Genomic DNA, 288,358 nt, shown 5'->3' with positions numbered 1-288,358 from the left:
ACAACAACGATGAGTTCGATGCCATGAACAACTCCAACGACGCCAAGATGCAAGCTCAAATGGAGGAGATCAAAGCCCTCATAAAGTCCTACAAGCGATCTTCCTCATCTTCGAGAAGACGCTCAAGAGCACATGTCTCCGAGCTACCATCTCCGGCAAAATCACATCGGCATCGACACCATCACCAACAAGGACGTGAAGGTCAAGAGCTCAACACCAACAACCTCTCAACGAATTCACCATCTCCCTTGGCATCTTCGCCAAGCGACTTCAAGGCATCTTCGCCTATGGACATACAGCATCTTCGCCCACAAGCACCTCAAGAGAAGCTCCCCAAGCTCAAGTCCACGACTTCCAAGAGCTACTATGACCTCGACATCGACCACGCGGTTCATTTATATGGGACTCAAGTTCCTCCCAAAGATCAAGTGAAGTGCGCCACAAGGAACTTCCACGACTACGCGTCCACATGGTGGCTTCACGCATCTTCGGAGACCTACAACATTAGTTGGCCCAAGATGAAGAGAGCTTTGCGGCAAGAGTTCGTGCCTCCAACCTACACGGAACAACTTCTACGCCAATTGGAGAACACCATCCAAGGATCCAAGTCCATCGATGCGTACTTCAAGGAGATGAAGATTGCCTTGCAACGAGCCGGCGTGGACGACCCCATTTCGATGAAGTTCCACTTCATGATGGGATTGCACAACGACATCTCCAAGACGATCTTCCTCGCGAACTACAAGTCCCTCGACGACAACTACATTGGTGCTCTCAAGGCGGAACAAGAATTCATGAAGGCCAAAGCTTCTCCACCCCAAGCTCATTTCGCGACGACCAAGCTCCATGAGAACGAGCATGAGGCTAGTACCACCACGATGTCCAAGCCCGACGAGCTCCAAGGCGATGCGCCCAAGTTCGACTTCACCGCCATCCCTCTTTGTGGCATTGATGATGCCGAGTCTACTTCGACTCTTTTTGAAGATGGTGCGGCGACGACTACGACTACGGAGACCATCAAGGACCAACCTTTGGAGGAGAGTGACATGGTGACGAGCAAGGATGATGCTTCCATCTTAGGAGGCGAGAGTGATGATGTCTTCGGCCTTCATCCATGGCGACGGCGATGAGATGGTTGAGCCTGGGATTTTCCCTTCGACCACGGCGACGTATGATGAATTGAGTGACTTTTGCCACCATATTGAGAGTGAGAGTGACTTCACCACTAGCCCCATATATGATGTGTTACCACAATTCCCATGTGAGGAGAGCCACAACCCCCACCACTTGAGTGAGATGAGTGACTCCACCATACGTGAAACTGAGTGCACCTACCTTGAGGGAGTGAGTGAACCACCACATAGAGAGAGTGAGAGAGTTGATAGGTCATGTGAGGCCACTTTCAACACTAATGACTTAACCTCTACCTCTATTGTGTCTTCTCATTTGGTGCTAGGTCCCATCTATGATGACACGCCGATTAGCAATGACTTCGTCCTCCCTTTGGACTAGACGATGGCCATGGTGGAATATGATGCACCCCCACATGGTTCCATCAAGATGAAGATGACCACCATTTGGTCTTTCCCACCTCACCTACACCACATGAGTGGAATGACAAAGGTAACATAGGTGAAGGTGATGCTCTAGTCCCACTAGTGGACATTCATGACATTGATTGCTTGCATGATGTTGATCCCCCTATTGACATGCTTCATGCTAGTATGGTTTCCCCATGCGATGATTTACCCATTTATGATGAGTATGATGATTTCCATGTGGAGTCTTTTAGTTGTGATGCCATGTTACATAGGATTTCTTGTGACAATTCTCTAGGTCACATCATGTTTGACAATCCGCTTGACTTGTCATATGATATGCATGAGATCAATCGTATGTCATATTTGCAATCTCTTCATAGTGACTATGCATATGCCATTAAAATTAACCCAATTTGCACATATGGCATAGATGACAAGCCCATGGTTATTGGCATTTGTTTTTCTTGTGATGATATTGATATGCTCCCTTTGCATCATTTATCTCATATGCCATGCCGTGAACACATAGCTTCGGATATGCATTGTTTTGGATGTTGTCCATTTTCTCCATATGATGTTTCCATTATTGCTCATGAGGAGACCCCCATTGTTTCCTCATACATTTAGGAGATTTTTATTCATCCCATTCATTGCATGATCCCAATACTTGTGTGCACAATATGCTCCCCATGAACAAACATGCTATTGATGTGCCTTATACTTGCACACTCAATTTGTGTCCCCATCGTGTCATACACAATAACTATTCTTTCATGATGGATGACATGTTCTTATGCCATGCATCAAATTTCTTTGAGCGATGCTTATCTTGTACTAACTCTCATGTGCACATACACATCGTGATGGATGATGTGTACATTTACCACACACACAATTTCTTTGGCTTGTGTCTCTTTTGTGTAGGTACCCACGAATACTTGTCAACCTCACAATCCCACGAGTTGACAAAACAAGCTCTAGAGAGCAATTATGACTTGGGATCCCATGGATTGTCTTTCCCATCGCTCTTTTCGTGCAAAGACTTCGCACATTCCTTCTACATGACCCTCACTTGGCTATGGGTTATTGTCCATTACATATTATATGCCCATCTTGCCATGTTCACTTTGCATGATATTCTCATTACTATGCCTTTGCCATGCATTCGTGACCCATGCTTTGCATTACACATGATGATTGATTCTCATACTTGTATGTGTATATGCAAGCTTGGTGGAGATATCACTTGTTATTGCCATGTTTGCTTTGTGCCCATGCCTATGGTTATACTATGATCTTGCTTTGTGTTCGTGCTTGCGATATGTCATGTGCATTGCCTATGCCTATTATTTACTCACATGACATCATTTCCATGATTTCCTCTAGTGTGTTGCATCTTCACTCCAATAGTTTGCAAGACATGATTGATATGCTTGCTTATGTTGCATCACCAATGATTCATACTTGCTCATTTCATGCGGTTGATGACAACCATCTACATGCTTTGCATGGCATGATTATTATTGCTTCTTGTCATATCTCTCCATATGTTGCCTCTCTCATGCTAGATGATTTGCCATGTATTGAGTGCAATTATGCCTTTAGTCTTGATAATGAGTTTTCCCCCATAGCATTCTCACATATATTTGGAGATTTTGACATATTTCTTGTGAAGCATGCTTGCCTTCCTTCTTTGCACCATATACCTCGTGCCATGAATATTTCCATTGTTGCATCATATTATTCATGCACTTGTGCTTCTAATGGTTATGTGCAAAAGAAGAGAACCATCACGATGGATGATGTGTTTATCTACCATGCGCATACATTATTTGCTTTCTTCTGTGCATGTGTAGGATACTTGGACTTTGTGTTGACTTCCGCTTCACGTGAGTTGACCATTCGAGCTCTTGAGAGCGAGCCTCATACATTCGACGATGACTCGCTTCTACACCACCTTTCATACCACTTTGGCATTGTGAAGGACGCACAAGGACACACCTTCAAGGTGACATCTTTCTTGAGTATGGATATGACGGATCATACTACTTGTGTTGCTTGCACCATGAGACTTATTGTTCATCTTGGACCACTTGATTGCACACGTGTTAGGATCTTGCTTTGACTTGTCATTTTCACCGTTCCATGCACCATGATATATATGCCTTGTGTGTTGCATCCAATTCTTGGATTACTTGCTCCTCTCATATGTTTGGGTGCAACAATGTCATCACTTCACATATGCCATGCCCATTGATTGCTACATGCTTGCCTTGATTGCCTCACACATGATGAACAATTGCTCTTTCCATTGTGTTGAGTGCCACACGATATTCACTACACTCCATGCACATTATGCTTGGATTGTCTTGCACTTGAACCATGTGTTTAGACACTTCATTTTATTTGGTGTTGTGAATGTTTCTTATGCCTACCATCGCCCATTTTTCGAGTTCTTTGTGCATGATTTCTATGATCTTGAGGTAGATGCTTGTTCACTTGTCAAACATATTTGCATCTCTACCTCACAATTGCATACTTGCCCCCATGATTTGTTTGCTTGTGCTCGATTGATATGCTTACATGCCATGCCACAATCCTTTGTCACACCCTATGCTATGCTTGATGACAAAACTTGTTTGGTGAATCACCTCTTGAATGCTTGGTTTTGCACTAACGCTAACCACATTTGTTTTTCCAAGTGTTTGTTATCCTTGCTCCTTTTGAAGGAATCACTAGACGGTGCGACATTGGAGAGTGCCCATTTTGAGCTTCAAGACGACAAGTACTTGGTGAACGTCCACTTCTACACGGCGACGCCATCTCTTTCCCATGGTGATTTGGTATTCGATCTGAGGTCGGATCTTTCCCACGGAGGGGGGGAGATGTTGCGGAGTATCCTATGGAAATCACCATGTCAAGAGTCCGTTTGACGAGTGACGCATGTGACATCTACTTGACATACCCTAAGGTGAATCATCTCCTTTACACGTGCTCACTTGACCCCTTCGAGGATAGTATACTACTTGACACCCCTCTCGTGTGCATGCATAGGTATTGTCGGAACACTACGGACGACGATGAGGAGGGCAAGCACCAAGGAACAACTACACCATCCATGAGGGAAGCATGGAAGCGACGACGGAAGAAGACGGAGACAGCTCCCAGGACCTGGACATCTAGCCCTGGCCCGGACATCTGACCCCTGGAAGTGTCACCTGCAGCAAGGAGCCAGCGGCCAAGTCTGCAGGGCCCGGACATCCGACGCGTCCCGAGCCCCCGGACATCCGGCCTCCAGCCCAAAAATCTGGACCCCGCCATTCCAGAGAGCAACAAGGCTCGACCCTACTAGCCCGGACATCCGGCCCCATCGCCCGGACATCCGGCGTCTTGGGAAGGCCCGGACATCCTGCCCGACGCCCAGACATCCGCCCCCCTGCCTGCGTGCAGCGCATCTGGGCCGTGGCCGATGTACCCCTTCGCCCTTAGACTATATATATACTCCCCCTCCACCTATGTTTTAGGGTTAGCGTTGTGATAGCTCATATTAGAGATAGAGCCTCGCTCATCCACACCAGATCTACTCCACGAGAGAGACCGCGGCCCCTCTACGGAGAAGAGCCACGTTGGATTCAAGACCTCCTCACGGAGAAGACCATCAAGACCTCCTCATGGAGAAGAACCGATTACCTCTTGTATTGTCCTTTGTTGACTTTTGATCGTGTATCTCTCTTTGCGTTTCGAGGATCTAGCACATGTGTGATCGTTCTTGTTGGTTTGAGTGATTCTCTCATGTTTCCCCTTGTGTTTCCCCTCATGTTCTTCGTATTCTTCGAGGTATCCACTCCTTTCGTGAAAGATCGGTCATCTAGGGTTCCACCCTACATCAAGCTCCGAATCATGTCTTTGTTCAATACTTGGGTTGCCCGGCTCCTGTGGTTGCTACCTTACGTTCCGCTTGTTCAGATAAGGTGGTAAAGGGAGAACTACTGTGATTGTGTTTCTGGCTCGTTCGGTCAAGCACCTCAGTAGAGAAAGGCGAGAACTGACTGGCATGATATGGTGAGAGATGGTTAGCGATTTGGTGACTCACCATAAAGTCTGTTGCGATCTCTTCTGTATTATACGAAGGACCGGCCTTCATCCGGTCACGTGCCTAAGGCATCCAAGTTCGGATAGGCGCACACGCACCAGGGGCTAGTTCCTAGCCCCATTGTGAAACCCCTATGGCTAAGTGAGAGTGATAAGTCACATAGTCTGATTGCCTAGTTCGTTGCGCAGACACCTCCCTTATGGACCAAGATGTTGGATCAAGTGTGGTCGTGCGCTATACCGAACACCCTCGTAGCATCTACGTGGGGGCCCAAGCCGACAATTGGTAAACTCTCAGGAATAAAAACGGCCGCACATGAGGAAAATAATTTTAGATAAAGGCATAAATATATTACAAAGCCTTGGTTCATAAAAAACACATGGACAGCTCGGATACATTCATACAAATATGATATCCTTCGAGCATTGACCCTCTATTATTTGGGCACCCTCCAGGACGTTGTCAAAATACCGCTCCGACTTGTGGTGGTCCTTGCCTTCGGGTGGAACCTCGGTCGCCATGATGGTGGCCTTCATCTTAGCCCATTGCATCTTGACGCGGGCGAAGGCCATCCGTGCACCCTCGATGCATGCCGAGCGCTTGACGGCTTCAATTCAGGGCAGCGCATCGGCGAGTCGCTTCACCATGCCAAAGTAACTGCTTGGAATGGGTTCGGTTGGCCAGAGCCGGACTATGACGTCCTTCATGGCCAAACCGGACATCCTAGGCAGCTCCGCCAGCTGCATCATCTGGTTGTTCAGCAGCGCCGGATGCTCTGGCGCCAGGTATTGTGACCACAAGAGCTTCTCCGTGGTGTTCCCCTACTGGGCCTGGAAGAATTGTGCGGCGTCGGCCACACTCCTCAGAAGATCTGCAAAGGCGTCTGGAGAACTCCATAGTCGGGTGAGCAAGGCATATTTCTGACTGCCGAATTTACTCTGCAAAAGAAAGGGCTTGCTAGCCGCTATCTGTTCGGCCTACTTGATCTCCTCGCGAGCGGCACGGGACTCGGTCTGCACCTCCTTGGCCCCCTGGAGAGCCTTGGCGAGATCGGCCGCTTGGGCTTTATTCTTCTCTTCCAAGGCGTCGCACTTGCCGGCGGTGTCCTTGAGCTCTTGCTCCACTTCGGTCACCCGCTCCTCATATCGGTGGCGGGCGACCTGCTCGTCCTTTAAATCCGCGGCCGCTTTGTCAGCGGCCACCTGGCTCACCCATGCTTGCACCTTGGCTTGGGCAATGGCGCTCTTCAGGGTCTCGACCTCGGCCACACTACCTGCAATAATGATTAGGGTAACACAGGAGCTTAGACTCTGCATTGGCATATTACTTTAGGTGTGTAAACAATTTTTCAAAACATATCTTGCGCCTCGTCGAACCGCTTGTTAATGCAGACGATATCATCATCGGCCAGCTGCAGCTTCCGCTTGAGTTCGGAAACCTCAGTGGCCTGGGTGGTAGCTGCCAATAGGGAAGCGTGTTTATCAATAGACCAGTATGTTACCTCCTGCGATTGTTATTTGATCGTCTGTTCGGCAGTTTTTTAAAACCGAACAGAGCCTCAGGGGCTACTATCTATACACATACATATTTTTTATTTGAAAAGTGGCTAAGAAAATTACATTGCATACCTCGAAGCCTGTTAACAGGCTGGTGAATGATTCGTTCAGCCCGCTCTTGGCAGACTAAACCTTCTCAACCACTACACCCATCAGGGTGCGGTGCTCCTCCATGATGGAAGCATGTTGCAATGCCTCTATCAGAGTGTTCTGCACCTCCGGATTAGTGGAGGTCGCCGCAGGAGATTGCGCTCCCCCTCCTTTGAAGGGGGTTTCTCACTCGATTCCGGAGCCACATGGGTCTCTAGAATGGTGTTTGGCTGGGGTCGGACTGGTCAAGGCCCCCGTTGTTAGTCTCCATGGGGGTTGTGCCCCCCATGTTCTCGGCAGCCGAGGCATTACCCTCTGCCGCTGTCTTGGTGGCCTCCTGCACCTCTCCGTGGCCCGGAGAGGTCCTTTGGGATAACACCTCGGTGTCATCCGCGGTGAGTGGCGGGGAGGCTCGTGGAGGCGTCTCGCTTTCCACCATCACCGGCGCCAGAGAGTTCCCCGAAGATGATGATAGTTGGGGGAGTTCATGGGCCGGACTGAAACACGTAATATAATATATTATCCTACAATCATAAAAGACCGGATATATGTAAAGCATCTTGGATACTCGTGATGCGGTCTGGGGCTTCACCCTGGGGCGCTGCTCGGGGATGACTTTGGCATCTGAATCTGAGCCGTCCGAGAGGGATATTTTCCCTCTCTTGGATGTCCCTACCTCCGGGTCTACGAAGGCCGTCCTCTTCTTCTTCCTCCTCTTAATGGGAGAATCGCTCTCTGCCTCCTCCTCCTCTTCATCTTCATCTTCCTCATGGGAGGAGGGAACTTCGATCTCTCCGGACACAACGTTCAAAGTACCTTTACGGTGAAGGCCACCTTTGGCCTCCTTGTTCCTCTTCTTGGCCTTCTTCTCCAGCGGCTGATACGACGTCGGGGCCAGCATCCTCGTTAGCAGGGGAATGGTCGGGTCTTCGGTTAGCAAAGCCGGACACTTGATCCGCTCCGCCTTCTTTGTCCAGCCCTGATTGAAGGATGGAAGGCTCATCATACCTTTTGATTCACGAACTGAAGTTATGTTTGGGAACTAAATGCTTACCGGGGTGGCCGGATGCGCGCTGTCGAGGCCGATGTCGTAGGTTGTATCCAACCACATCTTCTGGGCCTTGAAAAGTAGCTTCCGGATCTCTTCGTGCGTTGTGCCGAAGAATCACTATAGGGCCCACGGCTCTTCCGGATTGAACTCCTACATGTGGAGAGGCCGGCGCTGGTAGTGGAGGATCTGGCAAAAAAGCATCACCTAAATCACATCGGTGAGACTGGTGTTCTTCTCTATCATATTTTTGATGCGCTTTTGCAGCACCATCACTTCGTCGGACGACACCCAATCTAGACCCTTGTTGATCCACGACGCAAGCCGCATTGGGGGTCTGGATCTAAACTCAGGAGTGGCCGCCCATGTGCCACCGTGGGTTTCGGTGATGTAGAACCACTCCCGTTGCCATATCCTGACAGTCTCCACGAAGGTCCCTTTGGGCCAGGTGACGTTGGGGAGCTTCCTCACCATGGCACCGCCACAGTCCGCATGTTCCCTGTTGACCACCTTCGGCTTCACATTGAAGACATTAAGCCATAGGCCGAAGTGGGGGGATGCGGAGGAGTGCCTTACACACGACGATAAACACCGACATGTGGAGGAAGGAATTAGGGGCTAGATCATGGAAATCTAGCCCGTAATAGAACATGAGGCCGCAGACAAAAGGGTGGAGAGGAAACCCTAGTCCGCGAAGGAAGTGGGCGATAAACACCACTCTCTCGCCGGGCTCCGGAGTAGGGATGATCTGCTTTTTGGTGGGGAGCCTGTGCGCGATACTCACAACCAGGTACCCCGCTTCCCGGAGTTCCTTGAGGTCCTTCTCCATGACGGAGGAGGTCATCCACTTGCCTTGTGAGCCGGATCTGGCCATGGCTGGAGAGGCTGGGCGATGGGAAAGATCGAAGCTTGGGCCCTGGAGCTCAAGGCTGGGAAGGCAGAGGGAAGAAGAAGGCGTGGGGTAAAAAGATGGGTCTTTATCCGCTTATATATGCGGTGAATATCAAGCGCCCCCACAAGCCTTAAAACTCGCATATTCCCAAGGGGTCATGCAAATGGCACGGTAGGATTACCCAAACCTATATTGATGAGAATCTCGCAATAAGGGGACACGATCTCTACTTTGACAAGACGTGTCAATAGAGGTTGCGCCTCGAAACGCGAAGCGAGAGGCCAAAAAATGGTTCGAAATGATAAAGAGGCCAGGCATAAAATTTTGCCAGAAAAGTTGTCAGTTGACAAGCCTTATTTTGATTAAGTATATTGCCTTCGTGGTTGAGGGTTGTGGCTATTATGCAGAGCTGGATATAGATCTCTTATTCAGAAGACCACTTTGAAGTATTCGGAGGAGGAAGCCGCCTTGCAATGCCAAAGACAATCTGCATGCCGAACACATCGTCATCGAAAGACGGGTTTAGGGGCTACTAAGGGAGTCCCGTATTATGGGGTCCTTGGGTGTCCGGGCTATGTGGCATGGGCCAGACTGATGGGCCGTGAAGTTACAAGGTAGAAGGCCTTCCCCTGTGTTCGGATAGGACTCTACTTTGCGTGGATGGCGCGATTGGCGTCCGGATGTGTGCTTTCCTTTCTCTGTAAACTGACCATGTAAAAACCATAGGCCCCTCCGGTGTCTGTATAAACTGGAGGGCTTAGTCCATAGAGGCTATCAGAATTCATATAGGCTAGACATCAAGGGTTTAGCCATTACGATCTCGAGGTAGATCAACTCTTGTAACCCCTATTCTCAATCAAGATCAATCAAGCAAGAAGTAGGGTATTACCTCCACTAAGAGGGCCCGAACCTGGGTAAACATCGTGTCCCCATTGTCTCCTGTTACATTCGATCCTCAGACGCACAGTTCGGGACCGCCTACCCGAGATCGGCGGGTTATGACACCTACACCCAAATACTACCTTTCATGGGCATTGACGGTTGAAAATATCTTTCGATTGCACAAGTATGAAGAAGAAAATAATATTGCCATGCCATCGCTTGTGTTCCAAGACTATGTCCTCATTTTGTGGGAGCAAGTCATTGAATGGCGAGAAGCAAAAGTTGACACACCAATCACAGCATGGAATCAAATGAAGGATTTCATGCGAGCGTGCTTTGTACCAAGATACTATAACCGCGACCTCTTCAAGAAATTGCAACTACTCAAGAAAGGCACCAAGTCCCTTGAAGAGTATTACAAGGAAATGGAGATTGCCATGATCCGAGCCAATGTCATGGAAGATAAGGGGCAAACTATGGCACGATTCTTGAGTGGCCTCAACCATTCTATCAAGAAGATTGCGGATTTCCAACCGTACCTCCTCGAGCTAGTGCACCAAGCTACCAAGGCGGAGCGACAAGTGCAAGACGACTACAAGTACACCAAGTACTCTTCCAAGACCTACAGTTCATTCAATCAAGCCTCAACAACTATGACGCCTTCTGCCTCAATGAAACCTACACCAAGAAATGGCGACAAGTCAAGTTACAAGGAAGCTTCGACATCTTCAAGTCGTCCTCCTACTACAAGAAACTTCAAGCCGAGAGCTTCATCGTCGTCTACTCCAACAGATGAGACCATCAAGACAGGTTCCATCAAGTGCTTCACATGCCCAGGCCAAGGCCACAAGACAGTTGAGTGCCCCTCTCGGCGTACCATGATCGCAAATTACGAAGGCACCTATGACTCCATAGGGAGGAAGAAATGGAAGCACTTGAGCACGTGGCCATGCACCGGCGCGTGAATCAAGAAGAAGATGACCAAGTATTTTGTGACAATGATTCGAGCCCCACTCTTGTTGTCTCCAAGGTCTTGACACTTTAACACCAACAAGACGAAGACCAACGTTGCCACATCTTCCACACTAAAGAGGACATCAATGGACGTTCCATGAAGGTCATCATCAAGGGAGCAAGTTGCCACAATTTGGCAAGTGAATAACTATGTACCAAGCTACAATTGGTAAAGATGAACCATCCTCGTCCATACAAGGTCCAATGGCTTAGAGACTCCAGCACCATTCTAGTCGAGCAGACCGTTCATGTCTCCTTCAAGATTGGAGCATACAAAGACACTTTGGAGTGTGATGTGGTTCCCATGTCCATTTGCCACCTCCTACTTGGACGACCTTGGCAATTTGACCGTGGCTTCATCCACAATGGGCGAAGCAATCACTATAGTTTCAAGATGAAGGGACGGGAGTACGTGCCATGTGATACGTCTCCAATGTATCTATAATTTTTGATTGTTCCATGCTGTTATATTATCATTCTTGGATGTTTTACAGTTATTTTATAGCAAATTTATATCATTTTTTGGGACTGACCTATTAACATAGTGCCCAGTGCCAGTTGCTTATTTTTTACTTCGCAAAAAATCAATACCAAACGGAGTCCAAATGCAGCGAAACTTTTTGGAGAATTTTTGTGGGTCAGAAGACACACGATGAGCCAATGAAGTACCAAAGGGGTAACCTCAGGGTGCACAACCCACGTGGGCGTGCCTTGGGGCCTAGGCGCGCCCTGGTGGGTTGTGCCCACCTTGGTGGCCTCCCGCATCGCCTCTTTGCTCTATAAATACTCCAATATTACAGAAACCCTAGGGGAGTCAACAAAAACAATTCTAGCTGCCACAAGTTCCAGAAACGACAGATCCAATCTAGACACCATCATAGAGGGGTTCATCATCCTCATTGATGCCTCTCCGATGATGCATGTGTAGTTCATTATGGACCTACGGATTTGTAGTTAGTAGCTAGATGGCTTCCTCTCTCTCTCTCTCTCTTGATTCTCGATACAATGGTCTCTTGGAGATCTATTTGATTTAACTCTTTTTGCGGTGTGTTTGTTGGGATTCGATGAACTTTGAGTTTATGATCAGATCTATGTTTTTGTCCATGAAAGTTAATTTGAGTCTTTTGATCTCTTATATGCATGATCACTTATATCCTCGTTTTTATTCTTCGAATCTTTGGTTTAGTTAGGCTGACTTGATCGATTTTTCTTGCCATGGGAAGAGGTGCTTTGTGATGGGTTCGATCTTATGATGTTCAATCCAAGTGACGGAAGGGGAAATGACACGTATGTATCGTTGCTATTAAGGATAACAAGATGGGTCTATTCCTACATGAATAGATCTTGTCTACATCATGTCATCGTTCTTATTGCATCACTCTGTTTCTCCATGAACTTAATACACTAGATGCATGCTGGATAGCACTCGATGTGTGGAGTAATATAGTAGATGCAGGCAGGAGTCGGTCTACTAATCTTGGACGTGATGCCTATATAATGATCATTGCCTGGATATTATCATGATTATTTCAAGTTCTATCAATTGCCCAACAGTAATTTTTTTGCCCACAATATGCTATTTTTCCCAAGAGAAGCCACTAGTGAAATCTACAGTCCCTGGGTCTCTTCTTTATCATATTTGCCTTCAAGATCTATTTTTATTTATTTTTATTATTATATCCATTAATCCAAAAACCAAAAAATATTTTGCTGCATTTTTTGTTATTTATTTTATCTCGTGTCCCCGCGAGATCTATTTATCCAATCTACAATTTTATCTATCTTTTTACCCGGGAGGGATTGACAACCCCTCTTTTACGTCGGGTTGCAAGTATTTGTAATTTGTGTGCAGATGCCATTCACGTAGTGTTGCGTGGTTCTCCTACTGGTTCGATAACCTTGAGCTCATCGCTAAGGGAAATACCTACCGTAGCTGTGCTGCATCATCCCTTCCTCTTTGGGGAAATATCGACATAGTTCAAGCCACATCAAAAGGAATTTCTGGTCCTATTGTTGGGGAGACATCATCAACATCTACCAGGTTCCTAATCACAAATCTCATCTCCTAGAAATTTACATTATTTGCCATTTGCCTCTCGTTTTCATCTCCCCACTTCACAAAAAAATTGCCACTTTATTCGTCCTCTTTCCCGTTCGTGTTTCTCGTTTGAGTTTTTGTTTCCTAGGATTTGTCACCATGTGTGACTTTGGTATGGTAGAAACAGATGATGGCCTAACTCCTACAATTGGACGATCTTGCAATCTGGATGCTAAAACTTTTGTTTTGTGGCAAGGGAATGTTATAGGAAAAGAACGTATCAAAGAATTTTTCAATTGTGTTGGAAATTTAAGTCTTGATGATGTTCCTATACTTAAGAGGACTAAATCTTACGCGGAAGCTATTTCAGCACTACTTTTGAAACTTGAAAATAAATTTATCCGTACTCATCCTACTTTGCAAAGATTGTTTTTTGAGTTACCCGTTATAAAGAATCCCAAGGCTAAAATGTTGGCCACCCTTGTTCTCATGAATGTATTTGATTACGTAGTACGGGAAGCTAGGGAAATTTTTGATTTCTATGGTATGAATCATGAAAAACCGATGACAGATGAAATTATTTATAATTGTGATTATGTGCTAAGACCTTTGATTGGGGATAATAAAATCTTTGATGAGAATCTAAAGAAGAAATCCCTATTTTAGATATAATCCAACAAGTTTTCAATGATGTTAATCAACATTATTCTTGGATTGTTACTAGAAATCAAAGGAGGTATGATGATAAGAAACTTGATAGTGCTAAAGTCTCTATGGATAAGGTGTTTTATGTTGTTTTTGCAAAACCTCCTGACAAAAACACCTCTAAGGAAAATGAAACTAAAGAGGAAAGCACTTGAATATATGCCTTATGCCTAGCTAGGGGCGTAAAACGATAGCGCTTGTTGGGAGGCAACCCAATGAATAAAATTTATTTTTGTGTTTTTCTTTCTGTTCTTAAGTGTTTGCACAATTATACTAGTGTTATGATTGTGTTTTAATATCACATCTCTAGTTCTGGTATGACCTAGACTAGCTAGTCATGTGTGCATTATGTTTAAATTTCAATGAATTTGAAATGGGGGCATGTGAAAGCCCCAGAAATCATTTCTAAAAATGACCAAGATAAAAATTGCTTCAAATAGGTCCAAGAAAACTTTCATGTTTCTCTCTTAAAATATTGGCAAGAGGTAAAATTCAAACCAATATTTTTCGAGTCTCAGAAATATTTATTTTAATCATTTGGAATTAATTCAATAACTATTTTCATTGGATATATATATTTGGTAAATAATTAATATATGTCTAATAGTTCTGATCTTTGGTGAAGGGCTTTGGAATAATCCAATTAATCCCTACAAAATTTATCAGAAGAAAATAAAATGATTTAGTTCCTAAAACTAAATCAAAACAAATGACAGAGAAGAAAAACGGAAAAGAAATAAAAGAGGAAAGGCCACTGGGCCACTTACTTGGACCTACCTGGCCAACTCCAACTGGCAGCCCAGCCCATCAGGCGAAGCGGCTATCTTCAACTTCTACCAGTAGGCAGAGGCGTGTCGACACGCGAGCGATCACCATGGCCAGCTCCTTGCCTGCCTCCTCCTTCCGCCAACCCTTCTCGCTCTTGACATGGATTTTGACCAAGGTAAAATAAATGTATAAACCACGTAAAATATAAAGGCAAAACGGCAAAAATCCGTTTTATAATGAAAAGAATTAATCAAAAAATATAATCAACTGTTCAAAGTGAGGACTGACAAAAATAGGCATATGATATATTTTCAAATGTCGATAATGCATACATTAAACCAACAATTATAAAATGTGACGAAACTTGTCAAGTTTTGTCATGAAGAAAATTTATGGGGCACATGGCTCGCACACATACACGCCGCCACTAACGGCGAAAATACAAACAAAAAATTGTCACGAGGGACGCAAATATCACCAAAATGGAGACTATATGATAAATGTTTGACTTTGTTCCATTATCAAAATGAAATATTTAAACGGCGCATAAAAAATATCATCCGGATGAAATATACGCACGGTGTACTAGGTCAAATATTCATCTAATTCTAGACCTTGAGATGCATGCAAAAATAATTTGCGCACCTTGACCCTAGGCCTTAATGATCCATTTAATAGCTAATCATGCTTAGCCTATTAAAAAATATGGACAGGTATGCATGGTCGTACTTCCCACAAGATTGATGTGCATGCATGCAAACAGTGTGGTGCCATGGCCCACATATTAATTAGGAGAAAAGGAGTTTAGCCCATATCTGTGAATCACATACTCCCTCCGTTCCACAATGTAGTGCTTCCTTTATCCACATGCTTCAACTTTGACCGTAAATTTAACTATCAAGACCAATTGCGGCGGGAGCAAAAATTATATCAGTGAATTCGTATTCGAAAGAAGTTTTCAATTATATAATATTTTCTCTCGCCGCAGTTGGTCTCGTTGGTTAAATTTACGGTCAAAATTGGACCTCGAGAAGCACGGGCGCACTATATTTTGGAATGGAGGGAGTACGTACTAGAATTTGGTTGCTAGTCAAATGATGTGATTGGGTCAATTGGCGATTAAAGAAATAGGCCAATGGAAAAGGCAGCCCGCTCCCACGAACTCCACCTTCTCCACGACCAGGATGTGGGCCGGCGCACGTCCAGTCGGCCTACGCTGCTTCCCTCCACCCTTATAAATACCGGGCAATTAGACTGCTCTAGGGTCGGTCCTTCATTTGTCTTTCCCATGTGCTCTGTTAGAACACACACATACGAACTCATAAAGAAAAGAAGAGAAAGAGGCAGGCGTGCTGCGTCCTGTTGGTTGAAGGTAAGATTCAATGGCTCTTCTCTAGCCCTTGGTTTGGCCACTGTGGTGCAGGCCAGGAGCTTTTGTCTCCTTTTTTTTCTAAAATTCTAGCCCTTTGTTTGGCCATCATGGTACAAATCAAGGAGCATATTTCATCTCCTCAAAATTCTTGCCCTTAGTCCAGCCATTGCAGTACAGACTAAGATGCATGTTTAATCTATCCCAAAAAATTTCCTTTGATTGGGCCATTTTGGTACAAACTAAAGAGTATGTTGCATCCATCTCAAAATTCTTTATGTTCGACACGTTGTTATAACCATTAAAAATGATTTTTATGTCTTGAGTAGTTGAACCATGGTCCCTACTTTCTTAGTGCACCGCACCTTACACTCATCAACATAAATTTGCTCACGTTGACCATAGTTAGCTCGTAAGGTATTTGAACCATCAGTTTATTTGTATTTGTAATGGCATAGTTTAGACTCATAAGTTTGTTGGAGTATATGTTTTTTTGTGCCCCAGTTTAGACTCGCAAGGGTATGGAGTGTCTGATGATTTTTGTTTTGGCATCACAGTTTATACTCGTAAGTCGTTGGATTTTTTTTTGTTTCTCGGTTTATAATCTTGAGGGTATGGAGTAAGTTTTATGATTTTTTTTGTTTGCAACACAGTTTATACTCGTAAGTTCTTGAAGTAATTTTTTATTGTGCCCCAGTTTATACTCGTGAGGATATGACGTGTATTTTTCTATGTTCCCCAGTTTATACTCATGAGGGTTTGGAGTAATTTTTTTCTCTATCACACTTTAGACTCGTAAGTTTATTGAAGTGTATTTTTGTTGGGTGCCCCAATTTAGACTTGTGAGGGTATGGAGTTGCTTGAAGATTTTTTTTCTCATCACAGTTTATACTCGTAAGTCGTTGGAGTAATTTTGTTGATGATGAAGATTTTGGCCACGTTCTCATGGGAATACTGCAAGCATAAAAAAGGGTTGCCTAGTTTCGAGCTCTGGACCCAAATCAAAATATCTTCGGATCCAGACCTCGAGGGCATCTGTTGATATGGATTTTGACCAATGTAAAATAAATGTATAAACCACGTAAAATATAAATGCAAAACGGCAAAAATCCGTTTTATAATGAAAAGAGTCAATCTAAAAATATAATCAACTGTTCAAATTGAGGACTGACAAAAATAGGCATATGATATATTTTCAATGTCGATAATGCATACATTAAACCAACAATTATAAAATGTGATGAAACTCGTCAAGTTTTGTCATGAAGAAAATTTATGGGACACATGGCTCGCACACATACACGCCGCCACTTACGGTGAAAATACAAACAAAAAATTGTCACGAGGGACGCAAATATCATCAAAATGGACACTATATGATAAATGTTTAACTTTGTTCCATTGACAAAAAGAAATATTTAAACAGTGCATAAAAAACATCGTCCCGATGAAATATACGCATGGTGTACTAGGTCAAATATTCATCTGATTCTAGACCTTGAGATGCATGCAAAAATAATTTGCACACCTTGACCCTAGGTCTTAATGATACATTTAATAGCTAATCATGCTTAGCCCATTAAAAAATATGGACAAGTATGCATGGTCGTACTTCCCACAAGATTGATGTGCATGCATGCAAACAGTGCGGTGCCATGGCCCACATATTAATTAGGAGACAAGGAGTTTAGCCCACATCTGTGAATCACATACCTAGTAGAATTTGGTTGCTAGTCAAATGATGTGGTTGGGTCAATTGGCGATTAAAGAAATAGGCCAATGGAAAAGGCAGCCCGCTCCCATGAACTCCACCTTCTCCATGACCAGGACGTGGGCCGGCACACGTCCAGTCGCCCTCCACTGCTTCCCTCCACTCTTATAAATACCAGGCAATTAGACTGTTCTAGGGTCAGTCCTTCATTTGTCTTTCCCATCCGCTCTGCTAGAACACACACATATAAACTCACAAAGAAAAGAAGAGAACGAGAACGGCGTCTTGCGTCCTGTTGGTTGAAGGTAAGATTCAATGGCCCTTCTCTATTTTGGTACAGGCTAGGGAGCTTTTGTCTCCTTTTTTTCTAAAAATTCTAGCCCTTGGTTCGGCCATCATGTTACAAATCAAGGAGCATATTTCATCTCTCAAAATTCTCGCCCTTAGTCCGGCCATTGCAGTACAGACTAAGGTGCATGTTTAATCTATCCTAAAAAATTTCCTTTGATTTGGCCATTTTGGTACAGACTAAAGAATATGTTGCATCCATCCCAAAATTATTTATGTTCGACCGGTTGTTATAACCATTAAAAATGATTTTTATGTCTTGAGTAGTTGAACCATGGTCCCTACTTTCTTAGTGCACCGCACCTTACACTCATCAACATAATTTGCTCACCTTGACCATAGTTAGCTCGTAAGGTATTTGAACCATCAGTTTATTTGTATTTTTAATGCCATAGTTTAGACTCATAAGTTTGTTGGAGTATATGTTTTTTTGTGCCCCAGTTTAGACTCGTAAGGGTATGGAGTGTCTGATGATTTTTTTTGGCATCACAGTTTATACTCGTAAGTCGTTGAGTTTTTTTTTGTTCCTTAGTTTATAATCTTGAGGGTATGGAGTAAGTCTTATGATTTTTTTGTCTGCAACACGGTTTATACTCGTAAGTTCTTGGAGTAATTTTTTCTTGTGCCCTAGTTTATACTCATGAGGATATGGAGTGTATTTTTCTGTGTTCCCCAGTTTATACTCATGAGGGTTTGGAGTATTTTTTTTCTCTATCACAGTTTAGACTTGTAAGTTTATTGAAGTGTATTTTTGTTGGGTGCCCCAATTTAAAGTCGTGAGGGTATGGAGTCGCTTGAAGATTTTTTTTCTCATCACAATTTATACTCGTAAGTTGTTGGAGTAATTTTGTTGATGATGAAGATTTTGGCCACGTTCTCACGGGAATACTGGAAGCATAAAAAAGGGTTGCCTAGTTTCGAGCTCTGGACCTAAATCAAAACATTTCTTCGGACCCAGACCTCGAGGGCATCTGTTCGTTTTATAATGAAAAGAATCAATCAAAAAATATAATCAACAGTTCAAAGTGTGGACTGACAAAAATAGGCATATGATATATTTTCAAATGTCGATAATGCATACATTAATCCAACAATTATAAAATGTGACGAAACTCGTCAAGTTTTGTCATGAAGAAAATTTATGGGACACATGGCTCGCATGCATACACGCCGCCGCGAACGGCGAAAATACAAACAAAAAATTGTCACGAGGGACGCAAATATCACCAAAATGGAGACTATATGATAAATGTTCGACTTTGTTCCATTGACAAAATGAAATTTTTAAACGGCGCATAGAAAACATCATCTCGATGAAATATACGCACGGTGTACTTGGTCAAATATTCATCTGATTCTAGACCTTAAGATGCATGCAAAACTAATTTGCACACCTTGGCCCTAGGCCTTAATGATCCATTTAATAGCTAATCATGCTTAGTCCATTAAAAAATAAGGACAAGTATGCATGGTCGTACTTCCCACAAGATTGATGTGCATGCATGCCAACAGTGTGGTGCCATGGCCCACATATTAATTAGGAGACAAGGAGTTTAGCCCACATCTGTGAATCACATACTTACTAGAATTTGATTGCTAGTCAAATGATGTGGTTGGGTCAATTGGCGATTAAAGAAATAGGCCAATGGAAAAGGCAGACCGCTCCCACAAACTCCACCTTCTCCACGACCAGGACGTGGGCCGGCGCATGTCCAATCGCCCTCCGCTGCTTCCCTCCACCCTTATAAATACCAACCAGTTGTGAGGAGGATGGAGAACTCCGCTCTCTCCTCCCCAGACCTGCCTACCAGCCCAACCCCATCGACGGCGGACCACTCTAGCCGCTGCCGCACACCTCCGCACCAGAGGTTCGAGCTCAGCCCACGCGGGTTGGACCTCTCTTGCAGCCCGCTCTCCACCCCATCCACCATGCCGCACCAGGGGCAACCTTCAAGGAGGCTCTGCTCTCTGCTCCAGCCACCGCATCGACCAGCAAGGGCAAGGACATTTACTCCTTTCCTTCTCGCTCCGCGCGTCCCACTTCGGCCTCCTCTTCGGGCAGGAATCATGGAAGGCGTCCAAGGCCTGGCGGCGATGCAGGGCCCTCCGGCGTGAAAGACTGCGTGCCTGTCCAAGCCCCATCACGCCCTGGTGGTTGGACGGTGCAACGCAAGAAGGGCTGGTGGCGTGCCGAACACCGCGCACGCCGTCTAGAGGAGCAGCGAGTCATCAATGGCCGTAATAACTCCGGTTGCCAGGCCACCCACGCCGCTCCTGGACCGAAGGTGCCCATGCCATTCCTCGCCCTTCTTAAGGACAAGGCCGAGGGCAAATGCTACAGATGTTTATCCTCGCTCCACCGCATCAAAGACTGCCAAGATCCACCTACCTGCTTGCTCTGCGGGAACCCCAGCCACAAGGCACGGTGGTGCACCAACTAGCTTGAAAAGCCTCCGGCAAGCAAGCGGCTGGTTTTCCCTCCTGGCCACCCCAACTCTCTCCGCCTCCCAGCCTCCACCCGCATTCTCTTCCCGCCAGACCACCCGGTCTCGCTCCGGGAGCCGGTATCCTCACGCCTCACCCCCCACCATCCAAGTCACCGTGTCCCGGCTTCCCCACGCCATCTCCTCCATGCCCCCCTCCATCCTCGGACCGGTGCCGCACTCCCGCGATCACACCCCCACACCCACCCCGGCGCCCCCTGCAATGGAGTACGACATGGTGCCTGGCGACGCGCGCAACAGGCCAGAGTTCGTCTCCGGAATCGCGCCCTTCACCCCCGACATGGCGACGGCGGAGCGATTCCACGAGGCTCACGGTGCCATGCTGATCACCCTGGGCAACAGGCCACGCATTCGTGTGGCCCAGGTGGTCGACGAGGTGGGCCGCCGCTTCGCCCTGGCGCCGGGCACGTTCTCCGTCACTATGCTCGCCCGAGGAGGAGACTTCTTCGTGCTGTTCGACGACCGGATGGTGCGCAACATCGCCATCAACATGCCGGACGCGCTCCACATCGGCCACGCCTCCCTCGCCTTCCGGCCTTGGACACGTCTTGTCAGAGCAGACCTGGTCCCGCTTCCCTTCCGCGCCCGTGTCTGCCTTGAGGGGGTGCCAAAGCACGGCAAGCAGCTGGAGACCGTGGCCGTCCTCTTCGACAAGTCCTTCCTCATGGACTGCGTGGCCAACTACCATCCCACCGACTAGGACGCGGCATGCTTCTGCATCTGGGTGTGGTCGGCCGACCCCGAGATGATCGCTCACCGTGGCTCCCTCGCGCTGGAGGAACGGCCGCGTACATCCTCGCGGCCGATGGACTACCCCGAGCTTGGCTTCCATGAGCCACCGCCTACACACGAAGGACCGGCAAACCTCCTGCAGTACCCCATCCTGCTTCACCTCGACAAGGTGTGGGACTACACACCGCGCACCGGCCACAACTCCGGCGCTAGCAGCGTCTCCGGCCAAAGCGGCATTCCTTCTGATGACCACGACGACGGGCTGCCAAGAAAGCACTCACTCACTTGGTTCTTCGCCTTCGAGGATGGTTGGCGTCCGCTGAACCGCCGCCCCGCGCACCAGCGCCTGGGCCCTCGTCGTCGCGACCACTCCCCCGACGACAGCGACCGCCACGGTGGGAACGGCGGCGGCAACCACAACCACCCGCCTCCGGCACAAGGCCAGGACCATCAAGACCGCGTCAGGGGGCACTTCCCGGTGCGCGGCGAAGCCAACTCCGGCGGTCGCCACCGCTACCACGCGATGGACGACCCACAGCGTGCTGATGCCATGGTGGACGGAAGCCTTCTGTTAGCACCTACCCCTCTCGGAGGTGCGGAAACAAACGACACAGTCGTCACGGCTGTCAACCATGACGACACCATGCATCCGACGATGCAGTGCATGCAGAGCACTGTGCAACCCATGCCGGTCCAGACGCAAGCCCTGCCTCCTCCAATTCCAGCTCCGGACCAGGCCACTTTCGAGGGCTTCGATTCCGCACAGATTGCTACTGCTAGCAATGGCGGAGCACTGGCCTCTAACCATCATGAGCGGGGGCACGCTACTGTCTTGGCGGCTTCTATGGAGACTTTTCTCCCCATGAGTCATTGACCGCTCCATGTGTTGGCTCGACGCTACAAGAGGCCAGCCTGGACAACCTTGCCGCGCCACCAGACGCGCTGCCCATCCGTGCCTTGGACGACATCCCTGAGCCAGTTTGCACACAGCCCATCTCAGGGCCCAGAACCGTTGCTGCTGCTGGACTCAATCAAGGCAACATGGGCACTGCCGTTTCACAGCCCATCGAGGACAACATCGCCTTCAGCCCGACTACTACACCTGATGCTGCTGCGCCTATCACCGCTTCATAGAACTTTGCTGCAGCAATCCACACCGAGATCCAGCCACCTTTGATACCCACACCACCGGCAACCTCCACCCCAATGGCGCCGCCGCGTCGCACCAGCAGGCGTCTCGCCGGAAAGCCTGTCACCGTGCTAGGCACCATCGAGTGGGCTAGGGGCGTGCTGCAGAAGAAGTGAGGAATTACTGAAGACGGCGATGGCACGGCCTCGGAGGAAGCCCTCCTGCAACGATTCCTCGACCTATTCAAGGAGCCATTGTCTGCCGACGAGATCGACGCGGTCAAGGCCCTGTTTGGCTCCTGCCAGCTATCCAAGGCCACACGGCGCTCCTCGCCAGGCCAGCCTCGGGCCGCCGCCTGCGCACCAGGCGCAACGCCGCAAGGTGATTCCCGGCCGTGTTGTCCATCGAGCTACTCATCCTCCAATGATTGACTCTAGCAAGATTTCGCGGAGCGCGTCCGCCGCTGCCGCCGGGCACCTTGTATCTATATCTGCATTTTCCCTCTGTCAATTTCATCGGTTCAGTACTAGCCTTCAAGTTCAGTTTCTTCAGTTTAGCGCCATCCCTAGCCTGTATCGCCAGGTTGCCAATCACTGGCTAACCCATCTGCCTATTCATTCCCGAGAACAATTCGGTTTCCAATGAGTGAGCACAATTGTACTGTCTTCAATTGGAACGTACGGGGCCTCAACAACCCCGCTCGGTGTCTGATTGTTCGAGATTTTGTCCACCAAAATCGTGCTTCCATAGTCTGAATCCAAGAAACAAAACTTGTTGTAGTTGATCGCGCTGCTATTCTTGAGATCCTGGGGCCCCTCTTTGCTGACTCATTCTGTTTCCTTCCTGCTGTTGGAACCAGGGGTGGCATCATACTTGCTTTCAACTCAAACCTCTTCTCCATCCAGAGCACCTCCAACACCCTAAACACTATATCTGCATCAATATCCATGCGTGCTTCTGTGGCCTGTTGGTGCATCACGACGGTGTACGGTCCGCAGGGAGACAATGAGAAATTCTCCTTCATCGACGAGCTGAAAACTATCCGTCAAAACAGCGGGCCTGCGTGGTTGCTTCTTGGTGACCTCAACCTACTGTGCAAGGCTGATGACAAGAGCAATGCATTGGTCAGTAGACGCCTGATCAATGCCTTTCGTGTTGCTCTTAACCAAATGGAGGTCTCTGAATTGCGGCTCCACGGGCGGCGATTCACATGGACGAGCACATGTTAGTTGCAAACAAAAACCAAGATCGACCATGTGTTCTGCTCAACCGAATGGGGCTTGCTCTTTCCCCAATGTCACCTGCGGGCACTTTCCTCATCGGTCTCCGACCAGTGTGCGATGGTGCTGACAGGGCAGACGAGTCAACGACAGTTTAAAGGCTTCCGTTTTGAAAACTACTGGCTGCGAATGAGAGGTTTCGACGCAGCTGTTCAAGATTCTTGGAGAGCACCTTGCCCTCACACCGATGCAATGATGATCCTTCACAACAAGCTGTCGCGGCTGGCCAGAGCACTAAGGCACTGGAGCAGGAAAAAGATCGGGAATGTGACCTTGCTGTCCGCTATTGCTAATCAACTTATCTTGGGCTTGGATCAAGCACAAGACCACCGTGACCTCACTTTGGCAGAAATTGGGCTTAGGCAACACCTAAAGACAAAACTCCTTGGACTGGCTGCTATTCAGCGCATCCGCATCAGGCAATGTTCGAGAATACTTTGGCTGCATGCCGGTGACGCAGACTCTAAACTCTTCCACATCAAAGCGAACGGACGCCGTCGTAGAAACTTCATCCCCTTACTGCAAACAGATGACAGCCAACTCACCACCATGGCTGACAAGCACAAGGAGTTACACCGCCACTTCTCTGCAACCATTGGCACTCCAAGACTAGGCAGTGCTGCCTCAACTGGAACCTGCTTAATCTCCCTTGGCTGGACGTCTCCTCTCTAGACGAGCAATTCTCAGAGGAGGAAATCAAGAAAGCTATGTTTGCCCTTCCCTTGGGCAAAGCTCCGGGACCTGACGACTACACCACGGATTTCTTCAAGAGATGCTGGGAGGTGATCAAGCATGATGTCTTTGCAGCTCTGCACCAATTCTTCGCCCTACGCGGCAAGCACTTCCACCTGCTCAATTCTGCCTACATAACACTACTGCCAAAATCCAATGAGGCCGTCAAAGTAAAAGACTTCCGCCCGATAAGCTTGATCCACTCAGTGGGAAAGATTGCCGGAAAGTTGCTCTCCATCCGACTTGCCCCATTCCCGCAGCTGCTAATTCCCCCCTCCCAGAGTGCGTTCATCAAATCCAAAAGCATTCATGACAACTTTCTCTTCGTCAAAAACGCGATCCGTAGCCTACACCAGCACAAGGACCCAGCTCTGTTGCTCAAGATGGACATCATCGGTGCTTTTGACAATATCTCTTGATCCTTCCTGATGGAACTCTTCTCTCGCATGGGTTTCGGCCACAAATGGTGTGACATGGTTTCCCTGCTTTGGAGCACCGCCACCTCATGAGTAATGGCAAATGGCGAGCTTGGCCCACCTTTCATCCATCGCCAAGGCCTACGTCAGGGAGACCCACTATCCCCTATGATCTTCACTCTTGCAATTGCCCCCCTTCATTGGCTATTTGCTAAGGCTGCAGATGCTCAGCTACTCACTCTGCTCCGCTTGCCACCCTCCCAGCTTCGAGTGAGCCTGTACGCCGACGATGCTGCATTGTTCATCTCGCCCAAGGCAACCGACATCAAGCTCACCAAGGAGATCCTTGGCTGTTTTGGCTCTGCCTCTGGCCTTGTTTGCAATATACAGAAGTGTGGTTTCTTCCCAATTTGTTGTGACGACATCGACCTGGTTTCACTCTTGCAACAGCTCCCGATACCTATTCTTCAATTCCCTTGCACCTATCTCGGGCTCCCCTTGCACTATAGGAACATCACTCGAGCAGACATCCAGCCCATCCTTGATAAGCTTGCGTCCAAGCTCCAAAAGTGGCGTGGCAAACTGATGAATAGGGATGCTCGTCTGTGATTGATCAACTCTGTACTCTCTTTAATCCCTGTTTACCTGATTACTGTTTTCAAACTGGGGGCATGGGCCATCAAGCAAACTGACAAACTCTGAAGGAACTTCCTCTGGAGATCGAAGCCCGACGCCGAGGGAGGACTTGCTTTGGTGAACTGGTCCACCGTCTGCCGCCCTAAGAGCCTGGGTGGACCTGGAGTCATTGACCTTAAGCGCTTTGGCAGGGCCTTGCACCTGCGATGGAAATGGATTGAATGGCGCGACCAAGACAGGCCTTGGATTGGCTCTCCCATTCCCTGTGACAAGGACGGCCTCGCCTTATTTGCCGCGGCAACTAACATCTCCATCGGTTCAGGAACGCGTGTCAAGCTTTGGCATGATCGTTGGCTTGCCAGTGATGCCCCGGGCCAGATCGCGTCGGACTTACTTCGTCTATGCTACAGGAAAAACCTCACTGTCGAGAAGGCACTAAATGGGCAGCATTGGCTTTCAGGTCTGCACCGTATTTCCTCTGAGTCTTAGATGAGGCAGTTCACCAATCTCTGGGCAAGGCTGCGCAGCATTGTTCTTGATCTAGCGACGCATGATGAGATCAGATGGAACTGCAACGCTGCTGCAGCCTACACCACAAGCTCGGCCTACCGCTGCCAATTCCTTGGCTCCTTTGCCGTCGCCAACTACGACAAGCTCTGGAAGTCCAAGGTCGAGGCCAAATGTAGGTTCTTCTTCTGGCTCTTTCTCAAAGGTAAGATACTCACCAATGACAACCTAGACAAGCGGGGAATTCCCCACGGCCCCAAGTGCGCCCTATGTGATCAGTCTGAGGAATCGGCGCTACATCTCATCATCCAGTGCCTGTTTGCATGGTCAACTTGGTTGCTGGTGGGAGATTGGCAAGACCTTCCTGCACTTACGAGGGTGGCGCAACAAGCAAGCTAGGTGGAATGATCACGTTTGCCCACTTGGAGACAAGGCGATCAACACTGCCATCTACACAGGATGGAACATCTAGAAAGAGCGGAATCGACGGGTGTTCGAGAAGCATGTGCATCATGAAGATGAGCTCCTTAACCTGATCAAGCAAGACATCCTCCAGCCAATGCTCTCCTTTCATTGGACTAGTGACACACAGAATTCTCCTGAACCTGATTAGGCTAGGCTAGTTCTTTATTTCTATTCCCCTGTAAGGACCTTTGTTTTGTTTTACTCCTGCTCAATATATAGGCAAATGATCTACCAGTTCCTCAAAAAAAATTAGACTGCTCTAGGGTCGTTCTTTCATTTGTCTTTCCCATCTGCTCTGCTAGAACATACACATACGAACTCACAAGAAAGAAGAGAAAGAGGCAGGCGTGCTGCGTCCTGTTGGTTGAAGGTGAGATTCAATGGCTCTCCTCTAGCCCTTTGTTTGGCCATTGTGGTACAGGCTAGGGAGCTTTTGTCTACTTCTTTTTTAAAAATTCTAGCCCTTGGTTCGGCCATCATGGTACAAATCAAGGAGCATATTTCATCTCCCCAAAACTCTTGCCCTTAGTCCGGCCATTGCAGTACAGACTAAGGTGCATGTTTAATCTATCCCAAAAAATTTCCTTTGATTTAGCCATTTTGGTACAGACTAATGAGTATGTTGCATCCATCCCAAAATTTTGTCCTTGGTTCGGCCATCGCAATACAAACCAAGGAGCTTGTTATATCTACCCCAAACTTTCGCCTTCGGTTTGACCATCACGGTACGAGTCAATGAGCATGCATGGTTCTTGTAAGCACGGTTCCTTTAAATGTTGCGTGCTCTTCGTCCTATTGATCTCCGTCTTGGTTCGGTCACCTTAGCGATACAAGCCAAGATGAATGCCTCGTTCCTTGGTTTGGTCTCTATACGCGGATACAAATCAAGAGAGTATCATAGGCATGAAAACTTCATAAAAATGCCTTGGTTTGGTCATCATAAAAAAATGGATATGACTAAGTTGGAATGAAATTATGAACGTGCTAAACTGAACTCATGATAAACTCTTGTTTGGTTGCGCTACGGACATTATGTGTCATGCTAGTTGTAATACAAACAAGAGCATAAAATATATTCCTTGACTTGGTTATGCTGCACGCGGGCATTATCTTAATGTCGCGCGGTGTTAGTAGTGATACGATGTCACAGCCCTAGCTTAGACCTTGTCTGCCTTTGCATAAGCATCCATGCATGATGTTTAAATTTTATGAAACCTTGAAATGGGGATCGATTAAACCCTAGCACCAGAAAGAATTCAATAGGATGAAATAAAATCTTTTTCAAGAACCCAAAATGACCTTTAAAAATGTTCATGATTTTCTTTAAAGGTGAAAACCTCTGCCAAAAATCATGAGCATAATTGTTGGCCATTTATGGATTTTTGAATTAACCCATACTATATTTGAATTAGGGCATTTGAAATTTATATACATTTTAAATGCTCCAAATATTCTGAAGTCACTTGAGGGCCTCTGGATTAATTCAGTTAGTGCCCATATTCATGTTCAGAATTTAATAAAATGATTTAGTTCTAAAACTAAATCAAAACAGAGAGGAAATAAATAGAATACTGAAACAAAAGAAAAAGGACAGAATACCTACACGCACTTACCTGGCGCTCACCTGGCAGCCCATCTGGCTGGCCCAGCCCACCAGGGGCAGGGAGGTCTTCTTCCTCTCGCCAGTCGGATGCACAGCGCGTGCCCGACGCGCGCACGACCACCGCATGCCACCTCCTGCCTGCCTGCTCGCTCTGCACGGCTCTAGACGATGCCACGCACCCCCCTGACCTCTCTCTCTCTCTCTATCGCACCGCAGCCTCTCCCCTCCCCTGGCTCCCTCTCTCTCACTGTCCGAGCAGCACCGTCGCTGCCCTTTGTCGCCCTCGTAGCCACCGGCCCTCCCTCGCTTCCCCGACTGGTCCATGAGCTCCGCGACATCGTCCTAGACCCCCTCACCGAGCCATGCCCCGCCGGACGCCCTCGAACGTTGACCACGCCGTCTTCTTCAACCTCGGTCCGCCAAGATCGACCTCGCCGCCCTGCTCCGCTGCGACCTCCCCCGAGCCCACTTCGACGGCCGTCGCAACCGCCGTGAGCTTCTACGCCGCCTCCCCCTCTTCTTTGCTTTGTTTGTGCCCTCTAACGGCCTCCCCCACCGGAGCCAAGACGCTCTGCCACAAGAGCTCGTCGTCGGCATTGCTCCGGCGACCATTTGGTTGCGCCAATGTGCCAAACACGCCCCCCGCACCGCGTAGTGCCTTGCCCGCGCTTTAGTTCGCGCTTTTGCCCGCTGCAGCCGCGCCCCCGTGCACCGCCGAGCTTTGGCCGCCGCCCAAGTGCTCGCCGTCGTCGACTACAGGCTCCCCACGACCTGCTGCTGCCTCCCCTGGATGCGCGGGTGCATGGGCTCCCTGCTGGTGCCCTCAGCATGCCCAACTGCTGCCCCTAGCGCCACTCCGGCGAGCCGCCGCTGATCTGGTTGGTCGCCGTCGGCTAAATGCCGGCGGGTTGACCGCTTTGACCGCTAGTGGTTTAGCCCCGGTTGACTAGGGGATTTGACCCCCTGGGTCTATGACATGCGGGCCCCGCCTGGCTAATTAATCTAGTCTAGGTTTAAATTTAATTAGTTTAACCTAGCTTAGTGCTAATTAAACTAGGTTAGTTTAGTTAGACAGTGACACGCGGGACCCACTGGTCAGGTTTGACCTGGACCGTGCCCCGTTGACCTCCTGACGTCATGATGATGTCAGGCTGACTCAGTAATCCTTTTTTGGAATTTAAATAAATCTTAAATGATTTATTTATTTTAGAAAATATCCAAAACTTTGAAAAATCATAGAAAATAATCTATAACTCCAATGGAAATAAGTTATATATGAAAAATGATCAGAAAAATATGGAGAATATGTTTATGCCATGTTAATGCATGTTTGAGCAAGTTAACATCACTGTTTAGGACAAACAATGTAAGTGGCATTTGTTTATTCACATATGAAGTTTGAATTTGGACCTTGGGTTCAAACCAACTTCATCTAATCTGGACTCTAGTTACATTAGCTCAAACACAAGCATATTGCCATGTCATGATCATGCATCCTATTGTTGCATTGCATTGATTGTGTCCTTCTCTGTTTGCGGTAACCATCCCCTCTCAATAGACGGTGTTTCCGACGACGTGATCGATGACACCGATGAAGAGCTATATTATCTTCAGAAGTGCCAGGCAAGCAAAACCCCCTTGTTCATTCCGATACAATCCCACTCTCTCGCTCCTGCTCTCTTTTACTACATTAGGACAACAACGATTCAACTATTACATGCTGCGGTAGTTGAACCCCTTTCCTCTGCATGACCTGTCATTGCCACAGTAAATAGATGAAACCCACTAGCATGAGTAGGAGTTGTTTGAGCCCTGATGTGCCTACTCATTCATGCTTGTTTGTCATGCCTGCTATTGCATAAAGTTGTGTCAGTTCTGATTCATCGGGAATGAATTGGAATGGTGATGAACATGTCCTACCGGTGAGAGCTAAGTGTGTGAACACGATTTGGTAAAGGTAGCGGTGAGAGGCCATGTAGGAGTACATGGTGGGTTGTCTCATTGAAACAGTTCTCAGGAACTGAGTTTTGTGTTTGTGATCCATGAATAGCTACTACCACTCATTGGGATCCTTAATTGACCCTCTTGACTTATTAACTGACCTAGTCCTCCGTCCAGGAGTTGCAACTAGTTTCTGGTGTTTATAGGATATGTGTTGGCAGCCGTGCATAGCGCTGACCCTAGGGGTGGGCTATGATGCGGTAGATACACCGTGGCATAGTGTACCAGGCGCCCGTTTGGTGTCTCGGGAACCCTGCACACATCGTTTGGGGCTGTGAGCGAAACTTCGGCCGGATCTCCTCGCGGATGGAACCCGAATAGGCGATAAACCTGGACTAGAGACTTGTGTGGTTAGTCAGGTCGTGGCCAACTCCCTCGCCAGGCTTCCGCTTAAAGGTTGCCGGGATACACGACATGTACATGGTGGTAAGTGGCGAGAGTGTGTGTGAAGAAGTACACCCCTACAGGGTTAACATCATCTATTCGAATAGCCGTCTCCGCGGTAAAGGACTTATGGGTTGCCTATAACAATTCATAGACAAGTGAAAATGGATACTCTAAATTGCGCAAGATAAGCGTGAGTGCTATGGATGGCGTTCTCGTAGGGAGATGGGAGCGGATCCTTAGTGGTGTATTGATATGGTGAATATGTGGACTCGTGTCTGCCACCTCAAAAGAGTTGCTTGCAGTCGTAGTTCAGGTTAGCCACTGAGTCAAAGCTAGCTTGTTGCAGTCAAACTCCACCACCCCCCTTTGTTGATACCGATGCATATATAGTTAGTTTTGATGTAAGTCTTGCTGGGTACATTTATACTCACGTTTGCTTAATTTATGTTTTGTAGAGAGACTTCAGTCTCGCTAGTAGTTCCACGTGGACTTCGACGTTTAGCTTGTTACCTCAGCTACGATATTGTGCCCTCGGCAGGGTCTTGTAGATAGTCAGGCTTCTTAGCCTTCTTCTTTTGTAGTTGTCTGTACTCAGACAAGTGAAGCTTCCGCATGTGCTTGTTGCTTGTATGCTCTGTATGTTGGGTCATGAGACCATGTTTGTAATACTTGGCTCCTCGGAGCCTAATGAATAAATACTTTGAGTCGTAGAGTTATGTTGTGATGCCATGTTGTATTTACACATATCGAGCATATTGTGTGTATGATTGAAATGCTTGATATGTGTGGGATCCGACAACCTAGTTGTTTATCCTTGGTAGCCTCTCTTATGGGGAAATGTAGTCTTTGTGCTTCCATGAGCCATAGTAGTCCGCTACAGCCCGGTTCACCGGAGTCCTGCTAGCCCAGCACTACTGCTCCGGAACACTTGACTGGCCGGCATGTGATTCACTTCGTTCCTGTGTCTGTCCCTTCGGGGAAATGTCACGCAGTGACATCCGGAGTCCTGCCTAGCCTACTACAGCCCGGTTCACCGGAGTCCTATTAGCCCAGTGCTACAGCCCGGATTCGCACGCTGCTGACCGACATGCTCGATGTTTCTTCATGTATGCCTCTCCCCGTAAGTTAGTGCCAGTTTAGGTTCACGACTAGCATGTCGGCACAAGTTCTTTGTCATATGGATGATAGCCACACTATCATATATGTGAGCCAAAAGGCGCAAACGGTCCCGGGCCAGGTAAGGTGGCACCCGTGGGAGCAAGCTACATCGAGTGGTGGCAGTGGGTGGAGCTGGGGTGGCCGGAAATGTCACCGGAGACGACCTTGGCGGTCGCCGGAGTTTGGGCGAGGTCGAAACCGAGGCTACGGGGCATGGCGAGGCGCGTGGAGTGGTGCTACGGGCTCCTGTGAGTGCGGTGAGAGTGTTGGTCACAAAGGTGTGGCCGGTGGGTGGCCGGAGTCACGTCGGCGACGAGCTCGGCGGCGGCGGGTGCTCGGGTGTGCATGGTGCGGTGCACACGGTGCAGGAGGAAGTTAATGGAGAGGGGGACGAGGTATCTCGGCTCACGGCGATCACAATGAGGCAGACGGAGAGGTCGGGGACGAGCTGGTGCTGCGGTGAAGGCGAAGGGGATCTCCGGCGGCCGAAGTTGGGGAAGACTGGGTCGGGGCGACTCCATAGCAGGCGAGCGCTCGGGGCTCGGCCTGCTCGACGTAGTTGATGATGGTGGAGCTCGTGGACATAGCGGCGCGGCGCGAGGACAACGGAGGGCGCGGCTACGTCGACGGTGCAGCGGCAGGGGCGTCGGCCATGGTGGGAGAGGGCGAGGGAGAGAGGCAGGGGGAGAATGAGTGTGTCCAGGCGGTCGGGGCGACGACGTGGGGCTCGCCCAAGGTCCCACTGGCGCGAGCGGCAAGCGGGTGGCGCGGTGGCGAGCTCTCGCGCGCCGGCGTCACCTCCCTGCCTGCCTGGCGGGGACGAAGCAGCTGGCTGGCACGGGCCAGCACAGTGCTGGGCCGCCAGGTGGGCTGGCTGGTGGCTTGCCAGGTTAGTTTCCTTTCTCTCTCTTTTTCTGTTTTCTATTTCTTCTGTTTTGTGTTTTGAAATAGTAAAAATACTATTTCATTTAGCAAAACCCTGAAAATATTCAGAGGCACATTTGAAAATATCCTCAACAGCCTAAAATTACTTTCAGGATTATTTGGGAATTTTAAAATATTTATAGGATTTAAATTGCCCAAATGCAATTAGTAATGAATTAATCCAATGACCTTATGATGTCCTAGAAAAGTGTGCACCATTTTTGTCAAAGGTTTTAACCCAAAACAAAAAGGGTGAACTTTTTAGAAGGGCATTTCAGGTTCATTGAAAAAGTTTTTTGTAAACCCTAGTTGTTCTAGGGGGTGCTAGGGGTTCTGTCATCCCCATTTCAGTTTTCTGGGAAAATAAACATGATACAACACTCTAATGCATGAACTAGCTAGAGTGTGACAACTCACCCCCACTCAAAAGAATCTCGTCCCGAGATTTAAGTCATGAGGTAAGAAGACAGAGGGATACAAGCTAACACAATCTTCACGATCTAGACGTCTTTCTCGAGGATGTTGATTCATTGCATCACCTTGATCTCGACGTCTTGCTTTGAGAACAACGTCCAACATGACAACGAGTAGAAAGGGACAATTTTTAGAAGAGTCAATCTTCTTGAGGTTCGGGCAACTTAGGATCATCTTGATGATCACAAGATCAACTCACGGAATGAGACATAGAAACATCTCTGGAGCTGAGAGGCAAAACTTGCACCAGGGTGACTTGAGCTGTCAGGACCCCGATTCCAAGTCACATCTATCTAGCCGGTAACACCTCATATCACTTTGCGGCCTCACGCACGGTATCCCCATGGGTGTCGCCTTACCATCGCCCGGGACCGTTTGCGCCTTTTGGCTCACGTATATGATAGTGTCGCTAGCATCCATATGACAGAGAACCCAGGCCGACATGGCTAGTCGTGAACCCAAAGCGGCACAGACCTATGGGGACAGGCATACATGAATCACATCGAGCATGTCGGTCAACAGCGTGTTAATCCGAGCTGTAGCACTGGGCTAACAGGACTTCGGGGAACCAGGGCTGTAGCAGGCTAGGCAGGACTCCAGATGTCACCGCGTGACATTTCCCCGAAGGGACAGACATAGGAACGAAGTGAAACACATGCTGGCCAGTCAAGTGTCCTGAGAAGTAGTGCTGGGCTAGCAGGACTCCGGTGAACCGGGCTGTAGCGGACTACTATGGCTCAAGGAGCACTAGACTACATTTCCCCATAAGAGAGGCTGCCAAGGATAAACAACTAGATTGTCGGATCCCACACATACCAAGCATTTCAATCATACACACAATATGCTTGATATGTTGGGGAACGTAGTAATTTCAAAAAAATCCTACGCACACGCAAGATCATAGTGATGCATAGCAACGCGAGGGGAGAGTGTTGTCTACATATCCTCGTAGACCAATAGCGGAAGCGTTATGACAACGCGGTTGATGTAGTCGTACGTCTTCACGGCCCGACCGATCAAGCACCGAAACTACGGCACCTCTGAGTTTTAGCACACGTTCAGCTCGATGACGATCCCCAAACTCCGATCCAGCAAAGTGTCGGGGAAGAGTTCTGTCAGCACGACGGCATGATGATGATCTTGATGTTCTACCGTCGCAGGGCTTCGCCTAAGCACCGCTACAATATTATCGAGGAGTATGGTGGAAGGGGGCACCGCACACGGCTAAGAAAACGATCACGAGGATCAACTTGTGTGTCTAGAGGTGCCCCCTTGCCCCCGTATATAAAGGAGCAAGGGGGGTGCGGCTGGCCCTAGGAGGAGGCTCGCTGGAGGAGTCCTACTCCTACCGGGAGTAGGACTCCCCCCTTTCCCTAGTTGGATTAGGACTTGGGGGGAAGGAGGAGAGGGAAGAAAGGAAAGGGGGGGCGCCGCCCTCCCTCCTTGTCCAATTCGGACTAGGGGGGAGGGGCGCGCGGCAGCCCCTAAGCCTCCTCTCCTCTTCCTCCACTAGGCCCATTAAGGCCCATTAGGTTACCCGGGGGTTCCGGTAACCTCCCGGTACTCCGGTAAAATGCCGATTTCACCCAGAACACTTCCGATGTCCAAACATAGGCTTCCAATATATCAATCTTTATGTATCGACCATTTCGAGACTCCTTGTCATGTCCGTGATCACATCCGGGACTCCGAAAAAACTTCGGTACATCAAAATATATAAACTCATAATGAAACTGTCATCGTAACATTAAGCGTGCGGACCCTATGGGTTCGAGAACAATGTAGACATGACCGAGACATGTCTCCGGTCAATAACCAATAGCAGAACCTGGATGCTCATATTGGCTCCCACATATTCTACGAAGATCTTTTATCGGTCAGACCACATAACAACATACTTTGTTCCCTTTGTCATCGGTATGTTACTTGCCCGAGATTCAATCGTCAGTATCTCAATACCTAGTTCAATCTCATTACCTGAAAGTCTCTTTACTCGTTTCGTAATACATCATCTCGCAACTAACTCATTAGTTGCAATGCTTGCAAGGCTTATGTGATGTGCATTACCGAGAGGGCCCAGAGATACCTCTCCGACAATCGGAGTGACAAATCCTAATCTCGAAAAACGCCAACCCAACATGTACCTTTAGAGACACCTGTAGAGCTCCTTTATAATCACCCAGTTACGTTGTGACGTTTGGTATCACACAAAGTGTTCCTCCGGCAAACGGGAGTTGCATAATCTCATAGTCATAGGAACATGTATAAGTCATGAAGAAAGCAATAGCAACATACTAAACGATCGGGTGCTAAGCTAATGGAATGGGTCATGTCAATCACATCATTCTCCTAATGATGTGATCCCGTTAATCAAATGACAACACATGTCTATGGTTAGGAAACATAACCATCTTTCATTAACGAGCTAGTAAAGTAGAGGCACACTAGTGACGTTTAGTTTGTCTATGTATTCACACAAGTATTATGTTTCTGGATAATACAATTCTAGCATGAATAATAAACATTTATCATGATATAAGGAAATAAAATAATAACTTTATTATTGCCTCTAGGGCATATTTATTTCAGTCTCCCACTTGCACTAGAGTCAATAATCTAGATTACACAGTAATGATTCTAACACCCATGGAGCTTTGGTGCTGATCATGTTTTGCTCGTGTTAGAGGCTTAGTCAACGGGTCTGCTACATTCAGATCCATATGTATCTTGCAAATCTCTATGTCTCCCACCTGGACTAGATCCCGGATGGAATTGAAGCGTCTCTTGATGTGCTCGGTTCTCTTGTGAAATCTGGATTCCTTTGCCAAGGCAATTGCACCAGTATTGTCACAAAAGATTTTCATTGGACCCGATGCACTAGGTATGACACCTAGATCAGATATGAACTCTTTCATCTAGACTCCTTTGTTTGCTACTTCCGAAGCAGCTATGTACTCCGCTTCACATGTAGATCCTGCCACAACGCTTTGTTTAGAACTGCACCAACTGACAGCTCCACCGTTTAATGTAAACACGTATCCGGTTTGCGATTAGAATCGTCCGGATCAGTGTCAAAGCTTGCATCAACGTAACCATTTACGATGAGCTCTTTGTCACCTCCATATACAAGAAACATATCCTTAGTCCTTTTCAGGTATTTCAGGATGTTCTTGACCGCTGTCTAGTGATCCACTCCTGGATTACTTTGGTACCTCCCTGCTAGACTTATAGCAAGACACACATCAGGTCTGGTACACAGCATTGCATACATGATAGAGCCTATGGCTGAAGCATAGGGAACATCTTTCATTTTCTCTCTATCTTCTACAGTGGTCGGGCATTGAGTCTTACTCAATTTCACACCTTATAACACAGGCAAGAATCCTTTCTTTGCTTGATCCATTTTGAACTTCTTCAAAATTTTGTCAAGGTATGTGCTTTGTGAAAGTCCAATTAAGCGTCTTGATCTATCTCTATAGATCTTAATGCCCAATATGTAAGCATCTTCACCGAGGTCTTTCATTGAAAAACTCTTATTCAAGTATCCCTTTATGCTATCCAGAAATTCTATATCATTTTCGATTAGTAATATGTCATCTACATATAATATCAGAAATGCTACAGAGCTCCCACTCACTTTCTTGTAAATACAGGCTTCTCCAAAAGTCTGTACAAAACCAAATGCTTTGATCACACTATCAAAGCGTTTATTCCAACTCCGAGAGGCTTGCACCAGTCCATAAATGGATCGCTGGAGCTTGCACACTTTGTTAGCTCCCTTTGGATCGACAAAACCTTCTGGCTGCATCATATACAACTCTTCTTCCAGAAATCCATTCAGGAATGCAGTTTTGACATCCATCTGCCAAATTTCATAATCATAAAATGCGGCAATTACTAACATGATTCGGACAGACTTAAGCATCGCTACGGGTGAGAAGGTCTCATCGTAGTCAATCCCTTGAACTTGTCGAAAACCTTTTGTGACAAGTCGAGCTTTGTAGACAGTAACATTACCGTCAGCGTCAGTCTTCTTCTTGAAGATCCATTTATTCTCAATTGCTTGCCGATAATTGGGCAAGTCAACCAAAGTCCACACTTTGTTCTCATACATGGATCCCATCTCAGATTTCATGGCTACAAACCATTTTGCGGAATCTGGGCTCACCATCGCTTCTTCATAGTTCGTAGGTTCATCATGATCTAGTAGCATGACTTCCAGAACAGGATTACCGTACCACTCTAGTGCGGATCTTACTCTGGTTGATCTACGAGGTTCAGTAGTATCTTGTTCTGAAGTTTCATGATCATTATCATTAGCTTCCTCACTAATTGGTGTAGGTGTCACAGAAACCGGTTTCTGTGATGTACTACTTTCCAATAAGGGAGCAGGTACAGTTACCTCATCAAGTTCTACTTTCCTCCCACTCACTTCTTTCGAGAGAAACTCCTTATCTAGAAAGTTTCCGAATTTAGCAACAAAAGTCTTGCCTTCGGATCTGTGATAGAAGGTGTATCCAATAGTTTCCTTTGGATATCCTATGAAGACACATTTCTCCGATTTGGGTTCGAGCTTATCAGGTTGAAGCTTTTTCACATAAGCATCGCAGCCCCAAACTTTCAGAAACGACAACTTTGGTTTCTTGCCAAACCACAGTTCATAAGGCGTCGTCTCAACAGATTTTGATGGTGCCCTATTTAACGTGAATGCGGCGGTCTCTAAAGCATAACCCCAAAACGATAGCGGTAAATCAGTAAGAGACATCATAGATCGCACCATATCTAGTAAAGTACGATTACGACGTTCGGACACACCATTACGATGTGGTGTTCCGGGTGGCGTGAGTTGTGAAACTATTCCGCATTGTTTCAAATGTACACCAAACTCGTAACTCAAATATTCTCCTCCACGATCAGATCGTAGGAATTTTATTTTCTTGTTACGATGATTTTCAACTTCACTCTGAAATTCTTTGAACTTTTCAAATGTTTCAGACTTATGTTTCATTAAGTAGATATACCCATATCTGCTTAAGTCATCTGTGAAGGTGAGAAAATAACGATATCCGCCACGAGCCTCAACATTCATCGGACCACATACATCTGTATGTATGATTTCCAACAAATCTGTTGCTCTCTCCATAGTACCGGAGAACAGTGTTTTGGTCATCTTGCCCATAAGACACGGTTCGCAAGTACCAAGTGATTCACAATCAAGTGGTTCCAAAAGTCCATCAGTATGGAGTTTCTTCATGCGCTTTACACCGATATGACCTAAACGGCAGTGCCACAAATAAGTTGCACTATCATTATCAACTCTGCATCTTTTGGCTTCAACATTATGAATATGTGTGTCACTACTATCGAGATTTAATAAGAATAGACCACTCTTCAAGGGTGCATGACCATAAAAGATATTACTCATATAAATAGAACAACCATTATTCTCTGATTTAAATGAATAACTGTCTCGCATCAAACAAGATCCAGATATAATGTTCATGCTCAACGCTGGCACCAAATAACAATTATTTAGGTCTAATACTAATCCCGAAGGTAGATGTAGAGGTAGCGTGCCGACCGCGATCACATCGACTTTGGAACCATTTCCCACGCGCATCATCACCTCGTCCTTAGCCAATCTTCACTTAATCCGTAGTCCCTGTTTCAGGTTGCAAATATTAGCAACATAACCAGTATCAAATACCCAGGTGCTACTGCGAGCATTAGTAAGGTAAACATCAATAACATGTATATCATATATACCTTTGTTCACCTTGCCATCCTTCTTATCCGCCAAATACTTGGGGAAGTTCCGCTTCCAGTGACCAGTCTTCTTGCAGTAGAAGCACTCAGTTTTAGGCTGAGGTCCAGATTTGGGTTTCTTCTCCTGAGCAGCAACTTGCTTGCTGTTCTTTTTGAAGTTCCCCTTCTTCTTCCCTTTGCCCTTTTTCTTGAAACTAGTGGTCTTGTTGACCATCAACACTTGATGCTCCTTTTTGATTTCTACCTCCGCAGCTTTCAGCATTGCGAAGAGCTCGGGAATTGTCTTAACCATCCCTTGCATATTATAGTTCATCACGAAGCTCTTGTAGCTAGGTGGAAGTGATTGGAGAATTATGTCAATGACGCAATCATCTGGAAGATTAACTCCCAATTGAATCAAGTGATTATTATACCCAGACATTTTGAGTATATGCTCACTGACAGAATTGTTCTCCTCCATCTTGCAGCTATAGAACTTATTGGAGACTTCATATCTCTCAATCCGGGCATTTGCTTGAAATATTAACTTCAACTCCTGCAACATCTAATATGCTCCATGATGTTCAAAACATCGTTGAAGTACCGATTCTAAGCCGTAAAGCATGGCACACTGAACTATCAAGTAGTCATCAGCTTTGCTCTGCCAGACGTTCAAAACATCTGGTGTTGCTCCAGTAGCAGGCCTGGCACCCAGTGGTGCTTCCAGGACGTAATTCTTCTATGTAGCAATGAGGATAATCCTCAACTTATGGACCCAGTCCGTGTAATTGCTACCATCATCTTTCAACTTTGCTTTCTCAAGGAACGCATTAAAATTCAACGAAACAACAGCACGGGCCATCTATCACAATCAAACATAAACAAGCAAGATACTATCAGGTACTAAGTTCATGATAAATTTTAAGTTCAATTAATCCTATTACTAAATAACTCCCACTTAGATAGACATCCCTCTAATCCTCTAAGTGACCACGTGATCCAAATCAACTAAACCATGTCCGATCATCATGTGAGATGGAGTAGTTTCATTGGTGAACATCACTATGTTGATCATATCTACTATATGATTCATGCTCAACCTTTCGGTCTCCGTGTTCCGAGGCCATATCTGTATATGATTGGCTCGTCAAGTATAACCTGAGTATTCTGCGTGTGCAACTGTTTTGCACCCGTTGTATTTGAATGTAGAGCCTATCACACCCGGTCATCAGGTGGTGTCTCAGCACGAAGAACTTTCGCAATGGTGCATACTCAGGGAGAACACTTCTTGATAATTAGTGAGAGATCATCTTAAAATGCTACCGTCAATCAAAGCAAGATAAGATGCATAAAAGATAAACATCACATGCAATCAGTATAAGTGATATGATATGGCCATCCTCATCGTGTGCTTGTGATCTCCATCTTCGAAGCACCGTCATGATCACCATCGTCACTGGCGCGACACCTTGATCACCATCGTAGCATCGTTGTCGTCTCGCCAATCTTATGCTTCCACGACTATCGCTACCGCTTAGTGATAAAGTAAAGCATTACAGTGCAATTGCATTGCATACAATAAAGCGACAACCATATGGCTCCTGCCAGTTGCCGATAACTCGGTTGCAAAACATGATCATCTCATACAATAAAATTTAGCATCATGTCTTGACCATATCACATCACAACATGCCCTACAAAAACAAGTTAAACGTCCTCTACTTTGTTGTTGCAAGTTTTATGTGGCTACTACGGGCTTAAGCAAGAACCAATCTTACCTACACATCAAAACCACAACGATAGTTTGTCAAGTTGGTGCTGTTTTAACCTTCGCAAGGACCAGGCGTAGCCACACTTGGTTCAACTAAAGTTGGAGAAACTGACACCCGCCAGCCACCTGTGTGCAAAGCACGTCGGTAGAACCAGTCTCGCGTAAGCGTACGCATAATGTCGGTCTGGGCCGCTTCATCCAACAATACCGCCGAACAAAAGTATGACATGCTGGTAAGCAGTATGACTTATATCGCCCACAACTCACTTGTGTTCTACTCGTGCATATAACATCAACACATAAAACCTAGGCTCGGATGCCACTATTGGGGAACATAGTAATTTCAAAAAATTTCCTACGCACACGCAAGATCATGGTGATGCATAACAACGAGAGGGGAGAGTGTTGTCTACATACCCTCGTAGACCGATAGCGGAAGCATTATGACAATGCGGTTGATGTAGTCGTACGTCTTCACGGCCCGACCGATCAAGCACCGAAATTACGGCACCTCCGAGTTTTAGCACACGTTCAGCTCGATGACGATCCCCGAACTCCGATCCAGCAAAGTGTCAGGGAAGAGTTCTGTCAGCACGACGGCGTGATGACGATCTTGATGTTCTACCGTCGTAGGGCTTCGCCTAAGCACCGCTACAATATTATCGAGGAGTATGGTGGAAGGGGGCACCACACACGGCTAAGAAAACGATCACGAGGATCAAATTGTGTGTCTAGAGGTGCCCCCTTGCCCCCATATATAAAGGAGCAAGGGGGGGTGCGGCCGGCCCTAGGAGGAGGCGCGCTGGAGGAGTCCTACTCCTACCGGGAGTAGGACTCCCCCCCTTTCCCTAGTTGGATTAGGACTTGGGGGGAAGGAGGGGAGGGAAGAAAGGAAAGGGGGGGGGGCACCGCCCTCCCTCCTTGTCCAATTCAGACTAGGGGGGAGGGGCGTGCGGCAGCCCCTAGGCCTCCTCTCCTCTTCCTCCACTAGGCCCATTAAGGCCCATTAGGTTACCGGGGGGTTCCGGTAACCTCCCGGTACTCCGGTAAAATGCCGATTTCACCCGAAACACTTCTGATGTCCAAACATAGGCTTCCAATATATCAATCTTTATGTCTCGACCATTCCGAGACTCCTCGTCATGTCCGTGATCACATCCGGGACTCCGAAAAAACTTCGGTACATCAAAATATATAAACTCATAATGAAACTATCATCGTAACATTAAGCGTGCGGACCCTACGGGTTCGAGAACAATGTAGACATGACCGAGACATGTCTCCGGTCAATAACCAATAGAGGAACCTGGATGCTCATATTGGCTCCCACATATTCTATGAAGATCTTTTATTGGTCAGACCGCATAACAACATACTTTGTTCCCTTTGTCATCGGTATGTTACTTGCCCGAGATTCGATCGTCGGTATCTCAATACCTAGTTCAATCTCGTTACCGGCAAGTCTCTTTACTCGTTTTGTAATACATCATCTCGCAACTAACTCATTAGTTGCAATGCTTGCAAGGCTTATGTGATGTGCATTACCGAGAGGGCCTAGAGATACCTCTCCGACAATCGGAGTGACAAATCCTAATCTCGAAATACGCCAACCCAACATGTACCTTCGGAGACACCTGTAGAGCTCCTTTATAATCACCCAGTTACGTTGTGACATTTGGTAGCACACAAAGTGTTCCTCCGGCAAACGGGAGTTGCATAATCTCATAGTCATAGGAACATGTATAAGTCATGAAGAAAGCAATAGCAACATACTAAACGATCGGGTGCTAAGCTAATGGAATGTGTCATGTCAATCACATCATTCTCCTAATGATGTGATCCCGTTAATCAAATGACAACACATGTCTATGGTTAGGAAACATAACCATCTTTCATTAAAGAGCTAGTCAAGTAGAGGCACACTAGTGACGTTTAGTTTGGCTATGTATTCACACAAGTATTATGTTTTTGGATAATACAATTCTAGCATGAATAATAAACATTTATGATGATATAAGGAAATAAAATAATAACTTTATTATTGCCTCTAGGGCATATTTCCTTCACGATATGTGTAAATACAACATGGCATCACAACAAAACTCTACAACTCAAGTACTTTATTTAAAGGCTCCGAGAGCCATACATAACATGTTCATACAGGTAGGGGTCACAAGACCCGACACTCAAGTCATACAAGCATACAAGCACATGCGGAAGCAAATAAGTCTGGGTACAGACACTAGAAAGAAAGAAGGCTTGTCTGAAGCCTGTCTATCTACATAGGGCCCTCCATGGCCAGAATCACCACCTAGGTGGCAAGTTACTCATCGATGTCGAGGTCTACGTAAAACCCACCGGTGGGGGCGGTGTCGTTGTCTGAAAAATAGTAATTAAAGCAACATGAGTATAAAGGTACTCAGCAAGTCTTACAACAGATCCTACTATACATGCTTATTCTCAAGAAGGTGGTGGAGTTATTGCAGCAAGCCAGCTTTGACTCTTGGCTAATCTATCCTACGAGACACCACTGTAAAATAGTTTTCGCACACGAGTCCACTAATCACCAACACAATACTGCACCGGGGATCCTCCCTCGTCATCCTACGAGAGGGCCATCCTCGGTACTCACACTTATCTTGAGTCTTTTAGTAGTAACCATTAACTTGTCTATGAACTGTATAGGCAACCAAGTAGTCCTTTACCACGGATGCGGCTATTCAAATAGATGATGTTAACCCTGCAGGGTTGTACTTCTTCATACATGCTCTCACCACTTATCGTCGTTTACACGACATGTACTCGGCAACCTTCAAGCGGAAGCCCAACGAGGGTGTCGGCCACGGCCTGCCTAAACACTCAAGTCTCTAGTCCAGGTTTATCGCCTATCCAGGTTCCATCCGCAGGGAGTCCGGCCAAGGTTTCCACATACGGCCCCGAACGATGTGAACAGGGTTCCCGAGACACCAAACGGGTGACTCGGTACACCGTGCCACGGTGTATCTACCGCATCATAGCCCACCCATAGGGTCAGCGCTACGCATAGCCGCCAACACCTAACCTAAAAACACCAGAAACTAGTTGCAACTCCTGGACAGAGTACTAGAGTGGTTAAGAAGCCGAGAGGGTCAATTAAGGATCCCAACGCATGGTAGTAACTGATTCTTAAATCACACATACAGATCTCAGTTCTTAGGGATGGCCTCAATGAAACAACCCACCACGTACTCCTACATGGCCTCTCATCAATACCTTTACCAAAACATGTTCAACACATCCCTCACAATACCGACGTAATCATTTCACTCTAGCCCATCACCCAGATGAACCAGACCAGACACAACTCTAAGCATACCAGGCATAGCAAGGTAGGAAACACATACATGGCTCAATCAACTACTACACATGCTAGTGGGTTTCATCTAGTTACTGTGGCAATGACAGGTCATGCAAAGGATAAGGGTTCAACTACCGTAGCACACAGCAGTTTGAAACGTTGTTATCTTAATGCAGTAAATGAGAGCAGAGGCGAGAACATGGGATTGCATCGATATGATCAATGGGGCTGCTTGCCTGATGGAGTAGTAGTAGTAGTAGGGTACTGCCCTTCAGTTGGATACTCGGAGATATCCTCGGAGGAAGAACCTACCACGAAAGACACCACAGAACACAATCATCACATGGCAATATGCAACAATATGATGCATGCTATGACATGGCAATATGAGGTGTCCTGCCTAATGCAATGTGAAACAAGTTGGTTTGGGTCCATTTGAATCAAAGATTCAAATGGAAGCTTATGTTCCTAAGCATTATAAGTGCATTATCTTGTTTCACCTAAACAGCAAGGTTAAAGTGTTTTGTCATGCATGAAACCATTACATATGGAAATATTGAATTTTTCTGATCAAATTTCATATATAAATCTTTGCATTTGGAGTTACAGATTAAAATTTATGAATTTTTGAAGTTTGTAATATTTTCTAGAATTTCCTGTATAAGAATGATTCCAGTAATTGAGTTATTGCGTCAGCATTGCGTCAGGGTGACGTCAGTGGTCAACGGGGCCGGTCCAGGTCAAACCTGACCAGTGGGACCCGCGTGTCAGTAGTCAATTAACTAACTAATTTTGATTAGTGCTAATCTAAGTTAATTAGCAGGGCGGTCCCACATGTCATAGACTCAGGGGAAGTCAACCTGGGCCCACACGGGGTCAAACAGGGTAAAACTCGCCGGCGTTTAGCCACCGGCGAGGCCAGACACGGCGGAGTGATGCAGGTTTCATCCTCGGCGACCAAAACGACAACGGAGAGCATCTACGCGTAGCTGGGAGCAAGCAGCATCGAGTGGTGGCAGTTGGTGGAGCTGGGGTGGCCGGAAACGTCGCTGACGACGACCTTGGCGGTCGCCGGAGTTCAGGCAAGGTCGAAACTGAGGCTACGGGGCACGGCGAGGCGCGTGGAGTGGTGCTACGGGCTCCTGCGAGTGCGGTGAGTGCGTTGGTCACAAAGGTGTGGCCGGTGGGTGGCCAGAGTCACGTCGGCGATGAGCTTGGTGGCGGCGGGTGCTCGGGTGTGCGTGGTGCGATGCACACGGTGCAGGAGGAAGTTAATGGAGAGGGGGAGGAGGTAGCTGGGCTCACAGCGATCACAACGAGGCAGACGGAGAGGTCGGGGACGAGCTGGTGCTGCGGTGAAGGCGAAGGGGATCTCCGGCGGCCGGAGTTGGGGAAGACGGGGTCAGGGTGACTCCAGAGCGGGCGAGCGCTCGGGGCTCGTCCTGCTCGACGTAGTCGATGACGGCGGAGCTCGTGGACACGGTGGCGCGGCGCGAGGACGACGGAGGGCGCGGCTACGTCGACGGTGCGGCGGCAGGGGCGTCGGCCATGGTGGGAGAGGGCGAGGGAGAGAGGAAGGGGGAGAATGAGTGTGTCTAGGCGGTCGGGGCAACGACGTGGGGCTCTCCCAAGGTCCCACGGGCGCGAGTGGCAAGCAGGTGGCGCGGTGGCAAGCTCTCGCGCGCCGGTGTCACCTCCCTACCTGCCTGGCGGGGACGAAGCAGCTGGCTGGCACGGGCCAGCACAGTGCTGGGCCGCCAGGTGGGTCGGCTGGTGGCTTGCCAGGTTAGTTTCCTTTCTCTCTTTTTCTATTTTCTATTTATTCTGTTTTGTGTTTTGAAATAGTAAAATGTCACAGCCCCAGTTCAGGCCTTGCCTGCCTTTGCATTAGCCTCCATGCATCATGTCTAAATTCTATTAATTTTGAAATGGGGACTGATAAACCCTAGCAGCAAGTGAAATACAACTAGGGTCAAATTAAATCTTTTCCATCTACCCAAAATGGCTTTTAGAAAAGTTCATCAATTTTGGAATGGGTGAAAACTTCTTCCAAAAATGATGCACACATTTCTAGGACATTTCTGGATTTTGGAGTTAATTCATATGTATTTGCATTTGGACAATTAAATGCTATATAATATATTAAATGTCCAAATAATTCTGAACTTAAGTGAGGGCTGTTGGAAATATTCCATACAGAGCCCACAATTATTTTCAGGGTTTTAGAAAATGCCTTAGCATTTTAATTAAGTCAAAACAATTACAGAAAAATAGAAAACAGAAACTAAATAAAAGAGAGAGAGAGAAGGAACAAACCTGGGCCTCCCCTGTGCTAGGCCCAACCACCTGGCAGCCCAGCCACCTGGCCGGCCCACCGAGGGCAGGGGCGTCTTCTTCCTCCTGCCAGAAGGCAGAGGAGAAGACAGCCATGACGCCGCGGCATGCCACGCCGACAGCTGCCTGCCTGGCTGCCCCCTCGTCGCCATGGACTCCCTCTGCGATGCCACGCTACCCCCTAGACCCCTTGACGCTCTCGCTCTCTCCCTGCCTCGCTCTCTCTCGCTCTCTCTCCCAAAGCCGAGCGGAGCCATCGCCGCCTCTCGTCGTTTCCGTTTCCACCGCCTCTCCCTCGCTTCCCCGACCAGTGCAGGCGCTCCGCCACATCGTCCCCGACATCTCTGCCAAGTCAAGCAAGCCGAGATGCACCGCAGCACCGCCATCGCCGTCTTCTTCAACCTCAGTCCGCCGAGATCGCCGACGACCGTGCGCCCGCTCCGTTGCTTCCCCGAGCTCCCCAAGACCACCGCTGCACTCCCCGTGAGCTTCTCCTTCGATCCCCACTTCCCCCCTGCTTGTTTGCGCCGTGTAGTCGCTGCCCTCTTCGAGCCCGAGAGCATCTCGCCGCCGGCCATGGCGTAGTCGTGGCCACACCCGCGCAAGCTCGCAACCAAGCACTTCACCGCACTCGCTGTGTCCCCAGGAGCCCGCAGCACCCCTCCGCACCTCCTGCTGTGCCTCCTAGCGACGACCCCGAGCTCGCCCGAGCTCCGGCAGCCACCAACGTCGTCGTCGGCGTCTTTTCCGGCCACCCCAGGCCCGGCTACTGCCACCAAGCAACGCGCTACAACGCCAGCTACCCGTAGAGACCAACCGCGGCTCAAACCGCGGTCTGTATGCGAAACCCGGGCAACTCCGGCGAGTTGCCGCCAAGGTTTTGGTCGCCGCCGGCTGAACTCTGGTGACTCCGACGTGGCACACTTAGTTAACACTAATGACGCCATTAGCTAATCACTGTGCCACTCACGGATGGGCCCCATGCGCTAATTAACCCCAGGATTTATTCCCTGTTTAACTTAGACTAAACCACCGGGCCCACACATCAGGTTGACTTTGCTGACATGGCCTTTGACCGGCCCCACCTGTCATTGACTCGAGCCAGCACTGTGTCACTGACCAGTAGGCCCCACTGGTCAGGTTTGACCTGGCCAGCCACAGTTGACCTGATGACGTCACACCGACATCATGCTGACGCAGTAATAGGCATTTCTGGATTTATTCTTATTCAGGAAATTTCAGAAAATACCCAAAACTTGTAAAATTCATAGAAATTCAACCGTAACTCGGAATGAAATAAATTATATATGAAAAATTATCAGAAAAACTCAAGGAATCTGTTTATGGCATTTTTATGCATGTTTGAACAATGTTTGTCCTCTGTTCTGGACAAAACAAATAAATGGCATTTAACTAATCATATATGGAGTTTGAATTGGAATCTTGTATTCAAACCAACTTCATTTAATTGTGTTGCTAGTTGCATTAGCTCAATCAACAACATATTGCCATGTCATTATCATGCATCATGTTGTGCATTGCATTGATTGTGTTCCTTCTCTATTGCCGGTGATTGTCCCCTCTCGGTAGACGCTGCTCCGACGCTGGTGATCGTTGACACTGATGAAGACTCAATGTTATCTTCAAAAGTGCCAGGCAAGCACAACCCCCTTGTTCATTTCGATACAAGCCCACTCTCTCACACCTGCTCTCTTTTACTGCATTAGGATAACAACAATTCATCTGTTACTTGTTGTGGTAGTTGAACCCCTTATCCTCTGCATGACCTGTCATTGCCATAGTAAATAGATGAAACCCACTAGCATGAGTAGGAGTTGTTTGAGCCCTGATGTGCCTACTCATTCATGCTTGTTTGTCATGCCTGCTATTGCATAAAGTTGTGTCGGGTCTGATTCATCGGGAATGAATTGGAATGGTGATGAACATGTCCTACCGGTGAGAGCTAAGTGTGTGAACACGATTTGGTAAAGGTAGCGGTGAGAGGCCATGTAGGAGTACATGGTGGGTTGTCTCATTGAAACCGTCCTTAGGAACTGAGTTCTGTGTCTGTGATCCATGAACAGCTACTACCACTCATTGGGATCCTTAATTGACCCTCTCGGCTTCTTAATCACCCTAGTACTCTGTCCAGGAGTTGCAACTAGTTTCTGGTGTTTGTAGGTTATGTGTTGGCGGCCGTGCGTAGCGCTGACCCTAGGGGTGGGCTATGTTGCGGTAGATACACTGTGGCACGGTGTACCGGGCGCCCGTTTGGTGTCTCGGGAACCCTGTTCACATCGTTCGGGGCCGTATGTGGAAACCTCGGCCGGACTCCCTGCGGATGGAACCTGGATAGGCAATAAACCTGGACTAGAGACTTAAGTGTTTAGGTAGGCCGTGGCTGACACCCTCGCCAGGCTTCCGCTTGAAGGTTGCCGAGATACATGACGTGTATATGGTGGTAAGTGGTGGGAGCGTGTGTGAAGAAGTACACCCCTGCAGGGTTATCATTATCTATTCTAATAGCCGGATTCCTCGGATATGTAAACTTGGACCCCTCACATAGTTCATAGACAAGTGAAAGTGGATACTCTAAAACTCGCAAGATAAGTGTGAGTGCTATGGATGGCGTTCTCGCAGGGAGACGAGAGCGGTTCCATAGTGGTGTATTGATATGGTGAATTTTTGGACTCGTGTGCGCCACCTCAAAAGAGTTGCTTGCAGTCGTAGTTCAGGTTAGCCACTGAGTCAAAGCTGGCTTGCTGCAGTTAAACTCCACCACCCCCCCTTTGTTGATACTGATGCATATGTAGCTAGTTCTGATGTAAGTCTTGCTGAGTACTTTTGTACTCACGTTTGCTTAATTTATGTTTTGCAGAGAGAGAGACTTCCGTCTCGCTAGTAGTTCCGCATGGACTTCGACGTTTAGCTTGATACCTCAGCTATGATCTTGTGCCCTTGGCAGGATCTGGTAGATAGTCAGGCTTCTCAGCCTTCTTCATTTGTAGTTGTCTGTACTCAGACAAGTTAAGCTTCCGCATGTGCTTGTTGCTTGTATGCTCTGTGTGTTGGGTCATAAGACCCATGTTTGTAATATCTCGCTCCTCGGAGCCTAATGAATAAATACTTTGAGTCGTAGAGTTATGTTGTGATGCCATGTTGTATTTACACATATCGAGCATATTGTGTGTATGATTGAAATGCTTGGTATGTGTGGGATCCGACAATCTAGTTGTTTATCCTTGGCAGCCTCTCTTATGGGGAAATGTAGTCCAGTGCTTCCTTGAGCCATAGTAGTCCGCTACAGCCCGGTTCACCGGAGTCCTGCTAGCCCAGCACTACTGCTCAGATCACTTGACTGGCCGGCATGTGTTCCACTTCGTTCCTGTGTCTGTCCCTTCGGGGAAATGTCACGCGGTGACATCCGGAGTCCTGCCTAGCCTGCTACAGCCCGGGTTCCCAGAGTCCTGTTAGCCCAATGCTACAGCCCGGATTCACACGCTGCTGACCGACATGCTCGATGTGATTCATGTATTCCTGTCCCCATAGGTTAGTGCCGCTTTGGGTTCACGACTAGCCATGTCGGCCCGGGTTCTCTGTCATATGGATGCTAGCGACATTATCATATACATGAGCCAAAAGGCGCAAATGGTCCCGGGCCATGGTAAGGCGACACCCGTGGGAATACCGTGCGTGAGGCCGCAAAGTGATATCAGGTGTTACCGGCTAGATCGATGTGACTTGGAATAGGGGTCCTGACATAAAAATACTATTTCATTTAGGAAAACCCTGAAAATATTCAGAGGCACATTTGAAAATATCCTCAACATCCTAAAATTACTTTCAGGATTATTTGGGCATTTTAAAATATTTATAAGATTTAAATTGCCCAAATGCAATTAGTAATGAATTAATCCAATGACCTTATGATGTCATAGAGAAGTGTGCACCATTTTTGTCAAAGGTTTTAACCCAAAACAAAAAGGGTGGACTTTTTAGAAGGGCATTTCAGGTTCATTGAAAAAGTGTTTAGTAAACCCTAGTTGTTCCAGGGGGTGCTGGGGGTTCTGTCATCCCCATTTCAGTTTTCTGGGAAAATAAACATGATGCAACACTCTAATGCATGAACTAGCTAGGGTGTGACAACTCACCCCCACTCAAAAGAATCTCGTCCCGAGATTTAGGATCCGTTGGGAAGAAGGTTGGGTACTCGAGTCGAAGTCGATCCTCCCTTTCCCAAGTGGCTTCTTTTTCAAAGTGGTGTGACCATTGAACCTTGAGAAACTTGATGTTATGGCGTCGAGTGGTACGCTCAGCTTGATCAAGGATACGAACGGGATATTCCCAATATGTGAGATTATCTTGTAGATCAAGCGTTTCGTGGTCCACTCCATGGATAGGATCCGCGAAGCAACGCCTGAGTTGAGAAACGTGGAAGACATCGTGAACTCTAGAAAGATGCGTAGGTAGTTCCAATTGGTAGGCAACTTCTCCTTGTTTGGCAAGAATGCGAAAGGGTCCAATGTAACGAGGAGCCAAGTTGCCTTTGATACCGAAACTTTGGCTTCCCTTTAACGGAGTAACCCGAAGGTAGGCCTTCTCGCCGACTTCATAAGTCATGAGCTTATGTTTACGGTCATATTGGCTCTTTTGACGAGATTGAGCTATTTTCGATTTCTCACGAATAACGCGAACCTGTTCTTCTACTTCCTGAATCATATCCGGGCCAAAGAGTTGTCTTTCCCCGGTTTCTGACCAGTTAAGAGGCGTTCAACATTTCCGTCCATAGAGAACTTCGAAAGGAGCTTTGCCCAAGCTAGCTTGATAACTATTGTTATAAGCAAACTGCACGAATGGAAGGCATTTCTCCCAATCCAGTCCGAATGAGATGACAGAAGGTCGGAGCATATCCTCCAGAACTTGATTTACTTGCTCTACTTGACCACTTGATTGGGGGTGGAAGGCGGTGCTAAAAGAGAGATGAGTTCCCATAGCATTTTGGAAACTTTCCCAAAATCGAGAGGTGAAGAGACTCCCACGGTCTGAGTTAATTTCCAATGGGACACCATGAAGAGACACTATTCTGGAGATGTATAGGTCAGCTAGCTGGCTAGCAGTGATACTCTCACGAACAGGTAGGAAGTGGGCTACTTTGGAAAGACGGTCGATCACGACGAAGATAGCATTATTCCCTCTCTTGGTCCTGGGAAACCTAGTAATGAAATCTATACTGATTTTATCCCATTTCCATTCGGGAATAGCCAAAGGTTGAAGGGTGCCAGCAGACCGTTGATGCTCTGCTTTAACACGACGACAAACGTCGCAGTTAGCAATGTATTGAGCAATTTCTCTCTTCATCCTAGTCCACCAAAACCTCTGGCGTAGGTCTTGATACATCTTAGTACTACCGGGATGAATGGTGAGAGGGGATTCATGAGCTTCCTTAAGGACCAGTTGTCGTAATTGTTGTTTCTTGGGAACCACCAGGTGGTTCTCAAAGAAGACAACACCTTGATCGTTCACAGAGAAACACGTAGTAGCTCCGCTAGCAATGTTCTGCTTGATCCGAGATATTCCCTTGTCATACCGCTAGGCGGTTATGATCTGATCCATAAGGGTCGGTTTCACCACCATGGTAGATAGGAATCCTTGAGGAACAATGTGAAGGTTAAGCTTACAAAATTCCTCATGGAGAAGTGGTTGACCTTGTTGTAACATCAAGTTGTTACAATAAGATTTACAACTTAGCGCATCAGCCATGACATTGGCTTTGCCCGGGGTGTAAGTTATCCCTAATTCGTAACCCTGAGATCAACTCGACCCAACGTCTTTGCCTGAGATTCAAATCCGGTTGGGTGAAGATATATTTCAAACTTTGGTGATCAGTGAAGATCTCGCAACGATTACCGAGAAGGTAATGTCGCCATGTTTTAAGTGCATGGACTACAGCTGCAAGCTCTAGATCATGTGTGGGATAGTTTTCCTCATGTGGATGTAATTGCCGTGAAGCATAGGCAATTACCTGACGATCTTGCATGAGTATGCAACCTAGTCCTTGTCGCGAGGCGTCGCAATAGATAATAAAGTCCTTGGAGAAATCTGGTGGTACCAGTACGGGAGCAGATGTCAGGCGTCTTTTCAGTTCCTGAAAGCTGAACTCACACTGTGGGGTCCACTCGAACCTTTTATCCTTCTTGAGGAGTTCAGTTAGAGGTTTAGCAACCTTGGAGAAAATCTCGACGAAGCGGTGACAATAACTCGCTAAGCCAAGGAAGCTCCGAACTTGCTTGACCGTCTCAGGTGGAGTCCAATCAAGGACAGCTTGAACTCGCTCGGGATTGACAGCAATACCCTTACCAGAGATTACATGTCCTAGATAGGTCACTTCTGGCAACCAAAATTCACACTTGGAGAATTTGGCATAAAGGCGATGCTCTCGAAGTTTCGTCAATACCAGCCTTAGATGTTCGACATGTTCTTCCTCGCTCTTGGAGTAGATGAGTATATCATCGAGGTATACCACGACGAATTTATCCAAATACTCCATGAAGACCGAGTTCATTAACCGAGAGAAGGTGGCTGGGGCATTGGTTAAACCGAAGGACATAATGGTGTACTCGTATTGGCCATACCGAGTAACAAAGGCCGTTTTGGGAATGTCCCCGTTTTATATTTTGATTTGATGATAGCCCAACCTCAAATCCATCTTGGAAAAGACTGAGGATCCAGCGAGCTGGTCATACAGATTGTTGATCCTGGGGAGCGGATACTTGTTCTTGATAGTGACCAGGTTGACAGGTCGGTAATCAACAACCATCTAATCCGTTCCATCCTTCTTCTTGACGAAGAGGACGGGGCAAGCCCAAGGAGAAGAACTAGGACGGATGAAACCCTTTTTCAAGGACTCATTGAGTTGGGTTTTAAGCTCAGCTAGTTCTAAGGGTGCCATCTTATAGGGTCTTCTAGAAATTGGGACGATCCCTGGAACAAGGTCTATCACGAACTCGACATCCCTGTCGAGTGGAACACCTGGCAGTTCTTCTGGGAAGACATCTGGGAAGTCTCGAACTACCGGAATATCTTCAAGGTCTGGAAGGGGGTTGGCATTTAGGGAGTAAAGCTGGCGCTTGGCCATTCGAGTTAAGACATTGACTGTCTTGCCCGATGGGTGAGTAAGTTGAACAATTCTAGTAGAGCAATCAATCTTAGCATAATGGGCTGACATCCAGTCCATACCCAAGATGATGTTTATGTCCGAGGACTTGAGAGCTATTAAGGATGCAAGGAAGACAAGTCTATCGACAAGGATTTCATTCCCATGGCTTACTCTAGAAGTTTGCCATTTGGAACTCGGAGTTTGAATTACCATGGAAGTGGGCATGTCACAGAATGTCGTGTTATGCAATCGAGCATAGCTCTCAGATATGAATGAATGAGATGCTCCAGTATCAAAAAGAATAGATGCCGGATGGCAATTAACAAGGAGCGTACCAAGGACGATGTTAGGATCATCATGAGCCTCCTCAGCTGAGACATAGTTGACATGGCCACGTGTAGTGGTGGCTCGCTTGGCGTAGAATGTCTTTCCTGCTGGCTTACCACGACCAACAGACTTTCCAGACTGGTTGGGGTTGTTGTTCTGGGGACACTCTCGACTGTAGTGACCCGGCTCTCCACACATGAAACATGTCACAACATTGGGGCGTGGAGCAGCATTAGCAGCGGGGCCACCATAGGACTTAGGCGATGCAAACTGCTGGTTGGGGCGAGGCGCCTCAAAGGATGGCCTCGGAATGAACCTGGGTGGCAGCACTGTGCTTGGAATCCACACCCGGTGCTTCTGAGATCCAGAGCCGGATGAGGAGCCAAAATCACGGGAGTGCTTGCGTGAAGTGTCATAGTCAGTCTGGCATGTCTCAGCACTGATGGCTTTATGGACCAACTTCTGAAAAGAGGTGCACTCTGTAACACCCCGGATGTTATTTACCTAATATGTAATCCAACTCTTGCCGTTTTCGGCGTTAAGTTATTTTATTTTCTCGGGTTCGGGTTTTTGTATCCATGTATTGTTGTAGTTGTCATGCATCTCATATCATTTCATCATGTGCATTGCATTTGCATACGTGTTCGTCTCATGCATTCGAGCATTTTCCCCGTTGTCCATTTTGCATTCCGGCGCTCCGTTCTCCTCCGGTGGTCATTTCTACCTTTCTTTCCTGTGTGGGGATTAAACATTTCCGGATTGGACCGAGACTTGCCAAGCGGCCTTGGTTTACTACCGGTAGACCGCCTGTCAAGTTTCGTACCATTTGGACTTCGTTTGATGCTCCAACGGTTAACCGAGGGACCGAAAAGGCCTCGTGAGTGTTGCAGTCCAACACCCTTCTAGTCTGGCCCAAAACCCACCAAAACCTTCTCCATCATCTAGAGCGTTAGATCACGATCGCGTGGCTGAAAACCGCACCTCATTTGGACACTCCTAGCTCCCTCTAAGCCTATAAATACCTCCCCCATTCGAAATCACGGGTGAAACCCTAGTCGCCTCCCACCTCTCGCCGCCGGACACGTCCGACCCAGCCGCCGCCGCCACGTGTCCGCCTCCTATTCGCCGCGCCACCGCCCCACTTCGTCGCCGCCGCCGGCCCGGGAGGCCCGGATCGGGCCCCCGAGGCCCACTTCGCCACCGCCGCCGCCCGGTGCCTCTTCCTCCTGAGGCCTGCCGCCTCTCCGCCACGCCGCCGCATGCAGGCGCCGGTCTTCGTCGCCGGCGAGCTCCACCAGACCGGCCCTGTCCGCTCCGGCCGTCGCCAGGCGCCGGCGACCCGCGCCGCGGACGCCACCGCCACCACCGTCCTCGCCCGGGGCCGGCGAGCCCTTCCCCTCCACCGGCGAGCTCCGGCAGCCGCTTCCCCGACGGACTCCGGCGAGGCCCCCGGTGAACCTCGATCCATGCGCCGGATCCAGATCTGGAAATTAGGGTTGACCTAATTTTTTCCCTAAGTCTGCATATTATATTGCCATGTTCATCGCATCGTAACTTTGCATCCGTAGATGCGTTTTGGGCATATAGCATATCAAAATGTCCGTCTCAGAGAGCACATCATTTTATCTCATTGCATCATTTTCATTTGAGTTCATCTTGATGCCCGAAATGCTGTTGGAAGAGTGATATTTGAGATAATTGTCAGATCTGCTGCTCCAAATAGCTATTTGTCATTTTTGCCATGATTATTGTGTGCATGATATGCCCCTGAGCTCTACATGTGTTTTGTTATATGCTTTGCCATCTTTCCAGAGGTGCTATACATGTATTTTTGTGATGTGTGTGGTGACTAGCACAAGCTTGCAAAGTGGTGCATTCGTTAATGCTGATTTCAGAGACTTAGCAATTCCACTAAGTCCTTGATCTGTTTTTATCAATATGCCATATGTTCATGTTGTTTCCTAGTGATCCGTGCCTCTTTTGAGGATGATCAGTAAAGATGATTTGTTAATCTTGTAGTCCTCTATCCATCCATGTCTTTGTTTGCATTTATGGAGCACTCTAGATTGAGTCAATCGAGCTCTACTTTTGCTATTTCGTGAATCTGGGCAGATTGTCTACTTGTTAGCGATTTTGCCGAGGATGTTGTAGTTGATCCGTGCATGCTATGTTATTGTTCTTGCCATATCTAGCTTGTATAATGTGTTTTCTTGATGGGTGCATGCTTAGATTGTCATGCCTTGCTCTGTAGTGATTGCATCGATCTCGTAAACATGCCTACTTGATATCTGATTTGCATGCTCCAGTTTTTTCTCTAAGTCTGAAATCTGTTTATCAATTGCACTTTTGCCATGCTTGTTTGAACCTGTTAATGAATGAATTGGCCGTAGCTCAGTGTTAATCTTTTGTTAAGCTTCATGAATGGATCCCTGCCATGAATTTTGTTGCCATGTTTGGGTGCTGTAGCATGTTTAGCTTGTTGCATTTAGATGGCTACTTGCTGTATATCGCAGACCGGTGCCATATTTGAATTGCTTGCCATTTCCAAACCGTGTCTCTGATTCCGGCGTTCTTTATATCTTTTTCAAGAGAAATCATCTCACCTTTCCAGTGGCACAGTTGGATTACCAAGTTGAGGCCAGGTTCATTCATTCCTTGTCAAATCTTGCATATGCATCACATATCGCATCCCACCTAGCATACCATGTTTGCATCATGTTGTTTGAGCTTTGCACATGGTTGATTGTGTCCTTTTGCTTGTTTGTCTTGTTTGGGTAGAGCCGCGAGACGAGTTCGCTAACGAGGAGCCCGTTGAGTTTTCTTTTGAGGATCCAGTCAACTCTGACAACTTTGCAGGCAAGATGATCATACCCTCGAAATCACTTCTATCTTTGCTTTGCTAGATGCTCACTCTTTTGCTATGCCTATGCTACGATGCCTACCACTTGCTTCATGCCTCCCAAATTGCCATGTCAAACCATTTCCTAGCAAACCATTGATTGGCTATGTTACCGCTTTGCTCAGCCCCTCTTATAGCGTTGCTAGTTGCAGGTGAAGATCGGAGACCGTTCCTTGTTGGAACATTATTTTCTTGTTGGGATATCATTATATTATCTTGTTATCTTAATGCATCTATATACTTGGTAAAGGGTGGAAGGCTCGGCCTTTTGCCTAGTGTTTTGTTCCACTCTTGTCGCCCTAGTTTCCGTCATATCGGTGTTATGTTCCCGGATTTTGCATTCCTTACGCGGTTGGGTGATAATGGGAACCCCTTGACAGTTCGCCTTGAATAAAGCTTTTCCAGCAATGCCCAACCTTGGTTTTACCATTTGCCACCTAGCCTCTTTTTCCCTTGGGTTTCCGGAGCCCAAGGGTCATCTTATTAAAAAAACCCAGACCAGTGCTCCTTTGAGTGTTGGTCCACCTCGTCAGCTGCCGGTGGCCACCAGGTGCAACTCTGGGCTGGCCTACCGGAAGTTTGGACAATCTGAGTGTGCCCTGAGAACGAGATATGTGCAGGTCCTGTCGGGATTTGTCGGCACATTCGGGCAGTGTTGCTGGATTTGTTTTAACTTGTCGAAGTGTCTTGTAGAACCGGGATACCGAGTCTGATCAAAATGTCTCGGGAGAAGGTATATCCTTCGTTGACCGTGAGAGCTTGTCATGGGCTAAGTTGGGACTCCCCTGCAGGGATTTGAACTTTCGAAAGTCGTGCCCGCGGTTATGGGCAGATGGGAATTTGTTAATGTCTGGTTGTAGATAACTTGAACCTTAACTTAATTAAAATGAATCAATTGTGTGTGTTACCATGATGGTCTCTTCTCGGTGGAGTCCGGGAAGTGAACATGGTGTTGGAGTAATGTTTGCCGCAGGTTGTTCTCTAGTTATTCGATCGCGCTTTGCCTTCTCTTCTCGCTCTCATTTGCGAATAGGTTAGCCACCATATATGCTAGTCGCTTGCTGCAGCTCCACTTATTACCTTGCCTTACCTATAAGCTTAAATAGACTTGATCGCGAGGGTGCGAGATTTCTGAGTCCCTGTGGCTCACAGTTTACTTCCAAACCAGATGCAGGGCCTGATGACTCCGTTCTAGATGACGTGCTTGAGCTCAAGTGGGAGTTCGACGAGGACTCACGCTGTTACTATGTGTCTTTCCTTGATGAACAGTAGTGGTGCCCAGTTGGGGCGATCGGGACCGTGTCGCATGTTGGGTTGATCTTTTATTTTGGCACCGTAGTCGGGCCATGAGTGATTGGATGATGTAATGCTATTTATGTACTTTGTTTGACGTGGTGAGTGTAACTATGTTCCTTCCCCTTTTATTATTTATATTACATGGGATGTTGTGAAGATTGCCTAACTTGCGACATTGCTTTCAATGCGGTTATGCCTCTAAGTCGTGCTTCGACACGTAGGAGATATAGCCGCATCGAGGGCGTTATACACTCGTGCAGACGAAGATCGTGGTGAAGCTCAGGGCTAAGTCCCTTGTGGAACCTTGCCTGCTTCTTAGCTCCGATGGATACTTCTTCAGGAGCATAACGTGCCAGATTTCCAAACTCACGACTATAAGCATCCACAGTCAGTCTGCCTTGGGTGAAATTGCAGAACTCTTCCCTCTTACGATCCATGAGACCTTCCGGGATGTGATGCTCACGGAAAGCCTCACTGAATTCAGCCCAAGTAGTGATTTGGCCGACCGGGCGCATAGCCTCAAAGTTTTCCCACCAAAGGCTAGCAGGGCCTTCAAGGTGATAGGCAACATAGGTAACCTTATCGGCTTCGGCTACATTGGCAGAATGTAGCTTGTGGGTGATGCTGCGAAGCCAGTCATCCGCGTCGAGGGGCTCGACGGAATGATTAAACTTAGGTGGATACAACTTGATAAAGTCATTGATTGACACCAAGTCGTTTCGCTGATGACGTGCAGTGTTCTGCTTAATCCGCTCCAGCAAGCGGTTAGTCTCACGCTTGTTTCTTTCTGCCTCTAGCATAACTTCGGCCAGAGAAGGCGGGTGAGGCAGATTCTCACCCCTAGCTGCACTGGCTTCCCCCTGCTCCGGGGTAGCAGGGTTGCTGCGGGTGTTGACCATCCTAGGAAAAACAAGACAATGGTTTAGACAAGGATGGCACAATCTTGGCAAGGAAGTGCAGAATGTAATGGATAACATGGAATGCTGAGATGTTCATTGCACGACATGGTAATATAGAAATTGCCATATATATACCATTGGTCATACACACCGTACATAGTTTAGTACAAGCCCAAGCTAGAGTACAACTACGGTGAAAGATATTACATCTCATCGGAGGCATTCCAAGCTCCTATACATTATTTTTCTACACCTCCGGAGCGTGATGCACACCAAGTCGTATCCCACGGTCACACAGGACTGTGGAGAATGCAACTATTACAGTACTAGTGAAACTACTACTAGCTCAGAAGGTTCTGTAGTAATCCTCATAAAAGTCACCACCAAAACCTGGAAGCGGAACATGATCATCTGGGAACAGATGGTCCTATGGAGCTTGCGGACCATAGGGACTCGGATGTGGCCTTGGTCCCACAAACAGTGGCAGACGGGGACCACGAGGAGGGGTGATGCCTCCAACATCACGCCACTCCATACAATCTGGCAATCCAGACCGCACAGGGTACAGGTCTCTCAGGTCCATGTACCCTGCCTGCACAGCAGGTACAAACCGAGTCAAAGTGGCCCAGTGATCAGCATGAGAGTGGAAAAGCTCCATACGCAAGGCCCGATTTTCGCGGTCCTTATCCTTGAGCATCTTGGTAGTGGTGCAGAGTAGTGACTCCTCATGTGTAGAGTCATAGTACAAAGCCTGATAATACCCCTGTGCTCCAGGGAGTGAGGCTGGCATGTAGCGGAAATCGGTGTTCTGAAGCAAGGCAGTCCTGGCTCGAATGATAGTCATCATTGAGTAGGCTGCATCCTGCATATACATCTCAATAGTGACTCCAAGTCCATAAGAGCAGTGAAGGAGTTCAGTGGCTCCAGGATAAGAGGGATATATCGTGACGGTACAAAGGTACTGGCTCTGGTTGAAGTCTCGGAACTGCTCCTCGACGGTATATTCCAAATACCATCGATAGCCTGTCTCGACCATCACTCGAACCAACATGGCCGTGTGACCGGGTACATCGAGGCACCAGGTCAGACGAACCACTTGGTTCTGAGAACGGGTGGCCGTCTGAAAGCACAGAATAATGCAAAGGTATTAGAATTTTCTAGGAGAAATCGAACATCATAACGGATGCAAATGCTCAGAAAAAGATTTGAGACATTCACAATAGTTTGCAAAACCACTCAACAACATAATATCAAGGTTCTGGTTCAACTGGCAACATACTAAAAGTAGTAGAAAGTGTACTGAGGCTTGTAACAACAATCCTATAAGCTACTACAGATTAGTAACACATGAACCTGATAGAGAGAAGAGAGCCTAGTCCTTAACCCACGTAGAATGAGAAGAGAATGACTCAGATCAGAGGGCATAAGGTAAAGGAGTAAAAGAGCCTTACGTTCCCTCCAACAATCAATTCCCCTACATATAACTAAAGCATTTCTAGACTCGACATCGACCAGTTTAGCTCAACGAACCTACAGGCAGTCCGGCTCTGATGCCAACGCTGTCAGGACCCCGATTCCAAGTCACATCGATCTAGCCAGTAACACCTCATATCACTTTGCGGCCTCACGCACGGTATCCCCACGGGTGTCGCCTTACCATGGCCCGGGACCGTTTGCGCCTTTTGGCTCACGTATATGATAGTGTGGCTAGCATCCATATGAGAAAGAACCTGGGCCGACATGGCTAGTCGTGAACCCAAAGCGGCACATACCTATGGGGACATGCATACATGAATCACATCGAGCATGTCGGTCAACAACGTGTGAATCCGGGCTATAGCACTGGGCTAACAGGACTCTGAGGAAACCAGGCTGTAGCAGGCTAGGCAGGACTCCGGATGTCACCGCGTGACATTTCCCCGAAGGGACAAACATAAGAACGAAGTGAAACACATGCCGGCCAGTCAAGTGTCCTGAGCAGTAGTGCTGGGCTAGCAAGACTCCGGTGAACCGTGCTGTAGCGGACTACTATGGCTCAAGGAGCACTAGACTACATTTCCCCATAAGAGAGGCTGCCAAGGATAAACAACTAGATTGTCGGATCCCACACATACCAAGCATTTCAATCGTACACACAATATGCTCGATATGTGTAAATACAACATGGCATCACAACAAAACTCTACAACTCAAGTACTTTATTTAAAGGCTCCGGAGAGCCATACATAACATGTTCATACAGGTAGGGGTCACAATACCTGACACTCAAGTCATACAAGCATACAAGCACATGCGGAAGCAAATAAGTCTGGGTACAGACACTAGAAAGAAATAAGGCTTGTTGAAGCCTGTCTATCTACATAGGGCCCTCCATGGCCAGAATCACCACCTAGGTGGCAAGTTACTCATCGACGTCGATGTCTACGTAAAACCCATCGGAGGGGGCGGTGTTGTCGTCTGAAAATAGTAATTAAAGCAACACGAGTACAAAGGTACTCAGCAAGTCTTACAACAGATCCTACTATACATGCTTATTCTCAAGAAGGTGGTGGAGTTATTGCAGCAAGCCAGCTTTGAATCTTGGCTAAGCTATCCTACGAGACACCACCGTAAAATAGTTTTCGCACACGAGTCCACTAATCACCAACTCAATACTCCACCGGGGATCCTCCTAGTTGTCACACCCTAGCTAGTTCATGCATTAGAGTGTTGCATCATGTTTATTTTCCCAGAAAACTGAAATGGGGATGACAGAACCCCCAGCACCCCCCTGGAACAACTAGGGTTTACTAAAAACTTTTTCAATGAACCTGAAATGCCCTTCTAAAAAGTCCACCCTTTTTGTTTTGGGTTAAAACCTTTGACAAAAATGGTGCACACTTTTCTAGGACATCATAAGGTCATTGGATTAATTCATTACTAATTGCATTTGGGCAATTTAAATCCTATAAATATTTTAAAATGCCCAAATAATCCTGAAAGTAATTTTAGGCTGTTGAGGATATTTTCAAATGTGCCTCTGAATATTTTCAGGGTTTTCCTAAATGAAATAGTAAAAATTGTATGCTTGTCCCCGTAAGTTAGTGCCACTTTGGGTTTACGACTAGTCATGTCGGCCCGGGTTCTTTGTCATATGGATGATAGCGACACTATCATATACGTGAGCCAAAAGGCGCAAACGGTCCCGGGCCAGGTAAGGTGGCACCCGTGGGAATACCGTGCGTGAGGCCGCAAAGTGATATGATGTATTACATGCTAGATCAGTGTGACTTAGGATCGAGGTCCTGACAGCTTTGGTATCAGAGCCTGACTGCCTGTAGGACTACCAAGCGAAACTAGTGGAAGTTGTGTCTAGAAACGCTTTAGTTATGTAAGGGAATTGATTGGGGAAGGGAACGTAAGGCTCTTTTTACTCCTTATACCTTATGCCTTCTGATCTGAGTCATCCTCTTCTTTTCTACGGGGATTAAGAATTAGGGCTTCTCATCTATCTATCAGGATGATGTGTTACTAATCCATATACTTATAGGATTGATGGATTCAAGTCTCAGTTCAGTTTCTACGACTTCCGTAGATGGCCTCAGAACCTTGATATTGTGATGCTGAGTGGTCATGCCACTATTTTGCAGGATGTCTCAAATCTTTTTGAGCAATTACGGCCGTTATGCTGTCCGAGTCATCCCAGGTTACTAAATAGTCTGATGCATTTGCAAATCCTTTCTTTCCGTTGTCGATGTCCTTTTGGTCAGAATAAGCACACTAACCGGTGCGTTGAGGTACTCTATTGCCTCGACATATATGTTGGAGCTATTATTATGACCCTAGGTGTTTTAGGGAGTCACCTAGTAATCTAGACATGTTTTGTGTTCCGGTGTGATGATTCTGGCCACCATTCTCGAAAGCATCCCGTGATGCCATTTAGTAGTAGGTATTCTATTCCTGGGTTCTTGAACCCGAGATTCACCCTACTTACCTCCTGTTGATAGTGTTTGCTCGTTCCTTTAGGATATTAGTAACCTTTCGACAGTCCTCGAGGTCTGTGGTATTTCTTTCTTCCAAATACCATGAACCATTAATGCAGAAGTTCTTTGAACCAAAATGGAGTACTCTTGAGGAGTTCTCCATTCATAATTGTGATTCTGCCAGTTCTACCTTTCTGCATGGGTTATCTGGAAGAAACATGTTGAATTTAGGTTCGACATATTAATCTATGCATCCACAACTCAGAAAGATATATGTCCTCTTGAGTTTCTGAGTTGTCCCTCTTCATTTGTATTCCGACCATCGCCTATCAATTGATAGCCAGGAGTAATTGTGCATCCGCGTTATCGATGCTTATTACTCTTGTGGTCCGTCAAGCCATTCTATCTCGGAATGACTAGGAGAAACAAACTCCAGTACCTCATCCGTATCCAGGATTGGGTCAAAATAGTTGTGCTCCGCAGATCAAAATGCCAATCCAGCTTTTGATTCTGTTCTACCCTAAAGTATTACCGTCTTATGTCAAGAATGTCATGAGAATTGCACAACCTCTCATGAATTCCTGATATAGTGATACTCCTCGCCATCGTTGTTCATTCCTCGGTTCATGTGTTATCGTAACCGGAATGCCGACAAGTGAATCGTGATGTGTGAAATTAATACTCCTAGCAACTTCGTTGCTTGGTAGTTAAAGGACAATATTCTCATCCTTAGCGTGTTGGTTACTGAACCATCGTTCTGAGATTGAGCATGCTACCTAGTCCTTATTTCTGGTGCACTTTTCGATCAATGAGTTAGGATAGTGTCAATCCTTGCTTATTTGATCATATAGTCTTGCCCTAAAAAGCAAGATTGTTCTCGAGCTTAGTGACATATCGCTGGTTCGTGATTTTCCGTATATCTTCTCGGAAGTATAACCAGGTTGTCACCTGACCACTATGTTGAATTCGTGATCAAGTTGGTTTCTTATAAACCACCTCTTTCTCCAAGAATCTGTGTTGGATACCCCTGAGCTAGTTGGTTAAGCTAAACAACAACTTGGAGAGTTGGAAGATAAAAGCTGGTCTGACTTAGTTCATGTTAAGGGATATCTCTTGTGTGTGTGTGTGTGTGTTGAAGAAAGATGATATCTTCATCGATTGGTCCTCATGATCAGTTGTTGGATCTACTGTCTTGTCAAAACTTTGACTTGAGTATGGGCTATCGTCAAGTCAAATCAGAACCAATGATGTTCGTAATGTTGTCTTACTCGTGCTTGATCCCTCGAGCATACACCATTACATCTTTTGGTCTGACCAATGCTATCACCGTGTTCACATGATGGCAGAAGTCCAGTGATTTGGATATTCCGATGAGTTGTTGTTGACCCCATCAGCAGCATTTTGTCTCCCCCATGATTCATGTTGAACATCAACCTAGTGTTGAAAACTTTGTAAGAAATGCCTTCATGTTCCGTTCATGAAGCTTATGCCTGGATGAAAGAAGTGACTTTCTCCAAGTTCACGTGCATTAGGTGTAAGTTGCCGCCATGAATTTGAGGAAGGTTTGTTTTGTTTCCCTTGGAATCATCCCAAGTCAGTCATGCATACGTGCGAACTATTCTATGGTTTGGTAGATTAATTACCTCCACTCCATATGTGTTCCTAGCACACCAAGCCACTGATTGATTTGTTCAAGGTGAAGAAGTTCCTTCTTAAGAATCTTGACTTATGTTAGGACTTCTCTACCATCGTTAATGGTTCCCCTCCAGAACTCGATAGTGTTTTGTTGTAAGACTACTATGTGGTCATGCTTGTCTGGAACAGCGTGTTCACATGTATGTAGCAGAACCAGCTCATGTTTTGGAGCTTGCTATCGTAGTTCATTTCCTGAGAATCTTGCAACGTCATCCCGTCGATTTCTGTTGCAAACTTTCTTTTCCAGGCATGATGTCTAAAATATCTTGTTACCAACCAGATCTGAATCTCAGGCAGATATGATGGTTGGAACATTCCCAAAAATTGCATTCTATTCCCAGCTTGCACCCGCCTTTGTGCCATTTTGCTATGGTCTGCCTTCTCGGTATTTGTCATCCAGGATCATCTTCAAAAGTGGACTTACCTGGGCCCTATCCTTCCTCGATGATAAGCAGAAATCGTCCATCGTGTTATCTTTAACAAGGTAGTCCACATCATCCATTCTAGCCTGAGTATGTCATTCCTTTGAACTCCGCCAAACGATCGTTTGTGATTGCCTTAGGCTGGTATAAAGAGTTTCAATGATCTAGATTTCAAAAGTAATTCTTTTCGCCATTTAAGGGAATAACTCTACGAGTCACCTCCCCTAAGGTGCCCCGTTATGGGATCATGGTAATTGTTTCCTCGCCACTTTGCCTATGCCCCATCTTACTCAAGCGTGGAATTGTTGTCTACCAAAATTGAACATTTGCCATCTGTTCCTCTCAACCCCTCCCTACGTGTGCTTTGTGTCTCTGCTCAAAAGATGTTATCATGTCTCATCCCATGAGTTCATCGTGAATTGCTTGATCTTCGAGAAGATCGATTCCTGTAGGGTTTCTTTCTGTCGTCATAGTTGGATGTAGATCTCGAAGGCAAGGATGTCAAGACCAATATGATGCAATGGATCAACATCTTCAAGAAATGCAGTTGGATCATGAAGATCGTGTTAGTCTGTGTCCCCTCTATCTTCTTACCTCACGTCTTGAATCTCGGGACGAGATTCTTGTTTAGTGGGGGTGAGTTGTCACAGCCCTAGCTTAGACCTTGTCTGTCTTTGCATAAGCATCCATGCATGATGTTTAAATTTTATGAAACCTTGAAATGGGGATCGATTAAACCCTAGCATCAGAAAGAATTTAATAGGATGAAATAAAATCTTTTTCAAGAACCCAAAATGCCCTTTAAAAATGTTCATGATTTTCTTTAAAGGTGAAAACCTCTGCCAAAAATCATGAGCATAATTTTTGGCCATTTATGGATTTTTGAATTAACCCATACTATATTTGAATTGGGGCATTTGAATTTTATAAACATTTTAAATGCTCCACATATTCTGAAGTCACTTGAGGGCCTCTGGATTAATTCAGTTAGTGCCCATATTCATGTTCAGAATTTAATAAAATGATTTAGTTCTAAAACTAAATCAAAACAGAGAGGAAATAAATAGAAAACTAAAACAAATGAAAAAGGACAGAATACCTACACGCACTTACCTGGCGCTCACCTGGCAGCCCATCTGGATGGCCCAGCCCACCAGGGGCAGGGAGGTCTTCTTCCTCCCGCCAGTCGGACGCACAGCGCGTGCCCGACGCGCGCACGGCCACCGCATGCCACCTCCAGCCTGCCTGCTCGCTCTGCACAGCTCTAGACGACACCACACCCCCTGACCTCTCTCTCTCGCACCGCAGCCTCTCCCCTCCCCTGGCTCCCTCTCTCTCACTGGTCGAGCGGCACCGTCACTGCGCTTCATCGCCCTCGTAGCCAGCGGCCCTCCCTCGCTTCCCCGACTGGTCCACGAGCTCTGCGACGTCGTCCTAGACCCCCTCACCGAGCCATGCCCCGCCGGACGCCCTCGAACACCGACCACGCCGTCTTCTTCAAACCCGGGGTCCGCCGAGATCGACCTCGCCGCCCTGCTCAGCTCCGACCTCCCCCGAGTCCACTTCGACGGCCGTCGCAACCGCCGTGAGCTTCTACGCCGCCTCCCCCTCTTCTTTGCTTTGTTTGCACCCTCTAACCGCCTCCCCCACCGGAGTCGAGAAGCTCCGCCGCAAGAGCTCGTCGCTGGCGTTGCTCCGGCGACCATTTGGTTGGCCAATGTGCCAAATACGCCCGCCGCACCGCATAGTGCCTTGCCCGCGCTTTAGTTCGCACTTTTGCCCGTTGCAGCCGCGCCCCCGTGCACAGCCGAGCTCCGGCCGCCGCCCAAGTGCTCACCGTCGTCGACTCCGGGCTCCCCTCGACCTGCTGCTGCCTCCCCTGGATGCGCGGGAGCACGGGCTCCCTGCTGGTGCCCTTAGCGCGCCCAAGTGTGCCCCTAGCGCCACTCCGGCGAGCCGCCGCCGCTCTGGTTGGTCGCCGTCGGCTAAATACCGGCGGGTTGACCGCTTTGACAACCGGTGGTTTAGCCCCGGTTGACCAGGGGATTTGACCCCCTGGGTCTATGACATGCGGGCCCCGTCCGGCTAATTAATCTAGTCTAGGTTTAAATTTAATTAGTTTAACCTAGGTTAGTGCTAATTAAACTAGGTTAGTTTAGTTAGACACTGACACGCGGGACCCACTGGTCAGGTTTGACCTGGACCGTGCCCCATTGACCTCCTGACGTCATGACGATGTCAGGCTGACGCAGTAATCCTTTTCTAGAATTTAAATAAATCTTAATGATTTATTTATTTCAAAAAATATCCAAAACTTTGAAAAATCATAGAAAATAATCTATAACTCCAATGGAAATAAGTTATATATGAAAAATGATCAGAAAAATATGAAGAATCTATTTATGCCATGTTCATGCATGTTTGAGCAAATTAACATCACTGTTTAGGACAAACAATGTAAGTGGCATTTGTTTACTCACATATGTCGTTTGAATTTGAACTTGGGTTCAAACCAACTTCATCTAATCTGGACTCTAGTTACATTAGCTCAAACACAAGCATATTGCCATGTCATGATCATGCATCCTATTGTTGCATTGCATTGATTGTGTCCTTCTCTGTTTGCCGGTAACCATCCCCTCTCAATAGACGGTGTTTCCGACGACGTGATCGATGACACTAATGAAGAGCTATATTATCTTCAGAAGTGCCAGGCAAGCAAAACCCCCTTGTTCATTCTGATAAAATCCCACTCTCTCGCTCATGCTCTCTTTTACTGCATTAGGACAGCAACGATTCAACTGTTACATGATGCGGTAGTTGAACCCCTTTCCTCTGCATGACCTGTCATTGCCACAGTATATAGATGAAACCCACTAGCATGAGTAGGAGTTGTTTGAGCCCTGATGTGCCTACTCATTCATGTTTGTTTGTCATGCCTGCTACTGCTTAGAGTTGAGTCAGGTCTGATTCATCGGGGATGAATTGGAACGGTGATGAACATGTCCTACTGTGTGTGAGCTAAGTGTGTGAACACAATTTGGTAAAGGTAGCGGTGAGAGGCCATGTAGGAGTACATGGTGGGTTGTCTCATTGAAACCGTTCTCAGGAACTGAGTTCTGTGTTTGTGATCCATGAACAGCTACTACCACTCATTGGGATCCTTAATTGACCCTCTCGACTTATTAACTGCCCTAGTCCTCTGTCCAGGAGTTGCAACTAGTTTCTGGTGTTTATAGGATATGTGTTGGCGGTCGTGCGTAGCGCTGACCCTAGGGATGGGCTATGATGCGGTAGATACACCAGGGCACGGTGTACCAGGCGCCCGTTTGGTGTCTCGGGAACCCTGCACACATCGTTTGGGGCTGTGAGCGAAACTCCGGCCGGATCTCCTCGCGGATGGAACCCGAATAGGCGATAAACCTGGACTGGAGACTTGTGTGGTTAGTTAGGTCGTGGCCGACTCCCTCGCCAGGCTTCCACTTGAAGGTTGCCGAGATACACGACGTGTACATGGTGGTAAGTGGCGAGAGCGTGTGTGAAGAAGTACACCCCTGCAGGGTTAACATCATCTATTCGAACAGCCGTGTCTGCGGTAAAGGACTTCTGGGTTGCCTATAACAGTTCATAGGCAAGTGAAAGTGGATACTCTAAAATGCGCAAGATAAGCGTGAGTGCTATGGATGGCGTTCTCGTAGGGAGACGGGAGCGGATCCATAGTGGTATATTGATATGGTGAATATGTGGACTCGTGTGCACCACCTCAAAAGAGTTGCTTGCAGTCGTAGTTCAGGTTAGCCACTGAGTCAAAGCTGGCTTGTTGCAGTCAAACTCCACCCCCCCCCTTTGTTGATACCGATGCATATATAGTTATTTCTTATGTAAGTCTTGTTGGGTACATTTGTACTCACGTTTGCTTAATTTATGTTTTGCAGAGAGACTTCAGTCTCGCTGGTAGTTCCACGTGGACTTCGACATTTAGCCTGTTACCTCATCTACGATCTTGTGCCCTCGGCAGGGTCTTGTAGATAGTCAGGCTTCTCAGCCTTCTTCTTTTGTAGTTGTCTGTACTCACACAAGTTAAGCTTCCGCATGTGCTTGTTGCTTCTATGCTCTGTATGTTGGGTCATGAGACCATGTTTGTAATACTTGGCTCCTCGGAGCCTAATGAATAAATACTTTGAGTCGTAGAGTTATGTTGTGATGCCATGTTGTATTTACACATATCGAGCATATTGTGTGTATGATTGAAATGCTTGATATGTGTGGGATCCAACAACCTAGTTTTTTATCCTTGGTTGCCTCTCTTATGGGGAAATGTAGTCTTGTGCTTCCATGAGCCATAGTAGTCCGCTACAGCCCGGTTCACCGGAGTCCTGCTAGCCCAGCACTACTGCTCCGGAACACTTGACTGGCCGGCATGTGATTCACTTCGTTCCTGTGTTTGTCCCTTCGGGGAAATGTCAAACGGTGACATCCGGAGTCCTGCCTAGCCTGCTACAGCCCGGTTCACCGGAGTCCTGTTAGCCCAGTGCTACAGCCCGGATTCGCACGCTGCTGGCCGACATGCTCAGTGTTGATTCATGTATGCCTCTCCCCGTAAGTTAGTGCCACTTTGGGTTCACGACTAGTCATGTCGGCCCGGGTTCTTTTTCATATGGATGCTAGCGACACTATCATATACGTGAGCCAAAAGGCGCAAATGGTCCCGGGCCAGGTAAGGTGGCACCCGTGGGAATACCGTGCGTGAGGCCGCAAAGTGATATGATGTGTTACATGTTAGATCAGTGTGACTTAGGATCGGGGTCCTGACATACGAGCAGGGCAAGACTTAATAAAAAATGTGTTCATGATATACACCTAGAAACCAAAATCATGCAACATGAATTATAAAACATGTTGCATCATAAAAACCAATCTTACTTGGTTACGCTACACACGGGCATTATCTTAATGCTACGCGGTGTTAGTAGTAATACAAGTAAGAGAAAACTAAACAAAATATTCAAGCCACATATTTGGTCCAAAGTCAAATAAAATATGGTATGAAGTGCTCCATTGCTATAAGAGCCTAAACTATTAGCATCGTCATAAATGGATATCACAAACTCACTTTACTTGGGTTATGCTACACACGAGTGTCAACAAAATGATGCTATGTGGAGTTAGTGCTAATACCATGTAAGGTAAAAACATAAACAAAAATGATAGATAAAATATGACTCATGTAATACCATAATTGATCCACAAACCTTTGCTTGGTTATGCTGCACACGGGAATTATCTTAGTGCTACGCGGTGTTAGTAGTAATACAAGTAAAACAGAACTTAGTAAAAAATAAGTTCACTCCACATTCACATATGCATACAAAGTTCAAGTAAAATGCATGATAAGGCATGTCTCATGTAGCCCACATAGGCTTTAAACAAACAAAAATATCATAAACAAACTCCATCCGGGTCAAGCTATACATGTGTGTCATATCATTGCACCGCGTTGTTAGTTTTGATATTGTATGAAGTCAAAATCAACAAAACATGGCACATATCACATGCACCATAAAAAGCATTAAGATTGTGTCAGAAAGTTTCAGTCTGCCATTTTCCTGTCATCACTCACGACGCCCAGGAGACGTGGACGACCCCCAGCACCTCTCCCCACTCTCCCTGTGCTCTTTCCCCTCCCTTGTCTCTCTCCATTGCGCGTAGTCCAAGCACTACCGTCGCGACCGCTCGTCGTTGATGTGGCCACCAGCATCCCCACGCCCAGCCAGATAGCCAAGATCTCTGCCTCGGATCCGTGGAGCTCTACGCAGATGCACGCGACGCCAGGTGCTCCGTTGCCACGCCATCACCACCGTCTTCATCGCCACGGCCGGCGATCGCCGCTACTCGATTCGCAGCAACTAGGACGCCCCGATCATGCCAACCCCTCCATTCGATCCGCTGTGAGCTGCTGCGTCGATCCCCCCTCTCCCCTGGCTCTTTTCCTCCCGCTAACGCCGTTGCCCGTCGCGACTGAGAGCTTCGCTCCGCCGTACAAGTCGCCGTCGTGGCCGCCGTGACCTAGAGTTGCAACCGAGCACACAACCGTGCTCAGCGCAAAGCCAGAAGCCCAAAACCCCCTCCAGCTGCTCCTACTGTGCATCGCAACACCGAAACCACAGAGACCCAAACTCCGGTCACCGCCGTAAGCTCGTCTCCGGCGAGTACAGCGCACCCCAGCCACTGCCGACTACTCCGTTGGATGCGTACGAGCTTGAGCTACCTCCTGGTGGTCTCATCATGTCTAGATGCAGCCCCTAGCACCGTCCAACTATGCCTCTGCCGTGCGGAATGGTCGCCGCCGGTGAAACTCCGGCAACTGCCGATGTGGCACACTTAATTATTGCTAATGAACCAACTAATCACCCCTAGAGCCACTGACTAGTGGGCCCCATGCCCTCATTAACTCCGGGAATTATCTGTTGTTTAGTTTAGATTAATCCAGCCGGCCCCACATGTCAGTTTGACCATGCCACATCAACGTTGACCTGGCCCCACATGTCAGCCTCTGTTCCTACCTTGTTACACTGACATGCAGGACCCATAGATCAGGTTTGACCGGGAACGGTCGGTTGACCACATGACGTCAGCATGACGTGGTGCTGACGTAGTAATCTGTTTTCTAGATTTTAAATAAATCAATAATGATTTATTTATTATAGAAAATGTTTAAAACTTCGAAAATTTATACAAATTCAACCATAGCTACAAATGAAATAATTTATATATGAAAAATTATCAGAAAAATCAAAAGAATCTTTTTATGGCATTTCCATGCATGTTAAAACAACTTATGGCTTCTGTTTTGGACAAATAAAATAAATGGCATTTGCATATCCACATATGGAGTTTGAATTTGAATCTTAGATTCAAACCAACTTCATTTAAATTGTTGCTAGTTGCATTAGCTCAAACCACAACATATTGCCATGTCATGATCATGCATCATATTGTTGCATTGCATTGATTGTGTTCCTTCTCTGTTGCCGGTATTTGTCCCCTCTAAGTAGACGTGGTTCCGACAATGAGATCGATGACACCGATGAAGAACTATACTATCTTCGGAAGTGCCACACAAGCAAAAGCCCCCCTTGTTCATTCCGATACAATCCCACTCTCTTGCTCTTGCTCTCTTTTACTGCATTAGGACAACAACGATTCATCTGTTACATGACCTGTCATTGCCACAGTAAATAGATGAAACCTACTAGCATGAGTAGGAGTTTTTTGAGCCCTAATGTTCCTACTCATTCATGCTTGTTTGTCATGCCTGCTACTACTTAGAGTTGAGTCAGGTCTGATTCATTGGGGATGAATTAGAGGTGTCTGAACATGTCCTACTATTGAGAGCTAAGTGTGTGAACACGATTTGGTAAAGATATCGATGAGAGGCCATGTAGGAGTACATGGTGGGTTGTTTCATTGGAACCATCCTTAGGAACTGAGATCTGTATGTGTTATTTAAGATCAGCTACTAACACATTGGGATACTTAATTGCCTCTCTTGACTTATTAACCGCCCCTGTCCTCTGTCCAGGAGTTGCAAGTAGTTTCTGGTGTTTGTAGTATGCTGGAGGTCGTGCGCAACGCTGGTCCGAGGGGTGGGCTGTGATGCGGTAGGCACATGGCCCGGTGTACCGAGTCGCCCGTTTGGTGACCCGAGAACCCTGCACACATCGTTCGGGGCTGTAGTGGGAACCTCAGCCGGACTCCCTGTGGATGGAACCTGAATAGGTGATATACCTGGACTAGGGACTTGTGTGGTTAGTCAGGTCATGGCCGACACCCTCACCAAGCTTCCGCTTGAAGGTTGCCGAGATACATGACGTGTACATGGTGGTAAGTGGCGAGAGCGTGTGTGAAAAATTACACCCCTGTAGGGTTAATATCATCTATTCGAATAGCCACGTCCGCGGTAAAGGACTACTTGGTTGCTTATGCAGTTCATAGACAAGTGAAAGTGGATACTCTAAAATGCGCAAGATAAGCATGAGTGCTATGTATGGCGTTCTCATAGGGAGACAGGAGGGGATCCATAGTGTAATATTGATTTCGTGATTATGTGGACTCGTGTGTGCCACCCCAAAAGAGTTACTTGCATACGTAGTTCAGGATAGCCATTGAGTCAAAGCTTGCTTGCTGTAATTAAACTCCACCATCCCCTTTGTTGATACTGATGCATATGTAGCTAGTTCTGATGTAAGTCTTGCTGGGTACATTTGTACTCATGTTTTTTTAATTTATGTTTTTGCAGAGAGACTTCAGTGTCACTAGTAGTTCCATGTGGACTTCGACGTTTAGCTTGTTACATCAGCTATGATCGTGTACCCTTTAGAGGGTCTTGTAGATAGATAGGCTTACTAGCCTTCTCTCTTTTCAAATGTGTGTACTCATACATGTTTATGATTCCGCTTGTGCTTGTTGCTTGTTTGACTTTAATGCTGGGTCATCAGACCCATGTTTGTAATATCTGGCTCTTCGGAGCCTAATGAGTAAATACTTTGAGTCATAGAGTTTTGTTGTGATGCCATGTTCTATTTGCACATATCGAGCATATTGTGTGTATGTTATTGAAATGCTTGGTATGTGTGGGATCCGACAACCTAGTAGTTTATTATTTGTAGCCTCTCTTATGGGGAAATGTCTCCTAGTGCTTCCAGTGAACCATGGTAGCTTTCTACTGCTCCGGAACACTTAGGTTGACCAGCATGTGTCCTTCTTCATTCTTCTGTCTGTCCCTTTGGGTAAATGTCACGTGTTGTTACTTTAAGTCCTTGTAGCTTGCTACGACTTGGGTTCATACGTTGATGACCGACACATTCGTTGCTGGGTCTTGTATGCATGTTCCTGTAAGTTAGTGCCACCTTGGGTTTACAACTAGACATGTCGGCCCAGGTTCTCTGTCATATGGATGCTAGTGACGCTATCATATACGTGAGCCAAAAGGCGCAAACGGTCCCGGGCCAGGTAAGGTGGCACCCATGGGGATACCGTGCGTGAGGCTGCAAAGCGATATGATGTGTTACATGCTAGATCGGTGTGACTTAGGATTGGGGTCCTGACAGCTTTGGTATCAGAGGCTGACTGCCTGTAGGATTACCAAGCCAAACTGGTCGAAGTTGAGACTATAAATTCTTTAGTTATGTAAGGGAATTGATTGTGGAAGGGAACATGAGGCTCTTTTTACTCCTTTACCTTATACCTTTTGATCCGAGTCATCTTATCTTTCCTACGGGGTTAAGGAACTAGGCTTTCTATTCTTTTTATCAGGATCACGTGTTACTAATCCATAGACTTATAGAATTGATGGATTCAAGTCTCAGTTCAGTTTCTACTACTTCCGTATGTTCATAGCTAGCCTCAGAACCTTGATATTATGATGTTGAGTGGTCATGCCACTATTTTTCAGGATCTCTCAAATCTTTGTGAGCATTTATAGTCGTTATGCTGTCTGAGTTATCCCAGGTTTCGAAATAGTTTGATGCATTTGCAACTCCCTTCTTTCTGTTCCCGATGTTTCTTTGAGCCAGTTTAACCACACTAATCGGTGAGTTGAGGTACTCTGTTGCCTCGACATATATGTTGGAGCTATTATTATGACCCTAGGTGTCTTAGAGGATCAGCTAGTAATCTAGCCATGTTTTGTGTTCCCAGTGTGATGATTCTGGCCATCATTCTCGAAAGCATTCCGTGATGCCACTTAGTTAGTAGGCATTCTATTCCTAGGTTTTTGAACCCGAGATTCACCCTACTTACTTCATGTTGGTAGTGTTTGCTAGTTCCTTTAGGATATTAGTAACCTTTGTGATAGTCCTCGAGGTCCGTGGTATTTTGCTCTTCCAAATACCATGAACTACTTATGGCAGAAGTTCCTCGTTGAACCGAAAGATCACAACCAGAGTGCTCTTGATGAGTTATCAATTCTATGTTGTGACTTTGCAAGTTCTACCTTTCTGCATGGGTTATCCAGAAGAAATATGTTGAACTCGTTCGACATGCTAATCTATGCACCCACAACTCAGAAAATTGTATGTTCCTTTGAGTTGTCCCTCTTTAGTTGTTTTCTGACCTTCGTCTATCAATTGATAGTCAAGAGTATGCGTGCATTCGTTCATCGATGCCGATTATTCTTGTGGTCCGTCAAGCCATTCTATTCCAGAATGACTAGGAGAAAAAAACTCCAGTACCTCGTCCATCTCTGGGATTGGGTGAAAGCAGTTGTATTCCGTAGATCAAAATGCCAATCCAGCTTTTGTTCTGTTCTACCTTGGAGTGTTGCCTCTTTATGTCACAAATGTCATGGGAATTGCACCAGCTCCTATGAACTCTTGATACAGTGATAGTTCTCGCCATCATTATTCATCCCGCGGTCTCTGTGTTGGTTGTAACTAGAATGCTGACAAGTGAACTGTGATGTCTGAAATCAATACTCCTAGCAACTTCGTTGCTTGGGAGTTAATGGAAAATAATCTTATTCTTAGTGTGTTGGTTATTGAATCACCATCCTAAGATTTATCGTGTGACCTAGTCCATTTTCCCTGGTGCACTCGTTGATCAATGAGATAGGATTGTGTCAATCCGTCACTCTCTAGATCACATCGTCTTTCCCTGAAAGCAAGATTGTTCTCGAACTTAGTAACATATCGGTGGTTTGCGATTTTCCGGATATCTTCCCGGAAGTATCACCAGGTTGTCCCCTGACCGTTATGTTGAGCTCATGATCAAGTTGGTTTCTTGTAAATCACTCATTCTCCAAGAATCCATATTGGATACCCTTGAGCTAGTTGGTTAAGCCAAACAACAACTTGGAGAGTTGGAAGATAAAAGCTTGCCTAGCTTAGTTCACTTCAAGGGATATATTTGTGTGTGTTGAAGAAACATGATATCGTCATCGATTGGTCCGTGTGATCAGTTGCTGGACCTATTGTCTTATCAAAACTTTGATTCGAGTGTGGGATATCCTCAAATCAAATCAGAACCAACGATGTTCGTAATGTTGCTTACTCGTGGTTTTTCCTCGAGCATACTCCGTTATATCTTTTGTTCTGACCAATGCTATCACCTTGTTCACATAGTTGTGGAATTCCATCTTCATGGGAATCTTGATGACTTGTTGTTCAGCCCATCAGCAACATTTTTATCTCCTCCATGATTCGTGTGGAACATCCAGCTAATGTTGGAAACATCTAAAAGCATTATCTTCATGTACCGTTCATGAAGCATATGTTGGATGAAAGAAGTGACTTTCTCTGATACACGTGCATTTGTTGCAAGTTGCCGCCATGAGTTCGAGAAAGATTGTTTTTGTTTCCTCTGGTACCATCCCAAGTCAGTCATGCATGTGCGAAGTATGCTATGGTTTGACAGGCTCGCTACCTCCGTTCCATATGTATCTCCTAGTACACCAAGCCACTAACTGATTTGTTCAAGGAGAAGGAGTTCCTTCATAAGAGCTAATCCAGACTTATGAAAGGACTTCAATATCCTTGTTGATGGTTCCCAACCAGAACTCGGTAGTGTTTTGTTGTAAGACTACTATGTGGTCATGCTTGTCTGGGGAAGCGTGTTCACATGTGTGTAGCAGAACCAGCTCATGTTTTGGAGCTTGATATCATAGTTCATTCCCTGAGAATCTCGCAACGCCATCTCATCGATTTGTGTTGCAAATTTCATTTTTGTTTCTAGACTTGATGAGTCTGGAATATCCTGACACCAACTAGATCTAAATCTCAGGTAGATATGAGGGTTGGACCATTTCCCAGGAATTATAATGTTGGTCTTTCTAAACCAGTAAGGTGGAAGTCGTGGCCAACACACCCAGCCGGAAGACCTATTATTGTAGTGTCATGATTGAGGAAGTTGGCCACCTCCCCATAAGGATTTCATAGGTTTTACCCTAGTAGTTGTTCCTTATGGATTCCTGTGCTCCCGAAGTCTGACCTTTCACTTGTTTTAGATACCAAACCATATCTATAAATGGGTTTCGCTAGCACATCAAGGACAACATTACAAGCGAAGTGCTAAATGTCTCTCGGTCGATCATCCGGATTTTGTTTCCTTGGACTCGCTAAGGAGAAATCTGAGAAGGTGTTATCTTCCTTTGCATCTGCATCCTCCACCGGTATTCATCATGGTAGTACGAGGTGTCACCAAGATCTTGGCATAGATGCTGGTAAACCCTGATGATTATGGAAATGATCAAGTTCTTGAGATCACGCGCAAACACTAAGTTTTATCATCGGCATTAATTGGGATTTGCTCTCAGTTTCGTCGATTGTGCTATAACCATTCAAAACAGTGGAATCACTCTTGATTGTTGAGTTTTGCCTAGTTATTAGAATCATTCCCAGCATTAGCATTTTGTTCCCAGCACCCGTATTTGTGCCATTCTATTATGGTCTGCCTTCTTAGTAGTTGTTGTCCAGTATCATATTCAAAAGTGGACTTACCATGGGTCCCATCCATTTCCGATGATAAGCAAAATCATCCATTACGTTGTCTTCAACAAGGTAGTCCACATTGTCCATCCTAGTCCAAGTATGTCATTCTTTCGAACTCCTTCAAACGATCCATTGTGAATTGCCTCAGGCTGGTATGAAGAGTTTCAATGATATATGGATCAAAAGTAATTCTTTTTGCCACTTTAGGGAATATCTCTATGAGTCAGCTTCCCCAAGGTGTCCCGTTATGGAATCATGGCAATTATCTCCTTGCTACTTTGAAACCATGCACCATCCTACTTCAGCGTGGAATTGTTGCCTACCAAATTGAACCTCCGTCATCTGTTTCTTCCATCCCTCTGATGTGTGTTTTATGTCTCAGTTCGAGAGATGTTTCAATGTCTCACTCCATGAGTTGATCCTGAGTTGCTCGATCTTCACGAAGATCGATTTTTCTACAGTTTTCCCTTTCTTCCCATTGTCATGTTGGATGGAGTTCTCAGAGCAAGACATCGAGACAAAGATGATGATCGAATCAACGTTCTTATGAGGTGCAACTTGGATCATGAAGTTTGTGAGATTTAGTGTCCCCTGTGTCTTCTTACCTCATGTCTTGAATATTGAGACGAGATTCTTGTTTAGTGGGGGTGAGTTGTCACATCCCTAATTCTGGTATGACCTAGACTACCTAGTCATGTGTGCATCATGTTTAAATTTCAATGAATTTGAAATGGGACATGTGAAAGCCTCAGAAATCATTTCTGAAAATGACCAAGATAAAAATTGCTTCAAATAGGTCCAAGAAAATTTTCATGTTTCTCTCTGAAAATATTGGCAAGAGGTAAAATTCAAACCATATTTTTGGAGTCCCAGAAATATTTATTTTGGGCAATTGGAATTAATTCAATAACTATTTGCATTGGATATATATATTTGTTGAATTATTAATACATGTCCAATGGTTCTGATCTTTGGTGAAGTGCTTTGGAATAATCCAATTAGTCCCTACAAAATTAATAAGAAGAAAATAAAATGATTTAGTTCCTAACACTAAATCAAAGCAAATGGCAGAAAAGAAAAAATAGATAAGAAATAAAAGAGGAAAGGCCATTGGGCCACTTACCTGGACCTACCTGGCCAACTCCAGCTGGCGGCCCAGCCCATCAGGCGAAGCGGCTGTCTTCAACCTCTGCCAGTAGGCAGAGGCGTGTTGACGCACGTGCAATCACCGTGCTCAGCTCCCTACGGGCCTCCTCCTTCGCCCGACCCTTCTCGCGACGCCCAGGAGACATGGAGGACCCCCTGTACCTCTCACCACTCTCCTCGTGCTTTTTCCCCTCCCCTATCTCTCTCCCTCGCGCACAGTCCGAGCGTTGCCATCGCTGCCACTTGTTGTTGACGTGGCCACCAGCAACCCCACGCCCAGCCAGATAGCCCAAGAGCTCCGCCTTAGAACTGTGGAGTTCTACGCAGACGCACGTGACGCCAGGTGCCCCTTTGCCACGCCATCACCACCGCCTTCATCGCCATGGCCCGTGATCTTCGTTGCTCGATTCGCAGCAATAAGGAAGCCCCCGAGCTCGCCAACCCCTCTATTTGATCCGCTGTGAGCTGCTGCGTCGATCCCCCCTCTCCCCTAGCTCTTTTCCTCCCACTAACGCCGTTGCACATTGCGGCCGAGAGCTTGGCTCCGCCGGCCATGTCGCCGCCGTGGCCACCATCACCTAGAGCTGCAACCGAGCACACAACCATGCTTAGCGCAACGCCAGAAGCCCAAAACCCCCTCTAGCTGCTCCTGCCGTGCATCGCAACACCGAAACCACCGAGACCCGAACTTCGGCCGCCGCCGCAAGCTCGTCTCCGGTGAGTACCGCGCACCCCAGCCACTACTGACTACCCTGTTGGATGCGGACGAGCTTGAGCTACCTCCTGGTGGTTTCATCGTGTCTAGCCGCAACCCCTAGCACCGCCCAGCTGTGCCTCCACCGTGCGGATGGTCACTGTCGGTGAAACTCCAGCGACTGCCGATGTGGCACACTTAATTACTGCTAATGACCCAACTAATCACGCCTAGAGCCATTGACTAGTGGGCCCCATGCCCTAATTAACCCCGGGAATTATCTCCTGTCTAGTTTAGATTAATCCAGCCCGCCCCACATGTTAGTTTGACCATGCCACGTCAATGTTGACCTGGCCCCACATGTCAGCCTCTGTTCGTGCCTTGTTACACTGACATGCGAGACCCACAGATCATGTTTGACCGGGAATGGTCTGTTGACCAAATGACATCAGCATGACATGCTGCTGACGTAGTAATCTGTTTTTTGGATTTTATATAAATCAGTAATGATTTATTTATTACAGAAAATGTTTAAAACTTCAAAAATTCATAGAAATTCAACCATAGCTCCAAATGAAATAATTTATATATGAAAAATTATCAAAAAAATCCAAAGAATCTGTTTATGGCATTTCCATGCATGTTAGAACAACTTATGGCTTCTGTTTGGGACAAATAAAATAAATGGCATTTGCATAACCACATATGGAGTTTGAATTTGAATCTTGGATTCAAACCAACTTCATTTAAATTGTTGCTAGTTGCATTAGCTCAAACCACATCATATTGCCATGTCATGATCATGCATCATATTGTTGCATTGCATTGATTGTGTTCCTTCTCTGTTATCGGTATTTGTCTCCTCTCAGTAGACGTGGTTCCGACGATGAGATCGATGACACCGATGAAGAACTATACAATCTTCAGAAGTGCCAGGCAAGCAAAACCCCCCTTGTTCATTCCAATACAATCCCACTCTCTCGCTCCTACTCTCTTTTACTGCATTAGGACAACAATGATTCATCTATTACATGTTGTGGTAGTTGAGCCCCTTTCCTCTGCATGACTGGTCATTGCCACAGTAAATAGATGAAACCCACTAGCATGAGTAGGAGTCTTTTGAGACCTGATGTGCCTACACATTCATGCTTGTTTGTCATGCATGCTACTGCTTAGAGTTGAGTCGGGTCTGATTCATCGGGATGAATTAGAGGTGTGTGAACATGTGCTACTGTTGGGAGCTAAGTGTGTGAACACGATTTGGTAAAGGTATGGATGAGAGGCCTTGTAGGAGTACATGGTGGGTTGTTTCATTGGAATCGTCCTTAGGAACTGAGATCTGTATGTGTGATTTAAGATCAGCTACTACAACACATTGGCATCCTCAATTGACTCTCTCGACTTATTAACCACCCATGTCATGTGTCTAGGAGTTGCAAGTAGTTTCTGGTGTTTGTAGTATGCTGGAGGCTGTGCTCAGCGCTGACCCGAGGGGTGGGTTGTGATGCGGTAGGCACATGGCCCGGTGTACCGAGTCGCCCTCTTGGTGACCCGAGAACCCTGCACACATCATTCGGGACCGTAGTGGCAACCTAAGCCGGACTCCCTACGGATGGAACCTGAATAGGCGATAAACCTGGACTAGGGACTTGTGTGGTTAGTCAGGTCGTGGCTAACACACTCGCCAGGGTTCCGCTTGAAGGTTGTCGAGATACATGACGTGTACATGGCGGTAAGTGGCGAGAGTGTCTGTGAAGAAGTACACCCCTGTAGGGTTAACATCATCTATTTGAATAGCTGCATCTATGGTAAAGGACTACTTGGTTGCTTATACAGTTCATAGACAAGTGAAAGTGGATACTATAAAATGCGCAAGATAAGCGTGAGTGCTATGGATGGCATTCTCGTAGGGGGACGAGAGCGGATCCATAGTGGTGTATTGATTTGGTGATTATGTGGACTCGTGTGCGCCACCTCAAAAGAGTTACTTGCAGATGTAGTTCAGGATAGACACTGAGTCAAAGCTGCCTTGCTGCAGTTAAACTCCACCACCCCCTTTGTTGATACTGATGCATATGTAGCTAGTTCTGATGTAAGTCTTGCTGGGTACATTTGTACTCATGTTTGCTTAATTTATGTTTTTGCAGAGAGACTTCAGTCTCACTAGTAGTTCATCATGGACTTTGACGTTTAGCTTGTTACCTCAGCTATGATCTTGTACCCTTTGGAGGGTCTTGTAGATAGATAGGCTACTAGCTTTCTCTCTTTTCAGATGTCTGTACTTAGACATGTTTATGCTTCCGCCTGTGCTTGTTGCTTGTATGACTTGAATGCTGGGTCATCCGACCCATGTTTGTAATATCTGGCTCTTTGGAGCCAAAAGAATAAATATTTTGAGTCATAGAGTTTTGTTGTGATGCCATGTTGTATTTGCACATATCGAGCATATTGTGTGTATGTTATTGAAATGCTTGGTATGTGTGGGATTAGACAACCTAGTTGTTTATTCTTGGTAGCCTCTCTTATGGGGAAATGTCTCCTAGTGCTTCCACTGAGCCATGCTAGCTTGCTACTGCTCCAAAACAGTTAGGCTGGCCGGCATGTGTCCTTCTTCATTCCTGTGTCTGTCCCTTTGGGGAAATGTCACGTGTTGTTCCTTTAAGTCCTTGTAGCTTGCTTTGACTTGGGTTCATGCGTTGATGACCGGCACGTTCATTGCTGGGTCATGTATGCATGTCCATGTAAGTTAGTCCACCTTGGGTTTACGACTAGACATGTTGGCCTGGGTTCTCTATCATATGGTGGCACCCATGGGGATACCGTGCGTGAGGCCGCAAAGTGGTATGATGTGTTACATGCTAGATCGGTGTGATTTAGGATCGGGGTCCTGGCATTTAATTAGTGATTGTGCAAGTAAAGCCTTTGGGATCATGTTGGGTGATAGTTGATTTGATCTTGTTGAAAAACATAAATTTTTCCGTCCAGTAAAACAATTTTGAAAATTCACAGAAGCGTGATAAAATCCTGAATTTTTTACACAAGATTGATATACAAATTTCCCACGTTGTCCTAATTTGTTAGAAGTTTTGGACTGACAGAAGTATTCTAAGTATTCAGAATGCTACACACTATTCTGTTTTTGACAGATTCTGTTTTCTTTGCGTTGTGTGCTTATTTCGATGAGTCTACGATTTGTATTGGAGGGTATAAGCTATAGTAAAGTTGGAATACAGTATATATAATGCAAAAATAAAATATGAATGGGTTTGGAACAATACTTATAGTAGTGATTTGCTTTGTTATACTAACGGATCTCACGAAGGTTTTGTTGAGTTTTGTGTGATTGAAGGTTTCAAGTTTTGGGTGAGATCACGATGGATGAAGGAATAAGGAGTAAGAAGATCCTAAGCTTGGGGATGCCCCATGGCATCCCAAGCTATTATCTAAAACATAAGCAAGCTACTAAGCTTGGGGATGCCCGAGTGGCACCCCTCTTTCTTCTAACGACCATCGGTATTTTACTTGGAGCTATATGTTTATTCGTCAAATATCATGAGTTTTTCTTGGAGCGTATTGTATGATATGAGTCTTTGCTTGTTTTTCTTTTTACTTTTAGTCAAGTATCCTTGCTGGACACACCTATTTGATTGAGCCAAAATTATGCTTGATTTGTTGGAATTGCTCTCTATGCTTCACTTAAATCTTTATGAGCTATGGAATTGCTCTAGTGCTTCACTTATATCTTTTTGAGCATGGTGTGCTTTAGTATTTTTGAAGAAATTCTCTCATGATTCACTTAGATTTATTTGAGAGTTAGTAATTTTTTAAGAAATTCTCTCATGCTTCACTTAAATTATTTTGAGAGAAGATATTTTTATGCTTATGTTCTTCACTTAGATTTGTTTGAGCTATCAAAAGCAACATATGAAACTAGTCCCAAAGTGATATATATTCAAGAGATATATAATAAAAAATTTCATGAAGATCATTGGACAAAATAAACTAGATCCATTGTAATAGTTTTGCGGTATGATGATATAATATGTGAGTCATGTTGATCAGTAATTATGATTTAGTAAGAATATTGATGTTAAGGTTTGTGATTCCCTATGCAAGCACGAAAGTCAATAGTTATGCAATGAAATTATATCCTACTTGTGGTGCATTATTCGATGTTAGTTATGCTTAATGCTCGCTTATGAGATTTTCCGTTTCTTGGTTGGATGCTTCTCAATCTTTTTCTAGCCTTCATTTGCACTAAGTATGATCACTACTTGTGCATCCAAAATCGTTAAACTACTTTTGCCACATGAGTCCACTATACCTACCTATATGCAGTATTCTTTTGCCGTTCTAAGCAAATTTGTATGTGTCATCTCTATTTTTCAAGATAAATTTCTCTTTTGTGTGCTTGTATCGCTCATGAAACGGTAGGGGCTGGCTGATATTTTCCCATGCTAGATGTGTTATTCTCAAGATGAGTGTTTATTCACATGTCATTGCACGAGTGTACGACAAAGGTATTAGGGATGCCCAGTCCCAAAATGAAAAATGAATTTACTTTATGTTGTCAAACAATAAATTCCTTGGAAAGTGTTGGTATGGACGACACCCGTGGATTTGTTTAGCCATGGAATGTGAAAGTATGGTGGAAAAAGGGACAAACTTTATTTTCTATTTGGAACCACCTATGATATATCTACCATGGAGAGTATTGGGAACTACTCGATCATTTTCGTTGATAGGAAAAGCATGCCACCCAATTTTTTTTATCTCTATCTTTTTCGCTTTGAGCTCTGGCACATCTACAAATCCCTACCTCCCTTTGCGAAGGGCCTTTCTATTTACTTTATGCAATTTTTATTTTTGAGTCTCCATCTTCTCTTATAAAGCACCAACTAAGGGGCACTATGATCGTACTTGAGCATTGGGTGTAGCTAATACGCGAGTGTGTTTCATGAATGGACCAATGATTGAGCATAATGGGCTAGGGATAACTTGCTTTAGTGTTGATATTTTGAAAGACATTGTTGCTTGTTGATATGCTTGAGTATTGAAATCTTCTTGTCAAAACTAGACTATTGCTTTGAATCATATAAAAGTCCAAATGTGCATGCTACAAAGAAAAGAATATGTGATGAACATGTTAGGCAGCATTCCACATCAAAAATTCTGTTTTTATCATTTACCTACTCAAGGGCGAGCATGAATTAATCTTGGGGATGCTGATACGTCTCCAACGTATATATAATTTTTGATTGTTCCATGCTATTATATTATCATTCTTGTATGTTTTACAATCATTTTATAGCAACTTTATATCATTTTTTGGGACTAACCTATTGACATAGTACCCAGTGACAGTTGCTATTTTTTGCTTGTTTTTTACTTCACGGAGAATCAATACCAAACAGATTCCAAATGCAGCGAAACTTATTGGAGAATTTTTCCGGGCCAGAAGATAGAAGATGGGCCAAAGAAGTACTAGAGGGGTGCCCCAAGGGGGGCACAACCCACCTGGGCGCGCCTGGGGGCCTAGGCATGCTCTGGTGGGTTGTGCCCACCTCAGTGGCCTCCCGCACCGCCTCTTTGCTCTATAAATACCCCAATATGCCAGAAATCCTAGGGGAGTCGACAAAAACAATTCCAGCCGCCGCAAGTTCCAGAAACCACAGATCCAATCTAGACACCATCATAGAGGGGTTCATCATCCTCATTGGTGCCTCTCTGATGATGCGTGAGTAGTTCATTGTAGACCTACGAGTCCCTATCTCTCTTTTGATTCGCAATACAATGGTCTCTTGGAGATCTATTTGATGCAACTCTTTTTGTGGTGTGTTTGTTGGGATCCGATGAACTTTGAGTTTATGATCAGATCTATGTTTTTATCCATGAAAGTTATTTGAGTCTTTTGATCTCTTATATGCATGATTACTTATAGCCTCGTATTTCTTTGTTGAATCTTTGTTTTAGTTAGGCCGACTAGATCGATTTTTCTTGCCATGGGAAGAGGTGCTTTGTGATGTGTTTGATCTTACGGTGCTCAATCCCAGTGACAAAAGGGGAAATAGCATGTATGTATCGTTGCTATTAAGGATAACAAAATGGGGTCTATTCCTACATGAATAGATCTTGTCTACATCATGTCATCGTTCTTATTGCATTACTCCATTTCTCCATGAACTTAATGCACTAGATTCATGATAGATAGCGGTCGATGTGTGGAGTAAATAGTAGTAGATGCAGGAAGGAGTCAGTCTACTAATCTTGCACGTGATGCCTATATAATGATCATTGCCTGGATATCATCATGATTATTTGAAGTTCTATCAATTGCCCAACAGTAATTTGTTTACCCACCGTCTGGTATTTGTCTCGAGAGAAGCCACTAGTGAAATCTATGGCCCCGGGTCTCTTTATCATATTTGCCTTCGAGATCTATTTTTATTTTCTTTTATTTTCAGATCCATTAATCCAAAAACCCCAAAATAGCTTGCTGCATTTTTTGTTATTTATTTTATCCCGTGTTCCCGCGAGATCTATTTATCCAATTTACTAAAATTTTATCTATGTTTTTACCCGGGAGGGATTGACAACCCCTCTTTTAGTCTTTTGCGATGAAGACTAAAGTCCCGCACTTGTTATCTCCAAAGTCTTGACCATCCAACATCACCAAGAAGAAGACCAAAGATGCAACATATTCCTCACCAAGGCCAGCATCAATGGACGATCCGTCAAGGTCATCACCGATGGAGGTAGTTGTCATAATCTCGCAAGTGAAGAACTTTGCTCCAAGCTCCAATTGCCCAAGACGAAGCATCCACATCCATACAAAGTGCAATGTCTTAGTGACTCCAGCGCTATCCAAGTCGAGCACCGCGTACAAGTCTCCTTCAAGATCGGCGCCTACGAAGACACCTTGGAGTGCGACGTCGTTCCAATGACCGTTTCTCATCTTCTCCTTGGACAGCCATGGCAATTTGATAGAGGAGTCATACACAATGGCCGAACGAACTACTACATCTTCAAGATGAAGGGCAAGGAGTACGTCCTCCGTCCAATGTCGCCAAGTCAAGTGATCGCCGACAAGTAAGCCACCCATCGTGGAGATCATAGTGAGAGAGCGAGCCACCAAAAAGAGAGTGAGCGCCACAAGCCAAAATCGAGTGCCTCCACGATGAGCGAAAACAAGAACCTAGTTCTATTTGCCACAAAACGTAAGATGAGAGAAGTGTGTGAGAACCCATCTAGTGTCCTACACTATGTCCTCGTGTGCAAGGACAATGCATCACAAACTAACACTTCTCACACTCTTCCTCTAGTGTTGTCTACTCTTTTGCAGGAATTTCAAGATGTTTTCCCCGATGAGCTACCTCTGGGACTCCCTCCAGTACGAGGCATTGAGCACCGCATCGACCTCATCCCCGGAGCACCGCTTCCAAACAAAGCGCCCTACCGCGTCAGCCCCAAGGAGTGGGAGGAGTGTCTCCCAATCGCCGAGTACGCCTACAACCGTGCAAGACATTCGACTACCGGCAAGTCCCCTTTCGAAGTCGTCTATGGATTCAACCCATTGTCCCCATTGGACATTATTCCTCTACCACTAAAAGAGTGCATCAACATGGACCCGAGCGACCGAGTGAACCACCTCAAGAAGATGCATGAAGATACAAGGCATACCATAGAGCGCCAAGTACAACGACTCGCGACCAAGCGCAACGCCAACAAGTCCCCAATGGTGTTCCAACCGGGTGACCTAGTTTGGGTACATCTCCGCAAGGATCGTTTTCCCAAGGAGCGCAAGTCCAAGCTACTTACAAGAGCCGATGGCCCATTCAAGGTAGTCGCACGCTACAATAACAACGCCTACAAGGTCGACATCCCATGAGACAAGTACAATGTGAGCGACACATTCAACGTCAAAGACTTGGCCTAGTACCATGGTGATGAAGATCACAATCCGTGGACGGATCTCTCCCAAGGGGGGGGGAGATGATGCAGAGCATCCTTCCATCATCCCCATGGACTCTACACCGACACATCAAGCCCCACGTGGACCTATGACAAGAGCGAGAACACGTGCTTTGGAAACCAAGGTGAACTCTTTCCTACTTAGCTTGCATATGGATACGAATGGAACATTGTTGCTACCTCACCAAGATATGCTATGTCTCATTAGGTACGAAGAGGAACACCACCAAGAGGCTCAGGAGCACCCCCAAGGAGAAGAGGAACCACCCCAAGGCCATGCGGACCAAGACGGAGTGCAACACCAGCAAAACTGGAAGTCCCAGGTGACCCTGTGCGCACGGGCCCCCGAGACCCCGTGCCCACGGGCTATCCAGGAAGTTGGCGCTGGAGCACACCGTTCGCATGGGCCTGTACCGTGCCCACGGGACCCCCGTGCGCACGGGCCCAACTTACCCCGTGCGCACGGGCCTCCCAGGATGGATGGCTGAGATCCCCAAACCGAGCCCCTCTTCATATCTTTTGACCCCAAGACTATATAAACCGTACCTAGGGCAATGTTTAGGGTTAGGAAAGTATGAGATGAGATATTTGTGAGCTTTGCTCCTCCTACCTTCCCATTTGTGGAATCAAGACCCCTTTGGGAAGAATCCTAGTGGATTTCAAGACCTCCTCTAGGAGAAGACTATCTTCAAGATCTCATCTCCTAGGAGTGGGAAGAACTTTGCCATTGTATCTTTCCTTTGATTGTGCTTGTGACTTGTGGATCTTATTTTGCTATTCTAGTGGATGTGTGATTGGGGAATTGTTTGAGTGATTTCCTCTTTGTGTTCTTGAGAGTTTGCCCTTTTCCCCCTCCAAGTGTGAAAAGATCCCCCTCTAGGATTTCATCCTATATCACTAGGGTTTGTATAGATTCAGTTTACAGAGAAAGGAATCTTCATATCCGAACGCCAAGATTGCCTTCCACGGCAAGGAGAGTCCCACCCGGACGGGGGGGAAGCCATCTATCTTGTATCTTCACGGCCCACCAGTCCGGCCCACGTCACATAGCCCGGACACTCGGGGACCCCCTAATCCAGGACTCCCTCAGTAGCCCCTGAACCAGGCTTCAATGACGATGTGTCCGGTGCGCAGATTGTCTTCGGCATTGCAAGGCAGGTTCCTCCTCTGAATACTCCAAAGCACTAGATCAAAAGAACTATATCCGGCTCTATACAATAGTTAAGACCCTGGGCCACGAGGGCAACAACACTTTAAACAAAATAGGTTATGTCTTCTGACAACTTTTTCGTCGAGGTATTGTGTTCCGGCCTTATTATTATTTCGAACCATTTTTCAGCCTCCTGTTTCGCGTTTCGAGACGCGGTCTTCATTGACACGTCTTGTCAAAGAAGAGATTGTGTCCCCTTATTGCGGGATTCTCATCAATACGGATTTGCACGACTCCTGGGGAGTAGGCGAGTTTTAAGGCTCGTGGGGGACGCTTGATATTAACTGCCTTTATAAGGAGACAAGGATCCGCCTTTTTACCCCACACCTTCTTCCTCCTTAGCCCATCTGCTCTCAAGCTCCGACGCCCAAGCTTCAACCCTTTCCATCCCCAACAAACGCTCCAACCATGTCCGGATCTGGAGCACAGAGCAAGTGGATGGCCTCCTCCGTCACGGAGGAGCACATCAAAGAACTCCGGGAGGCAGGGTATTTAGCCAAGGAAATCGCCCATCGGCTCCCTACCAAAAAGCAGATCATTCCCACACCAGAGCTTAATGGGAGGGTAGTATTCATTCCCCACTTCCTTCGTGGGCTAGGGTTTCCTCTCCACCCTTCCGTCTGCGGACTCATGTACTGTTATGGGCTAGATTTCCATGATCTAGCCCCAAATTCATTTCTCAACATCTCGGCATTCATCGTCGTGTGTGAGGCATTCCTCCGCATCCCCCCACTTCGGCCTATGGCTCAAGGTATTCAATGTGAAGCCGAAGGTGGTCGAGGGTCAACACGTGGAGTGCGGCGGCACCATGGTGAGCAAACTCCCAAACGTCACCTAGACCAACGGGACCTTCATAGAGACCGTGAAGGGGTGGCAACAGGAGTGGTTCTATGTCACGAAACATCGTGACGCCACATGGGCCGCCACTCCTGAGTTCAAAACCGGTCCACCAATGCGGCTAACATCATGGTGGACAAGAAGGGCCTATATTTGGCGTCATCCGACGAGGTGATGACGCTGCAAAAGCGCATCAAGAGCATGGTGGACAAGAACACCAGCCTTGCCAGCGTGATCCAGGTGATGCTATTTCGCCGGATTCTCCCCTGCCAACACCGGACTCTCCATATGTGGGAGTTTGATCCGGCAAGTCCCCGGACCTTGCAGCGGTTCTTCGGCACGGAGCATGAAGATATATGGAAGCTGCTTTTTAAGACCCAAAAGACGTGGCCGCCAACGACCGAAGACCTCTCCCACAACTGCGCTCATCAAGCCAGTCCAGTAAGTTTTTCAGATTTCTAATCATATCTTTGATTTGTGGATCCAAAGAGTAAGTTTAAAACTTCCCCTTGTCCCCCAGGGCTGGACGAAGAAGGCAGAGATGATCAAGTGTCTGTTTCCCCTGCCCGAAGACCTAGCTATTCCTCTTCTGACGAAGATGCTGGTTCCGCTACCTTATCAGGCGCCGGAAAAGAAGGCCAAGAAGAAGAGCAAGGAGGCCCAAAGTGGCCTTCGCTGCAAAGGTACTGCGGACATATCATCCGAAGATATCGGAGCTCTCTCCTCCCACGATGAAGAGGAGGAGGAAGTCGAGGAGAACAATTCTCCCCTTAAGGGGGGAAAGAAGAAAAGGGGAGGTTCTGCGGATCTAGAGGCGGAAGCATCCAAGAAGAGGAAACTCTCCCTTTCAGACGATTCAGAATCAGACGCCTAAGCCGTCCTTGGGAACCCCAGGCCGAAGCCTTCGGCCGAATCGTAAGTATTTAAGGATAATGTATGTATCCGGCTTTATGCCTTGTGATCCTAACACACAGAATCACGTATTGTAGTCCAGCTCGCGATCTCCCCCGGCGATCATCGTCTTCTGGGAATTTGCTGGGCTCCGACATGATGGCGAGCGAGTCGCCTCCAACGGCCTCCCCACCCACTGCTACGGACAACACCAAAGTGTTGTCCCGAAGGGCCCCTCCAGGCCACGGAGAGGTGTGGGAAGGCATCAAGGTGGCTTCAGAGGGAAATACCTCTGTAGCCGAGAACATGGGGGAGCTGACCCCCATGGAGACTGGCGACGGGGGCCATGCCAAATTCGTCCCCCAACCAAATATCCTTCGGGAGGCCGCTATGGCTCCGGAATCAGGCGAGCAACCGCCTTTAAAAGAAGGCGGTGCATCGACCCCACCGGCGACCTCTGTCAATCCGGAGGCGCCGGAAACTCTGATGGAAGCGCTTCAGAGCACCTCCATCATTGAGGAACATCGTACCCTTATGGGTGCGGTGGTTGAAAAGGTTCGGTCCCCTAGGAGCAGATTGAACAAGGCCTACACTAGCCTTCTGATAACCCACAAGTATAGGGGATCGTAACAGTTTTCAAGGGTAGAGTATTCAACCCAAATTTATTGATTCGACACAAGGGGAGCCAAAGAATATTCTCAAGTATTATCAGCTGAGTTGTCAATTCAACCACACCTAGATAACTTAATATCTGTAGCAAAGTGTTTAGTAGCAAAGTAATATGATAGTAGTGGTAACGATAGCAAAAGTAATATTTTTGGGTTTTATAGTGATTGTAACAGTAGCAACGGAAAAGTAAATAAGTGAAGAACAATATATGAAAAGCTCGTAGGCATTGGATCTGTGATGGAGAATTATGTGGATGCGATCGATCATGGAACAATTATAACATAGGGTGACACAGTACTAGCTCCAGTTCATCAATGTAATGTAGGCATGTATTCCGAATATAGTCATACATGCTTATGGAAAAGAACTTGCATGACATCTTTTGTCCTACCCTCCCGTGGCAGCGGGGTCCTATTGGAAACTAAGGGATATTAAGGCCTACTTTTAATAGAGTACCGGACCAAAGCATTAACACATAGTGAATACATGAACTCCTCAAACTATGGTCATCACTGGTAATGGTCCCGATTATTGTCACTTCGGGGTTAACGGATCATAACACATAATAGGTGACTATAGACTTGCAAGATAGGATCAAGAACTCACATATATTCATGAAAACATAATAGGTTCAGATCTGAAATCATGACACTCGGGCCCTAGTGACAACCATTAAGCATAGCAAAGTCATAGCAACATCAATCTCAGAACATAGTGGATACTAGGGATCAAACCCTAACAAAACTAACTCGATTACATGATAAATCTCATCCAACCCATCACCGTCCAGCGAGCCTACGATGGAATTCCTCGCGCACGGCGGTGATCATCATGAAATTGGTGATGGAGGAAGGTTGATGATGATGATGATGGCGACGGATTGCCCTCTCCGAAGCCCTAAACGGACTCCAGATCAGCCCTCCCAAGAGATTTTAGGGCTTGGCGGCGCTCCGTATTGTAAAACACGATGAATCCTTCTCTCCGATATTTTTCTCCCCGAACACGAATATATGGAGTTGGAGTTGAGGTCGGTGGAGTGTCAGGGGGCCCACGAGGCAGGGGGCGCGCCCCCACCCTCGTGGACAAGGTGTGGGCCCCCTGGCCTTGATTCTTTTGCCAGTATTTTTTATATATTCCAAAAATAATCTCCGCTGATTTTCAGGTCACTCCGAGAACATTTATTTCTGCACAAAGATAACAACATGGCAATTCTGCTGAAAACAGTGTTTGTCCGGGTTAGTTCCATTCAAATCATGCAAGTTAGAGTCCAAAACAAGGGCAAAAGTGTTTGGGAAAGTAGATACGACGGAGACATATCAATTCCCCCAAGCTTAAACCTTTGCTTGTCCTCAAGCAATTCAGTTGATAAACTGAAAGTGATAAAGAAAAACTTTTACAAACTCTGTTTGCTCTTGTTGTCGTAAACATGTAAAGCCAGCATTCAAGTTTTCAGCAAAGATTATGAACTAACCATATTCACAATAACATTTAGGTCTCATGTTTACTCATATCAATTTCATAATCAGCTAGCGTGCAATAATAACAAATCTCGGATGACAACACTTTCTTAGAACAATCATGATATGACATAACAAGATGGTATCTCGCTAGCCCTTTTTGAGACCGCAAAACATAAATGCAGAGCACCTTTAAAGATCAAGGACTGACTAGACATTGTAATTCATGGTAAAAGAGATCCAGTCATAGTCATACTCAATGTAAACTAACGGTAATGGATGCAAATGATAGAGGTGCTCTCCAACTGGTGCTCTTTCATAAGAGGATGATGACTCAACATAAAAGTAAATAGATAAGCCCTTCGCAGAGGGAAGAATGGATTTGTAGAGGTGCCAGAGCTCAGTTTTGAAATAGATAAGAATAATGTTTTGAGTGGTATACTTTCATTGTCAACATAACAGCCGAGAGATCTCGATATCTTCCGTGCTACACACATTATAGGCGGTTCCCATGCAGAATGGTAAAGTTTATACTCCCCCACCACCAACAAGCATCAATCCATGGCTCGCCTGAAACAACGGTGCCTCCAACTAACAACAATCCTGGGGGAGTTTTGTTTGCAATTATTTTGATTTGATTTGAGCATGGGACTGGGCATCCCGGTGACCAGCCATTTTCTCATGAATGAGGAGCGGAGTCCACTCCTCTTGAGAATAACCCGCCTAGCATGGAGGATACAGACAGCCCTAGTTGATACATGAGCTATTTGAGCATACAAAACAAAATGTTTATTTGAAGGTTTAGAGTTTGGCACATACAAATTTACTTGGAACGGCAAGTAGGTATCGTGTCTAGGTAGGTATGGTGGACTCATGTGGAATAACTTTGGGGTTTATGGAATTGGATGCACAAGTAGTATTCCCGCTTAGTATAAGTGAAGGCTAGAAAAAGACTGGGAAGCGACCAACTAGAGAGCGACAACAGTCATGAACATGCATTAAAATTAATCGACACCGAATGCAAGCATGAGTAGGATATAATGCACCATGAACATAAATATCATAGAGGCTATGTTGATTTTGTTTCAACTACATGCGTGAACATGTGCCAAGTCAAGACACTCGAATCATTCAAAAGAGGATACACCCTATCATACCACATCACAACCATTTTACTAGCATGTTGGCACGCAAGGTAAACCATTATAAGCTCCTAGCTAATTAAGCATGGCATAAGCAACTATAATCTCTAATTGTCATTGCAAATATGTTTCTTTCATAATAGGCTGAATCAGGAACGATGGACTGATCATTTTTACAAAAACAAGAGAGGTCGAGTTCATACCAACTTTTCTTATCTCAATAAGTTCATCTGGTAATCATCATTATTGCCTTTCACTCGCACGACCGAACGGTGTGGAAAATAATAATAGTGCACGTGCATTGGACTAAGCTGGAATACGCAAGCATTCAACTCGAGAGAGAAGACAAGGTAATATGGGCTCTTTGTTAGATCAACAATAATCCATATAAGAGCCACTCAACATTTTCATCATGGTCTTCTCCTCTCGACTCCCAAAGGAAAGAAAATAAACAAACTATTTACATGGGAAAGCTCCCAACAAGCAAAAGAAGAACGAGAAATCTTTTTGGGTTTTCTTTTAATTACTACTACTACAGGCATGGAAAGTAAACTAACTAAAATCTACAACTAATTTTTTTGGTTTTTCTTAAGGTTTTTCAAACACACAAGAAGAAAGCGAGAAAATGATAATAAACTAGCATGGATGATACAATGAAAAAGTATGAGCACCGACAACTGGCATGAGTGTGTGAACATGAATTTAATGTCGATGAAAGATACGTACTCCCCCAAGCTTAGGCTTTTGTCCTAAGTTGGTCTATGCCCATTGATCAAAGTGGCCCTCTCCGATGTAAGGAGGAGTGTCCTCTGGATGCCACGGGTTGGCAATCTCCTCGGGATTCCACTGATAAACTAACTGTCGATAAGGGTCCTGGGGTGGTTCCGGCTCAGGCTCCGGAGCTGGTGTCACACTCCAGTATGCATAAATGTCCTCCGATAAAACAAGGTACTTGCCTGAAAATATGTTAAACAAAGAGGGAGCAAGCAAGGTGATAGTCTCAAAGTTATTCTTACCAAAAATAAGTCTATAGTTAAGCATCTTCTTATTATTCTTAACAATAAAATCATCTGCTACCATGCTCTTATAATCTAGAAAAATATTAGGCAACAACTTTTCCTCTTTCTCATAATGCTTGATAGGTATGTTATAGTGTGCAGCTAGGCGCGAGGCAAAAATGCATCCAAGGACGGGGCCCTTAGTACGGTTCAGATTTAACCATTTAGCAACAATAGCACCTAAACTGAAAGTAGTATCTTGAAACAAGGCATGGTGCAAAATAACAGTATCAGGAGCACTAAGGTTCCCACAGTTCCCGCGACCAATTAAGCATCTACTAGCAAATATTGCAAAGTAGCGTAGAACAGGAAAATGTATGCTAGTGATTCTCGCATCGGAAACTTCCCTCGTTTCCCCCACAACAATCATATCAATAAATCCCTCCACATCATGACGATTTGGTTCCTCTATGCTGCCCTCAAAGGTATCAAACAAACCCGACAAAAATCACGAAGTGACATTTCCTTATGCTCATCATATAAATAAAATTCCACCTAAGGTGGCGAGCTTCTAGCATGGAAATGAAAGTTTTGCACAAAGATATTGGTGAGTAAGAGATATTGTTCGCGCTGGTCGTGGAGGAAGGTGGTGAGGCCTGCATTCTCAGCCAAATAATAAAAAAAATTCATAAATCTCGGCCTCTTTCAAGAACTCATCACAAGGCCATTCACATGGCCGAACCTCCGTAGTACGAGGGAGATTATACTTGGGCTTCTCGTTCTCTTCACATTGCTTATCCTTCGAGCTTCGGCTCGATGAGCCCCTCAAAAATCTCTTCATCTTTTTTCTGAAAATTTCTGAAATTTTTAGTAACCTAAAATAAAACTGAACCAAACTCAACAAAATTGATAGTAACTACTCCTACAAGTGCCTAGAGGATATATCATGCATTAAAACTACTTTTGACCACATAAATTTGACATGTAAGCTCAAGAACAGGGTCACCTAAGAAGCAATAATTTGCAATGAATAAAGCACTAGAACAAAAACTAATTGGACCATTGGAGGAGTCACATACCAAAGAACAATCCCCCAAAGCAGTTTTGTGAATGGAGCTTTGAGCAAGGAGATCGAAAATGGCAGCAAGATGAGCAAGAACTCAGGTTTGAGCTAGTTGGTGAGTTTTTTGGGAGGAAGAAGGAGTGTGTGGTGGCTAGAATAAGTGGAGGGGACCCACATGGGGTCCACGAGGCAGGGGCATGCCTAGGGGGTGGGCGCGCCCTCCACCCTCGTGGGCACGTGGCTGCTCCCCTGTTGTGTTTTCAGTGCCAGATATTCTAAAATATTCTAGAAAAAATCATATTTAAATTTTAGAGCATTTGGAGAACATTTATTTTTGGGGTATTTTTTATTGCATTGATAATTCAGAAAATAGACAGAAAATATTATTTTTGCTTTACTTAATATAAATAACAGAAAGTAAAAAGAGGGTACAGAGAGTTTTGTTTTCTAACTTCATTTATCTGATGCTCGTCAAAAGGAATCCACTAACAAGGTTGATCAGGTCTTGTTAAAAAATTCATTTCGAATAACATGAAACCGGAGAAATTTCGAATAACACTAGGTTACATCTACGGGGATATGCACATCCCCGATAATAAGAATATCATATTTCTTCTTGATAGTAGGAAGAGGAAATTCAAAACCTCCAATAGTGATTGTTGAAATTTTTTCAATAGAATTGATACTGTGGACTTGAGGTTGTTTCCTCGGAAAGTATGTCGTATGCTCATTACCATTAACATGAAAAGTGGCATTGCCTTTGGTGCAATCAATAACAGCCCCTGCAGTATTCAAGAAGGGTCTTCCATAAATAATAGACATACTATCGTCCTCGGGAATATCAAGAATAACAAAGTCCGTTAAAATGGTAACGTTTGCAACCACAGCAGGCACATCCTCACAAATACCGACAGGTATAGCAGTTGATTTTCCAGCCATTTGCAAAGATATTTTAGTAGGTGTCAACTAATTCAAATCAAGTCTACGATATAAAGAGAGAGGCATAACACTAACACCGGCTCCAAGATCACATAAAGCAGATTTAACATAGTTTCTTTTAATGGAGCATGGTATAGTTGGTACTCCTGGGTATTCATGTTTCTTTGGTATTCCACCCTTAAAAGTATAATTAGCAAGCATGGTGGAAATTTTAGCTTCCGGTATCTTTCTTTTATTAGTAACGATTTCCTTCATATATTTGGCATAAGGGTTCATTTTAAGCATATCAGTAAACACATACGTAAAAATATAGGTCTAATCATTTCAGCAAAGCGCTCAAAATCCTCATCATCCTTTTTCTTGGATGGTTTAGGAGGAAAAGGCATGGGTTCTGGACCCATGGTTCTCTTTCTCTACCGTGCTTCCTAGCCATGAAGTCTCTCTTATCATAACATTGATTCTTTGATTGTGGGTTATCAAGATCAACAGCAGGTTCAATCTCTACATCATTATCATTGCTAGGTTGAGCATCAACATGAACATCATCATTAACATTATCACTAGGTTCGTGTTCATTACTAGATTGTGTTTCAGCGTCAGAAATAGAAATATCATTGGGATTCTCAGATGTATCAATAACAGGTTCACTAGAAGCATGCAAAGTCCTATCATTTTCCTTTTTCTTCCTATTAGAAGGACAAGGTACATCTACATTAGCTCTATGAGAATCTTGCTCAATTCTCTTAGGATGGCCCTCAGGATACAAAGGTTCCTAAGTCATTTTGCCACCTCTAATCATAACTCTAATAGCATTATCATTCTTCTTATTATTTAATTCATTGAGCAAATCATTCTGAGCTTTAAGTACTTGTTCTACTTGAGTGGTAACAATAGAAGCATGTTTAGTAATAAGTTTAATTTCACCTTTAACATTAGCCATATAATCACCCAAGTGTTCAAGCATATCAGCATTGTGTTTCAATTGTCTACCAACATAAGCATTGAAGTTTTCTTGTTTAACCATAAAGTCATCAAACTCATCCAAGCATGGGCTAGGAAACTTAGTAAATGGGATTTCACATTTATCGAATCTATAGAGAGAATTTACCTTTACTACCTGTGTCGGGTTATCAAGACCATGTATTTCTTCAACAGGCGGCAAATTAAGACCATGCATTTCTTCAATAGGTGGTAAATTCTTAACATCTTCAGTTTTAATACCTTTTTCTTTCATAGATTTCTTTGCCTCTTGCATATCTTCAGGACTGAGAAATAGAATACCCCTTTTCTTCGGAGTTGGCTTGGGAGTTGGTTCAGGAAGTGTCCAATTATTTTCATTAGTCGACATATTATTCAATACCAATTCAGCTTGATCAACAGTTCTTTCCCTGAAAACACAACCAGCACAACTATCCAGGTGGTCTCTGGAAGTATCGGTTAGTCCATTATAAAAGATATCAAGTATTTGATTTTTCTTGAGAGGATGATCAGGCAAAGCATTAAGTAATCGAAGAAGCCTCCCCAAGCTTGTGGGAGACTCTCTTCTTCAATTTGCACAAAATTATATATTTCCCTTAAAGCAGCTTGTTTCTTATGAGCGGGGAAATATTTACCAGAGAAGTAATAAATCATATCCTGGGGACTACGCACACAACCAGGATCAAGAGAATTAAACCATGTTTTAGCATCACCCTTTAATGAGAACGGAAACAACTTAAGGATAAAGTAATAGCGAGTTTTCTCATCATTTGTAAAGAGGGTGGGTATATCATTTATTTTAGTAAGATGTGCCACAACAGTTTCAGATTCATAGCCATAAAAAGGATCAGATTCAACCAAAGTGATTAACTCAGGACCGGCAGAGAAATCATAATCCTTATCAGTAATAAAGATAGGTGAAGTAGCAAAAGCAGGGTCATATTTCATTCTAGCATTCAAAGGTTTTTCTTTGAGCTTAGCTAATAATTTCTTAAGATCAGATCTATCATTGCAAGCAAGAAAGTCTCTAGCAGTTTCTTCATCCATAACATAACCCTCAAGCACAAAATGCAATTCATATCTAGGGGGAGAATCTTCATCATCACTTTCATCAATATTATCAGTTTCAATAATTTCATTCTCTCTAGCCCTAGCAGTTGTTCATCAAGAAATTCACCTAGTGGCACAGTATTATCAAGCATAGAAGTAGTTTCATCATAAGTATCATGCAAAGCAGAAGTGGCATCATCAATAACATGCGACCTATCAGAATCAATAGCATGTGTAGGTGTTGCAAGTTTACTCAAAACAGAAGGTGAATCAAGTGCAGAGCTAGATGGCAGTTCCTTACTTCCTTACCTCCCCTTGTAGTTGAGGGAAAAATCTTGGTTCTTTGATCTTTCAAGTTCTTCATAGTGATAAGCATATATAAATCCCAAGTGACTCAAAGAATAGAGCTATGCTCCCCGACAACGGCGCCAAAAAATAGTCTTGATAACCCACAAGTATAGGGGATCGCAACAGTTTTTGAGGGTAGAGTATTCAACCCAAATTTATTGATTCGACACAAGGGGAGCCAAAGAATATTCTCAAGTATTAGCAGCTGAGTTGTCAATTCAACCACACCTGGATAACTTAATATCTGCAGCAAAGTGTTTAGTATCAAAGTAATATGATAGTAGTGGTAACGATAGCAAAAGTAATATTTTTTGGTTTTATAGTGATTGTAACAGTAGCAACGGAAAAGTAAATAAGCGAAGAACAATCTATGAAAAGCTCATTGGCATTGGATCGGTGATGGAGAATTCTGTCGGATGTGATCGATCATGCAACAATTATAACATAGGGTGACACAGAACTAGGTCCAGTTCATCAATGTAATGTAGGCATGTATTCCGAATAATCATACGTGCTTATGGAAAAGAACTTGCATGACATCTTTTGTCCTACCCTCCCGTGGCAGCGGGGTCCTATTGGAAACTAAGGGATATTAAGGCCTCCTTTTAATAGAGTATCGGACCAAAGCATTAGTACATAGTGAATACATGAACTCCTCAAACTACGGTCATCACCGGTAATGGTCCCAATTATTGTCACTTCGGGGTTAAGGGATCATAACACATAATAGGTGACTATAGACTTTAAAGATAGGATCAAGAACTCACATATATATATTCATGAAAACATATAGGTTCAGATCTGAAATCATGGCGCTCGGGCCCTAGTGACAAGCATTAATCATAGCAAAGTCATAGCAACGTCAATCTCAGAACAAAGTGGATACTAGGGATCAAACCCTAACAAAACTAACTCGATTACATGATAAATCTCATCCAACCCATCACCGTCCAGCAAGCCTACGATGGAATTACTCACACGCGGCGGTGAGCATCATGAAATTTGTGATGGAGGAAGGTTGATGATGACGATGGCGACGGGTACCCCTCTCCGGAGCCCCGAACTGACTCCAGATCAGCCCTCCCAAGAGAGTTTAGGGCTTGGCGGCGGCTCCGTATCATAAAACATGATGAATCCTTCTCTATGATTTTTTTTCTCCCCGAATACGAATATATGGAGTTGGAGTTGAGGTTGGTGGAGCGTCAGGGGGCCCACGAGGCAGGGTGTGATGCCCTGAGACCGTTGCGCCAGGTGTCTTCAAGTCTTTCGCTGTCTTTGCCATGTCATTTGCTTGCATGTTGCATTTTGCCATGTCATCATGTGCATTGCACCATCATGTTTTTCAAAACTTGCATCCGTCCGGTTTTCCCCAGTTCTTTCCGTTGTCCGTTTTGAGACAAGACACACTTGCACGCGCCCGCGGCATGTCCGAAATATTATTTTATAAGTGGTCGGGAAATGTTCTCAGAATGGGATGAAAGTTAGCATGCGGTGTTCTTATGTTGTTAGTAGGTCACCTGCAAAGTTTCATTGCATTCAGAGTCCGTTTGACGCCCCCAACGGAAAACTATAGCGGCAGTATAGCTGGTCTAACGTCGGACGTTTTCGGTCTCCGAAAACTGTTGCCGGGCCCTCTCTCTCTCTTCTCTCCTCTCAGCCTCGCCACAGCCCACCAAGTCCATCCACCTACCCCTCTTCACGTCCGGAGCCGTCCAATGCGATCGCACGGTCCGAAAACCCCTCTTTGCTCAGTGCACAAACACCCTCGCATGCGTGTCCGAAACTCACCCGAACCCGACCCCGGCAGTCGTCGCTGTTGGATTTGGTTCATCCTCAAACATCTACAAAACATCTATGTTTTCTTGTTTGGACTCCCTATCTATTTTTTTCCCGGCCGTCTGATTGCGATTGGAGGGACGGATTAGCCCCTAACCAAAAATCCATTTGCTATATATAGTTCCCCTTTATCCAACCATAGACCAATCCCTAAAACCTAGGCCTCCTGTCCCATCCACACATCGCCGCCGCCGCCACTCCACCAAATCCCCTCGGGATCTCCCCTGCCAGTTCCACCCAACCAGCCTCCACCTTCCCCTCGACCCATTCCACGCCCGAGCCCGTCTGCTCTACCCTATCCTCGAGCCGGCCGCAGCAGCAGCAGCCCAGGGCAACCTCTCGACCTCTCCTCCTGCTTTTTCCTCTCTCTCTCTCTCTCTCTCTCTCTCTCTCTCTCTCTCTCTTCTTACGGTGCCCCCTCTCCCTCCTTCGCAGGAACGACTAGGAGCTCGCCCAAGCTCTGTGGCGCCGCCACCATCGTCCTGCTTCGTCCCGTGACCACCGGAGCAGCAGCTTAGCCGGTCATCCCCGTCGTTGCCGAACCTCGCCGGAGCGCCAAGACTCCGTGTCATCAAGTCCCTCTATTGCATTGTCCTCCTGCAACCTCCTCTTCTTCGAGTTCGTCCTCGTGATCCCCACCGCCTTGTGCCACCAGCAGCCAGCGTCTGCGGCTTCCTCTGCTTCACGGCAAGGCCGCAGCCTCATCCCGCGACTTCCAGCAGGCCCGTGCCTCTACCCCATGGCCTCCTCAAGCCGGAGCTCGCCAGCCGCATCGACCCGCCGTGAGCAGCAGCATCCGCTGCACCCTCTCGCCGGCGAGCCCAGCAGAAGAGCCGCCGCCTTCCTCCATGCCTCCTCGCCGGCCTCCTCCACCTTCCTCTCGCACCTGCACCTGCAAGACGCCAAGTCCAATGCTGCGGCGCCGCCCTCACCTCGTCCCCTGCCATTGACAACATCTTGTTGCGCCATGCGTCGCCTGAAGCCGCCGTTCATGCCCGTGCCCTGCCAGATCTGCCGTCCTGGAGACGCACGCCCCTGCCGGACCTCCCCTGCTTCGCCTTGGTCCCCGCCGTTTCCCCATGTCGACCTCCATGCCCCGCCACTGGCCTCTGCTCAGTTTGCATCGAGCAGAGGAGCCTGAACTACTCGCACGCCTGTGCCCGCGCAAGGATCGCATCGCCGTTGGCCGCGGTTCTACGTGTAGGGCCCGGTCGCGCCATCACCTCGCCTCTGCAGCCTGCCTCCCGAGCTCCTCCCGCACCGATCCCCGACGCCAGCGCCCTTGCCTGTGTAGCTGCGCCGCTGCCTGCCTTCGACCAACACTGGAACAAGACGACGAACGCTGTGTCGTGCGTTGACCTCTCCAGCGAGGCCAAGCAGCGTCCTCCGTCCTCGAGTCGGCCCATGAGGCCTGGTGAGCAGCCCCTACCCCTGTGCATTGTTGGGCCGGTCTCTGATTCGGCCCGTGTATGTTTTTTTAGCATTTGTGATTTTAGCTAATTATCTCAAATTGCCAGTTTTGCAGAAAAGCCCTCATACTTCATTCATTTATTAACTCACAAACCGTGCATCATATGTAAAAACTCCAAATATGAAAAATGCTTAGAATTTTGTCTAGTTTCATAATATGCAACTTTCAACAATGTTTAAAATGTTGTTTGTTTAAATTTTCTCATGTGCCGTGTTAAAATGCTTTATTTCATAACTAATTAACCATAGCTCTAAATTTAATAAACTTTATATGTAAATGGGGTAGAAAAATGCCTAGTTTAACATGGTGCATTCACTTTGCATGTTTAAAAACTCTATAATATGGTTTAGGACAGAACAGTACCAGATCCATAAATTGCATATGAGGTTTTTCCGGAATTGTAGTTTGTTGTTTCCGACCTCATTTAAACTTGCCTAGATAGGTAGTTTTAATATGCTTCACCTCTTGCCATGTTAATCAACATTTAATATTGATGGGTACCTAAACGAGAGTGAACTAACTAAGTGACGTGGTGATTCGACAATATGAAACGGAGTCGCATATTGAGCTCCACTTAATTTGTAGGATTGCTTGTGCACTTTGCCATGCCATGTATCATTAAACCGGACATGCATCATACTGGTTGTGCATCATGCCAGGTTTATGTGATGGTTGTTTACTATGTTGCTTGCTTCTTTCCGGGTTGCTTCTCTCGTTAGCTTCGGTTTTGTTCCGAAGATGTGAGGATCCGTTCGACTACGTCCGTTTGTATTCTTCATGGACTCGTTCTTCTTCCTTGTGGGATCTCAGGCAAGATGAACATACCCTCGAAATCACTTCTATCTTTGCTTGCTAGTTGTTCGCTCTATTGCTATGCCGCGCTAACCACCACTTGCTATATCATCCCTCCCATATTGCCATGTCAAGCTTCTAACCCACCTTTCCTAGCAAACCATTGTTTCGCTAAGTTACCGCTTTTGCTCAGCCCCTCTTATAGCGTTGTTAGTTGTAGGTGAAGCTGAAGTTTGTTCCATGTTGGAACATGGATATGTTGGGATATCACAATATATCTTATTTACTTTAATGCATCTATATACTTGGTAAAGGGTGGAAGGCTCGGCCTTATGCCTGGTGTTTTGTTCCACTCTTGCCGCCCTAGTTTCCGTCATACCGGTGTTATGTTCCTTGATTTTGCGTCCCTTACGCGGTTGGGTGTTATGGGAACCCTTGATAGTTCGCTTTGAATAAAACTCCTCCTGTAAGGCCCAACCTTGGTTTTATCATTTGCCTCACCACCACCTACCCTTCCCTCGGGTCGGCCAACCCGAGGGTCATCTTTGTTTTAACCCCCGAGGGCCAGTGCTTCTCTAAGTGTTGGTCCGAACTAGAGTCCTTTGCAGCGCCACCTCAGGGAAACTTGAGGGCTAGTTTTAGTTGTACGGAGTGCTCATCCAGTGTTGCCCTGAGAACAAGATATGTGTAGCTCCTATCGGGATGTCGGAGCATCGGGCGGTCTTGCTTTTCTTGTTTTACCATTGTCGAAATGTCTCGTAACTGGGATTCCGAAACTGATTGGGTCTTCCCGGGAGAAGGAATATCCTTCGTTGACTATGAGAGCTTGTGATGGGCTAAGTTGGGACACCCCTGCAGGGTTTGAACTTTCGAAAGTTGTGCCCACGGTTATGTGGCAGATGAGAATTTTTTAATGTCCGGTTGTAGAAAACTTGACACTTAACTTAATTAAAATGCTTCAACTGCGTGTGTAGCCATGATGGTCTCTTCTCAGCGGAGTCCGGGAAGTGAACACGGTTCTTGTGTTATGATTGTGCGTAAGTAGTTTCAGGATCATTTCTTGATCACTTCTAGTTCACGAGGTTGTGTTGCTTCTCTTCTCGCTCTCATTTGCGTATGTTAGCCACCATATATGCTTAGTGCTTGCTGCAGCTCCACCTCACTACCCTTTCCTACCCATAAGCTTAAATAGTCTTGATCTCGCGGGTGTGAGATTGCTGAGTCCTCGTGACTCACAGATACTTCCAAATAGTTGCAGGTGCCGATGATACCAGTGCAGGTGACGCAACTGAGCTCAAGTGGGAGCTCGATGAAGATCTTGATCGTTGTTTTGTGTCTTTTCTGGTTGATCAGTAGTGGAGCCCGGTTGGGACGATCGGGGATCTAGCATTTGGGGTTGTCTTCTTTTATTTTGGTTCCGTAGTCGGACCTTGATTGTATTCTGGATGATGTATATTTAACTTGTATTTGTGTGAAGTGGCGATTGTAAGCCAATTCTTTATCCCTTTCTTATTCAGTACATGGGATGTGTAAAGATTACCCCTCTTGCGACAAGCCTACCATGCGGCTATGCCTCTAAGTCGTGCCCCGACACGTGGGAGATATAGCCTCATCGTGGGTGTTACAAGTTGGTAATCAGAGCCATCCCCGACTTAGGAGCCCCCTGCTTGATCGAATCGCTGACGCTGTTGAGTCTAGAACAAAATGTTTTTGAGTCTTAGGATTATATATATCAGAGAGTAGGATTCTTTTTACTCCTCAGTCCCTTCATTGCTCTGGTGAGGCCTCCTGATGTAGAAGTTTTTACTTTTGTCTCCTCAAATTTCACGAATTTTTTTAGGATCACGCGGGTATCTTGGAATCATTCCGATGGTTTTGTGACGAGAACATTATTCTTGGTGCCTCCTGACATTTAGGGGTTGTGGCAGTGTCCCGGGGAGTTGAGCTCCGAGGTGTTGTCGTCACAATTTTATCGTTGCCATTCTGGAATACCTGAGTTTCGCCGACATCGAAAATCTCTTTTATGCAGTTGTTGGTGAGATAACCTCGATGCCACCCAGTACTGGGGCGGGAGTTCGGGAGTATTGCCGTAACTCGTATAACGGATGATTTTTGAAGGTTGAGGTAAACGATTTCCGAAGGTTTCTTGGTTATGTGTTAAAGGATGGATACAGCTGGATGTAGGTATTGTTAGTTTGGTTGAGATATTATGCTTCCCATGTATCCCCAACACCTGATTGCATAACCAGAAAGTTTCGGGAGTTTATAAGTGGGAATTCAAGTATATCGTAGGATATCTTTCCAACAGACACATGATACGATATGGGATCTATCATATGTTTGTTCTGGGTTATTCTGCAAGCCAATCCTTTGTTTTGTTTTCAGTTGTGGTATTCGAGTTGCTTCATTGTCAAGTGTTGATTCCATACCTTTCCTAAGCGATGCTCTCTTATTTCTATGAGAGTATTAGTCCTTCGTGATCATCAAGGTTGTCATCTCAATTCTATCTTCCAACCGGTGTGCTTCTCTTCAAGTGGATCCGATCATTTCAACATCCGCAAGATCACCTCTCCGTTTTTCCCAATGTTGTTCGTTTCATCTGTCCCCAAGTTGCCTTTGTTTTGCCGCCCACCCACCTCTTTTTCTTCGAGGACCCAGTTTTCTTAATCAAGTGTCCATTTTATTCATGCGAAGTCTCTCCATTCTTTTTTGTCAATGTTCTTATCCGGTGATTCTCGCGAAGATACTAACGGAGCTTCAAGTTAATCATTCTTTGTTCTTTTCCTTCTCCAGTGGATTCAATTCAATCTTTGTCGATCATATCCTTTTCCTCGTTTCAAATGTTTTCTCATGTCAGTGCACCTCTCTCTATTCATTTGTTCCGGAGTGCGAAGATATCTCAGAAGATGTTATCTCATTCAATCCGTTCAAGCTATTTCGAGGTTGTTATCTCATTCAAACCATTTAAATCAACCAGTGCATTATATCTTCCTAAGGAATCGTTCAACGGTGGATATTTTGAGTAGGCCCTAACCCACGGGTCTTTTTCCAGGATCTTACTTGACTCTTCTAATTTTTCTGGGGTTATTCTCAAATTCATTTCAAAGTTTGACGTAGGAATGATTTGTCATCCGTCAAATGTCTTTCTCCAAGATCTTTCAAATTATTTTCATCGTCAGTTCAACCTTTCTAATTTTCATCCCGGAGTATCTCAACAATTCATGGTGGTGTTTCTCATCATCATTCTCGGGTTTGTGAACATCAAAGAAGAGTTTCTCTTAAATCTTTCTCCATTCTCTTCAAGATTTATGGTTCTAGCTTGATGCCATCCTCTCATAATTGTTTTCGATTGTGAGAATTCTTTTCACCCATCCAGAGCAATTCAGGAGGCTTTTCAGTTTGATTCTCCGGAGGCCATTATTTTAGAAGATTTATTCATTTTTCCAATCTTACCGGTGAATCGTTCAAATATCCTCTAATCAGTTCATGATCTCTCCGTTCTCATGTATCTAAATCCCCTCAAGTATCTTATTTCGTTTTTCCAATTCTTCTCGGTGAATTGTGCCTCTTCTACTTTCATTTTCAATTCTTACGGTGTTTTATTCAAGATTCTTCTTCCTTCGTTTTCATATCAATTCATTCATTGCTTCCAAATCCTACCGACGGTTCATTGAAGACCTTCTCAAGTTTACGCCATATCTATCTTAATCTTTTCTACGAGAATAAGTAGTATGCCAAATCCGTTGCTTGTAATCAATTTAAATTGGTGAAGGATATGCATAATGTAATTCTTATTGTTTATTCATCCAAGCGATTAATTCCTTATTCCGGAGGTTCATCAAAATTCTCGATTTCATTTGTTCATCTTTCTTTTCCAGAGCTCCAGGTTTTCCACATTATCTCATCGCGAAGCTCCATCTAAATCATCGCAAGGCTTCACCTTGTGTTTTCAACTTCTCTTTCTTCCGTTATTCTTTTATTATCGGAGTTCTTCATGGAGGCTCTACATGATGGCTCATCAAAGATTTAATTCCTTCTCGAAGTGTTCATCCAGATTCTTTTCAAAGGAGCTCAAGTGTTTTTCATCTTCCATTCCAAAGTGCAATTCTTTCTCTCTTATCTTGTGAGGTGGTGTTATGTCATTGTTGATAATTTCCCTTCGTGTTTCACGATTCACAAGTTTCAAGAGTGACATGTCTAAATCCATCATTTTCTCTTCGCTTAAGACATCTTTTCAAACCATCAATCTCTTCATTGGAGTTATATTGGGTTTATATTTCACCTAAAGCTTTCCCTAAGGATTGTTGCTATTTATGGTACTTATAAATGACTCAAGTTCTTCATTTATCCTCCCGGCGAAATAAGTTTCTCGTCTCCTTGTTCATATCAATCCAATCTACTGTTTCCGTTAGTGGCAGAATTTTGCCTCAGTTTTGAGATGCTTTTCATAAGCCTATTATAAGCTTATTCGTTTCGTTGTTGGTTTTTCCAACAATTCCATTATAACCTTGTTGGAAGGGTGTTCTCCAAGTTCATTTGTGGCAGAAGTTGTCATTTTCTTCTCCGTCCCTTTATCCCAACAATCTAGCTTCTATTTTTTTGTTCCGGAAGCATTGTGATGTTGCTCTCTTCACTCTTCATCTCGAATTGTGAGGATCATGTTCTTTCCTTTTGCTTATCCATTTAACCGGAGTGTCGTGTTTTCATTCGAGCTCTCTCATCTTATCAAGTTTTGTCTCCCTTCTCAATCAGAGTGCTGTCTGAAATCTTTCTTACCCCTTGGGCCATTCCTTCAATAGTTCCGAAGGTAGTGTATTGTTGATTTTGTCAAGTATCCTCTCATCTTGTCAAGTTCTTGTTCAATTACTTCCATTTACAATCGGAGTGCTGCCCAAATTACATCATCCTTATTCTTTCTCTATCTTGTTTTAACCGGAGTGTTGTGGCTATGATTCCTCTTCTAACCGGAGTCTCATCCAAGTGCTTTCATTTTGCCAAGCTCATATTCTTTACCTTCCATTTCCAACCGGAGTGTTGTCGTAATTGATCCTTATTGTTCCTTGTACATCTCATTTCATCTTGAGTGCTTGCATGTACTTCTTGTCCATTGCAACACTTTTCTTATGTCTTTCAACCTACAAGGTTCTAGTAATGGTCTTTGTTCCTCTTTTCTAACGGAGTCTTTTCAAATTTGTTCATCCTTGTTACATTCTTTCTTTCAATTTGTTCAACCTCGCAAGGTTCTTTGGCTTCACTCTTTTGTCAAAGAAGCAACTTAGTATACCTCTTTCTCTTCCTCTTCCCTTTTCCCTCCGGTGCCATCCTAGATCTCGGGACGAGATCCTCTTGTAGTGGTGGAGTGTTGTGACGCCCCGAGACCATTGCGCCAGGTGTCTTCGAGTTTTTCGCTGTCTTTGCCATGTCATTTTCTTGTGTGTTGCATTTTGCCATGTAATCATGTGCATTGCATCATCATGTTTTTCAAAACTTGCATCCTTCCGGTTTTCCCTAGTTCTTTCCATTGTTCGTTCTGAGCCAAGACACACTTGCACGCGCCCGCCGCATGTCCGAAATATTATTTAATAAGTGGCCAGGAAATGTTCTCGGAATGGGATGAAAGTTGGCATGTAGTGTTTTTATGTTGTTAGTAGGCCGCCTGCCAAGTTTCAACGCATACGGAGTCCGTTCGACGGCCCAACGGATAACTATGGCGGCAATATAGCCGGTCTAATGTCGGACGTTTTCGGTCTCCGAAAACTGTTGCCGGGCCCTATCTCTCTCTCTCTCTCCTCTCCTCTCAGCCCCGCCACAGCCCACCTAGTCCATCCACCTACCCCTCTTCGCGTCTGGAGCCGTCCGATGCGATCGCACGGTCCAAAAACCCCTCTTTGATCAGTGCACAAACCCCCTCGCGTGCGTGTCCGAAACTCACCTGAACCCGACCCCGGCAGTCGTCACCGTTGGATTCGGTTCATCCCCAAACATCTACAAAACATCTCCGTTTTCTTGTTTGGACTCCCTATCTTTTTTTCCTGGCCGTCTGATTACGATCGGAGGGATGGATTAGCCCCTAACCAAAAATCCACTTGCTATATATAGTTCCCCTTTATCCAACCCTAGACCAATCCCTAAAACCTAGGCCTCCTATCCCATACACACATCGCCGCCGCCGCCACTCCACCAAATTCCCTCAGGATCTCCCCTGCCAGTTCCACCCAACCAGCCTCCACCTTCCCCTCGACCCATTCCACGCCCAAGCCCGTCTCCTCTGCCCTCTCCTCGAGCTGGCCGCAGTAGCAGCAGCCTAGGCTAACCTCTCGACCTCTCCTCCTGCTTTTTCCTCTCTCTCTCTCTCTCTTCTTACGGTGCCCCCTCTCCCTCCTTCACAAGAACGAGCAGGAGCTCGCCCAAGCTCCAAGGCGGCGCTGCCGTCGTCCTGCTTCGTTCGGTGACCACCGGAGCAGCAGCTCAGCCAGTCATACCCGTCGTTGTCGAACCTCGCCGGAGCCCCAAGACTCCGCGTCATCAAGTCCCTCTGCTGCGTCGTCCTCCTGCGACCTCCTCTGCTTTGAGTTTGTCCTCGTGATCTCCGCAGCCTTGTGCCACCAACAGCCAGTGTCTGCGGCTTCCTCTGCTTCACGGCAAGGCCGCAGCCTCCTCCCGCGACCTCCAGCAGGCCCGTGCACGTGCCCCTGGCCTCCTCAGGCCGGAGCTTGCCAGCCGCATCGACCCACCGTGAGCAGCAGCAGTCGCTGCACCCTCTCGCCGGCGAGCCCAGCAGAAGAGTCGCCTCCTTCCTCCACGCCTCCTCGCCGGCCTCCTCCACCTTCCTCCTGCGCCCGCACCTGCTAGCCGCCAAGTCCAACACCGTGGCGCCGCCCGCACCTCGTCCCCTGCCATTGATGCCATCTTGTTGAGCCCTGCGTCACGTGAAGCCGCTGTTCAAGCCCGTTCCCGGCCAGATCCGCCGTCCTGGAGACGCACGCCCCTGCCGGACCTCCCCTGCTTCGCCTTGGTCCCCGTCGTTTCCCCACGTCGACCTCCATGCCCCGCCGTCGGCCTCTGCTCGCTCTGCATCGAGCAGAGGAGCCTCAACTGCTCACACGCAAGTGCCCGCGCGAGGACCGCATCACCGTTGACCGCGGTTCTGCGTGTAGGGCCCGGCCGCGCCATCGCCTCGCCTCTACAGCCTGCCTCCCGAGCTCCTCCTGCACCGATCCCCGACGCCAGTGCCCTTGCTTGTGCAGCTGCATCGCTGCCTGCCATCGACCAACACAGGAACGTGACGATGAACGCCGCGTCGTGCGTTGACCTCTCCAGCGAGGCCCAGCAGCGTCCTCCGTCCCCTAGCCGGCCCATGAGGCCTGGTGAGCAGCCCCCACCCCTGTGCATTGTTGGGCCGGTCTCTGATTCAGCCCGTGTATGTTTTTTAGCATCTGCGATTTTAGCTAATTATCTCGAATTGCTAGTTTTGCAGAAAAGCCCTCATACTTCATTCATTTATTAACTCACAAACCGTGCATCATATGTAAAAACTCCAAATATGAAAAATGCTTAGAATTTTGTCTAGTTTCATAATATGCAACTTTCAACCATGTTTAAAATGTTTAAAATGTTGTTTGTTTAAATTTTCACATGTGCCATGTTAAAATGCTTTATTTCATAACTAATTAACCGTCACTCCGAATTTAATAAACTTTATATGTAAATGGGGTAGAAAATGCCTAGTTTAATATGGTGCATTCATCTTGCATGTTTAAAAACTCTAAAATATGGTTTAGGACAGAACGGTACCAAATCCATAAATTGCATATGAGGTTTTTCCGGAATTGTTTTTTGTTGTTTCCGGCCTCATTTAAACTTGCCTAGATAGGTAGTTTTAATATGCTTCACCTCTTGGCATGTTAATCAACATTTAATATTGAAGGGTACCTAAACGAGAGTGAACTAAATAAGTCACGTGGTATTTCGACAATATGCAACGGATTTGCATATTGAGCTCCACTTAATTTGTAGGATTGCTTGTGCACTTTGCCATGCCATGTATCATTAAACTGGACATGCATCATACTTGGTTGTGCATCATGCCAGGTTTATGTGATGGTTGTTTACTATGTTGCTTGCTTCTTTCCGAGTTGCTTCTCTCGTTAGCTTAGGTTTTGTTCCAGAGATGTGAGGATCCGTTCGACTACGTCTATTTGTCTTCTTCATGGACTTGTTCTTCTTCCTTGCGGGATCTCAGGCAAGATGACCATACCCTCGAAATCACTTCTACCTTTCCTTGCTAGTTGTTCGCTCTATTGTTATGCCGCGCTACCCACCACTTGCTATATCATGCCTCCCATATTGCCATGTCAAGCTTCTAACCCACCTTTCCTAGCAAACCGTTGTTTCCCTAAGTTACCGCTTTTGCTCAGCCCCTCTTATAGCGTTGTTAGTTGTAGGTGAAGCTGAAGTTTGTTCCATGTTGGAACATGGATATGTTGGGATATCACAATATATCTTATTTACTTTAATGCATCTATATACTTGGTAAAGGGTGGAAGGCTCAGCCTTATACCTGGTGTTTTGTTCCACTCTTGCCGCCCTAGTTTCCGTCATACCGGTGTTATGTTCCTTGATTTTGCGTCCCTTACGTGGTAGGGTGTTATGGGGACCCCTTGACAGTTTGCTTTGAATAAAACTCCTCCAGCAAGGCCCAACCTTGGTTTTACCATTTGCCTCACCACCACCTACCCTTCCCTCGGGTCGGCCAACCCGAGGGTCATCTTTATTTTAACCCCCGGGGGCCAGTGCTTCTCTAAGTGTTGGTCCGAACTAGAGTCCTTTGCAGCGCCACCTCAAGGAAACTTGAGGGCTGGTTTTAGTTGTAGGGAGTGCTCATCCGGTGTTGCCCTGAGAATAAGATATGTGCAGCTCCTATCGGGATGTCGGAGCATCGGGTGGTCTTGTTGGTCTTGTTTTACCATTATCGAAATGTCTTGTAACCGGTTATCCGAAACTGATCGGGTCTTCCCGGGAGAAGGAATATCCTTCGTTGACTGTGAGAGCTTGTGATGGGCTAAGTTTGGACACCCCTGCAGGGTTTGAACTTTCGAAAGCCGTGCCCGCGGTTATGTGGCAGATGGGAATTTTTTAATGTCCGGTTGTAGAAAACTTGACACTTAACTTAATTAAAATGCATCAACCGCATGTGTAGCTGTGATGGTCTCTTCTCGGCGGAGTCCGGGAAGTGAACACGGTTCTTGTGTTATGATTGTGCGTAAGTAGTTTTAGGATCATTTCTTGATCACTTCTAGTTCACGACCGTTGTGTTGCTTCTCTTCTCGCTCTCATTTGCGTATGTTAGCCACCATATATGCTTAGTGCTTGCTGCAGCTCCACCTCACTACCCTTTCCTACCCATAAGCTTAAATAGTCTTGATCTAGCGGGTGTGAGATTGCTGAGTCCTTGTGACTCACAGATACTTCCAAACAGTTGCAGGTGCCAATGATACCAGTGCAGGTGACGCAACTGAGCTCAAGTGGGAGCTCGATGAAGATCTCGATTGTTGTTTTGTGTCTTTTCCGGTTGATCAGTAGTGGAGCCCAGTTGGGACGATCAGGGATCTAGCATTTGGGGTTGTCTTCTTTTATTTTGGTTCCATAGTCGGACCTTGATGTTATTCTGGATGATGTATATTTAACTTGTAGTTGTGTGAAGTGGTGATTGTAAGACAACTCTTTATCCCTTTCTTATTCAGTACATGGGATGTGTAAAGATTACCCCTCTTACAACAAGCCTACCATGTGGTTATGCCTCTAAGTCGTGCCCCGACATGTGGGAGATATAGCCGCATCGTGGATGTTACACAGGGGGCACGCCTAGGGGGGTAGATGCGCCCCCACCCTCGTGGACAGGGTGTCGGCCCCCTGATCTTGATTCTTTCGCCAGTATTTTTTATATATTCCAAAAATAATCTCCGTTGATTTTTAGGTCATTCCGAGAACTTTTATTTCTGCACAAAAGTAACACCATGGCAATTCTGCTAAAAACAGCGTCAGTCCGGGTTAGTTCCATTCAAATCATGCAAGTTAGTGTCCAAAACAAGGGCAAAAGTGTTTGGAAAAGTAGATACGACGGAGACGTATCACCTTCTAACAGGCTTTGAGGTACTTGATGTAATATTTTTTAACTATAAAAAGAATGCCTATCTATAGTCAGTAGCCTCTGAGACTTTGTTCGGCGTTCATTTAAGAAAGGCCAAACAGAGGATCAAATAGTCTTCATAGGAGATTAACATACATGTGTATTTGAAAAAACAGGCATCGAAGTTAGCGGCAACCGCCCATGCCGATGAAGTGTTCGAACTAAAGCGGCGGCTGAAGCGGGCCGATGAAGAGCTTAATCGCACCAACAAACGGTTGGAGGAGAAGCAAGGTATGCGGTTCGCATCTGACATGATATTTACTTGTTGTTGTGTTATCTTGCTGAGTTTTATAATCATGCTCACAGCTGACGCGTCTGAGGTCGAGACCCTCAAGAACGCACTGCCCGAGGAACAAGCCGCCCGTCAAAAGCATGAGTCACGGGTGGAGGAAGTCCAGCAAGACCTCAAGGATGCCATAAGCAAATATGAGTCCATAGAGCGCAAGCTTTCGGATCGAGATTCCAAACTTGCTGAGGCCCTCCAAAGCATGAAGGCAGCTCGGGTTGAAGCCCAAGGCGCCTGTCGGGAGATCCAAGAAGCAAAGCAGATCACGGCAGGTAAGGCATTTAGCATGCAAAGCAAATTTGTAAGGAGGAGGTACATATTACTGACCCGCGTTTGGAGTTCTCCAAGGGTGTTTGTGCATCTACCCCGAAATATTGCTGATGCTGCAGAGTTCTTTCGAGCCGAAGAGGGGAGTTCAATGGAGAAGTTGTTCTGGTCGCAGTACCTTGCACCAGAGCATCCGGTGCCCTTCAGCGATCAGCTGAAGCAGCTGATCGAGCTTCATAGGGTGGCCGAACTGGCCATGAAGGATGTTATAGTCCGACTTTGGCCAGCCGAACCCATACCCACCAGTTACTTCAGGCTCATGAAGCGGCTCGTCAGCGCCTGCCCCCAGCTTGATGCCATAAAGCGGTCGGCATGTATCGAAGCTGCTCGGATGGCCTTCGCCCGTGTCAAGGTGCAGTGGGCGAAGATGAACGCCGTCAAGCTGGCAACCAAGGGACCACCCGCGGGCAAAGAGCACCGCACGCTGGAGAGGTATTTCGATGAAGTCTTGGAGGGTTCCCGCATTGTAGAGGGCCAGTGTTCGAAGGACACTATTTTTGAATGAATGTACATGTAATTCCCGTACTTTGTATTATAAAACAAGGCTTATGTATGATGTGTTGTTTGTTTTACTTTGAAATCATTTCCTCTTGTGCGGCCGTTTACGGTATCTGAGAGTTGGCCAGTCGTCGGCTTCAGCCCCCACGTAGGTAGTATGGGGGTGTTCGGAATGGCACCTAGACACACTTGGCCCAACCAGCGTGGTCCTTGAAGGAGGTGTCAGTGCGGCGAACCAGGCAATCAGACTATGTGGCTTTATTGCTCTCACTTAGCCATAGGAGTTTGACAATGAGGTTATAGGCGCAGCCCCTGGTGTTTCTTGATTATCCGAACATGGGTGATGTAGACGCCTGACCGGGCATAGACCAGTCCTTCGCATAATTGGGGCAAAATCGCAAGAGATTTGTAGTTAGTCGCCGAATAGCTGACCAGCTCTCGCCGCACCATGATAGTCAGTTTTTGGCTTTCTCTACTGAGGTGTTTACCCGGATGAGCCGGAAACACAATCGCAGTAGTTCTCCCTTTACTGCCTTAGCCGAACAAGCGAAACGTAAGGCAATAACCACAGGAGCCGGGCAACCCAACTATTGACCAAAGACATGATTCGGAGCCGATGCATATAATGCTATATTTGTGATGCCGAATTTGCACTGTAAAATTGTTTCAGACTTATTTTATTTTTAAGACATGTACGTGGCCGAATGGAGCCCCTGGTGATTTAGGTCGTACCAAGGTGTACATGGCAATCAGATGAGAGAAAAAAAGAATGAATACAGATTAGGAAATAAGCCAGTACCAAGTACGTTGGGCGAAAGACTGTTTCCATTATAGTCTGATTGATACGTCAAAATGTATTTTTACAAATGATGTGACAAGCATCGAGGCTATTTTACATGCTGAATACCAGGGAAAGCTATGTGCGGGTCCTCAAAAGGAAAAAGGTGATCTTTAAAGATCCTTTAGATAATCTGCCACACGCCCATTCTGTTTTTCCTCCTTGGTGTATTATCCTTCAAAAGGATCAACGATCGGGTTCTCATGAGCGACCTAAAAAAGGGCCCTTGGTACCGTCGGAAGGTGTTGGTGGTTGTAAGGAACCTGGAAAAGAAAAAATAAGAGAAAAAGAAACATGAGTGTCTAGGTAGGGTCGAGCCATATTGTGGACTTTGTCTTTACTATGCGTCCGTCATGGCCCATGGTATCTTTAGTGCGTAGTTATGCATGCGTGGCACATATGCCGCAATAGGTCCGGACGAGCCGGACCGTCGCTCTTGAGTAGTCCAGACGCGTTTAATAGTGTCCGGGGGCTTGACTGTCGATGTAGTGTTTGACGTGATAAGGCCGCCCTGGACCTCAGCTGCAAGGGCCGCGGTGTGCTCCTCAGTACGGACGGAGCGCTCTGTGTTTCCATTGACTGTTATAACACCACGTGGTCCAGGCATATTTAGTTTGAGATATGCGTAGTGCAGGATCGCATTGAAGCAAGCGAACGCAGTTCGTCCGAGCAATGCATGATAGCCGCTATGGAAGGGGACGATGTCGAAGATCAAGTCCTCGCTTCGGAAGTTGTCCGGCGAACAAAGACAACTTCCAATGTGATTGAGCCCGTGCAACAGGCCTCTACACCAGGTATTACTCCTTTAAAGGTAGTTTTGGTGGGTTTAATTCTTGACGAATCAATACCCATTTAGCAGACCATGTCTTGATAGAGCAGGTTAAGGATGTTGCTGCCGTCCAGGAGGACCCGTGTAAGGTGGAATACATCAATAATTGGGTCGAGTACCAACGTGGCCGAGCCTCCATGACGGATACTAGTCGGATGGTCTCTCCGATCGAAAGTGATCGGACAGGCTCACCTTGGATTGAATTTTGGGGCGACTGGCTCTATCGCATAGACGTCCCTTAGAGCGCGCTTGCGCTCCCGCTTGGGGATGTGAGTAGCGTATATCATATTCACCGTTTTGACCTCGTGGGAAATTTCTTCTGTCCCCCGATGTTCGGTTGGTGAGGCTCATCGTCGTCGTCCTCACTAGGCGACCCCTTCTCCTTATGTTCGGTGTTTAGCTTACCGACTTGTTTAAAGACCCAACAAATTCTGTTGGTATGGTTGGCAGGCTTGTCGGGGGTGCCGTGAATTTGGCAAGGTCGATCGAGTATTCGGTCCAAGCTTGATGAGCCGTCTTTATTTCTTTTAAATGGCTTCTTCCGTTGACCGGATTTGGAGCCACTGAATCCGGCATTAACCGCCGTGTCTTTGGTATTATCATTGTTACTTCGACGCTTGTGTTTGTTGCGCTGGGGCCTGCCGCTGTCGTTTCTAGTTTCAGAAGTACCAGGGTCATCGGTGTCGTTGTTGCTACGGGCTAACTAGCTATCCTCTCCCGTGAAAAAGCGGGTCATGAGTACTGTAAGTGCTGCCATGGACTTTGGCTTCTCTTGGCCGAGGTGTCGGGTGAGCCATTCGTCATGGATGCTGTGTTTAAAGGCCGCTAGGGCTTCGGTGTCCGGACAGTCGATGATTTGGTTATTTTTAATTAAGAACCTTGTCCAGAATTATCGGGCTGACTCTCTGGGTTGCTGGACTATGTGACTAAGGTCATCGGCATCTGGGGGCCGTACATAGGTACCTTGGAAGTTGTCTCTAAAGGCATCTTCCAAATCTTCCCAGCTGCCAATAGAATTTTCTGGGAGGCTATTTAACCAGTGCCAAGCTGGTCCCTTAAGCTTTAGGGGGATACATTCGATGGCATGTAGATCGTCACCGCGGGCCATGTGAATGTGGAGAAGAAAATCTTCAATCCGTACCGCGAGATCTGTTGTACCGTCATATGATTCAATGTTCATGGGTTTAAACCGTTCCGGGAATTGGTGCTCCGTTACCTCATTGGTGAAGCATAGGGGGTGTGCGGTGCCTCTATACCGGGCTGCATCACAGCGTAATTCGGACGGGGACCGTATACGGTTTTCGGCCCGTGCGACATTGTGTCTGTCCCGCCAAGTCTGAAGGCCTCCCTCGCGCGTTGGAGGACGCCCCCTCGATCAGTAGATTGATCTTGTTAGACCGGCTCTATTGTCCTGGTCCTTGCATAAGTCATAGGTTTAGCCCGAGGCCATTACCCCCTTGCCTCGAGGACAGGGTGGCGTGGGCTGGTGTTCGGCATGGGTGGCCGGTCTATCCCGTCCACATGGCGGTCGATCGGGCTTGGCAGCAGTTCTATGCTTTAGTAGTGTGGGCTCAAGGGCCTCGTCATCAAGTTGAGGCAGTAGTTTGCACTTCGGGTAACTCTTAGTTGGGCATTCAAGGCCATCTTCCTCGGCTGCCAGGACATTTGTCCATCTGTCATTGAGCAGATCCTATCAGCTTGAAGTTGTTGCTGCTTCTTTTTCAGGCTTCTTGCAGTGGCGATTAACCGGCATTTCAAGCGTTCTTGTTCGAGGGGTTTCTCCGGCACGATGAAATCTTCGTCGCCGAGGCTCACATCCTCTTCAGAGATCGGTAGGTAATTATTGTCCTCTAACTCTTCGTTCTCGATAGGATCGTCTGGATTAACTTTCCCATCCTCCCAATCATCATGTTCAGATGTTGGTTCAACAGGGGCTTCGGGGGTCTTTGGTGTTCTCCGGAGTGTTATTATCTTTGGTGTTGGTATTGTTATATTTTTGGCGACGCGATTTTGAGCGGCGCCACTGACGTCAATGTTTTGGAGGTGCTTCGGCAGGCTTGTCCTCAACCGGATTCTCCTTGCCGTCGTCACCATCCTCTTTGGGTGTGTCCACCATGTACACGTCGTATGTGGAGGTGGCCATCCATCGTCCAGTAAACGGAGGGTTTTTGCCTTGTTCGTCTCTGGCGTTGTTGTCCATACCGTCGATGTCTTCGGAGGCATAGTCCAGCATGTCGGTTAGATCCTCGATAGTGGCTATGAAGTGGGTGGTGGGTGGGATGTAAAATATCCCGCTCTCAACCCCTAGTCTGGGCTGGGCATAATTCAGAAGCGGTCCTTCCACAATGGCGAGTGATGGCATTAAGTCCAGAGCCTCGTTGAAAGGCGAGTGTTGGACAGAGAAGCGAGAGTCCATGGGGTTGTCCGGAGTTGGAGACTCCTGGTGGAGCCCATTTTGCACGGACCTCGAGAGTTCAGACTTAGTGTCCGGCAGAGTGTCCATTGCTTGAGTGACAAGGGGAGTTCGGTTTGTCTTCGGGTTAGCTGACGATGTCGTCCCCTCCGGATCTCCGGTAACAAGTTCCATAATTGTAGAGGATCTGGCGGGCTCAAAACTCCCGTCTTCGGACCTAACGGCCTGCTCTGGATCCGAGGCCCGAGCGGTAATCGTGGTCGTGAACCCTTCGGAGATCAAATCTCCTCGGATATCGGCAACATAGTTTAGGTTCCCAAAACTGATCTGATGACCAGGGGCGTAGCTGTCGATCTGCTCGAGGTGGTCAATTGAGTTGGCTCACAGCGCGAAGCCGCCGAACACGAAAATTTGGCCCCGAGGGGGCATCTCCCCTGAAATAGCATCATTGTGGACGATCGAACGATCCATCGAATCCTTCGTCGATGACACAGAGGAACTCTCAATGAAAGTACCAATGTCAGAGTCAAAACCGGCAGATCTCGTGTAGGGGGTCCTAAACTGTGCGTCTAAGGATCAAAGGTAACAGGAGGCAGGGGACAGGATGTTTACCTAGGTTCGGGCCCTCTTGATGGAGGTAAAGCCCTACGTCCTACTTGATTGACTTTGATGAGTATAGGGGTTACAAGAGTTGATCTACCACGAGATCATAATGGCTAAACCCTAGATGTCTAGCCTGTATGATTATGACTGCCTCTACGGACTAAACCCTCCAGTTTATATAGATACAGGAGGGGGCTAGGGTTTGTATAGAGTCGGTTTACAGAGAAAGGAATCTTCATATCCGAACACCAAGCTTACCTTCCACGCCAAGGAGGGTCCCACCCAGACATGGGGTATGCCTTCTATCTTGTATCTTCATGGCCCACCAGTCCGGCCCACGTCAGATAGTACGGACGCCCGGGGACCCCCTAATCCAGGACTCCCTCAGTAGTCTCTTATCCGTGCTTCAGATTCCCTCAAGTCAGTGGCGAGTTGATCGATGCGGTCGCCCAATGCTTCATTCGCTTGGTGCAAAGCTCTATGCACACTGGATAGTTGAGTCTTGGTGATGTAGTTGTCGGGCTCCTCTCCTTGCTCGATCAAGAGTGGGTTGGTAGAAGTACTTGGCCTATCCATCATCTCAAGGAAATATGTGAGTAGAAGAAACGAAAAAACTAGACAAAATGTACCTTATCCAATGTTGAAAATGGATCAAAGAAGTAGCACAATTGGTACCATATCTTGTCGATTCTCACACCTACACAAGCAAAGCTTTTGGAGTAGCTTGGTAGGATGGTGGCACAAAATTTATTCAATTGTTAGCAAGATTCAATAATGTTGAAAGAGATTCACAAATTTGCACGTGTAACAAGTAGACCAAAGCAATATGTGTCACACGAAAACACATGCACGGATAGATAAATGGGGTCGTGCAACCAAGGAACAAGCTCAAAATGTGGAATCCACAGAAAATGCCCTTGTTACACAACACTAGAGAGACGCTAGCACGATTGCTCAATAGGCGAGATACGATACTTGTGCACAACTGTAGGATCAAAAGTAGGTCTAGTGGGGGTGATTGGACTACTTAACGAAATAAAAAATCTAACATTTTCCCAACTTTAAGTGTTGGCAAATTTTAGCAACTTAGCACAAGTCAAGCAATCAACCTACACATGCAATTCTAAGAGTGTAGCAGCGAAAATTGAAACATTGCAAATGAAGGTAAAGGGAAGGGTTTGGAGAAGGCAAACGCAATGTAGACATGGAGATTTTTGGCGTGGTTCAGACAGGTGGTGCTATCGTACGTCCACGATGATGGAGACTTCAACCCATGAAGGGTAACGATTGCGCGAGTCCACGGAGGGCTCCACCCATGAAGGGTCCACGAAGAAGCAACCTTGTCTATCCCACCATGGCCATCGTCCACGAAGGAATTGCCTCACTCGGGTAGATCTTCACGAAGTAGGTGATCTCCTTGCCCTTACAAACTTCTTGGTTCAACTCCACAATCTTGTCGGACGCTCCCAAGTGACACCTAACCAATCTAGGAGACACCACTCTCCAAAAGGTAATAGATGGTGTGTTCATGATGAACTCCTTGCTCTTGTGCTTACAATGATAGTCTCCCCAACACTCAACTCTCTCTCATAGATTTGGCTATGGTGGAAAGAAGATTTGAGTGGAAAGCAACTTGGGGAAGGCTAGAGATCAAGATTCTTGTGGTTGGATTGGAATGTCTTGGTATCCACACATGAGTAGGTGGTTCTTTCTCAGAAAATGAGTAGTGAAAGTGTAGGCATGTTCTGATGGCTCTCTCTCAAATGGAGAAGGGGGTGGAGGGGTATATATAGCCTCCACACAAAATCCAATCGTTACACACATTTGACCCAACTCGGTCAGACCGAATAGGAGAACTCAGTGAGACCGATTCAGTTCAAAATGTGAACGTTATGAATCTCGATGGGACTGATGAGATCAACTCGGTGGGACCGACGTGCTAGGGCTTAAGGAAAACATCAAATAGGTGGCACCGATTGCATCAACTCGGTTAGACCGAAGTGAAGCAATAAGGCAACAGAGAGGATGTCAAGCAAACTCGGTGGGACCGATTGCACATTTTGGTGAGACCAAAATAATTAAAACAAGCAACACAGAGTTGTCAAGGCCATCTCGGTGAGACCGAGATCCGTATCCATGTGACCGAATTGTCTAGGTTTTCTGGCAATGGCTATGTCAACTGAACTCAGTGGCGCCAGATAGATCATTTCGGTTGGGCCGAGTTTGACTTGGAGTTTTGGACATATGTGGAAATGAGAAAGTGGCTGAGGGTTTTTCAAGCAATATCACTAAGAACTTTGAGCAAGTAGACCATTAAGTTACACCTCATCCACTTTTAATAGTATTGGCTTTCCTATGGACTCAATGTGAGCTTGGATCACTAAAATAGAAATGAAGAGTCTTGACCTTTTGCCAATCTTTTTCCTTAGCATTTTTAGGGGTCCACATCTCTAGTCCATGCCATGCCAATCATTGAACTTTCTGAAATATTTAACTTGAATGGATATTAGTTCAATGAACTAGATGTTGTTATGAATTACCAAAATCACCCGGGGATTTGTTGCACTTTCAATCTCCCCTTTTTTGGTAATTGATGACAACATATAGATCAAAGCTTTGACAAATGATAATATGAGTGAAATACATCGTCGCTTTGAGAAGTATGTGATAAGCAAGAGCTCCCCCTAAATTTGCGCATTATTAAAAATTTGCTTTTGAATGCAAATGCACAATCGATTAGGATCATGGGTCACCCTTCCATGTCACATACATCTTGGTGGAGCACACAAAATGATAAGAGTTAAATAACATCCACTCATCACCAAGGGTACAAATGATTGATCATACACAAGTATCATAGATATAAGAAAGCTAGCACACAATAAGGCATAGTATGATCAAACACATGATCACAAGAGTATCTCACGAGCATAACAAACATAGTAGCATAGGAATCAAACAACCAAATGATTAAAGTAGCAATAGAGGCAAATAAAAGGCAAAACACACAAATACTCTCGCTCAATGCCTAATGATCTATAAACTTTCTCCCCCTTTGGCAACAAGGTACCAAAAATCTTGAAAGTGTATAGTGCTATGCGCACTCTAGGCACGATCTCCGGTCGCTCCTGAAGAGGTCTTCTGGCTTGTTGCTCTGGTGTGCGTAGATGGCGTGGAGAGGAGGGCATCCGCAAAAGCTTTGGCAGAGGTTTGTGGAGCTGGAGGGGTTGATACTGGAGGTCCAATCGTGGCAGTTTCTATAGTTGCTGAAGTAGTAGTCCTGGAGTCTCTGACAACTGGCACTGCTGATGACCTTTGTGCCCTTGGCACTCTTTGGAAAGTATCATTGGTTGGTCTGTCATCCCTGTCCTCAGCTTCTTCTTGGAGCTTCTCCATAGTGGTTTGTATCTCAGTGACCTTCACATCTTGATCATGAAATTTAGTCTCAATGATCCTCTCAAGACTCTCTTGATTTTGAATCAGGGTGGCCAAGCCCTTCTCAATTCTCACTGTAGCCTCAAGAAGATAACCGAGTTGATCTTGCTTGGTCTTGAGCATCACTGTATGTCGCGCCCAAGATGCCATGAAGAATGCAACAGACAAATGAATCACATGGTGACAAGGAAATAACTGGAAGGCTTCTGGAGCGTCGGTCTCGGGTCGTTACAAATCTCCTCCACTTATAGGATATTTCTCCCCGAGATCTAGGGATGGCACCAGAGAGAAACAGAAGAAGGAAGAGGTAAAGCTAAGTTGCTTCTTCGACAAACGAGTGAAACCAAAGAACCTTGAGAGGTAGAAAAGTTTCAAGAAAAATGATACGACGGAGATGAAAGAAGTTGAAACACTCCGTTAGACAAGAGGAACAAGTGATAGGACAAGAACCAAGAGCTCAAGGAACAATATAGGCTTTGAAAGCACTCCGGTTAAAACGAGATGGACAAGGAATAAGAACGAAAGAATTTGGGCAGCACTCCAGCTGAAAAGTGAAGGAATTGAACAAGAACATAACAAGATGGGGTGATACTTGACGTGAGCAACAACACAATGCCTCCGGAAGAAATGAAAGAAACCGAATGAAAAGAATGGAGAAGAGAAAACAACAAATTCTCCCTCAAATGAATTGGAAAGAGCATCCTGAGGAGAATGGCTTGAACGGAGTTGTTGGAAAATCAACAACCAAAAGAATAATTTTGTTATGGACTTATGGAAAACATCTCAAAATTTGAGGTGCAATTCTATCACTAAGGGAAACGATTGATTTGATTGAGAGCACCAAAGAGATGAAACACTTCTTCCACCAAGATGATAAAGAGATAACTTGGATCATTTATAAGCACCACAATAGCAACATTCCTTAGGGAAGGCTTTAGGTGAAATATGACACAAGATAACTCCAAAAAATAAATTGATGGATTTAAAATATCTCATTCTTGCTAACTTGTGCATCATGAAACACGAATGGAAATCGTCAAGAATGATATATCACCATCTCAAAAGATAAGGTAGAAATAATTGCACTTTGAAATGCAAGATGAAGAATGCTTCAACTCCTCAAAACAAAACATGTGTTGAGTACCATGTTTATTTTAGAGTATAGCTTGGCGGATCTTAACTTCGACAGAGATCTTGAAGAACAATTGAAGAATGAAAGGAATCCTGATGAAACACCTTGAAGAAACTCTTGAGGAACTCTGGATAGATAGCACGATGATTGAAATGAAAGAAAAGTCGAAAAGAATAAGATGAAGCCTTGCAATGATTTAGATGGATCTTCGCGACGAGATAATTGAGAAAGCTTGGGACTCCGAAAAGAAAAAATGAAGCATCTTGAAACTGAGAATTTATTTCTCCTGAACAAACTCTGAAGGAAGGGATTAAATCATCTTGAGGAAATGAGAATAAGAATTATGTCATGCTTACCCTTCATCAACTTAAATTGATGACAAGCAATGGATTTGGCATACTACTCATTCTTGTTGAAAGGGTTAAGGAAGATATAGTGCAAACTTGAGAATTTCTTCAAAGAATCACCAGTAGGATTTAGAAAGGATAAATGAATTGAAACGATAACAAAGAAAGGGGAATCTTGAACGAACCACCATAAGAACTGAAAACGAATGAAGAAAACAGAATGAATCACCAGGAAGAATTAGAAAGCGAATGAAGATACTTGGGAAAATTTAGATACAAGAGAATGAAGAGATCACGAGCTGATTAGAGAATACTTGACCGATGCACCGATAAGATTTGGAGAATGAGAGCTGAAAGCTGAGAATGAATAATTCTTCTAAAATGATGGCCTTCAGATGATCAAGAGAGGAAAGCAACTCCTGAAATGCTCTGGATGTGTAAGGAAAGAATTCTCACAATCAAAAACAATTATGAGGATGACATGAAGCTAGAGCCCTGAATCTTCATGAGAACGGGCCAAGATTTAAGAGAAACTCTTCTTCGATCTTCGACGCTGAGAATGATGATGAGAAACACCACCAAAATTATTGAGGCATTCCGGAACAATGAAGAATAGAAAGGTTGAACCAACAATGAAAGAATTTGAAAGATCTTGGAGAAAGACATATGGCGGATGATAATTCAATCTTACGTCAACTTTGAAAGAATTTGAAAATAACTTCAGAAAAAATTAGAAGAGTCAGGTAAGATCCTGGGAAAAGACCTATGGGTTAGGGCCCACTCAAAAGAAAACACCATTGGAAATAATTACTCGAAACAGAGATTGCACCGGTTGATTTAAATGGCTCGAATGAGATAAAAACCTCGAAATAACATGAATGGATTGAGAATGGAAATGTGAATCTTCTGAGATTTCTTAAACACTCTATAACCATTGAATAATGAGAAGTGAATGATTAAGAGAGGCTTGGATAAGAAATACCAACATGGGAAACCAAGTGAAACAAGAGGAAGAGATATGATCACCATCAAAGCTTGAATTATGTCGACCGGAGAAGAAAACAATAACGAAGAATGATGAACTTGCATCTCCAGAGCATCTTCATGAAGAATCACCGGATAAGCACATTGAAGGAAAAGAATGAAGAGACTTCACATCAATAAAATGGATACTTGATTAAAATCTAAGCACCTAAAGAAAAGGGTGGGATAGTGGGAAAACAGAAAAATGCAACTTGGGACGGATGAAACAAACATCATTGCGAAGAACTGAGAATTGATCTAGCAGATATTGAAAAGATAGGATTAATTTGAACGCCAGTTGGAAAAGAATTGACAAGATAATCTCGATGATCAAGAAGGATTAGTATTCACATGGAAGTATGAGAACGCCGCTTAGGGAAGGTATGGAATCAACACTTGACATTGAAGCAACTCGAATACCACAACTCAAAACAAAACAGAGGATTGGATTGCAGAATAAGCCGAAAACAAACATATGATAGACCCCATATCGTATCATGTGTCTGTTTGAAAAATATCCTACGTGATACTTGAATTCCCACCTAAGAACTCCCGAAACTTTCTGGTTATGCAATCTGGTGTTGGGGATATAGTGAGGCACAATATATCTCACACAACTAACAAGCCCTACGCTCCAATTGTATCCATCCTTCAACACATAACCAAGAAACCTTCGGAAATTGTGTACCTCAGACCTTTGAAAACATCTGATATACTAGCTGTGGCAATACATCTGATCGCTCTCCCCAGTACTGGGTGTCATCAAACTACTCTCACCACAAAGAGTATAGAAGCGTTTTCGATGTCGGTGACCTATGGTATTCCGGAACTGAAACGATAAACACTGTGACAAAAACACCTTGGAGCTCAACTCCCCGGGACACTGCCACAACCCCTAAATGTCAGGACGAACTAAGCCAGAATCCCCGTCACAATGATATCGCAACGATCCAACAAAACCCGCGTGATCCTAAAAAAGATTTGAGTGAAAAGCATAGAAGATCGAAGTCAAAACATCTACGTCAGGAATCCTCACCAGAGCGACAAAGGGGATAAGGAGTAAAAAGAATTCCTACTCTCCGATATAACTAAGACTCAAAATAGTTTTCTTCTAGACTCAACAACAGCAGTGGTTCGATCAATCAAACTCCTAAGGTTGGTAAGGCTCTGATACCAACTTGTCGCGCCCAAGATGCCATGAAGAATGCAATAGATAAATGAATCACACGGCGACAACGAAATAACTGGAAGCCTTCTGGAGCATCGGTCTCGGGTCATTACACTGTAGAAGCATCTGGTGCACTTGCTACCTTTTCTGCTTTTGCAGCCTTTGCTTTCTCTCTTTTCTCCTGGGCTTCTGCAAGTAGGATGGGATGCATCCATGACAACCTTGTTGTCCTCAAAATCGGGCCTCAGGGGAAGATGCTCTTTATCAAGAAGATATGTCCCAGTTCCCATCTTTGAATTGATCAACATTTGAATGTGAGGGGCATATCCACAAGATCTCTTTTGATTAGTAGATGTTCTCTTCACAGTCTCAACAATCAAGATCATCACCTTGAACTTCTAAGGTACATCAAACATGTGAAGCAAATTGATTGATTGACCATAGATCATTCTATGATCTCCTGACTTGGGCAAAAGGGTGTGCCTCAAGATAGTGTTGATAGTGGTCAAACCAGACAGCAGATAGTATATGGATCCAAGCGTGTGTGTCTCCAGGGCATCATCGGGAATGGTCTTGTACATGTTGTCCATGGAGTTGTGATCCTTCCTAGGCTTGGCATATACATCAGTGCCATTCTCCTATTCCTTTGGGGCATTGATCAGGTTGGCCCATTCTGAGATTGTTGATTGATACCATGTACCTTCAGTCATCCAGACAATCTTTCCATCTGGGTAGAAGTGAGCAGTGGAATAGAATTGCATGATCATCTCATCGTTCCACTTAGTCAACTTTTGACCAAAAAACTTGTCCACTTCATTCATTCTGAAGCTCTCATGCACACCTGGGAAGTAGTACTCATTGTCATCAATGTATGTCCAGTCAACCCACTTCATATCACAGATAATGGGCTTCTTATCTAACAAGACAGTCTCATAGAAATCATGATGTTCCTTGGTGTGAAAACGATAGTCTACAGCAGTTCTCCTCCTAGTGGCATAGGGATCAGTCTCCCTCCAGTGTCTCAGACTTGTATCCTTTATCACCTTCATATTTTCTACCACGGGACGATCATCACTATGATCTGGAATCTTGGGCTTTAGTTTTATGAGCACTTGTTGCTCCTCTTCTTATTGAGCTTCAGGCACTGGGGCCTTATTCTTCTCAGCAGCGGGGATGTTCCTGGTAGATCTCTTGGGTGTAGATGGTTTGGGAGCTTGAGCTGGAGGCTTGGGAGCAGACTTGGGCTTAGATGGAGCAGCCCCGGTCCTTATGGCATCCCCCATAAGCTTCCGAGTCTTTGCAGGAGGTGCAACAAGATCTTCCTCCTCATCTTCATCGGAATCTCTCATCATAGAAGGTTTGCCAATGGCTATGGCAATGGTCTTTTTAACTCTCTCCTTCTTCTTCTTTCCTCCAGCAGCCTCTTCCTCTCTTGGTTCAAGAGTGAACTCCATGGTTTCTTGAGTTGAGGCTCTGGCCTTTAACATAGGAGCTCTCTTAGCAGGAGCTTTCTTGCACTACTATAGGATGTTGCTAACGCGACACTATGATCAGAGACCCTTCGATGAAACTGTGTGCGATGCAATAATAACAAACGGTGGTGTAAAAAACCGTCAAAAAAGGCACAAAACATTTGCGATGACAGATGCATCAAACATGGTTCAGATTTTAGTTGCGTGTGTGATTCAGGGCATACGGTTCAGTTCAATTAACCATTTCCGATGAGTAGGAACAAAAGAAACAGGCAGCCAGATGAAGGTGTGTGTGATGTAAAGCATACAGTTCACTCGGATGAACTGTTTGTGATTAGGAAACACAAAAGAAACAGTTAGCCAGATCAATGTGTGTGCGATGTATAGCATATAGTTCACTCGGATGAACTGTTTGTGATTAGGCAACACAAAAGAAACGGTCAGCCAGATCAAGGTGTGTGCGATGTACGACATGCGGTTCACCCAGATGAACTATTTGCGTTGAGACAAGAGAAAAGAAACGGTTCAATACAAAAAATACCATAAATATTGCAAGGTTCAAATTTAATGATTACAACGCCCAAATTCAAACATTGCAAGTTGCGTCATTTCTGAAAAGGGATCAGCCGCTGACAAGTCATGTATGGGTTTGACACAATAATTTTCAATTGCTTTGCCATATGTTCTTCCCATATGAAGTTTGGGATTTTTGGAGGCACTTCCATTCCAAAGTACCAGCCGGCTCTGATAATCATACCATTGATCTTTCCTAATTAAATGTGTGTTCAACCTCAGTACACTCAGCACCTTTGCTCTAGCAAGAAAGAACCTGGCGAGTGTAATCTCCGGTGGGGTCCCTCGGTAGGAGTTCAAAGTAATATTTTAGAGATGCAAATCCAGGCATTCGATGTGATTGTCGTTATAAACATCATCCACCGGGCCTAATATGCACTGCAAAAGAAGAGAACGTGTTAGTGCCTACATGCAGTTTTGCACACTGCTACACGCCCATTTGGTTTGCAGGATTTGTAAAATGCACCAACATGCCATCATCGCTCTGGCATGATTAACATGGGCATTTGATTACAATCTAGAAACATGTAGCCTTCTTCACAAGAGGTTGGATTGGATGAGAAATTCCCTAAGAAAACTAGTACAGATGAATCCAAAGGAGAAATGCTTATGGACAATTGTAAACATATGAATGAAGCAACCAATATGGGGTGGGGTGTATGTCCTAAAATCCTCCAAAACTCCTTCAGAAATCGTAGTACATTGTCATTGTAAACTTGGGAAAAGGTGCAAAAAATTGAACTCCCTTATGGTTAACATTTAACAGGAAAGGAACATCACCACGATATATAGCTTCTTTAGGCACGGAAAGCATCTCAGGCAACTGAAAACTTGGTCCAGGTTGGGGACGACAGATTCTAGTGCCAAGACCTTCACTATGTCCAGAATCTGGGTGAAGCTTCGCTGGATGACAGATGAACATACATCTTCAAAACTAGAAATAATGTTGATATCAAGAAGGAGAGGTATATAAGGCGACTGTTGTACCTCAAAGTTGTAGTGTTTGACAGACGAGTAGCCCACCACTTTCAATTTCAGCACAGAAATGACATTGATTCTTGTTGGACCTTGTTAATCAACTACAAGTAATCTCTCAAGTGAAGGTGTGTCATGGATGACCATATTGTGGTCCACCTTTTGTGATCTCTCGTTGCAGCACCAGCAACACACATAAATAGTCCGGAGAGTCCAGGAGGTGATGTGCAAGGTAATCGACCAATTCATCGCCTGAAGACGAAGGAACTCGAGTGCAGTACAGCCGCGGAGCAGGTGCTCCATGTCATCCTTTGGGATGCGGATGGCGACGAGCTCGATGTGCTTTAGTCATGGTAGAAAAAGAGCGGGTGTGTCATTAAGGGGGGATGGTAGTTCATGAACTTGGCGAGGCGCAGTGTGGGCGCGAAGCGGAGCGTGGACGTTGGCAGCAAGTGCATATGCCGATCATTATAACTTAGCTTCTCGAGCTGATCTATGGCGCGGGATCGGAACCACTCATCAAGCTTGGCTCGGTCCTTGCCATTGGAATGGAACGTGCCCGTGATAAGGCCTTTGATTGCGCCATTGTGACTGCCGAGGATCTGGCAGAACGCATCCAAGCTTTGGCGATAGCCATGGAAGAGCTTGTGGGCGTTGAGGAGGTCGACAGGGGTGCAGAGCCATAGGGTGTGCCACCGCCGGGAAAGGGTGGATGTCCTTACCGGATATTTTATTGGGAGGAGGGATATGATGAATATCAACATATCATCGTCGATGTTGTTGATGAAGTCTAGGCCTGCTGGAGTCGCTTGCAGTTCTTTATCGACCCGCCTCCGCTTGTTGGCAGCATCGTAATACACCTTGTCGGTGGGGACGGAAACCTCTATCTCCATATTCACGCCATGCTCCGATGCTTCAGCAGCCTCAGCGTCGCCACTCCCTCCGATGGGGCGCTTCGGCGGCATCCTCGTACACTAACGGCTTTGAGGACTCAGAGCGGCGTCGAGGATGCGGGTGGAGAGAGAGGAATTGTGTGTGTGGCGAGGATGGGGGTGCGGCCACTCGGCGGCGCCATTAATATAGACCAGTGGGAGCGAGGAGGGCGGCGGTCCAAGGCTGTCTCGCTTCCCGGTGAGAACGATTGCTTAATCTCTAGTATGAATGAAATCTATGCTTAATTATAGAATTTTAGTTGCAAAAAATAGATAGTGCTATTGATTTTTAGCTGCATATTTTGTCAAATAGCAGTTTCTCTTGGCTTAGCGCCGAAGTTTGTCTTTAATTTGCATACCGTAATCTAAACCGTTTGCGTTGAAGAGATGCACAGATCCTGCGTTCAACAGCTTGTACGCTTCCCGGTGAGCCTGCACACTGGACTGCTCTCGCACGCCTCCCGTTCAATCAAGCAGCTGTCCACACGGCACCTCCTGTTATTATTCGAGTGCGCCTTCCTCTCAAAATGGACACGAAAAATACCATAGCATGTCGGGTGCCTTTCCATGATAGCATGCTAAGTTTCATGAATTTCAGACGAGTTTTAGATTTACTAGAATTTAAAAACAAAGTATCTCAACATTTTGCCGGCAGTCAATGGTGCCCGGGTGTTTGAAATTCATTCCCAATTCTTGCATGCACCCAAGGACACAGATTTGATTTTTTCAACCAATTTAAATGCACTGGAGCTTGTGCATGTAGTTCAAATTTGAATTATGCACATAAATGCATTGAAAACTCAGTTGATGCATAAAAATGTCCAAACTAACCCCAAAAAATCACAAAAATTCACACAACCCTCCTGTTGTTCTATATTGACATGAGAAAAAAATATGAAAGCAATAAGAGGCAATGGATATCGTTTTGTCCCCAAAGGTGGGACGTTCCCTACCGAAAACCATCATGCTTGTTGTGAGAAGCTCCGGTTTGTGAGAAGCATATACCCAAACCTGCCCCAAATGGGACAAATTTTGTACCACGGCACGTTGATGACGCTCCATGATAGCATGCCAAGTTTCATGGATTTCAGACGAGTTTTGGCTTTACTAGAATTTAAAAATCAGGCATCTCAATGTTTTGTTAGCAATCAACGGTGCCCTGGTATTTGAAATTCATTCCCATTTCTTGCATGGGACCTAAGCATGCACCCAAGGACACCGATTTGATTTTTCAACCAATTTATATGCACGGGAGCATGTGCATGTAGTTCAAATTTCAATTGTCCACATAAATGCATTGAAAACTCAGATAATGCATAAAAATGTCCAAACAAACCCCAAAAAATCACAAAAATTCACACAACACTCATGTTGTTCTATGTTGACACGAGAAAAAATTTTGAAAGCAATAAGAGGCAATGGATATCGTTTCGTCCCCAAAGGTGGGCCATCCCCTACCGAAAACCATCATGCTTGTTGTGAGAAGCTTCGGTTTGTGAGAAGCATATACCCAAACCTGCCCCAAATGGGACAAAAAATTTACCACGGCATGTAGATGCCGCTCCATGATTGCATGCCAAGTTTCATGAATTTCAGACGAGTTTTGGATTTACTAGAATTTAAAAACCATGCATCTCAATGTTTTGCCGGCAATCAACGGTGCCCTGGTGTTGGAAATTCATTCCCATTTCTTTCATGGGACCTAAGCATGCACCCGAGGAAACAAATTTTATTTTTCAACCAATTTATATGCACTGGCGCATGTGCATGTAGTTCAAATTTGAATTATGCACATAAATGCATTGATAACTCAGATAATGCATAAAAATGTCCAAGCGAACCCAAAAAATCACAAAAAATCACACAACACTCATGTTGTTCTATGTTGGCACGAGAAAAAAATTGAAATCAATAAGAGGCAATGGATATCGTTTGGTCCCCAAAGGTGGGGCATTCCCTATCGAAAACCATCATGCTTGTTGTGAGAAGCTCCGGTTTGTGAGAAGCATATACCCAAACCTGCCCCAAATGGGACAAATTTTTTACCATGGCATGTTGATGCCACTCCATGATAGCATGCCAAGTTTCATGAATTTCAGACGCGTTTTGGATTTACTAGAATTTAAAAACCAGGCATCTCAATGTTTTGCCGGCAATCAACGGTGCCCTGGTGTTTCAAATTCATTCCCATTTCTTGCATGTGACCTAGGCATGCACCCCAGGACACATATTTGATTTTTCAAGCAATTTATATGCACTAGAGCATGTTCATATAGTTCAAATTTTAATTATGCACATAAATGCATTGAAAACTCAGTTAATGCATAAAAATGTCCAAACTAACCCCAAAAAATCACAAAAATTCACACAACCCTCCTGTTGTTCTATATTGACATGAGAAAAAAATATGAAAGCAATAAGAGGCAATGGATATCGTTTTGTCCCCAAAGGTGGGACGTTCCCTACCGAAAACCATCATGCTTGTTGTGAGAAGCTCCGGTTTGTGAGAAGCATATACCCAAACCTGCCCCAAATGGGACAAATTTTGTACCACGGCACGTTGATGACGCTCCATGATAGCATGCCAAGTTTCATGGATTTCAGACGAGTTTTGGCTTTACTAGAATTTAAAAACCAGGCATCTCAATGTTTTGTTAGCAATCAACGGTGCCCTGGTGTTTGAAATTCATTCCCATTTCTTGCATGGGACCTAAGCATGCACCCAAGGACACCGATTTGATTTTTCAACCAATTTATATGCACGGGAGCATGTGCATGTAGTTCAAATTTCAATTGTCCACATAAATGCATTGAAAACTCAGATAATGCATAAAAATGTCCAAACAAATCCCAAAAATCACAAAAATTCACACAACACTCATGTTGTTCTATGTTGACACGAGAAAAAATTTTGAAAGCAATAAGAGGCAATGGATATCGTTTCGTCCCCAAAGGTGGGGCATCCCCTACCGAAAACCATCATGCTTGCTGTGAGAAGCTTCGGTTTGTGAGAAGCATATACCCAAACCTGCCCCAAATGGGACAAAAATTTACCACGGCATGTAGATGCCGCTCCATGATTGCATGCCAAGTTTCATGAATTTCAGACGAGTTTTGGATTTACTAGAATTTAAAAACCATGCATCTCAATGTTTTGCCGGCAATCAACGGTGCCCTGGTGTTGGAAATTCATTCCCATTTCTTTCATGGGACCTAAGCATGCACCCGAGGACACAAGTTTTATTTTTCAACCAATTTATATGCACTGGCGCATGTGCATGTAGTTCAAATTTGAATTATGCACATAAATGCATTGATAACTCAGATAATGCATAAAAATGTCCAAACGAACCCAAAAAATCACAAAAAATCACACAACACTCCTGTTGTTCTATGTTGGCACGAGAAAAAAAATTGAAACCAATAAGAGGCAATGGATATCGTTTGGTCCCCAAAGGTGGGGCGTTCCCTATCGAAAACCATCATGCTTGTTGTGAGAAGCTCCGATTTGTGAGAAGCATATACCCAAACCTGCCCCAAATGGGACAAATTTTTTACCACGGCATGTTGATGCCACTCCATGATAGCATGCCAAGTTTCATGAATTTCAGACGAGTTTTGGATTTACTAGAATTTAAAAACCAGGCATCTCAATGTTTTGCCGGCAATCAACGGTGCCCTGGTGTTTCAAATTCATTCCCATTTCTTGCATGTGACCTAGGCATGCACCCCAGGACACATATTTGATTTTTCAAGCAATTTATATGCACTAGAGCATGTTCATATAGTTCAAATTTTAATTATGCACATAAATGCATTGAAAACTCAGTTAATGAATAAAAATGTCCAAACTAACCCCAAAAAATCACAAAAATTCACACAACCCTCCTGTTGTTCTATATTGACATGAGAAAAAATATGAAAGCAATAAGAGGCAATGGATATCGTTTTGTCCCCAAAGGTGGGACGTTCCCTACCGAAAACCATCATGCTTGTTGTGAGAAGCTCCGTTTTGTGAGAAGCATATACCCAAACCTGCCCCAAATGGGACAAATTTTGTACCACGGCACGTTGATGACGCTCCATGATAGCATGCCAAGTTTCATGGATTTCAGACGAGTTTTGGCTTTACTAGAATTTAAAAACCAGGCATCTCAATGTTTTGTTAGCAATCAACGGTGCCCTGGTGTTTGAAATTCATTCCCATTTCTTGCATGGGACCTAAGCATGCACCCAAGGACACCGATTTGATTTTTCAACCAATTTATATGCACGGGAGCATGTGCATGTAGTTCAAATTTCAATTGTCCACATAAATGCATTGAAAACTCAGATAATGCATAAAAATGTCCAAACAAATCCCAAAAAATCACAAAAATTCACACAACACTCATGTTGTTCTATGTTGACACGAGAAAAAATTTTGAAAGCAATAAGAGGCAATGGATATCGTTTCGTCCCCAAAGGTGGGGCATCCCCTACCGAAAACCATCATGCTTGCTGTGAGAAGCTTCGGTTTGTGAGAAGCATATACCCAAACCTGCCCCAAATGGGACAAAAAATTTACCACGGCATGTAGATGCCGCTCCATGATTGCATGCCAAGTTTCATGAATTTCAGACGAGTTTTGGATTTACTAGAATTTAAAAACCATGCATCTCAATGTTTTGCCGGCAATCAACGGTGCCCTGGTGTTGGAAATTCATTCCCATTTCTTTCATGGGACCTAAGCATGCACCCGAGGACACAAGTTTTATTTTTCAACCAATTTATATGCACTGGCGCATGTGCATGTAGTTCAAATTTGAATTATGCACATAAATGCATTGATAACTCAGATAATGCATAAAAATGTCCAAACGAACCCAAAAAATCACAAAAAATCACACAACACTCCTGTTGTTCTATGTTGGCACGAGAAAAAAAAATTAAAACCAATAAGAGGCAATGGATATCGTTTGGTCCCCAAAGGTGGGGCGTTCCCTATCGAAAACCATCATGCTTGTTGTGAGAAGCTCCGGTTTGTGAGAAGCATATACCCAAACCTGCCCCAAATGGGACAAATTTTTTACCACGGCATGTTGATGCCACTCCATGATAGCATGCCAAGTTTCATGAATTTCAGACGAGTTTTGGATTTACTAGAATTTAAAAACCAGGCATCTCAATGTTTTGCCGGCAATCAACGGTGCCCTGGTGTTTCAAATTCATTCCCATTTCTTGCATGTGACCTAGGCATGCACCCCAGGACACATATTTGATTTTTCAACCAATTTATATGCACTAGAGCATGTTCATATAGTTCAAATTTTAATTATGCACATAAATGCATTGAAAACTCAGTTAATGCATAAAAATGTCCAAACACACCTCGAAAAATCACAAAATTCACATAACACTCCTGTTGTTCTATGTTGACACGAGAAAAAAATTCGAAAGCAATAAGAGGCAATGGATATCATTTCATCCCCAAAGGTGGGACGTTCCCTACCGAAAACCATCATGCTTGTTGTGAGAAGCTTCGATTTGTGAGAAGCATATACCCAAACCTGCCCCAAATGGGACAAAATGTTTACCATGGCATGTTGATGAAGCTCCATGATAGCATGCCAAGATTCATGAATTTCAGACGAGTTTTGGATTTACTAGAATTTAAAAACCAGGCAACTCACTATTTTGCCGACAATCAACGGTGCCCTGGTATTTCAAATTCATTCCCATTTCTTGCATGGGACCTAAGAATGTACCCAAGGACACAGATTTGATTTTTCTACCAATTTATATGCATTGGAGCATGTGCATGTAGTTCAAATTTGAATTGTGCACATAAATGCATTGAAAACTCAGATAATGCATAAAAATGTCCAAACGAACCCCGAAAAATCACGAAAATTCACACGACACTCCTGTTGTTCTATGTTGACACAAGAAAAAAATTGAAAGCAATAAGAGGCAACGGATATCGTTTCGTCCCCAAAGTTGGGTGTTCCCTACCGAAAACCATCATGCTTGTTGTGAGAAGCTTCGGTTTGTGAGAAGCATATACCCAAACCTGCCCCAAATGGGACAAAAAATTTACCACGGCATGTTAATGCTGCTCCATGATAGCATGCCAAGTTTCATGATTTTCAGACGATTTTTGGATTTACTAGAATTTAAAAACTAGGCATCTCAATGTTTTGCCGGCAATCAACGGTGCCCTAGTGTTTGAAATTCATTCCCATTTCTTGCATGGGACCTATGCATGCACCCAAGGACACAGATTCGATTTTTCAAACAATTTATATGCACTGGAGCACGTGCATGTAGTTCAAATTTGAACTATGCACATAAATGCATTGAAAACTCAGTTAATGCATAAAAATGTCCAAAAAAACTCCGAAAAATAAAAAAAAATCACACAACACTCCTGTTGTTCTATGTTGACACAAGAAAAAAAATTGAAAGCAAAAAGAGGCAATGGATATCGTTTCGTCCCCAGAGGTGGGACGTTCCTTACCAAAAACCATCATGCTTGTTGTGAGAAGCTCCGGTTTGTGAGAAGCATATACCCAAACCTACCCCAAATGGGACAAAAAATTTACCACAGCATGTTGATGCCGCTCCATGATAGCATGTCATGTTTCATGAATTTCAGACGAGTTTTGGATTTACTAGAATTTAAAAACCAGGCATCTCAATGTTTTGCCGGCAATCAACGGTGCCCTAGTGTTTGAAATTCATTCCCATTTCTTGCATGGGACCTAAGCATGCACCCAAGGACACAGATTTGATTTTTCAACCAATTTATATGCACTAGAGCATGTGCATGTAGTTCAAATTTGAATTATGCATATAAATGCATTGAAAACTCAGTTAATGCATAAAAATGTCCAAACGAACCCCAAAAAATCACAAAACATAACACAACACTCATGTTGTTCTATGTTGACACAATTAAAATTTTGAAATCAATAAGAGGCAATGGATATCGTTTCATCCCCAAAGGTGGGGTGTTCCCTACCGAAACCATCATGCTTGTTGTGAGAAGCTCTGGTTTGTGAGAAGCATATACCCAAACCTGCCCCAAATGGGACAAAAAATTTACCACAACATGTTGATGCCGCTCCATGATAGCATGCCAAATTTTATGAATTTAAGACGAGTTTTGGATTTACTAGAATTTAAAAACCAGGCATCTCAATGTTTTGCCGGCAATAAACGGTGCCCTAGTGTTTGAAATTCATTTCCATTTCTTGCATGGGACCTAAGCATGCTCGCAAGGACAAAGATTTTATTTTTCAAACAATTTATATGCACTCGAGCATGTGCATGTAGTTCAAATTTGAATTATGCACATAAATGCATTGAAAACTCACTTAATGCATAAAAATGTCCAAACGAACCTTGTATAATTCCAATTCTTTTATGACACATATATAGTTGCATGATCACTGCAGATAAAAGGTCTAGCAATTCAAACACCGTCCATGGCCGTTGTGACCCCATTATGTAATTCAAATCAAGACGAAAAATCAAGTAGATCCCAGATAGTTTATTATAACCAACCATGTGAGATGCATCACAAAATATCTTCGGACTGTGTTTGAATAAGGGACCGTGTCTGATGACACTTTGTGCGCCAGTTTTTTGGCTGAAGCGATTCCAAATTTTCAGCTTCCGCAGAAATATCTACCTCCCCGCCCCCTCCCCTTACCAAAAGCCACATTTCCCTTGTTTCCACCTTCCTTTCCAAGTTGAAACCTTCACTCCTTGCTTGCAGCACCGCCGCCTCCTCACTGGTGACCCTCCTTCACGCTGCTCGGCCTCACCTATCCAGGCAGGTAATCCACACCCGACCCCATCCTCCTCCTCCTTCCACATCCCACATGCCCCGACCGCCGGCGTGAGCACAACACCTTCCACCCAAATCCCCGACCCCTCCACCGAATAAGCGCTAGCCTAAGCCATGGTGCACGCAGTATAGCCATGACCTCAAGGAGCATTTGGCAGCGGAGAAGCAAATCGCGGACGCACACGCAGATGAGGTCGTGATGGCTGCCATTCGTGCCGACCGCCAGATCTTGGAGGAGCACCTCGCCGTTGAGTCCACCGTTGACTCCTCGCGTGCCGACGCCGCGACGCGATTGGCTGCTTTAAATGACAATTCGTGGCATTTTCTCGAGGCCACCATCGGTGTCTTTGATGAAGACTACGAGGTGTTTTCTCAGCATGCATGTGCTTACCTCATCTCGAGAGCCAGCAGGTTGGTGCTCGGAGTGGCTCAGGCAACTCAACACTACAACGAGGGCACCCACGATGCGGAGGCCTCGCCCTCTTCCATGTCCAAGTAGCCAATCGTCATCGATATCTCCGACAATGAGGAGTAGCTTGTCTTATTAGCTCACTATAAGGACCCACGTGCAGTTTTCTAGCTACCGCCTTTCCTTAACTAATTCTAGTGAGGTGTGCTATCTAATTTTACCATGCAATATTCTACTATAGTGTATATGTTCTATATGTCGTGCAATGTGGTGTTCAAATAACTGCTTGGTTCAATTCTGCAAATGTGATGTTCAATTCTTCAGGGTGCAATATTTCCAAGTTGTTAAGCATGCTTGGTTTGGTTAAATGTCTGATCTTCTATTAGGAGTATGTTATATTGTTCAATTGGTGTTTATTTAACTACTTGGTTCATTTGTTGTGGCTTGGTTCACTTGTTGTGGTGTTTAGTTAACTGCTTGGTTCAATTCTGCAATGCGATGTTTAATTGTTGTGGCTGCATTCTATTATTGTATACCATGTGAGGAATAAATCGAATTTGGCTCTACTAAATACATGAGAAACAAATACAATTGCTATATTTCCAAGTTGTTAAGCATGCTTGGTTTGGTTAACTGTCTGATCTTCTATTAGGAGTATGTTATATTGTGCAATGTGGTGCTCAGTTAATGTTTGGTTCATTTGTTGTGGTGTTTAGTTAACTGCTTGGTTCAATTCTGCAATGCAATGTTCAATTGATGTGGATGCATTTTGTTAGTATACCATGTAAGGAATAAATCGAATTTGGTTGTACTAAATACATGAGAAACAAATACAATGCTATATTTCCAAGTTGTTAAGCATGCTTGGTTTGGTTAACTGTCTGATCTTCTATTATGAGTATGTTATATTGTGCAATGTGGTGCTCAGTTAATGTTTGGTTCATTTGTTGTGGTGTTTAGTTAACTGCTTGGTTCAATTCTGTAATGCGATGTTCAATTGATGTGGCTGCATTCTGTTATTGTATACCATGTGAGGAATAAATCGAATTTGGTTGCACTTAATACATGAGAAACATATACAAGTGCTATATTTCCTAGTTCTTAATCATGCTTGGTTAGGATAAATGGGTTTTCCATGTGGCTTCAATTAATCTGATGAATCTGCAATGTGCTTATTTTTCGTCAACATATTTTAATGATAGCATGCGAACCCATACTTAACCTGATCACTAACTACCTTATATGTGTTGCAGGGAAACAATGGGAAGCACTGAGGTTTACAAGATGGTACTAACTATTATACCTTGCCTTTTTTTTATTCCTTTGCCCCGTTTCCAATATAGAGATGATATTTATGCACATCCTTGTTTTCAGGGTTCACTGATGATTACCTCTCAAACCACCTCTGTGGTCAGGAGGCGAGGAAAATTTTCATACAACACCCACTGTTCAATATTGAAGGGTTCCTAAAGAGGTCAAAGGATGGACGGTCAATCATCCACAGGCACTGGCCTAAAGTTGCAAAGACCTTCAACATGAATGAAGGCTCAATATTCGCCTTCCGCTTCTGCAGTTTTCCAGATGAGATGCATCTCTCTATGTACCATCTATGATGCTAATTTTGAAAGGTTGTAGATGTTGCATGTGAAACTTTCTGCCGGTGCAGTTGTGTAATGGGATAGCTGAGTGTTGTAGCTATATCATGTTGTACTCCGATGTATTTCAATTATGAAATCCTGCTTCCTTAATATGGAAATGGAATATATTTCGTGCTTAATATGAATGTCAATTAGATTAGTAAATGGATTATTAATAATAGGGCAATTAGCTTGCTAATTGGGTTTTGCTATTGCAAACGGTTAATGAGAAAACACCGTGGGCGATGACCTCAGGCAACGCACATAGTTTCTAGGAATAAACCTGTTGGATCGATGAACAATCACACACGACATTCTCTTCAAAACTGTTTGCGTTACGCCACCTTGCGCAAACGTTTTCCTTGTAGTGACTGTGTGGGATGTATATATGAACGGAAAGGTTTAGTGGTGACTGACTGTGTGGGATGTACTTACGACCGGAAATGATTTCGCCTGTATAATTATATTTTTTTTAGCACTAGTGTGCGTATTTCTATATTTGAGTGCTCGCCAGTCGCACACGACCTCATTTTGCCGAGCGTGTGTGCCAGGAGGGCATATCCCCAACGGTTTCTGGGTCATGTGGGAAGGACCCCCCCTATCGCCCACACTCACTTGGCGACGGTTCCGAATGCCATCGGGGAAAGGGGTTAAAAACCGTTTGTTTTGGACCGACGCGTACCTGTGTTGGGCATTCCAGGCTTGGTGTCAATAGCAGCAGCATACTCTTTCTTGAGTACTTTCTTCTTGGAGGTCACCTCCTCCTCAATGATCCTCATCCCTCAGATTCAGATGTTCTCTTCTTCTTTGTCCTGGTGGCTGCCTTGGGCAAGTTGCTGGGAGTGCTTCTGCTCCCCTCATCATAAGTACTTCAGCGACTAGTGCCCTCATTGAGGTTAACATGCTCTTCATATTTGTTCTAGCTATCACTTCCCTATGACCTGAAACTGGCCCTATGAATAGTTGGGTATAGATAGAGTGGATGAGCATCACAAAGTGTAGCTTATTTTGCAAAAAACTTGAGACAACAACTTAATTTTAGTTTTCTACGGAAAGCATTTCGGAGCTACCGATTTGACAAACTCGGTGACACCGAAGCACTAACAGAGTCTAAACACATAGTTTCAGTCAGACCGAAATGCAGTTCGGTGACTCCGAGATGCTAGGGTTTCACAGAGAAAGTGATTTTGGTTGCACCGATCAGTGCACTTCGGTCAGACCGAGTTGTACTTATGCAATGGCCAGGGCCAATCGTTGTGACCGAGATCCTCAGAACGGTCGGTCCGAGATGGGTTCGGCGGAAACCTAACCCTATGTTATTGCATCAAATCTATTCTATGCAATTCTTTTGGTGGATAGATCAATCTCATACATGGGAAGAACATAGGCATTGTGCTTTGTGCAAGAATCGGAGTTATGCAAAGCACAAAGGGGTCAAATCCGTACCCTAACTTGGCGACGGACTTGCTACAGTGGCAACGGCACTGAGGATCCCATTGACGGCGGCGGAGAACAGCGGCAAGGGGTCACTGGCGACAATGGCAATGATCCGAAGACCAAGGGAGCGGCAGTGCAGGGAGGCGCAGTCGAATGTTTGCAGGAGTTTCCAAAAATTCAACCCACGGTATATATATACCCAGTCGCTATCGGTGTGACCGAGTGGAACGACTCGGCGACACCAAGATGCAAAACTGCTAGCAGTTTCTGCAACTCGGTGTGACCGAATTGTTCAAATCGGTTGCACCGAGATGAAAACCTAGATCAACTTAATTAGTTCGGTGAGACTGAGTAGGAGTGAGTTGGTCTGATCGAAATGCATTAAGAGGTTTTGGAAGTTAAGCCCTTGACGGATCGGTGTCTCCGAGTGCTCCTCACCCAGAGGGTCCGAATTCGACTTGTTCAAACTTTGTGATGTAGCATGAATAGAGTTTGAGATGAGAAAAGGCATAGATAGCTAGAGGGAGTACTTAGGCATTCTTGTCCATCCATTTGGCAAAAATAAAAAATAAACAATCAAAGCAACAAATGGATGTCCTCGAATGGAGAAAATTATGCAACAAACATGCTCACGCAATAAGATGGCAAATAAAACATGTGGCAAAGCATGCACAAACACTCTAGCATCGATCAAGCTAGCAATTGGTAGTGACTAGGTCATCTATATATGAGTATATTGATTGAGGAGTCAAATGAGAACATTTGATCGTAGGTCACACTCATCGTGTAAGCACAAGTGGGGTTACCACTTTTACATAAAGCATTGTTGTCTTCACACCATTAGAGTTGCTTTAGCTCAATTATTAGAGCAAAGCTCCCCCTAGATGTGATATCCCCCCTTAGAGGGATGAACTAACCTTGGGTTTTGTCAATGATGACTTCTTGTAGGTGTTGAGATGTGGATGCTCAATGTTGATGTAGATCATTTGGAGCAATCCATTGGAGTTAGTTGGACTTTCATTACCTACATGAGTTAGTTCCACAAGGAACACACAAGGATATCCATAGACATAGAGTGAAACACACATATGATAATGACCATAAAAGCATTAGGTTACCTTGTCCCTTGTCTTACCAACAAGAGGGTTTGTGACTCCATGAACTAGTGCAAGATATGGAAGTTGATTACACTTGTCCTTGCCAAAATATGAGTGAAGTATGTTGGCGGAGTCACCCTCAAGAACTCTCTAGTTATTCTTCTTTGGGATCCACATCAACTTGATGGGAATCCTTGGAGTCATAGTCAAACTTTATAAAGTAGAACTTGATGTAGTCTTGGGAACCCACTTGACCATGGACTTAGGAGCTTCTTCAAATGAATCAATCTCTTCTTGAAGCTTGTCCTTGCCTTTTAGCTTGTGGTCTTGTGGTGGAAGATCATCTTGAGCTTGTGTTCCTTTGAAAGAAGTGGGGTCATACTTCTCTTGTTTAGGAACAAACTTTGCCTTGGGGTATTGATCTTCTTCCCACTCAACTCCATTGGCATTGAACTTTCGTTCAAAACCAACACCTTGATTCTTCCGGTGCCTTCCTTGCTTGTGTACAATTTCCTCAAATTGCTTACTTCCGGCAAGGCTCTTGTAAACACCTTTCTCTATAATTCCCTTCAATAAGCTATTTTCTTGTTGAAGTGTAACCTGGCTAAGAGAATCATTAGTGAAATCAAGAGAACTACTAGAAGCAACAATATTGGATTTAGCATGATTATTGTTACTACTAGAAGAATAATCTTTCTTGCTCTTGTTGCCAGATTTTACTTGTGGCATATAAGTAGAAAAGAGTAAACGCTTGGCAACGTAAGAAGAACTTTTGTTTCAAAGATCATCATTGATTGATTTTAAGAACCCATGCTCTTGCTCTAAATTTAGCTTCTCGAAGCGTAGCTTCTCATGAGTCTTTAAAAGCTCTTGATGATCCTCCAGAGTTGTGTCATGAGCTAACTTAAGAGTGTTTAGTTCTTTAGTTAGGCACTCGATCTCCTTCTTATCATTGTCATTTGTTTCATCTCGATCAGCATGATTAATAGCAAATTCATCATAGTTCTCATCACTAGTGTTGTCAACAAGTAAATCATCATCACCTAGAAAATCATCTTCATCACTATTGAAATCAACATACTCGGGGTGTGATATCTTAGGGCCTTTAGCCATGAAGCATCTTCTAATTCCTTCATTGGGTGAGTCAAATATGCCATAGGAGTTGGATGACACAAGTGCAAGACCGGCAACACCTTCATCTTGAGTATATTCGGAGTTGGAGTGATAACTTCTCTCGGAGTAGTTGTCGGAGTCAGAACCGAATACCCATTCACCAACGTGATCTTGATGCCTTCGTCTTGTGTAGCTCTTTGATGACTTGTTCTTCCTTTCCAAATCATTGCTTCTACGAGAGGGTCTTCGTTCATAACGATCATCTCTACCCCTTCTCTCTCTTGGTGGTGATTCATCTCTTTTACTTCTCCTTCCTGGTGAATCTTCTCTTTTCTTGTAGGGAGTCATACACTCATTGGAGTAGTGTCCTGGTCTTCTACAATTGTAGCAATTGCGATCACGACTAGAATCTCTTTTTTCATTGTAGGATCTTGACTTGGACTCCTCTCTTTGCTTCTATTATTGTAGATTTTTTTGAAGTTCTTCACCATTAAGCTCAATTGTTCATTGAAGACTTGTTTCCCATTTGATGTTGTAGGAGCATCACATGAAGTTTTATAAGCACCACTTGACTTGTTGTGGAGCTCTTCCATATCCTTGAGTGACATCTCTTGAGTGGCAATTCTACCAATGACTTCCGTTGGCTTGAGATCTTCGTAGTTGGGCATCATTTGGATCAAGGTGCACACGGTATCATATTTTCCATCCAAGGCTCTTAGGATCTTCTTGATGATGAATTTGTCGATCATCTCTTCACTTCCTAAGCCGGCAATCTCATTTGTGATGAGAGCAATCCTAGGGTACATCTCAGCGACTCCTTCACCATCCTTCATTTTGAACTTGTCAATTAGACTTTGAAGCACATCCAATTTGGATTCCTTGATAGACTCGGTACCTTCGGGCATATCAACCAAAGTATCCCAAATTTCCTTTGCATTCTCAAGGCGGCTGATTTTGTTGAATTCTTCGGGGCACAATCCGTTGAAGAGAATATCACAAGCTTGAGCTGAAGGAAATATGCCCTAGAGGCAATAAAAAAGTTGTTATTTATATTTCCTTATATCATGATAAATGTTTATTATTCATGCTAGAATTGTATTAACCAGAAACTTAGTACATGTGTGAATACATAGACAAACAGAGTGTCACTAGTTTGCCTCTACTTGACTAGCTCGCTGAATCAATGATGGTTATGTTTCCTAACCATAGACACGAGTTGTCATTTGATTAACGGGATCACATCATTAGAGAATGATGTGATTGATTTGACCCATCCGTTATCTTAGCACGATGATCATTTAGTTTGTTGCTATTGCTTTCTCCATAACTATACATGTTCCTATGACTATGAGATCATGCAACTCCCGAATACCGGAGGAACACTTTGTGTGCTACCAAACGTCACAACGTAACTGGGTGATTATAAAGGTGCTCTACAGGTGTCTCTGATGGTGTTTGTTGAGTTGGCATGGATCAAGATTAGGATTTGCCACTCCGATTGTCGGAGAGGTATCTTTGGGCCCTCTCGGTAATGTACATCACTATAAGCCTTGCAAGCAATGTAGCTAATGAGTTAGTTACGGGATGTAGCATTACGGAACGAGTAAAGAGACTCGCCGGTAACGAGAATGAACTAGGTATTGAGATATCGATGATCGAATCTCGGGCAAGTAACATACCATGACAAAGGGAACAATATATATCGTTATGCGGTTTGACCGATAAAGATCTTATAGAATATGTAGGAACCAATATGAGCATCCAGGTTTAGCTATTGGTTATTAACCGGAGACATGTCTTGGTCATGTCTACATAGTTCTCGAACCCGTAGGGTCCGCACGCTTAACATTTGGTGACGATCGGTATTATGAGTTTATGTGTTTTGATGTACCGAAGTTAGTTCGGAGTCCCGGATTTGATCACAGACATGACGAGGAGTCTCTATATGGTCGATACATAAAGATCGATATATTGGACGACTATGTTTGGACATCGGAAGGGTTCTGAGTGAAGTTCGGACATATACCGGAGTACCGAGGGGTTACCGGAACCCCCGGGGGAGTTTAATGGGCCTTATGGGCCTTAGTGGAAAGAGAGGAGGGGCTGTCAGGGAAGGCCGCGCGCCCCCTCCCCTCTGGTCTGAATTGGACTAGGAATGGGGGGCGCCCCCCTTTCCTTCTCCCTCTTTCCTCCTTCCTTCTCCTACTCCTACTACATGGAAAGGGGGGAAATCCTACTCCTGGTGGGAGTAGGACTCCCCATGGGGCGCGCCATAGGAGGGCCGGCCCTCCCCCTCCTCCACTCCTTTATATACAGGAGAGGGGCACCCCATAGACACACAAGTTGATCATTGATCTTTAGACGTACGACTACATCAACCGCGTTGTCATAACACTTCCTCTTACGGTCTACGAGGGTACGTAGACGATACTCTCCCCTCTCGTTGCTATGCATCACCATGATCTTGCGTGAGCATAGGATTTTTTTTGAAATTACCGCATTCCCCAACAGTGGTATTAGAGCCAGGTTTATGCGTAGATGTTATATGCACGAGTAGAACACAAAGGAGTTGTGGCCGTGGCTATATACATATTGCTTGCCGTCACTAGTTGATTCTTGATTCAACGGCATTATTGGATGAAGTGGCCCAGACCGACATTACGTGTACGCTTACGCGAGACTGGTTCTACCGACGTGCTTCGCACACAGGTGGCTAGTGGGTGTATGTTTCTCCAACTTTAGTTGAATCGGATTCAATGAACAGGGTTCTTTCTGAAGATCAAAAATCAATCACTATACCGCGTTGTGGTTTTGATGCATAGGTAAGAACGGTTCTTGCTCAGCCCGTAGCAGCCACGTAAAACTTGCAACAACAAAGTAGAGGACGTCTAACTTGTTTTTGCAGGGCATGTTGTGATGTGATATGGTCAAGACATGATTCTAAATTTTATTGTATGAGATGATCATGTTTTGTAACACAGTTATCGGCAACTGGCAGGAGCCATATGGTTGTCGCTTTATTGTATGAAATGAAATCGCCATGTAATTGTTTTACTTTATCACTAAGCGGTAGCTATAGTCATAGAAGCAATAGTTGGCGAGACAACAACGATGCTTTGATGGAGATCAAGGTGTCAAGCCGGTGACGATGGTGATCATGACGGTGCTTTGGAGATGGAGATCAAGGCACAAGATGATGGCCATATCATATCACTTATATTGATTGCATGTGATGTTTATCCTTTATGCATCTTATTTTGCTTAGTTCGGCGGTAGCATTATAAGATGATATCTCACTAAATTTCAAGGTATAAGTGTTCTCCCTGAGTATGCACCATTGCTACAGTTCATCGTGCCGAGACACCACGTGATGATCGTGTGTGATAAGCTCTACGTTCACATACAACAGGTGCAAGCCATTTTTGCACACGCGGAATACTCGGGTTAAACTTGACGAGCCTAGCATATGCAGATATGGCCTTGGAACACTGGAGACCAAAAGGTCGAGCGTGAATCATATAGTAGATATGATCAACATAGTGATGTTTACCATTCAAAACTACTCCATCTCACGTGATGATCAGACATGGTTTAGTTGATATGGATCACATGATCACTTAGATGATTAGAGGGATGTCTATCTAAGTGGGAGTTCTTAAGTAATTTGATTAATTGAACTTCAATTTATCATGAACTTAGTACTTGATAGTATTTTGCATGTCTATGTTGTTGTAGATCGATGGCCCGTGTTGTTGTTCCGTTGAATTTTAATGCGTTCCTAGAGAAAGCTAAGTTGAAAGATCATGGCAGCAACTACATGGACTGGGTCCGTAACTTGAGGATTATCCTCATTGCTGCATAGAAGAATTGCATCCTGGAGCACTGCTAGGTGCCAAACCCGCTGCAGGAGCAACGCCAGATGTTATGAACACCTGGCAGAGCAAAGCTGACAACTACTCGATAGTTCAGTGTGCCATGCTTTACGGCTTAGAATCGGGACTTCAACGATGTTTTGAACGTCATGGAGCATATGAGATGTTCCAGGAGTTGAAGTTAATATTTCAAGAAAATGCCCGAATTGAGAGATATGAAGTCTCCAATAAGTTATACAGCTGCAAGATGGATGAGAATAGTTCTGTCAGTGAACATATACTCGGAATGTCTGGGTACCACAACCACTTGACTCAACCGGGAGTTAATCTTCCTGATGATAGTGTCATTGACAGAGTTCTTCAATCACTTCCACCAAGCTACAAGAGCTTCGTGATGAACTATAATATGCAAGGGATGGATAATACGATTCATGAGCTCTTCGCGATGCTAAAGGCTACGGAGGTAGAAATCAAGAAGGAGCATCAAGTGTTGATGGTCAACAAGACCACCAGTTTCAAGAAAAAGGGTAAAGGGAAGAAGGGGAACTTCAAGAAGAACAGCAAGCCGGTTGCTGCTCAAGTGAAGAAACCCAAGTGTGGAACTAAGCCTGAGACTGAGTGCTTCTACTGCAAAGGAACTGGTCAATGGAAGCGGAACTACCCCAAGTATTTGGCGGAGAAGAAGGATGGCAAAGTGAAAGGTATATTTGATATACATGTTATTGATGTGTACCTTACTAATGCTCGCAGTAGTGCCTGGGTATTTGATACTGGTTCAGTTGCTAACATTTGCAACTCAAAACAGGGGCTACGGATTAAGCGAAGATTGGCTAAGGACGAGGTGATGATGCGTGTGGGAAATGGTTCCAAAGTCGATGTGATCGCCGTCGGCACGCTACCTCTACATCTACCTTCGGGATTAGTTTTAGACCTGAATAATTGTTATTTGGTGCCAGCGTTGAGCATGAACATTATATCTGGATCTTGTTTAATGCAGGAAGGTTATTCATTTAAATCAGAGAATAATGGTTGTTCTATTTATATGAGTAGTATCTTTTATGGTGATGCACCCTTTATGAGTGGTCTATTTTTACTAAATCTTGATAGTAGTGAAACACATGTTCATAGTATTGAAGCTGTAACATCCCAAATTTCCAATTTGGAATGTTATGCATTAGATCATCATTGCATATCATATTTTATTGCATTTTGGTTTGATCCTAGAAATTCTACGCAACTCAACGACCCATGGAGAGAGTTGGGGATTTCGTTATTTTTCATATTTGAGTTCTCTCAAATCTTGAAAAGAGGATCATTTGATTTTAATTATTTTCTCTTCATAAATTTCTTTTATGAAAATAAAGAGAGGGGATAAAATGACTTTCCCAAAACAAAGAAATATTGGATATTTAATATTAAAATCAAATAGGATTTTATTCGGAATTTTATTGCTATTTTTTTAAAATTAAGAAAAATATGCGTTTTTCAAAATTGCATTTTAGGCCAAAATAAATGTTCACCTTGTCCGTTAGATTTTTAGAGGACGGGGAAAATTTATTTCAGGATTTCTTGGAGTCCGTTTAGTATTTCTTTTCTTTCTTTTTCTGCATGTCGGAATATTTAAAAAAAAGGAAACCGACTCTGTGCCGTAACCGACCGGGACTCTGCCCGGCCAGCCTTTAAAGCCCGAGGAGCTGAGCCACGCAGCCCACCGCTCCGCCCCGCCAAACCCTAGCGCGCCGCCGCCTTGCCTCGCTGCCGTTGCCGCTGACGCGTCGCTGCCTCGCCTCGCCGCCGCCGGACCCCGCCGGACCCAAGATAGACGCCGCCGGGTTTTTTAGAAACCGACCAGTTTTTTAAATATAAACCCTAGTTTCGGTTTTTTATTTTAAATCGGTTTAGATCGGGTTTTTTCGGTTCGGTTAAATACCGGACATTCGTCTGTACGTTCGTTTTAACGAACGGTTTTCGCCCGTGAGCCACAGACAGCGAACGTTCGTTCGTTAGCCTGTTCGTCAGTTTTTCTTTTTCTCGGATTTTTTGCTATTATTTTCGATCGCGATTTCTGATCCGATATTCATTTTAGTTTAACTTTTCGCTCGTTAGTCAGAATCAGGCGATTCAAGCGCCTAGATCTTCATCTCGAAGCTCTCTTTCTGTTTGACAAACTTGAACAAGATGTTGAAACAGTAAAATTTGACTTTAGTTCAGATTAGTAATCGGATCTTGTTTCTTTCGCAGTTTGTGTTTCGTTGCTTCGTTCGATTTGATTCTTTTTGCAAACCAGATTTCTTAAGTTGAACTTTCTGGTTAGATTTTCTTATTTGAGTTTTACCCGTGCTTCTAGTTGAGTGCTTATTGTATGCTTGTTTGTTTGCGATATAGTACCTGGAGTGCGAAGCGTGCTACTACGAGTCTCTAGGTTTTGCGGATCATCAGCAAGGCAAGTAACACTTTGATCATACTTCTTTACTACCCAGTCTTATTGCATTAGATTCAATCCTCAAACACTTGCATGATTAGGATCTGATTAAATTGTGGGTTTTGGGAAGTAGATGAGGTAGTACCTATGCACCTGTTTTAATATCAAACCCTCGAGAGTTACCTCTACGTTGCCTATATTTCTATGCTATGCTCGTAGATGTGGATTGGGTTTGAGAGTATTCATGACAGATGTGAGCTTGTTAACTAATGGTTCAACTTAAGGTGGCAACTTAAATACACATCTGGGTGGATTGCTTGTGGACACCTGGAGTACCCAGTGTTTTCCTAGGATATCTCGGAGGACCCATGTGATCATCTTACGGCCCGCCACCCAGGCTCAAAGGGATCATAAGATTATTCATGCTAGAAACTTCCGTGTGCAGCCACAAGCTATTATGGGCTCTAGCATAGTTGAGTAAGTTGTGTGAAGCTCTTGAAGAGGTAGACTAGCAGATGTAGTGGGTTGTAGGTGGTATAGTCTACCCAGAGTAGAGAGTTAATGCTACAGAAAGACTGTGTCTCGAATCTCCGACCATGGATGTATTTGAGTCTTGTGGGGAAAAGTGTGCAAACCTCTGCAGAGTGTATAAACTAATCATGGTTAGTCGTGTCCCTGGTTATGGACATCTTGAGTATCTGGTTCTTGGATTATCATGGTTGATCTCATCCCTCTTAATTTAAATTGATTGGGATTAATGATGATGTTTAATTGGGATTGAGTTGGAGGAACCTTCTCAATGTTTAACAACTACCATGATAGTTAAATAAAATGTATTCCTTTGTTGTAGGGAAATTTGGCTTTTTGCAAAAACATGTTAACCATACAACCTCCACCAGCCAAATATGCATGTAGTGATAGCATTTGTTTTGTTCATTGTTCTCTTGTGTTACCTTGCCAGCATATTCCATGTGCTGACCCGTTTGGGGTTGCAACGTTTATGTTGTAGACTTTTCAGACGACGATTAAGGAGCCATAGGTCGTTGTCTTTCACTCAGTGATGTCGTTGGAGTTGATGGACTCGCTTTATCTTCCAAGCCTTTCGTTGTTATCGATTTAGATGGCCTTAAGCCATATTTATTATTTTTGTTCTCTTTTGAGACATTCGATGTAATAAGTGTGTGATTACTACTCTGTTATAAATCCTCAAGTACTATGTGTGTCAGCATTACCGATCCACGGATGACACTGATGCACAGAGATCGGACTGTTTGAGGTCTGGTCGCTACAAGATGGTATCAGAGCACACATTGACTGTAGGTCACGACCACTAAGCTAAAACCCTAGATCACTACTCTCTTCTCATTTCTAACTCTTCTCCCTTTTCTACTCTTTAGGACAGACATGAGGAACAAGTTTGCACAACCGGATGAAGACACACCCTTTGGACGACACTTAAAGGAAGTCACTAAATACCTGAACATTGGAATACCAAGCTTCACCGGGACCTACAATGCCACTTTACCATAAGAGGAGCACTGGATGATCCAAGTTCAAATTCCAGGAAGGACGTTCATGCCAGTCACTGAGCCCATAGAGTTTTCCTTTGATGCACCCACCTGGAGTCTAGGCAAGAGTATGGCAGCCCACATCACCATGGGACGCATTGGAGAAGTTCACCACAAGGATCTCAAGGATACTATCTACCAGATTTGTGGGCGCCAAGATGATCAATGGGAGATGATCAGCACCAGGAAGGATAGATCAATTGCCGCTTTCATCCAGGAGTTAAACCAGCACATTCATCGCCAGGAGAACCAGATGTGCGCAGGCATGATAGATCTGAAGAAGGCAATGACAAGGATCACGGAGCTTGAAGAGGAACTCAAGGCTACTCGCAAAGATTTTGAGGAGGAAATCGTCGTACTAGTGGAGAAGAATGATGATCTAACACGTTAGTTAGGAGTATTCATGGGAGACCCCGCGCCAGGAGGAGAAGATGACGATTCCACCTGCCCGGAGAACTACATCATCATCGACGACACCGACTCGGACCCCAACGATAGCGATGATGACTTTGTTGATGAAGCTGGAGCAGATATTATGGAGTCTTCTACCGATCAATTTTTTTAGTCGACCACCATAACAGTAGTAGTATTCCCCCATGTAAATAGTATAGTCCGAGCACTTTTATAACGATAGTTAGACCGATTGTATGCCCTTGTTTGAATTGATTGAAGTGATATGATTGTGTTTGTCTCATATGCATATGGGTAGTGTTTTCCCCCTAGACTCCATTCTACTCTGTTTTCTCATCTTTTCTAAACCCATCAGATGCCTCTGAGACACGACAATGGATTTGCCTTCCCACCGGAGCTCACTCAGTTGATCCAGCAGCAGAATGCATTGATGCAGATACTAGTCCAGAATCAGAATCAGGGGAACAACAACAATAACAACAACCCACCACCACCTGTTGATCACTTAGCCCGTTTTCTAAGGCTGAATCCACCGGTGTTCTCCAGTAGCACCGAGCCGATAGTCATAGATGATTGGCTCTACAAGATTGGAAGGGAGTCGACCACTGCAGGATGCACAGATGCGGAAAGAGTGTGTTTTGCCTCACATCAGCTTGATGGACCCGCAGCAACATGGTGGGAGAATTACACTGTCACCTATCCCATCGACATTGTTACGTGGGACTAGTTTCAGTAGGCCTTTCGCACAGCCCATGTATCAACAGGAGCTATGTCCATGAAGAAGCGTGAGTTTCGCAACTTACGCCAAGGAGGACGCACTATTTGCCGGTATGTGGATGACTTTAGCAAGCTAGCACATTATGCCCCAGATGATGTTGCTACAGATGCAGCTAAACAAGATAAGTTTCTGGAAGGACTGAATGATGAGCTGTGCATGCAGTTGATGGTAGCAACTTTTAATGACTACCAACAGTTGGTAGATAGAGCTCTCATGATTGAAGGGAAGCAGCAGCAGATTGAAAACCGTAAGAGGAAGTATGGACATGGGAAGTATAATTTTGGAGCTCAGCAGAGACCCTGTTTTACCCCAAACTCGGGAGGAATCCTCAAACATAACCATGGAGGTCACAACCACAATGGAGGGGTTGCGCACAACCATAGTGGCCCCAGTAATGAAAATGGTAATGGAGGAAGCAATGGCCAGAACCGTACCAACCCCACAATGCCCGCCAAGAAGGATCTAAGTCACATTACTTGTTTCAAGTGCGAGGAGAATGGACATTATGCCAAAGAATGTTCTGAAGCAAACAATGGAAATGGCAATGGAAGCTCTGGGAAGAAGCCCAACCCTTTCAACAGGGGACAAGTGAAACACGTTAGCGTGGAGGAGATTGAAGCACAACCCGATGCAGTAATAGGTAAGTTTATGATTAAGTCATTTACTGCAATCGTTCTTTTTGATACTGGTGCATCGCATTCATGCATATCAAGGGGATTTGTGGATAAGTTTAGACTGACAACCAAAACCCTTAGGACACCCATGTTAGTAACCTTGCCAGGAGCAGAGTATATGGCTAGCCTTTGGTGTGATCGGTTACCATTAAGGATTGGTAACTATCTGTTTCCCTCAGACCTAATAGTATTGGAGTCATGAGGACTGGATCTGGTATTAGGCATGGATTGGTTATCGAAGTATGAATGGAACATTGACTGCGCCAGTAAGTCGATTTTGCTTACCACCCCAGAAGGAAGAAGGATCAAGTATGTATCCCGGCATGTGCCGAACAGGACTCAAGTAAATTCCTTATCAGGAGTTGTACAGGAGGAAGTACCAGTGGTGAAGGATTTCCCGGATGTATTTCCAGAGGAGTTGCCAGGCATGGCGCTGGATAGAGACATTGAGTTTTTGATTGAGCTTTTGACAGGCACAGGGCCAATCTCTAAGAGATCGTACAGGATGCCCGCAAAGGATTTAGAGGAAATTAAGAAGAAGATTAAGGAGTTACTGGATAAAGGTTATATTCGCCCAAGCTCGTCACCTTGGGGATCACCAGTACTTCTAGTGGAGAAGAAGGATGGATCGTTGAGGATGGTTGTTGATTATCGAGGATTGAATGAGGTGACGATCAAGAATAAGTACCCATTGCCGATGATCAATGATTTGTTTGACCAGCTGCAAGGAGCTAAGGTGTTTTCCAAGATCGATCTGCGATCAGGGTACCACCAGTTGAATATTCAAGAGCAGGATATACCTAAGATAGCTTTTACCACAAGGTACGGGCTATATGAGTATACTGTTATGTCATTTGATCTAACTAACGCACCTGCGTATTTCATGAACATGATGAACAAGGTTTTTATGGAGTTTTTGGATAAGTTCGTCGTGGTGTTCATTGATGATATTCTGGTCTACTCAAAGAGTGAAGAGGAACATAAGGAGCATTTGCGTTTGGTACTTGGGAAGCTCAGAGAACACCAGTTATATGCCAAGTTCAGCAAGTGTGAGTTTTGGTTGAAGGAAGTTGGATTCCTCGGACATGTTATATCCGGAGAAGGAATAGCAGTAGACCCTGTCAAGGTTGTCACCGTGACAAATTGGGAAGCCCCACATCAGTTGGAGAGATCCGGAGTTTTCTTGGACTCGCAGGATACTACCGGAGGTTCATTGACAATTTCTCAAAGATTGCAAAGCCCATGACGGAGTTGTTGAAGAAGGACACTAAGTTCAAATGGACTGAGGAATGTGAGGCCAGTTTTCAGGAATTGAAGAAACGCTTGATTATAGCTCCAGTGTTGATTCTTCCAGATCAACGCAAGGATTACCAGGTGTATTGCGATGCTTCTCAACGAGGACTTGGAGCAGTGCTTATGCAGGAAGGAATAGTTGTTTCATATGCCTCACGACAGCTCAAACCCCATGAGTTGAATTATCCTACCCATGATTTGGAGTTAGCAGCCATAGTGCATGCGTTGAAGACATGGAGACATTTTCTCATCAGAAACCATTGTGAGGTGTGCACGGATCACAAGAGTTTGAAGTATATCTTCACGCAGAAGGAGTTGAATCTCAGACAGAGGAAATGATTTGAGCTCATTAAGGATTATGATATGAAGTTGCATTATCATCCCGGAAACGCTAACGTAGTAGCCGATGCGTTAAGCCGCAAGAGCCATGTCAATACACTCATGACCGGAGAGTTACCCAAGGAGTTAGCGGAGGATCTTCATGAGCTATGTTTGGAAATAGTTCCGAGGGGTTATGTAGCAGCATTGGAGATTCAGTCTACTTTGATGGATAATATCAGAGAAGCTCAGAAGACGGACAAGGAGATTGCTGAGATAAAAGAGAGGATGAGCAAAGGAAAAACTAAAGGATTTCGTGAGGATGAGCACGATACCCTATGGTTTGAAGACCGCGTATATGTGCCAAATGATCCGGATATCGGGAAGTTGATTCTGCAAGAGGCCCACAATTCGTCGTATTCGATTCATCCAGGAAATACCAAGATGTATCTGGATTTGAAGGATAGTTTCTGTTGGACCGGGATGAAGAAGGATATTGCGGAATATGTAGCAGTTTGTGATGTATGTCAGAGAGTGAAGGTAGAACATCATAAGCCAGCGGGATTGTTACAGCCATTGCCGATACCCGAATGGAAGTGGGATAAACTAGGCATGGACTTTATCACGGGATTGCCCAGGACAAAAATAAAAACTGACGAACAGGCTAACGAACGAACGTTCGCTGGCTGTGGCTAATGGGAAAAAACCATTCGTTAAAATGAACGTACGGACGAACGTCCGCTATTTAACCGAACCGAAAAAAACTGATCTAAATTGATTTAAAAAAACCAAAACTAGGGTTTATATAAAAACCGGCCAGTTTCTAAAAAAACAGGCGGCGTCTACCTCGGGTCCGGCGGGGTCCGGCAACGAGGCGAGGCGGCGGCGGCGCGACGGTGACGGGGCGGCGGCGGGGCAAGGCGGCGGCGGCGAGGCGAGGCGGTGGCGTGGCGGCGCGCTAGGGTTCGGCAGGGCGGAGCCGTGGGCTGCGGGGCTCGGCTCCTCGGGCTTTAAAGGCCGGCCGGGCGGAGTCCCGGTCAGTTACGGCCGAGAGTCGGTTTCCTTTAAAAAAAATATTCCGACGTGCAGAAAAAGAAAGAAATGAAGTACTAAATGGACTCCAAAAAATCCTGAAATCAATTTTCCCTGTCCTCTAAAAATCTAACGGACAAGGTGAACATTTATTTGGTCCTAAAATGCAATTTTGAAAAATGCATATTTTTCCTAATTCAAATAAAATAGCAATAAAACTCCAAATAAAATCCTATTTGATTTTAATATTAAATCTCCAATATTTCTTTATTTTGGGAAAGTCATTTTATCTCCTCTCTTTATTTTCATAAAAGAAATATATGAAGAGAAAATAATTAAAATCAAATGATCCTCTTTTCAAGATTTGAGAGAACTCAAATATGAAAAATAACGAAATCCCCAACTCTCTCCGTGGATCCTTGAGTTGCGTAGAATTTCTAGGATCAAACCAAAATGCAATAAAATATGATATGCAATGATGATCTAATGCATAACATTCCAAATTGGAAATTTGGGATGTTACAAAAGCCAAAAGATGCAGAGTTGATAATGATAGCGCAACTTATTTGTGGCACTGTCGTTTAGGTCATATTGGTGTAAAGCGCATGAAGAAACTCCATTCTGATGGATTTCTGGAATCACTTGATTATGAATCCCTTGGTATTTGCGAACCATGCCTCATGGGCAAGATGACTAAAACTCCATTCTCCGGAACAATGGAGCGAGCAACAGAGTTATTGGAAATCACACGTACTGATGTGTGTGGTCCAATGAACATTGAAGCTCGTGGCGAATATCGTTATTTTCTCACCTTCATAGATGATTTGAGCAGATATGGGTATATCTACTTGATGAAACGTAAGTCTAAAACATTTGAAAAGTTCAAAGAATTTCAGAGTAAAGTGGAAAATCATCGTAACAAGAAAATCAAGTTTCTACGATCTGATCGTGGAGGTGAGTATTTGAGTTATGAGTTTGGACTTCATTTGGAACAATGTGGAATAGTTTCGCAACTCACGCCACCTGGAACACCACAACGTAATGGTGTGTCCGAACGTCGTAACCGCACTTTATTAGATATGGTACGATCTATGATATCTCTCACTGATTTACCGCTATCGTTTTGGGGTTATGATTTAGAGACGGCTGCATTCACGTTAAATAGGGTACCATATAAATCCGTCAAGATGACACCTTATGAACTGTGGTTTGGCAAGAAACCCAAGTTGTCGTTTCTTAAAGTTTGGGCTTCGGTGCTTATATGAAAAACCTTCAACCTGATAAGCTCAAACCCAAATTGGAGAAATGTGTGTTCATAGGATACCCAAAGGAGACTGTTGGGTACACCTTCTATCACAGATCCGAAGGCAAGATATTCATTGCTAAGAATGGATCCTTTCTAGAGAAGGAGTTTCTCTCGAAAGAAGTGAGTGGGAGGAAAGTAGAACTTGACGAGGTAATTGTACCTTCTCCCTTATTGGAAAGTAGTTCATCACTGAAATCAGTTCTAGTGATTCCTACACCAGTAAGTGAGGAAGCTAATGATGATGATCATGAAACTTCTGATCAAGTTACTACCGAACCTCGTAGGTCAACCAGAGTAAGATCCGCACCAGAGTGGTACGGTAATCCTGTTCTGGAATTCATGTTACTTAACCATGACAAACCTACGAACTACGAGGAAGCGATGATGAGCCCAGATTCCACATAATGGCTTGAGGCCATGAAATCTGAGATGGGATCCATGTATGAGAACAAAGTATGGACTTTGGTTGACTTGCCGGAATATCGGTAGGCCGTAGAGAATAAGTGGATCTTCAAGAAGAAGACTGACGCTGACGGTAATGTTACTGTCTACAAAGCTCAACTTGTTGCAAAAGGTTTTTTACAAGTTCAAGGAGTTGACTACGATGAGACCTTCTCGCTCGTAGCGATGCTTAAGTCCGTCCGAATCATGTTAGCAATAGCCGCATTTTATGATTATGAAATTTGGCAAATGGATGTCAACACTGCATTCCTTAATGGATACCTTAAAGAAAAGTTGTATATGATCCAACCAAAAGGTTTTGTCGATCAAAAAGGTGCTAACAAAGTGTGCAATCTCCAGTGATCCATTTATGGACTGGTGCAAGCCTCTAGGAGTTGGAATATACGCTTTGATAGTGTGATCAAAGCATATGGTTTTGTACAGACTTTTGGAGAATCCAGTATTTACAAGAAAGTGAGTGGGAGCTCCGTAGCATTTCTGATATTATATGTAGATGACATATTGTTGATCGGAAATGATACTGAATTTCTGAATAGCATAAAAGGATACTTGAATAAGAATTTTTCAATGAAAGACCTCGATGAAGCTGCTTATATATTGGGCATCAAGATCTATAGAGATAGATCAAGACGCTTGATTGGACTTTCACAAAGCACATATCTTGATAAAGTTTTGAACAAGTTCAAAATGGATCAGTCAAAGAAAGGGTTCTTGCCTGTATTATAAGGTGTGAAGTTGAGTCAGACTCAATGCCCGACCACTGCAGAAGATAGAGAGAAAATGAAAGGTGTTCCCTATGCTTCAGCCATAGGCTCTATCATGTATGCAATGTTATGTACCAGACCTGATGTGTGCCTTGATATAAGTTTAGCAGGGAGGTACCAAAGTAATCCAGGAGTGGATCACTGGACAGCGGTCAAGAACATCCTGAAATACTTGAAAAGGACTAAGGATATGTTTCTCATATATGGAGGTGACAAAGAGCTCGTCGTAAATGGTTACGTCGATGCAAGCTTTGACACTGATCCGGATGACTCTAAGTCACAAATCGGATACGTGTTTTTATTGAATGGTGGAGCTGTCAGTTGGTGCAGTTCCAAGCAGAGCGTCATGGCGGGATCTATGTGTGAAGCAGAATACATAACTGCTTCAGAAGCAACAAATGAAGGAGTCTGGATGAAGGAGTTCATATCCGATCTAGGTGTCGTACCTAGTGCATCAGGTCCAATGAAAATCTTTTGTGGCAATACTGGTGCAATTTCCTTGGCAAAGGAATCCAGATTCCACAAGAGAACCAAGCACATCAAGAGACGCTTCAATTCCATCCACGGTCAAGTCAAGGAGGGAGACATAGAGATTTGCAAGATACATACGGATCTGAATGTTGCAGACCCATTGACTAAGCCTCTTTCACGAACAAAACATGATCAGCACCAAGACTCCATGGGTGTTAGAATTATTACAGTGTAATCTAGACTATTGACTCTAATGCAAGTGGGAGACTGAAGGAAATATGCCCTAGAGGCAATAATAAAGTTGTTATTTATATTTCCTTGTATCATGATAAATGTTTATTATTCATGCTAGAATTTTATTAACCGGAAACTTGGTACATGTGTGAATACATAGACAAACAGAGTGTCACTAGTTTGCCTCCACTTGACTAGCTCGTTGAATTAATGATGGTTATGTTTCCAAACCATGGACATGAGTTGTCATTTGATTAATGGGATCACATCATTAGAGAATGATGTGATTGACTTGACACATCCGTTAGCTTATCATGATGATCGTTTAGTTTGTCGTTATTGCTTTCTCCATAACTATACATGTTCCTACGACTATGAGATCATGCAACTCCAGAATACCGGAGGAACACTTTGTGTGCTACCAAACGCACAACGTAACTGGGTGATTATAAAGGTGCTCTACAGGTGTCTTCGATGGTGTTTGTTGAGTTGGCATGGATCAAGATTAGGATTTGTCACTCCGATTGTCAGAGAGGTATCTCTGGGCCCTCTCGGTAATGTACATCACTATAAGCCTTGCAAGCAATGTAGCTAATGAGTTAGTTACGGGATGTAGCATTACGGAACGAGTAATGAGACTTGCCGGTAACGAGATTGAACTAGGTATTGAGATACCGACGATTGAATCTCGGGCAAGTAACATATCGATGACAAAGGGAACAATATATATGATTATGCGGTTTGACCGATAAAGATCTTCGTAGAATATGTAGGAACCAATATGAGCATCCAGGTTCTGCTATTGGTTATTGACCAGAGAAATGTCTTGTTCATGTCTACATAGTTCTCGAACCCATCGGGTCCGCACGCTTAATGTTCGGTGACGATCGGTATTATGAGTTTATGTGTTTTGATGTAGAGAAGCTAGTTCAGAGTCTCGGATTTAATCACGGACATGACGAAGGGTTCCGAGTGAAGTTCGGGCATATACCGAAGTACCGGGGGTTAACACCCCGGGGAGTTTAACGGGCCTTATGGGCCTTAGTGGAAAGAGAGGAGGGGCTGCCAGGGCAGGCTGCGCGCCCCTCCCCCTCTGGTCCGAATTGGACTAGGAAGGGGGGTGCCCCCCTTTCCTTCTCCCTCTTTCCTCCTTCCTTCTCCTACTCCTACTACATGGAAAGGGGAAATCCTACTCCCGGTGGGAGTAGGACTCCCCATGGGGCGGGGCCATAGGAGGGCCGGCCTTCCCCCTCCTCCACTCCTTTATATACAGGGGAGGGGGCACCCCATAGACACACAAGTTGATCATTGAGCTTTAGTCGTGTGCGGTGCCCCCCTCCACCATAATCCACCTTGGTAATATCGTAGCGGTGCTTAGGTGAAGCCATGTTCCGGTAGCAACATCATCACCGTCATCACGCCATCGTGCTGATGAAGCTCTCCCTTGAAGCTCTACTGGATCGTGAGTTCGCGGGACGTCACTGAGCCGAACGTGTGAAGATCGTGGAGGTGCCGTATCTTCGGTACTAGATCGGTCGATCGTGAAGACGTATGACTACATCAACTGCGTTGTCATAATGCTTCCGCTTACGATCTACGAGGGTACGTAGACGATACTCTCCCCTCTCGTTGCTATGCATCACCATGATCCTGCATGCGCGTAGGAGATTTTTTGAAATTACTGTGTTCCCCAACATGAGCATTGTATTGCAACATCTTCAATTCTTCCGTGGATGCTTCATGATCCGGTTGTCTTCCATCCTTGAAGTATTCATCTTGCAATCCAATACACACAATAGCCCAAACGGTGGGGTTATGACCAAGAATATGCATTTTCATCTTATGCTTCCAACTAGCAAAATTAGTACCATCAAAGTAAGGACCTCTACGGTGGTAATTTCCCGCACTAGACGCCATACTCTCCTAGGTTGTGAAAGCAAGGCTATGATCACCAAAGCTATGGAAATCAAAGAAAAGGAGATCAAAGCTCTGATACCACTTGTAGGATCGAAAGTAGGTTTAAAGGGGGTGATTAGACTACTTGACCAAATAAAAATGTAACCTTTTCCCAATTTTAAGTGTTGGCGGATTTTAGCAACTTAGCACAAGTCAAGCAATCAACCTACACATGCAATTCTAAGAGTGTAGTAGCGGAAAGTAAAACATTGCATGTGAAGGTAAAGGGGGGGTTTGGAGAAGGCAAATGCAATGTAGACATGGAGATTTTTCGCGTGGTTCCGATAGGTGGTGCTATTGTACGTCCACATTGATGGAGACTTCAACCCACGAAGGGTAACAGTTGCCCGAGTCCACAGAGGGCTCCTGATACGTCTCCAACGTATCTATAATTTTTGATTGTTCCATGCTATAATATTATCAACCTTGGATGTTTTATATGTATTTATATGCTATTTTATATGATTTTGGGGACTAACCTATTAACCTAGAGCCCAGTGCCAGTTTCTATTTTTTCCTTGTTTTTGAGTATCACAGAAGGAGTTTATTTTCGGACCAGAAGAAGGCCAGGAAGTAAAAGAATTGGCCCAGAAGAGTCTCGGGCTGCCCACGAGGGTGGGGGGCATGCCCCCCCCCCCTTAGGCGCGCCTCCCTGCCTCGTGGACAGCCCGGTGACCCCCCCTGACTTGTTCCTGACTCCAACACCTATTATATAACCCAAAACTTCCAGAACGAAACCTAGATCGGGATTTCCACCGCCAGAAGCCTCCGTAGCCACCGAAAACCAATCTAGACCCGTTCATGCACCCTGCTGGAGGGGGAAATCCCTCTTCGGTGGCCATCTTCATCATCCCGGTGCTCTCCATGACGAGGAGGGAGTAGTTCACCCTCGGGGCTGAGGGTATGTACTAGTAGCTATGTGTTTGATCTCTCTCTCTCTCTCTCTCTCTCTCGTGTTCTTGAGGTGGTACGATCTTGATGTATCGCGAGCTTTGCTATTATAGTTGGATCTTATGATGCTTTTCCCCCTCTACTCTCTTGTAATGGATTGAGTTTTCCCTTTGAAGTTATCTTATCGGATTGAGCCTTTAAGGATTTGAGAACACTTGATGTATGTCTTGCATGTTCTTATCTGTGGTGACAATGGGATATCACGTGATCTACTTGATGTATGTTTTCGTGATCAACTTGCGAGTTCCATGACCTCGTGAACTTATGCGTAGGGGTTGGCACACGTTTTCGTCTTGACTCTCTGGTAGAAACTTTGGGGCACTCTTTGAAGTTCTTTGTGTTGGTTGAATAGATGAATATGAGATTGTGTGATGCATATCGTATAATCATACCCACGGATACTTGATGTGACATTCGAGTATCTAGGTGACATTAGGGTTTTGGTTGATTTATGTCTTAAGGTGTTATTCTAGTATGAACTCTAGGATAGATTGAACGGGAAGAATAGCTTCGTGTTATTTTACAACGGACTCTTGAATAGATCGATCAGAAAGGATAACTTTGAGGTGGTTTCGTACCCTACAATAATCTCTTCGTTTGTTCTCCACTATTAGTGACTTTGGAGTGACTCTTTGTTGCTTGTTGAGGGATAGTTATATGATCCAATTATATTATTATTGTTGAGAGAACTTGCATTAGTGAAAGTATGAACCCTAGGCCTTGTTTCAACGCATTGCAATACCGTTTACGCTCACTTTTATCATTAGTTACCTTGCTGTTTTTATATTTTCAGATTACAAAAACATATATCTACCATCCATATTGCACTTGTATCACCATCTCTTCGCCGAACTAGTGCACCTATACAATTTACCATTGTATTGGGTGTGTTGGGGACACAAGAGACTCTTTGTTATTTGATTGCAGGGTTGCTTGAGAGAGACCATCTTCATCCTACGCCTCCCACGGATTGATAAACCTTAGGTCATCCGCTTGAGGGAAATTTGCTACTATCATACAAACCTCTGCACTTGGAGGCCCAACAACGTCTACAAGAAGAAGGTTGTGTAGTAGACATCAAGCTCTTTTCTGGCGCCGTTGCCGGGGAGGTTAGCGCTTGAAGGTATATCTTTAGATCTTGCAATAGAATCTTTTTGTTTCTTGTTTTATCACTAGTTTAGTCTATAAAAGAAAACTACAGAAAATGGAATTGAGGGTACCTCATATGCTTCATCTTTTTAATATCTTTCATGAAAATACGGATTCCGATAATTGTAATGTTGTTAGTATGAACTCTTTGAATATCCATAGTACTAATGATGATTGCACTAGTCATGATGAAAATATCTATTATAAGCATGTCAATTTTTGTGGAGTGCATAGAGTTTGCAAGCACACACCAAATAGGAAAGATAGATTTTGCAAGAGGCATAAGTATTTGGAAACTAAATGGTCTCAAGAAAGACTAGATGATTGTGCTGAAAGATTCAATATTTATTGCCATCCTTGTGAACTCTGCAATGAACATGGTCATTTGAAGCTCCAATGCTATTTGTTTCATGATCAAATCGTGTCCAAAAATTGTGATAACTTGATTACCCTTGAGCATCATAAAGAGCTTAGTCTTGTTTCGGGGTATGAAGAAATGAAACGTATAACTGAGGGTATTCCAAAATTCAATCTTGATAGATTTCTTGATTTTGATCTAGAAGAAATTTTTATGTATTGTGCGGTGAATTGCATTGAAAATCCTTATATTGCCAATTACATAAAGACAAGAAAACAAATAGAAGATGAAGAGAATACTAATGAAAGGGAAGAGACTTCCCAATATTCTCCTATTATTTCTTATGATGAATCAGGTAACGAGGAGGAGCCTTCTATCCACACATGATGTGAATAAGAAAAAGAAAAGACGGAGAAGAAAAGGTAATAAGGTAATCCTCCCAAATGATGTTGCTCCTATTACTCGTTGTGATGATGATAATTGTTATATTATTGGTGCTATCCATACTATTAATGATGAGAGTGATTATGCTTATGATATGAAAAGGCCCAAGCTTGGGGATGCTATGTTTTATGAGAATGACATGTTTGAGAATGTATTTTCTGCAATTAATGTTTGTCCCAAGCTTGGGGATGCTATGTTTGATGAAGATGATATTTTTAGTCTCCCGAGTTTTGATGAGCAAATTTATTATGATGATAGCATGCCTCCTATGTATGATGGTTATATTGATGAAAGTGGGTTTGGAAGAGTGTCAACTTTAGGAAGTAATGATCCCACTATTTTTGAGGATGTTGAATCTTATTTTGACAATTATGAAAGTGGATTTGGAGAGGTCATGACTTTATTTAGTAATGATTCCACTATCTTGGAAGAGGTTTCAATCGATTATGATGAGAACAAAGTTGCTACTTATGATAATTATTGTGATGATACATATGCTATAAAAATTAGTGATGATTATATTAAAACTTGTCATGATTATGATTACCCTTTTTCTTAACATTACACTTTTAATGTGGGAACAATTTATAATATTCGAGTCTCTTATGATACTCCCACTATTCCGAATGAGAAGAATTTTGCTTGTGTGGAGAGTAATAAGATCTCTATGATTGTAGATCATGAAAAGAATGATTTATGTGATGGTTATATTGTTTAATTCATTCATGACCCTACTGAAAATTATTATGAGGGAGGAATATATGCTTGTAGGAGTTGCAATAGTATCAAGTTTCCTCTCTATGTGTTGAAAATCTTGAAGATTTGCTTATTCTGCCTTCCTATGCTAGTTGATTATTGTTCCCATAAGTTGTTTGCTCACAAAATCCCTATGCATAGGAAGTGGGTTAGACTTAAATTTTATAGTCATATTCTTCATGATTCTCTCTTTATGTTTCAATTCTTATCTTTTATGTGAGCATCATTGAAATCATCATGCCTAGCTAGGGGCGTTAAACGATAGCGCTTGTTGGGAGGCAACCCAATTTTATTTTTTGTTCCTTGCTTTTTTATTATGTTTAGTAATAAATAATTCATCTAGCCTCTGTTTAGATGTGGTTTTATGTTTTAATTAGTGTTTGTGCCAAGTAGAACATTTGGGAAGACTTGGGTGAAGTCTTTGCTATCTTGCTGTAAAAAACAGAAACTTTAGTGCTCACGAGATTAGCTGCCATTTTTTACTGGAGAGTGCAATTAAGTTGATTCTTTTTGTAGATGACTAATAGACAAATTCCTCAGGTCCACTAATTTATATTTAAAAAATTGGGGTTCCAGAAGTATACGTTTGATACAGATTACTACAGACTGTTCTGTTTTTGACAGATTCTGTTTTCATTATGTTGTTTGCTTATTCTGATGAATCTATGAGTGGTATCGGAGGGTATGAACCATAGAGAAGTTGGAATACAGTAGATATTACACCAATATGAATTTAGAATGATTTCAAAACAGTACCTAAGTGGTGATTTATTTTCTTATACTAATGGAGCTTACGAGTTTTCTGTTAAGTTTTGTGTTGTGAAATTTTCAAGTTTTGGGTAAATATTCGATGGACTATAGAATAAGGAGTGGAAAGAGCCTAATATGGGTGATGCCCAAGGCACCCCAAGGTAATATTCAAGGACAACCAAGATCCTAATCTTGGGGATGCCCCTGAAGGCATCCCCTCTTTCGTCTTCGTTCATCGGTAACTTTACTTGGAGCTATATTTTTATTCACCACATGATATGTGTTTTGCTTGGAGCGTCATTTTATTTTATTTTGTTTTGCTTGCTGTTTGAATAAATTACCAAGATCTGAAATTCTTAAATTTTAGAGAATCTTCATATAGTTACATAATTATTCGACTACCCATTGATCTTCACTTATATCTTTCGGAGTAGTTTGTCATTTGCTCTAGTGCTTCACTTATATCCTTTTAGAGCACGGAGGTAGTTTTATTTTGAAGAAATAGATGAACTCTCATGCTTAACTTATATTATTTTGAGAGTCTTTTAGAACAGCATGGTAATTTTCTTTGGTTATGAAACTAGTCCTAATATGATAGGCATCCAAGATGGGTATAATAAAAATTTCATATAAAGTGCATTGAATACTATGAGAAGTTTGATACTTGATGATTGTTTTGAGATATGAAGATGGTGATATTAGATTCATGCTAGTCGAGTAGTTGTGGATTTGAGAGATACTTGTGTTAAAGTTTGTGATTCCTGTAGCATGCACGTATGGTGAACCGTTATGTGATGAAGTCGGAGCACGAATTATTTTTTGATTGTCTTCCTTATGAGTGGCGGTCGGGGACGAGCGATGGTATTTTCCTACCAATCTATCCCCCTAGGAGCATGCGCGTAGTACTTTGTTTCGATAACTAATAGATTTTTGCAATAAGTATGTGAGTTCTTTATGACTAATGTTGAGTCCATGGATTATACACACTCTCACCCTTCCACCATTACCGCGCAACTTTCGCTGGTACCATAAACCCACCATTTCCCTTCCTCAAAACAGCCACCATACCTACCTATTATGGCATTTCCATACCCATTCCGAGATATATTGCCATGCAACTTTCCACCGTTCCGTTTATTATGACACGCTCCAGCATTGTCATATTGCTTTGCATGATCATGTAGTTGACATCGTATTTGTGGCAAAGCCACCATTCATAATTCTTTCATACCTGTCACTCTTGATTCATTGCACATCCCGGTACACCGCTGGAGGCATTCATATAGAGTCATATTTTGTTCTAAGTATCGAGTTGTAATTCTTGAGTTGTAAGTAAATAAAAGTGTGATGATCATCATTATTAGAGCATTGTCCAAGTGAGGAAAGCATGATGGAGACTATGATTCCCCCACAAGTCGGGATGAGACTCCAGACGAAAAATTAGAAAAAAGAGAAAGAGGCCAAAAAAAGAGAAGGCCCAAAAAAACAAAAAAACAAAAAAATGAGAGAAAAAGAGAGAAGGGGCAATGCTACTATCCTTTTACCACACTTGTGCTTCAAAGTAGCACCCTGATCTTCATGATAGAGAGTCTCCTATGTTGTCACTTTCATATACTAGAGAGAATCTTTCATTATAGAACTTGGCTTTTATATTCCAATGATAGGCTTCCTCAAAATGCCCTAGGTCTTCATGAGCAAGCGAGTTGGATGCACACCCACTTAGTTTCTTTTTGAGCTTTCGTACACTTATAGCTCTAGTGCATCTGTTGCATGGCAATCCCTACTCACTCACATTAATATCTATTGATGGGCATCTCCATAGCCCGTTGATACTCCTAGTTGATGTGAGACTATCTTCTCCTTTTTGTCTTATCCATAACCACCATTCTATTCCACCTATAGTGCTATGTCCATGGCTCACGCTCATGTATTGCGTGAAGATTGATGAAGTTTGAGAACATAAAAAGTATGAAACAATTGCTTGGCATTTCATCGGGGTTGTGCATGATTTAAATATTATGTGTGATGGAAGATAGAGCATAGCTAGACTATATGATTTTGTAGGGATAGCTTTCTTTGGCCATGTTTTTTTGAGAAGACATGATTACTTTGTTAGTATGCTTGAAGTATTATTATATTTATGTCAATATTAAACTTTTGTCTTTAATCTTATGGACCTGAATATTATTGCCACAATAGAGAGAATTACATGGATAAATATTTTAGGTAGCATTCCACATCAAAAATTCCATTTTTATCGTTTACCTACTCGAGGACGAGCAAGAATTAAGCTTGGGGATGCCTGATACGTCTCCAACGTATCTATAATTTTTGATTGTTCCATGCTATTATATTATCAACCGTGGATGTTTTATATGCATTTATATGCTATTTTATATGATTTTTGGGACTAACCTATTAACCTAGAGCCCTGTGCCAGTTTCTGTTTTTTCCTTGTTTTTGAGTATCGCAGAAAAGGAAAACCAAACGGAGTCCAATTGACCTGAAACTTGACGGAGCTTATTTTTGGACCAGAAGAAGGCCGGGAAGTAAAAGAATTGGGCCAGAAGAGTCTCGAGTTGCCCGCGAGGGTGGGGGGCACGCCCACCCACCCCCCCCCCCCCCGGGCGCGCCTCCCTGCCTCATGGGCAGCCCGGAGACCCCCCCTGACTTGTTCCCGACTCCAACGCCTCTTATATAACCCAAAACTTCCAGAAAGAAACCTAAATCGGGAGTTCCGCCGCTAGAAGCCTCCGTAGCCACCGAAAACCAATCTAGACCCGTTCCGGCACCCTGCCGGAGGGGGGAATCCCTCTCTGGTGGCCATCTTCATCATCCCGGCTATGTACCAGTAGCTATGTGTTTGATCGATCTCTCTCGTGTTCTTGAGGTGGTACGATCTTGATGTATCGCGAGCTTTGCTATTATAGTTCGATCTTATGATGCTTTCCCCCCTCTACTCTCTTGTAATGGATTGAGTTTTCCCTTTGAAGTTATCTTTTCGGATTGAGTCTTTAAGGATTTGAGAACACTTGATGTATGTCTTGCATGTGCTTATATGTGGTGACAATGGGATATCACATGATCTACTTGATGTATGTGTTTGGTGATCAACTTGCGAGTTCCGTGACCTCGTGAACTTATGCATAGGGGTTGGCACATGTTTTCGTCTTGACTCTCCGGTAGAAACTTTGGGGCACTCTTTGAAGTTCTTTGTGTTGGTTGAATAGAGGAATCTGATATTGTGTGACGCATATCGTATAATCATACCCATGGATACTTGAGGTGACATTGGAGTATCTAGGTGACATTAGGGTTTTGGTTGATTTGTGTCTTAAGGTGTTATTCTAGTACGAACTCTAGATAGATTGAATGGAAAGAATAGCTTCGTGTTATTTTACTACGGACTCTTGAATAGATCGATCAGAAAGGATAACTTTGAGGTGGTTTCGTACCCTACAATAATCTCTTCGTTTATTCTCTGCTATTAGTGACTTTGGAGTGACTCTTTGTTGCATGTTGAGGGATAGTTATATGATCCAATTATGTTATTGTTGTTGGGAGAACTTGCATTAGTGAAAGTATGAACCCTAGGCCTTGTTTCAACGCATTGCAATACCGTTTACGCTCGCTTTTATCATTAGTTACCTTGCTGTTTTTGTATTTTCAGATTACAAAAACCTATATCTACCATCCATATTGCACGTGCATCACCATCTCTTCGCCGAACTAGTCAACCTATACAATTTACCATTGTATTGGGTGTGTTGGGGACACAAGAGACTCTTTGTTATTTGATTGCAGGGTTGCTTGAGAGAGACCATCTTTATCCTATGCCTCCCACAGATTGATAAACCTTAGGTTAGGAAATTTGCTACTGTCCTGTAAACCTCTGCACTTGGAGGCCCAACAACGTCTACAAGAAGAAGGTTGTGTAGTAGACATCAGCTCCACCCACGAAGTGTCCACGAAGAATCAACCTTGTCTATCCCACCATGGCCATCGTCCATGAAGGACTTGCCTCACTCGGGTAGATCTTCACGAAGTAGGCGATCTCCTTGCCCTTACAAACTTCTTGGGTCAACTCCACAATCTTGTCGGAGGCTCCCAAGCGACACCTAACCAATCTAGGAGACACCACTCTCCAAAAGGTACAAGATGGTGTGTTGATGATGAAATCCTTGCTCTTGTGCTTCAAATGATAGTCTCCCCAACACTCAACTCTCTCAAACTGATTTGGCTATGGTGGAAAGAAAATTTGAGTGGAAAGCAACTTGGCGAAGGCTAGAGATCAAGATTCTTGTGGTTGGATTGGAATGTCTTGGTCCCAACACATGAGTAGGTGGTTCTTTCTCAAAAAATGAGTAGTGGAAGTGTAGGCATGTTTCGATGGCTCTCTCTCAAATGGAGAAGGGGTGGAGGGGTATATATAGCCTCCACACAAAATCCAACCGTTACACACATTTGACCCAACTCGGTCAGACCGAATAGGAGAACTCGGTGAGACCGATTTAGTTCAAAATGTGAACAATAGTAATCTCGGTGGGACCGACAAGATCAACTCGGTGGGACCGATGTGCTAGGGCTTGGGGAAAACATCAACTCGGTGGCACCGATTGCATCAACTCGATTAGACCGAAGTGAAGCAATAAGGCAACAGAGAGGATGTCAAGCAAACTCGGTGGGACCGATTGCACATTTCGGTGAGACCGAAATAATTACAACAGGCAACAGAGAGTTTGCAAGGCCATCTCAGTGAGACCGAGATCTGTATCGGTGTGACCGAATTATCTAGGGTTTCTGGCAGTGGCTATGTCAACTGAACTCGGTGGCGCCGGATAGATCATTTCGGTGGGGCTGATTTTTACTTGGAGTTTTGGACATATGTGGAAATGAGAAAGTGCCTGAGGGTTTTTCGAGCAATATCACTAAGCACTTTGAGCAAGTAGACCATTAATCAACACCTCATCTCCTTTTAATTGTATTGGCTTTCGTATGGACTCAATGTGATCTTGGATCACTAAAATAGAAATGAAGAGTCTTGAGCTTTTTCCAGTCTTTGTCCTTAGCATTTTGAGGGGTCCACATCTCTAGTCCATGCCATGCCGATCATTGAACTTTCTGAAATATTTAACTTGAATAGATATTAGTTCAATGAGCTATGTGTTGTTATGAATTACCAAAACCACTCGGGGATTAGTTGCACTTTCAACAACCTACAAAGAAAAAATGCAACGACTTCTATCCCAAGTATGCTACATATATGTATGGTGTTCCAGTGAGTCTTCCCACGATGATCCAAGATGATCTAGTATGGCTATTTGATATGCAATGTGGTATGATGCTATGGCTCTTGCTTAAAAGCTCTTCGCTTATCTTTCTTTTGCTTAAAAGCTTTTCTTTCTTGCTATTTTGATCTCTTCTTTGGTCACGTATGCAAACTTTTCGAACCAAGGTAGCAATGATGTCTATACGGGAACAATCTTGTGACACAAGAGATGATATGATGATACCAAGATGAGGTATGTATGCAATGGAAGGTGCCAAATCAATGATCACTAAAGTGCACAAGTAACATCGCCCGGCAATACTCAAATGGGTAGCCTCGATAGGAAAGTGACACAAAATGGGCTTGGGGTTAACAATGCAATGGTAAGCGAGAGTATACGAAGGTGTCATCGAGGTTACTGCCCTTGCTTATGGTTGATGGTTTCACGAAGGAAAGGTGGTTGTTGTCGATGACGAATCTATGGCAAAGATGAGCGGCGGTGATGTTGGTGTCGAACTGTCCCTAAGTAGTTGAAACACATTACAAAACGGAAACCACAACTCAAATTCACAAAACAAACTTGCTTATGGTTGATGGTTTCACGAAGGAAAGGTGGTTGTTGTCGATGACGAATCTATGGCAAAGATGAGCGGCGGTGATGTTGGTGTCGAACTGTCCCTAAGTAGTTGAAACACATTACAAAACGGAAACCACAACTCAAATTCACAAAACAAACATGTCAAAATTGACGGAGGTGCTAGCGGATAAGTGGTGGTGGTTGCGGAAAGCAGTGGTTGTATGCGGAAGTAATGGTGGAAACCCGGTCAAAATTGGCAAAATTGGGCGAAATGGGAAGTGGTGGAGGTGTTTTCGTCTGCCAGGCGTCAGATGTCCGGGCGTCGGGCCGGATGTCCGAGGGCCATGGGCTAGATGTCTAGGGCACCAAATCCGTGGACGAACGAGATGAACTCGATGGGAAAAAGAAAATTCTGGAAAAATTCTGAAGGAAATATGCCCTAGAGGCAATAATGAAGTTGTTATTTATATTTCCTTATATCATGATAAATGTTTATTATTCATGCTAGAATTGTATTAACCGGAAACTTAGTACATGTGTGAATACATAGATAAACAGAGTGTCCCTAGTATGCCTCTACTTGACTAGCTCATTAATCAAAGATGGTTAAGTTTCCTGACCATAGACATGTGTTGTCATTTGATGAACGGGATCACATCATTACAGAATGATGTGATGACAAGACCCATCTGTTAGCTTAGCATAATGATCATTTAGTTTTATTGCTATTGCTTTCGTCATGAATTATACATGTTCCTCTGACTATGAGATTATGCAACTCCCGAATACCAGAGGAACACCTTGTGTTCTATCAAACATCACAACATAACTAGGTGATTATAAAGATGCTCCATAGGTGTCTCTGATGGTGTTTGTTGAGTTGGCATAGATCGAGATTAGGATTTGTCACTCCATGAATTGAAGAGGCATCTCTGGGCCCTCACGGTAATGCACATCACTATGAACCTTGCAAGCAATGTGACTAATGAGTTAGTTACGAGATGATGCATTACGGAACGAGTAAAGAGAATTGCCGGTAAAGAGATTGAACTAGGTATGATGATACCAACGATCGAATCTTGGGCAAGTAACATACCGATGACAAAGGGAATGATGTATGTTGTTATGCGGTTTGACCGATAAAGATCTTTGTAGAATATGTAGGAACCTGTGGGGACCCTGACTCATAAGTTGTGATCACTGAATGCACGTGTACAGTGATCCCAGAGATCAATGCTCACTAAACACACAGAAACTGAATAACAAGAGTCTTACATCCATACATACCGTCTTACACAAATTATGACCATTATGGTCAAGTCTTACATTGATAAAGCCTTAAGGGCTGAACATCAAATGAAACACCAGCAGCAGAAATCTTCGTCGATGAGTAGAGCCCATGCCATCTGCCTTAACCCTACAGGCATTCTGACTGGGAAACGTCCTAGTTCGCATGTTCGTCTCTAAAGGACTCTTCCTCGAACTCCGGTTCTTCCATGCCTGGCCAATTAAATAACCAGTGGCAAGCCAATGAGTACTTTGAATGTACTCGCAAGCAACCCATGTTTTGGCTCAAGATACAACAATGCATGACGTAGGGAAATTTTTGCAGAAAGCTGATTTTGTCGTGTTATGACATGTTCAATAAATGGTAAACCATGCATCGCATGGATTCAAGTAACCATAGGGGCTGGTTACAGATATCAACATAAAGGGAGAGGGCTCCAACCCAACTCATTCATGTCAAGTCCTTTGACTTGACCCAAGAAGTACTTCCCACACACACTGGTTTGTAAACAAGTGGACGTATCCCAAGAGCGGTTACCCAACTGTCCTTGACTATGGACATGGCTATTCGAATAGTTTTACACTCTGCAGAGGTTGCACACTTTACCCACAAGATCCGGGGAACTTCCGTGTCATCCATGACCCGCGGTACCTCAAGTACCCGGGGTAAGCACCCGATCACTATCTTTCCCTAGACGACACTAACATGTAGTCCACTTGTTGTTCCGTATCCTCACGATGTACATCATACGAGACTCACTCGAGATCGTAACATCCGAGAGGGGACACAACGGTGTATCCGATGCCCTGTGAAAACAGTCATGGCCGCCCTACCTGGCACGACCCCGTCCCGAGAGAGCGCACCAACAACTCTCCCGTCACTAGTAATGCGGGCTCCAAGCTAGTATCGGCCTAGGTAATCAATAATGCCCTTTCCCATACAAGGGTAGAGTGGTTGCGCATGTAAGGTTGGAATAACGGTCGCAACTTAAACCAATCCGTTTTGAAAAACAACACACACACTTGCCTCGGTACACCACTTCGTCATCAAGTGGTTACCCAACTCATCATCTCCCCCGGGCATAAGTGGCACCCAATGGGGGTTTTCGAAAAGTCTTTTGAAAATACTTTGTCTCCATCACCATGCATATTCCCGTCCCTTTTTGCGTAGCACTACTTTAGCATCCTATCTACTCCCACCGGCATAACCCTCATAAGGAGGTAGGGTCATGCACAATGCAAGTATCAACGAGGAAGTAATAGAGGCAACCCATCAAAGTGGTTACCATTTCATCATGATTCCGATGCAACACTAATAAAGTGCTATATGACATGCATAAAAAGGGTTTCATAGACATGGTCAAAGGGCTGCTTGCCTGGCTCAGCAAAGTCTTCTGGGTCTTCAAAGTCTTCGGGTCCAACTCCTTCGTCGGCAACGCAATCTATCGTCGCAAATAATAACGAGAAAAAATAAGGTAATAATAAAACAGAAAAACCAAAGTGCTCAGAAAAATGTCAACTCATTTTTGTTAAATACTAGGTTGAAAACTAAGAAGGGGAAAATTCCTAGTTTTGGTTTTGGAGTAGCAGAATAGAAGAAATGGATTTTTAGAGGGGTTTAAATATATTCAAATTTGAATTTGAATATGAACAATACATAAAAGTTGTTTGGACATGAGTGAAAATTATACCATTAAATAGGTGGGATTTTTAGAAAAATATGGGAGTTGGAATTATTTCATTTGGATGAATATTTAATCCAGTGGGGTTTTTGGAAAAGTTACAGAAAAAGAAAAGGAAAAAGGCCACTGTGCAACTGGGCCTATTCGGCCACAGTGCAGCAGGCCCAGGGGGAATCCAGCCCGCGCAAGGCTGCCACATCGAAGGCGTATTTGGGAAATACGCCTCCAGCCGACGCAGCGAACCGGTACGCGCGCGTGTGTTTTAAACCTGACGTGTGGGACCCACACGTCAGGACATGAGGCTGACGGACGGGCCCCACGGCCGTCGTTGTCAACCTTGGGTTAGAGAGGGCGGCGAGCTCACCGGTGCTGCTGTGGTCGACGGTGAGGCGATCTGAGGGCACTGGCATGCTCAGGGCGGAGTCGCCGTTCGGGTGGAGGTGGAGGTGGTCGCCGGGGTGCAGAGGTTCACCGGCGACGAGGAAGCCGGCGGCAGAGCTTCGGGAGGTGCTTTCCCCGGTCGATTCTGGCTGCAAAAGAGAGGGGAAACAGAGGGGGAATGGTCAGGGAGGTGTGGCGGGTCCAGATCGAGAGAGACAAGGGGCGGAGAGAGCCCGTACCCCGAGATCGACGACGACCCGAGGCGGCGGAGCTCGAGCTCGATCTCGAGCTCGGGTGCTCCTGGGGGAGAGTGGAGGGCACAGGGGGCCTATTTGGAGTAGGTAGGAGCGAGTGGTGGTGAGTGAGAGGCTCGGGGAGGCCTTTAAGTAGGCGAGCCACGGCTCACCGTAGACCCATGCGCCGGCGAGGTTGTTGCCGTTGTTGTGGGTCACGGGGGCGCGCGTGGGCATGTCTGGGGTGCTCGTGGGTTTGGTCTAGAGCGAGGGAAAGAAGAGAGAGGGGGGGCAGGGGGCCAGAGGCACCGCGCGTGTGAGCACGCTCACTGGTGCGCTCGGGAGGTCGTCGCGCGTGCGAGCTAGGGCAGGAGGAGGGAGAAGGAAGAGGGGGACCAGGGTTTAGCGTGTCACGGACGCCGAGGTGCATCTTCGGGCGTGCTTGGGAGGTCCGAGGTGGCCGGCGGCGGTTGGAAGGGGGCGGCTATAGTGCGGGGGCGCACTGTAGCGTGCTCCAGAGCGCCCAAATGGCCGGCATGGCCATTTTCTATGCAGTGTGGGCATGGCCAAAGGTGTCTGGTGGCTCTAGGGAGGAGTAAAGAAGTAGGAGATGGCCTTGGATGCCCTGGGTGGCCAGTAGGAGAGGAGAGAGGTAGAAGAAGAGGGAGAAATGGGCTGTCCGGAGAGAGAAAGTGGGGTTTTACCCATCCAATAATTGAACTGTGGATTTGCCATTGTTACTGCAGGTGAAAGGGGACTAGGAGGGGTTGTGGTAAAGAGTGGAGCTCATGGAGATTAGTGGAAGAGCCCCAAACAGGGTTTTTAGTTAACATGCAGAAGGTGTTTGATATGGTTTTGGGGTACTTGCACTAATTTACTTCTTTTGGCACTTGGCAGGGGTGTTTGTCATGACAAAATGACAGGGAAAAAGGAAGATGAGCTCATTTGGAAGAGTTTGCTAATGAAGCTTTGGCAAACCCTAGAAATTAGCAGAAATGAACTTGTGTAGATCTAGTTGAGCAAATCACTTCTCCTTGATGCACCACTGGGTGTAGTGGCCTCATTTTGTCATATGAACATGCCCACAAAAGTTGGGGTCAAGGAGAGAAAGTTGGTAGTGCAAACTTGTTCAAATTTGATTCTGGTCAGAGAGGGTTTTGGGGCTTTTTGGTGAACCAAAATGACCTTAATTGACATGAGGCTTTGCATGGTGATAACAATATGCATTTGTGACTTGCTGGATTTTCCTTGGATTTTTATGAAAATATTTCCTGTAGAAATATTTCAAATCCTTGAAATGGGCAGAAATGGTTTTGGGAGGTTTTGTCCAATATTTTGATCATGACCATATGTTGAAACTCTTATATATGGGAAATATATGCCCACTGAGTTTCCCTGATTTTTCTCAAATATTTTTAAAACAATAAAATAATTTTTCCCTATTAAAGACCATTTCTGGCCTTAAGAAAAAGCTTTTAAATAAAATAGGAAAATAACTTTTAAAATTATCTTTTTTTGGTTTATGGGAATCCTATATCTAATAGGTTTCAAATATACTCTTTCAAATATTTTTCATACCCCAAATCAGGTACTTGAAGTGCAAACCTCAATCCAGGGGTTTTTGGAAAACTAATTTTTGAAAATACTATTTGGCCAAATTATTTTTGTAAGAAAATACTATATTGCACTATACATATGGCATGATCATTGGGCAGAAGTTTGGGGCAAGGAGATGAAGTACAGAAGGTGGAGTAGTTGACTTTAAAGAGCACTTGAAAAACCACACAGAGAAATCCAACCCCAAAATAAAAGCCAAATAATGCAAAAGTTTTTGTTGGTCCAAATTTTCATGCTTTATTAATGAAAATGACATGTTACAAAATGCAGGGTGTGACAGAACCAATATGAACATCCAGGTTCTATTGGTTATTGACCGAAGGGGTGTCTCGGTCATGTCTACATAGTTCCTGAACCTGTAGGGTCCGCACGCTTAACGTTCGATGACAATTTGTATTATGAGTTATGTGATTTGATGACCGAAGTTTGATTGGAGTACCGGATGATATCACGGAAATGACGAGGAGTCTCGAAATGGTCGAGAGGTAAAGATTCATATATTGGAAGGCTGCATTTGGACATCAGAATGGATCCGAGTGGTTCAGGCAGTTTTTCTGGAGTACCGGGAGGTTACCGGAACCCCCCGGGAGAAGTATTGGGCCTTATTGGAGGAGAGGAGAAAGTTCACGTAAGAGGGGCACCCCCCCTTGCCCAAACCAAATTGTACTAGGGGAGGGGGTCGGCCCCCTCTTTCCTCCTCCCTCTCTCTCCCTTCCCCTTTTCCCTCTCCGGTGGAAGGAAGGAGGGGGCAAATCCTACTTGGACAAGGAGTCCAAGTAGGACTCCCCCCTTATGGTGCGCACCCCTAGGATGGCCACCTCCTCCCCCCCTTTATATGCGGAGGCGGGGGCACCCCAAAGGCACAACAAACATCTCTTAGCCATGTGCGGTGCCCCCCTCCACAGTTTACCACCTCGGTCATATCGTCATTGTGCTTAGGCGAAGCCCTACGCGGTAACTTCATCATCAGGGTCGCCACGCCGTCGTGCTAGGATCGGTTGGATCGTGAAGACATTCGACTACATCAATCGCATTACTAAACGCTTCCGCTTTTGGTCTACGAGGGTACGTGGACACACTCTCCCCTCTCGTTGCTATGCGTCTCCTAGATAGATCTTGCATGATGGTAGGAATTTTTTGAAATAATGCTTTCCCCAACAGTGGCATTCGAGCCAGGTCTATGCTTAGATGTTATATGCACGGGTAGAACACAAAGAGTTGTGGGCGATAATAGTCATACTGCTTACCACCAAAGTCTTACTTTGATTAGGCGGTATTGTTGGATGAAACGGCCCGGACCGACATTACATGACCGCGTTCATGAGACTGGTTGTACCGACGTGCTTCGCACACAGGTGGCAGGCGGGTGTCTGTTTCTCCAACTTTAGTTGAATCAAGTTTGACTATGGACAGTCCTTGTTGAAGGTTAAAACAACACGCTTGACAAAAAATCATTGTGGTTTTAATGCGTAGGTAAGAACGGTTCTTGCTAGAAGCCCGTAGCAGCCATGTAAAACTTGCAATAACAAAGTAGAGGGCGTCTAACTTATTTTTGCAGGGCATGTTGTGATGTCATATGGTCAGAACGTGATGAGATATAAATTGTTGTATGAGATGATCATGTTTTGTAGAAGTTATCGGCAACTGGCAGGAGCCTTATGGTTGTCGATTTATTGTATGAAATGCAATCACCATGTAATTGCTTTACTTTATCACTAAGCAGTAGCGATAGTCGTGGAAGCAATAGTTGGTGATACGACAACGATGCTATGATGGACATCAATGTGTCAAGACGATGACGATGGAGACCATGACGGTGCTTTGGAGATGGAGATCAAAGGCACAAGATGATGATGGCCATATCATGTCACATATTTTTTGATTGCATGTGATGTTTATCCTTTATGCATCTTATTTTGCTTAGTACAGTGGTAGCATTATAAGATGATCCCTCACTAAATTTCAAGGTACAAGTGTTCTCCCTGAGTATGCACCGTTGCTACAGTTCGCTGTGCCGAGACACCACGTGATGATCGGGTGTGATAAGCTCTACGTTCACATACAACGGGTGCAAGCCGGTTTTGCACGTGCAGAATACTCAGGTTAAACTTGACGAACCTAGCATATGTAGATATGGCCTTGGAACACTAAGACCGAAAGGTCGAACGTGAATCATATAGTAGATATGATCAACATAGTGATGTTCACCATTGAAAACTACTCCATCTCATGTGATGATCGGACATGGTTTAGTTGATATGGATCACGTGATCATTTAGATGACTAGAGGGATGTCTATATAAGTGGGAGTTCTTAAGTAATTGAACTTTAATTTATCATGAACTTAGTACCTGATAGTATTTGCATGTCTATATTGTTGTAGATCAATGGCCCGTGCTACCGTTCCCTTGAATTCTCATGCGTTCCTAGAGAAACCTAAGTTGAAAGATGATGGTAGCAACTACACGGACAGGGTCCGTAACTTGAGGATTATCCTCATTGCTGCACAGAAGAATTACATCCTGGAAGCACCGCTCGGTGCAATACCCGCTATAGGAGCAACTCCGGACATTGTGAACGTCTGGCAGAGCAAAGCTGATGACTACTCGATAGTTCAGTGTGCCATGCTTTACGGCTTAGAATCAGGACTTCAAAGACATTTTGAACGTCATGGAGCATATGAGATGTTCCAAGAGTTGAAGTTAATATTTCAAGCAAATGCCCGAATTGAGAGATATGAAGTCTCCAATAAGTTCTATAGCTGCAAAATGGAGGAGAATAGTTCTGTCAGTGAACATATACTCAGAATGTCTGGGTACCACAACCACTTGACTTAGCTGGTAGTTAATCTTCCTGATGATAGTGTCATTGACAGAGTTCTTGAATCACTGCCACCAAGCTACAAAAGCTTCATGATGAACTATAAGATGCAAGGGATGGATAAGACAATTCCCTAGCTCTTCGCGATGCTAAAGGCTGCGGAGGTAGAAATCAAGAAGGAGCACCAAGTGTTGATGGTTAACAAGACCACTATGTAGAGCCCAAGATGCAATTCTATCCCAATCACGTGATCAATTCATGATTGGGGCACAACCGCATTTCGAGCACATAGCAAGGTGGATATCATTACAACATACCATGTACTGAATAGATGAGAATACAAGATAAAGGCTTACACTCGCCACAGGCTACAACATGAATACAACAATTCATCAATACATAGCAATCATCATACAGAAGAGCAGAATCCGACTATGGATGAAATCAAACGGAAAAGAAGAACGACATCCACCCTACTAGCCCAGGCTCCCCGACCCGGAACCTATCCCTTGATCGAAGAAGAAGAAGCAGAAGAACTCCAAACAAGCAAGCATCGCTCTCACGTCAAAGCTTCGCTTTACCTATACCTAGAACTGTTGTTCTAGTAATCTGTGAGCCACGAGGACTCAGCAATCCCATTACCATGGGTATCAAGACTAGCAAAGCTTAATGGGTATGGAATGGATAAGTGGTGAGGTTGTAGCAAGCGGCTAAGCATTGTATGGTGGCTAACTTATGAATACAATAATAACATGAGAAACTAAGCAAACGGTCGCAAACTAATAATGATCAAGAAGTGATCCTGAATTACTTAGGTTCAAACATAACCCAGCCGTGTTCTCTTCTCGAACGCACCAAAAAAAAGGCAGTCACAGTTACGCACGTGGTTGGTGTATTTTAATTGAGTTTAGTTCAAGTCTACTACAACTAGATATTAACAAATTCCCATCTGCCACATAACCGCGGGCACAGCTCTCGAAAGTTTAAACCCTGCAGGGGTGTCCCAACTTAGCCCATGACAAGCTCATGGTCCGCGGAGACAATCCTCCATCGCGGGACCCTCCAGGCAGACTAGGAATCCCGGTGCACAAGACATTTCGACAATGGTAAAACAAAACCAACAAGACCGCCCGATGTGCCGACAGATCCCGATAGGAGCCGCACGTATCTTGTTCGTAGGGCACATTGGATGAGCGAAGCATACAGGAACCAAATGCCCCAAGTTTCCTCGGGGTGGTCCCGCACGGTGCTCTAGTTTCGACCAACACTCAGAGGAGCACTGGTCCGGGGGGTTGATTAATTATCCTCGGGTGCTAGACGGTCCCTATGTAAGTTTTAGTTGTTATTAGGCAAATGGTAAAACCGATGTAGGATCTTGCTGGAAGATTTTTATTCAAAGCGAACTGTCAAGAGGGCCCATAAACCCTCATCGTGTTAGGGACGCAAAATCAAGGAACATAACACCGGTATGACGGAAACTAGGGCGGCAAGAGTGGAACAGAACACCAGGCAAAAGGCTCAGCCTTCCACCCTTTAGCAAGTATATAGATTCATTAAATAAATAAGAGATATTGTGATATCCCATGAAATCCATGATATCCATGTCCCAATATGGAACAACCTGCAACTGCACTTGCAACTAGCAACGCTATAAGAGGGGCTGAGCAAAGCGGTAACATAGCCCAACAACGGTTTGCTAAGATGGTGGAAAAGGTTAGAGGCTATCATGGCCATTTGGGAGTCTTGATAAACAAGTGGTAGCTAGCGCGACATAGCGATAGCATCGAGACAACTAGCATAGCAAAGATAGTAGTGAGATCCAAGGTGACGGTCATCTTGCCTGAAATCCCGCTAGGAAGAAGGTCGAGTCCATGAAGAAGACGAACCCACGCAGTCGAACGGATCCTCACAATCTCAATGTTACCGGAACTATCAAGAAGAAGCAACACCGGAAAGAAGCAAAAAACATGGTAAACAACCATCACATAAACATGGCATGATGCACAATCAAGTATGATGCATGTCCGGTTTAATGAGAATGGTATGGCAAAGTGCAACAAACAACACTACAAACTAAGTGGAGCTCAATATGCAACGAGTTGCATATTGACAAACATCACATTCAATTATTTAGTTCACTCTCGTTTATGTATATGACAATATTAAATGTTGGTTAACATGGCAAGAGGTGAAGCATAAGTAAACTAACTATTTAGGAAAGTTTAAATGAGGCCGGAAATAACAAACAACAATTCCGGAAAATCCCCATATGCATATTTTGAATTTGGTACTGTTCTGCCCTAAATCATATTTTAGAATTGTTAAACATGCAAAGTAATGCCACCATGTTAATCTATGCATTTTTCTAAGCAAGTTACATATATAATTTATTTAATTCGGAGCTACGGTTATTTAGTTACGAAAATAACCATTTTAGCATGTCATTTATGCAAATTAATGCAAACAGCAAGTTAAACATTTTTAACATGGATGAAAGCAGAATATTATGAAAGTACATGAAATTCTAAGCATTTTACATATTTAAAACATTTTAAACCGATGCATGGTTAGTGAGATATTAAATGCATGAAGCTTAGGGGGTTTTCTGCAAAACTGTTGATCCTTGGGGATAATTAGCAAAATTGCAGAACCTAAAAAAATTATACGGGCCGAATGCAATGCAATGTGCAAGCCCAGCAGCAGATCTGGCCCGAAGCAGATGTGGGAGTGCAAAATAACAGGAAAACTAAGCAAAAATGGGGGTGGCTGAGAGTCAAACCCCAAACCCCTCGAATGGATAGAGGCTGCGCTAGCCACTGGGCTAGTTGATATGCTTGTGGTGGAACATAGTGGCAACTCTAAATAACCTCTGCGATGCTGGCCCTTCGTTGGCTGGGTGATGCGGAGCATCCCAAGGCCATCCTCATGGACCCAACTACATCTCCTATGACACCTGTTGGACCCATGACACGAGCACGTGCAAGAGCCCTTGAAACCAAGGTGACATCTCTCCTCTCACATTTCCACTTTGATGCACATGAGACATGGCTACTACCTCATACGGACACTTTGTGCATTCTCGGGTATCATGGAGAAGCTACGGAGCAAGGAGAAGAGGAAGAGGAAGATGGACGAGAAGACGGAGAAGAAGAAGAAGGGCTGAAGGAAAAGTCCCAACCACCGGACGACCGGCCGGGACCGGACGTCCGGCGCCTGATGCTCCAGCCGAACCCCAGCGAGCGGACGTCCGGTCAAGATGGACGAGAAGATAGAGAAGAAGAAGGGCTAAAGGAAAAGCCCCAGCCACTGGACGACTGGCCGGGACCGGACGTCCGGCGCCTGATGCTCCAACCGAACCCCAGCGAGTGGACGTCAGGCCCAGAGCGGACGACCGGTGCCCCTGCGCCCGAGCCAACCGAGCGGACGACCGGTGCCAGTGGATGACCGACGACCGGAGGACCAGTAGCCTCTGGAAATCTGCTACACCAGCATCCGAGCCAGAATGAGCGGACGACCGGCAGCCACCAGATGTCCGACCGCTCTTGAGACACCAGACGTCCGGTCCCCAGCGGACGTCCGTTACCTGGCTGTGTCCAGATTCGGGCCCAAGGCCCATGTACCCCCTACTATCGCCCCCTTATGCACTTAGACTATATATAGACCTCCAATTCCTTCTAGCTAGGGTTAGCAAAGGATTAACTCATATTTCGTGTGAGAGCTTTGCTCATCCACTTGGTTACCTTCTCCTTGGAGATTCGAGCCTCCTACGGAGAAGATCCCCCAAGCGGATTCAAGACCCCTCTTTAGGGAAGAACATCAAGACCTCCTCACGGAGAAGACCGTTACCCTTGTATCGTCCTTGGTTGATTGTGTACCGTGTGAACCCTATGTATTTGAGGATCTAGCACATGTGTGACTTTCTTGTGTTGGTTTAGTGTTTCTTTTGTGTTTTCCCTTGTGTTCCCTCCGTTTTCTCCCCTTGTGTTCTTCGTGTTCTTCGCGGGATCCGCTCCTATCGTGAAAGATAGGCCCCAAGGGTTCCTACCCTACATCATCTTGGTATCTAGAGCCACGTTGATCACGATTTCGGAGCCTCCCCGTTGTGTTGCTAGCCTTGTTTTGTTCTTTTTCGTCCTAATTCGAAAATTCCCCACAAAAATAGCCCCAAATTTTTTTTGTGATTTGTTAGTGTGTTGAGATTTTGTTGGTTTGGATCCGTGGATTTGCTTTGTTTTGAGTGGATCTAGCTTTTCCCCTTTGTCTCCACCACTTTCCATCCACGAAATCGCCAGCAATCGACGAATTTCACCTCATCCACCCCGCCCAAGTGAAGTTCTTCCCGTTCCCGAGCAGTGCCCAGCCACTGGACATCGCTAGCCACCGCACGTCCGACGACCAAACAACCGCTCCCCACTGAACGTCCGGAGTCCCCTGACGAAACTGAATTTTTTTTAGTTTAGTCACCACCACCGCCCCGCGTTTCCGCATACGCACTCCCACCACCGATACACCATCACCACTTCCGCATACCACCACCATTTGGCCCGTTTCACACTCTAACATGTGTTGCCACTTCGAGCTTTGAGAATTTGAGTTGCGGTTTCGTATCCTTTCATGCTTCGGCTACCTAGGTACGGTTCGACATCGACATCACTGCCGCTCATCTTCGCCATGGACGCGTCATTAACAACTACCACCTCGACTACACCTTGGTATTCATGCCACCATTTTGACACCATACCGGAAGCAAGCCCGGCAACCTCATCTTGGTATCATGATACATCATTCTTGCCATTACATTGATAGCCATCATAGCCTTATTCCTTTGCATTGCTTACCCATCGAGACTAGCCATTGAGTATTGCCGGCAATGAGACTTGTGCACATTAGTGATCATACTTCCCATAGCATACATACATCAATGTTGCATATATTGGTATCATCTGTTGTGTCACAAAGTTGTCATCGCATACACAATTGCTATCTTGCTTCGTGAAGCATCGCATGAGAAAAGAGCTCCAACATCAAAGAGCCAAACAAGCTTTTAAGCAAAAGAGAAAGAGCAAAGATCTTTTAAGCAAGAACCATAGCACCATACAACATTAAGATTGTCATACTCGATCATCTTGGATCATATCATAGAAACACCTTGCACAAAGCATACTTGGGATAGAAGTCGTTGCATATTTTTGCTAAGTAGGTTGTGCACAAGTTCTTGTATCCTCCTATTGTGCAATCATGCTAACGTCTCTCTAGTGTTGTGAAACAAGAGCATTTTCGTGGATTCCACATTTTGTCTCATCCTTGGTTGCCCAACCCCACTTATCTTTTTGCGTGTGTGTTTCTGTGTACCTTATATGCTTGGTCTGCTTGTTACATTGTATCTTGCCAATCTTTTCCAACATTATTGAAGCTCACTTACAATTGCATCAAATTTTGTGCCACCATCCTAACCAAGCTCCACCATAAGCTTTTACGTGTGTCGGTGTGAGAACCGACAAGAGCTAGTACCAATTGTGCTATTTCCTTGTCCTACATTGGAGTGATCATCGATCCACTTTCAACTTCGGTCAAGGTACATTTGGTATTCGTCCTTCTCTTTCTACCACTCACATTTGTGTTGGAATGATGGATAGGCCAAGTACTTATACCAACCCACTCTTCATTGAGCACGACGACGACATGAACTCCTACATCACCAAGAGCCACCTCTTTGGTGCACAACGTGCTTTGCATCAAGAGCAACAAGCTATGAGTGAACGCATCGACAACCTCGCCGCCGACTTGCGACTCTCCGAGCAACGTACAAGGGACTACTTCGACCACAAGCTCGACGATCACAAGCAAGAGAATGACGCAAGGATGGACAAAATTCGCGCTTTGTTGCTCAACCGCTCTTCTTCCACTTCGTCTTCATCAAGAAGTACTCGCTCAAGTCGACACTCCGACTTCACCCTCTCCGGCTCAAGTACACCAACATCGAACACTCTACGCCGTGCCGCGCGCAACGATCATCAAGCAAGCCTCAATCCCCTACGCGACACCGACTCTCAAGAGCACCGACAACGTCAAACTCAAGAGGCCTTTGCGCTAGCACGAGAATGGCAACACCAACGCCAACATGAAGAGGAAGAGCGAGCGCGTTTACACCAAGTTGCACAAGATGCTGAAGCACAACGCCAAGAAGAACAACTCCGTGAAGCTCAAGAACTTGCGGTGCAAAAAGCCCTCCAAGATTCAAGTAGATCCGTAGCCAACCAAGGCCGACAAGCTCGAAAACAAGAAGAAGCATTTCGTGAAGAAATTCAAGAACGGAGATTTCAAGCTCGCGTGCATCGTCAAGTTCCTCAAGCTCCTCCTCGAGCTCGACAAGCTCCTCCACAAGATCGCCAAGAACACCAAGTTCATCAAGAGCATGAAGACAATGGAAATCCTCCACGACAAGAGCAACATGAGGTTGACAACCCTCCTCACCAAGAGCGACACGAGCTTGACAATCATCTACAACACGGGCATCATCATCCCCGACCCCAACACAATGAAGAACAACGCTACGGAAAGCTCAAGTTCACCATGCCCAAGTTCAATGGAAGCAACGATCCCGAAGAGTACCTTTCATGGGCATTGAAGGTCGACAAAATCTTTCGTTTGCACAATTATGAAGAAAAGAAGAAGATCGCGATGGCATCCCTTGAGTTCCAAGACTATGTCCTCATTTGGTGGGAACAAGTTATCGAGCGCCGAGAGGCAAGCGGTGAACCACCCATCACTACTTGGGCGCAAATGAAGGATGTCATGAGAGCACGCTTCGTGCCTACCTACTACAACCGCGACCTCTTAAAGAAACTCCAACTACTCAAGCAAGGAACCAAAAGCGTTGAAGAGTACTACAAGGAAATGGATATTGCAATGATAAGAGCCAATGTCACAGAAGATGATGAGCAAACTATGGCATGTTTCTTGAATGGACTCAACCATCCTATCAAGAAGATCGCCGACTTCCAACCATACTCGAACCTCATCGAGCTAGTGCATCAAGCTACCAAAGCGGAACGCCAAGTGCAAGATGATTTCAAGTATGCCAAGTTCTCTTCCAAGACATACGGTTTCTCCAACAACCAAGCTTCAATGACTCCAACACCGTCTACCAAGACTTCTACTAGCAACATCGACAAGTCGAGTTCCAAGAAAGCTTCGTCAACTCCAAGTCATCCTCCTACCACGGGCAACTTCAAGCCGAGAGCTTCATCATCATGCACTCCAACCGATGAGACCATCAAGACAAGTTCCTTCAAATGCTTCACATGAGGAGGCTGAGGACACAAGTCATATGAGTGCACCAACAAGCGAACCATGATCCTCAACGACGACGGCACTTACGACTCAATGAGTGAAGGAGAAATGGACGCCATCGAGCAAGTCGCCATGCACCGGCAAGTGAACGATGAAGAGGAACAAGTCTTTTGCGATGAAGATTCAAGTCCCGCCCTTGTTGTCTCCAAGGTCTTGACTCTCCGACATCACCAAGAAGAAGACCAACGATGCCACATATTCCACACCAAGGTCGGCATCAATGGACGATCCGTCAAGGTCATCATCGATGGAGGGAGTTGTCATAACCTCGCAAGTGACGAACTTTGTTACAAGCTCCAATTGCCCAAGACGAAGCACCCACATCCATACAAAGTGCAATGGCTTAGCAACTCCGGCACCATCCAAGTCGAGCACTGAGTACAAGTCTCCTTCAAAATTGGTGCCTATGAAGACACCTTGGAGTGCGGCGTCGTTCGAATGACCGTTTGCCATCTTCTCCTTGGACGCCCATGGCAATTTGATAAATGAGTCATCCTCAACGGCCGAACGAACCACTACATCTTCAAGATGAAGGGCAAGGAGTACGTCCTCCATCCAATGTCGCCAAGTCAAGTGATCGCCGACAAGCAAGCCACCCATCATGGAAATCATAGTGAGAGAACGAGACACCAAAAAGAGAGTGAGTGCCATAAGCCTAAATCGAACACCTCCACGATGAGCGAAAAGAAGAACTTAGTTCTATTTGCCACCAAAAGTGAGATACGAGGAGTGTGTGAGAACCCATCTAGTGTCCTAAACTACGTCCTTGTGTGCAAGGACAATGCACCACAAACTAACACTTCTCACACTCTTCCTCTAGTGTTATCTTATCTTTTGCAGGAATTTCACGATGTTTTCCCCGACGAGCTAACTCCGGGACTACCTCCACTACGAGGCATTGAGCACCGCATCGACCTCATCCCCGGAGCACCGCTTCCCAACAAATCTCCCTACCGAGTTAACCCCGAAGAAACCAAAGAAATACAAAGGCAAGTAAAGCATCTCATAGACCATGGACATGTGCGTGAAAGTTTGAGCCCTTGTGCCGTCCCGGTCATTCTTGTGCCAAAACGAGACGGTAGCTTTCGCATGTGCTCTGATTGTAGACCTATCAATGCTATCATCATTCGTTATAGGTATCCCGTTCCACGCCTTGATGATATGCTAGATGAACTTAGTGGTGCCACTATATTTTCCAAAATTGATCTTAAGAGTGGTTACTATCAAATCCGCATACAAGAGGGTGATGAATGGAAAACCGCTTTCAAAACCAAGTTTGGCTTGTATGAGTGGTTAGTCATGCCTATGGGTCTCTCGGAAGCACCGGGTACTTTTATGCGTCTTATGAATCATGTCTTTCGCCCTTACATTGGTATATTTGTTGTGGTCTACTTTGATGATATCCTTGTTTATAGCAAATCTCTTAGAGATCATGTCACCCATGTTCGAACCGTTTTGCAAACTCTTCGAAAAGAGCAACTCTATGCTAATATGGAGAAATGCCTTTTTGGCATTGATAAGCTCGTTTTCTTGGGTTTTGTTATTTCTTCTAAGGGTGTTCATGTTGATGAGTCCAAGATCAATGCTATTAAGACTTGGCCACAACCAACCAATTTGCAACAAGTGCATAGCTTTCTTGGCCTTGCGGGTTTCTATCGTCGCTTCGTGAAGGATTTTAGCACCATTGCTTCACATTTGCATGCTTTGAGCAAGAAGAATGCGCCTTTTGTTTGGGACCATCCCAAGATACCGCTTTCAATGAGCTTAAAAAATTTGCTTACTCATGCTCCCGTGCTTACCTTACCCAACTTTGACAAACCCTTTGAGATTCATTGCGATGCTAGTGGTAATGGCATAGGAGGTGTGTTAATGCAAGAGAAGCGCCCCATAGCTTACTTTAGTGAGAAACTCTCCGGCGTGCAACTCAATTACCCCATCTATGACAAAGAGTTATATGCTTTAGTCCGCGTTTTGCATGAATGGGAACACTATCTTCGCCCACATGAGTTTATCATTCATACCGATCATGAAACGCTCAAGTATCTTAAGGGCCAAACCAAGTTGAACAAGCGTCATGCTAAATGGAGTGAATTTATTGAGTCTTTTCCTTATGTCATCAAGTACATTAAGGGCAAAGAAAACATTGGGGTGGATGCCCTTTCCCACATATGCATGCTTGTCACTCAACTTGAATTGGATGTCATTGGTTTTGAGCATATCAAAGACTTGTATGAACATGATCCTACTTTTGCTACTCCTTATGCCAAGTGTTTGTCGTACACCTTTTGGGAACGCTATTACATCAAAGATGGATATCTTATGAGAGCTAACAACTTTGCATCCCCGAGTCTTCTCTTTGTTTGTTGCTTTTGCAGGAATCTCATGGAGGAGGCTTAATGGGACACTTTGGACGCGACAAGACGTTCGCTACGCTCTCGCAGAACTACTTTTGGACAAAGATGTTTCGCGGCGTCAATCACTTCACCAACCGTTGCTCTACATGTCGCAAAGATAAGTCCAAAGCTCAATCTCATGGCCTTTATATGTCCCTAATATCAACCATCGGAAGACATTAGCATGGACTTTGTACTTGGTTTGCCTAGGACTAGAAATGGAAAGGATTCGGTATTTGTCGTTCTGGACCATTTCTAAAAAAGGCACATTTCATTCCTTGCAACAAGATAGACGATGCTTCACATGTTGCTAATCAATTTTGTAGGGAAATATTGCGTCTACATGGAGTACAAAAGACTATCGTCTCGGACCGCGACGCCAAGTTCCTTAGCTACTTTTGGAAGACCCTATGCGCCAAGCTCGGAATCAAGCTACTTTTCTCCATTGCGTATCATCCACAAACCGATGGCCAAACGGAAGTTACCAACCGCACACTCTCCGCTCTAATTCGGGTACTCATCAAGAAGAACATCAAGGAGTGGGAGGAGTGCCTACCTATCACCGAGTTCGCCTACAACCGAGCAAAACACTCAACAACCGGCATGTCCCCCTTCGAGGTCGTCTACGGTTTCAACCCTTTGTCCCCTTTGGACATTCTCCCTCTACCACTCCAAGAGCGCATCAATTTGGACGCAAGTGCACGTGTGACACATCTCAAGAAGGTGCATGAAGATACAAGAAACACCATCGAGCGCCAAGTTTAACGCCTTGCGACCAAGCTCAACTTCAACCAGCAACCTATGATCTTCAACATTGGTGATATCATGTGGCTACACCTTCGCAAGGACCGTTTTCCACAAGAACGCAAGTCCAAGCTTCGACCTTGAGCGGATGGACCCTTCAAGGTGCTCACACGATACAACGACAATGCTTACAAGATCGACCTCCCGCGCGACAAGTACAACGTGAGGGACATCTTCAATGTCAAAGATATTTCTCCCTTCCATGGTGATGAAGAATTTGATCTGAGGACGGATCTTCCCCAAGGGAGGGGAGATGATGTGGAGCATCCCAAGGCCATCCCCATGGACCCAACTACATCTCCTACGACACCTCTTGGACCCATGACACGAGCACATGCAAGAGCCCTTGAAACCGAGGTGACATCTCTCCTCTCACATTTCCACTTTGATGCACATGAGACATGGCTACTACCTCATACGGATAGTTTGTGCATTCTCATGTATCATGGAGAAGCTACGGAGCAAGGAGAAGAGGAAGAGGAAGATGGATGAGAAGACAGAAAAGAAGAAGGGCTGAAGGAAAACTCCCAGCCACCGGACGACCGGCCGGGATTGGATGTCCGACGCCTGATGCTCCAGCCGAACCCCAGCGAGCGGACGTCCGGCCCAGACCGGACAACCGGTGCCCCTACACCCGAGCCAAACGAGTGGACGACAGGTGCCAGCGGACGACCGATGACCGGAAGATCGGTAGCCTCCAAAAATCCGCTACACCAGCATTCGAGCCAGAATGAGCGGACGACCGACAGCCACCGGACATTCGGCCGCTCCTGAGACACCGGACGTCTAGTCCCCAGCAGACGTCCGTTACCTGGCTGTGTCCAGATTCGGGCCCGAGGCCCATGTACCCCCTACTTTCACGCCCTTTTCCACTTAGACTATATATAGACCTCCTATTCCTTCTATATAGGGTTAGCAAAGTATTAGCTCATATTTCGTGTGAGAGCTTTGCTCATCCACTTGGTTACCTTCTCCTCAGAGATTTAAGCCTCCTACGGAGAAGATCCCCCAAGCGGATTCAAGACCCCTCTTTAGGGAAGAACATCAAGACCTCCTCACGGAGAAGACTGTTACCCTTGTATCGTCCTTGGTTGATTGTGTACCATGTGAACCCTATGTATTCGAGGATCTAGCGCATGTGTGACTTTCTTGTGTTGGTTTAGTGTTTCTCTTGTGTTTTCCCTTGTGTTCCCTCCGTTTTCTCCCCTTGTGTTCTTCGTGTTATTCACGGGATCCGCTCCTATCGTGAAAGATCGGCCCCAAGGGTTCCTACCCTACATCACTGGGTAAGCGGAAGGAATTGGTCTTGGCGCAACACGGTCGGATGAGGCCCAAGAAGGCGAGTCGATCCAAACGAGCACGAAGCAGCAGGCGCTCGCTGTCTTCGACAGAGCAGAGCAGCATGGCAACAGGAGGGGTCGCGGGGCATGTCGCTGGTAGGGGGACTTGGCGGAGGGCGGCAGCACAAGGTGATGGCTTGCTAGAGGCTTGACTCGGGTGACGCGGGGCTGATGAACAGCTCAGTCAGGCCCTCCACGGGCTCCTGCGGGAGAGAGCGCAAGAGGGAATAGAGAGATGTGAGGCACGGGAAGAAGAAGGGAGGAAGAGAAAGAGCAGGGTCCGGGGGCGGCCTGGACCTGGCAGCGTACTCCTGCGAGGTCCGGCGACTCGTGGAACGGCAGCATTCTCCGACGAAGTATCTAGGCAGGGGCGAGGTCGAGCTCAGGGACGAGCCCTTGCTTTGCCTAGGGAGGCGCGAAGCAGAGGAGGCTCGAGGCGGGGTGCTCGCGAGCAAGGGGCACGGAGCTCTAGTGCAAAATCCATGGTGGCCGGCGTGTCTTGTGCTCCCTGAAAGAGAAACAGAGGGAGAGAAAGAGAGTTATGGGAGAGATAAGGGAAGGAGGGAACGAAAGGAGAAGGAAACAGGAGGTTGACCTGGCGGATTAGCACGGTGGAGCTGCTCGGCCTCGAGGTGCTGCTCGACCTTGGGTTGTTGCTTGCCGGTGGCTCGCCGGCCATCGGAACGCGGAGGTCGGGCAAAGGAGCGTACAGGGCTGCAGGAGAGGTGGATCAAGGAGGGGATGGATTTGGTTGGCTCGTTGGGGGGATCGGGCAGGGGAGTGTTAGGGAACGTAGTAATTTCAAAAAAATTCCTACGCACACGCAAGATCATGGTGATGCATAGCAACGAGAGGGAAGAGTGTTGTCCACGTACCCTCGTAGACTGAAAGCGGAAGCATTAGCACAACGCGGTTGATGTAGTCGTACGTCTTCACGATCCGACCGATCCAAGTACCGAATGCACGGCACCTCCGAGTTCTGCACACATTCAACTCGATGACGTCCCTCGAACTCCGATCCAGCCGAGTGTTGAGGGAGAGTTTCGTCAGCACGACGGCATGGTGACGATGATGATGTTCTACCGACGCAGGGCTTCGCCTAAGCACCGCTACAATATGATCAAGGTGGATTATGGTGGAGGGGGGCACCGCACACGGCTAAGAGATCAAGAGATCAATTGTTGTGTCTATGGGGTGCCCCCTGGCCACGTACATAAAGGAGTGGAGGAGGGGAGGGGCCGGCCCTCTCTATGGCGCGCCCTAGGGGAGTCCTACTCCCACCGGGAGTAGGATTCCCCCCTTTCCTAGTAGAACTAGGAACCCTTCCAAGTAGTAGGAGTAGGAGGGAAGGAAAGGGAAGGGAAAAGGAGAAGGAAGGAAGGGGGCGCCCCCCTCCCTAGTCCAATTCGGACCAGCCCATGGGGAGGGGTGTGGCCACCCTTTGAGGCCTTTCTCTCCTTTCCCGTATGGCCCATTAAGGCCCAATACGAATTCCCGTAACTCCCCGGTACTCCCGAAAATACCCGAATCACTCGGAACCTTTCCGATGTCCGAATATAGTCGTCCAATATATCGATCTTTACGTCTCGACCATTTTGAGACTCCGCATCATGTCCACGATCTCATCCGGGACTCCGAACTCCTTCGGTACATGAAAACACATATACTCATAATATAACCGTCATCGAACTTTAAGCGTGTGGACCCTACGGGTTCGAGAACTATGTAGACATGACCGAGACACGTCTCCGGTCAATAACCAATAGCGGAACCTGGATGCTCATATTGGCTCCCACATATTCTACGAAGATCTTTATCGGTCAGACCGCATAACGACATACGTTGTTCCCTTTGTCATCGGTATGTTACTTGCCCGAGATTCGATCGTTGGTATCTCAATACCTAGTTCAATCTCGTTACCGGCAAGTCTCTTTACTCATTCCGTAATACATCATCCCGCAACTAACTCATTAGTTTCAATGCTTGCAAGGCTTATAGTGATGTGCATTACCGAGTGGGCCCAGAGATACATCTCCGACAATCGGAGTGACAAATCCTAATCTCGAAATACGCCAACCCAACAAGTACCTTTGGAGACACCTGTAGAGCACCTTTATAATCACCCAGTTATGTTGTGACGTTTCGTAGCGCAGAAAGTGTTCCTCTGGTAAACGGGAGTTGCATAATCTCATAGTCATAGGAACATGTATAAGTCATGAAGAAAGCAATAGCAACAAACTAAACGATCAAGTGCTATGCTAACGGAATGGGTCAAGTCAATCACATCATTCTCCTAATGATGTGATCCCGTTAATCAAATGACAACTCATGTCTATGGTTAGGAAACATAACCATCTTTGATCAACGAGCTAGTCAAGTAGAGGCATACTAGTGACACTCTGTTTGTCTATGTATTCACACATGTATTATGTTTCCGGTTAATACAATTCTAGCATGAATAATAAACATTTATCATGATATAAGGAAATAAATAATAACTTTATTATTGCCTCTAGGGCATATTTCCTTCAGTCTCCCACTTGCACTAGAGTCAATAATCTAGTTCACATCGCCATGTGATTTAATACCAATAGTTCACATCACCATGTGATTAACACCCATAGTTCACATCGACATGTGACCAACACCCAAAGGGTTTACTAGAGTCAATAATCTAGTTCACATTGCTATGTGATTAACACCCAAAGAGTACTGAGGTGTGATCATGTTTTGCTTGTGAGAGAAGTTTAGTCAACGGGTCTGCCACATTCAGATCCGTAAGTATTTTGCAAATTTCTATGTCAACAATGCTCTGCACAGAGCTACTCTAGCTAATTGCTCCCACTTTCAATATGTATCCAGATTGAGATTTAGAGTCATCTGGATCAGTGTCAAAATTTGCATCGACGTAACCCTTTACGACGAACCTTTTGTCACTTCCATAATCGAGAAACATATCCTTATTCCACTAAGGATAATTTTGACCAATGTCCAGTGATCTACTCCTAGATCACTATTGTACTCCTTTGCCAAACTCAGGGCAGGGTATACAATAGGTCTGGTACACAGCATGGCATACTTTATAGAACCTATGGCTGAGGGATAGGGAATGACTTTCATTCTTTCTCTATCTTCTGCCGTGGTCGGGTTTTTGAGTCTTACTCAACTTCACACCTTGTAACACAGGCAAGAACTCCTTTTTGACTGTTCCATTTTGAACTACTTCAAAATCTTTTCAAGGTATGTACTCATTGAAAAACTTATCAAGCGTCTTGATCTATCTCTATAGATCTTGATGCTCAATATGTAAGCAGCTTCACCGAGGTCTTTCTTTGAAAAACTCCTTTCAAACATTCCTTTATGCTTTGCAGAATAATTCTACATTATCTCCGATCAATAATATGTCATTCACATATACTTATCAGAAATGTTGTAGTGCTCCCACTCACTTTCTTGTAAATACAGGCTTCACCGCAAGTCTGTATAAAACTATATGCTTTGATCAACTTATCAAAGCGTATATTCCAACTCCGAGATGCTTGCACCAGTCCATAGATGGATCGCTGGAGCTTGCATATTTTGTTAGTACCTTTAGGATTGACAAAACCTTCTGGTTGCATCATATACAACTCTTCTTTAATAAATCCATTAAGGAATGCAGTTTTGTTTATCCATTTGCCAGATTTCATAAAATGCGGCAATTGCTAACATGATTCGGACAGACTTAAGCATAGATACGAGTGAGAAACTCTCATCGTAGTCAACACCTTGAACTTGTCGAAAACCTTTTTGCGACAATTCTAGCTTTGTAGATAGTAACACTACTATCAGCGTCCGTCTTCCTCTTGAAGATCCATTTAATCTCAATGGCCCGCTGATCATTGGGCAAGTCAATCAAAGTCCATACTTTGTTCTCATACATGGATCTTTCGCGGAATCTGGGCTCATCATTGCTTCCTCATAGTTCGTAGGCTCGTCATGGTCAAGTAACATGACCTCCAGAACAGGATTACCGTACCACTCTGGTGCGGATCTCACTCTGGTTTACCTACGAGGTTCGGTAGTAACTTGATCTGAAGTTACATGATCTTCATCATTAGCTTCCTCACTAACTGGTGTAGTAGTCACAGGAATAGATTTCTGTGATGAACTACTTTCCAATAAGGGAGCAGGTACAGTTACCTCATCAAGTTCTACTTTCCTCCCACTCACTTCTTTCAAAAGAAACTTCTCTAGAAAGGATCCATTCTCAGCAATGAATATCTTGCCTTCGGATCTGTGATAGAAGGTGTACCCAACATTTTCTTTTGGGTATCCTATGAAGACGCACTTCTCCGATTTGGGTTTGAGCTTATCAGGTTGAAACTTTTTCACATAAGCATTGCAACCTCAAACTTTATGAAACGACAGCTTAGGTTTCTTGCCAAACCATAGTTCATACGGTGTCGTCTCAACGGATTTAGATGGTGCCCTATTTAACGTGAATGTAGCTGTCTCTAATGCATAACCCCAAAACGATAGCGGTAAATCAGTAAGAGACGTCATAGATCGCACCATATCTAATAAAGCATGGTTACAACGTTCGGACACACCATTACACTGTGGTGTTCCAGGTGGCGTGAGTAGTGAAACTATTTCACATTGTTTTAACTGAAGGCCAAACTCGTAACTCAAATATTTTACTTCTGCGATCATATCGTAGAAACTTTTATTTTGTTACGATGATTCTCCACTTCACTCTGAAACTCTTTGAACTTTTCAAATGTTTCAGACTTGTGTTTCATCAAGTAGATATACTCATATCTGCTCAAATCATCTGTGAAGATCAGAAAATAATGATACATGCCGTGAGCTTCAATATTCATCGGACCACATACATCAGTATGTATGGTTTCCAACAAATCTGTTGCTCGCTCCATTGTTCCAGATAACGGAGTCTTAGTAATCTTGCCCATGAGGCATGGTTCGCAAGCATCAACTGATTCATAATCAAGTGATTCCAAAAGCCCATTGGCATGGATTTTCTTCATGCGCTTTACACCAATATGACCTAAACGGCAGTGCCACAAATAAGTTGCACTATCATCATTAACTTTGCATATTTTTGGCTTGAATATTATGAATATGTGTATCACTACGATCGAGATCCAACAAACCATTTTTGTTGGTGTGTATGAACATCGAAGGTTCTATTCATGTAAACAGAACAACTATTGTTCTCTAACTTAAATGAATAACCGTATTGCAATAAACATGATCAACTCATATTTATGCTCAACATAAACACCAAATAACACTTATTTAGGTTCAACACTAATCCCGAAAGTATAGGGAGTGTGCGATGATGTTCATATCAATCTTGGAACCAATTCCAACACACATCGTCACTTCACCCTTAACTAGTTCATGTTCATTCTGTAACTCCTGTTTCGAGTTGCTAATTTTAGCAACCGAACAAGTATCAAATACTCAGGGGCTACTATAAACACTAGTAAGGCACACATCAATAACCTGTATATCAAATATACCCTTTGTTCACTTTGCCATCTTTCTTATCCACCAAATATTCAGGGAATTTCCGCTTCCAGTGACCATTTCCTTTGCAGTAGAAGCACTCGGTTTCAGGCTTTGGTCCAACTTTGGGCTTCTTCACGGGAGTGACAACTTGCTTGTCATTCTACTTGAAGTTCCCTTTCTTTGCCTTTGCCCTTTTCTTGAAACTAGTGTTCTTGTCAATCATCAACACTTGATGCTCTTTCTTGATTTCTACCTTCGTTGATTTCAACATCACGAAGAGCTCGGGAATCGTTTTCGTAATCCCTTGCATTCTATAGTTCATCACGAAGTTCTAGTAACTTGGTGATGGTGAATAGAGAACTCTGTCAATCACTATCTTATCTGTAAGATTAACACCTACTTGATTCAAGCGATTGTAGTACCCAGACAATCTGAGCATATGCTCACTGCTTGAGCTATTCGCCTCCATCTTTTAGCTATAGAACTTGTTGGAGACTTCATATCTCTCAACTCGGGTATTTGCTTGAAATATTTAACTTCAACTCCTAGAACATCTCATATGGTCCAAGACGTTCAAAACTTCTTTGAAGTCTCGATTCTAAGCCGTTTAAGCATGGTGCACTAAACTATCAAGTAGTCATCATATTGAGCTAGCCAAACGTTCGTAACGTCTGCATCTGCTCCTACAATAGGCATGTCATCTAGCGGTGCATTAAGGACATAATTCTTCTGTGCAGCAACGAGGATAATCCTCAGATCACGGATCCAATCCGCATCATTGCTACTAACATCTTTCAACTTAATTTTCTCTAGGAACATATCAAAAATAAAACAGGGGAGCTAAACGCGAGCTATTGATCTACAACATAGATATGCTAATACTACCAGGACTAAGTTCATGATAAATTAAAGTTCAATTAATCATATTACTTAAGAACTCCCACTTAGATAGACATCCCTCTAATCATCTAAGTGATCACGTGATCCAAATCAACTAAACCATAACCGATCATCACGTGAAATGGAGTAGCTTTCAATGGTGAACATCATTATTTTGATCATATCTACTATATGATTCACGCTCGACCTTTCGGTCTCAGTGTTCCGAGGCCATATCTGCATATGCTAGGCTCGTCAAGTTTAACCTGGGTATTCTACGTGTGCAAAACTGGCTTGCACCTATTGTAGATGGACATAGAGCTTATCACACCCGATCATCACATGGTGTCTGGGCACGACGAACTTTGGCAACGGTGCATACTCAGGGAGAACACTTTTATCTTGAAATTTAGTGAGAGATCATCTTATAATGCTACCGTCAATCAAAGCAAGATAAGATGCATAAAAGATAAACATCACATGCAATCAATAAGTGATATGATATGGCCATCATCTTGTGCTTGTGATCTCCATCTCTGAAGCACCGTCATGATCACCATCGTCACCGGCGCGACACCTTGATCACCATCGTAGCATCATTGTCGTCTCGCCAATCTTATGCTTCCACGACTATTGCTACCGCTTAGTGATAAAGTAAAGAATTACAGCGCAATTGCATTGCATACAATAAAGCGACAACCATATGGCTCCTGCCAGTTGCCGATAACTCGGTTACAAAACATGATCATCTCATACAATAAAATTTAGCATCATGTCTTGACCATATCACATCACAACATGCCCTGCAAAAACAAGTTAGACGTCATCTACTTTGTTGTTGCAAGTTTTACGTGGCTGCTACGGGCTTAGCAAGAACCGTTCTTACCTACGCATCAAAACCACAACGATAGTTTGTCAAGTTGGTGCTGTTTTAACCTTCGCAAGGACCGGGCGTAGCCACACTTGGTTCAACTAAAATTGGAGAAACTGACACCCGCCAGCCACCTGTGTGTAAAGCACGTCGGTAGAACCAGTCTCGCGTAAGCGTACGCGTAATGTCGGTCAGGGCCGCTTCATCCAACAATACCGCGGAACCAAAGTATTACATGCTGGTAAGCAGTATGACTTATATCGCCCACAACTCACTTGTGTTCTACTCGTGCACAACATCAACGCATAGAACCTAGGCTCGGATGCCACTGTTGGGGAACGTAGTAATTTCAAAAAAAAAATCCTACGCACACGCAAGATCATGGTGATGCATAGCAACGAGAGGGAAGAGTGTTGTCCACGTACCCTCGTAGACCGAAAGCGGAAGCGTTAGCACAATGCGGTTGATGTAGTCGTACGTCTTCACGATCCGACCGATCCAAGTACCGAACGCACGGCACCTCCGAGTTCTGCACACGTTCAACTCGATGACGTCCCTCAAACTCCGATCCAGCCGAGTGTTGAGGGAGAGTTTCGTCAGGATGACGGCGTGGTGACGATGATGATGTTCTACCGACGCAGGGCTTCGCCTAAGCACCGCTACGATATGATCGAGGTGGATTATGGTGGAGGGGGGCACCGCACACGGCTAAGAAATCAAGAGATCAATTGGTGTGTCTATGGGGTGCCCCCTGGCCACGTATATAAAGGAGTGGAGGAGGGGAGGGGTCAGCCCTCTCTATGGCGCATCCTAGGGGAGTCCTACTCCCACTGGGAGTAGGATTCCCCCCTTTCCTAGTAGAACTAGGAACCCTTCCAAGTAGTAGGAGTAGGAGGGAAGGAAAGGGAAGGGAAAAGGAGAAGGAAGGAAGGAAGGGGGCGCCCCCCCCTCCCTAGTCCAATTTGGACCAGCCCATGGGGAGGGGTGCGGCCACCCTTTGAGGCCTTTCTCTCCTTTCCCGTATGGCCCATTAAGGCCCAATACGAATTCCCATAACTCCCCGGTACTCCCGAAAATACCCGAATCACTCGGAACCTTTCCGATGTTCGAATATAGTCGTCCAATATATCGATCTTTACGTCTCGACCATTTCAAGACTCTTCGTCATGTCCCCGATCTCATCCGGGACTCCTAACTCCTTCGGTACATCAAAACACATAAACTCATAATATAACCATCATCGAACTTTAAGCGTGCGGACCCTACGGGTTCGAGAACTATGTAGACATGACCGAGACACATCTCCGGTCAATAACCAATAGCGTAACCTGGATGCTCATATTGGCTCCCACATATTTTACGAAGATCTTTATCGGTCAAACCGCATAACAACATACGTTGTTCCCTTTGTCATCGGTATGTTACTTGCCCGAGATTCGATCGTCGGTATCTCAATACCTAGTTCAATCTCGTTACCGGCAAGTCTCTTTACTCGTTCCGTAATACATCATCCCGCAACTAACTCATTAGTTTCAATGCTTGCAAGGCTTATAGTGATGTGCATTACCGAGTGGGCCCAGAGATACCTCTCCGACAATCGGAGTGACAAATCCTAATCTCGAAATACGCCAACCCAACAAGTACCTTTGGAGACACCTGTAGAGCACCTTTATAATCACCCAGTTATGTTGTGACGTTTGGTAGCACACAAAGTGTTCCTCTGGTAAACGGAAGTTGCATAATCTCATAGTCATAGGAACATGTATAAGTCATGAAGAAAGCAATAGCAGCAAACTAAACGATCAAGTGCTATGCTAACGGAATGGGTCAAGTCAATCACATCATTCTCCTAATGATGTGATCCCGTTAATCAAATGACAACTCATGTCTATGGTTAGGAAACATAACCATCTTTGATCAACGAGCTAGTCAAGTAGAGGCATACTAGTGACACTCTGTTTGTCTATGTATTCACACATGTATTATGTTTCCGGTTAATACAATTCTAGCATGAATAATAAACATTTATCATGATATAAGGAAATAAATAATAACTTTATTATTGCCTCTAGGGCATATTTCCTTCAGGGAGATCCCGAGGGGGATTCGGTGGAGTGGCGGCGGCGACGAGGATGGATGGGACATCACCCTAGGTTTTAGGTTTGGACTGCTATATATAGTAGGTGGGCTAGAGTTAGGGGTATCTGGACCCTCCGATCGTAATCGGATGGTCGAGAATAAAAGGTTATGGGAGTCCAGTGGAGACACAAAAGATATTTTAGGGATGTTTGGAGATGATCGGGACCCATCGGTAATGACAGCCCGGTTCGGGTTCGGGGAAGTTTTCGGACGCGCACGCGAGGGGGTCTGAGAGAGGTCGACAAAGATGAAGGGGTCCCACCAAAGGTCAACGGAGACAACGGGTTTTGATGGGCTGAGAGAAGAGAGAGAAGAGAGCGATCTGGTTGATCTGAGGGGAGGTCAACAGAGACAAGGAAGGAGCGGCAACTACAAACGAATGCAAGTTTTGAAAAAAAAATGACGGCAACGGAGTGCCGATGCAATGCAATGATGAATGCAACAAACAAATAAATCATAAGGTGACAATGAAATAACTGGAAGGCTTCTGGAGCGTCGGTCTCGGGTCATTACACACTATTTTCAAGAAAAAGGGCAAAGGGAAGAAGGGGAACTTCAAGAAGAATGGCAAGCAAGTTGCTTCTCAAGTGAAGAACCCAAGTCTGGACCTAAGCCTGAGACTGAGTGCTTCTACTGCAAAGGGACTGGTCACTGGAAGCGGAACTGCCCCAAGTATTTGGCGGATAAAGGATGGCAAAGTGAAAGGTATATTTGATATACATGTTATTGATGTGTACCTTAATAATGCTCGTAGTAGCGCCTGGGTATTTGATGCTGGTTCTATTGCTCATATTTTCAACTCGAAACATGGGCTACGGATTAAATAAAGATTGGCTAAGGACGAGGTGACGATGCGCGTGGGAAATGGTTCCAAAGTTGATGTGATCGTCGTCGGCACTCTACCTCTACATCTACCGCGGGATTAGTTTTAGACCTAAATAATTGTTATTTGGTGCCAGTGTTGAGCATGAACATTATATCTGGATCTTGTTTGGTGCGAGAAGGTTATTCATTTAAATCAGAGAATAATGGTTGTTCTATTTATATGAGTAATATCTTTTATGGTCATGCACCCTTGATGAGTGGTCTATTTTTGTTGAATCTCGATTATAGTGATACACATATTCATAATATTGAAGCCAAAATATGCAAGGTTAATAATGATAGTGCAACTTATTTGTGGCACTGTCGTTTAGGTCATATTGGTGTAAAGCACATGAAGAAACTCCATGTTGATGGGCTTTTGGAATCACTTGATTATGAATCACTTGATGCTTGCGAACCATGCCTCATGGGCAAGATGACTAAGACTCCGTTCTCCGGAACAATGGAGCGAGCAACTGACTTATTGGAAATAATACATATTGATGTATGTGGTCTGATTAGTGTTGAGGCTCGCAGTGGGTATCGTTATTTTTCTGACCTTCACTGATGATTTGAGCAGATATGGGTATATCTACTTGATGAAACATAAGTCTGGAACATTTGAAAAGTTCAAAGAATTTCAGAGTGAAGTGGAAAATCATCGTAACAAGAAAATAAAGTTTCTACTATTTGATCGTGGAGGTGAATATTTGAGTTATGAGTTTGCTCTTCATTTGAAACAATGTGGAATAGTTTCGCAACTCACACCACCTGGAACACCACAGCGTAATGGTGTGTCTGAACGTTGTAACCGTACTTTATTATATATGGTGCAATCTATGATGTCTCTTACCGATTTACCGCTACCGTTTTGGAGTTATGCTTTAGAGACGCATGCATTCACATTAAATAGGGCACCATCTAAATTCGTTGAGACGACACCATATGAACTATGGTTTGGCAAGAAACCTAAGTTGTCGTTTCTTAAAGTTTGGGGTTGTGATGCTTATGTGAAAAATCTTCAACGTGATAAGCTCGAACCCAAATCGGGGAGATGTGTCTTCATAGGATACCCAAAGGAGACTATTGGGTACAACTTCTATCACAGATCCGAAGGCAAGATATTCGTTGCTAAGAATGGATCCTTTCTAGAGAAGGAGTTTCTCTCGAAAGAAGTGAGTGGGAGGAAAGTATAACTTGATGAGGTAATTATACCTTCTCCCTTATTGGAAAGTAGTTCATCACATAAATCAGTTCCAGTGATTCCTACACCAATCAGTGAGGAAGCTAATGTTGATGATCATGAAACTTCTGATCAAGTTACTACTGAACCTCGTAGGTCAACCAGAGTACGATCCACACCAGAGTGGTACGGTAATCCTGTTCTGGAGGTCATGCTACTTGACCATGATGAACCTAAGAACTATGAGGAAGCGACGATGAGCCCAGATTCCACGAAATGGCTTGAGGCAATGAAATCTGAGATGGGTTCCATGTATGAGAACAAAGTGTGGACTTTGGTTGACTTGCCCGATGATCGGCAAGCCGTAGAAAATAAATGGATCTTCAAGAAGAAGACTGACACTGATGGTAATGTTACTATCTACAAAGCTCGACTTGTTGCGAAAGGTTTTCGACAACTTCAAGGAGTTGACTACGATGACACCTTATCACCCGCAGCGATGCTTAAGTCTGTCTGAATCATGTTAGCAATTGCCATATTTTATGATTATGAAATTTGGCAAATGGATGTCAAAACTGCATTCCTAATGGATATCTTAAAGAAGAGTTGTATATGATGCAACCAGAAGATTTTGTCGATCCTAAAGGTACTAACAAAGTGTGCAAGCTCCAGCGATCCATTTATGGACTGGTGCAAGCCTCTCAGAGTTGGAATATACGCTTTGATAGTGTGATCAAAGAATATGGTTTTATACAGACTTTTGGAGAATCCTATATTTACAAGAAAGTGAGTGGGAGCTCTGTAGCATTTCTAATATTATATTTGGATGACATATTGTTGATTGGAAATAATACAGAATTTCTGGATAGCATAAAAGGATACTTGAATAAGAATTTTTCAATTAAAGACCTCGGTGAAGCTGCTTATATATTGGGCATCAAGATCTATAGAGATAGACCAAGGCGCTTAAATGGACTTCCACAAAGCACATACCTTGATAAAGTTTTGTAGAAGTTCAAAATGGATCAGTCAAAGAAAGGGTTCTTGCCTGTGTTACAAGGTGTGAAGTTGAGTCAGACTTAATGCCCGACCACTTCAGAAGATAGAGAAAAAATGAAAGTCATTCCCTATGCCTCAGCCATAGGCTCTATCATGTATGCAATGCTGTGTACCAGACCTGATGTGTGCCTTGCTATAAGTTTAGCAGGGAGGTACCAAAGTAATACAGGAGTGGATCATTGGACAGCGGTCAAGAACATCCTGAAATACCTGAAAAGGACTAAGGATATGTTTCTCATTTATGGAGGTGACAAAGAGCTCATCGTAAATGGTTACGTCGATGCAAGTTTGACACTGATCTGGATGACTCTAAGTCACAAACTGGATATGTATTTATATTGAATGGTGGAGCTGTCAGTTGGTGCAGTTCCAAGTAGAGCGTCGTGGCGGGATCTACGTCTGAAGCGGAGTACATAGCTACTTCAGAAAGAGCAAATGAAGGAGTCTGGATGAAGGAGTTCATATCTGATCTAGGTGTAATACCTAGTGCATCGGGTCCAACGAAAATCTTTTGTGACAATACTGGAGAAATTGCCTTGGCGAAGGAATCCAGATTTCACAAGAGAACCAAACACATCAAGAGACGCTTCAATTTCATCTGCGATCAAGTCAAGGAGGGAGACATAGAGATTTGCAAGATACATACGGATCTGAATGTTGGAGACCCGTTGACTAAGCCTCTCTCACGAGCAAAACATGATCAGCACCAAGACTCCATGGGTGTTAGAATCATTACTATGTAATCTAGATTATTGACTCTAGTGCAAGTGGGAGACTGAAGGAAATATGCCATAGAGGAAATAATAAAGTTGTTATTTATATTTCCTTATATCATGATAAATGTTTATTATTCATGCTAGAATTGTATTAACCGGAAACTTAGTACATGTGTGAATACATAGACAAACAGGGTGTCCCTAGTATGCCTCTACTTGACTAGCTCGTTAATCAAAGATGGTTAAGTTTCCTGACCATAGACATGTGTTGTCATTTGATGAACAAGATCACATCATTAGAGAATGATGTGATGAACAAGACCCATCCGTTAGCTTAGCATAATGATCGTTTAGTTTTATTGCTATTGCTTTCTTCATGACTTATACATGTTCCTCTGACTATGAGATTATGCTACTCCCGAATACCGTAGGAACACCTCGTGGGCTATCAAACTTCACAGCGTAACTGGGTGATTATAAAGATGCTCTATAGGTGTCTCCGATGGTGTTTGTTGAGTTGGCATAGATATGGGCCCTCTCGGTAATGCACATCACTATGAGCCTTGCAAGCAATGTGACTAATGAGTTAGTTATGGGATGATGCATTACAAAATGAGTAAAGAGACTTGCCGGTAATGAGATTGAACTAGGTATGATGATACCGACTATCGAATCTCGGGCAAGTAACATACCGATGAAAAATGGAATGACGTATGTTGCTATGCGGTTTGACCGATAAAGATCTTCGTAGAATATGTAGGAACCAATATGACCATCTAGGTTCCGCTATTGGTTATTGACCGGAGAGGTGTCTCGGTCATGTCTACATAGTTCTCAAACCCATAGGGTCCACACACTTAACGTTTGATGACGATTTGCATTATGAGTTATGTGATTTGATGACCGAAGTTTGTTCGGAGTCCCGGATGAGATCACGGGCATGACGAGGAGTCTCGAAATGGTCGAGCGGTAAAGATTCATATATTGGAAGGTTGCATTTGGACATCGAAATGGTTCCGAGTGGTTCGGGCATTTTTCTGGAGTACCAGGAGGTTACCGGAACCCCCGGCAGAAGTATTGGGCCTATTGGGCCTTATTGGAGGAGAGGAGAAAGGCCACGAAAGAGGGGCGCCCCCGCCCCTTGCTCAAACTGAATTGGACCAGGGGAGGGGGTCGGGACCCCTCTTTCCTTCTCCCTCTCTCTCCCTTCCCCTTTTCCCTCTCCGGTGGAAGGAAGGAGGGGGGGCCGAATCCTACTTGGACTAGGAGTCTAAGTAGGACTCCCCCCTTATGGTGCGCCCCCTAGGCCACCTCCTCCTTCCCCTTTATATATGGAGGCGGGGGCACCCCAAAGGCACAACAGACATTTCTTAGCCGTGTGCGGTGCCCCCTCCACAGTTTACCTCCTCGGTCATATCGTCGTAGTGCTTAGGCGAAGCCCTGCGCCGGTAACTTCATCATCACCGTCGCCATGCCATCTTGTTGACGGAACTCTCCCTCGTTCTCAATTGGATCCAGAGCTCGAGGGACGTCATCATGCTAAACATGTGCTGAACATAGAGGTGTCGTACGTTCGGTGCTAGAATCGGTTGGATCGTGAAGACGTTCGACTACATCAACCGTGTTACTAAACACTTCCGCTTTCGGTCTACGAGGGTACGTGGACACACTCTCACCTCTCGTTGCTATGCATCTCCTATATATATCTTGTATGATCGTAGGAATTTTTTTGAAATACTGCATTCCCCAACAAATTCATGGAATATCGTGGATGGAAATTGGGGGAAAGTGGAGGGAAGCTAGACCCACAAGTAACACATCAAATCCATGGATCAAAATTCAACAAAACATTGTAACACCAGCAAATCACAAAAAATGGGAGGGCTATTTTTGTGGGGATTTTCGAAATTGGGACAAAACAAAGCAAAATTAGGCTAGAAAGTGGGGGTAGGGACTCCAAATTCATGATCAACCATGGCTCATGATACCAAGATGATGTAGGGTGGAACTCTAATGGCCGATCTTTCATGACTTGGAGGGGAATCCTCAAAAACACAATGAACACACAAGAGGAAAACACTCAAATCAACGAGATCCGATCACACATGGGCTAAATTCACATACACAAAGGGGAACACAAGATCCAAAATCAACAAGGGAGGATACACAGTAGCTAGTTCTTCCCGATCTGTGAGGAGGGGGTCTTGAATCCACTAGGGGATCTTCTCCGTGAGGAAGTCTTGAATCTACTTGGGGGATCTTCTCCTTGAGGAGGCCTCGGTCTACAAAGTAGTAGGGTGGTAAGTGGATGAGAAAAGCTCTATCTCATATGATCTATCACATTGCTAACCCTGGCTAGGAGGAGGAGAGGGTCTATATATAGTCTAACTTATAGTTGGGTAAAATGGAGGGATACATGGGCCGGTGGCCCATTTGCTGTACGCGGACATGGGGGTGGAAGTTCGGGGGTTGGGCCGAATGTCCGGGCTGGCTTCGGGTGCTCTCTACACAGAGGGGGGCGGATTTCCGAGCTTGTGCCTGATGTCCGGAGCCGTCGGGCCAGATGTCGGGGGCCAGGACGGATGTCGGGGCCCTGTAGCTTCTGCATTGCTAGGCTGTTGTTGTTGCTGTCTTCAAGGGCCGGATGTCCGGGGCCTGGGAGCTTTCTCCGGTTCCTTTCATCGTGCTCCTTCGTCCATGCACTTGTGGACTTATCCATCTTCACGATCATTGCTCAGAGGGTCTTATCCATACCTAATCACACATAGCATTCTGGCTTTAGGTAGTAGCCATGTCTCACGTGGGTCATACGAAATATCACAAAGGAGAGATGTCACCTCGGTTTTGAGAGCTCTTGCACGGGCGCGTGTCATCGGTCCACTAGGCACTTGGGGAGACATAGGTAGGTCCATGGGGATGACCGAGGGATCCTCCGCATCACACACCGCCACCACCACAACCCCTCTCTCGCTCAAAACCCTAGCAAGGTCGCCGCCGTCGCAAGGCCTCCATTGTCAACATCTGTCGGTTTGCCCGTGTAGCTTACCCACCGATCTACATACCCTAGACACCCTGAGTTTCTTAGATGATACCTTCCAAATGCCCCTTTTCACATAGATCCCCATCCCCTACTCCAGAGAGTCGCAGCCAAAGCCTTTCTACGCTTCCCGTGGAGCTCGAGGAGCGAATGGCCAAAAGGACCTTTATCGTGGCCTCTTTGTCTGACGTCTCCGAGGTGGCTGCCAAGGAAGCTGGCGACCATTACTGGCCACAGGCTCCCAATCAACGGGCTTGGGTATGCTGGTATATGTTGCGAACGCCGGCTACGACATCGAAGTCGTCGACAGTGCCGGCCTAACGCGGGCTATGTCACAGGTTAAGTGGCCCACCCCCAACCCCTCGGGTTCAACCACCGTCGATCTCATCCACGGCCCCGCCGCTGATCTCCTCTGGCTCGCTATCAAGAATTTGCCATCCTACTTGCCATCAGGCCCCTTTTGTCATTTCTGAATGACACGTTCTGTGACACTGGCTTGGGTTCCTCAGCTACCAAGTCAGACCTCATTGACGGCGACCATGAGGAGGGCACCCTCTGTTGACGATCGCAGCAGAAATTCAAAGTTTTCCTACGTGTCACCAAGATCAATCTAGGAGATACTAGCAAAGAGAGAGAGGGAGTGCATCTTCATACCCTTGAAGATCGCTAAGCGGAAGTGTTCAAGTGAACGGGGTTGATGGAGTCATACTCGTCGTGATCCAACTCACCGATGATCCTAGCGCCAAACGGACGACACCTCCACGTTCAACACACGTACGGTTTGGAGAGACGTCTCCTCCTTCTTGATCCAGCAAGGGAAGGAGAGGTTGATGGAGATCCAGCAGCACAACGGCGTGGTGGTGGAAGTAGCAGGATCCCGGCAGGGCTTCACCAAGCACAAGTGGGGAGGAAGAGGTGTCACGGGAGGGAGGGAGGCGCCAGGGCTTCAGGTGCGGCTGCCCTCCCTCCCCTCCACTATATATAGGGGCCTAGGGGGGGCGCCGGCCCCTTGTAGATCCCATCTACGGAGGGGGGCGGCAGCCCTAGGGGTGGCTTGGCCTCCAAGCCAAGTGGAGGCGCCCCCACCCCTTAGGGTTTCCAACCCTAGGCGCATGGGAGGTGTCGGGGATATACCCCGTGGCGTAAACCGGCCGGACTGGATGACTCACTGGTAACCCACCCGGAGCTTGGCGGTTCACGGGCTACCCGCCCGGTCTTGGCGGTTCATTAGTAACCAGGCGGGCAGGTCAGATGGATGACGAGGCCCATGGCCCAGAAGGCCGGTTCACGTTTAATGGTGGGCCGGTTTATGAGAAAAGCACAAGGAATATTCCCTTACAAAGGAGGCAAGACTAGGACTCCACTTGTAATAGAGTAATCCTAGTCCTAATAGGACTAGTCATGTAAACCGCCCCTTCAACATATATAAGGAGGGGCAGGGCACCCCAAGAGGGACAAGATTCACAAGTTCCACAAGTTGGACAAGTTAGGTTTAGATAATAGCTCTCGAGATAGAGCACTCTTGTAACCGTGATCGTCATCATCAATATCAATGAAGCAGGATGTAGGCTTTTACCTCCACCGTGAGGGCCCGAACCTGGGTAAAACATCGCGTCTCTCATCCCGCTCAACCCCTCTCAAGCTACCACATAGATGCGTTGGCCTCGCGACTAAGTCCTGACACTAAGGATATCTGTCGTGACAATTCCACGATAGTTGGCGCCCACCGTGGGGCCTACGCACGGTGGTGTTAAATTCTTGAAGGGATCTATATCAAGGATCGAGAAGTTCACAAATTTTTGGATGAAGGACTGGTTTGGAAGGATCTACATTGTCTCTATGGAAAGCAACCCGGACGACATATACAAGTTTTTGAGAAGAAAGAAATTTAGGGTTTTGCAGAATCAGTACACCGCACCCGTCTTTGGCAATCCATCAAATCCAATCAAAAGATCAGTTTTTGCTACGGCATCGCCGCAAGTCGCTAAGTTTGACAAGAGATCAGAGGATTTTTCTTTGTTTGGGCGGTGTGTTGTACGATGCGGAATCGGTCCAAAACGCAAGGTTTCCGCCAAGAAACAGAATCTCTGTTGCGGTCGACGTGAGGATCGAGACAGGTCACCTGCCTCGCGTCGTCAATGCTGCGGGCCAGCCTTACCGTTGCCACTCTGAGTCACCTACTGCTACTGCTCCCATCCTCGACTGCATCATCATTACAAGCCTCAGAGTGTAGCCGGGGCCTTAGCTGCCTGGGAGTCCCGATCCAGAGGGAAGGAGACCACGACAAGGATTCCAGCGGGAGTCAACTGAGTTGACCGTCACCCGGAAATGAACGAAGACATGGCCTCCACTGATGCACCACCACTACTGCGGCCAGATTGCCGCGGGCCTCGACCACAGCCACGCCTGGCTGATTTTGCTGCCCCCGGGGCCGTTTCAGGCCACTTCTGCCTGTGCCGAGCTGCCAGTGCGCTTCGCCTCCTCCGAGCCGCCAGTGCACCTTGCTGCCACCGACGACCTCGCCCCGAGCCGGCTGCTCCACCTCCCACCATGCTTCACTCCCAAATTTATTGATGGATATTACATATGGATCATCTGCCATACGAACAAATCAGTTGCTATTTTTCTAAACTTTTACTGGTATAATTAAGTATCATCCAAAGCTTTTTCCACGGTATGCTATGCTATACACAGGTCAACGGACTCATGGCCAAGGTATGATCCGGTCCTCGTGCACCGGCGTCGGAGGCAACGTATACATCTGCACTGCCCATGCCGGGCGTTTAAAGACCTGGAGAATAACTCGGAGGGTTTCTGCTTGAACCACTGGGACCACATTGAGTCGCCAGACACGTAAACCGCCTCTGTCGCGACGAACAGATCATCTGTTGTCCGAACAAAAAACATTAGGTGATATCCATCTAAATCTAGTTTCTTGGTATATATTGTTTTTATCAAGGGAAAAATTACTTTGGACCGGATATTATGATATGCAGGACAATTATTCATTATAAAACATGGTTTATACCATGGGTACGGAGTACGCGCTGGCAACGTCCTGCCCAGTGGTCGTCCGTGCCACATTACACGGTGAATGGACGCGTGCAAGCTGCCGCCCGTACAGCCTGGTCTACATCGATTAGCCGGGACTGTGCTGTGATTGACTCGCCCGTCTGCTCTCGCGGCCGGTTTATGCGTGTGCGCCGGTTTACGAACGCTGCGGCCGATTCTCCCGTCCGCACCAGCGTACAATGTCGCGGCCGACTTATCTGTCTGAGCCGCCTCTGATGTTGCGATCGTCTTTGTCGTCCGTCTCTCGCGGCCTGGTCTACATCAACATACCGGGCCGCACTTGTCTGGATGAACTGTTTATTGACTATGAGCAAGTCACTACTTGGGAAGCCCGGTTTTCTTCCAACAAATTGGAGGTAAATTATCATATATTATCAGCCGCCGTCTGCACTGGATGGTTCAATGGGTAGGCGCACAAGTCACCGCCACTACAGTTTGGTTAACTTCAAATCGCCAGTTGGAAGGAACCATTGGCCGAGTTGCTGACACGGCTCATATGGGATCATTTACAACCCGCTGCAGTCACCTCAACCTTCTATGGATTCACATCGTGCTATCAACACCAATGATATACAAGTTATGCCGGTTTATATCACGGTCAAATATGGAGAGTCTCAAGCCAACTCCTCAAGTCACCTTTGAGACTCGGGGGCTACGATGACATGACTCAGCGATCTTGCCAGTTTCAGCAAATTTAAGAACCCCGGGACGATGGAGGGAAAGATAACCCAGTCCTGGAGGCTACTATTATATTGATGAAAATTTAAAGGCCGTCAGAAAATTTTTGGTTTAGAAAGTATATGACAGTTACAAAATCCCAGCTCAATGAAGAAAATCCGGGTCATCAGAAAGGATTCCGGTTTAAAATCCGGCTCAAGGGAAGTCAGTCTGACTGTAGCTCTCAAATATCCGGTTTACAGTCCGGTTCAAGGGAAATCTGTTCTCCCACAAAGCTTTGAAGCGCTCAAATCCGGTTTAACAATGTCCGGTTCAAAAAGGAATTAACTTCTCGCAAGTTTGAGTTTAAAGGCCGTCAGAAAATTTTCCGGCTGAAAATGAAGATTCCAGTTTAAAATCCGGTTCAAGGGAAAGATGTCTCCCACAAAGATTTGAAGCTCTTAATATCCGGTTCAAGATCCCGGTTCAAGAAGAATTTATCTCTTGCAAAAAGTTAAAAATTGCCAAAGAGGACCTGCTACCATGATGCGCGGTTCAAGCATGGGTATCCCGCCTTACTGGCCTGACATATTATTGATCACATGGGGGCTTCTGCTTCATAAAGCGGGGTCTCTGTTCTTTTACATCATGTGTGGTTACACGGAGTTGTTCTAAAGCGGCCTCCGGTTTACCCCTTGAAAATTTTATAAGCATCACTTGGGGGCTTGGTCGTGTCCGAACCAATGCAATACCTCTTGATAGGCAAGAGCCACCAGATCACTTGGGGACTTGGTCATGTCTGAACCAGTCATGCCTCTTGATCGGCCTAAGGCCACAGAATCACTTGGGGGCTTGGTTGAACCCGAACCATTGCCATGCCACTTGATCGGCATAAATGCCACGGTTTCATTTGGGGACCCGGCTGACTTGAACCATAGCTACACCTATCGGGAGCTTAGTCGTGTCCGACCATGGTAACGCCATCTGATCAGCTCAAATAAGCCTCTTTTTGCAAATGGTTTTATCATTGCCTTTGCTTCAATATTTTCCTTGATAGTTGTTTCTTTTATTTTTTATTGCATTTTTAAACCGACAAAGTTTTAAACCGGCCCAAACTGTTAATTACAAATTGACGGAACACGGTCAAATCTTAATCCGGAGACTATCTGCCTGGTTTGATTTTCTGTTACCATCCTATTATGGAGTAAACCCGTGTTTATCAACCCGGCTCGGCTTTCAACTACAAGTTGTCAGTACACGATCAAATTATAACCCGGAGACTATCAGCCCGGTCTGATTTGACTACGAGTCACCAGTATTATATGTGGTTAAACCAGTGTTTATCACAACCTGGTACAGTTTTATCATAAACTGACACAATATGGAAGGAGTTATCATACTCAAGATTTGGGTTATCACCCTTACTAAAAAAAGTTGGTAAACCAACGATGTGATTCAATGTCACAGGTATGATCTATTTCATATTTGATTATTCTTAAGTGCAGCCTTGGTTATAAACCTGGGTTATATGTTGAGCGTTATGACCCGTCCGGCGGTAAACCGCCAGGACACTTTAAACTTGTTGTATGCAGAAACAGGTTGAATAAAGCATAATTACAAATCACCGGTGTTTATTGAACCAGCATGGCTTTGGACTATAAGTCGCCAGTATATATATTTGGATTGCGCCATTGGAATCATGCGCTTATAAATCATTGGGTTATATTATTCAAATAGCCAAACTTGGCTGAATTTTCATTATGATATTGAATGAATAAGGTTTTCATACGGGATTATATTATCTTGAATAGCCAACATGGCTGGATTTTTATGGTTATTAATAACCGGTATTATTGAGGTTTTCAAAGTCGCTTTAGCGCAATGGCTATTATATTATCAATGGATATGGTTTATTTTACAATTGAAGGAATAGTCCCGAGTCGCTGCAGGCTCACGACCCGGTACTTGGGGGCTACATTATTCAACTGAAGATTATATCAAATATGCAAGTCTCATGTCGCTGCAAGCATGCACCATGACACTTGGGGGCTAATGCAAAGTCATTTTTTGCTCACCTTATTGAAGACACAACTCATCACATTGTAATGAGCCGGCCCTTGGGGGCTACCAATTGCCTCTATCAACAATTTAAGGTACAAAGCTTTTTATCCATTACATTGAAGGGTCCACTGCTCAGTTGGTAAAGCACAAGGATCTTAACCTTGTGGACGTGAATTCAAGCCCCGTGATGGGGGTTACATCATATGATGTTATTTTCATTGAAGAATATATCAAAATCCCAGCTCAATATTATCTTACTGAGCCGGCCCTTGGGGGCTACACGTTGCTGTTCAAAGTTTACAAGATTATATTTACAAAGTCCCTGCTCATTATTGCATAATGACCTGACCCTTGGGGGCTACACTGGTTGAAGTTTTTATGAGCATCAAGCAATTACAAGTCCCAGGTTGCTGCAAGCATGACAACCCGGCACTTGGGGGCTACATATGTGGAATACTCAATTCTGACTAGTGACTAGGATGAACAACATGGGTTTCTTCAAAATTGGTAACATTTATATTGAAGCAAGTCTTAAGCCATCACTTTCTTCTGCTCAAGATTTGGGGGCTACAGGTATTATATTACTATCGAAGAAATATTTTCAAATTCTCTGTTTGAGAAAACCAGATTGACCCGGCGTCACCAATCATTATGACCCTGTGGTTGCAACCCGGCGTCATCAATAATCATGAACCGGCATTGTGAACCGGCGTTGGCAGCAATCATAACCTGGCGTCTATCAACGGTCATAATCCGGGATCATCAGTTTTTATAACCCGGCCATTTTGGTAATATTAAACCGGCAAGTTTTACATCTTCAAACCGTCTGAATATCAGATAAGTATTTCAAGACCCATACTTCTTAAACCGGCGCTTTGGGAGCTAAGTCAAAGGAGTTATTCTTCACAATATTTCTCGGTGACAAACCAATGTCGGCAAATTGATTATGAAGCTGGTCTGTTGACCCAGATTTCCCAGAAGGAGGAAATAACAAGGACTTGGTTTACAAAAAAATTTAACCCGGAGCATAACCTGTCAAATTTTCTCTTCAGTTTATGTTGCAGATCAGTTTAACATGGATAAATCCAAATTAAACTGGGGGCTAATGTTGGGGATATACCCCATGGCGTAAACCGGCCGGCTGGATGACTCACTGGTAACCCGCCCGGAGCTTGGCGGTTCACGAGCTACCCGCCCGGTCTTGGCGGTTGATTAGTAACCCGGCGGGCAGGTCAGATGGATGACGAGGCCCATGGCCCAGAAGGCCGGTTCACGTTTAATGGTGGGCCGGTTTATGAGAAAAGCACAAGGAATATTCCCTTACAAAGGAGGCAAGACTAGGACTCCACTTGTAATAGAGTAATCCTAGTCCTAATAGGACTAGTCATGTAAACCGCCCCTTCAACATATATAAGGAGGGGCAGGGCACCCCAAGAGGGACAAGATTCACAAGTTCCACAAGTTGGACAAGTTAGCTTTAGATAATAGCTCTCGAGATAGAGCACTCTTGTAACCTTGATCATCATCATCAATATCAATGAAGCAGGATGTAGGCTTTTACCTCCACCGTGAGGGGCCGAACCTGGGTAAAACATCGTGTCTCTCATCACGCTCAACCCCTCTCAAGCTACCACATAGATGTGTTGGCCTCGCGACTAAGTCCTGACACTAAGGATATCTGTCGTGACAATTCCACGACAGGAGGCCCAAGGGGGGCGCACCAGCCCACTAGGGGCTGGTTCCCATGTCCCTTCAGCCCATGGGGCCCTCCAGGATAGGTGGCCCCACTCGGTGGACCCCCGGGACCCTTCCGGTGGTCCCGGTACAATACCGATGACCCCCGAAACTTTCCCGGTGGCCGAAACTGGACTTCCTATATATAAATCTTTGCCTCCGGACCATTCCGGGACTCCTCGTGACGTCCGGGATCTCATCTGGGACTCCGAACAACTTTCGGTTTACCGCATACTAATATCTCTACAACCCTAGCGTCACCGAACCTTAAGTGTGTAGACCCTACGGGTTCGGGAACCATGCAGACATGACCGAGACAACTCTCCGGCCAATAACCAACAGCAGGATCTGGATACCCATGTTGGCTCCCACATGTTCCACGATGATCTCATCGGATGAACCACGATGTCGAGGATTCAATCAATCCCGTATTCAATTCCCTTTGTCTATTGGTACGTTACTTGCCCGAGATTCGATCGTCGGTATCCCGATACCTCATTCAATCTCGTTACCGGCAAGTCTCTTTACTCGTTCCATAACACATCATCCCGTGATCAACTCCTTGGTCACATTGTGCACATTATGATGATGTCCTACCGAGTGGGCCCAGAGATACCTCTCCGTTTACACGGAGTGACAAATCCCAGTCTCGATTCGTGCCAACCCAACAGACACTTTCGGAGATACCCGCAGTGCACCTTTATAGCCACCCAGTTATGTTGTGACGTTTGGTACACCCAAAGCATTCCTATGTTATCCGAGAGCTGCACAATCTCATGGTCTATGGAAATGATACTTGACATTAGAAAAGCTTTAGCATACGAACTACACGATCTTGTGCTAGGCTTAGGATTGGGTCTTGTCCATCACATCATTCTCCTAATGATGTGATCCCGTTATCAATGACATCCAATGTCCATGATCAGGAAACCATGACCATCTATTGATCAACGAGCTAGTCAACTAGAGGCTTACTAGGGGCATGTTGTGGTCTATGTATTCACACATGTATTACGGTTTCCAGATAATACAATTATAGCATGAACAATAGACAATTATCATGAACAAGGAAATACAATAATAACCATTTTATTATTGCCTCTAGGGCATATTTCCAATAGTCTCCCACTTGCACTAGAGTCAATAATCTAGTTCACATCACTATGTGATTGTAATGAATCCAACACCCATGGGGTTTGTTCATATCTTTCTTGTGAGAGAGGTTTATTAGTCAATGAGTCTGAACCTTTCAGATCCATGTGTGCTTTACAAATCTCTATGTCATCTTGTAGATGCAGCTACCACGCGCTACATGGAGCTATTCCAAATAACTGTTCTACTATACGAATCTGGTTTACTACTCAGAGTCATCCGGATTAGTGTCAAAGTTTGCATCGACGTAACCCTTTACGACGAACTCTTTTACCACCTCCATAATCGAGAAATTCCTTAGTCCACTAGTTACTAAGGATAAGTTCGACCGATGTCGTGTGATCCATTCCTGGATCACTCTTGTACCCCTTGACTGACTCATGGCAAGGCACACTTCAGGTGCGGTACACAGCATAGCACACTATAGAGCCTACGTCTAAAGCATAGGGGACAACCTTCGTCCTTTCTCTCTCTTCTGCCGTGGTCAGGTCTTGAGTCTTACTCAGTACTCACACCTTGTAATACAGCCAAGAACTCCTTCTTTGCTGATCTATTTTGAACTCCTTCAAAATCTTGTCACGGTATGTATTCATTTGAAAGTAATATTAAGCGTTTTTTATCTATCCTTATAGATCTTGATGCTCAATGTTCAAGTAGCTTAATCCAGATTTTCCATTGAAAAACACTTTTCAAATAACCCTGCATGCTTTCCAGAAATTCTACATCATTTCTGATCAACAATATGTTAACAACATATACTCATCAAAAATTCCATAGTGCTCCCACTCACTTCTTTGGAAATACAAGTTTCTCATAAACTTTGTATAAACCCAAAATCTTTGATCATCTCATCAAAGTGTACATTCCAACTCCGAGATGCTCACTCCAATCCTTAGAAGGATTGCCGGAGCTTTGCATACTTGTTAGCATCTTTCAGGATTGATAAACCTTCTGGTTGTATCACATACAACCTTTCCTCAAGAAAATCGTCGAGGAAACAATGTTTTGACATCCTATCTGCAAGATTTCATAAATAATGCGGTAACTGCTAACATAATTCCAACAGACTCTTAGCATCGCTACGAGTGAGAAAGTCTCATCGTAGTCAACTCCTTGAACTTGTCGGGAAACATCTTAACGACAAGTCGAGCTTTCTTAATGGTGACACTTACCATCATTGTCCGTCTTCCTTTTAAAATCCATCTGCACCCAATAGCCTTACGACCATCAAGTAGTTCTTTCAAAGTCTATACCTTGTTTTATACATGGATCCTCTCTCGGATTTTATGGCCTCGAGCCATTCGTAGGAATCCGGGCCCACCATCGCTTCTCCATAGCTCGTAGGTTCATTGTTGTCTAGCAACATGACTTCCAAGACAAGATTACGTACCACTCTGAAGTAGTACACATCCTTGTCGACCTATGAGGTTTGGTAGTGACTTGATCCGAAGTTTCATGATCACTATCATAAGCTTCCACTTCAATTGTTGTAGGTGCCACAGGAACAACTTCCTGTGCCCTGCTACATACTAGTTGAAGTGACGGTTCAATAACCTCATCAAGTCTCCACCATCCTCCCACTCAAGTCTTTCGAGAGAAACTTTTCCTCGAGAAAGGACCCATTTCTAGAAACAATCACGTTTGCTTCCGGATCTGAAATAGGAGGTATACCCAACCGTTTTGGGTATTCTATGAAGATGCATTTATCCGCTTTGGGTTTGAGCTTATCAGCCTGAAACTTTTTCACATAAGCGTCGCAGCCCCAAACTTTTAAGAAATAACAGCTTAGGTTTCTCTAAACCCATAATTCATACGGTGTCGTCTCAACGGAATTGTGTGCTGCCCTATTTAAAGTGAATGCGGTTGTCTCTAATGCCTAACCCATAAACGATAGTGGTAATTCGATAAGAGACATCATGGTATGCACCATATCCAATAGGGTGCAGTTATGATGTTCGGACACACCATCACACTATGGTGTTCCAGGCGGTATTAGTTGTGAAACAATTTCCACAATGTCTTAATTGTGTGCCAAACTCGTAACTCAGATATTCATCTCTATGATCATAGCATAGACATTTTATCATCTTGTCACGACGATCTCCAACTTCACTCTGAAATTACTTGAACCTTTCAATAATTCAGACCTGTGTTTCATCAAGTAAATATACTCAGCATCTACTCAAATCATCTGTGAAGTAAGAACATAACGATATCCACTGCGTGCCTCAGCACTCATTGGACTGCACACAAAATGTATTACTTCCAACAAGTTGCTTTCTTGTTCCATCTTACTGAAAACGAGGTCTTTCAGTCATCTTGCCCATGTGGTATGATTTGCATGTCTCAAGTGATTCAAAATCAAGTGAGTCCAAACGATCCATCTGTATGGAGTTTCTTCATGCATATCTACCAATAGACATGGTTCGCATGTCTCAATCTTTTCAAAAACGAGTGAGTCCAAAGATCCATCAACATGGAGCTTCTTCATGCGTTTTATACCAACATGACTCAAATGGCAGTGCCACAAGTACGTGGTACTATCATTACTATCTTATATCTTTTGGCATGAACATGTGTATCACTACGATCGAGATTCAATAAACCATTCATTTTAGGTGCAAGACCATTGAAGGTATTATTCAAATAAACAGAGTAACCATTATTCTCCTTAAATGAATAACCGTGTGGCGATAAACATAATCCAATCATGTCTATGCTCCACGCAAACACCAAATAACAATTGTTTCGGTTTAACACCAATCCCGATGGTAGAGGGAGCGTGCGATGTTTGATCACATCAACCTTGGAAACACTTCCAACACATATCGTCATCTCACCTTTAGCCAGTCTCCGCAGCCTTTTATTTCGAGTTACTAACGCTTAGCAACCGAACTGGTATTTAATACCCTGGTGCTACTAGGAGTACTAGTAAAGTACACAATAATATGACGTATATCCAAAATACTTCTGTCGACCTTGCCAGCCTTCTCATCTACCAAGTATCTAGGGTAGTTTTGCTTCAGTGACCGTTCCCCTCATTATAGAAGCACTTAGTCTCGGGTTTGGTTCAACCTTGGGTTTCTTCACTAGAGCAGCAACTGATTTGCCGTCTCATTAAGTATCCCTTCTTTCCCTTGCCCTTCTTGAAACTAGTGGTTTAACCATCAACTATTGATGCTCCTACTTGATTTCTACTTTCACGGTGTCAAACATCACGAGTTGCTCAAGGATCATCATGTCTATCGCTGATATGTTATAGTTCATCACGAAGCTCCAATAGCTTGGTGGCAGTGACTATGGAGAACCATCACTATCTCATCTGGAAGATTAACTCCCACTCGATTCAAGCGATTGCAGTACTCAGACAATCTGAGCACATGCTCAACGATTGAGTTTTTCTCCCTTAGTTTGCAGGCTTAAGAAACTTGTCAGAGGTCTCATACCTCTTAACATGGGCACTAGTATGAAATTCCAATTTCAGTCTTTGGAACATCTCATATGTTCTGCGACGTTTCAAAACGTCTTTGGTGCCACAATTCTAAACCGTTAGTATTACGTACTGAACTATCACGTAGTCGTCAAAACATGTATGTCAGATGTTTCCCAACATCTACAGACGATGCTCGAGGTTCAACACACTGAGCGGTGCATTAAGGACATAACCCTTCTGTGTAGCAATGAGGACAATCCTCAGTTCACGGACCCAGTCCGCATTATTGCTACTGTCAACTCTCAACTAAATTTTCTCTAGGAACATATCTAAAACAGTAGAACCAAAGCGTGAGCTACGACATAATTTGCAAAGACCTTTTGACTATGTTCATGATAATTAAGTTCATCTAATCAAATTATTCAATGAACTCCCACTTAGATAGACATCCCTCTAGTCATCTAAGTGATACATGATCCGAGTCAACTAGGCCGTGTCCGATCATCACGTGAGACGGACTAGTCATCATCGGTGAACATCTTCATGTTGATCGTATCCACTATACGACTCATGTTCGACCTTTCGGTCTTCCGTGTTCCGAGGCCATGTCTGTACATGCTAGGCTCGTCAAGTTAACCTAAGTGTATTGCGTGTGTAAATCTGGCTTACACCCGTTGTATGCGAACGTTAGAACCTATCACACCCGATCATCACGTGGTGCTTCGGAACAACGGACCTTAGCAACGGTGCACAGTTAGGGGGAACACTTTCTTGAAATTATTGCGAGGGATCATCTTATTTAAGCTACCGTCGTTCTAAGCAAATAAGATGTAAAACATGATAAACATCACATGCAATCAAATAGTGACATGATATGGTCAATGTCATTTTGCTCCTTTTGATCTTCATCTTCGAGGCGCCATGATCATCATCGTCATCGGCATGACACCATGATCTCCATCATCATGATCTCCATCATTGTGTCTTCATGAAGTTGCCTCGCCAGCTATTACTTCTACTACTACGGCTAACGGTTAGCAATAAAGTAAAGTAATTACATGGCGTTTTCATTGACACGCAGGTCATAAATAAATTAAGACAACTCCTATGGCTCCTGCCGGTTGTCATACTCATCGACATGCAAGTCGTGATTCCTATTACAAGAACATGATCAATCTCATACATCACATATATCATTCATCACATCCTTTTGGCCATATCACATCACATAGCATACCCTGCAAAAACAAGTTAGACGTCCTCTAATTGTTGTTGCATGTTTTACGTGGCTGCTATGGGTTTCTAGCAAGAACGTTTCTTACCTACGCAAAACCACAACGGTGATATGCCAATTGCTATTTACCCTTCATAAGGACTCTTTTCATCGAATCCGACCTGACTAAAGTGGGAGAGACAGACACCCGCCAGCCACCTTATGCATCAAGTGCATGTCAGTCGGTGGAACCAGTCTCACGTAAGCGTATGTGTAAGGTCGGTCCGGGCCGCTTCATCCCACAATGCCGCCGGATCAAGATAATACTAGTAACGGTAAGCAAATTGAACAAATCATCGCCCACAACTGCTTTGTGTTCTACTCGTGCATAGAATCTACGCATAGACCTAGCTCATGATGCCACTGTTGGGGATCGCAGCAGAAATTCAAAATTTTCCTACGTGTCACCAAGATCAATCTAGGAGATACTAGCAACGAGAGAGAGGGAGTGCATCTTCATACCCTTGAAGATCGCTAAGCGGAAGCGTTCAAGTGAACGGGGTTGATGGAGTCGTACTCGTCGTGATCCAAATCACTGATGATCCTAGCGCCGAACGGACGGCACCTCCGCGTTCAACGCACGTATAGTTGGGAGAGATGTCTCCTCCTTCTTGATCCAGCAAGGGAAGGAGAGGTTGATGGAGATCCAGCAGCACGACGGCGTGGTGGTGGAAGTAGCGGGATCCCGGCAGGGCTTCGCCAAGCACAAGCGGGGAGGAAGAGGTGTCACGGGAGGGAGGCGCCAGGGCTTCAGGTGCGGCTGCCCTCCCTCCCCTCCACTATATATAGGGGCCTAGGAGGGCACCGGCCCCTTGTAGATCCCATCTAGGGAGGGGGGCGGCAACCCTAGGGGTGGCTTGGCCTCCAAGCCAAGTGGAGGCGCCCCCACCCCTTAGGGTTTCCAACCCTAGGCGTATGGGAGGCCCAAGGGGGGCGCACCAGCCCACTAGGGGATGGTTCCCACGTCCCTTCAGCCCATGGGGCCCTCTGGGATAGGTGGCCCCACCCGGTGGACCCCCGGGACCCTTCCGGTGGTCCCGGTACAATACCGATGACCCCCAAAACTTTCCCGGTGGCCGAAACTGGACTTCCTATATACAAATCTTTACCTCCGGACCATTCTGGAACTCCTCGTGACGTCCGTGATCTCATCCGAGACTCCGAACAACTTTTGGTTTACCGCATACTAATATCTCTACAACCCTAGCGTCACCGAACCTTAAGTGTGTAGACCCTACGGGTTCGGGAACCATGCAGACATGACCGAGACAACTCTCCGGCTAATAACCAACAGCGGGATCTGGATACCCATGTTGGCTCCCACATGTTCCACGATGATCTCATCGGATGAACCACGATGTCGAGGATTCAATCAATCTCGTATTCAATTCCCTTTGTCTATCGGTACGATACTTGCCCGAGATTCGATCATCGGTATCCCGATACCTCATTCAATCTCGTTACCGGCAAGTCTCTTTACTCGTTCCGTAACACATCATCCCGTGATCAACTCCTTGGTTACATTGTGCACATTATGATGATGTCCTACCGAGTGGACCCAGAGATACCTCTCCGTTTACACGGAGTGACAAATCCCAGTCTCGATTTGTGCCAACCCAACAGACACTTTCGGAGATACCTGCAGTGCACCTTTATAGCCACCCAGTTACTTGTGACGTTTGGTACACCCAAAGCATTCCTACGGTATCCGGGAACTGCACAATCTCATGGTCTAAGGAAATGATACTTGACATTAGAAAAGCTTTAGCATACGAACTACACGATCTTGTGCTAGGCTTAGGATTGGGTCTTGTCCATCACATCATTCTCCTAATGATGTGATCCCGTTATCAATGACATCCAATGTCCATGATCAGGAAACCATGACCATCTATTGATCAACGAGCTAGTCAACTAGAGGCTTACTAGGGACATGTTGTGGTCTATGTATTCACACATGTATATTGATTTCCGGATTATACAATTATAGCATGAACAATAGACAATTATCATGAACAAGGAAATACAATAATAACCATTTTATTATTGCCTCTAGGGCATATTTCGAACACCCTCTTCAGCTCTTCCAAGGGGAAGAGCCCATCTGCGACATCAGGGAGGGCACCCAACAGTCGTGCTCTTCCAAGGGGAAGGAGCCCATCTGCGACAACATGGAGCACACGCAAAGTGTGTACTCTTCCCATGGTTACGAGCCCATCTGTGACAAGTGAGGAAACCCATGATTTGTTTTGATGTGCCTCTTCACAGGGTGGAACCCATGATTTGTTTTGCTGAGCCCCTTCTGTAGTGTAGTGAGAATATGTCCAGTTTTAATTGCTATATTTGGTTGTTTGTAGTATGCCTTGTTTATTTCAGTTGTTCACAATATGATGCTCTATATGTGCAACTATTTACTGTGTAGTACAATTTCATCAATACCAGTTTCAACAATACCAATAGGAATGACTATATTTGCTTGTTGTTAAGCCTATTATAGCTAGTGTATGCCTCTTTTAACGGTTTTTGGTTGTTCGGTTGTTTGTAGTTAGCATATGTCTAGTTTCAATTGCTATCTTTGGTTGTTCATAGTATGTCTTGTTTATTTCAGTTATTCAGGAAGTGGTGCTCTATATGTGCAACTATTTACTATGCATATAATTTCGTCAATACCGGTTTCAACAATAGCAATAGGAATGAATGTATTTGGTTGCCTAGCCTGTTGTAGCGAGCATATGCCTCTTTTAACGTTTTTATGTTGTTCGGTTGTTTGTAGTTAGCATATGTCCAGTTTCATTTGCTATCTTTGGCTGTTTGTAGTATGCCTTGTTTATTTCAGTTATTCGCAAAGTGATGTTCTATATGTGCAAGTATGAACTGTGCAATTCAATTTCATCAATACCGGTTATACCAATATGAATGACTATATTTGGTTGTTGTTAAGCTTGTTCTAGCGAGCATATGCCTCTTTTAACGGTTTTTGGTTGTTCGTTGTTTGTAGTTAGCATATGTCCAGTTTCAATTGCTATCTTTGGTTGTTCGCAGTATGCCTTGTTTCTTTGAGTTATTAATAATGCAATGTTCTATATGTGCAAGTATGAACTGTGCAGTTCAATTTCATCAATACCAGTTTCAACAATACCACTATTAATGACTACATTTGGTCGTTGTTAAGCATGTTGTAGTTAACAGGTCTTTCCATTTTTATTTAACAATAACTAGTGTACTTAGACCGGCACGATACCAGTTTGAATGACTATATTTTCTTGTTGTTAAATGTTAGGCTTGTTGAAGTTAACACACCTTTCCACTTCTTGTTTTGCTTAACTAGCGTGCTTAAACCTGCACATTGAGGCTATCATTTGGATATTGTGTTGTCTACCATGGATATATTTGGTTGATATTTAGCCTGTTGTGCTTAACATGCCTTTTGATGTACTTACACATGACAGTATTGGGAACTACTCTTGTTTTCCATCGAGGTTTCATCCCATGGCTTAAATATACTCACTATTCAGGATATCGGTAGCTGGTCCATATAAGTCAGGGGCTGATAAGGGATTAATCGTTAAATCGGACATTTAACTGTATATATGTGTAACCCATTTATCGGTAGGTTAACTAGAGCCATATCTAATATATTTGAGGCTACATAGCAACATGCATTGTACTGAATGTCTAAATATGCAATCCTAGGCTACATAAAAATAAGGAAGAGTGTTATCTTTAATGTTATGATGATGTCTAGATATACATAGAAGAGCAACACAGCAGTAGTTAACTGCAGATAATTGGTCGATATTTGTAAAAATGTAATAAACTACCTCCTCCCCATAATGTAAGATGTCAATTCATTCAATATGTGAGTAGATTGGATGTTATAAGATCTTACATAATGGGACGGAGGGAGTGTTGTACTACATCATTGTGCAATTGTTGTTTAGCTTCTAATATTAACTTGGTTCTTTTAGGCACATATGTCATTGGTAAATATCCGCACTTTGACCCTTCCTGCGTATGGGGCAATGAGATATTGATGAACTAGCATCAAGTAAGGAAACTGATAAAGATTGTTAGTAAAATGGGTCAAAAGATGGCAATTAAACTATTTGTTTACACTCTATCGAAGACAATAATGAACTGCAGGATGGTAAGTAAGAACTATGTAGCCTTCCTTTTACTTCCCATAATGAGTTGCGTTAGATGACAATGCGTGAATCTTTTTCCTTTGCAGTGGTTCCGAAAGAAGTTTACTCAAGATTACCTCTCGACCTACATGATTAAATGATTGGTGGGCATGCAAAGGTTAAAGTATTTCTACCAGAACACGATGACTATCTAGATGTCCTCATGAAGACAGTGAAGGATGGGTGGTCGGCCATCACAAGGGGTTGGACTAGAGTCGTGTGTGCCTTCTGCATGGAGGAGGGCACAATATGGGCATTCCGTTTCACCTTGTTCAGTAACCAGAATGTCTTTCGCTTCTTTCTTTAGCATCTTTAATAGTACAAGTATACAACCGTGGTTCATCATTCTTTATTTGGTGCTTATGTAATTCTTTTTGTGTAATTCTTGAACATATGTAGCTGTGAATCGGATAATACATTGGTTGTTGAACCTGATGGATATGAATAAAGTTATAGCCTACTTTCGAATTCAAATTCGATACAATTTTAAATAGTAGCAATTAAATTAAGGTGAAATTACGCTCTGCGGGTCATTACGGCGCACACGGTCTGTAAAGCACAACGTGTGTGATGTACATCATAATCCGGCACGATACACAGAGTGGAAACGTGTGTAACCATGCACACAGTTTCCATTCGCAAGGCGTGTGTGATGTCAGATAATATCACAAAAGCTGCGAGCAAACTAAATATTTGTGATAGTGGCCTTATCATACACAGTTTACAATCATGAACTGTTTCTGATGTCGTACGCATCGTAAACGTTGCACCACAGAATAGCGTGTGTGATAGTTATCATGTACGACACTGTTACGATGGTCTGACGTTTCATAATTCTATCCGACACGCGTACGATGATTAGTTAATCTTCTTAATTATATACCGCATACGGTTCAGGAGGAGTGAATGTGTGTGATTGTCTGCTTATCATACACGTTTTATAATCATGAACTGTTTGTGATGAAACGCGCATCGTAAACGTATCACCACAGAATACCGACTGCGATGGTAACGCGAGCACAAACGAGTAGCAAGGATAGAGCGTTTGGGATATTCGAGATATCGCAAACAGGTGTCAGAAGACTCGTGTTTGGGATAGATGTCGGCATCGCATATGCTTAGTTATGCAAAATGTATGCATTGCCACTATCTATCCCCGACGGTTTCTGGATCGTGTGGGAAGGACCCCTCCTATCACACACACAGGCAAGGCGACGGTTTAAAATGTCGTCATGGAAAGAGGTTAAAACCGTTTGTATATCAGCTCGCTATACTAGTGGTAGATCGTCCGGACCCGGAGCAGAGACTCATTCATATAGCTTGTAACACCGTTTTTTAATTTTTTTAAAAAACATCCTCATTCGGTACATTAACCTCTGAAGAGAAAAGGTTCTAAAAGTATTCGCTAATCAAGCTACTCATCAGACTCATTATCTTCTCTCCAAACTCCTTATTCATCCAACAATTTCTTGATATGATTTCTCTTCTTATGAGCAGTTGCAAAATTGTTTAAAAAACTTGGTATTCCTATCGCCAAACTTCAACTAGTTCGCACGACTCCGTTATACCAATAAATTTCTTCCTTTTCCAAGTTCTCCACTATTTTAATGAGTAAGTGTCGCTGTCGGTCCGCTGCCTTGTCAGTAAGGAGGCCCAACCGCAGTTGTTCCAACTCAGCCTTGAGCTCTTTTAGGCGGCGATGAGGTGCCTTCAGGATCTCCCTATCCCAGTCATGCATGGTTGCTGCTGCGGTGTGCTCCCATGCATCTGTTACTAGTTGCATAATATTCTCCTCCTGGAGCCACCTCGCCTCAAATTTCTTCACATACGCGCGCTGCTGGTCACCCTGCACATCGCCCTCTTTGTCCACAAAGATCGGTCGATGGTTAGATTTTGTGTGATGCGTTGATCACCTTAGCATGCGGAAAGAGACCATGAATTGCCCATTACACACGACCCTATGAGACATTCCCGCAACCTCCTCCTTCGCCAAGTGAGTTGATCTCATGAGAACCCCATATCTTCTGACTCACATTCTACTAGAGCATCTCTGAATCTCTCCATCATACTCATCGGCCGTGGCGCCCCTCCCTCCTTTTCATGAGAATATAGTATCTCGTTAAAATCACCTGCTACTAGCCATGGTATGCGGATCTACTCATAGAGAGTGTTAATATAGCCCCAAGAGAGGTGCTTATCTTCCCAATTTGGCTCCCCATAGAAGCCCGTAAATCTTCACGTCTCCTCCCGCGAGCTACCCACTAGCACATCAATGAAATTTTTGCTCTTGTCCCGAACCTGGATAGTAATCAGGTTACACCAAAACAGGAGCAAGCCACCGCTTGCAGGTGGCTTGCTCCTGCACTCTCATGAACGTCCACCTTGTCCATCTTTAGTTTTTTCCTCAACTTTTCTGCCTTAACTGTGTTCAGATATGTCATATGTTTCAGACAGAAAAACCATGTCTAGCCCCCATTGCTTCTGGACGTCCAGGAGTGCTCTAACTGCCTTGGTGTTTGGCCACACCACGGCAGTTCCAACACAGGAGTTTCATTGCTGACTGTATCATGTGATTGATGTCGAAGAAACTCCTCGTCAGCGAATCACCCGGAGGACTGCAGATCCCAGCTTCGCATCAATGATTAACGACGGAAACTCACGACCAGCGGTAGCCGCCGGAGGTCAGTAGACCCAGCTTTGCAACAGTGATCAACGACAAAACTCCCGGTCAACAAAGCCGCCAGGGGAACAGAAAACAGAGACCAGAGGGTGTGCGATTGCCGCCGCTAGGAGCTGTGTCTCCCGGTCAGACTCATGTGTGGACACCTGTGATGTAGGCGGTTGGAGATGCCCTAACTAGTCACAATATTTTTCACTGCAGTGGTATATATCCAATAAAAAGGCTCAATGTACGTCAACAATTACATTACATTCTGGCATGAAGTAATTGAGATTTATCAGCATCCATATACAATTCAGAATAGGTACTTTATCAGCATCCACATACAATTCACAACAGGTACTTCACAGGCATCCTCGTGATCCAGATGCTAAAGCCAAAAAAGGAACAAGAGAATAAAACTCACGGAGCTAGCTATGATAGTTTAACCATGGATAACACATCACCACTTCATCTTTAACAGCCAGCTTTCAGAACTCAGAATTGATGCCATAGATAGCTAAATTTAGAGGGTGGCATTCACTGGCCACATCATCGACCTTCACCATGTCAACAGAAAATTAGGGAGAAGAACACTATTACTCAATCTTCACAGACGAGTAAATCAGCCTAGTGAACATTAAACAGGCATAGAATCCAATTGTACCCGTCAAGGCAAAGAACGCATATGAGGCGATGAGCATGTAGCCGAAGTAAAGGATGGCTGACACAAACTTTGTGATCTCCAGCTTTGTGTAGAAGTAGAAAGTCGCATACAGGAAGAGGTACAGGGCAGAAGATCCTGATGTCAAGTATGATCTCCACCACCACAGGTAATCCTCACTGCATAGCTGGAAGTAGCAGAGCACAATCGAGATCTCGGCACATGTGACGATTAGAATCAGGAAGACAAGGAAGAGGAACCCAAAGATGTAGTAGAATTGGTGCAGCCAGATGGAGGTCAGGATAAAGAAGAGCTCAATGAACACAGCTCCAAATGGAAGGATCCCTCCAATTAGAATCGAAAAGATTGAGTTCATGTACCAGGCTTGCTCAGGTACCTGCCTGGGAATCTTGTTTGTTTTCACTGGGTCTTCAATGGCTGGTTTCTTGAAACCAAGGTAACTCCCAACAAACACTAAAGGCACCGAGATACCAAACCAAAGGAGGACAAGGGCAAACATTGTGGTGAATGGAACTGCACCAGAGGACTTCTGCCCCCAGATAAGAATATTCAAGAAGAAGAAAACAGTGAACACACTGCCAGGGAAGGTGAATGCTGTCCTCAAGGCAATGTTCTTCCACTCTGAGCCCTTGAACAACTTGTAAAGACGTGAAGAAGAGTAGCCAGCAAGCAAACCCATGAAAACCCAAAGCAAGAGCATAGCTGTCATCAGTCCACCTCTGTTGGATGGAGAAAGGAAGCCAAGGACTGCAAAGACCATCGTGACAAGCATCATGCCAAAAAACTGGACACCTGTACCAACATAAACACAGAGCCAATCAGAGTTGGCAGGCGGCCTGAAAACATCACCATGAACAAGCTTCCATCCAGTTTCTTCTTGGGCTTCCTCCTGAGTCTCAAGCTGGTTATACTTGGAGATATCCCGATAAAGGGTTCGAAGCATGATCATTGCAACCATTCCGGAAAGGAAGAGAACGATCATGAGAGAATTTACAATGGAGAACCAATGGATTTGATCATCTGTCATCAGCAGATAACTATCCCAGCGAGATGCCCACTTGATATCACTCTCCTGCAAGTTGATAAGAGTAGTTGAAAGAATTAGTAAATAATATCAAGCTCCACCTAGGACACACTAAACAATACTATAGCAAATAAAATCACTTCAATAGTGTCGAACCTAAAAGGTTTACACATTAATTATCACCTTGAAATCCACATCGTATGTGAAGACAATGTCTTTGCCAGCTTCAACCTCCAGAGGAGAATCAGATGATGTAATTATACGTTTCGCATTCGGATCGCAAGTGGTCAGATGAGTCTTCCTGTCATTCCACTGTCCATATTCGTGCTTCACACTGCAGCATATGCCATTGTTTTTCAGATTCAAATCACCAAAACCTGAATTTTCAAATAATTATAAGCTCAAATGTACCTGTAGGGTTTTACTTCAAAGGCCACTATCCTAGAAACATCCCTTTGTGCATCCCTGTGATATTTCACCGTAAAGGACAAATGATTGTGGATGAAGTACTTTTCATCCTTACTCTGTCAAACAACCAAGAAAAGTAAAGTGCACAGAAGAACTTTGCCCCCAGATGACATTGATCAATACATAATAGTTTAACTTACCCCTGAGTATTGTCCTTTGGCTCCAACATGGAACCCATGTTGATAGAAATAAGCACCTTCTTGATCCACTCTTTGAATAGGAACAACTAGAGGTAGGTTGTCAAGAATCCTGTTGGATGTAGAGAATTTATGTGAGACCTACCGATAGACATCAATAAAATCTTAGATAATCCAGAAATTAAATGACTAACATACATGTTCACGCGGTACTCATCTTCAATCTTTTCCTTGAGAACCTTTCCTTCTTTTTCCCCAACTGAAATCTTGCAGACTATTTGACACATCTGAGGTACCCTCATTTCAAACTGGAAAACATAGACATGAAAAGTTAAAGGCCAACTGTGCAAAGTACCGGGCAAAGAAAACAATGGATAGAAAAAGAACAAACCACATATGGAGAGTTCTCAATGCGATCCCCACGGAGAACTTCACCCAGATTTTCAGCACTGTCAACGATCGTATCTGGCTTACAGAATGGGAGAGAGTAGAAGGAGTAGGGAAGTTGTGTCTTAATTGAAGTCAGTTTATTGACTTTCACAGGGAGATGGTCTTTCTGCATTGAACCATAATAATTCAGTTAGCAGTTGCATACGAACAAGTGAATCCCAGTTAACTGAACTCTAAGGGGGAAAAAAGGTGAGCATGGAGCACGGCCCAAAACTTGCATAAACCATTTGCCAGCTTAGTGCATAATGTATGCTAGTAAGTTGGATATGAATTATTAGATGGAGATTCAGATCTTTGAGTGAACAACCAACAAATGTAATTCCTATGAAAATCCTTTGAATCAAAGAAGCACTGACAGTGTTGAGAAGGGCCACACATCCTAGCGAACTCCAGTTTTAAAGGCCAATGTTTTTTCCCACCTGAGATTTTACAGCTTATAAACGAGCAAATCTGCATTCCGAAACTTATTCGGTCCTCGAAAATCACTTATAGGCAACTTATATCACGATTTAGTGACAAGCATTGACGACCATAAATCATCTTTTAAATCCGCATTGCCGCCAGCACACGAGCTGCCAATCAGCCGTCAATCTCCGTGCATTGACTACTAAATCTCGTCACCCCATTCCCATGGCATGTTCATTCGTCCTAACGCAAAAGCAGGCGCGGGGGCAACCATAATTTCGAGCGACAAGCATAGTTCTAAGTTTGGCTTCTCGAAATGCATACACTCCGCGCACCACCTACATTGCGCGAGGCCACATCACAATCTAACCCCGTGACAGCACGGAGATCTCCGAGACACCCAGCCGCGCGAGCCCAGATCTGGGCATGCTGCGCCCAGATCCGACCAGAACACGATCCTGCGCGGGAGGGGTCCACGCAAGCAGGGAGGAAATAGAGTTTGCCGCAAGATAGTACGGTGGGTACCTTTTCGAAGTCGTTGGGCGCGACGCCCGGGAGGTAGAACCCGGCGGCCGGGACCACGAGGAGGCAGAGCGCGGCGAGGACGACGGACAGAGCCGCCGCCGTCGCCGGCAGCGATATCGTCATGGGGAACCGAGGCGGTGGGCGAGGGTCGCTCACGGTTCGCTCGAGCGCTCGGGCCGGTGAGAGTGGCGAGAGGAGAATGGCTTTTCCGTTGCGACGAGGTGGTGTTTTAATGGAGCAAGAAAATGCGAAAGCGTCGTATTCCTACCTAGCCTTTTTTTCATATTTTTTTTCTTTTACGTCAATACCAAAGCTCACGCATCTTTTCATTTATAGAAGGAATAAGAAAGAGTACAGATAAGGGTACATGGCATGACACGAACGCAAAAAGGCCCACCAAGCCCTAAACAAGAGAGGCGGACCGAACCAACAAGACGACTAACATCACCAAATACTAGAACCAGGGACACCGAGAGCGAACAAGATTGCTCCTTCAAGAAGGAAAAACGGCACGCAACGCCGCCGCCATCTGGTCTGGAGAACCGGACTTAGAGTCCCCCCTGAGCGCGAAGAGGGCGCAAATGAAGGCCGTGGCAGCAGCCGAGCAGAGATTTCTCCCTGGCCTGATTCTGAGCAATCCTATAGCCGTCGGATCCGAAAAATTGAGATGGGGAAGTCGTTGTTGGTTGGAGCCGCCAAATCTGGAGGGGGGTAGGCCGCCGGAACGTGGAACCTGGCACCACAGACACACGGCAAAGGATCTGGCACAAAGCGAGGCGTGGAGGTACATCATCAGAGGTACGGTGAGGCGGAGAGAACCGGCGTGGGGGAAGCAGCAGCGATAAAGTGACACCGGTAAGCAAAGACTGCAAAGAGCGCAGATCTGAGTTGTTGTGTTTGTAGTTGTGCTCCTTCCAGCTCATTTGGCCATGCAGATCTGAGTTGTCACTTGAGAACGCAGGTCCACAGGCCGTCGGGGCCGAGGCAACACCAACAAAGACCCACTGTGAGGCGCCGCATGAACACCACAACACCAAGCCGGCGCGCAGCAAAAGGCAGCTGCCGCTAGGGAATCAAGCACTATTGCATCAACAATCACCATGCACGAGCAGCCACCAAAGCACGAGGGAGGTGGGCGCCGCCGGAGACAAGGGCCTCCGACACGAGGCAGACCCGCGACTGGCCACAGCGCCCACATCCACCTCCCAACAAGTTGCAGCACCAGCAACGAGCTGGGTTACGCCCACGGGGAGGGAGGGCTGCAGAGGATACCTCCCATGCCACGGCCAAGCCGCAACACCGGCAGGGCCGACCAGGGGAGGCGCAGTCCGATGTAGACGCGCACAAGATCGGGTCTTAGGTGGAAGGGGATGTCGCGCTCGAGACGGGGGGGGCCGCCGCCAACATGGCCAAGGCTAGGCCGCATGTTGGCTGGACCGGCAGGGAAGGGGTGCTGGAGGTGGAGCACCACAATCGGCCGGGGTGAGTGCCTAGATACCATCCAAGGCGAACCAGAAACCACACGGTGGAGCCCCAGCCGGGGGAGGCCACTCACGTTGCCTATGTAGTGGGAAAGAGGTTGCCAGGAGAGGCCATCCTCGTCGGAGGAGGAGGCCACCGACCTCGTCCGGGGCCGGATCTGGAGGGGAGGTGCAAAGGGGGAGGGTAGCTGGATGATGGGGAGAAGAAATGGCCCAGCCACCACCATCCCAGATCCTGGCGCGGCTTCGCTGGCCAGCCCTCCGACGACGGCGACACGGGGGTGATTGCTTATATCTGCGTTGGTAATTCCCCGAAGAGGAGATGATGATGCAGCACAGCAAATGTAAGTATTTTCCTCAGTTATGAAACCAAGGTTATCAATCCATTAGAAGAACCAAGCAACACTACGTAAATAGCACTTGCACACAAACCACAAAAACTTACAACCCAACGCGTAAGAGTAGTTGTCAATCCCTCCTCGGTATTGAGATAGATTAAATTGTATGAGATTTGATAAATAAATGTAACTAAAACACAAAATAAAATAAAGAAAGAAAAAGTGCATAAAGGTATTTTGGTTTTAATGATAGGAAATAGACCCCGGGGCCGTAGATTTCACTAGAGGCTTCTCTTGAGAAAATAGCATACGGTGGGTAAACAAATTACTGTTGGGCAATTGACAGAAAAGCAAATAATTATGACAATATCCAAGGCAATGATCATGTATATAGGCATCACGTTCAAGATTAGTAGACCGACTCCTGCCTGCATCTACTACTATTATTCCACACATCAACCGCTATCCAGCATGCATCTAGTGTATTAAGTTCATAGAAAAACGGAGTAATGCAATAAGAACGATGACATGATGTAGACAAGATCTATTCATGTAGTAATAGACTCCATCTTGTTATCCTTAATAGCAACGATACATGCATGTCATGTCTCTTTTTGTCACTGAGCTGAGTGTTGGGTTTCGTAGTAATTTCAAAAAATTTCCTACGCGCACACAGGATCATGTGATGCATAGCAACGAGAGGAGAGTGTTGTCTACGTACCCAACGCAGACCGACTGCGGAAGCGATGACACGACGTAGAGGAAGTAGTCGTACGTCTTCACGATCCAACCGATCAAGCACCGAAACTACGGCACCTCCGAGTTCGAGCACACGTTCAGCTCGATGACGATCCCCGGACTCCGATCCAGCAAAGTGTCAGGGAAGAGTTTCGTCAGCACGACGGCGTGGTGACGATCTTGATGAACTACAGCAGCAGGGCTTCGCCTAAACTCCGCTACAGTATTATCGAGGAATATGGTGGCAGGGGGCACCGCACACGGCTAAGGAATCGATCACGAGGATCAACTTGTGTCAACTTGTGTGTTTAGAGGTGCCCCTGCCTCCGTATATAAAGGAGCCAAGGGGGGGAGGAGGCGCCGGCCAGGAGGAGGTGGCGCAGGAGGAGTCCTACTCCTACCGGGAGTAGGACTCCCCTCCAATCCTATTCCAACTAGGAATCCCCAAAGGGGGAAAGAGGAGAAGGGTGGCCGGCCACCTCTCCTAGTCCTAATAGGACTAGGGGAAGGGGGGAGGCGCGCAGCCCTGGTGGGCAGCCCTTTCACCTTTCCACTAAGGCCCATGAAGGCCCATATGGTTCCCGGGGGGTTCCGGTAACCTCCCGGTAACCCGGTAAAATCCCGATTTCACCCGGAACACTTCCGATGTCCAAACATAGACTTCCAATATATCAATCTTTATGTCTCGACCATTTCGAGACTCCTCGTCATGTCCGTGATCACATCCGGGACTCCGAACAACCTTCGGTACATCAAAATGCATAAACTCATAATATAACTGTCATCGTAACCTTAAGCGTGCGGACCCTACGGGTTCGAGAACAATGTAGACATGACCGAGACACGTCTCTGGTCAATAACCAATAGCGGGACCTGGATGCCCATATTGGCTCCTACATATTCTACGAAGATCTTTATCGGTCAGACCGCATAACAACATACGTTGTTCCCTTTGTCATCGGTATGTTACTTGCCCGAGATTCGATCGTCGGTATCCAATACCTAGTTCAATCTCGTTACCGGCAAGTCTCTTTACTCGTTCCGTAATACATCATCTCACAACTAACATATTAGTTGTAATGCTTGCAAGGCTTATGTGATGTGTATTACCGAGAGGGCCCAGAGATACCTCTCCGACAATCGGAGTGACAAATCCTAATCTCGAAATACGCCAACCCAACATCGACCATTGGAGACACCTGTAGTACTCCTTTATAATCACCCAGTTACGTTGTGACGTTTGGTAGTACCCAAAGTGTTCCTCCGGTAAACGGGAGTTGCATAATCTCATAGTCATAGGAACATGTATAAGTCATGAAGAAAGCAATAGCAACATACTAAACGATCGGGTGCTAAGCTAATGGAATGGGTCATGTCAATCAGATCATTCTACTAATGATGTGACCTCGTTAATCAAATAACAACTCATTGTTCATGGTTAGGAAACATAACCATCTTTGATTAACGAGCTAGTCAAGTAGAGGCATACTAGTGACACTCTGTTTGTCTATGTATTCACACATGTATTATGTTTCCGGTAAATACAATTCTAGCATGAATAATAAACATTTATCATGATTATAAGGAAATAAATAATAACTTTATTATTGCCTCTAGGGCATATTTCCTTCAGTCTCCCACTTGCACTAGAGTCAATAATCTAGATTACACTGTAATGAATCTAACACCCATGGAGCTTTGGTGCTGATCATGTTTTGCTCGTGGAAGAGGCTTAGTCAACGGGTCTGCAACATTCAGATCCGTATGTATCTTGCAAATCTCTATGTCTCCCACCTGGACTAGATCCCGGATGGAGTTGAAGCGTCTCTTGATGTGTTTGGTCCTTTTGTGAAATCTGGATTCCTTTGCCAAGGCAATTGCACCAGTATTGTCACAAAAGATTTTCATTGGACCCGATGCACTAGGTATGACACCTAGATCGGATATGAACTCCTTCATCCAGACTCCTTCATTTGCTGCTTCCGAAGCAGCTATGTATTCCGCTTCACATGTAGATCCCGCTACGACGCTTTGTTTAGAACTGCACCAACTGACAGCTCCACCGTTTAATGTAAACACGTATCCGGTTTGCGATTTAGAATCGTCCGGATCAGTGTCAAAGCTTGCATCAACGTAACCTTTTACGATGAGCTCTTTGTCACTTCCATATACGAGAAACATATCCTTAGTCCTTTTCAGGTATTTCAGGATGTTCTTGACCGCTGTCCAGTGATCCATTCCTGGATTACTTTGGTACCTCCCTGCTAAACTTATAGCAAGGCACACATCAGGTCTGGTACACAGCATTGCATACATGATAGAGCCTATGGCTGATGCATAGGGAACATCTTTCATATTCTCTCTATCTTCTGCAGTGGTCGGGCATTGAGTCTTACTCAATTTCACACCTTGTAACACAGGCAAGAACCCTTTCTTCGCTTGATCCATTTTGAACTTCTTCAAAATTTTGTCAAGGTATGTGCTTTGTGAAAGTCCAATTAAGCGTCTTGATCTATCTCTATAGATCTTAATGCCTAATATGTAAGCAGCTTCACCGAGGTCTTTCATTGAAAAACTTTTATTCAAGTATCCCTTTATGCTATCCAGAAATTCTATATCATTTCCAATCAGTAATATGTCATCCACATATAATATCAGAAATGCTACAGAGCTCCCACTCACTTTCTTGTAAATACAGGCTTCTCCGAAAGTCTGTATAAAACCAAATGCTTTGATCACACTATCAAAACGTTTATTCCAACTCCGAGAGGCTTGCACCAGTCCATAAATGGATCGCTGGAGCTTGCACACTTTGTTAGCTCCCTTTGGATCGACAAAACCTTCTGGTTGCATCATATACAACTCTTCTTCCAGAAATCCATTCAGGAATGCAGTTTTGACATCCATTTGCCAAATTTCATAATCATAAAATGCGGCAATTGCTAACATGATTCGGACGGACTTAAGCATCGCTACGGGTGAGAAGGTCTCATCGTAGTCAATTCCTTGAACTTGCCGAAAACCTTTTGCGACAAGTCGAGCTTTGTAGACAGTAACATTACCATCAGCGTCAGTCTTCTTCTTAAAAATCCATTTATTCTCAATTGCTTGCCGATCATCGGGCAAGTCAACCAAAGTCCATACTTTGTTCTCATACATGGATCCCATCTCAGATTTCATGGCTTCAAGCCACTTTACGGAATCTGGGCTCACCATCGCTTCTTCATAGTTCGTAGGTTCATCATGATCTAGTAGCATGACCTCCAGAACAGGATTACCGTACCACTCTGGTGCGGATCTTACTCTGGTTGATCTACGCGGTTCAGTAGTATCTTGATCTGAAGTTTCATGATCATTATCATTGGCTTCCTCACTAACTGGTGTAGGTGTCACTGAAACAGTTTTCTGTGATGAACTACTTTCCAGTAAGGGAGCAGGTACAGTTACCTCGTCAAGTTCTACTTTCCTCCCACTCACTTCTTTCGAGAGAAACTCCTTCTCTAGAAATGATCCATTCTTAGCAACGAATGTTTTGCCTTCGGATCTGTGATAGAAGGTGTACCCAACAGTTTCCTTTGGGTATCCTATGAAGACACATTTCTCCGATTTGGGTTCGAGCTTATCAGGTTGAAGCTTTTTCACATAAGCATCGCAGCCCCAAACTTTAAGAAACGACAACTTTGGTTTCTTGCCAAACCACAGTTCATAAGGCGTCGTCTCAACGGATTTTGATGGTGCCCTATTTAACGTGAATGCGGCCGTCTCTAAAGCATATCCCCAAAATGATAGCGGTAAATCAGTAAGAGACATCATAGATCGCACCATATCTAGTAAAGTACGATTACGACGTTCGGACACACCATTACGCTGTGGTGTTCCGGGTGGCGTGAGTTGCGAAACTATTCCACAGTTTTTCAAATGTACACCAAACTCGTAACTCAAATATTCTCCTCCACGATCAGATCGTAGAAACTTTATTTTCTTGTTACGATGATTTTCAACTTCACTCTGAAATTCTTTGAACTTTTCAAATGTTTCAGACTTATGTTTCATTAAGTAAATATACCCATATCTGCTTAAATCATCTGTGAAGGTGAGAAAATAACGATATCCGCCACGAGCCTCAATATTCATCGGGCCACATACATCGGTATGTATGATTTCCAACAAATCTGTTGCTCTCTCCATAGTACCGGAGAACGGTGTTTTAGTCATCTTGCCCATGAGGCACGGTTCGCAAGTACCAAGTGATTCATAATCAAGTGGTTCCAAAAGTCCATCGGTATGGAGTTTCTTCATGCGCTTTATACCGATATGACCTAAACGACAGTGCCACAAATAAGTTGCACTTTCATTATCAACTCTGCATCTTTTGGCTTCAACATTATGAATATGTGTATTACTACTATCGAGATTCAATAAAAATAGACCACTCTTCAAGGGTGCATGACCATAAAAGATATTACTCATATAAATAGAACAACCATTATTCTCTGATTTAAATGAATAACCGTCTCGCATTAAACAAGATCCAGATATAATGTTCATGCTCAACGCTGGCACCAAATAACAATTACTTAGGTCTAATATTAATCCCGAAGGTAGATGTAGAGGTAGCGTGCCGACTGCGATCACATCGACTTTGGAACCGTTTCCCACGCGCATCGTCACCTCGTCCTTTGCCAGTGCCCGCTTATTCTGTAGTCCCTGTTTCGAGTTGCAAATATTAGCAACAGAACCAGTATCAAATACCCAGGTGCTACTGCGAGCTCTAGTAAGGTACACATCAATAACATGTATATCACATATACCTTTGTTCACCTTGCCATCCTTCTTATCCGCCAAATACTTGGGGCAGTTCCGCTTCCAGTGACCAGTCTGCTTGCAGTAGAAGCACTCAGTTTCAGGCTTAGGTCCAGACTTGGGTTTCTTCTCTTGAGCAGCAACTTGCTTGCCGTTCTTCTTGAAGTTCCCCTTTTCTTCCCTTTGCCCTTTTTCTTGAAACTAGTGGTCTTGTTAACCATCAACACTTGATGCTCCTTCTTGATTTCTACCTCCGCAGCTTTCAGCATTGCGAAGAGCTCGGGAATAGTCTTGTTCATCCCTTGCATATTATAGTTCATTACGAAGCTCTTGTAGCTTGGTGGCAGTGATTGGAGAATTCTGTCGATGACGCAATCATCCGGAAGATTAACTCCCAATTGAATCAAGTGATTATTATACCCAGACATTTTGAGTATATGCTCACTGACAGAACTGTTCTCCTCCATCTTGCAGCTATAGAACTTATTGGAGACTTCATATCTCTCAATCCGGGCATTTGCTTGAAATATTAACTTCAACTCCTGGAACATCTCATATGCTCCATGACGTTCAAAACGTCGTTGAAGTCCCGATTCTAAGCCGTAAAGCATGGCACACTGAACTATCGAGTAGTCATCAGCTTTGCTCTGCCAGACGTTCATAACATCTGGCGTTGCTCCAGCAGCAGGCCTGGCACCCAGCGGTGCTTCCAGGACGTAATTCTTCTGTGCAGCAATGAGGATAATCCTCAAGTTACGGACCCAGTCCGTGTAATTGCTACCATCATCTTTCAACTTTGCTTTCTCAAGGAACGCATTAAAATTCAACGGAACAACAGCACGAGCCATCTATCTACAATCAACATAAACAAGCAAGATACTATCAGGTACTAAGTTCATGATAATATTTAAGTTCAATTAATCATATTATTTAAGAACTCCCACTTAGATAGACATCCCTCTAATCCTCTAAGTGATTACGTGATCCAAATCAACTAAACCATAACCGATCATCACGTGAGATGGAGTAGTTTTCAATGGTGAACATCGTTATGTTGATCATATCTACTATATGATTCACGCTCGACCTTTCGGTCTCCGTGTTCCGAGGCCATATCTGCATATGCTAGGCTCGTCAAGTTTAACCTGAGTATTCTGCGTGTGCAAAAACTGGCTTGCACCCGTTGTAGATGGACGTAGAGCTTATCACACCCGATCATCACGTGGTGTCTGGGCACGACGAACTTTGGCAACGGTGCATACTCAGGGAGAACACTTCTTGATAATTTAATGAGAGATCATCTTATAATGCTACCGTCAATCAAAGCAAGATAAGATGCATAAAAAGATAAACATCACATGCAATCAATATAAGTGATATGATATGGCCATCATCATCTCGTGCTTGTGATCTCCATCTCCGAAGCACCGTCATGATCACCATCGTCACCGGCGCGACACCTTGATCTCCATCGTAGCATCGTTGTCGTCTCGCCAATCTTATGCTTTCACGACTATCACTACCGTTTAGTAATAAAGTTAAGCATTACATCGCGATTGCATTGCATACAATAAAGCGACAACCATATGGCTCCTGCCAGTTGCCGATAACTTGGTTACAAAACATGATCATCTCATACAATAAAATTCAGCATCATGCCTTGACCATATCACATCACAACATGCCCTGCAAAAACAAGTTAGACGTCCTCTACTTTGTTGTTGCATGTTTTACGTGGCTGCTACGGGCTTAAGTAAGAACCAATCTCACCTACGCATCAAAACCACAACGATAGTTTGTCAAATAGACTCCGTTTTAACCTTCGCAAGGACCGGGCGTAGCCATACTTGGTTCAACTAAAGTTGGAGAGACAGTCGCCCGCAAGCCATCTCTGTGCAAAGCACGTCGAGGGAACCGGTCTCGCGTAAGCGTACGCGTAAGGTTGGTCTGGGTCGTCTCGTCCAACAATACCGCCGAACCAAAATATGACATGCTGGTAGGCAGTATGACTTGTATCGTCCACAACTCACTTGTGTTCTACTCGTGCATATAACATCAACATCAATAACCAGGCTCGGATGCCACTGTTGGGTTTCGTAGTAATTTCAAAAAATTTCCTACGCGCACACAGGATCATGTGATGCATAGCAACGAGAGGAGAGTGTTGTCTACGTACCCAACGCAGACCGACTGCGGAAGCGATGACACGACGTAGAGGAAGTAGTCGTACGTCTTCACGATCCAACCGATCAAGCACCGAAACTACGGCACCTCCGAGTTCGAGCACACGTTCAGCTCGATGACGATCCCCGGACTCCGATCCAGCAAAGTGTCGGGGAAGAGTTTCGTCAGCACGACGGCGTGGTGACGATCTTGATGAACTACAGCAGCAGGGCTTCGCCTAAACTCCGCTACAGTATTATCGAGGAATATGGTGGCAGGGGGCACCGCACACGGCTAAGGAATCGATCACGAGGATCAACTTGTGTCAACTTGTGTGTTTAGAGGTGCCCCTGCCTCCGTATATAAAGGAGCCAAGGGGGGAGGAGGCGCCGGCCAGGAGGAGGTGGCGCAGGAGGAGTCCTACTCCTACCGGGAGTAGGACTCCCCTCCAATCCTATTCCAACTAGGAATCCCCAAAGGGGGAAAGAGGAGAAGGGTGGCCGGCCACCTCTCCTAGTCCTAATAGGACTAGGGGAAGGGGGGAGGCGCGCAGCCCTGGTGGGCAGCCCTTTCACCTTTCCACTAAGGCCCATGAAGGCCCATATGGTTCCCGGGGGGTTCCGGTAACCTCCCGGTAACCCGGTAAAATCCCGATTTCACCCGGAACACTTCCGATGTCCAAACATAGACTTCCAATATATCAATCTTTATGTCTCGACCATTTCGAGACTCCTCGTCATGTCCGTGATCACATCCGGGACTCCGAACAACCTTCGGTACATCAAAATGCATAAACTCATAATATAACTGTCATCGTAACCTTAAGCGTGCGGACCCTACGGGTTCGAGAACAATGTAGACATGACCGAGACACGTCTCTGGTCAATAACCAATAGCGGGACCTGGATGCCCATATTGGCTCCTACATATTCTACGAAGATCTTTATCGGTCAGACCGCATAACAACATACGTTGTTCCCTTTGTCATCGGTATGTTACTTGCCCGAGATTCGATCGTCGGTATCCAATACCTAGTTCAATCTCGTTACCGGCAAGTCTCTTTACTCGTTCCGTAATACATCATCTCACAACTAACATATTAGTTGTAATGCTTGCAAGGCTTATGTGATGTGTATTACCGAGAGGGCCCAGAGATACCTCTCCGACAATCGGAGTGACAAATCCTAATCTCGAAATACGCCAACCCAACATCGACCATTGGAGACACCTGTAGTACTCCTTTATAATCACCCAGTTACGTTGTGACGTTTGGTAGTACCCAAAGTGTTCCTCCGGTAAACGGGAGTTGCATAATCTCATAGTCATAGGAACATGTATAAGTCATGAAGAAAGCAATAGCAACATACTAAATGATCGGGTGCTAAGCTAATGGAATGGGTCATGTCAATCAGATCATTCTACTAATGATGTGACCTCGTTAATCAAATAACAACTCATTGTTCATGGTTAGGAAACATAACCATCTTTGATTAACGAGCTAGTCAAGTAGAGGCATACTAGTGACACTCTGTTTGTCTATGTATTCACACATGTATTATGTTTCCGGTAAATACAATTCTAGCATGAATAATAAACATTTATCATGATTATAAGGAAATAAATAATAACTTTATTATTGCCTCTAGGGCATATTTCCTTCACTGAGCACCGCAAGATCGAACCCATCACAAAGCACCTCTTCTGATTGCAAGAAAAATCAATCTAGTTGGCCAAACCAAACCAAAGTTTCAGAGAAGAAATACAAGGCTATAAAGATCATGCCTAAAAGAGTTCAATAAAGACTCAAATAATATTCATGGATAGATCTGATCATAAACTTACAATTCATCATATCCCAACAAACACACCGCAAAAAGGCATTACATCAAATAGATCTCCAAGAACATCGAGGAGAACATTGTATTGAAGATTAAAAAGAGAGAAGAAGCCATCTCGGTCCCGGAGGTCTGTGGTAAACTACTCACGCATCATCGGAGAAGCAACAAGGATGATGAAGAACCCCTCTATGATCGTTGACCCCTCCGGCTGTGCTGGAAAAGGCCTCTAGATTGGATCTCGTGGTTCTGAAACTTGCGGTGGCTGGAAAAGTGTTTCATCGACTCCCCTAAGGTTTTTTGGATTTTAGAGTATTTATAGAGCTGAAGGTCGGTGGAGAAGCTTCTCGTGGGCCCCACTACCCACCAGGGTGCGCCTGGGGCCTCTGGCGCGCACTGGGACCTAGTGGGCCCCACGAGCCTCCTTTGATGCACTTCTTGGCCTCCTGGGTGTCTTCTGGGCAGAAAAAGTCTTCAAAAAGTTTCATGGCATTTGGACTCTGTTTGGTATTTATTTTCTGTGAAGTAAAAACCAAGCAAAAAATAACAACTGGCACTGGGCACTATGTCAATAGGTTAGTCACAAAAAATAATATAAAGTTGCTAGCAAATGGGTATAGATCATCCAAGATTGATACTTTAATAGCATGAAACAATAAAAAAACTGTAGATACGTTGGAGACGTATCAGGGGGTGGGCGAGAGGTGGGGGCGGGCCCCCCGGCTTGGTTCCTCCCGGGTCGCCCGACTCGAGTGACGCGGGGGTCGGGCGACCAAATTCATCTCTACTCCTAATATAATACTATACTCCTATAAAAGCTGCCTCATCCCTACTTCTATAAAAATTGAGTTGGTGATGATGGTGTCATCAGATCTGAATCGAACACATAGGAAGCAATCTATGGCAACTTCACAAAAACTGCTTGGCACTTTGTTAACATTTGTAGAAAACCCTTCTCAACCTCATCTCGCCCCGACTCATCAAGCCATCTGAAAAAAGAGCATTATACAACCACCGGCCCACAACATTGGAATCGACCTGGCGCGATAACCGTTGATGGTGCCATCCACTGATGGCTCTATATTTTACGTATTTTTAGAGCACATTTGTTGCATGTTCTCTTCATATATCACACTGGTACAATGAGCTGCTATACCAACGGTTTTTAACCCTTTTCCATGGCGGCATTTTAAACCGTCGCCTAGTGAGTGTGGGTGATACAGGGGTACCTCCCAAACAACCCAGAAACCATCGGGGATAGGCCCTTCGGTCACACACGCTACGCAAAATGAGCTCATGTGTGGTCGGGCTAGTCATCACATACAATTATACAGGCCCAATAGTTTCATTCGTAAGTACATCCCACACAGTGAATCCCAGAGAAACGTTTCCCTTCGTATGTACAACCCAAACAGTCAATACACGGAATACGTTTTCGTTTGTATGTACATCCCACATAGTCAATCCAAGAAGAACATTTCCGTTCGTATGTACATCCCACACAATGAATCCCAGACAAACATTTCTGTTCGCACGCACGTCACACACAATTTTCCCCATCAATCGTTTGTGATAGCGTTGCCTTGCAGACAATATTAACAATTTTATCATTTACATTATTGAATGCATCATGCGCGGTGCGTAGAAGAAACCATGTGGCATAGGTTGTCCATCACACACACTTTTTATATGGAAAACATTTGCGCAAGGTGGCCTAACGCATACAATTTTATAGAGGAAGTAGTGTGTGATTGTTCATTGATCCAACATGTTTTCTTCCCAGAAACTGTATGCATTGTTTGAGGTCACCGCCCATGGTGTTTTCTCAATAACCGTTTGCAATAGAAAAAACCCCAATTAGCATGCTAATTGGCCTATTATTAATAATCAATTTATTAATCAAATTGACATTTCATATTAAGCACACAATATATTTCATTCTCATATTACGGAAGCAGGATTTCATAATTGAAATACATCAGAGTACAACATCATATAGCTTCAACACTCAGTTACAGCACATAGGCATATATCTAGCTACCCCATTACACAACTGCACCAGCATCAAGTTTCACATGAAACATTTATAACCTTTGGAAATTAGCATCATAGACGACACATAGACAGATGAATCTCATCTAAAAAATTGTTGAAGCGGAAGGAAAATATTGAGCCTTCATTGATGTTGAAGGTCTTTGCAACTTTAGGCCAGTGCATGTGGATGATTGACCGTCCATCCTTCGTCCTCTTCTGGAAGACTTCAATATTGTACCGTGGGTGTTGTATGAATAGTTTCCCTCGCCTCCTGACCATACATATGGTTTGAGTGGTAATCATCAGTGAACTGCTTTGAAAAGGCCTGAAACAAGGATATGCATAAATATCTTCTCTAGATTTGAAATGGCGCAACGGAATAAAAAATACAAGGTATAATAGTTAGTACCATCCTGTAGTGCACTGATGTCTTCTTCATTGTGCAGACAAAGATCGTGTTGTTTTTTGTCGCTAGTTTCTTTATCCTAACAATATTTCTGAGTTTCTTGACTTGACTGATATTTGATATGTCTCCATCGTATCTACTTTTCCAAACTCTTTTGCCCTTGTTTTGGACTCTAATTTGCATGATTTGAATGAAACTAACCCGGACTGATGTTGTTTTCAGCAGAATTGCCATGGTGTTATTTTTGTGCAGAAATAAAAGTTCTCGGATTGACCTGAAAATTTATGGGGAATATTTTTGGAATATATAAAAATATTGGTGCAAGAATCAACCAGAGGGGGCCACCTAGAGGCCACAAGCCCTAGGGGCGCGCCATGAAGGCTTGTGGCCCCCCTAGAGCTCCTCCGACTCTAATTCCAACTCTATAAGTACCTATTCGCGAAGAAAAAAATCGGAGCGAAGGATTCATCGCGTTTTAAGATACAGAGCCGCTGCCACCTCCCGTTCTTCATCGGGAGGGCTGATCTGGAGACCGTTCGGGGCTCCGGAGAGGGGGATTCCTCGCCATCATCATCACCAACCTTCCTCCATAACCAATTTCACGATGCTCACCGCCGTGCGTGAGTAATTCCATCGTAGTCTTGCTGGACGGTGATGGGTTGGATGAGATTTCTCATGTAATTGAGTTAGTTTTGTTAGGGTTTGATCCCTAGTATCCACTAGGTTCTGATATTGATGTTGTTATGATTTTTCTATGCTTAATGCTTGTCACTAGGGCCCGAGTTCCATGATTTTAGACTTGAACCTATTATGTTTTCATGAATATATGTGAGTTCTTGATCCTATCTTGCAAGTTGTAGACACCTATTACGAGTTATGATCCGCATACCCCAAGGTGACAATAATTGGGATTATTTCCAATGATTACCGTAGTTTGATGAGTTCATGTATTCACTAGTGCTAATGCTTTGGTCCGGTTTTCTGTTAAAAGGAGGCCTTAATTTTGAAATTACTACGTTCCCCAACATTAATATCCCTTAGTTTCCATTAGGACCCTGCTGCCATAGGAGGGTAGGACAAAAGATGTCACGCAAGTTCTTTTCCATAAGCATGTATGACTATATACGGAATACATGCCTACATTATATTGATGAATTGGAGCTAGTTCTGTGTCACCCTAGGTTGTAACTGCTGCATGATGAATATCATCAAACACAATTATCATTGCCGACCCATTGCCAACGAGCTTTTCACATATTGATCTTTTCTAAGTTACTTTCATTGCTACTGCTATTACAATCACTATAAAATTGCTACTGTTACTTCTGCCACCGTTACGGTCACTTCCATAGTACTTTGCTACTAAATACTTTGCTACATATATTAAGTCTTTCAGGTGTGGTTGAATTTCCAACTCAGCTGCTAATACTCGTGAATATTCTTTGGCTCCCCTTGTGTCGAATCAATAAATTTGGGTCAAATACTCTACCCTTGAAAACTGTTGTGATCCCCTATACTTGTGGGTTATCAAGACCTTTTTCTGGTGCCGTTGCCGGGGAGCATAGCTCTATTCTCCGAGTCACTTGGGATTTATATCTGCTGATCACTATGAGGAATCTGAAAGATACCAGAACCAAGATTTTCCCTCACTGTGAGGGGAGGTAAGGAATTGCCATCTAGCTTTGCACTTGATTCACCTTTTGTTTTGAGTAAACTTGCGACTCCTACACGTGCTATTGATTCTGATATATCGCATGTTATTGATGATGCTACTTCAGCTATGAATGATGCTTATGATGCTACAACTTTGCTTGGTAATACTGTGCCACTGGGTGAATTTCTTGATGAACAACTTGCTAGAGCTAAAAATATTGAGTATGCTGAAGATGATGATATTTCTGAAACTGATGAAATTATTGAAACTGGACACTTTGAAACACTTGTTAGACCTAGCTCTCCTAGATATGAATTACCTGTTATGCCTGAGGGTTATGTCATGGATGGAGAGATAGCTAGGGACTTTCTTGCTTGTAAGGATAGAGATGATCTTAAGAAATCGTTATGCAACACCACATAAACATGTCCTGCACACAAAGAACAAATACTTGCAACCCGACGTAAGAGAGGGGTTGTCAATCTCTCACGGGTAAAAAGATAGGTAAAATTGTAGTAGATTGGATAAATAGATCTCGCGGGAGCGCGAGATAAAATAAACAATAATAAATTGCAGCAAGGTATTTTTGTATTTTTGGTTTAATAGATCTTAAAATAAAAGCAAATAAAAATATATCGTGAAGGCAAATATAATAAAGAAGAGACTCGGGGGCCGTAGATTTCACTAGTGGCTTCTCTCGAGAAAAATAGCATACGGTGGGTAAACAAATTACTATTGGGAAATTGATAGAACTTCAAATAATCATGACGATATCCAGGAAATGATCATTATATAGGCATCACGTCCAAGATTAGTAGATTGACTCCTGCCTGCATCTACTACTATTACTCCACACGTCGACCGCTATCCAGCATGCATCTAGTGTATTATGTTCATGGATAAATGGAGTAATGCAATAGGAACGATGAGATGATGTAGACAAGATCTATTTATGTAGAAATAGACCTCATCTTGTTATCCTTAATAACAACGATACATACGTGTCGGTTCCCCTTTTGTCACTGGGATCAAGCACCGTAAGATCGAACCCATCTCAAAGCACCTCTTCCCATGGCAAGAAAAATCGATCTAGTTGGCCTAACTAAACCAAAGATTCGAAGAAGAAATACAAGGCTATAAGTAATCATGCATATAAGAGATCAAAAGACTCAAATAACTTCCATAGATAAAAACATAGATCGGAACATAAACTCAAAGTTCATCGGATCCCAACAAACACACCGCAAAAAGAGTTACATCATATGGATCTCCAAGAGACCATTGTATTGAGAATCAAACGAGAGAGAGGAAGCCATCTAGCTACTAACTATGGACACGAAGGTCTACAATGAACTACTCACGCATCATCGGGAGAGGCACCAATGAGGATGATGAACCCCTCCGTGACGGTGTCTAAATTGGATCTGGTGGTTCTGGAACTTGCGGCGGCTGGAATTGATTTTTGTCGACTCCCCTAGGGTTTCTAGAATATTGGGGTATTTATAGAGCAAAGAGGCGGTGCGGGAGGCCACTGAGGTGGGCACAACCCACCAGGGTGCGCCTGGGCCCCCCAGGCACGCCCAGGTGTGTTGTGCTCCCCACGGGGCACCCCTCTGGTACTTCTCTGGCCCATCTTGCATCTAGTGTATTATGGTCATTGAGAAACGGAGTAATGCAATAAGAACGATGACATGATGTAGACAAGATCTATCTATGTAGAGATAGACTCCATCATCTTATCCTTAGTAGCAACAATACATACGTGTCGGTTCCCCTTCTGTCACTGGGATCAAGCACTATAAGATTGAACCCACTACAAAGCACCTCTTCCCATTGCAAGATAAATAGATCAAGTTGGACAAACAAAACCCAAATATCGGAGAAGAAATATGAGGCTATAAGCAATCATGCATATAAGAGATCAAAGAAACTGAAATAACTTTCATGGATATAAAAAGATGGATCTGATCATAAACTCAAAGTTCATCCGATCCCAACAAACACACCACAAAAAGAGTTACATCATATGGATCTCCAAGAGACCATTGTATTGAGAATCAAACGAGAGAGAGAGAGAAAGCCATCTAGCTACTAACTACAGACCCGAAGGTCTACAAAGAACTACTCACACATCATCGGAGAGGCACCAATGGAAGTGGCGAACCCCTCCGTGATGGTGTCTAGATTGGATCTGGTGGTTCTGGACTCTGCGGCGGCTGGAATTGATTTTCCTCAACTCCCCTAGGGTTTCTATAATATTGGGGTATTTATAGAGAAAAGAGGCAGTCTGGGGGGGCACCCGAGGTGGGCACAACCCACCAAGGCGCGCCTGGGCCTCCTGGCGCGCCCTGGTAGGTTATGCTCTCCTCGGAGTACCCCCACGCGCATCCTTGGCCCATTAGGTGTCTTCTGGTCCATAAAAAATCTCCGTGAAGTTTTGTTGCATTTGGACTCCGTTTGGTATTGATTTTCTATGATATAAAAAACATGAAAAAAACAGCAACTGACACTTGGCACTATGTCAATAGGTTAGTACCAAAAAATGATATAAAATGACTATAAAATGATTATAAAACATCCAAGATTGATAATATAATAGCATGGAATAATAAAAAATTATAGATACATTGCAGACGTATCAGCATCCCCAAGCTTAACTCCTACTCGTCCTCGAGGCAGGTAATTGATAAAAACAGAATTTTTGATGTGGAATGTTGCCTAACATGTCATATCATGTTATTTTCTTCGTAACATGGACATTTGGACTTTTATATTGTTCAAAGCAATAGTTTAGTTTTGACATGAAAACTTAAATACTCAAGCATATCAACAAGCAACCATGTCTTTCAAAATATCAACGCTAAAATAAGCTATCCCTAGCCCATCATGCTCAATCATTGATCCATTCATGAAACACACTCGCATATTAACTACACCCAATGCTCAAGTATGATCATAGTGCCTCCTAGTTGGTGCTTTTGTAAGAGAAGATGGAGACTCAAATTCAAAATAAAAATTGCATAAAGTAAAAGAAATGCCCTTCGTAGAGGGAAGTAGGGATTTGTAGAGGTGTCAGAGCTCAAAGCGAAAAACTTAGAGATAAAAACATTTTGGGAGGTGTGTCCTTCCCACCAACGAAAACGACTTAGAGTTCCCAACACTTTCCATGCTAGATATATCATAGGCGGTTCCCAAACAGAAAATAAAATTTATTCTTTTTCCACCATACTTTCACTTTCCATGGCTAACCGTATCCACGGGTGCCTTCCATACCAACACTTTCCAAGTAATTTATTAAGACAACATAAAGTAAATTCATTTTTCATTTCGGGACTAGGTGTAACGCCCCGAGACCGTTGCGCCAGGTGTCTTCCAGTTATTCGTTGTCGTTGCCTTATCATTTGTTTGTGTGGCATGCATTTCATATCATGTCATCATGTGCATCGCATTTGCATACATGTTCGCCTCTTGCATCCGAGCATTTTCCCCGTTGTCTATTTTGCAATCCGGCACTCATATGTCCTCCGGCGCCCTCTTTTGTCTCTTTTCGTGTGCGGGTGTTTAACATTCTCGGATTGGACCGAGATTTGCCAAGTGGCCTTGGTTCACTACCGGTAGACCGCCTGTCAAGTTTCGTGCCATTTGGAGTTCGTTTGATACTCCAACGGTTAACCGGGAAACCGTAAAGGCCTCGTTTGTGTTGCAGCCCAACACCCCTCCAAAGTGGCCCAATAACAATCCAAACCCAATCCAGCCTCTCGGTCGTTCGATCAGGATCGCGTGGCCGAAAACCGCACCTCATTTGGTCTCTCCTAGCTCCCCCTACCTATATATTTGCACCTTCCCCCAAAATTTCGCGGTACAAACCCTAGTCTACTTCCTCTCCGCGCCGCCGGACAAAAACTACACCGACGGACATGTCTGCCGCTACCGTCCGCCCTCACCCGCGCCGCCACGTGGCGTCCACCGCCGCCGTGCGCTGCCGGCCCGCTCAGCCCTCGCGGGGCCCGCCCGAGCCCGAGCCGCCCGCCGCTGCGGCCCGCGCCCCGCGCAGCCGCCCGGCCCCGCCGCCCGCTCCCGCTCGCCGGCCACCACCGCTCCGCCGCGCCGCCTGCGCGCCTCGCCCCGCCGCTCGCCGGCGCCAGCCCACGTCGCCTCCCCGCCGGGATCCGGCCGGATCCGTCGATCCCCACCATCTCCGGCCATCCTCCGGCGAGATCCGCCCGGGTGGATGAGATCCACCCGTTCGCAGGATCCAAACGCGCCTCCCACGCCCTGCATCTCCCCATCCCGCTCGTCCCCGTCCACTTTTCCCCGGAGGTTGATTTTCTCTAAGTCCTGTAATTTTTGCATTATATTGCTCTGATCATCATGCCATATCTCCATGTGTGTTGCTCCGTTTGCTGCGTGTAATATATCAAAATTTTCATCATGATGTCCTCTTCATTTTGTTCCATTGTGCCATGTTTGTTTGAGTCCATCTTGATGCCCTAATTTCTGTTGCAAGAGTACTTCATAATGTTAGGTGCTGATTCTTAGTAGTTTATGAGCATTTGTCATTTTTGCCATGATTATTGTGTGCTGCATATGAACTTGAGCCCTACATGTCTTTTGGGCTATGCCATGCCATCTTTAGAGGGGCGTATGCCATGTATTTTTGTGATCAATGTGGTGACTAGCACAAGCATGCAAAGTAGCTCTCGTGAAGTTGCTGATTTCAGGGACTTAGAATTTCACTAGGTCTTTGCTCTGCTGTTATTTTTATCCATGTATTCATGTTGCTACAGAGAGATCCATGCTCCTTTTGAGATATGGTTATGCTCTATCCATCCATGTCCTTGGTTGAATTTATGGAGTGCCCTAGCATGACTCAATCTTGCTCTACTTTTGCTATAAAATGTTCCTGGCAGATTGTTTATGTGTTAATCAATTTTGCCAAGGTTGTTGTAGTTGATCCATGCATGTTATGAGTTTGTTCTTGCTTTGGTTATCTTGATGAACTTGTCTTATTGCTGGTAGTATGCTTAGTTTATCATGCAATGCCTTATGTTGAGTGAATCGAGCTCGCAAACATGCCTTCATAATTCTGTTTATGCCATGTCCAGTTTTCTGCGAAGTCTGAATCTGTTAACGAAACTTGCTATGTTTACATGGGTGTCATCTTATCTTTTGATCCTTTTTGGCTTATGGTCAGTAAGGGACTTTTGTTATATGCTTTGAGTATATTCATGCCATTCCTTGTATTGCTATGATATGATCCTGTAGCATGTTGTTATATTGCTCTGAACATTGCTTCCTGATGTTAATTCCTGGCATGTTGTTATTTTCACTAAGTTTGTGATGCTGTTATCTTTTCCACTTTTGCCATGCTTGTTTGAACCTGCTATTATGTGAATTAGCCGTAGCTCAGTGTTCATCTTTTGTCAAGCATCTTGAGTATATCACTGCCATGTGCTTTGTTGCTATGTTGGAGTGCAGTATCTTAGTTTCTTCTTGCATTCTAGATGACATCGTGCTGTAAATCGCAGAATTTGTGCCATTCTTGTTTTGCTTGCCATTTGCAAATCGTGCATCCGATTCCGGTGATCTTTATATCGATTTCGACCGAAATCACCTCATCTTTCTAGCGGCGCACTTGGTTTGCCAAGTTGGGGTCTGGTTCAATCTTTTCCTTCCGGAGCCCGCATATGCATTGCATAGCACATCCCACATATCATGCCATGTTTTGCATCATGTTGCTTGCGCATTGCACCGTGGTTGATTGTCGTTTCCTTTGCTTGTGTTCTTGCTTTGGGTAGAGCCGGGAGATGAGTACATGTTTGAGTAACCTGTTGAGTACATTTATGAGGATCAAGCTTTTGTCTTCTCGGAGAACTTTGCAGGCAAGATGAACATACCCTCGAAATCACTTCTATCTTTGCTTGCTAGTTGCTCGCTCTTTTGCTGTGCCGCGATACCTACCACTTGCTATATCATGCCTCCCATATTGCCATGTCAAGCCTCTAGCCCACCTTGTCCTAGCAAACCATTGTTTGGCTATGTTACCGCTTTGCTCAGCCCCTCTTATAGCGTTGTTAGTTGCAGGTGAAGATGAAGTTTGTTCCTTGTTGGAACTTGGATTTTGTTGGGATATCATTATTATATCTTGTTTACCTTAATGCACCTATATACTTGGTAAAGGATGGAAGGCTCGGCCTTATGCCTGGTGTTTTGTTCCACTCTTGCCGCCCTAGTTTTCGTCATACCAGTGTTATGTTCCTTAATTTTTGTTCCTTACGCAGTTGGGTTATAATGGGAACCCCTTGACAGTTCGCTTTGAATAAAACTCCTCCAGCAAGGCCCAACCTTGGTTTTACCATTTGCCACCTAAGCCTTTTTTCCTTGGGTGCTTCAGACTCAAGGGTCATCTTTATTTTAAACCCCCGGGCCAGTGCTCCTTTGAGTGTTGGTCCAACCTGTCAGCAGCCGGTGACCACCAGGGGCAACTCTGGGTTGGCCTACCTGAATCTTGGACAATCCAGTGTGCCCTGAGAACGAGATATATGCAGCTCCTATCGGGATTTGTCGGCACATTCGGGCGGCTTTGCTGGTCTTGTTTTACCATTGTCAAAATGTCTTGTAACCGGGATTCTGAGCCTGATCGGGTCTTCCTAGGAGAAGGAATATCCCTCGTTGATCGTGAGAGGTTGTGATGGGCTAAGTTGGGACACCCCTGCAGGGTTTTGAACTTTCGAAAGCCGTGCCCGCGGTTATGGGCAGATGGGAATTTGTTAATGTCCGGTTGTAGAAAACTCGACACTTAACTTAATTAAAATGCATCAACCGCGTGTGTAGCCGTGATGGTCTCTTTCCGGCGGAGTCCGGGAAGTGAACACGGTTTTGGAGTTATGTTTGAACGTAAGTAGTTTCAGGATCACTTATTGATCACTTCTAGTTCACAACCGTTGCTTTGTTTCTCTTCTCGCTCTTATTTGCGTAAGTTAGCCACCATATATGCTAGTGCTTGCTGCAGCTCCACCTCACTACCTTTTCCTACCCATAAGCTTAAATAGTCTTGATCACGAGGGTGTGAGATTGATGAGTCCCCGTGACTCACAGATTACTTCCAAAAACAGTTGCAGGTGCCGTGGATACCAGTGCAGGTGACGCAACTGAGCTCAAGGAGGAGCTCGATGAAGATCGTGCTCGTTGTGTTGTTTCATTTCCAGTTGATCAGTAGTAGAGCCCAGTCGGGGCGATCGGGGATCTAGCATTAGGGGTGGTCTTCTTTTATTTTGGTTCCATAGTTGGACCTTGATTGTATTCTGGATGATGTAATGTTATATTCATGTATTGTGTGAAGTGGCGATTGTAAGCCAACTCTTTATCTCTATCTTATTCAGTACATGGGATGTGTAAAGATTACCCCTCTTGCGACATGCCTACTATGCGGTTATGCCTCTAAGTCGTGCTCCGACACGTGGGAGATATAGCCGCATCGTGGGTGTTACACTAGGCATCCCTAATACATTTGCCTTACTCCCATGCAATCACTACAAAAAAGAGACACTTCTGTGATGATACGTGTTTGTCACAGTAGGTCACATTTTCTGTCATGCATGTACATCCATGACAATTTTATGACAGAATCAAGATAGTCATACCTGTGCTGTCGTAGAAGTGTTCCATGACATTACCAAAATTATCATCACGGAAGTGTCAACTTCCATGATGATAAATCGCACATCATAGAAGTGCTTTCGTCAAGGGTGATCGACATGTGGCATCCACCATAACGGGTCGCCGTTACGCTATTGGGTCCGATTTTGGATGCGATAACCCATTAACAGCCCTGACCAATGAGGATTTTCCACGTGTAAAATTGTCATTGGCTAGAGGAAACACGTGTTGGCTCACCGTTGGGACAGATGTCATCCATTCATTGGACAGGAGGCACCTATGATACGTCGACACGTGGCACGGCCCAACAAAGGCCCATATAGGTTAAAAGGCCGGCCCAGTCAAAGGCCCTTATTACTTACTCAGGTACTAGTGGGCCAGCCCAATAACGACCTGTTTAATAAGGCCCATTTATGGCCTAAAGCCAGATCTGGCCCATTAATTGTTCACCGGATATTTGGGCCCAATTACGGCCTAGTGACTTTCGGCCTGTTAGAGGCCCGATGTAGACATGGGCCCATTTCAGCCCGGTGTGTCTTTCGGCCTGGGAATGGAACGTGCTGCCCATGGGCCATATATGGTCCGACGCTACATCCAGCCCACTAACGGCCCATGATAAAGGTGGTAACAGTTCAACCCAACGTGACTTTGGGCCTGTTAAAGGCATGTCGTATAATTCGGCCCGTTGATGCATGTACTAAGCTTTCGGCCTCTTAAAGGCCCATGATATCAGTGGGCCAACTCAGGCCCGAAATATGTTTCGGCCTGGTCACGACCCGTCATATAACTAGGCCTAAAAAGACCCGGTCTACCTTTCAGCCTTCTGAAGGCCCATCGACGACTAGTGAAAATTGAGGCCCAACATGAATTTCGGCCTGCTAAAGGCCCATGGTTTCTTCTAGGCCGTAACAAGCCACCAGAATATTCAGCATGTTAATGGCCCAACGCTACATGGGCCAAACTAAGCGTTGGGTCCACAAAAGGCCCAACTAAAATTTGGGCTGAATATAGGTCGGAGTAAGTTGTGGGCCTGGCGCAAAGTGTGAAGGCCCCAATGGCCATTCAGGCCCAAGAAAGATGCAGGCCGGCGCAATTGTGGCCCGCTAAAAACCAGGACCGTTAGAGGCGAATGTTTCGGCCCGGTCGACTACATCAGATTTTTTTCAGATAGCGAATGATGGTAGTAACTAGTAGGAATTAAGAACAAACCTACTCTATACAATAAATAAATTACGGCATAGTAACTTAGAATAAACCTACACTATACAATAAAGGATTTATGGTATATTACATCCACTGGGCATCAGAGTTCGCCACCAGTGATTATAAAGTGCAATGAAGAAGCAGATTACAAAAACTGGGCACCATTGTAGCGTAACAAAATAATACTGAACCGAGACCACTTCCAAGACAGTTCAAGAAAGGTTAGCCTTGTGCGGGAAGTACTGCGCAAGCTGCTGAGCAAGGCTGTGAGACCGGCCAAGCATGTCGGTCATAGCTTCCAGGTGTAGCTATTTAGCAATGAGGTTCTCATTGGTGTTCTCCGCAATCTTTCTTAGAGATAGGACTTCAAGTTGAAGTTGAGTTGTAGAATGCCTTTCTGCTAGAACTTGGGATTGAAGAAGTCGAACTGATTCAGACAGCGAATTCTGTGAGCTTGTCTGACTGCTAGTCTCAAGTAACTTGAACACTGCATCAAGACAAGACTTTGGGGTTGTCTCGCTATCTTCGAGATGTTTTGCCTTCTTTGCTGCAATATATGTTGGGTTTGTGTCACATCCTTCAGCAGACTTGTGCATGCCATCAGGCATATCACCCTGAAACAAGCAGAGAGATGACATGTTTTGCACGTGTATAAACAAAGATGATAACTGTGTTGTCAATTCCATAAAATTTCAAATTAGAAAATAAAGAGTAAGTTCAAAATATCAATAGCATTGGCATTGTTCATAATGCGGGGAGCTTCACCACACTACTGGATTACCATGTCAACATAACAAGCATATATGAAGGGCAAAGACAATCATTGTATCTATTTTGGTTAATGTGCATGGCATGTTGTTCATATCATCAGCCACATCAGTAAGACAAAATAGGAGATGACAAGGTGCAAACATGGGCTGCTTCACCACACACTGGATTATAGATCCACAAAAACAAGCATACATATAGGGCGTATTGAGTAATGTGCATGGTATGAATAAGGAATTTGGTTTTACAAGTAAAACTTGGAACTTACGATTGTTGCGAACATGCATTTTGATAGAAATAGCAACTAAACAGCAGTAAACGACAGGGAGTATGAGCAAATTAAACAATAGTTGAGGATAAGGGCTTTAGAAGGACTGACTTACATTAACAGTTAACACCGGCTTTATAATGCCCTTCTCCATGTCAAGGGAAGGGTAACTCAAGAATTTCAGCACGAAATCTTCTTCATAAGCATTGCCTGTACTCTACATTTTGTAGAGAGTAATTATAGATATGATAATACTGGAAGGGATAGAGGACAATGAAGATAAGATGCAGATTGATGCTACATAATCAACTACCAATCCCTGGAAGTACAAGCGTTACAGGACAAAATGTACTAACAAGAGCAATGGGCTACACTTCTGCACTGGCACTGTCTGTGTATTCAACTTTTTGGTAAGATTAAATATAGATCTGATATTTTTTTAGTAAATGGTGGGCGAGGGAGATAAGATGCAGAGTGCTACACAATGAACCAATCCCTCTTCCCATAATACAAGAGTGTTTTGAACAGTGGTGTACAGTATGAAACGTTCTTATATTATGGGACGGAGGGAGTAGCTGTTATGTAAGTACAGTGATAGACGATGTTCAGTCCTTACAAGAGGACTGCATAGCTAAACTCTTCAAAAGCATTGGGTTGATTCTAAATTTATGTAACAGTCCATACGGATCTTATAATGTCCAGCAAATGGACGTTAACGAGGCTAACATGTGCAGTGATGCTACATAATCAAACAGCTATGAAAGTAAGTATGGTCATATAGGGCAAGAGGCACTCACAAGAGCAATGTAGTGTGCAGTATAGTTGCGAGATTCTGTGGTCCCTTGAGAATGAATGTTCTTCTGCTAACAGTTTTTGTACAAGTGAGACGTTAAGGCAAATGCAGAAATGTAGTTCAAATTGTGATGTGATATCATAGATAGTACCTTACATTGCAGACGAGACCAATGTGTAACAAGATTATTCCAGACACTGTCTGATAAATGTAGCACCGGAGACTTCACGGAAATTTCGTTTAGAGGCTTGCCATCGAAGTGCGCTTGCCTCAGGTAGGAACGATACTTCATCAATGAGTGCTTTAAAAGTGCAACCAACCCTTGCTCGTCTTGACAATCTAGTTTGGTCCTCGCCTATTTAAAAGAATGAAATCTTGTGTCTTCTGTCAGCAGAAACATATGCAGTAATTACCATGAATAACATTAGTACATTACTTACGCATAAGTTGCGGACGAAGACTGGAAATTCTTCTGTGTCTGCGGTATAATCTTTCCATGAAGGAAAGATGCACACAAAGTTCCTGACAACAATATAAGCTTCATCTTCTAAACTGGGAAGAAATGGAACATGGGTCCTATTTGCTGCAATTGGGGATCTCTCTAGTTCGAAAAGGGATGGAATGGGGGTTTTACGCCATAGAGCTGGTGCTGCAGTTGGGGTCTACTGAGTTGGGGCATCAGAAATGACTAGTGTAGTAGGGCTAGAGTCTGCTAGAGTTGGGGTGTTTTGTGGGTCATGTGATATTGCAACTACACCTAATGGGCTATTTGATTTATCAGGTGTCACTACATTTTCCAAATACTTTGCTCATGCTCCTCCGCGATCAGCAATCACCCTCTTCCTTTTGAACGTCTGATACACAAGAACAACATTTGAATGGATAAATATGGTATGATGACAGATGGAATATGTACTGAAAATGGATAGGTAGAGCGTATTCACATACACGATGTGTAAACTAAGCTAATGGCAATGCAACAAATTAGAAACAATGCAAAGCATCAGTTGCAAGATATGTGCAACCAATATAACCTTGGAAAGTTAGAGCAAGCACCTTGATGGGTGAATAAGATAGGGCATCTGCCTCTAACTCCTCCACTAGGGAGCTACATTGACTTAGGTCTCCGTCTAGCTCAGAATCACTGTTAGGATCATATTCTGAGCATGAATCTGTAGGTGGAGAGCGTTTGGATTGCATTGCATCCAGACTTGATTTCAGTCCCTTAATGCCAAGTTTGACAGCCATGGCATTGTTCTGCTTTATTATTTTCATGCGCGCAAGCTCATAATCATTATGAAGCTGTTCATAATCTGAGATTCATGAAAACATAAAAAGTAGTCAGATTATCTATGGAATGCATTGGAGATTCAACTCGAAGAGTGTCTCCCTATAAACCCCTGCATATGCAAAGTTCACCCCCAACCGTGCTGACCAGACCACACACAGAAATACAAACCTCTTATGTCTCTATAACAGGCAGACACACATTTCGAAACTGAAGTAGGAACATTAGAATCATATCAAATTCGTATTTGAACAAATAAACTAAGGAATTATTAGTGGCATAATGTTTAGCTTCAAGGGTGGAGTGCTGGTAGTGCGACACAAAGCAAGTAGGAAGATTGTGTTCCATGTAAAAGATCGTAGTCTATGTAAAAGCTGGAAATGACACTTTCTTTCTATACAATGCAATGCTCGTTGCCCACACATGATGGAAGAGATCACACAGAGAAATACTATTCACTCATGTCTACGGTTCTAGTATTTTGAAACAGGGTGGTCCACCCTAAAAGAATATTGACAACAAATATGACAAGGCAAGCATAGATGTAGTGAATCAATCATTTACTTGTGAGCTTACTAGGACAGGTATGCAGAATTGTAACTACAGTAAGAGATCGTCCAAAATCTGAATCAAGAAGTTTGTCTAGCACTTATTGTTTGCAACTAATCGATGTGAATAATTGGATATCATATCGAATGAGTAAGAAAGACAAGTAAAATTGTCAACAAACCTGGCCTGCAGTAGTAATCTGGGCCAATGTCACTATGACCAACAATCCAAAATGACTAGTGTCTATTCCTAGGGTCAGAATTTTGGGACCCTGTGAACTTACAGGTACTAAAGATTACTGAAATACATCTAAACCATTAAGTGTAGGTAGCACTCAGCACACAACAAACCCTAATGACAGTCCTGCCTAATGAGTAATGAATCAATTAGAAAATGGGTGATGAGGAGTGGCTGCTGAGTGTTGAGGACGTATCTCAGGATAAACCGGGTTGGCTTAGTGGGTGTTGCACGCCTGAGCCCTGAATGGACTGGGAAGGTAGGCACGGCGACGCGCCCGGGCAGCAGTGATGTTGTTGGGAGAGCGGCTCCTGGCCTCCTATTAGTCTGGCGTCTCCTCCTAGAGTCATGCCGTCCGGGGACGGCAAGTCGTCGGCGTGGCAGGCGGCTGGGGGCGAGTAGAGATCCAAAGCGCGCAGCAGAACAGAGGGGAATCGGGGCCTGGGCCAACCCAAAATCCTAGGGTGGGCCGCAGCCCACCGTGGGCACCCTGTAGAGATACACACCCGAGCGGCGAACATGCATTTTCGAAACTAAATAGGAACATTTAGCTGACCAATTGAACGACTCTATTTTAATAATATCAGATTCGTATTTGAACAACTAAGCTTGTTTAGCTTGATGGGTGGAGCAATACTATTATGACACATATAGTGATCATAAAAGGGGGAAATCCTAAGCATTTTTTGAGCAAAAGAGGGGTTCCCCTCCGATTTCTATTAAAGAAACCACCACGGAACCAACATGATCAATTAAACCCTAAGCATGATCAATTAAGCCCTATTATGACTGTGCCATGGCAGATTTAAAGCTGCAAACTAGGGAAATGCTATTTAGCATCCATTGTTTGCTTCGAACTAAAAGCTAAACTCTAAGAGCTGAAAAGAAAGTACAGTAACCAAGTTACGATCTATTTTCTGGTTGAGATCAAAAAGTTGTGGAGATATGAAGTACCACCTCTCTTGCGGCGCCGTGTAGGCATCGGGGGTATGATGGCTGTCGGTGGCGTTGAAGCAGATCTGCGACGGTAGACGGGTGCATCGGGGGATAAGTCCCGTTGCGGTGGAAGAGAAGGTCGTGTGAGCGGCCCCGGCAAAGAGGACAACGGCACCGATGAAGCGAGAGGACGTGATGCAAGCCTCTTGGTCTGTCGCCGTGGATGAGAAACGTCCATCTCTACCAGTGGAGGACTCGGTGTTGGTAGGCGCTCCGGCATGGGGGAGGATGGTGGCGATGGATGGGGTGGAGGACGGCGGCGATGGATGGGGTGGCGGACGGAGGAGGCTGGTGTGGGGATGGTGTTCTAGCGCGGACAATGTATGAATGGGAAAATGGAGGGAGAGGTACAGGGAACCATGTTTTTGGGATGCGCTTGTCTAAAATATGGGAAAGTAACAAACTTAGCCCCCGTTTAAAATTTGGACGTCTTGTCGGTTGGGGATAGGACGGTAATCTCGCATCTCGCAAATATTTTCCCAGAGCGATTTCGGGCGAGGAGATGGTGTTTTGGCGCCCATGGTTGGCGCCCATGATGTATGAACGGGGCTGACAGGTAGGGCGGTTGTGTCACATCTGAGTGAAGTTACAAACCTGCCCCTATTGAAAATATTTGCCTACATCGATTTCGGCTGAGTCGAGTTTGTTTTGCCGCCCACTGTGTATGAATGGGGAAATGGAGGGAGAAACAGAGGTCTTTCGGACGAGCTTGAATCAAATGTGTTTTGCCGCCCATGTTTGGCACCCACCATGTCAGAATGGGCTCAGAGGCGGTCGTGTCACGTCTAATTGAAGTTACTAACCTACCTGTTGGGGATATGACTACTGGAGGTAAACCGGCTAGGAGTGGCCAGGTTAACTCCATGAATATAGAAGCCCATGAAGACGTAAGGATGGTGGCGCTTTACGAAGGCCCAAGGCCCAAAGGCAGGTTAAGGCCTGTAGATGTAAACCGACTCTTTCATGTAACTTGTATTGTAAGTTAGAAGGAATAGAGATCGAGCCGGACACGTTTATGATCCGGCCTCGGGACTTTGTAAATCGGCGGGCGTCAACCTATGTATATAAAGGGACGACCCGACAGCAGTTTAGGGACAAGAGGCAACAACTAGAGAACCAGGCAAAGCGGATTCGCTCCCTGGTCATCGAAACCCTAGTAATACCAATCACAACTAGATGTAGGCTTTTACCTTCATCGAAGGGGCCGAACTAGTATAAAATCCCTCGTGTCCCTTATCCGGTTTAACCCCTTTAAGCTAACCCGTAGCGATGGCTCCACGACTAAGTCCTTTCACGAGGATATCTGCCGTGACAAACCCACGACAGTTGGCGTCCACCGTGGGGCTATCGCACGATGGTTTCGAGTTCTTGAAGGGCAGCTTTGATGGACTCAAGGGATACGTTGTGGGCCGGATGACAAAGAGTCGTCGTGGAAAGCTCTACATCGACGACGCAGGATGGGGTCCCAAGGCCGGTTCAGTCGAATACGGGTACCAGGTCACCTTTGGTGGAATTCACGTTTTCATCGGCAAGATTGGTGAATCGGGCCCTGAGCCAGACACCTGCACCGACATCATCGAGACGGCTCAGCGTGCAGGCCCTACCCCGATTTAGCCTGCACCAAGGCATGTTTTTGTAGGTGTCATCCATGGAGCGGAATATGAGGATGGAACGGCATCTAATGGAGAAACCGTTGTCTGTTCTGATGACGAGTCTTCAATCAGAGAGACCGAGTCGCTGTATCAGTTGCAGGACGGCTGGATTAGCGGAGGTTCCGATGGCAATAGTATTCCGGACCCCCTTGATCTGCCAAACCGGGTTGCTGTCTTCATGGCCGGTACACAACCAGCGCATCACTCTTCTACCGCCGCGACAATTGCTCTCTGGTTCAGCAATAGCAACGCCAGCGGGAGCAGGGGGCTCTGCGCTGCCTCCGTCTCAAGTTCTGTCCGATTTGTTCGACGCTTTGGCAACATTGATGGCAACAGAAGTGGACGCCACAGCCCGAGATCAACACAATGCGGAGATTTCAAAGGTGAAAGATTAGATAATCCAGTCTAAAGCGGACCTAGCAGAGGAGAACGCTAGGATGGCTACAGAACGGGCCGAGTTGGAAGCTCAGGCCTACCGGCTTAGGCTGGACCAGAATGCCTCAGATGAAGTCATGAGAAGAAGATACCGGTCGCATCTCCTGCCAGGTTATGAGCCAAGAAATCTCTTCAACACACCAGGAGGAGGAACCAGTAACCAGCCAATGATAAACCGGACGGAGGCGCTAGGAACAGGAGCGCCGATTCAGCCGCGCACGATGGACCCGCCTCGTTAGAACAATGTTGTGCCACAGTATGTCCGGACGCCCTCGGGACATTACTCCAACCCATTGGACAACATTGTGGCCGCCACTTCACAACTGACAGCCCTCCCAGCTGACGGCGAGTCACCAGTTGTGATTGAGACACGGCGGGCCAGAGAGCTCCTTCAAACAACTTTAAACCAACAGCAGGCTTATTCACATAGTCGCGAGAGGATTCATTCCACCACCCGTCTGAGTTGGAGCTATAGCAGGCACATTGAGGATGAACCGGCTGTATCAAGCAGTGCACGTCACTGTAACTCGCCGCGAGGGCACAACCCGTTAGGTGGAGGTGCTAATGTGCAGGATGTGGTGGATCATGGTCGTGCACGTCGAGAGGCCTGTTGGCGTTCTGGGAACGGGGGTCCCCAGACTTGCCTGCCTGCGGCCTACGGCGTGGCTCAAAGGGGGGCCCAGCACGGCCCATCTTCATCAACACAGACCCAAGACCCTCGCGAGGGGCCAAGCCTCACGGGGCGGACGACATGGAGCTTCCTCAGGCACGGCCTCATCAGGCTGGCTCGCGAGGAGGCGGAGAGATCAAGGCGGGGTACCTCACAAGGTGCCCGTGACGCAAGCCATGACGACCAAGGGCGCCAGGCGGGCGCCAGCCCGCGCAGTGTCCTCCTTTCCTCTTTGGTGCAAAGGGAGCAAGCGCAGGCAAGAGCATCAAGCAAAGGCACCCGTTTCGGTGCAACGAGACCAAGACCAGTCCAACGGCAGGGAGGAAGTCATTGTGGAGCCCAAGCCGGCGTCACCACCAGAGCCTTTGGCAGGTGAGGACCAACTTTAGTCAGGATAAGTGTACCAGATGTTCCCCTCCAAAATGGCCAATTGTTGGCGCCCTTCCCGCTCAATATTCGGGAAGAGGCCCAGGGCCTTTACCTATAGATAGGACTAGCCACCCACAGGGTAGGGGGATCGAAATCAGAGAGAGAATCGAGAAGAGAGAGAGAGAGGGGTGACTGAACTCCTCCTACCAGTTCATCCCCTCAGCCAAGAACAGACCCTCGCGAGGCTGTTCTTCCTTGTATTGCTCATCTTCATCAGCCCAAGAGGCAATCCACCACACCACACACTGGAGTAGGGTATTACACCACAACGGTGGCCCGAACCAGTATAAACCCTGTGTCTCTTGTGCTGTTCTTTCCATAGCTTAGATCTTAGCGTGGCGGTGGGGCGCAGGTAGGTAGAAGGCGAAATCTCCGCGTGCACCCCAGTGTTCAAACCTCAAGGGTCTGCCGGAACCCAAAATCCGACAAGGCCGAGTTAGCAGCTTTGCATGCAGCTCGTCAACCTACTCCGGTTCGCCCTACCGCTTCAGTGGAGCCAGGTGTGGTCTTTAGTTCTTTAGGGGTGTTGTGTCTTACCCCCGCTTTACGTAATGTGCGACTGCCCAAGGATTTTAAAGGCCCTCGTAAGGTGCCCAATTACACCGCCGATTTGCAACCAGAGTCATGGGTTGAAAGTTATGAGATGGCAATAGAGATGTTGGATGTGGATGAAGCAGTGTGTGCTAAATACTTCACCATGATGTTGGAGGGGACAACTCGTACTTGGTTAAAGAGCTTACCAGTTAACTCTGTCAGATCATGGGCCGAGTTAAAACACCGGTTTATCCAGAATTATAAGGATACTTGTAAGCAGCCTATGTCGATTGTGGACCTGGCCGCTTGTGTTCAAGAGGATGGGGTGTAACGCCCCGGACACACCCACCGGTGGTCGTTACTCCTGGCGGGATCTAGACTGGCCCCACAGATCAATACTAGTCTTTTCTGCGCACTTTGTTCTCACTCGTGCGCACCCGGGAGCAACTTCCCGGTCGGTCACCCATCCTGAAATTACTCCAAGCTGAGCACGCTTAACTTTGAAGTTTTGTCCGAATGGGCTTCCGGAAAAGAAGGAATTCCTTATTAATATGAGTAGTCTATCATCCCTATTAAGCCAGACTATCACATACACCCCCACTCAGAGGAACCGACGTCCTCGTCGGGCCGCAAGAACGTTCCCTCTTGGCACATACGTCTGTGCATCCAGTCCGGTACATGTGCCATGTCGGGCGCCACGACGGGTCACAAACGTCATGAACAACATGACCGCGCACTTGTCCACAACCATTCGTGTAACCGCGAGGGTCGGCTTTGATACCAACTTGTAATGCTCCGGACACACCCGTCGGTGGTCGTTACTCCTGGCAGGATCTAGACTGGCCCCACAGATCAATACTAGTCTTTTCTTCGCACTTTGTCCTCACTTGTGCGCACCCGGGAGCAACTTCCCGGTCGGTTACCCATCCTGAAATTACTCCAAGCTGAGCACACTTAACTTTGAAGTTCTGTCTGAATGGGCTTCCGGAAAAGAAGGAATTCCTTATTAATATGAGTAGTCTATCATCCCTATTAAGCCAGGCTATCACATGGGGAGTCTACAACCCATTGGGTGAAGCGGGTCTCGGCTATTCTGCATTCATCGGATCACATCAAAGCGGACACAACAGTGTTAACATTGGAGGGCAATTGCCGGTTTCTACCACCAAAACAGAAGTTAGGAAGGCTCAAACGTCACTGCAATGATATGGCAACGCTTATGGCCGCTTTGGTTAAATATGCCGATTCAGATAATACCAAAGACCCTGACTCAGAGGAGGACAAACCTGGGAAAGGGAAGAAGAACGGCAACACCAAGGGACATTAGCATAACCCGGTAGGTTATGGGAACAATGGTAAGTGCAAGGCAGACAATAGTTTGGACTTTGTGGCTAACACCAATGCTCAGGATAACGGTCAGCGTCGTAAGGGCAAACAACCCTAGAGGGTGGAGGTTCAGGCCCCAATCTGGAGCGCCTGTTAAATCAACCTTGTCCAAAGCATGGATCGAAGGAGAGGCCAACTTCACATCTTTGGAAGGATTGTTACATCATGCGAGAGTTCAAGAACTCCAATATGTTTCAATACGACAATGGCCCGCCCAACGGTTCAGGAGGTGGTTTCCATGGGCCGGGTTATGGAGGCAGTAGCTCCGATTCAGGATTTCTAGGCAATCAAACCGGACATAACAATCAAGGGAACCAGGGCAACCAGGGAGGTTATAACCATCAGGGGAATCAGGAATAGCAGCAGTCGGGTTATCAGAGTAATCCGAAGCAGTTGAATAGTGGGCAGTATCATGTATTCACCACTAGCTTGTGCAAGCGTGATAAGAAACTTCACAAGAGGGCCGTGAACTCTATTGAACCGGCAGTGCCTTAGTATTTGCGCTGGTCTGAGCAACCCATTTTATGGAGTAGAGAGGATCACCCACCCCGGATTGACAATCCGGGTCATCTGGCCTTAGTGGTGGCACCTCAAGTTGGGGGGTATAAGTTCACCAAGGTGCTCATGGATGGGGGAAGCAGTATCAATATTCTCTACTATGATACCTTCCGCCTTATGGGGTTGACAGATAAGAATCTTAAACCGTCGAACACCGTTTTCATGGTGTGGTGCCCGGTAAGTCTGCATATCCAGTGGGCAAGATAGCCCTAGAGGTGGCTTTGGAGATGATCATGATTCAAGGTCAGAAACATTAACTTTCGAGGTGGTGAAAATCAAGACTCCATATCACGCCCTGTTTGGGCGACCGGCCTATGCCAAGTTCATGGCGAGGCCGTGTTATGTTTATCTGCAGCTTAAGATGCCAGGTCATAAGGGGACCATCATAGTACATGGGAGTATGAAGATTGCTTTGGAATGTGAGGAAGGTGATGCGGCTTACGCTGAGTCGGTTTGTGCCACGGAAGAGCTGAAGTTTTATAAAGACAAGGTTGATCCGGCGGACATGACTTCCTTGAAAAAGCCAACTATGGAGCACGATCCGGAGTTGAAGTTTAAATCTTCCACAGACACTAAGATGGTTGATTTTGTTCCTGGCGATTCATCCAAGCAGTTTAGCATCAGCGCTAACCTGGATCCCAAATAGGAAAGCGCGCTCAGCGAGTTCATCCGTGAGAACCAGGACATCTTTGCATGGAAGCCTTCTGACATGCCAGGTGTACCAAGGGAACTCGCTGAGCACACACTTAATATAGATCCTAAGTTCAAACCGGTCAGACAGTTTCTCCGCCGCTTCAACGAAGAAAGGCGTAAGGCTATCGGTGAGGAGGTAGCTCGGCTGTTGGCCGCAGGGTTTATCGTGGAGGTCTTTCACCCGGAGTGGTTGGCTAATCCGGTGCTGGTCCTTAAGAAAAACGACACTTGGCGTATGTGTGTGGACTACACAGATTTGAACAAGGCTTGCCCAGCAGATCCCTTTGCCCTCCCTCGTATTGATCAGATTATTGACGCTACGGCAGGTTGTGACCGCTTGTGTTTTCTGGATGCTTACTCTGGTTATCATCAGATCAAAATGGCAGTTAAGGACCAGGAGAAGACAGCTTTTGTAACTCCCTTTGGAGCATTCTGCTATGTCTCCATGCCCTTTGGGCTCAAGAGTGCCCAGGCGACTTATCAACATTGTGTTCAGAATTGTCTTCATAAGCAGATTGGGCGTAATGTTCATGCATATGTGGATGATATTGTGGTAAAGTCCAGGAAAGAGGAAACATTGATAGATGACTTGAGAGAAACCTTTGACAACCTCCGGGTTTACAAGATGATGCTTAATCCAAACAAATGTGTCTTTGGTGTCCCGGCAGGCAAACTCTTGGGCTTTCTAGTGTCAAACAGGGGCATTGAGGCTAACCCGGAAAAAATTTCAGCAATCACGTCCTTGGCTAAACCGGCGTGTATCAATGACGTTCAATGTTTAGCTGGCCGGATTGCGGCTTTTAGCCGGTTTACCAGTCGTCTACGGGAGAAGGCTATCCCTTTATATCAGATGCTAAAGAAAACGAATGACTTTGTCTGGAGCGATGCGGCTGATAAAGCGTTTGAGGATCTGAAGAGGCAGTTAGCTGAACCGCCTGTGCTTGCAGCTCCGATCAATAAAGAGCCTTTACTGCTATATGTGGCTGCTAATGCCAGGGCGGTTAGTGTGGCTATTGTTGTGGAGCGCAAGGAGGCTGGAAAGGAATATCCGGTTCAACGGCCGGTTTATTATTATCAGTGAGGTGCTTATCGAATCAAAGCAGAGGTATCCACATTGGCAGAAGTTGGTGTATGGGGTGTTTATGGCAAGCCGCAAGCTCAAACATTATTTTTAGGGCCATCCTATCACAGTGGTCAGTTCAGCCCCTCTGGGAGATATCATTCAAAACAGAGAAGCAACTGGCCGGATTGCCAAGTGGGCTATTGATCTTGGACCTCATGGGCTCAAGTATACACCTCGCACAGCGATTAAATCTCAGGCACTCGTGGACTTCATCAACGATTGGACAGAGTTGCAGGCACCAGAGGAAAAAACAGATAATACTTATTGGACTATTCACTTTGATGGGTCCAGGCAATTGGAGGGCTCGGGGGCTGGAGTCATATTAACTTCCCCACGAGGTGATAAGTTCTGTTATGTTCTTCGCTTAATGTTCCCTTGTACTAACAATGCAGCTGAGTACGAGGCCTTACTCCATGGTCTTCGGGTGGCTAAGGAGATGAACTTAAGCCGGGTTAACTGCTTCGGTGACTCGGACCTGGTGGCCCAACAGGTATCTGGCACTTGGGATTCTAAGGACCCGCTCATGGCTGCATATCGACGAGAGGTGGACATAGTGGCTGGTCATTTCAAGGGTTATCAAGTTGACCATATAGACCGGCGAAAAAATGAAGTGGCGGACGCTTTAAGTCGCCTAGGCTCTCAGCGTAAACCGGTGCCACCTAATGTCTTCCTTGACGTACTGCATAATCCATCGGTCAAGATACCCACAGAGGAGGAGTTGGCTATTCCTGACCCGGAGGCCCAATTGGTGGCAGCTTTGCATGTTATACCGGATTGGACAGTCCCGTACTTGGCTTACATGAACCGGGGCGAGTTACCAGAGGACGAAACCTTGGCCCGGCAGATAATCCGGTGTTCCAAGTCAATGACCATAATCAATGGGGAGTTACATTGTTATAGCGTCACAGGAGCAATTCAGTGTTGTGTGTCTCCTCAAGAGGGTTGTGAGATTTTGCGAGAAATCCACGAAGGATATTGTGGTCACCACGCAGGTTCAAAATCCTTGGTGGCTAAGGCTTTTTGTCACGGTTTCTATTGGTTGACAGCTCATGCTGATGCTGAGGATTTAGTCAAAAGGTGTGACGGTTGTCAAAAATTTGCACGCCGCGCTCATGTTCCGGCTCAAGAGTTGAGAATGATTCCAGTCACTTGGCCGTTTGCAACTTGGGGGCTCGATATGGCTGGACCCTTTAAGAGATCCAAGGACAAGAAGACCCACCTATTAGTGGCAGTTGACAAATTTACCAAATGGGTAGAAGCAGAGCCAGTCAGTAAGTGTGATGCAGCCACGGCGGTTCAATTCATCAAAAAGGTGATATTCCGGTTTGGTTTTCCACATAGTATTATAACTGATAATGGCACTAATCTATCAAAGGGTGAGATGGAGGAATTTTGCCAACGTGAGCACATCCGGCTTGATGTAGCATCAGTGGCTCACCCCTAGTCTAATGGTCAAGCAGAGAGGGCAAATCAAGAAATTTTGAGAGGTATTAAACCCTGGCTTATGGTTCCATTAAAGCGTACACCAGGTTGTTGGGTGGAGGAGTTACCTTCTATGTTATAGAGTATCAACACCACACCTAACAGATCTACGGGTTACACACCTTTCTTCATGGTTTATGGAGCAGAGGCGGTTCTCCCTAGTGACATCCGTCATGACTCACCCCGTGTGACGGCTTATGTTGAAGCTGAGAATGAGATAGCACGTCAGGACTCACTGGACCTGCTAGATGAGGAGCGTGATTTAGCAGTAACACGTTCAGCGATTTATCAACAAGATCTCCAACGTTATCATAGCCGTCGGGTTAAGACCAGAACTTTTCAAGAAGGCGATCTGGTGCTCCGGCTCATCCAGGATCAGACTGATATGCACAAGTTATCCCCACCTTGGGAAGGACCTTTTGTGGTCAGCAAAAATCTGCACAACGGGTCATACTACCTCATTGATGTTCGAGAGCACAAAGACTCACGTAAATCGGAGGAGGAGACCAAGCGGCCGTGGAATATAGCCCTTCTTCGGCCTTACTATACTTGAGCCACATGCTCTTCTTATGTACATACTTATGACAATGTATATATTATATAATAAACCGGAGTCTCGGCTAAAGCGGGGCCTCAATTCTTTTTTACATCATGTGTGGTTTCACAAGGGTTTCTACTGACAAAGCGGAGTTTTATTAACCCGGCCTATAAGCCACACAGATATCAAGCAAGTCACTAGGGGGCTTGCTCGTATCCTAACCATAGCTACACCTCTTGATCGGTTTAAAAACCGAAAAGGGATATCACTAGGGGGCTTGGTTGTCTTCACACCATAGCTACACCTCTTGATAGGCTTCAAAGCCAAAAGGAAATTATGTGGAACCAAAGAGAGTCTGTAGCATCAAGCACAACTCAAACATAGGTAACCACTGAGCACATCTCAAATATTACCTGGGGGCTCCTTGCTTCTCAAAGAACAACGAGTTTGCACCCTTGTAATAGGCTATCAAGCCAGGCTTGGAAGCCAGGTGTATTCACCTAAAACCCCGGGTTATCCTGCCTTTTTAAGTAAGCCACTCCGTCCAGGTAAACCTAGTATGACCCATCAGACGTTTGACAAGTTAATCCCATGGACCCTGAACTTGTCAAAGTTAAAACGGTGATTGGTTAAAGATTGAGGTCCATCTTAAAAGGCTTTGCAAAATGGTTTAACTCAGCGGCCTGGCAGCCCATGAAAAGCCTCGATTTAGGGCCTGGCAGCCCATGAAAAGCCTTGTCTATTTCCTATTGATTTGTTGTTTTTTATATATCTTTTGTTAAGGGATTTATGAATATTTTTCTGATAAACCGGTGTTCATTACAACCCGGCGTGACTTTCAATGTTTAGTTGTTAGTACATGATCAATTTTAAACCAGTAGCATATTGCTCTGGTCTGGTTTTGACTAGATGTCACCAGCATTATACGAACAAATCAGTGGCTCTTATGGCCCACTACGGTTTTTATGTGAACCGGCAAGAAGGCAAGGAGTCATCAACACTCTGAATTGGTGTTTTCACCATTACCATACAAGCAGTTGGTCAGCCAAGGAGGCATGTCACAGATATCATCTATTGTATCTGGTTAATATAAATCTTGGTTATCCATCCAAGTTATGTATATATTTTTGGGCATCATGACCCGTCCAGTGGTAAACCACTAGGACGCTTTCAAGTTCTTATATGCAGGAACACAAATCATCATGGACTATGCATAAATAGATCCCAAAAGCAGAACAAGTCTTCAAGGTATCAAACAACACAAACATGCTCGATGGCATGGCAGATAAAGGTGTTTCTGCTATCCTATTACAAGGCGCTTCAAAACAGCCCAAATTGGATCATTGTTTTCAAGAAGTGGCAGACTGTCGCTGATAAACCGGCCGCCGGTTTAGGATTCTTCATCAGGACGACTTGATGATTGAGGGTCATCTTGCGCGACATCCTCTTCATCCCTCCCCAGACGCTAGAAATCAACCGTTAACCAATCGATTCCGCTTAAAGCTTGAAACACGACCTCTTCATGGATAAGGCTGGAGGGGTCAATGTCAGGAGCGTAAGTATGCTTACAGATTGGAGGCACAAGATCTTCAACATCATGGATCACCAGGGGCTGTCTCTTTCCCTCAGCATCATAAACCGGTTGGAAATGAGATAAATCTGTGTTCTCCGCCAGTTTGCTTGCTATTGGCCGCATCTCCTTTGTCAGCCTTCGCAGATCATCATTATTGAAGTTTGAGACGCCTTCTTTCACACCAGGATACCCTTTGATGATATCTGCCGGTTCAAGATCCGGAATCCATGCCTTGGCCCGGATTAACGCGGTCAGCGCTCCTAATCTTGCGGCTGATCTCTTCAGTTCGGTGATCCGGGCAGGTAGCATGGCCAGCTTCTCAATTGTTTCCTTTATCAATGATGGCGCGGGCTTATTATAGGCTGCAGTGCAAATGGCATGCTGGGATCCAGAGAACAGCTGCTCTATTAAGGTGTAGGCCGCTTTAAGTTTCATCCGCATGTCAGAGCCCAGATGAGCAATGCGGGTCCCTGTCATGGTTCAGCATCAGTAAACCGGTCATTGATAAGATCTTATGAATTAGACAAACTGCACGTGAGGGCACTTACCAAACACAACAGAAGTCATGGCGTCAATCTGCCGCTTTAAGCCGGTCAGTTCTTCCACCACTGGCTTCAGGGCTGCCTCTACGTCATCGGCCTTTTTGGTCAAACCGGCCTTTTCTATTTCCCAGTCAGCACGCCCCTTGTTGAAGGTCTCTTTCAGCTTCTCCATAGCTGCCAAGGCATTGGCCAGCTCTTCTTTGGCTTTGGAAGCCCCTGCTTGTTGAGATTTTACATTTTCTTGAAGGTCTGCGGTTTGAGCATCCTTGTTATTCAGCTCAGCCTACAAAGGTGAGATATATCATCAAAACAGGTTATGAAGTACCAAGCGTATAACAAGTTATGCACTTTCTACTTGGGGGCTAATGCCTATTTGTTCTATCGTCAACATATTTTTCACAAGTCTCAAGTACAATGCAAGCATTATCCTTAACACTTGGGGGCTAATGTACATCTGTTCAAAGCTGACGTATTGATTCAAGACCCGGTTTACCTCGCAAAGCTAAACCGGCCCTTGGGGGCTACACAGGCGAAAAATTATAGGAATATAATGATCACATCTGATTTACTTCAAATGATCAGTTGGTATATGAAGGACAAGTTTGTAAAAGTTAATGTATTATACAACCCCGGTTTATGATTGTCATCATAAACCGACCCTTGGGGGTTACTTGGGTTGATGTTTGTACTTTGGAATCAAGAAAGGAAAGTGATGAAAATACCTCATAGCGCTCTTTCATCAGGTTTACCAAACCGGCTTCATAATCACGGATTGAGTGCAGATGGTTCAGAAAACCGGAGTGGAGTTCTTGAGCGCTGAGATGAGCATAGCTTGACAAGTCAGTGCTCCATTTGCCTTTTTCCATGGAAGCACGCTCTTCCTTGGCACTATGTTTGGCCAAGATTACAGGATGGCCAGGAGAGGTGTGACCAATACCAGTAATGATAACTTCGCCCTCTTTGTCTCCAACAGCTTTTTCTGGAATTGAGGCAGTTTCAGTAGCTCTCACCGGACTAGAATACCTATCATCAGCCCGGATTGGATCGACCGGTTCAGTATCAGGCACAACAATGTCAACTTCTGGTTGTTCATCGAGATTGTGATCTTGAGGGGGTGGCTCATCAAAAGCAGCTTCAGGATTGGGACCTTCCAGTTCAAAAGTTTGTTCCGGTTCAACCGTTTGCTCCGGTTCATGAATCACCTGGTCTTTGGGCGGATTGTTCACCCGAGCTTTTTTGCTGGGTCTGGGTTTGGCTCTAAAAACAGAAAAAGATGCGAAAGTTAAGCATAGTATACAAAGTATGGAAACATTCAAAGAAGGGTTTTAAGTACTTACCCAACTATAGTTTTGAGAGGAGGAAGTTGGGTCGCTGTTGACTCGCCAGAAGATGAGGGAGGTGTCACCTGATAATTTGAATCGGACATATTAAGAGGTTATCGAAAATAACCTGCCTTGGGATAAGAATTGTCAGAAGGAGGTGAGACCTCAGATCGGCGCTTTCGAACCCGGGTGTCAGGTAAACCGGCCGAAGTAACCTTTTGGCTGCTATGCCGGGTTGTGCGGCGAGCCTCGTGCTGCTGCTTCCTCAAAATAAATTTTGGATCCAAGTGAGCAAGAGGATGTGAGAAGCTTACTTTCCGGATCGCTTGACGGATTTTTTGTGTTGGCAAAGAGTCTGAACCGGAGGAAAGGATAATTACCTTTACATCGCCAGCTTGGCTGCCCTCTGCGCCCTCCTGATAAATATCATTGTTAATGAGATGCATAAAAAGGGAACCAAGTGAATCAAGTTCTACCTCAACTTGCGGTTCATCCACGTCGTCATCCAGTTCCATGCTGATACATTCAGCCGCCTTCCGCTTTGAGGTTTTCTTGACGGTTTTTTTTGGGACGGGAAGGCTTTGCCGCTTTTTCTTGAGGTTTCTTCTTCCAGAATGGATCATCACCCTGTTTATAAACAAGCAGAAGGGTATTCACAGGTTGTACAGTCTAAAAAGATATCAAAGGTAAAAGGGAAGGACAGTACTTACAGCAGGCGGTTTGTTTTTTTTGCGTAAAAGGGGTTTAAGCCGGTTTGGCGGCAGACAGATTCCGATTCATTCAAAATCTTCTTGACACCCTCAGTGACTTCTTCATTGGTTAACTGAATGTTGATGTGACGTTGGGAGTCTTCTACTTCACCAGTGTACTCACACATTAAACCGGAGCGGCGACTTAATGGCAAGATGCTCCAGGATATCCAGCAACGCACAAAGTCGATGCCTGATAAACCGTTGGCCATAAAGGCTCGGAGCTTGGCGAGTTGAGGGCAAGGTTGTCAGAATCGCGATTTTGAATCGGATCGGAGCTGTGATGGTAGGATCGCAAATCGTAGAATCTTCACTATCAGGATCGTAAAATCATAGAATCAGAGGGGTTAGTTTGGATCGTAAAGTCGTAGAATCATATAACAGAATCGTGATTCTGACAACCTTGGTTGAGGGGCATATGAGGCCCGTTCCTAGGCACTTAGACGTTGCGGCAGTGGATGAGTGTTGGAAAGCCGGTGGCACGGTAACCCGACAGAGGGTTCTCGTCTTCAGGGGAGGTGTCTTTACAGTAGAACCAAGTTTGGTTCCACTCTTTGGGGTGACTATGCAGCTTGGCATGAGGGAATTCAACCTATTTTCTTTTTTGAATAGAGACACCACTAAGTTCAGTGTTGGGTCCGTCTACAAATTCAGTGCGCCGCTTCAGATGGAAAAAATCCCGGAACAACTCAGCAGTTGGTTCTTCTTGTAAGTACACTTCACAGAAGAATTGGAAATTGCATATATTGGATACTGAGTTAGGTCCAATATCTTGAGGGTGGAGCTGGAAACTGGCAAGCACATCCCGGAAAAACTTTGACCCGGGCGGTTTGAAACCACGACCTATGTGATCAACAAATACCACTACCTCACCCTGCTTAGGGGTGGGAGGGTTCTCCGGTCCAGGAACTCGCCACCGGAACTCATTCTTTTTTGGCAAGGTACCAATTCTGACCATTCCATTAAGTTGCTCCTCGGTAACCCGGGAAGGAGCCCAGTTACAAGCATAAAACTGTTTGGCCATTGCAAGCAAAAGCTGAAAGGAAATACCGGTTTACAAATCATTCATGGTGATGCATGAGATGCGACGGAATAAAGATATACAAGTATGTAAATTACGTAAACCGGACGCTGATACAATAATGAATGAGAAGGCAATATCAGAACAACGGTATACACATGCTGTTAAACCGAAGTATAACAACGGGGACAAAAGGCTTGCCCATTCACCAGGGGACTAATGGTATGTGATAGATTGCTTTTACAAAGGTATACCGCCTATGTGATAAAGAGGATACAGATCTAAGGCAAGAATGACTAAGTAAGGTAAAACAGGTTTCACAAGGTTGCATGGAAATTTTGGATCTACCGTAAGACAAGAAAGTAGAAGGATTTAGACCTAAAAAGGTTGGTCCCGGAGCAGTTCACAAAGGACCAGATTAGTTTTTATGTGCATAAGGGTTTGTTGTGGTAACAGAAGATAAGCCATTACATGGAATACATCAAGTTTGAGGTTTTTATCCATGGACTAAGGAGAAACGGGGAAGAACGGCGCCAGAGCCTCGATGAACTTCGATGAACGAGGAAACCCTAGGCAGATCTACAACGGAGAAAGGAAGGGACTTACAGTGGCTGTTGAAGCAGCGGAGGTACGCCGCGGCTTTCTGGTGCAACCAGGTTGATGCAGCGGCCAGCGGAGAGGCGGAGGCAAAGCTCAGTGACGGCGGCGGCGCTCGGGTGCAGAGGCGTCGCAAGGAGGAAGAAGAAGTGAAGGAGACGAAGGGGAAAAAAGAGAAGGGCCCGCTGTCCTATTTATAAGGCGAAGCGATAAGCGACAAGTGTGTGAATCGAGAAGCTTAAAATGGATAGTTAATAAGGATGTCGCCTCGATGGTTGGATATCCATTAATGAAGGGTATCTTCGGCTTCAACGAATAGATGACGTCATGGCGGTTTACTACGGATCTAAAGGATGACATCACGGCGGTTTACCAGATCTATACGAAGGTGACAGGGCAAGAATTTTTCTAAGTATTGAAGATTGACATGAACAAGTTCAAATCAATCTGGGGCCTAATGTTGGGGATATGACTACTAGAGGTAAACCGACTAGGAGTGGCTGGGTTAACTGCATGAATATAGAAGCCCATGAAGACGTAAGGATGGTGGCGCTTTATGAAGGCCCAAGGCCCAAAGGCAGGTTAAGGCATGTAGATGTAAACCGACTCTTTCATGTAACTTGTATTGTAAGTTAGAAGGAATAGAGATCGAGCAGGACACGTTTTTGATCCGGCCTCGGGACTCTGTAAACCGGCGGGCGTCAACCTATGTATATAAAGGGACGACCCGACAGCAGTTTAGGGACAAGAGGCAACAACTCGAGAACCAGGCAAAGCGGATTCGCTCCCTGGTCATCGAAACCCTAGCAATACCAATCACAACTAGACGTAGGCTTTTACCTTCATCGAAGGGGTCGAACTAGTATAAAATCCCTCATGTCCCTTGTCCGGTTTAACCCCTTTAAGCTAACCCGTAGCGATGGCTCCACGACTAAGTCCTTTCACGAGGACATCTGCCGTGACAAACCCACGACACTACCCCTATTGAGAGCAGTGGAAATCGGGCTGATGGATTGTCCGTGTAAGGGCTAGACAACAATTTCCATCTCCCAAACACTTGGATTCGGGCAGCCGACGTGGGAGTGGATGATGTCTACTACACAACCTTCTTCTTGTAGACGTTGTTGGGCCTCCAAGTGCAGAGGTTTGTAGGACAGTAGCAAATTTCCCTCAAGTGGATGACCTAAGGTTTATCAATCCGTGGGAGGGGTAGGATGAAGATGGTCTCTCTCAAACAACCCTGCAACCAAATAACAAAGAGTCTCTTGTGTCCCCAACACACCCAATGCAATGGTAAATTGTATAGGTGCACTAGTTCGGCGAAGAGATGGTGATACAAGTGGTATATGGATGGTAGAGAAAGGTTTTTGCAATCTGAAAATATAAAAAAACAGCGAGGTAACTAATGATAAAAGTGAGCATAAACGGTATGGCAATGCTAGGAAACAAGGCCTAGGGTTCATACTTTCACTAGTGCAAGTTCTCTCAACAATAATAACATAATTGGATCATATAACTATCCCACAACATGCAACAAAGAGTCACTCCAAAGTCACTAATAGCAGAGTTATCCTTTCTGATCGATCTATTCAAGAGTCCGTAGTAAAATAACATGAAGCTATTCTTTCCGTTCAATCTATCATAGAGTTCGTACTAGAATAACACCTTAAGACACAAATCAACCAAAACCCTAATGTCACCTAGATACTCCAATGTCACCTCAAGTATCCGTGGGTATGATTATACAATATGCATCACACAATCTCAGATTCATCTATTCAAACCAACACAAAGAACTTCAAAGAGTGCCCCAAAGATTCTACCGGAGAGTCAAGATGAAAACGTGTGCCAACCCCTATGCGTAGGTTCATGGGCGGAACCCGCAAGTTGATCACCAAAACATACATCAAGTGGATCACGTGATATCCCATTGTCACCATAGATAAGCACGGCAAGACATACATCAAGTGTTCTCAAATCCTTAAAGACTCAATCTGATAAGATAACTTCAAAGGGAAAACTCAATCCATTACAAGAGAGTAGAGGGGGAGAAACATCATAAGATCCAACTATAATAGCAAAGCTCGCGATACATCAAGATCGTACCACCTCAAGAACACGAGAGAGAGAGAGAGAGAGAGATCAAACACATAGCTACTGGTACATACCCTCAACCCCGAGGGAGAACTACTCCCTCCTCATCATGGAGAGCGTCGAGATGATGAAGATGGCCACCGGAGAGGGATTCCCCCTCCAGCAGGGTGCCGGAACGGGTCTAGATTGGTTTTTGGTGGCTACGGAGGCTTCTGGCGGCGGAACTCCCGATCTATTCTGCTCCTCGAAGTTTTTAGGGTATATGGGTATATATAGGAGGAAGAAGTACGTCGGTGGATCTCCGGGCTGTCCACGAGGCAGGGGGGGTGCACCCCCCACCCTCGTGGGCATCCCGGGACTCTCCTGGTCCATCTCCGATACTCCATGGGCTTCTTCTGGTCCAAAAATTAAGTTTCATGAAGTTTCAGGTCAATTGGGCTCCGTTTAATTTTCCTTTTCTGTGATACTCTAAAACAAGGAAAAAACAGAAACTGGCATTGGGCTCTAGGTTAATAGGTTAGTCCGAAAAATAATATAAAAGTGCATAAGAAAGCCCATAAACATCCAAAACAGATAATATAATAGCATGGAACAATCAAAAATTATAGATACGTTGGAGACGTATCAACATCCCCAAGCTTAATTCCTGCTCGTCCTCGAGTAGGTAAATGATAAAAGCAGAATTTTTGATGTGGAATGCTACCTAACATATTTCTCTAAGTAATTCTCTTCATTTTGGCATGAATGTTCAGATCCATAAGATTCAAGACAAAAGTTTAATATTGACATAAAAATAGTAATACTTCAAGCATACTAACTAAGCAATCATGTCTTCTCAAAATAACATGGCTAAATAAAGCTACCCCTACAAAATCATATAGTCTGGCTATGCTCCATCTTCACCACACAAAGTATTTAAATCATGCACAACCCCGATGACAAGCCAAGCAATTGTTTCATACTTTTGGTATTCTCAAACTTTTTCAATCTTCACGCAATATATGAGCGTGAGCCATGGATATAGCACTATAGGTGGAAGAGAATGGTGGTTGTGGAGAAGACAAAAAGGAGAAGATAGTCTCACATCAACTAGGCATATCAACGGGCTATAGACATGCCCATCAATAGATATCAATGTGAGTGAGTAGGGATTGCCATGCAACGGATGCACTAGAGCTATAAGTGTATGAAAGCTCAACAAAAGAAACTAGTGGGTGTGCATCCAACTTGCTTGCTCACGAAGACCTAGGGCATTTTGAGGAAGCCCATCATTGGAATATACAAGCCAAGTTCTATAATGAAAGATTCCCACTAGTATATGAAAGTGACAACATAGGAGACTCTCTATCATGAAGATCATGGTGCTACTTTGAAGCACAAGTGTGGTAAAAGGATAGTAGCATTGCCCCTTCTCTATTTTTCTCTCATTTTTTTGTTTTTTTGGGCCTTCCCTTTTTTATGGCCTTTTTTTCGTCCGGAGTCTCATCCCGACTTGTGGGGGAATCATAGTCTCCATCATCCTTTCCTCACATGGGACAATGCTCTAATAATGATGATCATCACACTTTTATTTACTTACAACTCAAGAATTACAACTCGATACTTAGAACAAAATATGACTCTATATGAATGCCTCCGGTGGTGTACCGGGATGTGCAATGACTCATGAGTGACATGTATGAAAGAATTATGAACGGTGGCTTTGCCACAAATACGATGTCAACTACATGATCATGCAAAGCAATATGACAATGATGGAGCGTGTCATAATAAACGGAACGGTGGAAAGTTACATGGCAATATATCTCGGAATGGCTATGGAAATGCCATAATAGGTAGGTATGGTGGCTATTTTTAGGAAGGTATATGGTGGATTTTAAGGTACCAGCGAAAGTTGCGCGGTACTAGAGAGGCTAGCAATGGTGGAAGGGTGAGAGTCCGTATAATCCATGGACTCAACATTAGTCATAAAGAACTCACATACTTATTGCAAAAATCTATTAGTTATCGAAACAAAGTACTACGCGCATGCTCCTAGGGGGATAGATTGGTAGGAAAAGACCATCGCTCGTCCCCGACCGCCACTCATAAGGAAGACAATCAATAAATAAGTCATGCTCCGTTCATCACATAACAGTTCACCATACGTGCATGCTACGGGAATCACAAACTTCAACACAAGTATCTCTCAAATTCACAACTACTCAACTAGCATGACTCTAATATCACCATCTTCATATCTCAAAACAATCATCAAGTATCAAACTTCTCATAGTATTCAATGCACTCTATATGAAAGTTTTTATTATATCCCTCTTGGATGCCCATCATATTAGGACTAAATTCATAACCAAAGCAAACTACCATGCTGTTTAGAGACTCTCAAGATGATATAAGTGAAGCATGAGAGATCAATTATTTCTATAAAATAAAACCACCACCGTGCTCTAAAAGATATAAGTGAAGCACTAGAGCAAATGACAAACTACTCCAAAAGATATAAGTGAAGATCAATGAGCAGTCGAATAATTATGCAACTATGTGAAGACTCTCTAACATTTAAGAATTTCAAATCTTGGTATTTTATTCAAACATCAAGCAAAACAAAATAAAATAAAATGACGCTCCAAGAAAAACACATATCATGTGGTGAATAAAAATATAGCTCCAAGTAAAGTTACCGATGAACGAAGACGAATGAGGGGATGCCATCCGGGGCATCCTCAAGCTTAGGCTCTTGGTTATCCTTGAATATTACCTTGGGGTGCCTTGGGCATCCCCAAGCTTAGGCTCTTGCCACTCCTTATTCCATAGTCCATCGAATCTTTACCCAAAACTTGAAAACTTTACAACACAAAACTTAACAGAAAACTCGTAAGCTCCATTAGTATAAGAAAATAAATCACCACTTAGGTACTGTTGTGAACTCATTCTTTATTTTTATTGGTGTAATATCTACTGTATTCCAACTTCTCTATGGTTCATACCCTCCGATACTACTCATAGATTCATCAAAATAAGCAAACAACACATAGAAAACAGAATCTGTCAAAAACAGAACAGGCTGTAGTAATCTGTAGGTTCCGAATACTTCTGTGACTCCAAAAATCCTGAGGAATTAGGAAGTCCTAGGAAATTTGTTTATTAATCTACTGCAATTGTAATTGGTATTTTATCGCTCTTTGGTAAGAAATGAAAATTATTCTCGTGAGAGCATACTTTCTGTTTTTTACAGCAAGATCAAATAACAATCACCCAAGAAGATCATAAAGGCTTTACTTGGCACAAACACTAATTAAAACATAGATAACACAATCATAACAGAGGCTAATGAATTATTTATTACTAAACAGGAGCAAAAGCAAGGAACAAAAATAAAGTTGGGTTGCCTCCCAACAAGTGCTAACGTTTAACGCCCCTAGCTAGGCATGATGATTTCAATGATGCTCACATAAAGGATAAGAATTAAAACATAAAGAGAGCATCATGAAGAATATTACTAGCACATTTAAGTCTAACCCACTTTCTATGCATAGGGATTTTGTGAGCAAACAACTTGTGGTAACAATAATCAACTAGCATAGGAAGGTAAAACAAGCATAACTTCAAAACTTTAAGCACATAGAGAGGAAACTTGATATTATTGCAATTCCTACAAGCATATATTCCCCCCTCATAATAATTTTCAGTAGAATCATGAATGAATTCAACAATATAAACATCACATAAAGCATTCTTTTCATGATCTACAAGCATAGAAAATTTACTGCTCTCCACATAAGCAAAATTCTTCTCAATCGGAATAGTGGGAGTATCATAAGAGACTCGAATACTATAAATTGTTTCCACATTAAAAGAGTAATGTTCAGAAAAAGGGTAATAATAATCATGACAAGTTTTATAAATATAATCATCACTTCTTTTTATAGCATATGTATCATCACAATAATTATCATAAGTAGCAACTTTGTTCTCATCATAATCGATTGAAACCTCTTCCAAGATAGTGGAATCATCACTAAATAAAGTCATGACCTCTCCAAATCCACTTTCATAATTATCATAATAAGATTCAACATCCTCCAAAATAGTGGGATCATTACTTCCTAAAGTTGACACTCTTCCAAACCCACTTTCATCAATATAATCATCATAAGTAGGAGGCATGCTATCATCATAATAAATTTGCTCATCAAAACTTGGGAGGCTAAAAATATCATCTTCATTAAACATAGCATCCCCAAGCTTTGGACAAACATTAATTGCAGCAAATATATTCTCAAAAACATCATCTTCATCAAACGTAGCATCCCTAAGCTTGGGCCTTTTCATACCATAAGCATAATCACTTTCATCATCAATAGTATGGATAGCACCAATAGTATAGCAATTATCATATTCTTCCAAGCAAGTGCTAAAAAGATTTTCAAGATCATAAGAAGTATCATTATCTTCACAATCATAATCATCACAACAAGCAATAGGCATAACGAGATCATCATCAAGTGCATCATCTTCCACAATTATATTTTCATGAGGCACAATAGTAATAGGAGCATCATTATTTGGGAGAGATATATTTTTACCTCTCTTCCTTTTTCTTTTCTTCTTCTTCACCACACCACGTGTGGGTTCAATCCTCTTTTTGGAGCTCCTTATTAATGAGATTGGTTGAATAGAAGGCTCCTCCTCATTACCTGATTCATCATAAGAAATAATAGGAGGATATTGGGAAGTCTCTTCCCTTTCATTAGTATTATCTTCATCTTCTATTTCTTTTCTTTTCTTTATATTATTGGCAATATAAGGATTTTCAATGCAATTCACCGCACAATACATATAAATTTCTTCTAGATCAATATCGAGGAATTTCTCGAGGTTATATTCTGGAATAATCTTAGTTTGACGTTTCATTTCTTCATAACCCAAAAGCAAACTAAGTTCATTATAATGTGCAAGGGAAATCAAGTCATCACAATTTTTGGACACTATTCGATCATGAAACAATTTGCATTTGATATTTAAATGACCATGTTCATTGCAAAGTTCACAAGTATGGCTAAGAAATTTTAAATTTTCAGCACTAACATTTAGCCTTTCTTGCAACCATTTAGTTTCTAAATGCGTATGCCTCTTGCAATATCTATCTTCCCTATTTGGTGTGTAATTGCAAACCCAATGCACTCCACAAAAATTGACATGTCAATAGGAGACATTTTCATCATAACTAGTGCAATCATCATTAGTACTATGGATATTCAAAGAGTTCATACTAATAACATTTCAATCATGCTCATCATTCAAAGATTTAGTGCCAAACATTTTAATGCATTCTTCTTCTAACACTTTGGCACAATTTTCCTTTCCATCATACTCACGAAAGATATTAAAAAGATGAAGCGTATGAGGCAAACTCAATTCCATTTTTTGTAGTTTTCTTTTATAAACTAAACTAGTGCTAAAACAAGAAACAAAAAGATTCGATTACAAGATCTAAAGATATACCTTCAAGTGCTTACCTCCCGGACAACGGTGCCAGAAAAGAGCTTGATGTCTACTACACAACCTTCTTCTTGTAGACGTTGTTGAGCCTCCAAGTGCAGAGGTTTGTAGGACAGTAGCAAATTTCCCTCAACTGGATGACCTAAGGTTTATCAATCCGTGGGAGGCATATGATGAAGATGGTCTCTCTCAAACAACCCTACAACCAAATAACAAAGAGTCTCTTGTGTCCCCAACACACCCAATACAATGGTAAATTGTATAGGTGCACTAGTTCGGCGAAGAGATGGTGATACAAGTGGTATATGGATGGTAGATAAAGGTTTTTGTAATCTGAAAATATAAAAACAGCAAGGTAAATAATGATAAAAGTGAGCGTAAACGATATTGCAATGCTAGGAAACAAGGCCTAGGGTTCATACTTTCACTAGTGCAAGTTCTCTCAACAATAATAACATAATTGGATCATATAACTATCCCTCAACATGCAACAAAGAGTCACTCCAAAGTCACTAATAGCGGAGAATAAATGAAGAGATTATGGTAGGGTATGAAACCACCTCAAAGTTATCCTTTCTGATCGATCTATTCAAGAGTCCGTAGTAAAATAACATGAAGCTATTCTTTCCGTTCAATCTATCATAGAGTTCGTACTAGAATAACACCTTAAGACACAAATCAACCAAAACCCTAATGTCACCTAGATACTCCAATGTCACCTCAAGTATCCGTGGGTATGATTATACGATATGCATCACACAATCTCAGATTCATCTATTCAAACCAACACAATGAACTTCAAAGAGTGCCCCAAGGATTCTACCGGAGAGTCAAGACGAAAACGTGTGCCAACCCCTATGCATAGGTTCATGGGCGGAACCCGCAAGTTGATCACCAAAACATACATCAAGTGGATCACGTGATATCCCATTGTCGCCACAGATAAGCACGGCAAGACATACATCAAGTGTTCTCAAATCCTTAAAGACTCAATCCGATAAGATAACTTCAAAGGGAAAACCCAATCCATTACAATAGAGTAGAGGGGGGGACATCATAAGATCCAACTATAATAGCAAAGCTCGCGATAAATCAAGATTGTACCACCTCAAGAACACGAGAGAGAGAGAGAGAACAAACACATAGCTACTGGTACATACCCTCAACCCCGAGGGAGAACTACTCCCTCCTCGTCATGGAGAGCGCCGGGATGATGAAGATGGCAACCGGAGAGGGGTTCCCCCTCCGGCAGGGTGCCGAAACGGGTCTAGATTGGTTTTTGGTCGCTACGGAGGCTTCTGGCGGCGGAACTCCCGATCTATTCTGCTCCTCGAAGTTTTTAGGGTATATGGGTATATATAGGAGGAAGAAGTACGTCGATGGATCTCCGGGCTGTCCATGAGGCAGGGGGCACGCCCCCACCCTCGTGGGCAGCCCGGGACTCTCCTGGTCCTTCTTCGATACTCTGTGGGCTTCTTCTGGTCCAAAAATAAGTTCCGTGAAGTTTCAGGTCAATTGGACTCCGTTTGATTTTCCTTTTCTGCGATACTCTAAAATAAGGAAAAATAGAAACTGGCACTAGGCTCTAGGTTAATAGGTTAGTCCCCAAAATAATATAAAAGTGCATAATAAAGCCCGTAAACATCCAAAACAGATAATATAATAGCATGGAACAATCAAAAATTATACATACGTTGGAGACATATCAGTGGACATTTTGCTGCTTCTTTCTAATTTTGGGACAATAAGCATCCACGTTTACCCTGGCAACTAAATTCGAATCCATTTTGTATTCCTATAAGAATCTTTATAAATCATTCGATGTGTTTTTATATATCTTCAAAAGCATGACAAAGATGTATTCCACTGTCATATATGAATATGATTTACAAATGCCGATACTCAAATTCAGAAGCTAGAATCCAGTTTAAGGTGAATTCGAATATTTGGAACACTTTATGTCCAACTCAAATGTCACACGCAACATAATGTGTACTCTCATTTAGATATGTACACAAGCGATGTATCAAGATTCAAATACCGAGTCAATCAACCAGTAATGTATAAAACTAACAGACATATAAACACTTATAGAGTATATGGATCAATAATATCAACTAACATACATAAGCCAGGCCGCTGTACTTTTTTTTGCTAGAAGAGCATCTTTTTTTAGCGAAGCTAGTACAACATCTTGGCCCTTTTTGATGCGTGCCACTTATGGTCCATCTATACTACTATTATTGTTGAATGCTCATTCAGCCCGATTGCCATATTTGTAGGTCTAGCACAACAATCAAAATGAAATGTCTCCGAGTCTTATCAATTAATACAGACTTGTGCTCAAATAAAATTACAAACCAAAAAACAAAAAACAATTATTACATGATTTCTAAAACAAATGGTTTGATTGATTACATGAACAAACAACACAAAGGTTATTCAATGATGGAAAGAACATTTCACCTATGATTTACCAAGTGGGAATTTAATTTCCTTTTTTCCTTCAGGACCTTAACAACGCGGTCAGTCTCAGCTTACTTCATTTTGAAATCCACCAAATATTTAATGGTTGTCTTGAGTACTGCTTGTGATTGTGCTGTTTGCTTCCTCAACATGTCAACTTCATCTCTAAGTGCAGAAGCCGAATCTCTTTCTACCACTAGTTGGCAATTCATGATGCACGATTGGGCCGGTGCCACTGCTGTGGGATGATACAACATCCATGGGGACCTCGCTGTTTGATCTTGGGTTAAACTATTTTACCATTAAAGTTCCGATTGGATTCCGAAAAGTTGAAGTTCAAAATATCTAAACTGGGAGTTATAACAGCAAACCAGTTAAACAAACAAGGAAATAAAGAGTTTCAATTGGATGCTAAAAAGTAGTTATTAACATCATTGTAACCGATTGTTGCAGCAGCAAAGCAGTTAAACAAACAAGTTTTGCAAAAGGTACCTGTTGTGGCATTGGAGTTTCTCTTGGATCCTAAAAAGTTGAGTAGCTAGTAACGTGATTAGAGCAACCGGTTGCAGCAGCAAAGTAGTTAAACAAACAAGTTTTGCAAAAGGAACCTGTTGTGGCATTGGAGTTTCTCTTGGATCCTGAAAAGTTGAGTAGTCAATAACTTGATTAGAGCAACAAGTTACAACAGCAAACCTGCTACACAAATATATTTTTGAAAATGTACCTGCAGTGCAATTGGACTTCCAATTGGATCCTGAAAACTTGAAGTGGGTAAGATGATTACAGCAACAAGTTACAACAGCAAACCAGGTAAACAGGAAGTTTCTGAAAACATACCTATTGTGCCAACGGAGTTTCAGTTGGATCCTGCAAACTTGAATGTTAGCAATCAATAAATAAAGTTTTGCAAGAGCCATAAGAAACTAACATCAAACTAGTAAAACTAACCAGTTTTGGCAACGTATTTCATTACACATGAACTAGTAAAACTAACAAGTTCTTGGCAACGTATTAAAGTAACAAGTCGGTACTGTTTACTAGCAACACAGACATATGTAAATTTCTTTGATGTAAGCAAAATGATTCCAAAACAGATATCAGTTAAAAAGATGGTGTCCCTCATATAAACCTGACAGTTGTCTATCTATGAACATGCAAACATTACTAGTGGTACAAGTGATAACAACAAACCATTTAAACAAACAGGGTATCAGAACGTAAATTACACGTGAATTCTGCTACACCCTAGAAGTACATATGACCAGCTATCTACGTGCTTAAGTAGCTATTTAAGTTCAGGCAAATAGGTAATTCTTAACAGTAAGTATCAAACACATAGATAGGCGCAGTCTATAATAGGATTAACAGGCTATGACATTATGTAATCAGTAGCAAACTAAATTAAGCCAAGCAACGTAATTGAACAATTTTGCAATAAGTGGCTAACTAAAATTCCGAGAAGCAGGTAACTGAACTTACGCTAGCTCTTTGTACAGGCACACTGCAACTTCTTTTTCGCTTACAAGGTTCTACGAAGGAGTCCATGGCATCAATTGCTTGGATACGCAGTCCCAATACTTCTTTCTTTCCACACTGCATTGGTAAGTCAAATGGTTAATTTGGTAAGATGGTGCGTCCTTGACATGTTATATGGGGACGTGTAGTCAGACTAGTTATAGCCACACACATCACACTAGCTTTTACTGTATATTTCATGCGATTACATTTGGCATACCGAGATCTAAGCAATCTACAATAGGATGAAAGACTGGCATCCTTCACATTATTGGTGAACTCAGTTCATAAAAACAAGCAATTCAACCATTTTGTGGGTAAATCAAAAGTGCCACTGGAATATTTTCACTACCCCAATCATACACGCAAAAAGGGGCGACGCCACTGTAGGGGCTGGTATGGGCGGCCACCTCGGGTGGCTGGAAAGTGTGCACCTAGTTTGAGTCGTCTAGGTTGGCCCAGGCTAGTTATGTTCGTCCCAATGCATGAGCAGGCAATGTAAAAAATGAAGAAAAAAGCTTCAATTTGGACGGGACAATAACGTAAGTGCAAGGCAGGCCCTATAGCAGGCTCGCGGCCCAAACGAGCGTCTCCCATATCAATCGACAGCAGGAAAAATCCCAATTCATTCCCTCCAGCCTCCAATCTGGTTCACTCCTAACCTAGCCACCGTTGGACAGACCAACACAGCACTTCCTCGCACCCTCGTTGGAGGGCGGTCACCGGGCTTCAAGAAAATGGAAGGACAAGAAGATGAAGATCCAGCCCTGGGTGTAGCCTGCGTGGGAGGCAGTGGCGGCAACACGGGCATGGCATCAAGCTTGCACAAACGGACAGTCGCAGCTTGCAAGAGCAGCATGCGCAACGAGAAGGTACATCACATCCTTGATTATATGTAATTCAACTATTCAATTTCTGGCCAATAGTTAAACCTCACGGTGTTGTGAAACTGCTTGTATGTAGGG

The 288,358-nt window shown here is 44.8% G+C and overlaps 1 protein-coding gene across 1 annotated transcript; it reads right to left on the bottom strand.

Moving 5' to 3' along the window:
• Nucleotides 1-227,856: 227,856 nt before the first annotated feature.
• Nucleotides 227,857-231,556, bottom strand: LOC123146905 (transmembrane 9 superfamily member 9). The gene is made up of 7 exons (XM_044566169.1): nucleotides 231,300-231,556; nucleotides 230,311-230,475; nucleotides 230,118-230,227; nucleotides 229,923-230,031; nucleotides 229,726-229,838; nucleotides 229,498-229,648; nucleotides 227,857-229,362 (listed from the first exon to the last, which is right to left on the bottom strand). The coding sequence occupies exons 1-7, from the start codon at nucleotides 231,420-231,422 to the stop codon at nucleotides 228,205-228,207; spliced, it is 1,929 nt and encodes a 642-aa protein (XP_044422104.1). The 5' UTR covers nucleotides 231,423-231,556; the 3' UTR covers nucleotides 227,857-228,204.
• Nucleotides 231,557-288,358: the final 56,802 nt, after the last annotated feature.

This window comes from Triticum aestivum, chromosome 7A (genome assembly GCF_018294505.1).
Source record: "Triticum aestivum cultivar Chinese Spring chromosome 7A, IWGSC CS RefSeq v2.1, whole genome shotgun sequence".
Classification (NCBI taxonomy): domain Eukaryota; kingdom Viridiplantae; phylum Streptophyta; class Magnoliopsida; order Poales; family Poaceae; genus Triticum; species Triticum aestivum.
The sequence above is the reverse complement of the archived record's forward strand: the minus strand, read 5'-3'. Positions and strand labels throughout refer to the sequence as shown.

Excerpts from the sequence above, each read along its gene's own strand:
- LOC123146905 (XM_044566169.1), bottom strand. The coding sequence starts at position 231,422 with ATGACGATATCGCTGCCGGCGACGGCGGCGGCTCTGTCCGTCGTCCTC. Across the intron at positions 230,476-231,299 it reads CGCCCAACGACTTCGAAAAG|AAAGACCATCTCCCTGTGAA; the intron begins GTACCCACCGTA and ends GGTTCAATGCAG. Across the intron at positions 229,363-229,497 it reads CATACGATGTGGATTTCAAG|GAGAGTGATATCAAGTGGGC; the intron begins GTGATAATTAAT and ends ATCAACTTGCAG.